The 288358-nt window shown below is 37.8% G+C and overlaps 4 protein-coding genes across 12 annotated transcripts; 2 read left to right on the top strand and 2 right to left on the bottom strand.

Moving 5' to 3' along the window:
• Positions 1 to 113066: 113066 nt before the first annotated feature.
• On the bottom strand, positions 113067 to 120490 carry MZT1 (mitotic spindle organizing protein 1). Its single transcript, XM_030036521.1, has 3 exons — positions 120362 to 120490; positions 116049 to 116194; positions 113067 to 114189 (listed from the first exon to the last, which is right to left on the bottom strand). The coding sequence occupies exons 1-3, from the start codon at positions 120408 to 120410 to the stop codon at positions 114166 to 114168; spliced, it is 219 nt and encodes a 72-aa protein (XP_029892381.1). The 5' UTR covers positions 120411 to 120490; the 3' UTR covers positions 113067 to 114165.
• Positions 120491 to 120494: 4 nt separating this feature from the next.
• Positions 120495 to 144558, top strand: BORA (BORA aurora kinase A activator). Of its 5 annotated transcripts, none has more exons than XM_030036428.2 (13): positions 120495 to 120755; positions 121790 to 121960; positions 123099 to 123205; positions 126871 to 126916; positions 128490 to 128571; positions 129346 to 129411; positions 130142 to 130198; positions 131505 to 131722; positions 133050 to 133203; positions 134266 to 134867; positions 135268 to 135399; positions 136910 to 137087; positions 144156 to 144558. In XM_030036428.2, the coding sequence occupies exons 2-13, from the start codon at positions 121805 to 121807 to the stop codon at positions 144206 to 144208; spliced, it is 1851 nt and encodes a 616-aa protein (XP_029892288.1). In that variant the 5' UTR covers positions 120495 to 120755; positions 121790 to 121804; the 3' UTR covers positions 144209 to 144558. The 5 variants fall into 5 exon arrangements, with proteins under 5 accessions (XP_029892288.1, XP_029892286.1, XP_029892287.1 ...); XM_030036426.2 differs by having other exon boundaries at positions 120495 to 120768; XM_030036427.2 differs by having other exon boundaries at positions 120495 to 120778; positions 121787 to 121960.
• DIS3 (DIS3 homolog, exosome endoribonuclease and 3'-5' exoribonuclease) lies at positions 141106 to 164309 on the bottom strand. The gene is made up of 21 exons (XM_030036424.2): positions 164033 to 164309; positions 161717 to 161874; positions 160188 to 160381; positions 159998 to 160071; positions 158722 to 158889; positions 157630 to 157794; positions 156595 to 156708; positions 156367 to 156504; positions 155123 to 155269; positions 153780 to 153896; positions 152823 to 152924; positions 152098 to 152162; positions 151917 to 152001; positions 151157 to 151284; positions 150601 to 150687; positions 149410 to 149566; positions 147551 to 147765; positions 146276 to 146444; positions 145689 to 145847; positions 145160 to 145282; positions 141106 to 141425 (listed from the first exon to the last, which is right to left on the bottom strand). Exons 1-21 carry the CDS (start codon positions 164264 to 164266, stop codon positions 141336 to 141338), a joined length of 2889 nt encoding a protein of 962 aa, XP_029892284.1. The 5' UTR covers positions 164267 to 164309; the 3' UTR covers positions 141106 to 141335.
• A 197-nt stretch (positions 164310 to 164506) lies between these two features.
• Positions 164507 to 287731, top strand: PIBF1 (progesterone immunomodulatory binding factor 1). Of its 5 annotated transcripts, XM_030036442.2 has the most exons (19): positions 164545 to 165177; positions 165408 to 165722; positions 166591 to 166691; positions 168558 to 168756; positions 175384 to 175503; positions 184878 to 185011; positions 187052 to 187160; positions 191975 to 192156; positions 196782 to 196907; positions 200958 to 201056; positions 239081 to 239246; positions 242665 to 242815; positions 246882 to 246972; positions 249547 to 249649; positions 254881 to 255011; positions 264381 to 264465; positions 283857 to 284033; positions 286323 to 286401; positions 287458 to 287731. In XM_030036442.2, exons 2-18 carry the CDS (start codon positions 165471 to 165473, stop codon positions 286377 to 286379), a joined length of 2283 nt encoding a protein of 760 aa, XP_029892302.1. In that variant the 5' UTR covers positions 164545 to 165177; positions 165408 to 165470; the 3' UTR covers positions 286380 to 286401; positions 287458 to 287731. The 5 variants fall into 5 exon arrangements, with proteins under 5 accessions (XP_040984628.1, XP_029892302.1, XP_029892303.1 ...); XM_041128694.1 differs by lacking the exons at positions 164545 to 165177; positions 287458 to 287731 and adding an exon at positions 164507 to 164538 and having other exon boundaries at positions 286323 to 286971; XM_030036443.2 differs by lacking the exon at positions 287458 to 287731 and having other exon boundaries at positions 164546 to 164965; positions 286323 to 286971.
• The last annotated feature ends 627 nt before the right edge of the window (positions 287732 to 288358 follow it).

Raw genomic sequence — 288358 nt, 5'->3', positions numbered from 1 at the left:
ATATAAATCCAGCTTGCACAAATTTAACATGTGCTTTTAAATTTATATATATAAATGTAAATCATATATTATTATGCACACACAAATTACATTTTTCACACAGTGTGCAGTTTACCTCATTTGATGCTGAAAAATACATAATTTTATTCTAGGTAATGATAAAGTAAAGGAGGGAAAAGACATATATGTTCATTTAAATTGTTAAAGCTGATTTTTTTTTTTAGGTCTGAATTAAAAATCTATTGTAGTGACCCTGTCTTGCACAGTATAATTCCCTAAAACTTCTAAGTCACTCAATGATAAGAGGCTGATCTAAATGCTTCCACTGCATTAATCAAATACCAGGTCTAATTAAAAGAGCCATGCACAAAGCTTTTTCAAAATGTTGCTCAGGTATTGCAATAATTTCTGATCACCCAAGCCTGGAAGACAAATAATTAGAGCTGCCAGAGCATTCTGATGAGTGATGTCAGCATCTCCAAGTGACCTTCCCTCCACTAATTAATTTTCATCTTAAGAAAAGAGACCCTGTTGTTGCACATTATTAATTGAGTTCACTAAAAGATGCGCCTGATTAATTTTTGTTGATAATACTTGTCATTCTATGCAGCGGCTGTAATCATTCTATTGGGTTTTATTTTTTTAAGTTGATCTAGGTCTTTTACAATGTGACTGATACAGTATCTTCCATACAGAATACTGTGCATAAGGGCATAGTCTATAATGTGAGTACACAGCTTTCATTGTTGCTTATAGTTTAGGTCAAGTGGAACTTCGATGTCTAGTTTGCTAACTTATTTTCAGTTGAGTTGATAGAAATTTTTCCCTGCTACCTCCTGGGACTTCCTTCAGTTTCCCAGTTTAAGGGATTCTCACCTTTTTTCCACATACTCCCTATCTCTTACCTGTCTTTGATTGTCCTGCCAGCCAAAGAGTACTGTGTAGCTGGCTCGGAAAAATTACCCAGGAACCCGAAAACGGGTAGGTGGTCCAGAACAAAAGCCATGGTCAGAAGGATGACAGCTAATGGAGCCAGAGCGCACGGCTGGGCCTTGTCCACAATGAATCATCAAAATCACGAGTTTGATCTATCCCAAGCAGAGTTCTCCCAAGCAGTGGTCACGTCTGTTTTGTGAGAGAGCAGGGCTGTGGACTTCAGTATAAACATAGTCACTGCAGGGTTTTTGATATGGGGAAGAGCAGAAATGTGTATTGCCGCGTGGTTAGGAATCATGATGCAACATCAAGGCCAGTTTCATTTGTTAATTTAGATGTGGCTACAGAAGCAGCAATGGATGGACTCTCCCAAAATGACTGAATACAAAGCTACAGATGCATAACCGGGTCTTACATTTCCTCATCTCAATGGCATTGGCTACTCCAAAATTTGGATCTCTCAAACTCTCCTCTGAAACTCATCTAGTTTGTATAGTTAAGTGTTTGTAGGACCAGGGAGAGATGAACACAAGGACATCCTGCAATTAACAAGTTTCTTTCACTTCCTTAGGTCATACTTCATAGGTTCATATAATTTCATACAGGCCAGTCCTATGCAGTTCTGTATGTGAAGAGACCCATGCACTTGAACTTGTTGAGGACCAAGTGCTCATGAATCCCATGCCTATAATGAACACACCTGAGCATAATCATGTGTAATAATATGCAATACATTACCAAGGATTTTTCAGGAGGTGAAACCTATTTCCTGTTAAATGATCTTAAAATGTATAGGCAATGTAAGCCATGAAAATATACATATTTTTCCCTACTTTGAAGAGAATTTTAATCATGTTTTAATCAAGATAGCCATGATTACCAATTTATCAAATATCAATTTAACAACAAGGATTATGGAAATTTTCCCCAAGCCAGCGAACAAAATATGATTAAAAGAGTTCTTCAGAGCACTGTGATAAAAATATGCATAACTCTATTCTTCAGCTATGTTCTAGCACATGAAGGGATCAACATATTGTAAAAGCAGTAGGCTATCTAGATAGAAAGGGGAAAAAAAAGGAGAGAGAGTTATAAATTGCAGTAAAAATAATTATTTTACAACAGATTTGAAGGTCTCTTTTCTTATACATTCAAGCCTGGATTGGATTTTCTGCACCTCAGACTGTGATGAAAGCAACACTGTACCTTTATTTATCTTTGCAAACATTCTTTACTGAGCAGTCTGGTTCCAAAGTTTGATTGATAGGTAGGTAATGCAATTATCTGAATGTGGAGAAATGTTTGTTACCTTAGAAATTTTTAAGCTTCCAAGTGTGCACTGAAAAACTAGCACTGAATTTTAATCTGTGATTGTTTTTCCTAAAATCATCTCCAAAAAGAAATGTTGGTTTCTGCATTTTCCTTTTGTCCCCCAAAAGCACTATTCCTGCAGCTGCAATAGCAGCTTTGATTTTTCATTAAAGAAGATACTGATACATAAGTGAAGACATTAGCAGAGAGCTCTTGGCTTAATCTCATTTCCTTTGGTTTTTCTTTCTTTGGTTAGACACACAAACACAGATCACAACCATTAGATCCCTTTTCCTACATCAAATCGCATTTCATTTATTCAGGTTTCCTTTGATACTTTCTTCAAACAGATTCACAAAACACTTAAAACACAAATAAGCATCTTAACATAACTAAGCTATTTGCCCCGAGACCTGGAAGGAAGATGGGGAAAAAATGTTTTGTTGGTTGTATTCTTAAATACTTTGGATACTGCCAGAATGAGGATGGGATCATACGCAGAAAAGACAGCTTTACAGAAAAGATTAAAAATACCCTTAAACTACTAAAAATAATTCCCTAATATATTAAATATTTCACTGATGTTAAAAATGGTTAATAAAAAAAAGGCATTTATTTTAAAATATTTGTCTTCATAATATACATATCTGATGGTACGAACACCAGGAGGAAGTAGTGGGTTCAAGCATCCCCAGATTCATCTTGAAGTGAATGCACACACATACGCACGTGCACACACACACACACTCCAGCTTACTCAACAACCTGTGAAAAAATAGATGTCTTCCTGAGCATCTCTAAGATGTCTTGCTTCCCCTGTGATAAATACTGAGTGTGTATGAAACAAAGAATGAGTCTGGTAAAATACAACAACTACACATAAGCAATAGATTTAGCCAGGTGTTATAGGTTGTTTACTCTCTGTTCCAATACCTTTAGGCCAATGTTAACATTACAGTTATGCCAAATTAAGTCCAAGCTGTTGCAGGTAAGGCTACTCTTTCCTCTTCGTTCTTTTTCTTCCCCTGGATAACCAAGTGAGTGCAGGATGAGTTGATTCACTGCACCATGATCAGGTGGAAAACTGTCCTGGTTTCAGCCGGGATAGAGTTAATTTTCTTTCTAGTAGCTGGTGTAGTGTTATGTTTTGGGTTCAGTATGAGAAGAATGTTGATAACACACTGATGTTTTCAGTTGTTGCTAAGTAGTATTTATACCAAGTCAAGGATTTTTCAGCTTCTGATGCCCAGCCAGAAAGAAGGCTGGAGGGGCATAAGAAGTTGGGAGGGGACACAGCCAGGGCAGCTGACCCAAACTGGCCAAAGGGGTATTCCATACCATGTGATGTCATGCCCAGTATATAAACTGGGGGGAGCTGGCCTGGGGGGACCACTGCTCAGGAACTAACTGGGCATCAGTCATCGAGTGGTGAGCAATTGCATTGTGCATCACTTGTTTTGTATATTCCAATTCTTTTATTATTGTGATTTTATTATTGTTATTATTATCAGTATTATTTTCTTCCTTTCTGTTCTATTAACCTGTTCTTATCTCAACCCACGAGTTTTATGGTTTTTTTCCTGATTGTCTCCCCCATCCCACTGGGTGGGGGGAAGTGAGAGAGCAGCTGCGTGGTGCTTAGTTGCTGGCTGGGGTTGAACCACGACAAAAACAAACTCTAAAAAATACAAAATTTAAAAACCCCACAGTTTTCTGTCCTCCCAGCCTGCTGAACTAATTCACCCTGCTGATACAGTCATTTGATTCACTTAAATGAAAAAGGAGAAGCCCATGGCACAGTCATGGCCAGGGAACAAGGACTGCCCCTTTCAGAGGCAGCTTGACATTGCGTTAACTTACTCACAAGAGATCACATCCGCAGTTTTACCATCTGCCCGTGTAAATATTGCTGAGCGATGTTTCTTTGACAACCAAATTACACTCCCCTTCCTCCTTGGACTCCCTAGCTCTTAGCTCCAGGAAAACTACTTGCCTGGTTTTCTGTAACAAGATATCTGAGGTGGGAATCTGCTCCCAGCTGTAGCCACCTAAATTAGGTATCTACATGTGAACTACATGTCAAAGCTCCCAATATATTCAGTCAAGGACAAGGATTTATTTATTTCCTTAAACAAAGGTGCTTGGCGACACCATACAAAGCTCAAGACAACTGCTTGGGATTGACAGATATGGCACAGGACCTATGGGAGACCCATACACTTACGGACACACAGCCAAGGACTGGTGAAATATCTTGAGGTGTCTCAAAAGGCATTAGATACGACTGTAGAGGCTGCTGACTGTAGTGATAGTTTGGCTGGCTATAACAGGAGCTCAGACACCTCACTCCTGTTTGACTACATTTAGCTATCAAGTTGTGAGCTGAATTCATCCCCTTTGCCAGCTCCAAACTGGCAACTTTCTCCAAAACGTTTTTTTCCTCCAAACTCACTTTCTATGCTACCTTCTCTAATCAAAATGCTAGGTTAGCATAACATAAGCAAGTCATATAATGCTGCCGCCATCTAGCTCAATTTTTATATTTTACACTTCAGGAACTGCTGGGTACAAGGCTTTACAAGTTACTGCTAGTTCTGCTTTGTTGTTTCTCCCCATCTTTAGCTACAGTACTACCTCTGGCTTCTGTCATCAAACCAGCTATTAATTATTTTTGTCTTTTACAACTCTTAGCCAGTCTAGAGAATTTCAGCAGATAGTATTTAGCTCCGGTCATTTCATTTTAATAATCAGAAAACCTGCCACTGGGGAGTCAAAGTGACCTGTAAGAAACTTACCTGACTCCCTCACAACCAGGGAGCCCAATACACCTATCTTCCCTCCACGTTCCTCTGGCTTCACCTTATTTCCCCAGAATTAAAGCTGGAAGGTAAATACCAGCAATCTGCTTTGAAGGTCTTAAAGAAACTACAACCTCATCAGCTTGCAGGCACCATTTATCAGCTGAGATGTACACTTTCTTACTCCCATGCAAAGTGACATGAGCTAGTTGAAGCCACTGCACCTCCCCTTTACTTCCTGTACTTCCTGCTGAGAGGAACCCAGAGTCCCTCCATGTAATTCCACTTGAATTAAATGACAGAAAAAACATCTTTACAGACCACAGAAAGGCCTGGTAAAATCAAGAGAAGTTCAGTCTCTCCGACTGTGCTTTGCCAGTATACTTCCAGTCTTGTAAAAAGGGCAGTTTTCATTTCCATATCCAAAAGAATGGTCTGTCTAATCTGCGTGTCAGCATGAGTCCTCACTGCCCAGACCCCTAGATGTTTGGAGCCACTGGCAGTTTCAGTCAAATACAAGCTGATAACCTCCTACAGTCTACATTCAGGTGGGAAACAATCAGTATTAATGCCTGCATTCAGGATAAGTTTATGAGGGGAACTTATCTCCATTAAACACTAGAGACCCCACATTGGAGACAGATGCAAGAACTGCTCCAGCCACAAGAAAAGCAGCTCCCAGGTTGCTGGATCCCAGAGTATCCAGCCAGGAGCCATAGGTCTGTAGAAGCCTGGCTTCACAGGGTTTGTCCTGACTCCAACTGCAGAGCTTTTTAATGCCACACCTCACCTGCCTTATTTTTGCCGTCCCTCTGACTGTGGTGGGATTGTTCACATCCTCAGGTGGGTTAGGGCAGCAGGGTTTGGCTTACTGATGATGGGTTTTGTTTTGCGTGACAGAAGAACAACATCAGTTCATCGTACGCTGACTGTCACAGATATGCGTCAAGTGACGACTTTTGCCTGCAGCTGACCTGAGCTGATTGAAACTGTGAGTTATGGATGAGAGACTTTGCTGTCTATTACAGATCCCCTGAGTCTTCCAGTCCTTCAAATACTCTCCAACATTAGTACTAGGCCAATGACACACAATGATAAAGTTTTACTGCTATTGTAGGCTTTTCCAATTTAGAGTATTCTCAGAGTCATCTTTGTGTGTAACTTTATGCCAGCTATGCATGTACACACAGTATATGTGTAATTGTTTTGGATGATATAAGCTCCCATCAGAAAGAAGATAAGCTGAAATTACCAAATGTGTTTTTATCAATGACCTCCTATTAGGCTCAAGAGTCACTGGGTTAAATGTCAATGATCTGCTATCTACCCTGTAGGAAAGCAATCTCTTTATTCACAGAATATCTACTATTATACCAAGTACAAATCAGAGCAACTGTTTTCCCATTTATGAGATTTATACAGCCATTTAAAGAAATTTTTCTCGTGAAACCACTGATAATATCATCTCAATAGTGAAGTGAATGGTTTGAATCAAATTTCCTCCAAGCTAGGCACAAGTTTTGTGTGTCAGCAGGAACTTTCAGAACACGCTGGCTTATAGAAATAAAGATAGATATAGGCATATTAAACCTGTCTCTTTCCAAAGCATGATTCAAATTGCCTATCAAGGTTTTAGGTTACCTTGGAAGAGAGAGAAGGAAAAATAGCACCAACACACCACCTCCCGGCATACACACACACAAAAACCCAAACAAATAAAATCCCCCCCCAAACAAACCCACAAAAACCCAAGCTAAGGCAGTCCCAGCAGAACTGAGGAATGACTTTGTAACCCCTTTGTCCAGTTACCTTTTTTCCAGAACTATTCGTACAAGGTCCTGAAGATAAAAGAAGAGGCCAGACCTCCCAGCAGACTGTAAAATAGTTTGACTGGCCAGCTGATGATTCCCATTCCATCGAGAGCTGGTTCCCTTCCTCCTGCTGATCACTGCCCCACAACTATGAGACTCCTGCTGCTCATCACTTCTACCCTCCTATTTAGAAATAGAAAAATGTGCCCTGCCAGTGGCCTTTTGCACTTCTGCCTTTGCTTGCCTTCTAGCTGTGGTGTATGCAGTGGTGTTTGTGACCCCTACTCTTTTTTTTGTTTTCCTTCACCTCTCTCTCAAAGATGTTATGAGAAACAGAGAGCACAACATGTGTCCAACATCCTGAACTGCCTCTGCTCCTCTACCTTTAAGGATCACATTGTCAAGCCAACAATGGCTCTGCTGGCCTCCCTTTTGCTCCCTGGGATACAGCCCCATTTGAATTTCTTGCATTCATGAACTTCCTATTACTTGCTCTCCAAAGTTCATCATATACAAAACTCTTCCTATTCTCACTCTGGGAGATATTAATCTTGTTTCCCAGAGTAAGAGAGTTCACCCATTACCATATAATGTAGTCCCTCTCCTGGGTACAATAGATAAATATTCCAAACATTTTCTTTTAAAGCTAACAATGAAAATATGTTAGAGCAGAGTCAACTAACACTCAACAGCAGTCTCTTTACTGTCTCAGAGTGGAGATAGAAGAGGAGGGTAGGGAGAAAAAATGTTAAAAAACCCCTGGATATTAATAATTAAAGGTTCCAGACAAGTCCCTTGTGCCATATAATGCTCTGTCACTCATTATGTTGTAATCATAGGCGTGAGGAACAAGCTCGTCTACACAAACTGGGATTACAGCCATGAGAAGACAAGGACTTTAATTAGCTGCAGTTCTAACTTTTAACTATTGCTCTTATAATAATAGAAGGTTTCTATCTATCTGATACAAAAACATATCTCCTCCTCCACTCCTTCTGCTTCTATGCATCACCCTGGGTGCTCACAGTGTTGGGGTGGTTTTTTTCCAGTTTCATTTTCCAATTGATTTCCATTTGTTTCATTTTCTCTTGACATATCAGAAATCATCAATCACATAATTAAAAAGGAGCTGCAAAATCATGATTAATTACTATCTAGAGCAAAGGAATGTGAAATCTCCACAACAATTATGTTCTGTGAAGGGCTGAATACCTCTCCAAGAAACAAGTGTAACTGGTTATACCAGCTTCACCCATTTGGGAGGTAGTGTTTAGAGGGCTATTTTTCTTATAATAAATTTTACTTCAGAGTTGCAAAGAGAAATCATCAAAAGTCAGGAAATGAATCCTAAAGAAAGTCGTTGTTTCTTTGGGGATCTTTGTTTTAATGAGTCCTTTATTATACAATTGCACAGTATATTTCCATAGGAAAGATTGCCACATTTGGTCTACAAGATGGACAATGCTTCACAAATGAGACAGCTGTTCTGTGTTTCCTGCTAGCCTCATATTTCAGAATACAGTCCCATGCCTCATTTAACAAGCAACATCCAAGCCCCACCTCGAAAATAAGTATTTTTTTCCCTGATAGGGTTTGTTTTTATGACACATCTAAAAAGTGTCAGAAAACCTCACAAACATTAATGGATGCATGCGTGCTTACAACACTTTGGGGGACAGGAATGCAATCTGCATTTTCAATTGTTTGCTCCATCAAAACACAGTGTCTGCTTTGCTTCAGATGGTCCTTTTGATGGCAAGTGCAAGGAGGAGCCTTCCTTCACAATGCTGTGGCTGCATTCTTCACGTCTGCACATTTTTCAGCAGTCAAAGATATAACAGAACTTACAGACTTCCCCAGATACAGCACATGTTTACTATTACTAACGTAGCATTTATAGTAAATGAGAGATCTGCTGTTAAAAATTTAGTGCATAAACAAAAATACATTTTGAAGATCTTAAAAAGCCACAAAACATGTCTTATTCCTTTCCAAAAGTCAACTCCTATTAATCATTCACTGGCATAAGACATCAGTCCACAGACAGTGTAAGATTGTGTCTTAGGTAAAGTATTAAGTATTATACTAAAGTATAAATAAAAAATCACTGTCTGGGTTTTTAAAGATATGTGAACCTTTTCTGCTCTGACATTCCAGACAAACTTGCTTCTGCGCAAAGGACAGCCCAGCAAATTCAAGTCTGGTATAATAATCAGCTGAAAATTGTAACTTAGAATTCACAAAGATGAAATGTGGAAACAATAGGACTTGCTAGAGTGAAGCACGGGTTCAATGATGCCCATAAATAACAACTTTGTCCAGGGAAAATTAGAGGCTTCTGTAAGGCATTTGTTCTCCAAAGAAGTGTGTGAAAATGTTCTCTGAACAGACTATTTCACAAAGTTCATCCAGATACATTGGTCCAGTTACATTAAAATACAAAATCTCCAGAACTGAACTAAGTGGCAGAGCCAGGACATAATGAATCTTGCCTCATCCCACAGTCCACGATGCTACATTAATTAACATTTTCAGTCCACTGCCCATGGCTATGCTGTTAATTTTACAGGCTTTTGAGTAACTCCTCTGCATCAGTTGTGGATGGTAATGTATCTTCTGGAGAAACACAGAGTTAAAAAGGTTTTTGTAACCCAGAGTTTGCAGGAGAATCCAGTGCTCCCAGCTCAGAAGACAAGTTATCTTTTTCTTTTACAAATACTGGATACCAAAATCGTAGAGCTAAAAGTACTGCAACTGTGCCAAAGCAAACACTGATGTTTAGATCTGTGTTGAAGACACTTTTGTAGTGAAGACACGGAGAAGGAAAAGGATCACCTATTCCAAACATGAAAGGTAGAAAATGTGCTGAACTTCCAAGAGGCTTAAAGAGATGATGATGAGAATGGGAAACCAGTGAAAGGGTGTTTGACCAGCATCCTAAAAAGCTTTGCTGTGGTTCCAGATATCCAATTCCATAACACAGTGTTGATCTGTGTATTGCCTCACTAACAGACAAGTACAAAATATGTAACTGAATTCACTTCCTCAGTTATCTGCACAGTCACTGGAACCACTCTTTTAAACTCAACTTACATTTAGTATATAAAACATTGCCCTTAAACATTCCCTAAGTAATGCAACTTTAAATCTATTATTACTACCTAAGTAGTGGTGTTCAAATTCACAAAATGTTCTGTATGTTAACTATCATACAATCACCTATAGCTGATTGTCCTCCAGCATAGTTTTATCAGATCTGAAGTCACCAATTTGAAAATGTCATTTTACGTAGTCATCATCTTCTGCTCCAGACAATCTCATTAAGCTTCAAGGGTTTCCCATACTGGATCCATCTTATATTTGGATTTTATCTATAGTACAAAAGCCATTTTGGTAGATTCCTTGTTTGCAAACAGAAAATGACAACATTTCTCATTGTTTGGGTTTTTAATTGTTTGAAAAACTAAAAAAAAAAAAAATAAAAAAATAAAAGACTTCAACACAAATAACTAAAGTTCCTGAAAACATGGTCTATTAGTTTTCTTACAGTTGTACTATAGACATGGACAATAGAAGAGCTCCATATATCATTAAATGATGCTTTTTTTCAAGTTTCATTATGTTTTCAATCTAATTTTTATATTTGCATGGATATTTTTAAAGTAATACTGAAAATCAAATGCCAGGTACCTAATTTGAATTTTTTATAAGCTATCCTTAAAAAACAGTGTGAATTTTAATGTCTTCTGTACATTTCTAATTGTCACCTAAATGAATGATTGTATAATTAAAATTACTTAATTTCATTTATATAATGATCTCTACTATTTGCTACTGTTATGCATTTACAGTAATACTGTAGGATATTGTATTAACCTACTAACATTATATTCTTTTTTTTTTTTTTTGACCTTTGTGGACTGCATTAAAATCTGCCTGTAAAGGGTAGAGTGTGATTACAGCTATAGTGTTGTAAATTTGGGGCAATCATTTGAGTGACAGTGAAGTTTAACTGTTTAACTGAGTACCCAATATGGTTGTATAGAAAAAAGGCCAATTACAAAAATAAGGAATACGATGTAAGTAAAACATGGCAAGAGTTGAAACAAGCCCAGCTGCTTAAAGCTCATTTCTCTTCTCATGCAAGCAGATCATTAGAAAATCAGAGAGTCAGTGCCATAATTTTATCTCACACATCAACTCTCTGATTAAAACATATATATGGGCTTTGGCATCTGACTCAAATAAAGCTATTCTTGCACTCTCATAGAGGGAACACAGGCACCATGGGGGTGAATATACAAGAAAGAATGGGAAATGACCTGATCCATCAATACAGGGGAATAGGGCAAGGATGTATAGCCTAAAATGAAAGGGTCACAGTAACTCCAAAAGTCCTATGTGGATCTATGCAATGAGAGACATCCTATATGCTATTTACTAGGGCGGCATTTGAAAGAATATACTGCACAGGGTTCCTCATTATTCATTAGGGCTGAATCCCCATTCATTCTCCTTTATATGCCATCCTGAATCTGCCCTACAGAGTCTTTTACAGGGAAATAACAATAAACTCTCTTATCAACAGCTTGTTGTAGCAGATACAATACATGGGGTACTGAGATCAAAAAGAGCATGAAAAGCATTTCTGCCAACATCGTACAAAATATTGAACATCTGCTATATCTGGGATCCTGGGAGTTGTAATTATAATTTTTGAAATCTGCACACAAGAGTTATAAATATTAGAACTGTAGCCTGTGAAAGCCATGAAATATTTAAGTTGTTTGGCAGGCTTAAGAAAAACTCGTAAACTTAATTTAAGCAGCCAAACACTGTATTTTTACAGATTTTACATCTTTCATGTCATTAGTCATATAAATTAAAGCAACCACGGAGCAGCACAGAAGTTGCAACGGCAAGTCCTGTGGGTAGAAAAAAAGGTCAGCTTGAGATTTAAGACTTTCACCAACACTTCACCTTTCCACTTACTCTGTATTTCAATTCTTGTATTGAATTTGTCATAGGTATTTTTAATGCATCCATTATCTTATTGTCTGTTACGTCCCAATAGCGTGCTTGGTGCTGTACACATGTATGAAGATAGCGGGCCAAATTCACCAGTTATTTGGCATGAGTCTAGCAATGCAAAGTAGTCCTTAACGCACCCTTTTTATTCTGTCCAGTGAGGTCAATGGCTCCTCTGAGCTATTGGTGAGACACTCAGATTCTTGCCCATCTTTCCTGCTCTAAAGAAGCGGGAGACGAGGGAAATATACTGCATCCAAATGGTGAGCTAACCTTGAGGCAAGGCAGGTAGCTTATACAGATCAGTGATGAAAGGCATTGAGGAAGGAGCCTAGATAGCTTGGCAGGAGACAAGAAAAAGGTACTGCCACACCTAAAAGGGTATCATGAACCAAAACAACATGATAGCAGAAGGGGAGGAGTAGTAAGACGAGTGAGAAACAGAAAGTTGTGCATGGGGGCTTTTCAGTTTGTTACAATCTTTTAAACTTGTTCAGACGCATCAGAAATGTGCTGGATGAAGATGAGTGAGAAAATAACCAAGTTTAGAATAGTAAATGCAACAGCCAAATTCACAGAAGCTAAAGTATGAAAAGACCCAACGGCAAATTCTCATTTGTACAGTGTCTGCTCCACCTGTTAGATAGCCATATGCTACTAGTGAAAATGTAGCTCTGCAAAACGATTCGGGGATCGCCAACTGTGCCATCAAAAATGAAGCAAGAAGTTAACTTGAAAAGAAATAAAGCAAAGAATGTAAGGATGAGGGCCCAAATTTTGCTCTCCATAAATCCAGTATCCAGCAGAGAGCACCACTCTCTGGACAAGAAACTCATCTGACATCAGAGATGTTACAACAGGTTAGCGTAGGGGAAACAAAGGAGAATGTGCCTCAGGGGGCACGAATATATACAACATAGTCACAGAAATTCTCCTTTGAACTACTGAACTGTGAGTAAACAGACAAACACATCCCCACCCTTGACTTATCTAATAAAACAAGTATCTAAGTGCCAGATGCCATGGGACTGTGAGATGTTAGGGTAGCTATTAGTTAATTTAATGAACCTAATTATGATCTCACTTACACATATTTTACTCCAGCATAATACCATTCCATTCAGCAAAGCCATTCATGAACCCCCACCTTTGTGCTGCACTGCCAGCAGATTCTCTTTGCAGAGTTGTTGTATCCAGATTGAGATAGGTATACCATAATTAGAGAGGGATCACTGTGATTTAGAGGCTCTCATCTAAACCCTTTTCCTAGCTGCCATTTTAGGATTAGAGGAAAAAGGTGTGGCTTGAATGTCCCCTATGCTACAAAGATGCCTCTTCTTTCAGAGAGACAAGGTCTGAGGGGGTTTCTCATGTTATATAGGAGCCTAGCTATTTCTTTAGCCAAAGAAGATAGTGATGCAGAAAGGAGAGCCTGAAAGGCTCTCTGGAGCACCTACCTTCTTTCATTGATTAGTAGGGAATCCAGTTGCTGAATAAGGTTTGGCATTTCGTGCAACTTTGCAAGTGACTTTTGCCCCAAAGAGCAACCGCTGTTCGCAGAGCGTGGCTGTGAATCTGAACTCATAATTCTCTTCCCAAGAAATTCTCACACTGTATAGCAACTAATTCATTGAAGATCACAAACTGTGACTAAATATTCTACTCACAAAGTATTTTACAAGAATTTGGTTAAAACCAATTACTTCAAAACACATAGTTTCTACAAATGTCACTACCTGTCCCATTTTTTCATACACACATTAACAATAATATTTCCATTAGAGAATACAGCACAAGGGGCTTTCACTGGCCTCATTTTCACATGCAACACTGAAAAGAGATTTCCTGTCACTCTCAGCATAAGCAATTTTAAGTACAGTCATACGCCTGGTATACAAGTGTTTTAGGGGAGGGAACAAGCATGTCCTGTTTCCCCTGATGGATACACACAAGTGCACATCCATCCATCCAGTGCTTAAAACATCAGTTGGGAGTCATCCACGCTATTGTTATCATCTTCATTCTCTCTTCTTAAGTCCTTCCTCCAATAACTGTTTTTTTCCCTGTCTCATAGGTGTGCTGTTGCAGATGAGCTGACAGGACACTTATGAAGAGTTTGTCTTCTCTTCTTTCCTACTTCTTCCCTCAATTTTGTTGGCATCTACAGGAAAGAAGAATCAAAAGCCAGGGAAGAGGGTGCCTATCAGAAAAGAAAACCTACAGAAGACCCTAAAAAACCTGGAGATAATGACGGGGCTCCTGCAGTTACCTGCGTGTCTGAATTTCTTAAGCTGCATGCTCATGTTAGGCCAAGCTCTCTAGCCAGTCTGTGGCAAAGAGAGGAAGACAGTGTTCTTCAACCAGCGCGTCATGTTATCGCATCTGTGTAATCATAGGCCAGTGCTGAATTCCCACCTCAGCTTTTATGCTGAAAAATTTCTTCAACAATGTTTTGAATAAAAGTTAAGGTCCAGTTAAAATAAAAATCATAGCTTCATAAGATAAGCGGTAACATATTTCTAAGGGAAGGAATAGAAGATGATTAACAAATATAACAAAGAATCCTTCCATTTTCCTGTCTAAAAGCGCACAAGAAGTTGGAATCATCACTATGAGGCTTTTCAGACAGCATTACAGTGTTATATTTCAAATGGTAGATGGCTGTATTTCTAGAAAATTAATTTCTCAGTTTTGCCACAGATATTAGTAAGCTGATAGCTATGATGTCTGTGTCAGTCATCTCTGAATCTTAATAACTTTTACTTTCACCCACATTTCTACAGCATTGCCACAAGCTGTTTGCAAATACTAATGATAAAGATTTTAGGATGACCTAGCTATATCCCCAGGAGTTCAGGCAAGCTTCTGTTCACCTTAACTGGACCACAAGTTCTAGGAAAAAATAAATAAACAAGGGTACCATTTTGACAGCTAATAAATATTTTTTAAAAACTGAACACTAAAAAGAGGTTATTCATAGTGACTTTAATGTGGCATTGTTACTTGGCTCAAAAATTAACCAAAACTGCACTGAATATAGTATGAGGCCCATGTGGACTCTGATTTCATCACTGGCCACACCTGCCACAGTTTAGGTGGTTGATATTTCTTCATGACTATCTATTCTAAAATGAAAAAAATTCCCCAAAGGATTCATTACTCTATATTAATTGCAATACTGTGTGGGCTAGACTGTCAGGTGGGTTGAAAATTGGCTGTGCTGCCATGCCCAAAGGGTAGTGATCAATGGTTCAACATATGGCTGGTATCCAGTAACAAGCAAAGTACCCCAGGGGTCAATACCAGGGCCCGTATTTTTCAACATCTTCATTAACAACGTGGACAATGACACAGATTGCACTCTCAGCAAATCTACAGATAACACTGAATTTAGAGAGGGTGGCTAACATGATGAATGGCTGAGCTTTGATCCAGAGGGACTTTGAGGAACTCGAGGACTGGGCCAACAAAAAGCTCATGAAGCTTATCAAGGAAACCCGCAAGGTTCTGCGCCCGGGTGAATAACCCCACGCATCAGTGCAAGCCGGGATGCGGCTGCCCAACGGAGAGCCCTGCAGATATCTAATGCTGAGTTAGCTTATAGTAGACACCACTAATACGAGCCAACAGCGCAGTTCCCCACAAGTAAGGTGCATGAGGAAGAGCGTGCCCTGCAGTGTGATACTCTGTGCAGCGCGGGTGAGGCTGCACCCAGAACGCAGTGTCCAGTGTGTGCCCCCAGCTCGGGAGGGAGATGCAGAAACTGAAGAAGGGTCCCAAGGTGGAAGCAGAGGGCTATGAAGATGGTCAGAGATGTACAGGTCACAGTTTATGAAGAGAGGCTGAGGGGGTGGGCTTGTTTAGTCTGGTGGAGAGGAGACCACAGTGTGATCAAACAGCAACCCACAACTGCCTGAAGAGTAGTTACGAAGATGAGGAAGCCAAACTCTTCTGTCAGTGGCAGACAATAACAGGCGCCAAGGGCCACAGGTTGTGGCTTGCCAATTTCCAGATGGGCATTAAGGAAAAAAACTTTGTTTAGAGGGAATATGTTGACCAGGGTTGTTGTGGCATCTCCATCCCCAGAGGTCTTCAGCACTCAGTGAGACACGGCCCTGGCTGATGTGCTCCAGCATTGGTGATAGCCACACTTGGAGCAGGAGTTTGCATTAGATGACCACCAGATCTCCTTTCCAGCCAACATGTCTGTGACTCTCACAGTTGTTTCTGTGACTGTTGAAATTGTGCATCAGCTGGGAATACGGCAAACACCTTCATAAGAACTCAGTGACAGCAATGTTTTAATCTGCGTTTAACTATTAAACATAGGAATGTCAGTTAAAATAGAGGGGGACAGGAATAAGAACAGAAAACATTTGCTCGCACTGGCGTGTCCAGGTGGAGCGACTTGTTTATATTCTCTGTATTAAAAATCTGGGGTCTCTGCAGGGACCATGAGAACATAGTATGCATGCACAGCATGTATGCACATCTCAGGAGGTCTCATGTAATATTCTTAGTCACAACGAAGCCGTAGGAGTTCAAAATGAACAACCCAGCTAGGACAGTGAGGACAGAGGCAGCAAGCTGACAAGGAGCAAAGAGGGAAAACCCTTTACACACCCCAAGGCTTACAAAAAGAGCCATTCATAGCACAGAGGAAGCAGGCAAACACAGACACGTGCACACACAGATCCCCGCCTGAGCAGGTCAGATTGAACAAGGATAATCATTTTAAGTGCCCAAATTGCCTGACTCTACATGGTGCCATCAAAAGCATTTTCATTTTTATCCAAATCAATGTCACCATTTTTCTGTAAAAATCGATGTGGAAAATAGAAGCAAGGGTAGAGGAAGATGCAGTTACTGAGCCCTGTGGAAGCCATCACAAGGCAGGATGGCTGTAGGAACTCAAAGACTGTTGGATTTCACAGCTAAGACATGCCCAAAAACTTGCAGATGAGGGGTGCTAAAAACAGCTAGAGAGAAATTCCGGTTTGCACATAGATGAAAAAACCTGCTGTTTCATTACTTTTTGCAATTATAACCTCTCTTTTCCCCAACCTCATACCTAAAAGCGTAATGGTGAGTCTTGCTGAATATATCTTTCCTTCATTTTCCCCTAACTTGTATTAGAGAGCAAAGTGACTCTAAGTGAAAATTCAGTGAGTGTCTGTCTTATAACGCATGTAAGGAATAGGTGAACTAGGGTACACTTGTTGCCAGCGTGCAAAGAGTTAATGTGAGAGCACATGCTGTGAAATTTGGGGGGGAATACCCTTCAGCCTAGCACCCTGCCTGTTGAAAGCAGAAAACTGAGGCATGCTCTGCAGACACATAATGTGACTGATGGAAAATCTGAAAATCCATTGAAAAATTACCTTTCCAAAGACATTTGTTGTAAACCTGGCCTTCTAATATTTATAGCAAAACACCTAGGGTATTTGTCCAGAATCTCCATGTTCTCCATATTGATTTTTCTTAGAAAATAATTTTATTGGTTCCCTTTTCGGAGAAGAAGTGTGTATCAGCACACCTTTACTGAGGACTTCCTTTCTGATTTCCAGAAGGACCTCTGAGTAGGACAAACACAGCTTTATCAGGAGCAATCTGGGATCTCCAGACTTCTCCCAGAAACACCGGCCAATGCAGCTTGCATCCCCAGATCACACCACCCAGTCACAGCTATCCAGCTGCATGATATTCAGCTATAACTGAATGGGAGCCGTTATCAATCCTTTAAGAAACACACTTTGACTTAATCGAAAGCCAGATTGCTCTTCCCTTCAGCAGTATATCCTTGTGGTATTTTTTGACATGTTTCAAAGAAAAACTGATGTTGAATATACGGCAAAATATCCAAATTGTAAGAAATTTTCCTGTCATAACCCAATGATTCTGAATTGGAATACCCATACGATTTTAGGCTAAAATACCTGGGAGCAAGTGCAAACAACACTTCACCATCACTGGCTTGCAGGTAGTTCAGAAAATCCTGCTGCAATTTACCTAATGTCAAGCTTCTCGGATGAACAATCTAAATTCTCCAGATAACTTCCCCATTAGAGGATTGGTGTTGCAAATCTCTGTAACTGAATAAGGTTATTCAAGAAGCACCACGTTTTGATAACAAAATCCTTTGTGATGATTACCTAATAGCCAGCATTTGTTCAAACACTTTTAATAGACCCTTTTTATCACATGCAAAAAGAATTTCAGCGCTAGTTCAGTCTCCTGTTTCATTCTGTCATGAATCACTTTGTAGAGACATTTAGAAGTCAATAATCCACTGTAGCTTTGATGACAGGTGATTAATTTCTACATTTTAGAGACATAATAAGATTTAGCAATAAAAAGGCCTTGAAGTAACCTACCAAACAGCTTTAATCTCAGCCTTGGGACTGTTGCTAAATATGAATGCTTGTACACAAATGTGGATGATTTAAGTTAGTACGTTTTATTGCAGACTTCTTGCCTTTTCGTATTAATCTTGCTTTACAATCAGGCTATCTATACAATCAGTTTATGCTGAATATTGTTTCTAACACAGTACTTGGGGGAGGAGAGTTAAATTATTTACCCACAAGGGCTATATTCTACTGAAAACTAGTTTTACATGCTTTCCATTATGTGGCTTACCAACACTCTCTGTGTGGCAAGGTTAGATGGATAAAAAAAAAATAAACTAGCAGACACACACAACTAGTCAGTACCTGACTGCGCAACCACGCAGAGCCCTCAGGGCTCAATCCATCACACAGTGAAACCGGTGGGAGTATTTTGTTAACATCAGTTGGCAGATCACTCTAACAGACATACTTAAATAAAAGAAGAAATTCCAAGCTCTCCAGCCACGTTCTGGTTGTAGATACAGATATATCTATATATAGAATTCTCCCAAACATTGTGTGGATTCTTTTATTTCAAAAGTGGTTTTATACTGAAAACAGTGTGTGGGAAAACTGAAAAACTATACTTTTAAAACCTCAGCCTCCTGTGTTTTCTTTGTTCATGTTCAGGAATGCTTCATTTTTCTACTCAAAGTACTTCAGTATGAAACCTTTGTGTCTGTAAAACACTAAATCTTCATTGAAACTCCCTTAGCCAGGAATCTCAAGATAAATTCACAAAATGGTTCTATGGGCTGTTTCCCTCAGGGAAAAGAAAAGACACTGCTGCAGCAACTGCCTTAGAAAACCCACTTGCTAATGCTGACTTGTGAAGACTTTCCTAAAGTAAATGGGGGCCTAAGGTGCCTAGCCTAGGTTACTAGTTGCTGGTGATCATATGCTTTCCTGTGTAAAAATACACTAACAAAAAGCACAAACAGCCCTGCTAGCTGGGCAGACAAAGCAAGTCACGGAGCTCCCTTGTCCTCCTTGCAGTGTGCTAGCTTTGAAGAGATCAGTCCCTGGGAGAAAATGTGGTAGAGGAACTGAATTTCTCATCTCTGAAGGCAGCATTAAAACGCTCAAGAACATTACAAGTATTGTGCCGCTCCTGCTCTGTATTTGTGAAGGGCAAAGCACTAGCAAAGAAGGAATGGGTTCTACCTCTCTCAGTCTCACAACACCTTTGGGGGTGGATGAAATAGAAGGGTAGAACTCCCACCCCTGAAGCAGTACCACCTTCAGACATCATCTGCACAAGCCCTAAAGGTGGGAAAATTAAAAAAAAAGCAACAACAAAACACATGTGACAGAAGCAAAGGCAGCAATAACACCTCCTTCCTGTCAGCAGACTTTGGGGAGGAGGAACAGAGGCCTTAGCAATAATGACAAATGGTATTTTATCAAAGACAAATGGTGGCAATATTGCATTTCCCTAGCATCTATTAAGAAGCCATTTGAATTTTAAACTCATTTAAAGTAAAGGAGATTTCAATGTCAGGAGATGTGGGTAAAGATTTTTAGGACAAGAGCTAGGTGTGGGGGTAATCGGAAGGTTGGAAGGGATGGGTAATGGGCTGCAGGTGGTGGTGGTGAGGACGACAGCAAGAAATCTATGTGAGGGTATAGCTGGCAACTTCTGACTAAGTATAAAGCGGGATCTGGGAGCAACTTCATGTCCTAGCCATATTCCAAACCTTTATGAAGGCAAAACATGAGTGCCTATGTTTTATTCCTTTCTTTCCCAGTGGACCTTTGTTTCTGCTGGTAGAACTCCCAAGTGCCTTTCCTGGAAGGAACAGCAGTATGCTCTGAGTAGGTCCCCATTCTAGATTATCAGGAACAAGGACATCTTAGTCTAAATATACCTCTTGACTTTCTTGATAGACTTCAGGTTTATACCTTCTTTAAGTTGCAGTTTTCAATTTTACTCTGCATTCATAAGTGCCGAAAACTCGCTCTTTTATTTCCTTCATTTTTCTTGTTAAGTAACAGGAATGAAAATTAAGATCTGCTCTTAAGAGTTTGAATATAGGAACCTGACAGTTAAGAAAAGCCCTGATTGCCACAAAAGTTGTGCTAAAAACAAAATTAATGTTTGTCAGACCTGTAAAGGAAGTAATATTTGGAACAGCTAAGGTGGGTAATGAGGGAAACAGGAGGAAAACAAGTAGATACAAGTTAAATCTGAAGGCAAGGAAAAGTCAATCCATTACTGAAGGCAGTGTTGAGTCAGTTGTAAAGGTGGAGGGAAAAATGAGAATCAGAGAGCTATCCAAACGGGATGCAAGAAACAGAACCCCTCTATGCATTTATGATATGTAAAATCCTAACAGTTCTCACCAGCAAAGTACAGAATATACTGATTAATTTCACTATTTCAGAATCTAATTTTTACACCTCAGATTTTCCAGTATTTGTATCTCAGCAGGGGAAAGAGCTGTTTCTCTATGTAAAGTAGAAAAAATTTCTGTGAGGAGAAACACATATTAAGAAAATTAATCATAGCAAGAGACTGGACAGTTGAGGCAAATTAGACATATCAGACAGCAAATAGGAGGGTGAGGTACTGCACTGGAGCTGCCTCCGCTACAGAGCACAGGAAGAGTTACGACAGTTATGCATTTTAATTTCTACAGGTGGGGACCTCAAATCATTCCGTGGGTTAGGCTCTTAGTATCTCTAATCTGGTCCTGCTGAGACACAGTTGATATACTTCTGACTTGTCAAAAAAAGGCACAGGACACACTTAAATCTCTTCATGGCTCTAGCATGAGACATTAAGTTTGAGCTACTTGTGAATCCAACAGTTATTTCAGGATGTTTTGTCCCAAGAAACACACTGCATTTTCAGTTTCCAAAATTAATTTCTCTTTATAAACTATGCTCTTTAATTCTTTTGTATATTTCTTACGTAGACCTCCAATATGAAATAGATTATTTGAACTACTGTGCAAGGGCATTTCTTATCGATTACTCTGCTGAATCAGATGATTCATGATACAAATTGTCCAAACATTCACTTTGTTAGATCTAAGGGTTTAAACCCTGCCTCTGCTCAGGTAAAAGAAGAAATAAAATGGGGGTTTTAGCTGCTAAAATACAACATATCCCATACCATTTTAGGATCTCTCCTTTTTCTCAAAGAAAAGTTCTAACCACATAAAATAACCCAACATCCTGGTGGCTAAGGGATTTTCCTAGAAATTGTAGCAGTTTCTGAAATTCTAACCTACACCTTAATCCAGTAATTTTTGTTTCAAAGGAACATCCTACCTACTCTGCCCACTGTCATAAGCTAGGAGCATCTTTCACAAAATTTTTGTGAATCTTCCACAGTCAGTTCTGCAGGTTCAGTTTCAGGGAGCAGAGTAAAACACTTAAAAAACCCCAGCACTGGCTCAAGCCCTTATAGAATGAAAAGTGGTCAGAAAATACATTTCAGCAGGTTCTGTAACTTTGTTAAATATCTATGCCATTTTAAATAGTTATTTCCACTGCACGTGATCACTACTAGCTGTTCCTGCTTGCTGAGCTCAACACGACTGCTCTGGACCACTTCTGCTGCTGGCTGCTAGACCACCTTAAGGACTCAGTACTTTTGGCATGGGGACTATGACATAAAGGTGTCTTTGCCACAAACAAGTACCAATGCACTCTTTCTTTTACAGAAAACAATTGCAAAAAAAAAAAAAAAGTTTACTCAATTCTTCCTCAGCCCAAGAATGTAAGCAATATCATGCTCTGGGCATGACAGGCAAACCTGGTTTGCCCATGTTTTCTCCAACATGACTGTAAATCTCACTGTGTTTCTATGTTTATCATCTAGTTGTTTTTAATAGAATACATACCAAAATATTTTAAGACATATTTGGAAATAAAGCTTATTTTGATGTCCCCATTTCACCCTTCTAGTTGTATCTCTGCCCAGCAAAAGAAGATGACAGAACATTTCTCATCTTACCATCCTACCAGGCCTCCACCCCTGTTAAGTTTTCAGGGAAAACCATCCTCAGGCTTCTCTATTCTCACACTTGACACAATTTGGCTTGCATTTTAAAAAGTCCTGCCTAGCTGAGGAGAAGACAATATTTGTCCACTAGATCTCAAAAAAGGTGTCTTTTCATTCTCTTCTTTTCACCACAGATTTTACTCCTAGGAAATTTTTCCCGATAAAAAATATTTGATCACCGTAAGAACTTCTGCCCATGAGAGACTAAAGCCTTTTCACAAAAAGAAAAAAAAAAAATTCAGGAAATTTTCCAGTCCTCTGCATTCATGGATGCCATTTCTGCTTTAAGAATCCTACAAGTAAGTGCACCTTTGATGTTATGCTTCTTTCATGGCAATATCCGTGGGAGAGCTGGATGTTGTACAGAAGGTACACTGATCACAGAGTAATTCCAACACCAATATGTTTATATATTTGCTAAAAACCAGAGTGGTATGACAAGCAGTCCTGTAACATGCTTGTGAGTCTACCTGGGAAACAAGGCACAGCTGTGAAGAGATGGGCTTCAAGGAACATCCTCCAGTCGACTAAAAGTATAGCAAATGTGACACCCATCTACAGGAAGGGTCAGAAGGAGGATCCAGGGAACTACAGGCCTGTCAGACTGACCTCGGTGCCAGGGAAGGTTATGGCGCAGAACATCTTGAGTGCCATCACTCAGCATGTACAAGACAACCAGGTGATCAGGCCCAGCCAGCATGGGTTTATGAAAGGCAGGTCCTGCTTGACTGACCTGATCTCCTTCTATGACAAGGTGATCTGCTTAGTGGGTGAGGGAAGGGCTATGGATATCGTTTACCTGGACTTCAGTAAAGTCTTTGACACCATTTCCCACAGCATTCTCCTGGAGAAACTGGCTGCTCATGGCTTGGACAAGCGTACTCTTCGCTGGGTAAAAAACTGGCTGGATGACCAGGCCCAAAGAGTGGTGGTGAATGGAGCTAAATCCAGCTGGTGGCCGGTCACAAGTGGTGTTCCTCAGTATTGGGGCCAGTTCTGTTTAATTTCTTTACCAATGATCTGGGCAAGGGGATCAAGTGCACCCTCAGTAAGTTTGCAGATGACACCAGGTTGGGCGGGAGTGTTGATCTGCTTGGGCGTAGGCAGGCTCTACAGAGGGATCTGGACAGGCTGGATCGTTGGGCCGAGGCCAATTGTATGAGGTTCAACAAGGCCAAGTGCTGGGTCCTGCCCATGGGTCACAACAACCCCACGCAACGCTACAGCCTTGGGGAAGAGTGGCTGGAAAGCTGCCTGGCGGAAAAGGACCTGGGGGTGCTGGCTGACAGCCAGCTGAATATGAGCCGGCAGTGTGCCCAGGTGGCCAAGAAGGCCAATAGCATCCTGGCCTGTATCAGAAGTAGTGTGGCCAGCAGGACTAGAGAAGTGATCGTCCCCCTGTACTCGGCACTGGTGAGGCTGCAATACTGTGTTCAGTTTTGGGGCTTCTCACTACAGGAAGGACATTGAGGTGCTGGAGTGTGTCCAGAGAAGGGCAACGAAGCTGGTGAGGGGTCTAGAGCACAAGTCTTAAGAGGAACAGCTGAGGGAACTGGGGTTGTTTAGTCTGGAGAAGAGGAGGCTGAGGGGAGACCTTATCGCTCTCTACAACTACCTGAAAGGAGGTTGTAGCGAGGTGGGTGTCAATCTCTTTTCCCTAGTAACAAGCAATAGGACGAGAGGAAATGGCCTCAAGTTGCATGAGGGGAGGTTTAGATTGGATATTAGGAAAAATTTCTTCACTGCAAGGGTTGTCAAGCATTGGAACAGGCTGCCCAGGGAAGTGGTTGAATCACCATCCCTGGAGGTATTTAAAAGATGTGTAGATGTGGCGCTTAGGCACATGGTTTAGTAGTGGACTTGCCCGTGTTAGGTTAATGGTTAGACTTGATGATCTTAAAGGCCTTTTCCAACCTAAAAAATTCTGTTATTCTATAATTCTATGAAAGGGCTTCAAGGTCATCTTGAAGGCATGGTGCACTGAGCATGACTTACCAACTTTTTGAGCATTCAGGTGCAAACAGAGAGCAGCAGAACAGCACGTGAGGGAAACCATAGCCTTCTGTGAACAGAAACCAGAAGTCCTCCACCAGGACAAGCACACAATGTGAACTATATAGCAGACTGGTATCTGCTTCAAAAGGCACTGCAAATGTTGTGGTAGGAAGCACTGATCACATAAAGGTCTGCGCAGTCCTCTTTACACTGCTGTGCTCAGCATATCCCAACTAACTGCAGTTCACCCTTGACTCTATGAATCCCAAAAAATAGCACACGGATAAGTGCATTGTTCAAAATGAATGACGTGGCTGAAGCAGGAGCTAAAGTGCATTGAGGTACCAATTACAGAATATGTAATTTTGTATTGGATTCTTTAACAGAGACATTTACGCATCCCACATACCAACATGCCTACATAAGCAAACTCTTTCAAACAACTTCATACTTAGTTTATTGCCATCTACCATCCCTTGATCTCCTTGAGTATTACTTGCCAGGGGCTAAGTATTGGCTGAGTTGATTAAATGGCAAAGCTCCCACAGAATTCAGCATTCTCAGGTTTTTATCCAAATTGTCTTCTTATCCATGCATTTTGAACTATTTCTTTTTATCTTTCAAACTAATTTTTACAAGATTAATTTAGTTTTATTTCCTGCTGATACTTGAACCACTGTAAGGTTCTTTGGCTTTGTCTTCTGCACATGCTGATTTTCATATGCTATCTCAATTTAGTGCTGTCTGTGAAATCTATGTAGTTTCATGCCTTCAGAAGCACCAGAAGTCAAAGGTAAAAGACATTATTGCAAGGGCTACAACATATCATATGAGTATATCACTAGTAAATTACAAAAGAACAACTACACTAGTTAAAAGCTGGACTTGTAGAACAAAGTAGTAAAATAATTTTAATTTTCAGTTAGATATAATAGCAGGCTGAGCCTGTCACTGGATCAAGCAGGAGAACAGAACTTTGGTATGCTGAGAAATTGCTATATGAAGAAACTTAATATGTACATCTGCTGCTGAAGCAAATGACAGTAGCTTCTCTGCAGGCCAAGTCTAGAAAAGCTAATGTTAGCAAGATGTGCAAGACTAAATAACAGGCATCAGGGTCACGCATCTTATTAAAATCAGTATTTTAAAAACTGCTTGCTTTAAACATTTACCTTGACATTGTAGATTATCTTTAACACCAAGCCAGCTCTTACTCGGTTGACCTCTATTTGAAGCAGCTGAATCCCAGATATATGATTGATTTTTGGTCTTCTTTATTCAAAGAAAAATATGAAGCAAAAATAAAGCTTCAATATATTTAAAATTTATGCTTGCAGAGACAGGCTATGGTGAAATTCAGCCAGCTTCATTTTGTGCTGAACTAGACGAGAAGATTGGGCAAGATATATTTTGAGGGGACCTTCACCAACAGATTACCTAGGTGGTTATAATTAGCAATTTGCCCCCATTTCAACTGTGTTTAGTACAATTCACAGTCTCAGGGTCCTTCCTGACTGGGTGGCACTATTTAAACCACCGTTGTTCTCTGCAATACCTACCTTTGAGATAATGTTATCTTTTTTGTAATTGTTACCAAAGTTAACATGAAAAGAGAAGCTTAGGCTTCTTGCAAAAATCTGTTGATTTAGTAATAAGAATTAGTGACATAAAGATAATTTAATTTCAAATAATTAATTGTCAAGTACTGTAAAATTTTCCTGCAGCCAGAATTTGGACACACTGGAAACCTAAAAGAAAAAACACAAAAATTATATACCCATTATAAAAGAGTAGTTGTCCAATACCTCTAGGTATCGGGTAACAGTACAACAAAATGCTTACTCAAATAAGCAACGCACAACAACAAAAATTGTCAGCCATGACTGGTAGCTGAAAGGTCAATTATCTTTCCTTTCCAGTCAGTTCAAATGATTCAAGCAAAAAAATTGCCATGAGAACAAAAGAAAAGTGAGCAATCTAAAAATCTCAGCATAATATTTTAACAAAGTTTGCTTTTTTCTCTCTTGGTTACTATTGAGCTCTTGATGCTCACTAATAAAATTTCGGTAATATCAGCACTAAAGTTTCGTTTTACCTGTCAGCAGATAAGTAACAGTTTAGTAATGCCTCGGGGTGATTGATGGCAAAGTAGCAAAAAAATAGCTAGTACTATAAACCCTATTTACAACATCTAAGAAGAACCTTGAAAAGATAATACTATGGATTACCTTTGTGTTATTTTCTATACTCGTTATAAAATTTGTCACGGGATCTTTAATTGTCTCATTTTCCATTTTTTATGGTCTTTGTCATGACAATAAGTTTTCACATAATTCAGCGTCTGCTAGATTGCTTCGAACTATGCAGCAGAAGTCTGAATGCATTAGAGATGCTATAGTATGATCATCCAGTTCTTCAACCCTTGTTCACCTAGTGATAAAATTTGTGAAAGAAGAGCGATAGAAATTTTTATGCCCTCTAAATGAGCAGCCATTCCCTACCTGTTATTTTCACAACTTTCTTCCTTCTCTTTCCCCAGGGTTGTCCACTCAAAGACTAACTAATGAGATCACAGAGGAATCGGACCTGTGCAGGCCCCTTTGCAGTGCCAGTGAACCCCACATTTTTCACTCCAGCCTCCAGAACTCTGGGGTTTCCTCATGAACCCAAAGTATCATAAAATAATCCTATTCTTCTTTTTCTTTTAACAAAAGCCAGGCCCCTTAAAGAAAGCTAAAGGAAGGGGAATCCTGAAACAACCTAGAAGCTCAGTAAGATATATACACCCTATTTTTTTCCCATATATTATAATTTTTAAGTCAGTTCCAAGTTGTTTCGGAGTCTGATTCATGATTTTTTTAAGGCCCATGGTTGGCAGTGTGGATGACAATTGAAAAGGCTTGGTGTAAGATACTAAAAATCTTATCTTCCAGCAAAGACATTTATGGCTCCTGGTGCAGCCTCAGGGAAGCTTCCTTAGAGCCTATCTGGCAAAGCTCATGAAAAATGCTTTCTTCTCTCTCCAGCTGGCTCAGTGACTCCATCTCATCCTAGAAAATTGTGGCTTGGCCTCAATTATTCACATTTGTCACATTTTGCTTACACTACAGCAATGTGATACTTGGACATAAAGACTTCAGCACCTAAGTCCAAAAGATATGTAACAACACGTATTACTTACATTATACTGATCACTGCAAACACATTTTATGTTTCTGCTGCTCTCTACTTTATTGTTCAGACTTAGGTATACTAGAATATCATGTAAAGCAAATGGATTAAGACAGTTTTCCTCTTTGGCACAATCGAACTTCCTTGAACATAAGTAAAACTTCACTTTTCAGAAGTCTTCAGGTAGTTCCAGAATCATAAAAAAGCATCCACAGAAAGAACCACCACATATTTCACCTTCTTCAATCAAATGTGATTTTTATCTCCACTGATGTACTTGTTCTGACATAAACTAATATACATATGAACACATGAATACTGCTAAAAAACATTTTAAAACTTTTTTTTTTCCTGTTTCATTGACTTCTCCTTCTGAAAGATTATGACAAAAACAATGTATGGCAGTTGTTAGTCAGTGCCACTTACTGTGCCTGAATGCACTCATGGTGAATCTGGACTAAGAAACCCCACAGGACAGATTTACTAATCAATGACATAGAAGCTCATTAAAATAGTGGCTGGAATGATATGTAGGATTATTTCCCAGTAAATCCAGCTGCTAGGCAGAGATTTTCACTTGGTCATAGGGTTTAGGATTCTGGCAGGCAGACAGTAGGAACAGCACAGTAAAGAGAATAAACTCAGGAAAGTTCTCTTTCCCTTACCATTCTGTGTGCCCTCTCCTGTATCTTTGGATTCAAAGTAGAGGATGGAAATTGATGCAGCTATTGTGCAAACCCCACCTCTTTTATGATCAGAGTCACAGAAGTACCACAGGCTCTACATCAGCTTCAGAAATCTTACACAGCAGTCAATCTGTGCAGAGATGGCAATGGTGCAATGTAATCATTCTTTTGGGAAAGAGAAGAGACACTGACCAAAAACGTAAGTTGCACAACCAGGACAAAATGCTTCACTGTCTGTTGCCAATGCGCTTATTACCTCTTAAGAGAATTTCAGTTCCAGAATTTCCACTTCTGAGGGAAAAACTGCAAATACAGGATAATAACACAAAGCAACATTTGTATCTCCAGCAAGCAAACTCATTAGTGCTCAATGCACAAATTTCAGCTTCATTAGGTAGAATAATAATAAAAATAATAATATTACTGTACCTGACTCTTGCTGCATGTTTACCCAGGAAGGGAAGGAGCCAAGTGTCATCCCTTCCTGTCCTATGCTGCCTAATATTATGATAAGCAGTTAGGCCAGTGACAAGGAGGGAGGTGAGGTGCAGATGGAGTGGATGGAAATTAGACATTTAATAGCAAGTATTATGTCTCATTCTCATTATCCATTATTTTTATCAATGTAGGGACACCTTTTAAGGCACTTATAAAAGAGCACAATGATATATAAGCAAAAGAGCCTATATTCTAAATTACAATAAAAACTGACCTTTCATAAGATACTGAGAAAGTAGGCCTTCATGGTATACATGTGTCACTGATATCAATGGGAAACAGAAATGTTCAGTTCTTTGAACAATCAAATCCTCATAATTAATACTTTGTACTCTATTTTGATCATTTGTTTTTCACTCCACAATTTCTATTGAATGGTCTTTCTTGATTTCCTCTAATGCATATGGAGAAGCAAGTAAAGTGGCTGTTACATGTAAAATAAAGGGGTGAAGCAGATGAGAAAACATGTTGAGAACTTTGTTGGCATGATGTTGCCTGTTGTACTTCAGGAATACATGCTGCAGTCTGATGTGCTGTGCAGTGATGCTGTACTGAGATGTGCAGTCTGATGCACAAACCTGACTGACAGCCTCTGGGAAAACTTGCCTGGACCTAAGAGCTTGACTAGTCTTTGGAGGAGGTATTACTATGAAGATGCTAAAAAGGAGAAAAATCTGTGAGTGTAGTTTATGAAATTTAAAATAAGCTAAGAATCCTCATGCTTGGCCATCTTCCTTTTTATGCTGGTGCAAAGAAGCAAAAAGACAGATTGGTATTAATCCAATGTCTACGTGAAACCAGAATCTGCAGATGTTGGTCTACTGGGGTGGAACAGAGAGGTACCCATAGCTAACGCCCTGTGGCCAGTGCCCAAGCCCTGGAGCGTGCCTTGTGCTCGGTGGTGTGATCCAGTTGCACAGCTTGTGGCTCTGCCCAGCCCTGGAGTCTGGACCTTTCTGGTGACATGATGCAGAAGAGAGTCAAGTAATAATTTTAAAGCAGTGAAGTGGCCTACCAGGGAATGCCTGCAGCTGGGTTGCTTTGCCTGAATAAAGCAGAAATATCATGATCTTAAATCACCCTCTGCTAAAACATAACTCTGAGAAGGAATTTGCGAGGTGGAATGGCAAATGGAAAGAAAATGAAGAATATTTGGGTGCCAAGAGAAGATCGGGGAATTCCTTCAAAAGGAGGAAGAGAAGGAAGGCTCCTCAGCTTTTATGCTTATCCTGTGACTCCCAATATTTCCGTGTTAAACTCAGGTGTTACAAAGGAGACAGAAATCCTTAGCATGACAAGCAGTAAAGTACATAAATTTGATTTCCCAAGAGCTGACTTTGAAGAAAAGTTGCCACGTCTATTTCTCACCTATTACCATTGCAGAAACAGCACTCGGTGTTTCCAGATAAAAAGTAGCAATCCAGGCCCATAATAAAGAAAAAAAAAAAGAAAAGAAAAAACTGTAGATAGTAAAGTATACATGCATGTGTACCATTCTTAAAAATTCAAAAGCAAATTGAAAAAAAAATTAAATAGCTTTTGTTTTAATTTATATTTAGCATTGTTAGGTTTTCTTTGGCAATGTGTATTCAGCAGTAGTTTATCAAGCCAGTTATTCAACAAGAAAATCCCTTATCTTGAACACTGCCTCAACTTCTTAGTTCATTATTTTGTTCCAGAAAGAAGGTGGGAGTTTTAGTTCATTGTACATTTCACATTAGCAGGCTTTTACCACACAGTAATGGGTCTGTTTAGAGCTGAATGTTTGGGGGGGGGGGTGGGGGGGGGGGGGGCGGGACATAAGGAAAATGTATTTAAAACGATACAATGAAGCATTGTTCCCTTAGTGTCATTGAACATGGGCCAACTATACCATTCAGGGGTAAATGCAGAGCTCTGACATTTAACTCTGATATTACAGAATGATGTTTTCAAAGAGTCACATATTCAGTAACTGCATCACATTTACAATTGTCTTTAAAGTTTTAATCTCTGTTCATGCTACTAAATCACCATGAAGCTTTATATTTAACTTGCTATATAAAATGTTTTTTTAAAAATTCAAGGAAACATCTCCAAGTATGAAATATGTCAAACTGAAAGCTGCTAATTGTATAACTTCAGTATAGTGATTTTTTTAAACTGGCTTTTTGAATTTTTATGCAAGAGAAAAAGTGCTTCTTGTTTTTTAGCAGCTTTCAGATTTTATTTTTAAGTTGTTCTAAGGGAAGTTGGAATTTTAAGTGTATCTGTTGTGAAATATAAATAAGAATACAACAGATGATCCCACTAAGCCTGATTTTCTCAATAAAGCGCTGAAAAAAATTATAGTGAAACTATAATGAGAAAGGATGATGTACTATTATTGAATTGCTAGCACATTCCAGTATTTCACTATTTGGTTTAGAAAACCTGTTTTACTTAACAGCATATACATCTTAGACAAATGAATTTCACTTGGGATTGCTGTGGGATCAGGGTCTGAACAGAGCAAAGCCAGTTACAACCTGCTGCGACAAGAATTACCATGTGTTGCTACCAGAACATGACCACATCTAAAGCTTCCATTGAACTCCTGTAATGTGTAGTCACCAGTGCTGAAACTTCTCACATCTTATGCCTCCCACTCATCTCTGCCTGGCATTGCTCTTCCCTTTCATCTCTAACCTAACCAAACATAGTGTTTACAGTTATCATTGAGAATTTTCTTCCAAATCCATGTTAGACCTCTAAAATTGCCCTCTGTTGAAACTTCTTTCCCCATGGCCTCTGTTTCCTCACTAACAAAGTTCAGACTCAACCTTTGTTTACTCCTCAGTTGTCTTCAAATCGTGTCTTCCCTTGATCACCCAGACACTTTGTTGCCCTAGTCCTTTTACTTCTTTAGTTGTCTTTCCAGTCTGGTTGGTTTTTTAAGAGTCTCTTATTCAGCCTTTAACTTTGGGATGGAGAAGGGTTATAAAGGTACATGGGCCCCCGCTACCCTAGCTTTAAGGAAATCTCACCCGCAAATGCAAATTCAGTGATGAGGTGTATGCACTTAAGTCACAGCCAACATGTCTTGCCAGCAAAACCTATTTTCCTCTTTCCAACACCACTTTCTAAATGCCTTTCTGTCATCTCGGTTCAACAGGGCTAAAACATTCTTTCTCTGCTATTCCTTTTCAGCTTCTCTGGACAGTACTTTAGTCTATATCCCAAATATCATGTTTATCACTCAGGTGAAAGTTATACTTAAATTTTGCAGATTTTCTATGCATATCTTCTTGAAATAGACTTTCTTATGTATTCACACAACTAGGAATTTTTGCCCAGGGTTTCATCCTCTCAGTCTTTGATTATGGCAACATTTCATGACAAATGCAAGCCTTCCATTTTTCTAGGATTTTGTTTTGACCATATCACCTCTTTTCATAAATCCCTCCCCTAACTACATCTTTTACTACCTAGGCCCTTCATGGTCTACCCCCCCCATGTTATTTTTTCCCTCTCTGTTTCAGAGTGTCAGCTCCCAGCACCAGCCAGTGAACGCTGCCCATGCCCATCATTAATATGTTGCATCCTCAAACACTTTCTTTCGTGCTACCCTTCATGCTTGGGAGCTCTCCATAAACATCCACCTTCAAATCCATTTGCTGCAAAGCCTATGAAAGACCTGACAGCAGTTAGGTTGGTAGTGCTGGCAACACTTCTTATCACACTGACTTATTGTTTCCTTCTACTCCCTCATCTGTCTATATCAATCTGTTGTGGTTTTTTTAGTTTTGATTCAGAACTTGTTATATCCTTCACCAACTTTTTGTTCAGATTTTGTCCAGCAACTAACACAACTGGGACATGGTTCATGGCAGTGGTTTACAGTAATTCAAATAATGGGGACAGAACACAGCTTTTTCATGCCTATGAGAACAAGTTTGTGTTTTATTTCATACATTGTCTATGAGATTATAAGCATCCTATTTTCAGATTACAGAACACACATGCTAACATCTCCAGGGGTGGAAAACAGATTAAAACTTCTATCTCTCAATCCAACTTTGTATCTTGGTAAGCCATCCTACTTGTTAAATTTGTAGGACTGTTAATGAAAGTTGTAAGGTACCAAATGGTGCTGATTGAGATGAACAAGTATATTGGTCACTGAGGAATGGGCTCAAAGCTCTCCACCTCAGCAGAATTATTAAGTAGCATTGAGTTATATGATACATACTGTTGAGCAGCAGTTTCCACGGAGTTTGGTGGCAAAACAAACTCTACAGAAGTAGATTTCTCTGACATAAGCTGTGTTCAAAAGCACCACCTAAAGTGGAATTATCAGATTTATCTCACAGTTGATTAGATCACATTCTCTCAGTGGAAATTAGCATCTGCAGGTCATAATGAAAGTACAAGTTTTTAAATCTCAAAGATAATGAGAGGAGCGTTCCTTCTCAGTCAGGATGTGTAACAGAACATACATGGGCCCTTGAGGACCTCAGGAAGAAACTGGCCTCATGCAGCTGGCAATAAAAATGCTGGAAACATGAACCCAGTCATATTAAAAAGTGAGACAGTTCAGGGGAGAGCAATAGGTTTGAGTCCAGAAATTTGCTGAAGGTCTCAAAGGGAAAAAGCAGGGTACAACTGTAGATAAAGTTAGGGCTAGGGTCTATAGGTCCAGAAAAAACAACCCCAAAGGACTTACTTGTCCCTTCCCCATCAGATTTTATGTTTATTTTAACCTAGATTGATCTGTTGTATTTTTACCACTTTGAAACACAAAATCTCATGAAGATATGGGCAGCCTTAGATATAACACGAGAGAGATAAGAGAGAGTACAACACTTATTTGTAACAAGTACGTCAGGCTACTTGCTTGCTACAAAGAGACCCAACAAGACTAAAGTTAACTGCAGTTTCCCAAACACTTTGATCCAAGCTGCAGCATTAGCTTAATATTTTCCTTGTTTTTGTCTAAAAACTAACAGCAATTTGCTATTAAAGGATGTACATTAGCAAAACTAATTGCATTCCTAAGTCTTATTAACATGCAGTTTACTCTGAAATTTGAGGATATGAACCCTTAGTTTTACTTTGTCTAAGAATATGGTGTATATGAAATAAAATGGTACATTTGTGAGGAAAGGCAAATTCTATTTGAATTTTGTATATAAAAAATACAATCATGTCAGGCAAGGAAATGGTTAAAAAAAGTACTCTTACCACAGTATTTTCATTCAGGAGTTTATATCCTTTAGAAAGGTAGACCTAAATAGCTGTAAATCTGACGAAGAAGTTAATTATGAGGGAAAAGGGCCAAAAAGTGAGGAGGAGAAGAAGAAATATCATTGGTTTGACAACGATGGCTGCCAGAAACAGCTTGCAAATCATGGAACTATGCGGGGACGAAAAGTTGACTCTAAATTATGGTGAGACTGGGTCTCTAAATCACTGGGGAGCAAAATGATTTCAGTAGACCTTTAATTTTCAGTTATTGAAAGTCAACATCATGGCAAGTAGCTGCAATGTTTTACAGCAGACCATCATGAAAGTATTTTATTTTTCATTTCCCAAAAATGTATGAAATTTTCAAACACAGGTGAAAATCAATCATCTCACCAATCATACAAAAAGCAGCTCCCTTCCCAAGTGAGGTATGGATTTGCAGGATAATGAAGGAGATGCACAAAGTCATCTGCTCACAATATCTTGCACTTGTATTGTACTGCCTTTATCCAGGCACTCCCAAGTGCTTGACCAGTCATCAAACCTGGTTACTTTAGCAAAGGCAGCAGCAGAATAAGAAAGGAACAGTCATTAAAACAAGCAAGCCCTTTCATGCCCCAGCTCCCCCCCACCTCCAATGTCACTTCCTGAACACAGGATCTCCTTCTTGATCCCGTAACTGGGAACTTTTGCACTAAAACAACCAATACCCAGCCACCTGACAAAGTTTTTTGCAGTGTCGCATAGGACAAAATTCCTTCTGCTTTCCACCTTCTGTCTCTGGACATACAGAATCCTACCTAGAACTAGGTCTCTAGTCTCCTAAACAGTAATAAATACTAAGCATGAGGGTAAGACTAAGTTCTGCTTTTTCAGGGACCTTAGGCAAATATCTCAGGTCTGTGAGCATTTGCTATTTGGAGCCCAGAACCCTTTCCTGAGAATAGGTCCCTACCTTTTGCAAGATTTCCCTGGCGTATCCAACCAGCGAAAAAGCTGAAGGCAGCAATGCTATCCACCTTCAAGATTCAGCTTTGCCCTGGAGACAGTGGATATCTCTCTGCTAGTGAATAAAATGGGGCCAACACAAAAGCCCAAACTTTTTCCCATGATTTTCAATACTGTCTGTTACCATATAACCTGGCTCCTTGCAGACTCCGACAAGGATTGGTCTCAAGGATAACTCACAGGAATAGCATTTACAAGGAAGCATTTCCAGTATGATTTTGGATACAGTGCCCCTTTCTTAGAGGCAGAGAAGAAAGAATATGCCAAATGACTTTAGCCTTTTGGGATGTTTTAAATGCTACTAGCACTAAAAGTTGGAATTAGGTGCTGAATCTTGCATGTCTTACTCATGTTAGCCTGCCAAAATGTCCCTGGCTTCCTCTAGAAAAATCTCTCAAGCCAAGCTGAAAGCTAAGCCTTTGTATTTGCTTAGTCCTTGACCAGATTGGTTGGCCAGATTGGCATGACAATGCCAACAGAGCGTTTTGGAGTGATGTATGCTGTCCAGATTGGAAAAAAAGTGACCTTCAGATGCCTTTGATCAACTTTAATGTAAAAACAATTCCTAGTTACTGTGAGATTGGACTCAGTTTTGACTTGTAACTAGAGCTGTGCAAATTATTTTGGCTTAATTGTTTCAGGCTCTAATTTTTTATTCTCTTAACTCCCTTCCTTCTAACTTCTTTCTTTTTTCTTTATTTTTTTTTAAATAGAAACAAATTCTTATTCCAAATGAAATTTAAGAAGGAGAGATAATAAAAATAGTAAAACTTTTTTTTTTTTTCTCAATTTCATTCACTAAATTCAGAAACAGTTTTTGGCTTTTCTCAGAGAATTTATTATTGCCAAAATGATTTTGTTTGACTTCTGCATATTTCCAAAGATAATGTTCCCTTCTTTCCCTGAATTCTACATTCTTTTCAGAAGAGGATATTTGTTGTATTACTGAAGATGACACAGTGAAAACAAAAGGTCTGCTGGTAATTCTCAGGCACTGTCAATGCCATGAGCTTGATTTCTTTACATTACTGTTCTCAGTTACACCATCTTTACTTTTATATATACCTATATAACCCACAAAGAATCAGACAATACAGATTTTTTAGACAGTAAAATAGAGAAGGAAAAATTAAACATCTGTTTTTCAGAAGAGTAAGCCTGTGTGCAAAAACTCAGACTGGCAGAAATCTGCCTCAGAACTTGGTATCTGAACACAGAAATGACAATTGCTCCTTGAAATGTATATTGGAACCTCAAGTCAGGAGAACTCATTTTCACAATCCGTAGTATCAGTTTTTCCTAGCAATCAAATCAGAATGGTAATGTACATTAAAGGGCACAGGATAATCTTTTGTCCTATTGTAACTCAAAATGTAGAGATCTAAAGCTACATTTTTTTTTTTTTTTTTTTTAATGAAAGCCCAAGGAAATATGAAAAAGGAATTTGGTAAACAAAAAGAAGATGAAAAATGACTACGATATCCAAAAGCAAAATAATATGGCAATGCTGGCAAAACTTATTGCAATCTACTAATTCCCTTCTATTAACTGAAACTTTGCAGTGCTTTAATTCCCTCCCTACTTTATGTAAAAATATGAAGAGGGATGGCCTTAACTAGATCACATTCTTTGAGACTCTAAATCCCTCCACCGGATGTAAGGACTCTTCAAAGAGGATAACCCTAATGCAAAATGAGGTTATTCTGGATTCAGTTCAAGGGAATGAGCCAAGCATGATTAGCACCATAAGGCTGCATCTACAGAACATCTTGTACAAACAGTATTAGAAATATTAAGTCAGGAAGACACAATGTGTACAAGAAAATACAAGCACAGTGATTTTAGCAAGGCTGACACTGATGGGAATTAAGTACTATAGAACACATTGATTCAAATTTCGTAACAGTGTTACAGATATGCATAATAAAATTCCATAGGTTAAATCTACTTCCCCAGTTTGGAAATGCCTACAAAAGCAACAAAAAAAAGGAGAGGTGAATTAGTCACGAATAACACTGAAAAGGCAGAGGTTCTCAACATTTTCTTCACCTCTGTCTTTACCAGCACTGTTGGGCCTCAGACCTTTGGAACAAAAATCCCAGTTGATGCAAACACAGACCCACCATCAGGGAAGGCAGAGTTGGTATGTGAACTACTACAGGAGCTTGACCCCTACAAATCGATGGGCCCTGACAACATCCAGCCAAGGATGTTAAGAGAGCTGGCTAATGTTGTTGCGAGGCCACTCTCCATAAACTCTAAGAAGTCATGGAGATAGGGGAATGTCCCAGAAGACTGGAAGAAGGCTGATGTCACCCCCATCTGCAAGAAGAGCTTAAATGAGAATCCAGGAAATTATAGGCCCATCAGTCTTACTTCAGCCCCTGGAAAATTATGGAATGAATCCTCCTAGAGGCTATCAGAAGTGAAATCAAGCACATGATTGGGAAAAGCCACCATGGATTCACCAAGGGCAAACCCTGCTTGACAAACCTGATCGCCTTCTATGACAAAGTAACCTGCTCAGTTGATGTGGGGTGAGCCATGGACATTGTCTGCCTGGATTTCTCCAAGGCTTTCAATACGGTTTCCCACAGCCTCTTCCTCTAGAAACTGATGTGTTACGGTCTAGACAAGTGGTCCATGCGGTGGGTGGGGAACTGTCTGATGGGCTGCACCCAGAGGGTGGTGGTAAATAGCTCCTTTTCAAACTGGCAACCTGTCACAAGTGAGGTCCCCCAGGGATCGATATCGGGCCCAACGCTGTCTAATGTCTTCATAAGTGATCTGGATGATGGGATCAAGTGTACCCTGATGAAGTTTGCCGGTAATACCAAACTGAGTGGTGTAGCAGACACTTTGGAAGGGAGAGCCACCCTGCAAGAAGACCTGGATGGGCTGGAAGAGTGGGCTAACAAGAACATGAAGTTCAACAAGGACAAGTGTAAGGTCTTGCACCTGGGAAAACATAATCCAGGAGTGCAGGACAGGCTGGGATCTACCCGGCTGGGGAGCAGCTCTGTGGAAAGAAGACCTGGGGGTCCCGGTGGACAACAAGCTCCATATGAGTGAACAGTGTGCTGTTGCAGCAAAGCAAGCCAGCAGGATGTTGGGTTGCATCAACAAGGGCATCACCAGCAGAGACAAAGAAGTCATTATCCCACTCTACTCAGCACTTGTCAGGCCACACCTGGAATACTGTGTTCAGTTTTGGTTCCCGCTATGCAAAAAAGATGTGGATAGGCTGGAGAGGGTTCAGAGAAGGGTCACAAAGATGATCAAAGAACTGGGAAACCTGCCATATGAGGAAGGGCTGAGAGAACTGGGTTTGTTCAGCATTGAGAAAAGAAGGCTTAGGGGAGACCTTATCACCATGTTCCGGTATTTAAAGGGTGGCTACAAAGAAGATGGAGATTCCCTTTTCACAAGGAGTCACATGGAAAAGACAAGGGGTAATGGGTACAAGTTACTCCTGGGGAGATCCCAACTGGACACAAGAGGAAAATTTTTTCATAATGAGAACAATCAGCCACTGGAATAATCTCCCCAGGGAAGTGGTGGATTCCCCAGCATTGGACACTTTTAATATCGGCTGGACAGGGTGCTGGACCATCTTGTCTAGACCATGCTTTTGCCAAGAAAGGTTGGACCAGATGATCTCTGAGGTCCCTTCCAACCTGGTAATCTATGATTCTATGATTCTATTAAAAAAAACCCCAAACAGATAATATAAAAATTTTCCCATAATCCACTACCAGATTTTAATTTATTATTATTATTATAAAATTAATTAATTGGTGCACTTGCTGCTTGGATGCTGAAGTGATGGGTATGCTATGAATGTAAAGTTGTAAAACTTTGCATGGGCTCTTGATAGGATTTAGCATAAATATTGCCATTTGCAAGAAGCCATAGTTGAAGATTTTGCCATTTGTTGTAGTTCACTCTGATGTTCACTGTGTCAAAAATCAAAGAACATTATTTCTAAGTAGGTGTCAAACTTATCTAGTAGGAAACTGATGTTTTAACTAAAATTATTGCTAAAATACTTGAGAATTTTTTTTTTTTTAAAAGCTACATGACTGGCAGTTAAAGTGACAACACAGTTACTGAAGAAGAGAAAAGGCTGCAAGGGAAGTCAAAGTATTAAGTGCCTCATGTAATTTATAGAAAAGGCTTGGTGTGCCATAGATATAAAAGGACGTTTAACAGTGACTAGTCAATAGAGCTGACCTCCCAGGAACGGGTGGCTGAAAACACAGCTCAAAAGCAACTGGGTAGGAATGGACTTCTGCCTCAGCAAGAGGCACTAACTTATCTAACATGTCTTTGGGAAGCATACTTCTCACCTAGCTTTGGCAACTGGAGATGTAGGCTCAACCCATAATCAGTGTATAGACAGAAATAGCTCCAGACAACAATTCATCTTCTGCTCAGACACCTACAGCATGTGGACTGACATTCCCCCAGGAAGTTTTCTCCATGGACTGTGGAAGGAGTCAACATTACTAGCATAGTCTGGGCAAGTTAGCTTGGACAGTCTCAGACTCTGCCAACTCTAATTTATGACATATATGCCCTTTCCTCTATGCCTTCTACTGGCTAGAAATGTTACCCACATACAGCTTGCAGCCATGCTTAACTTTCTTACCATCTACCATTTCTGGCCTTTACCAGTAACTGGTGTAATGTATGCAAATTACAATCTTTATACAGAAGCTACCAGAACCTGCACTTTTATGTATCTTCCTCCACTTTTTACAAAATCATGCTATGTCAACATATATATTTCCATGAAGCAAACCTATTAAAAATTAACATTGTTTTACCTATTGAATGAAAATATTTCTTACATTAAATGTTTAAATAGCCAGTGAAATTAAGTTCAACATTTATACTAAGATGTTTTTAAAGCTTCAAAGACAAACAATCATAATAAAAAATGTTCTTGTTTAATCTACAAAATAAGTACATTTGATTTTAATTATCTGGATAATGACCAAGCAAGTACATCAGGCACATCCCTTCCAAGAGATAATGAAAGGCACAGAGGAGCAAACAATATCCCTGAGAATAGACCAACACATTCTGACTCTAAAGATGACTCCAGTAATGAAAATCTGTCTTTTGCAAATGACTCATCTTCTGAGGACTGCATTGAAGATGTTGAAAATCAGGATGATGCATGTGAAAATAAAATTATCAATATGAAGATGAGGAACAGCAGTCTATCACTGAAGAGCTGTTTGATAATAATGAAATTGAGGAAACAGCTAGCAGTACAGAAACAAATGAAAGCAGAGGAAATGTCAATGATTATAGTGAATCAGTAACTATTTCTTTAAATGCAAGAGGAAGAGATAGCAGACAGTGAGGAAATACACTAGACAATGATGTTCCTGACTCAGTAATGAACTGAAAGGACTAAAAAGGTTAGATTAGGAAGAAGGAAAAAAAAAGAAGAAGAAATGAACTGTGCTGATGAACCAAGACTGTTAACACTGCATTCAGATCTAAGCAGCAATTTAGTGGCATTATTATTATACCCAGATCCTGAGAGGAGCTGAAAAGGATGAATCAATGGGAGGTGTAGGTGCTTAGGCCCTCTTGGGATTTGGCTCTTCATCTTCCCTGAAATTAAGACTCATATTGACTATACAAGGAAATAATCTTCTGTTTATCTTAATCTTCACATTAGCTGATGATACTAGCAGCAGTACTGATGAAAATGTACCTGATGTAACACCACCATGGGAAACTAATGATCATAATGAATCCACTTGCTGCTGAAGTACAAGGATGCAAGCACATACATCTCTTTAAAAACAAAATCAAACAAACAAGCAAAACCTAAAAGCAGATGATTTTTTAACCCAAACAAGTGTTTCCATTATCAGTGAATTCCTGCTTGATACATTTACTTGTGGTCTTTTTTTCCCCTCTTTAAATACATTTTTCATAAATAATCTTTAAAAAATTTAGCTGTTTCTACCCCTCGTTGTCATACCTCCACAGAGATTTCAAAAGACTTTCAGTTTCTACTAGCTCTGTCTAATTGTCATTGTATGATGGCTGATTAATCTTTCTTTCCTTTTCGTCTAAAGATAATCAGTGGTTAACTAGTATATAATATCAGTTCCTGAAGCAGCTAATGCTCTGTCAGACCTATTTTTGGAAGTTTGTAACCTGACCATAAACTATCACCTTCAACTGATTTTTAACTGGAATTATAATTTACAATATTCTGTTAAAGAATTTTAAGAACCAAAATAACACAAAAATGTTACTGAACTTTTGACCAAATGTGCCTTTCATAATTTCACAGCAAGTGTTGCATTTTCTGTCTAGGCTTAATCACAGTGTTGAGGTGTTGGGCCATATTTTAATTTTTAGACAACAGGACAAAAAACAAACCAAAAAGGAAGTATTCTTTCACACAACACACAACTAAACTGTGCAACTCATATTGGATGTTGCAGAAGCCACATCAAAACAAAGCCACATTAAAATGAAATATTTTTAAAAGCAATTACATAAATCATGGAAGAAAAGTGTTTTAGAACTGTTAGACATTAGTGTTGCAGATGCAACCACCAACTCAAGACGTAACACATGCATAGGACACTGTGCCCATGGTTATCTAATGACTTACATGGAAACTGTAGATACCAAAGAGAATTTCTTCTTGTTGTAAAGCAAGAATTTTATCTCTAGGTGGAAAGAGGTAGATCAGCATTATTTTATGAGAGGAAAGAGAAGAGCTTTAGATTTCAACATGTTTTAGATATGAAAGTCAAGGGTGTGTCTCAGCATAAGCATGTAATGAACTGACAGTTAAGAGGGTCAAGAAAGGCCAGAGCACTGAAGTTGCAATTGAGGATGTGTCCAACAGTGACTGAAGCAGCAAAGACATCTAGCGGTATGGAACCAACTTAGAAGCTAAACCTATGGAGATGATAAAAATAAGTGGAAATGATCAAAGGTTACAGTTGTAGGCATAAACAATGTCACTGGGCATAAAAAAGATATAATGTGAGTGGAGGAATGAGGAGTCACACAACAGCTGCAAGTGTGTCATTCAACAGGTTTATATATGGAAAAGGGAGATAGATGTTTGCTGAGAGAGGTGTACAGGTAGTTGATTTCAGAAACTGTTACTTCTCTCCAGTAGGATAAGGATAATTGAAAATAATGGAAACGGCTAGTAGACGCCACATGGAGATCTCAAGAAGATGCTGAGAATCTAAGGATGACGACAAGTCCGTGAGGCCAAAACCAAAGATCCTATAAATTGGGAATGTGAACAGGTCATAAAATAAGGCAGAGAAGAGTTAAGAAACATTGCTAGAAGGAAAAGAGAAAAGCAAAAACGACGGGAGATCCTAGCAGATACCATTTAAATTTTTTTTTTTGTAAGCTACTGTAGAAACAGATAGGTGTGGCACCAAAAGTCCAAGAAGGAAATATTAACTCTATGATGAAAGAAACTGACTGCTTTGGTTCTTTCCTCTTCCCCAAATAATGAAAAGATTTATAAGGTAACTATCAACTTTACTCTGTTGTCTGAAGTTCTGAGGGAGGAAAAAAATACATGATAAAGTACTTTTTGCCTTTGCCTTAAAAATATCAAGGAGCAAAAGTCAGGAAGAAACTCTCAGTTAAAGTTTTCAAAACCCGTATGCATCGCATGAGGATGTGAAAATAACAGATTCACTGCTTCTGGACAAGCAAAAAATTAGAGGCAAAAAAAAAGGATAGAGACTTGTACACTCATGTATAGCAAAAACTATGATGTAAATTGGTGCTACCTGGTTAGTATGTCACGAAGCACATTGTATTTCAGAGTATTATCTGTATTGTAATTCAGGTCAAATAACATATTTAAGGCATCTTCTATGATTCTTGGGCAAACTTAGATGAATAAAGAATGAGCTGAGTAGTTTTTGATACTACAGATGTGTAAAAATCAAAGGGAAAGAGTTTCCATTCACTCCTTTGAGCTTCCAGAATGCCTCTAGGTCTTTCCATTAGAAGACAGAAATCCCTTAGAAGGATCAGAAAACAATATTCCATTGGGAGCAATTTGATATCTGTAATACAGTTGCCCTTTTTAAAAAAAAAAAACCCTTTACTGATGAACAAATTTAATGCAAAAATGCTTAAGATAAAAAGAGCATTTCAGATCTCTTAGCTTTGCAAAGTCAAGCACACAAGAAGTATGTTTTATTTGAAATGATGCAAATTATCTTCCGTTATCTAACCATCTTGGCTATGTAACCAAGCACTCCAAGGGCTTGTCTGACTTTTACAGTGGTAAGAAAGAACACAAGAATTGCCAATGCTACTCCACAATTTTACAGAATACAAGCCAGCAAAAAAATATTGAAGACACTGTTGAACACCGCTATTTAAACTAAGTCCTCTTTCATGTACAGAAGACTCATGCAACAACTGCAAAGCAATCCACACTTAGCATGTGTTTAAACATAACCAATATACGTATCAGGAAAGAGGCGTGAGTTCAGTAGTATTAATGCAGGTACCTGATTGTAGGAGCACAGGACTAGAAGGGACCAGGTAGGTCACTAAGGCTAGGTGCCTACTGCTGTGGGCAGCAGACATTGGGTTCAAGGAGGTCTGCTGAGCATCTGCTCCCAAACCAGTGCACCCAACAGGCCACAGAACAGTTCTCTTCCCCATGTCATAAATTGTAAACCTAAAGTGCAATCAAAACTATAATGTGTCCAAGAAAGAGGATGAGATCTATCAGAGTTCTAGGCCTCTTGAAAGAGCAGACACATAGTCAATTTAACTGCCTACATGCTCCTAGAAAATTGGCCATGAAACCTGCTACAGAGGTACAAAATAACCCATCGCTCCCTGAAACTTTGCTCATGAGAGAAAAAAAAATTGATTGTTGTTCTTAAATCCAGTGGTTGGTTTAGCCCTAAATATTTAAATGAGGCACACAGTCCAAGTACAGAATATATTTTAAAGACCTCATAAGAACAAGTGCACTCTGTTCTATAGCTATGGTAGAATTTTAGAATACATTAAAAATTTTACTTTTAAAGTTTAACATTTCAAAAAATCTCCCTGTAGTAAGACATTGTTATAGCTTAACACCTGCTTCACAGGTACCCAAGAAGATGACTGTCTTCAGGAAAAAGAAGGAAGAACCCTGCTGAGGTTCCTCAGCAGACACATAACACTGCTACTACTGTCTCATTCTCTTCTTTTCTTCCTTTCCTCCACAACAGTAGGATAGTTTTTCTGTTCTGAGATGTAAGAAGCAACCTTCTGAAGGCACTTTGCTGAGAACAGCTAATTCAACATTACAGCTTTGCCTCTCCAGGCTTCGCACTGTTAAAGGGGTTTATCTCAGCTAACTTCAGCTATCTAAAAATTAAATTTCTCGCCTGAGGTGGCTATCCAGCATCTTCTCATTAACTATGAGGAGGAAAAGCACATTCAGAGGGTAAGTCACCCTAAAATGGTTGCATAGGACAGGTAGGGAAGGGGACTCTTTGAAGGCAATCTTTATGAGCACCAAACTTTTGGCCATCTGCTGAGTAGTGCTGGATGCCAGGGTCTTGCAGGTCATTTCCAAATTTGAAGGGGGCAGGGGAAGAGCGGAGTGATCCAGTGTCTCCCTCTGTCGCATTGTTTTATTCACACACATATGTAGATACAAACACAGAAGGTAGCTAATTACACTCAGCACATACCAGACTGCGAACGACTCTGACCATAATTTTTCAGCAAATACATTACTGGGGGGAGATAAGGAGAATTGCTGTAACTGAATTTAATTGGAATTAACACCTGACTTTAGAACACCTATGAAACATGGTGCAGCCCTCTGAATGTCAATGAGAGACCATTTACCATAAGGAGTCGCCTTCCTCTTCCCCTACCTAACACAGCTAAAGCTGCACTGCCTCTCCTCTCATGGCCTAAGAGCAGTGGCTGCTTTCAGCGTTCTTAGGAAAACAAATCTTGACAAATACAGGTAACTTCAGCATTCCCAGCTCCAGCACTGAGTGTTGGATGGGCACAGAGAGTGCAGGTGGGTGCTGTTCTGGGATGGGTGCAGGTAAAGAGCTGTTATAAACATCTTGCTCTTCCCTCCTTTTTTTTTTTTCCCCTTTCTTTTTCTTTGCTTTCCTTTTCTTTTCGTTCCTTCTCTCTCTCCCCACAGTTCCCATTTGAAGCTTGGCATCAAATGGCCAAGAAGCTGAATCTGAAAGCCTTAGTGCAGCTCCCTAATTTAACTGCTGCCGTCAAGCCCGCTGAAGTAGGATAGGAAGGGAAACAGGAATTTCCCCTTCGAAGCCTTGCTTTAGTGATCCTGCCACGACAGCACTTCAAAGCGAAGCTGTTCCTTCCCCTCCCAGGCCAGCTTCCACCCTCAGCAACTCTACAGAGCAGCTGGGCTCATTAAAGCCCTAACAGCACAGGAAACTGCGCAAAGAACTAAATGAAGTTAAGTGCTTCATTTATTTATTTTGATGTATGAATTAAACAACATTGTCATAAATCTGGTAGCAAATCCTGGCCACATCAGAAAAAAAAGCCAGCAAACATTTCCGAGAGAAAATTGAAAGTCCCTTTAGTTCTCTAGATAACAGTTCTTCTTTGTCAAACCTCATCCCAAAATCTGCTTTACAACAGGCTGATTTAGATCAAGGCAAAACTACAAAGAGGAAAATCCCTATGGAGAAGAGCCCAGATCCTTTTTAAAACAATTGGGTTCCAAAGTTGGACAACAGGCTAACAAAAGGATGCTACCCCTTTAAATAGGAGTTTTAACTCATCCCTCTCTAATTATTCATGTAAATTAAATTCTACAAGTGAAGAAAAATTCATAAAAGTCGTACTTATTCATCTCAGAGGGAGATCTGGCATATGAATAGTGCCCATAACCTCAGAAGGTGAAATGTAGAAAATATCACAGGCAACTCCCACCTCAAGTTAACTGAACCAAAAAAGGGAGAATCCTGATGTGAAGGAGACTTGAAGGAGATCCTCCCTAATCGCTTCTTAATAGACTCGCAGCCCTGACACAGGAAACAAATCAGGAATTCTGAGGACATGTAATTGTTAATCACTCGCATTACTATCAAATTCAGTAAGAACTTAGAAGCACAGACAATGAACTTCATCACGCTGAAAAATAGGGCTTATTGCGAAGGGTATTCACAGGCTTCTGTAATGTACTAAAGCAAAAGCTCCAGCCATGACAATTCCATTGTACTTCCATAGTTATTTATTTGCCTCCAGTGAAGAGAGAGGGGAAAAAATCATTATCAGTTGTAATCAATATATTTCATAAGCAATTTTTTTCTGTAGGATTTAGCAATACTAGATTTATAGTTCTAACCTGTTCAAAATACTTATTAGACTTTCAAAAGATGAAACAGACTGAGCTTCTCTGGGAAAAGAAAAAAAGACCATGAGGAAGAAATTGAATTAATAGCTCTTACCACACCACCACACTCTGTATTAATGAACATTGTGTCAGAATGACATTGCAACTTGGAAAACTGAATTTATTTTTTTTTTCATATTTGCTCTCCTAGAAAAAGAACAATGGGGTCTGCAAACAGGGTAGTAGAAAGCAGCTAGAAAGTCTGTGGAATAAACTACATACTTTGACACAAAAATGGTTAAAAGAATGAGGAAAACTATATTAAGGATAATTAGGTAGGTGTTTATTTGGTGCCAAACCAACAGACCCATACACACCTCCTCTTCATTAAACCTTCCTATCCAGAGGCATGAAAGAATACCGCACTAGGGTTTTCTCTGCCCAGAAAAGGTACACTAACAGAAGTGCTGCAACCCCTGGTGAGGTTTCCAGATCGTGTATGGTTTGGTTTTTTATTCCACTAAGCCTTTCCAGTATAAACAGAGCTTATGCTGACAAAAGAGTGCTTTGCTTGGTAAAACTTCTTAAGCCAGGAGCTCTACTAGTGAAAGCAGGGGTTTTTTTCCTTTACTGTTGTCACTCCCTCTACACTTCACCTTCTGTCAAAATGGAAATACTATGACAAGTAAAATCACATTCTGGCCAGCAGAAAATACAAGCCAAAGTTTCTAGTCTAGCCCCCACCTCAGCATGAATGCAATCGGAATATATACCTATGTGTATGTGTATACCAGCACAGCTTCCCTCCTTACAGAATGAAAAGAGATTACCCTGGTACAGAGCTTTATAGATATATATATATATATATATATTCTATATATGCATATAAACACACATATTTACCATATGTGTATATGTAATTGTACTGATAGTTAAATGGCATCAGTTATAAGTATATTAGCACAAAATAAAGATGACCCTTCCACCAGGTAACAGAGCAACACAGATTTCGAGTGGAAGCGGAGGCTCGTGCAATACCAGAATAACAATGTTAGGCTGAGATGAAAGTTCCCAGAAACAGCTTTACCCTGTAATTGGGCCAGTAACCGGTTCCCCTTCAGTGAGTTTCCTGACAGGAGCCCCTATCCTCGGAAGGTTTGCTGCTTACAATTGCCTGCTCCAGCCTCTCCCTGCATCTAATTGCCGGCTTGCTTCTGTTGCAGATGGAAAGGCTGATTGCCAGGTGTGAGGGATGGGAAGGATTTTTCCCATACCAACAAACTGCTCTGTGTAGTTTGGGTTTTTTCTGCCTTCTACTCAGTGTCCAGCAGGTCTGGTTTTGTTGGTATGTAATTGAGCGTTCCTGCAACCTCGGGCAGCTCTGCTGCGTGAGAGTTTGGAAGGGCCCCAGGGGCTCTGGAACCCGGTAGGACACCAGCAGGTGAATTCTGAGCATATAAATATATATAGCAGCAGAGGGAATAGGTTTCTGCACCTTAAATGGTTCACATCTCGCTGTGTCTCCTGTCCCAGCAGAGTCCCTTGTGACGGATCAGAGGAAGTATGGCTGTTACTGTATACCACATTAGAAGTTATTATTCCCAGGTGAGATCCAACTTTGCCAGCAACATTAGCTGGTTTTACTCCAGGGAGATTAGCAGCTGTTAAGTACAGCTACAGCATCCTCATTTAGCCAAGTGGCACGTCTCTTACCAGGTACATACTCGGGGCTGGCTCTGCTCACACAGCTGTGCCTTAGTAACACTTTTCTTTTGGAATTTCAGGGGATGTTGAAGGGTTTTCTGTGACACTGCTATTCGGAACTAATTTCTGGAAGGTTTATTCAGCTTTTCTTTTCCACAGAGCTGTGAGGTATAACTCCATACACAGACAGAGAGGTCGTGCTGGAGAATAACCCACCTTGTGGAGCCTGGGTGCTTGCTTTCCTTTGGAGCCTAGCAGAAACTTGTACAAAATCCTCCGAAGATTACTAGTGAAATGCTGAAATTCCCCTCTCTATGATTGACATATTTAACAGGCTCTCCCAAATTCATTCAGAATCGGGCTAAACATATCCAGTAGTATCAAAATTCATGTGACATACTTTCCCAGCACAGAGATAAGCAATATTTCCGAGAGGTCAACGAGATAGAAAAGAATTTTCTAACAGTAAAATATTAAATTATGTCTGGTGCAACATAAAGTTAACCACAAAACTCCACAAAATTTTCTCCAACTATACCATACATCTTAAGTTTCTACTGCATGGATTTATTCTAGCATAGTTAGAAGAGAGATCAAAACTGGCCTTACAGCTCAAAGCTAGTTACAAACTTAAGTATGAAGAGACTAGTGTCTCTCCATAATTAGCCCATCAAACAGGGAATGTACTTGTCAGCCAGTGAATGCATATACAATTATTCAGCAATGTTTAAAGGAGTAAAGGAATAAACATGATCAAAGAGCATCCAAGAATTAGGGATATATCATTTTAATCTCTGAAAATTGCACTACACATCAAATGCATGACAAATAGAATAAATAACAGACAAATTTGATTTATAAAGTTTGAATACCACCTAGGGGTTATGGTGACATCATGCAGCAAAAAGAACCGGAATTTAAGATTAAATTTCACCTTCAAAATTCACCAATTTTTATTTTCTATACTGCTGAAAATACATTGAAACGGATCTCAAAACCATGTCTTACACAGACCCACAGCTCGTGTCTGTGTTTTTCATTAACTGTTCAAATCCCACAGACCGGGTTTCTCAACTGTTGAAGGAAGCCATAACCTATCCTTGTAATTACAATGACTCGCTTGTCTCCACACTCCTTCATGCATATTTTTGATTGATCTTAGAACTATAGTTACACTTCCTTATCACTGAAACTTAGCTACAGTTAACAGAGTTCCTTCCAGACTTTTCAGGTGCACGTAAAACACGGTAGAGGTGTGAGTGATTTCTGTTCTGTGTTTGATCATACCGGGCAAGCAGTTCTCAAACCTCCCAGTCCTCATCTGCTCCAAGTGCTCATACCTCTGCGCAGGTGAGAGAAGCCGGCGCGGTCTCCGCGGGCCCGTTTCCTTACGGCTGCGCTAGTTCCCGGCTCATGCCACTCCGTATCAGCCTCTAACATCTACACGGATATGAAAGACTCCCACAGCAATTCTCCTTGCTCTCAGGCGTTTGGATCTTGAGCTCTTCGACCGCGCTAGATCAACCACGGTGTATTTACACCAGCCCCGTGCTGAGGCATTTGGGTAATTTTTTGAGTCTCTGAAATCTAGAAAGAACAGATGCAGTCCAGCTGAGAAGCAAAAACACTGGCACACTCTTTATGCTTGTTGTTATTTAAGTTAAAGCAAAACAACCAGCAGGCAGAAAGCAAGTCTGGACTCTGCCTCATTTTTCTATTTCATGCTAAGATTAAGATGTGGCTGTCACCTGTCCCTACTCACGCTTTATGCGGGGTGATCCAGCTCAGAACCTGATCTGTACTGCACCTCTCCAGGTGGCAGTGTGAATACACTGCTGTCTTTGGGAAAGGAGGTCCATGCAGCAAGAAAGGATGATGTAGACGGGACAATAGGATGGGATAGTGACATTAACAGAATTTTACACACAATGCTATTTATGCACCCAAAGTCCTGTCTTGGCGTATTCTGTGTGAAGCTACTGCGCAGCAAGACTGCACATAAACATTCACATAAATACAAGTCTTTCATTAAAACAAAAAAGATGCTGACAAATCTGCCCCTCCTTACTAATGCAGCCCTGCAACAGGACCCCAACTCAGCCAGAGCCTTTTGGGTGAATCTTCGTAAGCTCTTTTCTTCCACCTCAAAAAAAAAGGTTTTTAAATTCTAAACCCAGGCTCTATTGGTTTTTTTTGAAATAAAAACACTGAATATGACAGAGAATAGAAATGAAAGGCTTGATAAACCTCCAACCTCCTTGCCCACTGGCAGGATGCATTATTTTCTTCAGGCTCGTACTTTGTCCAACAGCCTTCCTATTGCAGCAAGCTCCGTGTGTCTTCCCAGGCCCTTGGGAGAAGCTGGCGGGGTGGGGGGAGGTCCCTGCTTCGGTGCTCTGGCTGCATGTCAGCCTCCCGCTCCCCGTGGGCACTCGCCACCCCCAGCACCCCGCGGGCTCCCTCCCCGAGTGCCTCTCGCTCCCTGCCTGCCCGCGGCGGCACCCGGGAAAGTTTTCCCACGACTCGCTCCCAAGGATGAGCCAAGCTTTCCCCGTTCTTTACACAGTTTCCCACAACTCCCATGCATCCACCAAAATAAAGGGAAGAGGTGCCTTCCTTTGGCTGCCTTCCTTGGCTACCTCTTTAAAAGGAAGACGACATACATTGATGAAAAACTAGCAAGCAAACGCATAAACCAGATGCCATCTATCACAGGTCTCCCTATCCTCAAGTAACTGACAACTCAGCTTTATTCCCTCTCCTGCCCTGTAGCTCGCGGTGTGCCTCAAAGCTCACTGAAAACAGGTATTGATCCAAGACGCTGCAAGGATAGAGCCTTTTGAGCAGCTCTGTGCCATCATTTTTCCTGAGGATCCAAAAATATAGAAAGGCTGGGTCAGCTCAGAGGGAGCCTGGACTTAACCCGGGCAGGCGCAGGAGTGGCAGCGTCTGCCCAGAGTGAATACACCCAGGACACACTTTCTCTGCAGACTCACTGGCATGAAACATTTGCTCTCTGCAAAGGTATATTTTTTATTGCTCAGCCACTCTCAACTAGATTAAGGTTTTTTTATTACCTTCATCAACTTAGTATCTGTCACTTTCAATTATACTGACTCATATTTAAGAATAATGCTAATTATTTTAATGTGTTTGCTATAAATCTAGCCTATGCTAACAGCTATAATGCAAATCATTTGTGACCTGAATCTTGAATTGTAATTAAAAAAATGCTTTGTATTGTGTGTATTGCCATAGTGTTCAAAAACCAGTGAGGATTGGGAAGTGACTGTAGGAGAATTACATCAGACACATAAGAAGACTGGCTTCCTGTCTCAAATACTTCCCAAACAAAAAAAAGATTAAAAAATTGATTGAAATGATGACAGGTCCTGAATTGTTGTTTCAGACATCTCTTCTATCAGACATGCAACATTAAACAAGAAAAAGGAAAAACCATCAACAAGAAACAGTTAATATAGATAATTTTCACAGTGGTTTGGGTTTTTTCCAAATAAATATATATAATGGAGAACTAACAAGTCATAGCATCAGCTTGCTTTTGGGATGCAGGGGCACAGGCAGAAGACATTTCATAAACATTTCAGAAAATACAAAGCTCTTGAATTTAGAAAAAAAAAATATTCCATTTTCTTCAGATTTTCCAGAAGTATTTTAATCTAAGCTTTCATTAAGTTTTAAATATAAAATATTACTCCCTGGGTTAAAAGGGGATAAAAGGGCTAAAATCTGCTTTCTAAAGAAAAAGATATGGCAGTCAATTTGTAGGGAGATTAATAGGCTGTGCAGTTACACCAGATTCTCAGAATAAGGCAAACGGAGAACTAAACGTATATCAGTTACTTACAAGCTGGAAGATACCACAAGTAAAAATGAGATGCCAGGGACATCAAGTCACAAAATGGCCATAATAAGACTAAGATCTTTCTATGATGTTTTCAGGGCTGGATTACAGAAAAGAACAGTTGGGAAAAAAAATTATAATCTGTTAAAGCAGCAAGAAAAAATACTCAATAATAAATAGGTGGCTATGGATAGGATTTTGCCATCTGCTGAGGAATTAAATACAAGAAACAGGTAGCACAGGAGCGCTCCTCCACCTACTCGTGGGCTCATCCAGCTGAGGACCTCTCTCCTATGGCTTGGTCCAGAACTCTCGTTCTTGCTCTCATCACTTTGTTCACACATTTTGATTTAAAGACTCATTTTCAGTGATGCACAGGGAATCACAACTAGGCCCTTCCCTTCTAAGTCTGTTTACAGTGTGTCAGTCTGTACCTCTTAGGCTACAGAGACCTGTTGCCTTGCTACGGGCCAGATGAATATTATATTGTTTGCTGCAAACTTCAACTGGAAGGCAGTAGATAATTCCTGCCCTGCCTCACTTATAGCATGAATATTGAGGGTGAGTGGTTATACCCGGCTAAAAGTGAACAGAAGGTGCCAATTTCATCTTTTAAAGCTTACGAAGGCACTAGACCTGAAATTACCTGAGCAAATGTGTCAGCAAGTAGCTGCTGTTAACTAACAGAAAGGCAGCCTGACTTTATTGTCTTGCAATAAGCTTACATGATAAATGAAACCAAAACCAAGACCCTGATCCTCAATCTTTGTGTCAGAAAAATAGAAAATAAGTAGCACTTTGATATGTAAAGCAATAAAACAGTGTTTCTCTATTTGTCACAATTACCAAGGGACATACTTTTGGGTAGGGCATGCTTCTGTACAGCTGTATTATCATTCCCAAGCATGTGTGATCTGTTGTGACGGGATCGATATTACAGGGAATCTCTTTTTTTGCTGTTCTTAGCAAAATCTAAAAAATGTTCCTCTGTACAGAGACAGTCATCTAAGTGGAAGAAGTGGTACACCACATACAGATGTGCATCTCGAGAAGTCCATATCCCCAGACTTTTACTGTCTGTAAAAGACCTCATCCACTAATTATTCACAAATCACATTACTTTCAGCAAAAAGTTTATTGAAAACATTTAAACCTTCTTTTGAAATTAGTGTATGGCTTAACATTCCGTCCTACACTTCCAGCCCTAAATCTAGAAGACAATCCCTAGCTTGCTTTTATGTATCTTGGGTAAAGAAATATGAAGCAAATGCCTGTGAAGACAATCCCTAGCTTGCTTTTATGTATCTTGGGTAAAGAAATATGAAGCAAATGCCTGTGATGGGGTCCCTAAACAGAGAGGTTCTGGCACAAATTCACTTGACCCGCAACTGCAGACACTGGGACCTCAGGGGCAAGCTCTCTGCCTGCAGAGCGATGGGGAAGAATCGGCAGAATATCCTGTAGAAATAATATGGAAAAGTTTGGGTGTTTGGTGCCAGATTTATTATATTGGTGTGGTTCAAGGTGCCTTTTCATGCCAGGCTGGCAGTGATGCCAATATTCACTTTCATGAATATAAGAGGCAGGTGGACAGTCAATAGGGGTTACTGCTGGTAACTCCTTTTTGAACTGAGTGTTGACACCAAATATTTTCTTGTCTTCCTGATCAAGAGGGGGGACACCTGAGATGTGGACCTGAATCTCCCCAAATGCAGGCTACCTAGCACATTAACTTCTCCTATAAATCCCAGAACATGGGAGAAGCCTTTTTGACAAGCTATCCCCAGCAAGTTTGCTATTCCTTGTGGCTAGAACCTATAGTGACCTCGACAAATTTACTGTCTTGTCTAACTGATCTCACCCTACAGAACGGTTGATGTCAGTCACTGTGTCTTGGATTCAGCCTTAGAAGAAATGAAGCAATGACCTCCCTCCTAAGCCTCCTGAGGATACATGTCCATGCACCTGCAAAGCAGCGTGCTCATCTAGGTATCTGCCCTACACACACCATGCAGGAGGCAAAAGCCAGGGAAGGTGCTGAAATGCATTCTGGATAGCTTGCTTTGTACCTCCCTGTGGTCATAGGTCATGTTCCATAGTCAGATGAATGTAAAATAGAAAATTCAGGCTTTAATCACAAAAATATGTGGCATTTCTACCTATTTCCATTCATTTTGCAAACTGGTTTAAAGCCATCATCATGATTTTACACCCCAGGATAATATTTTTAAAATTATTTTAAAGAATTCCTTGAGCCTGCCTTACAGGACTTCTTTCTTCCCTCATTCCTTCCTCCTCTACTCTTTTCTGTTTTCACTAACTCATGAGTACTAGGGTGTACGTGGTTTGTTACATCCACCGTACAGCAGAGCCTCCTTTTGTTTCTTTACCTCACAGTCGACCAGCCTATGAAACTAATTCTGCTCCTAGACCAACACCAAATTACTGGAGTAATTAATCTTGTTTCAAATTCTGGCCATCTGTACAGAATCTCAAAAGACAGGTGCTAAAAATTATCTTTGACAATACCTGTGGAAAAATACGGATCATCCAGTTATTTGCATACCTACCACGTTAAACACAGAGAGGGGGAGCTTTGAAAATTCTGGCATAGATTTCAATGCTTTCTGCAATAATCTTAGATAAAATGCATTGTGCGTGTGCTTCAAAACTCCACTTCAAACACTTGTGCCAGCAAAATGCTGCCATTTTAAATTCTGAGCAAACAGTGGATCACCTGCTGAGTCCAATGTTAGGTCTAAAGTTTTCTGTCATTTAAAAGCAGTCTTCTGACTTAAATATAAAATCAGTGGCTTACACAGTGAATCATTATAAAACTCTTGCAAGCTTTTAAATCAATCAGTCAAGCTTAGAAAGCAGTGATTTGGAGAATCATAGCTCTGAGGCTTTGGGGCCTTTTTTGTGCAAGGGTAATAAAAGTAAACAATTTTGTAGCTTTTAGGAATAGTGGTTAGTTTGCTTTTTACCTCCCAAGGAGTACCCAGGTTTGACTAAGTAGGTTTATCACAGTATTTGAAAAAAATCCATTACTTAATATTATTTTCAAACTCTAAAAGAGAGAATAACACACAAAAAAGCCTATTTAATCTGCACGACCATAAAACTCGGTCTAAAATAATCCTTTACTCAGAAGATAAATTATTTTCTGGCTAATAATGAAGACCGAAAATTGTAAATACTTTTCAGTGCAAGGGTAGCTAGAGAACTGCTGCGCTAGTGGCAAAAGTAGTGCCACCTAGAATTAAAGATGCTTAGCATTTTCCATAAATACAACAGTTTTCAGCTGCTCATAACTTTGGCAGAGCTGAATCATGAAGCTGTAATTTTCTATGCCTCTGCCTGGTTATATAGCTTGTTTGTTGGAGAAGCAGCAATTCAGCAAAGGACTTTGGAAGTTTGTCAGAACAAGATTAGAGAAAAATTTTTATTCATGAAAACTGTACTTGACTCCATACATCTTCCACAAATTTTCCCATTTAGGTAGGGACCGTTGGCCATCAATTGTGCTTTTTAGTTACCTTCATAACACCTCATGTTGGATGAAAAGTGCATCTTTGTGAGAAGTGGTATACTGTTTTATTTGCTCTGTCTCTGCTTACTTTTGTTTGTGTTTATTTGTACATATATGTATGTGCATACATTATTTACATATGTGTGTATATGTGCATACATCTACAAAGAACATATGTGTGTGTGTGTGTGTGTGTGTGTATTTTTTTTTCTTTTTTTCTGTTACAAAAGATGTGCCTGAGCAGCAGAAAGGAAGGCTGCCTGTTCATTTTGTTCTGGCATCTCCACTCTGGCAGAGGTGAAACTTCAAGAAAGAAGGGGCTGCACCTTTCGTGAGAATGAGATTTCTTCCCTGGGGAAGTTTTTGAAGGAGATGAAGATGTGAAGACGTAGGTACACGCAGTGTGGGCTGGGAGGCTCCTGAAGGAGCAAAGGACTGGTTGCAGCAGGGAGGGGGGGAAGACGCAGCCAAGCCTTAGGGGTGACAAAGCAGGAGATTTTTTTTCCTGTGATCAGAGGGGTTGCATGGAGTTTGAGTAGCTTTACCAGGAAATGAATCTTGCCACTCTGGAAAGCCAGGATGGGGAAAATAACGAATCAGCCCAGAAAGACACAATGTGGAGAGAGATGTTTATTTTCAGATCTTTTACTTTAAGCAGGGCCACTGGATATACTCTCTAAGGACAGAATGATTTTTTTCGGGCTATTACTATAATATATTTTAACCAAACCGAGCTTTATCGACTGGAAGCCCAGAGGTGCATCTTGGCATGCTCGCTACACTGCAGCCCCACCGCAAGGATCCGGCTGAACCCAGGTCCTGCTGCCCTCCACGTCCGAGGGCTGGAGTCCTTGCTCTGGTCTGGGATCTGCATCTGTCCCTCAGCTGCTGACAGAGCTATCGGCTCTGCCGCAGTCTCCCCAGGGTAGGTGCCCAGCTGGCTCTCTGTAATACAAAAGAAGGAAGAGAGAGACTTTAGGGATCCGTGAGTCATTTTCCTCCTCAGCAACACAAAGCGCCTTTGGCTACGGACCTGGAGGATTATGCTCAGTGCCGCATTCCTAACTCACTGCTGTGTTTCAAAGGGGAAAGAGGCACCAAAACCAAAAAGTGACAGATAATTGCTTGATATTCACTGTGATTTTTCCTGATGTGGTGTTTGTGACTGTGTGAGGAGACCAGGGAGCAGCCCATCATTACAGCGCAGGAGAAGCCACACGCAATCAGCACAATATTCCATCTGTTGAGTCATCTGCCTTTGATAGCATCTACTGCTGGTTAAATCAAGACATAAACTCACTAACAGACAGTTACAAAATTTCCTCTGGAAAGCAAGTTTTTCTGCCATCTCTGATGACTTATACCTTAAGCTATAAAATGGGTAGGGACAGACACTCTAAAATTATTTTATCAAACACAACAGTGCACACAGAGATTTTGTGCAACTACGCTTTTAAGCTACATTCCTGCAACGAATACCAGGCCCTTGGCCCCCATCATCTCTTATGATAATGAGTTTCACATATTAATTATGCATTGTGTAAAAGAACATTTCCTTTGATCCATTTTAAATGTTGCTCTTTGACTGCACGGAGAGCCCCTTCGTCCTTGCACGGTGCGAGGTGGGGGTAGCAGCCAGCCCCTCACCTGCACTTCTCTTGGCTTCAGTGGGACTGGGACGTGCTCAGCCCCCCTGAAAAAAAAGGTGAATTGTGTGACTTCTTGTGGATTTAGGAGCCCAAACATACATATTCTATGTTCAAACAATTCTGCAGTTAAGCATAACCAATGATTTTCTTTTGCAAAGACTGGGCCCCTCCTGCTTGCACATCAGAGTCAGAAGCTATTCTTACTATTATTACTATATTGCTTAACTTACTTATGCATGAAATTCACCATGTAAGTAATATAAACCCTACTTTTTATACAATGGGCCTAAATTAAACCCTGTGTAGTCAATAGAAAGAATATCTCTACATTTGGTCATCTTCAGATCAGGCCTAAGGTTCATTTTATTCCTAAGATACACCTTGCTCCAGCAAATTTTGCTTGTAATTCCATGAGTTTTGTGCCTTTCTGTCTATGGTACTGCATTAACATACTTTTATTGAATTATATTTCTCATTCATGTTAAACTGAAAAAAATTAAGAGCTTGCAGCAAACTAAATTCAGGTAGATATAACATCATAGGAGCAGTGTTTGAGTAGAAACATGAATCAGGTAATAAATAGCTCTCTTTGATCATTGTTTTTAAAATCTCTTGAACCATACTTTGATTAGTTCTATTTAATATTTAACATCTGGTTAGTCAATTTCAATCTGCAACGAGCGCTGCTGGAAAAATTCTATGCTGACTAAATACATTTATAATACTACAAAGCTGACATGTAATTGATTTTAGTTCCCATAAAAGGATTATGTTAACTTTTCTTAATCCATATATTAGGGTTTCGTGAAGTCCAGTGAATTCACACCAGGGATACTAAGTGTTTATTCCTTATCAATATTTTATGTAAAATTGATAGGCTTATATTTTAGCCTAAGTACTGCTTGCTAGTTTTTCCACTGGAAAACAGCTAAAATGCAGATGATATTACAGTGCTGCTGTAGCATTGGTACAGTGAAGGACTATTTGGTGTTTCCTGTTTTTATATTAGCCAAATAATACCATACTGCACTGAAATTTGGTACGGCTGTAAACTACCAAAGTTTGTTTCTCCTTCTGCTAAAAGGGTATGATAGATGTACATTTTTAAATTTTCATAATTGAACAAAAAGTATCAGACCATAACGTACTTAAAGGCTTGATTTAGCAAACACAGTATTTCAGACCAATATGAGCCTAGGAAGACACTGACAATGAAAATTGCCAGTAGCCATTGATGTTAGCAGTACTCAATTGCCCAAGGTTAACTCAGGCAATTTGGTAATCCAGCCTAACAGAATAAGTACCATATTAATAGTGAATGTAATGCCTTTATGTGTCTTAAACAAATGCAGAATTAATAAAAGACAAAACTGAAGGTCTTTGCCTATCTGGGGAGAGTTTATTTTATGAAAATTTCTCTGCTTAATTGATCAAGACCATGTGTGGCGCTGGACGCAACTATAAATAGGGGGAGTATGAAATCGGGCAGTGCTAGCTGCCAAGGACTACGTCTCCTCTTTTTCCACAGTAAACTCATCCCTCTTCACAAGAAATTATCTTAGAGAGAGGTAGCTGATGTGGTCTAACCTGGAGTGAGGGGCAACAGTATGTATATCACAGTAGTATGCATATAATTTTCAGGACTGAGGCTAATTTCTCATCCTGTTACATGAAATTCATGTTATTCTTGCTTCCATTGTAATACTAAATCACAACAGCTTAAAAACACCTGATCAAAATTATAAACGCTTCTGCCACTTCCAGGAAGAAATGGAACTACCTACAGTCTTTTTTCTCCTTATATTAGCTGCGCTGCAGTGAAGTTGGTGTTCCATTGCTCATAAAGTATCCCATTATATTCTCCTAGTTATTCATTTAGATTAAGACTAGCTCAAAGAAGAGATTTATACTGTGAGGGATTTGATGAAAATAGACTTGGGAATGTTAACTATGAACCCCTCCATTATGAACCAGGCTCTCAGTTCAAGCAACACGGTAGCACCTTTGGCCCTTATGAAGCAAGGACGCCTAGGAGACTATTGGTATGTGCTTGGCTACACATAGACTTTCAAGCACTAGACAGTGGTCTTTTGCTGCCTTTCCTTGGATTTAGATACCTGCTTTCCACTAGAGCCCTTCAAAAGACATTTGGTTTTTTTCTTGCATCTTGCCCTATATGTTCCTCACAGAGAAGAACCAGGCCTCTGCTTGCAATCAAGCAATGCCTCAATGAATTCCTGAGTCAGAAAATTATTAAGAACAATTAAAAAAATTAGTGTCTCCAACAATCATATATCCTATTTTATGTTTCTATAAAACATTTTCCTCCATTCTTTTATTGTCACTAGAATGCAGATTTACAGCATAATAGTAATATTTACATGAAATAGTAGGCAACTGCACTTTAAACCACTTGTTGCTGTAAGCCCTCCCTCCCCCTCAAACTACTCACACTAATAAAAAAAGAAAGTCTTTCACTTTGGTTTGTCCAGAGCATCCATAAGATCCATCTGCTTAACACATAAGCAACAATTTACATGTTTGGGCCACAAAAAAATCCCCCAAGTGTTTTACAGGGAAAAGGCCCAAATGTCAAATCCATTATGCCAACTCTGATACAAAAAATTTACATTATTTGCAGTATTAAAAACACTTGAGAAACATTGAGGCTTTTTTTTTTTAACCAGGAGCCTGCAGCCCTGAAAACAGTGGATAATAATGGAAAGAGTTTATTCCTTAGCAGCAATGCTACATTGCTAGCTCTGAACACTTCTTTTTCAAATTTAGCATGTGGCACATAAATGATATATGACTTCGGGGCATATTTCCATGAAAAACCTATTCCGGCCTCTGTTCTGCCTATGAAAGATCATCCCGTTATATGTTTAGACAATTGAAATACAAATATATGATTACATGTCCCTGAACATCATTCACCTACTAATATTATCCTCCTCACAGTCTGTAGTTTAAGGTATGGACAAATTTCTGCCGATTTTACAGAGTTCCTCCAAATAGCCAGTCTGAACTGACCCGCTGTCATTGCTGTGTAAGGTCAGAAACGGTAGCCAAGCTCACAGCAAAAAGTCCTTCACCCACTAGCGTGGAAAAATGGACCCTGAACTGACAGAAAACCCCTAGGTGGGATATTTAAATCTTAAGTAAGTGGTCAGTTAAATGCCTGCAGAAGCAAAAGGACAGATAGCATATTTGGTATGCTAATAGAAACCTATTTACTGGAGGAAGTGACAAAAACATCAATCAAATCAGAAAGGGCTATTAAGAACTGTTAACTCCCTTTCAGATGAGCAATGATTTCCATTGGGAAGTAAATAAATATTCATGACAGGGAGCAGTGACAGAAATTTCACCAAAATTACACTCTGGCAAGGCTTCTGCACCAGCCAAATCTTTAAGAGAGGCAGTTGGCCGGCGTTTTGGACGGGGATTGAATATTTAGAGAACTCTACACAAGTCCCAGAAAAATCTATTTCTGTATTCTTTTTTCCTTCCTCAGAAATCTGCTGTAGATGTTGTATTTCAATATCATCCAGTAAGTAATCCAAAACTGAGATTTTTAAGGATTTAAAGATCACTTTGATGTCATTAGAAGCCCCTATTTCCTCATACTTCTTTTGGTGTCTTCTCAAAAATATCTTTTTTTTTTTTTCCCCAAGATAAAAAATCTTGAAAAAATTAATAGTGGATCCTGATATTCCACATCATTTGAAAACAAGGTTTGAGCTTTTTTATGCAGATAATTCTGCCTACAGAACTCTAAATTTATCAATAATACAAAGTTAAAAGGGTCATTATGCATTTACAATGTCCCAGAACCAGATGTGAAAACAAATACTTGCTGGCTTTTCCTTTATTTCTGTATGAAAGAAATAAGTCTTTACCTCCTATTTCCTCCTTTAAGCTGACACATGGGAAGGCAAATTCTAGCTTCATCTATCCCCTTTCCACCTGTTCAGAAAAAAAGTATTTTTGTCTTTTTTTTAAGAAAAAAAAAAATCAATGCAGGTTAATAAATATAACAGCTCACAATGCATTACTGTATTAGTAATGTAACCTAAAATTAAATAACCTACTTACAAATATGGCAGCCTTCCATGCCAAGTTTCAGCCTGGAGCAAGTTTTTATGGTTAAGTTATGAACCTCTAAAATACTGACTGTCCTTAATACACTATCTTACATGTCTCCATCTCTACCACTTGCTTCTTTTTGATACCAGTTAAGGGATATTTTTTAGGTAGCTTTGCAGATTGGTAACTCGTGTGGAGTTAGTTGGTAAGAATAAAAGCTTATGCCTTATCTCAGTGCATGGAAGAAGAGATTTTTGCATAGAGAAGCAAAATATTTTGCCTGAGATCTTCAGTGGAAAGAGGAAAAGGATACCCTGGCTCATTGCCTTAAAAGCCTTCTCCTTTATCAAGACTGCTTGTCAAAATCACAGGAGGGAGAGATTTCTCCACTTCTCTCTGCTGAGCGGGTTAGCAATTCGAGGAATAGGGAATTTTTTTAATTTTTTTTTTTTTCCTGTGAGGATTCACTGATCTTGTAATGGGGGATATTTTGTTTTGTATTTTTCCCTTCCTAGATGCATCATAGTGGTCCAGATGTAGATCACTAAGACTAGGACCTAAAAGGTGAAAATATCTGTAGAACTTAACTGTAAAATTTCATTTCAACTTGTTGCTGGTGTGTAGCGAGGGTCAGGGACTTGGAAAGGACAGATGTAAGATTAAGGAAAAAGCTGGTGATTTTTATAGACTGAAGGAAAAAAAGGTTCAACACCAAGGGCTCAGTACCATTCAGTCACTCAAGTTAGGCACCAAGAGTCACCTGTGATGCCCCGAGGTATCTAAGAAAGCTTACAGGGCTGACAGGTATGACACACAAGTCATGGGAAGCCCAGGCTGGATTGGCAGCTGGAGACAAAGAAAACCCAGGTTACCTCAAGTGACAGCAGTCTCACGCTCAGGCAGTTAAATTTTGCTTGTAGGGTGGGATTCAGTTGGAGATCAGATCTATATGTCAGTGTCTATGTGTAGGTACCTCCACCTAAGCTAGGAGCTCGATCCAGCTCAGTCTAAACGTCAATGTCCGGTGCCATTTGAACTGTCTGTGGGTTGGAAGACTGAGCTGCTGTTCCAGAGGTGCGCGGGTCTCCCATGGGTCCTGTGTCACTCCTGCCAGCCCTGTGTGCATGCCAAGGGTGTCTCAAATGGGACCAGACACCTCTTTTCAGACAACTGACTCCTGTCCTAGGTGTCTGAGCTCCCTTTACAGTCAGTACAGTTGTAGTCTATAGAAACTAGAGAGCTATTTGGCTTACTCTAAAATAGATGTGCTAGGTGAAATTCAGTTGCCTAAAGAAAGGCACCTATGGCCATTTCAGAGGTCCTCATGAATCTGAGACATCCTCACAGGGCTGGTAGATATGACACAGAACTTTTGGTAGAGTACCCTCCTGGGGCAGCAACTGGAAATCCCTCACCATATCTAAAATGGTAGAATAAAACTATTTTTAGGCATGACTTTCACCATAAACCTTCTCTGAGTACAGTGGTAGCCTAGACACCACACCCTGTGGACACCATAGGCATGGCTCAGCTGCTTATTTGGAGGCATCCAGTCCCTTTTGAGGTGTCCTAAGTATCTTGAACATGGACATGGGGCTGACAGAAATGACACAAGACCTATGGGAAACCCAAATCCTTCTGGCACAGCTGCTAAAGTCCAAATTCTCAGGTAAATGCTGGGATATTTCAGGTAAATGCACACCTGTGTGTAGGCAGCTGAGCCTGGTCCTAAATAACTGCAGACTGTTAAACACTTCTGTCTTTTTTTCTTTTTTTCTTTTTTTTTTTTTTTTTTTTTTAATGCCTGTAAGAATAAAGACAAGGTAAGAGTAGGGGAACTGAATCTTAGCGACAAGAATCACCCTGAATACTGATTATATGGTAGGGAGGCTATGTAATTGGAGTTCAAGAAAATCTCTGCCTCTCAGATGTGGAGGTGAAGAGGTATTAACTGCGGTGCTTTCAGTGAAGTTGAAAATTACTGTAAGTGCATCTACCCATTTTAAAACTTCAACCTCAGGTGTGTGCTTTATTTTTTGTGTGCATTCTAGCCGGGAACTGGTATGGATATATATTGAAGCTCAGCTGCGGCAACTGCACAAAACACTGCAAATCTAATATGGATGACAGCCTAACCCAAATTTTGCTGTAGTTCAGACAAAGCATCATCACACCTCAGTGAAAACCTGCACCATGCATACAAGTCCTTAAATGTATGAACCAGAGCACATGTATTTGCATACAGCAGTATGATCAGTTCTGGCCCTAAAACTGTCATTCTTTCCATATTGACCCTCAATTTGCTGGTCATTAGCAACATTACAGTCTCAGTATGGTTACCAAAAATATAATGTAATTACATCACTGCAGTTCATCTTGTCATAATGGATGAACAGGCAGATTCAAGTGCCACCATCTGATCTACTTTGCATCCATTTCTGTTTTGTGAAATTATGTTGTATCAAACACTGTGTAACTGCTAAATCATTACTTGGAGGAAGGCACCTAGTCACATGTCTGTTTATTGTCCTTATCAATGTTCACTTTCAGGCAAGGGATAGAGTTACCTGATGTCAGCCAAACATCAATACTATGTCACAAAACAGTGTTTCTAATTGTGGTGCTGCATTAAACTAGTATAAAAAGTTCCGTGCATTTCTTTGAACAATATATCGTGAAAGCTCTCAAAAATAAAGTGGTATTTTATGAGATCGCCATTCATCTACAATTTCTTCATTCTAAAACCAGCAATATGTGGGCTTCGGGGAATGCGAGCCAATGTTGCTGCGTGACTCTGAAGGTTATGTCTAATGATTGTGGTTGCTAAATTTCTCTGTTCTTTCCACACTGACAGTCTACATCAGGACAAGAGCTGACTCACTGGTCAAAGTCAGTCACATTTGCCCTTTGACTACTCTACAGTTCATCAACCTTTTTTGTTATGGAAGTTGTGAGCTGTGATTAGAGTAGTTGCTTCTCATAACATAAACAAAAAATGTACAGCTATCAAAACCCTTCAACTTCATTCAAAGGTCTGAAAAATATTGTAGTTAGTTTCAGGTTTTAATAACATAGATTTCCGGACCTTTTCTTTGCAAATATATACCTTTGAAAATGTAAAGAAATGTAGACCAACCTATCAGGGTTGAAGTTTATCTTAGTTTTTACAGACATGACAATAGACTTATGAATTGTAGGTGCTTTTAAAGATCAGTATTTTCAGGACCTTTGGAAATAAAAGAAAAGGAAGTGCTTGGAATAAAACTGTAACAAGCAGCTGTCAGAGCTAGAGATACAAAATTAAATCTAGGATCTCGTAAAAAGATCAAAAGGGACCAACCCGGTCAGCAAATATAACAACAAAAATTCAGTAATACTTACCTATCTGATTATATTCAAATATAGCTAAAAATTAGTGTGGAGATACTCACTTGCATAGGTAAGTCAATCAATAACTACTTCTTGCATCCCTGAGTGCTGCCTGACAATACTATCCTTATAAAGACCACTCAGGTACCCACCAGGGGTGAATCTGTAACCAGATTACATGGCTGGAATCTATTTATTCTTACAACCAGAGGGATTGTTCCCTACTTGGATGTAGCCCAATCCAGGACAAATCTCATCTTTTTTAATGGTTTGGTTACCAGAAATGATATTCCCTATCTCAATTCAAATGCCACTTCAAAATCTTTCTTGGTGTCAGCTTAGGGGAACATTTTCTATGCAAGTATCTACCCACCAATTTTAATAACTGAAAAATTATTCATGTATTAGTCAAAACACAAGGTGAAGATAATTTCTATAAATTCAGCGTACCTAGCCGTGCAGACTGTAGTGACTATAGCACCTTTATGGGCTCCTTTAGGAACCTAGCAGTACGTTCTGGTGGCTTGGATCAATGGGTGCAGTTGTAGTTACTCTTGTCCCCTCTGAGCTGCAGAGCCAAGCCTCAGCCACATGTTTCGGAGCAGGAATGTGTGGGCACCACTGGAGCTCAGCTTTCCCACCTGTCTCAACATCTCCGCCCCTGTCACAAGATAAATCCATGCTGGAGAAGACCTGAAATATCCTACAGAAGGGACTGGGTGACCTTCAGTGCTGGAATACAAGAAATGGGCTGAAATGGATTACGGTAAAAAATGGAAGGTCACACAACCGAGGACTAGTAACAAGAATTTGGATTGTGAGCTGGGAGCTTATAAATTGGAAATGACAGAGGAGAAAGTACAGGTTGTGTCAGTCAATCACAGAATACCTATTTGTGTTTTAGCTGCAAAAAAGCCAGCTCCTAGAGCATATCAGGGAAGATATATGCAACAGAGATAGGAAAATATTAATGTCATCACGTGCAATTCACATTTCACCTGGAATACTGTGTGCAGTTCTGTTTATTCAGGAAAGATGAATTCATATGAAAAAAACATCTAGAGAAAGGCTAATAAAATAGGGGAATGAGGAGGAGAAAGCAGAAAGGAGACTAAAGCTGTGGTTGCACGTCCACACGTCACTTCTGCCAGCATCAGCCCAGCCACATGCTGTTCCTGACTGTGTATCACTGCCCACCCCTGTCAGGGGACTTGGATCCCCAGACCTGCCAGCTTCACTTCTTGGGAATTCACCCAGGGAAAAGAACAGGGTTAGGAAGACTAATGTGGACGTAAATGGTATATGATTCAGGGGAGGAAGTACTGAGCTCTTGGAGTTGTCTTCCTATAGAAGGACTGAGGGCAAAGCTATTTACTCGTTTCCAAGGGGAGCATGACAGGTTAACAACTAACGTTACATGGCACAGTGCCCTTAAAAGCAAGGAGATGGACAGAGGACTGCCAGTATGCCTTCTGGTCCCATGTTCTTTTACCAGTCCGGTACTTGTTTCTATGTCTATGAAAGACTTCAGAAATTTATGTCATTTTTTATCTTTATTGCATTAAAAAAAAAAAAAAAGTAATAGCACAGATCTGGAAGAGAAATATTCCTCCAAAGGAAAAAGAATGATTCATAAAGCTTGGCAAATTACAGTCATTGACAAATTAACTCTCTCTCTGAGAGATCAATATCCAGATTGTGCTGCAACTTGGGCTCCATTCCATGTGTCCCACAAAAGGGTAAAAACCCTGTTAAACCATTCCTTCCTATTGTCATTTTAAATAAATGAATGACAACTTTATCATTCAGAGGACCTAGGAGTGGCTAACTGTGGTGGGTTGACCCTGGCTGGATGCCAGGTGCCCACCAAAGCCGCTCTATCACTCCCCTCCTCAGCTGGACAGGGAAGAGAAAATATAACAAAAAGCTCGTGGGTCGAGATAAGGACAGGGAGAGATCACTCACTAATTACCATCACAGGCAAAACAGACTACTCAACTTGGGGAAATAAGTTTAATTTATTACCAATCAAATTAGAGTAGAAAAATGAGAAATAAAACCAAATCCTAAAACACCTTCCCCCCACCCCTTCCTTCTTCCTGGGCTTAACTTTACTCTGATTTTCCCTACCTCCTACAACCACAGTGGCGCAGGGGGACGGGGAATAGGGGTTGTGGTCAGTTATCATAGAATCATAGAATGGTTTGGGTTGGAAGGGACCTTAAATATCATCTAGTTCCAATCCCCTGCCATGAGCAGGGACACCTTCCACTAGACCAGGTTGCTCAAAGCCCCGTCCAGCCTGGCCTTGAACACCTCCAGGGACGGGCCATCCACAACTTCTCTGGGCAACCTGTTCCAGTGCCTCACCACCCTCACAGTGAAGAACTTCTTCCTTACATCTAATCTAAATCCACCCTCTTTCAGTTTAAAGCCATTACCCCTTGTCCTATCACTTGTAAAAAGTCCCTTTCCAGCTTTCTTGCAGGCCCCCTTTAGGTACTGGAAGGCTGATGTAAGGTGTCCCCGGAGCCTTCTCTTCTCCAGGCTGAACAACCCCAACTCTCTCAGCCTGTCTTCATAGGAGAGTTGCTCCAGCCCCCTGATCATCTTCGTGGCCCTCCACTGGACTCACTCCAACAGGTCCATGTCCTTCTTATGTTGTGGCACCCAGAGCTGAATGCAGTACTCCAGGTAGGGTCTCATGAGAGTGGAGTAGATGGGGAGAACCACCTCCCTCGACCTGCTGGTCACACTGCTTTTGATGCAGCCCAGGATATGGTTGGCTTTCTGGGCTGCAAGCACACATTGCCAGGTCACGCTGAGCTTCTCGTCAACCAACAGCCCCAAGTCCTTCTCCTCAGGGCTGCTCTCAATCCATTCTCATCACAGGTTGTCTCTGTCGCTCCTTCCTCCTCAGGGGCAGGACTCCTCACACTCTTCCCCTACTCCAGCGTGGGGTTCCTCCCACGGGAGACAGTTCTCCATGAACTTCTCCAACGTGAGTCCTTCCCACAGGCTGCAGTTCTTCACGAACTTCCCTGGCATGGGTCCCTTCCACAGGCTGCAGTCCTTCAGGCACAGACTGCTCCAGCGTGGGTCCCCTGTGGGGCCACAAGTCCTGCCAGAAAACCTGCTCCAGCCTGGGCTCCTCTCTCCACAGATCCGCAGGTCCTGCCAGGACCCTGCTCCAGCGTGGGCTTCCCACGGGCTCACAGCCTCCTTCGGGCATCCACCTGCTCCTGCATGGGGTCCTCCTCAGGCTGCAGGTGGAGATCTGCTCCACCATGGACCTCCCTGGGCTGCAGGGGGACAGCCTGCCTCACCATGGTCTTCCCCACGGGCTGCAGGGGAATCTCTGCTCTGGTGCCTGGAGCACCTCCTCTCCCTCCTTCTTCATGACCTGGGGGTCTGCAGGGCTGTTTCTCCCACATATTCTCACTCGTCTCCTCCGCTGCAGTTTCTGTTGTGCAGCATCTTTTTCCCCTTCTTAAATCTGTTCTCCCAGAGGCACTACCACCGTCGCTGATGGGCTCGGCCTTGGCCAGCGGTGGGTCCGTCTTGGAGCCGGCTGACATTGGCTCTGTCGGACATGGGGGAAGCTTCTAGCAGCTTCTCACAGAAGCCAACCCTGCAGCCCCTCCACTACCAAAACCTTGCCATGCAAACCCAATACACTAATTGAAATTTAGGTCTCTCCTTTTCTATCTCACATTGAACACGTAAATGTGTGCACACATGTGTGTTTGTGTGTGTGAATAAACATGTGTAAAGTTGAATTACTATTTCTTATTTTAATGAGAATAATACCCATGGTGCACAATTGCTATTCTACTGAAATGGCAACTGCTGTGTACTAGTTTATTTAAGAAATTTCAGTGACCGTATTTATGAAGGCAATGTAGAAAAAATCAACATTTCAAGGAAAAAGTAGAAAGAGATTGAGTAATGGTGCATCAAACTTACCAGAATTTGCACCAGTGTGCCTCTGCTGGTTTTTCAGGCCAATCCCAGGTTGCCAGAAGATGTCACATTCTTGTCCATACCAGAGTTTCAGGCTAGTTAACCTTTAGAAGCTACCTAGCATATACACAGGGGAAACATTTTTGCACCAATGTCATTCCTGTGTTTCACTTTGCCAAAATATTCTACCACTATTGGAATAATGTCCATCATTAAACAGGCAAAATTGCCCACAGATCCCACTCCCCCAAAGAAAAAATCAGTAGTCATCATTTTAGCAACTGGATAGAAAAAGAAGAGCCATATTTGATAGTAGGCTTCAGATGCTTTGGATGGCTGGTATTTTAAGCCAGTCAAAAACTCAGCCTCACTGGCCTGTTAAAGAGGGATATGGCTGCTTTGCAACACCAAAGCAGTGCAAAATGGATAGAGCACATCAGTGAAAATGGTCCCAGATGTCTTAAATAATAAAATAATATACTAAATGCTTTGCAGTGCTAATGTGCCTTGTGCACATAGATCTCAAGACACCTCACAGACATTAATGAATTAAGCCCTGTAAAGTGGGTAAGTATTATCCATATTATGCCCAAGGGGAAAGTGAGAAACAAAGATGTAAGATGATGGTCCAGGAAGTCTGTGACAGACGTGGGAATAGAACCCAGGCCTCCTGGTCCCCACTCCAGGGCTGGAGCAACAAAACACTCTCTAAATTCATCTGTCAGTTATTTTTTTAAGTAAATTTAGTCCTTATGAAATTGACAGCCCCAAAGACTGAAGTGCTCTATTAAACCACAGTACAGGTACCTCACCAGCACTGCCTGAGCACATTTTTCCCACGCTGTCTCAATAATAAGCGTCAACTGCACTTGTTTGGAGACTGTGGGCTGCTCTTTTTGCATCCTGCCCATTCAGCTCTCAAATTTCTCGGTAGAGATTATTGAACTACATACGAGGTGGAGCTTGTTCTAATGTGAGAAGGTAATAATAATTGGTGACAAATAGTATTTGTTATTCAAAGTAAGGGCCAAGAGTGATCTGTCTCCAGTTTGATACGCTGTCCAGCCCATGTTTACCAGGGTAGATTCTTGCTCAGAACTACAAAAATCATTTGCCAAATGCCTCAAAACTCACTAATATTCTTAAGAAACTGGACTGTGGGGTTTACTTCTGCCTTTGAAGCTTTGAACTCTATCACAACTGACAACTAAATTAATGCCAGCTTTACTGGCACTATCACAGAATCACTCAGGCATGAAGAGACCTCAGGATGTCTCTGGTCCAAGCTCCTGCTCAGAGCAGAGCCAGCTCTGAGGTCAGACCAGGTTGCTCAGGGCTTTATCCAGTCAAGTCTCAAAAAGCTCCAAGGGCGGAGACTACATGGCTTCTCAGGGCAGGCTGCTCAAATGCTTGGCTCTCCTCAGAGTGCAATTCCTTTCCTCACACCTAGCTGGATCTTCATCTGCTTTAACTTATGCCCTTTTCCCACCACACCCCTCTGTGAAGGGTGCGGCTCTGTCCCCCCCAAAACCACCCCACAGGCACTGGTGTGCTGTTAGGTGCCCCTGCAGCTGCCTCTTCCCCAGGCTGAACAAGCCCGGGTCCATCAGGCTCTCCTTCACAAGGCCCAACAGTCTTGGTGGCCCTCCACTGAACCCACCTCAGCTTATCAATGTCTTTCTCGTACTGGGGGGGGGGGCAAACCTGGCTGCAGCACTCCAGATGCAGGTTAATGATTGCTGAAAACTCAAAGAATAATCATTTCCCTTGATCAGCTGTCTACATTCCTGCTGCTACAGCCCAGGATGCTACTAGCATCCACCACTGCCAGGGCACAACATTGACTCAAGTCTAGCCCCCTTGCTCAGCAGGAACCCCAGCAGCGGGGCAGCTGGTGGTAGAAGCTCTACTTGTTGCTGTTAATGCCCTTTGCCCGTTTCAAATCCATAACGTTTCTGCACAATGTTTCTATGTTCTTATTTGCACACTGTCCTCACTAACCGCCTGTTATACTGCCTTTTGCACTGGAATTCAGTCATGAGTTCCAAGCTCAGCCAAGCCAGTCTGCTGATACATCCACCAGCTTACCTGGTAAGCATCAGGGTGGACCATTCTTGAGCTTGAAAGTGGTTGCCCTTAAAGACCTGCTGGCTTTCCAAAGCTCCTTCGTCCTTTAATGCTGCCTCCCACAAGATCTCACCTATCACTTCCCTGAGTTAGCTGAAGTCTGGTCACCTTAAGGCCACCGTCTGTACTCTGCTACTTGCCTTCCTCATTCCCTTCGGGATGTTGAAGTGCATTGCTTAATGGTCGCTACACCCAAGACTACCACTGATTGTCACATCCCCAACCAGTTCTTCCAGCAGGGCATCACCTTACCTAGCATCCATCTTAAGTTGTCTCCAACACCCTCTGGAAATGTCCTGGATTGCTTGTTTCCTACTTTTAAGTTTCTACAGGTTAAGTGATTAGGGTTCCTGATACAGGGTTTTCCACCAGGCATTTTATAGACACATTGGAGGTGAGGCAACTAGTGTCCCAACCTAACAGCATAGACCAAACACAGTGAGTTTGTGATCTGGGACTTCAACTTATAACCCTCCTTCTCACAACCAATTCTAATTAGAAATACAGTATTTTTAAAAATGAGATTAATTAACTAATGGCACCATTTCTTCAAAGATGTTGCTGACACACTATCACTTGAAAGCTTTACATTTAAATTAGATACTTTCTGAAAAAAATCATTAGCTATCCAAAAGTTGTAGGTTTGACATAGAAGCCACTTGGAAAAATTTAAAGTATCTATTATGCAAGACAAGCATGCTTCAGATTAGAAGTTTATAAGTATGTTTATAAGTATGTCTCACTATGTGGAAAACCCACTCAACTTACACATAAGCCACAAGGCATTCATAAGAAAAATTAGCCTTTGCTGAGCTGGGTTGGATTAAAATCAGTGACCTATAGGTAGAAAGCTTTGTACATCATTAGTGATTCCCTAGGGCAGCCTGGTAAGCACTAATGTTATGCCTTCTAGAATGAAGCTTGTTTTCTGGAAAGATAAGCTTATTAATTCAATTTTTGACCTTTATTGAGCACTCAGGCAAGGTTGTCCACCCCCTGGACACAAAGGTAATATCTCCTGCATACATTGCTCTCAATCCCAGACACGTTCTACAATTAAATATTTCAACCTCTTCCTAAAGGATCTGCTCCCATTAAGAAGTAAACAAGCATGCAAAAAATATTAGCCTAGATTGCTTCCTAAGTGTGTATTGCAAGTTAAAAGTTCAGCCAATTTTGCAAGAACTTTGTATTAACTTTTGTATTTTTTTGTACACAGGCACACCAAAACATTTTTGTAGTCATAGAAGATTTTAGGTTTTCAATCTTGAGAGTCACTGTAACTGCACGGAGAGGTAGGAAGGAGAGCAGCAGTCTGCTGTGCTTTCTCAGGAACCGTCGCTGCCTAGAAATATTCCCAGGCTCTGTATCTTGGTTATTCACATTGCTGAACCATCAGAACAGATTTTGCTGTGGTTTTGGCCCAGGCCAAACAACTTTCTTCCAGACATTCCCAGGCATAATTTAGGAGCTAGCAAGCGCCAAGGACCATGATTAAGTGGTAGCAATTTACGTGTGGCTACCCTGTTTTGGAGGGTAAGGATTTTAACAGCATAGAGGCCTGCCATTCTATGTCAATTAGCCCTGGTGCCAGAGAGCAGTCCTAAAAATATTTAAAATTTACCATTTTAGATCTGGCCTTGGAAAGACACAACACAGATTTCTCTCTTAAGGTTGCAAGAGTATTTAAAAGGCAGCAGAATGAATATGAGACATTTTTGTTTTCTTTTGGAAGCAAGTTGAGAACTAGGATTGCAGACATCATAGGCAAGCTTGACCTTCTGTAAGGATAAAACCTGGACTTTTGGATTTAAAACCATAAGCGCACATGGTGCTTTTTTGCTAGGCACCATGATCCACTCTGTTAACAAAAAACCTATGCAAACAGTATGTGCTATATAAGCACATCATTTGGTTTATGCCTTTTGATATTAGTTGCAGTAGAGTAAATGGCATTTGGGTCTGCTATACTACAAGGCACATCCTGTTTATAGATTTAATTCAGTGACATTGTCAAGCTCTTATTTTTTCTTATTTGTCAAATGGGTGAGCAATAGTTACCTCGAGAGCTATTTAATAATAAAGATTATGGAGGACACAGAATTGAGTAAAAAATCTCTTGGCTTGGAGCTCAGTGTAAGTCTTAACCTTGGGTGCAAGTTAAGGGATGAGAAAGAGGCATTTTCATCCAGAATCAATTACCACAAATGCTCCCACAGTCACGGCCAAAATCACATTACTCGCAATAAATTAACAATACCTGGCAATTCTTTTTAAGTGCCTATACTTTTAGATTTAGAAAAAAAGGAAGAGTTAAAGTACAATACAAGGAAGGAAGGTTCCATCTTGCTACATCCTCTGCCATGCCCTACTCTCTTTTGGTCAGAGTCTCAGTCTCCTGTGTCCACGCTCCATGTCCCATAGCACCTTCCATGCCCATTTTGGTGCCTCCACTCCTTACATGTTTCTTTCCTTCACTCTTCAGCACTCTTGTGTTCCCTTGCCATTTCTCTACATGTGATCTTTTCCATTATCCTTCCTTGTACTTAAGTCCAAGATTCAATAACAGCTCTTCATCCTCTTCCTTCTTTTACCTTGAAACAACATATGTTGATTTATACAATCTAGAGAAACTAACCTCAGAACTTTAAAATAGTTCCTGTGATTTTTTTCTCTGAAATTATGTATAACACACAACGTGTGAAATTCCAGGGAGACTGGCAGGTACTTGTCAAGATGAGGTATAGGCAGTGAAACTGGTCTTGGACAGGAGGGTAATTTCTGACATAGTTACTCATACTGACTGCAGTTTCATAATACATAACTGGCTCCAGAAGCAAATGTCGGAAAAATAATTCTGTGACTATTTGCAAAATTATATATAGCATGGATATAGACACATACTTCTTATATGTTCATGGAAAGTAAACATGAGTTAACAAGACTAATGCACGTTTGCCTGTGTTAATGCTTGAGGAAGAAGAGCTTTAAGCTAATATTAAGGATGCAAACATCTAAAGCACACAGATTATTCTCTACAGTTATTATGTGTCAGGAGCCATAGACTGTTAAGTGCAGAATTAGTAAACTGGTAAATGGAATACATTGATTGCTTTTACATAACATAATACAACTTAAAACAAATGATCAGTGTCCCCACAAATCTTTACTAGTGCTTTTCCACAATGACAATTAAATAATATAACAGCACCCTTCACTGTTACGAGTGTGCATTCACGAGCAATGGCTTTATGATGAAAGAACATCACATTTTAATTCTTCAGACAGACACTAATTTTTAGTGGTCTATTTTCTTGTAAGAATGACACTTTGAGCAAGATAGTAGCAAGACCAAAAATGGAAAGTTTTCTGAAGTTTTTAATCTTGCGTACTTGAATACAGATTCAAAATCCTAGCCTTTTTTTCAAGCCATCCTTTTGTTTCCAGGACACAGCAACCAACAGAGGGAAATAATGCCATGTGAACTATTTGGCCAGTCTGTGCCATAAAACACAATTTGTTTTTTAGGTATAAACTCACCAAAAACCTTTCCTAATTGATTCACTAAGACCTTTCAAATCACCAAGAATATTAAGCAAGTTGAAAAAAGTATCTTTGAAGAAACTGCAATGTAAATATTCCACAAGAAGAAAGGGAGGCAATGTCCACAAATAAAACGAGATGCTGAAAATAATTTGCTTAATTCTAATTAAGACTGTTTCTCATAGATCATATACAACTGGGTAGGTAAGGAATAATATTGATGCAGGCAGAATTCCTGCTTTCAGTAAGAAAGTATTCCTGTACCATCTCGCTTAGCTAAAAACAAGAGAGACCTTCTTTTATTCGGATCTTGTTATTTCTCTATCACAAGTGCACCGGAATAAGGAAAGTTGCTTTTGCCATAGTACTAAGGCAGAAAGAACAGGAAAATGTAAGGCAACTTCTCTGATCTTCACGTACATCAGTTACATGCAATAAATTCACTGCTGTTTGAGCACAGACAGAATCTCAAATGCACATATACTTTGGCTATTAGAAAGTATAAACCAAATAGTGATAAACAGTGACTATTTGTTGTTTAGATTTATTTTCTGAGTAATATAACTGGGTGAAAAAAAAAATCCTAACCTAGTATTGAAGGATGTATCATTTTTAATCTCAGTGCTTTGGCTACTGCCAACATCAGATAGGGTGTCATATTGCAATAATTCAAAGAAAGATCTCTCTATTAGTTTCTCTAAGCCTTTAAAGTAAATGAAGCTGTTACAACAGGAAATGTTAGGCACATTCTCTAATTCTCCTCAGGTCTGGGACCTAAATTTATTTTAAGGAGAAATTCAAGGTAAACTGTATTTTACTTAAATGCATTAATCTTTTTAACCATTATTGTTTGATACACTATCCAGGTGTTATTTTTCTTTTCAATGCCTGCAGTAAAAATTGCCGTTGCTCTCTTTTGCAGTTCAGACGTGGTAGCAGCAGCATATTAAGGCTGCGAGCTGCTACCTAACATTGCTAACTTTAGGAAGTGATATTCTCTAATTGCTCGCACCCAGCACTTAAATGCACGCCATACTCCGAAAGGGTTAACCATCCGAATCTGCTGGAGCAGTGTTTCCTAAAGAACAATAGAAAAATCATTAGTGTGTTAACTGAAACAATACCATACTTTTCTCTCTATTGTTTAACCTTTTGTCCACATTACAAATATCTCAGCGTAGTTCTTATCTTTGACCTTGAGGGACTGTAGCTTTATCAGTGCTTCCGTTTAGATCACAGATGACCTTCAGCTGATATCATTGAGCCCTGACCTGCCTCAGTGATCTGCTCGCGCAGAATACATATGCTGAACAGTGCTGGTGTGTGCAGTAGGGGTAAGTGAATTATTTACAAAAATTTGAGTTGACACCTTTTATCAAATGTGGAAAGATGAAGACAAAACAGCTGCTATTGCTGTCGTAAGCAATCTGCTGGTGATTGAATAAAAGTGTCAAGAAAATGGCTGCTTGATGGCCTTTTGTTCTCTCTCATCCAGCTTGATGTTAGTTTGAGCTGTCAGTTAGGAATCACGGCACAGTGATTTATCAATAGGCTGAGTGACCTTCTCGTTCCGCCGGCGCTAGCGTGAGAAGACAGCACCCTCTGCTGAGGGCGGCCGCCGCTCCCGGCTCCCGCTCACCACCTCCAGCACCAGCAGGAGCCTCAGATGAGACTCGCCCCCTTGGGTTTTTTTCCTTTTCTGCCTTTGGTTTGTTTTTATCAAGTCTCAAACGCTTAGCTGGGAACGCTCAGGAAAAAAAGCAGCAGCTACCAACTGCAGTGCAGATTCGCAGGCTTTCTAACGAAAGGGAAAGTAGTAAGTGAACCAGTCCCTGGTACTCGGGCAAAACGAACTTGCTGTAATTAGACAATGGGACGTGGAAACACAGCGGCGGCGAGGCAAGGCCAATTTGTGACGTGGGTTTGAAACATGGTGCTTATCTCGCACCCGATAATTCCTGCCTTATTTGCATTTATTCTATAGCTCCCATTTTTACACCTGTGTTCTCTCTCAAATATTCTCACGCAATAAAGTACTAAGTCCCACCAAGTCGTACTGCTTTGTTGAACTTCTGGGACTAAACAAGCACTCGGGGTGTTTCACGCAATGCACTTGTCCTCTGCCAGAAGCTGGTCCTCCTTCCACCCAGTGCACCAGCTAGGAGCATCCCTCTCCTCTCCACGCTCACCGACTTCCCAGTGCCAGCTGACCCCGGCAGAGGTTTTGAACTTTCAGGACATCAGTCTCTGCTGGGTCTTCCCCCGCATGTAATCTTTCCGTCCCCCCTCCACACGGCCACCCTGCACCCCGCAAAGCGGAGGGCAGCCTTGGCGGCGGTGCAGATCCGGGCAAGGGCAGCCTGCGAACAGCCAGACCCAGCTCCGTCGTCCCTGTCTCTTCTGCCGTGTGCTCTGCTTCTGCTAACAGACCCCAGGACACCTACAGCCAGAGAATGCTTTACACCTCATTATTAGCAGCTTTCAAAGACATTCTCATCAAAAATTGCTGTCCGGACCAATTCTCTCTCTTCCAGGTTCTTTTCACAGCTTTCTGTTAAATTTAAATTTTACTCAGTTTTTCTTTTCTCTTTAGTAGTCTTCTTTTCTCACAGTTTGTGGGACCGATATTCCTGTACTGTGCAGGACAGTACAAGTCCCTTCTTTCCTTTCTGGAGAAGAGTCTTTACTGCAATTATCAGCTCAAACAGTAACTGTTGATACTTTTAAACTCTTTTTTTTACTAAGGCTAAAGTAATGAGTGATTTTTTCTTTTCTTCAGGACTCCACTTTTCACACGTGCATGTGTGCACGCATAACAGCCAAATTGCCTTTGTTTTTTCCTAGTAGGGGAGAAAAAAAGGAACCAGTGACTCAGAAGGGCTAGTATTATTTCCTCTGTACATGGCAGAATTTAAAAGTAATTCTGTGAAAGAAGTTTTGCTTAAAAACTGCTGTGATAAAACAATGATTAAAAATCCCAGCAGCTGCTGCTGCTGAGAAACAACTTTTTAATTCTTCTCTTTGTTGTTAATTTCGCACAGCAGGGTCCTTTTTGTGCATTTATTTAATCATTTCCTTTTAGGACCCACAAGTTAAACCAGTTCATAGCCAAGGAGTCTGGTTCAGCACTTAGCTGAAGTTTAGTGAAGTTTTGTGAGTTTTGTGCATATTCATCCCGGCCAGATCCTGTGGTTAGATCCATGCAGCAAGAGACTTTCACTGACACAAAGACTCAGATTCCAGGGCCAGCACCAAAGAAATGTCATTCAGTCGAGGAGAGAGAGTCTTTTGGTGGCACAGAGATGAGCAGCAGGTTGATGAGGAGAATCCAGATCAAAGGATATCCTTGTAAATCCATGTAGTAACCCAAGCTGATGGGGTACTAGAATGACAAGAAGTATTTTCATTACTTACAAAGGGACACAAATTTCTAGGTCTCTGTCCTAGGCAGGTGTAGACAGCAGCTGAATAAGGGGTTCACATTCCTGTCATTTCAGCAATGCTTTTCTCAAAAAATATATCTTTTTTTCCCATTTATTTTTATAGCAGTTTCCTTCATTTTCCCTGCCTTGGTTTCACGGGCGTGATTTTTTTTACATTTCTATCCGGTCAGAGCCAATGATCTGAAATAGTACAGTTACACTGGTGCTTATCTGACAGAAGTGAAATCAGAATAACGGCCAACATTTTCTAGGGAGACAAAGCATCTTGGCTGACCCTTCTTTGTGCTCACAACATGGCTACCAGCTCAGTGCCAAGAAACACCTTCCTGGCTTGGATGAAGGTTACCAAATTGCAAGTTGTGCATAGGTCTTAAAAGCAAAGTTCTTTAGATCATAAGAGTCTGTAATAGGACATAAATGGACATTTCATCTATAAAATGCCTACTCATACACTGTCCTCACACCACAGCTAATGCATCAAAACATGAAATGGGTTCTGTGTGACAACTTATTCCCCTGGTTACAGAAAATAATGTCTTGTATTATCAGTAGATATTCTATAGTACTTATATGTTCTACTAAGATATCTTGCAAACGTTTTCTGTGAGCTTTGTTATCAGTTTATATTATTTCAGTAAAAACGGTTATAATATTTTGTATTTTCTTGTGTTTAAATGGTCATTCATTTAATTTACTTGTTGTTTAGGTGCTCACTTCATTTCTCTCAGACTTAAACTATAAGAGCTGAAAAAAACCCCTGTGTTGAATGCTCTAGTTGCAAAGATCAGCAAAAGTAGAGAGGGCACATATCTTTGTGGTTTGGGATCATTTTCATAGGGTTAGTGTTCATATTTTTAAACAAAGATTTTGATCATTTGCATAAAACATACTTAGCATCTTTTATTGAAGGATATGAAATAATTTTAAAAGCACTGAATATAAGCAGAACTTCTTGAGGAGATTAGGCCTTTTTAGGTGGTGTGGTGGTACTATCTGTTAAGAAGGCTACCCAGAACTTCTTCATGCAAGACCCTGTTTTGCTTGTAAGAACAAAATTAATATTTTAGGGTGAAATGTTTTGTGCCAAGCATCTGCTTCTGGCCCTCACTGCACTTTATCCCTCTCCTTTCAGCACACATCCTCCACATGCAGAAGCACAACTCTGCGGGGCTGTGAGGAAACTCATTGTCTTCGGCACGAGCCAAATGTTCTTAAAGAACATCAGAAACCCATGCCTGCACTGGACAGGACATCTGTGTGGGGCTTGGATGGCACCAGGGCCCTTCTCATTGTCTATCAAAGGCTGGGGAAGTTGTTTGGGACTGTAAGACACAGCCTGCTGGGACATGGCATGGCAATTTTGCAGTGGAGTGGAGGGAGGACTGTTTCCAGCCCAATCCCAAGCAGACATTTCTGGGGACATCTACGGAGGCAGGGGCATTTAATTACAATTAAACTCCAGTTTACTGTTGGAGCAGGAACTTTCACCCCCCAGTAAGCCCACCTCAAATTTAGTAAATTACAAATCTCTGAAACTATGCCAAAAATGCTTATAAGGGAATAAGATTCATCAGATTAATTCCTGAGAGATTCTATCCATGCCAGACATGCTCCATCCATCACAGCTGAAAAGCGTTTTCCTTGCCACTGAAATTGGAATTAAGGTTATCTAGAGGTAGGTGTCTACACTGCAGCTATACTTGTGTAAGTCTGTTGGGAGGAAACAAGGAGACAAATGGGATAAGGACTATGTGAAAAGATATTGGGAAGGGGAGTGAGTGGATCTGGAGGTAGGTGTGCAGGCAGCTTGGGAGAAGAGTTTGGACAAGAAGCTGGAAGGTGGAAAAATGGGATTCACTCCACTTGTTGAAAAGCTTGAGGGGAAGAGACTGAGCATGATTTGGTGAGAAAATGGGGAGCTGGATGGGGAGTAGGTATTAAAATTGTGTAGAAAAGTGCAGCTTGGAGGAAGATGCTAATGTCAGTCCAGACTAGGGATGAAGACATGCACAGTTTGTGCCCCTAAGTACATTGCTCCTAGAGAGTGGAAGGAAACCCAATACTCCTAGGTCTGCTGAGAGCCAATGCCTATGAAATCCACCACAATGCCCACACAAGACATGTGCATTGTGAAACAATCTTTATTTGCATGCCCCACCTAACTTTTGATGTACTCAGTGAAGAGGATGAACCTGCTGAGCTACCAGACAAACAATCTAGTATTCCTACCCATTAACTCAAGTGGCTAATGTTTTTGTGATTGATGTCCACCATCCAGAAAGCACTACCAATGGCTGTTCATATGACATAAAATGACATTTCTCGGTAGGATTTCTTTTTTTCAGTTTATTGTCTTAGAAATAAAACAAAACGTGGTAAAAGAACTTTACAAAAGTCTGCCACTCAATGACTGTGAATCATCAAAATTAAGGTTACCTCCAAGAACTCCAATTTGACCCTGTACCTATATTTTAAGGAGTCTTTAAATTGGCATCATCACATTCTATTTTTTTCCCTTGCTTAATTCAATTCATATTAAAGCTGATGCTCTGTTAATGAACATACGCAATATTGTTGCCTCCTCACTGTTCAGTGTATGGCCCAAGGTCTTACTGCATATGATTCAAATCCTGCTCTGAATACAGAATTATTAATTTCCCCAAGGGCTTCTTTGTAAAACTTTCCTAAATATTTCCTAGACAGTAGTGAGTTCACTTTCATAACACCTCTGGGAGATCAGTGTCATTATTCCCATTTTACAGTTGGGAATAATGGCACAAAGAATGTGGGGCCCAAAGTATTCACTAGTTTGGGATGTTCAGTTTAAGAACAACAGGACCAAGTATTTATGGGCATGTAGCATTCTACAATAAAATTACAATTTACTTCAATTTCAGTTGTGAGTGCTTATTGCTTCTGTAAATCAGACTCCAGACACCCATAACACAAGAAACACACAATTATTGACCACCTGTTCAGTGACTTGCCAAGCATCCCACAGGAATTCCCTGACAGATGCACAGATAGAGTAAAATTCCCTGTGGTTGCATTCAGCTCCCTTAACCATGACACCTTCTTTTCTTTTTTTGCAGTCTCTTATCTTGGCCACTATGCATGGGATTATTTCATCAAACTTGAACCACCTAGAAGTTAGCCCTGAGCTGGTCATCATGCCTCTCTGCTGACAATAAGGAGACTGGCTGAATCACTAAACCTCTGTAAGGATAAATGGGATGGGGGAGTAGGTGCCCGTCTTTTCCCACTGACTACAGAGAGATCCCAGACTAGCTTAGTTACACCCAGCATTTAGAAGGCTAATTTAAGGTAAAATGAATCCTTCCCAGTATAACTTTATTTTCTGTAAGAAAATACATAGAAAGCAGCACCCTTCACAAAAATGTGATAAGCACCCAGTGCCCAGGTTCAATCTCTTAACTAAATACAGCAAGAGTTACATATGTGGAGCACATAAATAAAAATAGCTTCAATGCATATGTCCAGTGGGGGTAAATTAAACCATAATCCCAGCCTTATATCAGTCTATATAGCTTCTGAAAGTAGCTTAGTCACATTCTTTCAACACTGGTTTTGCAAGTAAAACCCTGCTTAACTCAGCCAGGGCATGTCCTTGTCTCAGCCGTCCTTGTCATCTCTTATGCACATTACTGCCTGTATTGTCACATTTTGTGATAACAATAAAGGAACCCACGTTCTGTATCGTAACAGAGGGTGGAATTTTCAATCCACAGAGAATCAGCCCAAATTCAAAGCCCAGGTCCAACTCTTTGTTCAAAGCTATATGATCAGTGACCTTTAGATCAGACAGTCCACAACATGGCTAGATCACTAAGCTTGAATCCAAATTTTGGAGGGTCTAGTAAATCAGTCCTATCATAAGTGCCTGTGTTCTCTCTCTAACTAACAGAGAGAAGTAGATGGTTTTAAAGAGCCCTAGAAGGTAACTCTGCCTACGTAAATCTAGGCATCCGGATCTTACTCCGCACCTGGAATCTGACACTTAGAATAACAAAAAGCAAAGGACTTGACCCAGCCTTCTCCAAGTGAAAATCATGTTGAGCGTATGATATTGACACAACACTGAAATCTGTCAATGAATCTTGGTGCTTTGGAAAAGGCTGTCTCAAGACACCATAAATGCCAACAAAGTCACAAAAAACCAGTAGAGAAGCCAGTACAGCCTTGAGAATATATTACACCTGAATGTTTGGAATGAAAGAGCTATCAAACTTCAAACAAAAGTTAATGTGTACTTCTTACTTGTCATTACCACCTCTCTACATGGATTTTGCAGCTTGGACAATTTACAGTTGTGACCGTCTGTCAAATTATAGCCAATGTCTCAAACTTTCATTAAAGAACTTTGGTGGAGAAGACAGCCTCTGTAAAAGTGCTGGAGCTGTGTGAACAGGAAAATGTGGCTGGAGGAGAAGACCCCATGGGGGGTGGGACCGTGCTTCTCCAAAGCCACACTTCCTTATCTTAAGCAACCATGAGAAGAAGTACAACGTCTGCGCCTGAAGGAAAGGTCAGACAGCAGTCATGCCTGCAGGGAGGGAGAAGCAACTCCCTGATGACCCCCCAACACCACCGACCCATTTCCAGAGAATCCTGGGAACGTGAACTGCATATGTCGAGACCACCAATTCATTTTTGGAACATTCCTGAGTTCACACTGCACTTGCTCACTGATGGCAAATCCCCACCTACCAGGGCAGACCCTTTAGGTATAAAGGAAGGGAGGATGAGTTCTCAGCATGCACCCTCCAGAACTGGTCCTCTAGACCGGCTTGACCAACGCTGGACCCAGGACTGGTGAAATCCTCTTCTCTCTTTCTTCCCCTCTCTCTCTCTCTTTCTCTTTCTCTCTTTTTTCCACAGTCCTACACCTCATCCTTTTAAACACAAACAGTTGACCAAGTCTTGGACTAGGCATGGATCCAGCCGCCCCTGGGCTCCTCTTTGAGAAGGAGTCTAGAAAGCAAGGGGGTCTGCTCTGAACCTTGTGACTCAATGGGAGGGCTCGCCTTATTTTCTTCTGTGAATTGATCCCCAAATAAGTAAGGCTTACATATGGTTAGCACATGTTGTACAGTTTACTGACATAGCTTCATGTTCCTTTTTCCATTTCTTTTTCTGTACCTCCCTTCTCCTTTCAAACGGTGGCTTAATGACATGATGCAAAGTTCACATTGATAAGTTCACTTGTACTTGGGCAAGGTTAGCTTGGTTGAATAAATGTTGATTGCTGTTGAACTTCCCTGGTGTCATTTCACCTCAATTCTGACAAAGGAAATCCACAAACCTGAGTCGCTCCAATCTTGGGGCACGACGACAGTTGCTGTATCAAGTGTCTTAGCGAACTCCATATGTTGCCTTTGTACTTTTACAAGTATAAAATGATAGGGTGCTCTCTAACAGCAAGATCTTAGACCATTGGCACAGATGTAGCGTAAAAGCAAGCTCAGTTCTGCTGGTCTGAATACCTGGTGCATCTCCAGATATCCACAACTGACTGCACAACAACGAGGTGCACAACATCAGCTACACACCTGAGGCATATCAGCTCTAGAAAGCGGTACACTGCAGCTGCTGCTATCTCCTGTGGCACAGAATGCATGTTCATACCACCAAAATCAGAATAATAGAGCAGAGCACAAAAGGTAGGAATGTTGGTATAGTGTTCAGAGTGGGTTCCAGCTGAGTATGTGCAAACACAATGCACAGAAAAACTCATCAGTTTCTCACTGATGAAATCCCCCAGGCTGACTCTTCATATATCAGATTAGTGGAAAACTTCATCAAACGCAGGAACAGAGACAGGTAGGTCTTGTCAGGATTTACAAAAGACACAGGAATACAGCTCATATCCAATACAGCATTGCCTCTCTGTGCTCCATTTATTTTTCCTAAGAGTTTGCACAAAAAGGTGCAGCTAGAGTAATCCATTTCATGGGTTAAAAAAGTTAATCTTTTCCAACCTACAATATTTTTTATTTCACATTCTCTTCAATCTCTATGTCTTCAATGTGCAGGGATAGTTGTCTGCCTTAAATCTCATGCACGTATGCATCATGACTTCTTCATAAAAGGACTGTAGAATGTTGAATAATATGTAAATTTTATGTTGTAATGAATTGGGTCCTAAGATCTTTAAAGGTCAGACACCTGATATAATACATCATGTTCTTTAATATCAACTACAAAATAACCGTAATAAATTTTGCCACTACCATATCCTCACACGCTGTTACCCACAAAGAAGCACCAAAGGAAATGTGTCATTTGTCAAAACATGTAGGGAAGCTGACGTGTGTACAAGTAATTTTGAAAGTATTGCTGAGGTTAGGCATAGTTATACAAGTTACAAGGTTGACTTTTGAGGGAAGTAACACATTGCCAGTGAGCCTGTTGCTTAAATTCCCTAGAAGATTCCGAAAGCCACAAGGCTATTTCTTTTAAACTCAACTCACATCTAATGAAATGCCTGTGAATTAAAACTAGCTAGCAGAAGCTAGACACGTGGCAAATTGAAATTATTGCTATTGATGTGGAGTAAACAAAACAAGAAGCTGTAACTAGGAGAACAGTTCATTTAGGCACAAATTCAGTAAAGCCTTTAAGAGCACTCTTTAGGCCCAGAAGTTAAATGTGTTTAAATACCTTGCTGAACAGGAGAGTCATAGACATATGTTTCAACTTAAGCACATGCTTAAATGTTTAATATAAGAGGTACTGAGCAGTTAAGTTCAATAGGTATTTCCTTAGCAGAAATAACTCCTAGCAATATTAATGCAAACAGGAGGAGAGGTAGACAAAAATGTGGAATATACACCAGAATTCGCATGCTGTGATGACTGGATCTGAGACCCCTGGGGCACACCGCAGCATCAAAAAAGATAGGACAAGCACAAAAAAGTATGTGGCTCCCTGGCAAAGTTTGACAAAGATAATATGTGAGCTAATTTACTGCTTCTTCACAGTCTGCACAGGTAGACAGCAGAGCCAAGGACAAGCAGTACATATACTCACTGCTTTCTTTTCTCTACCAATTTGTGCCTAGCATTCCTGTCTCTGAAATGTGAAGGCAGTGAACCAGTTACAAGCTATGCAAGTGGCAAAATCACCAAACTATACTTTATAGAAATAATAAAAAATAGGAAGTGTCCCTGACCTTCTCAAAGATAGCAAAAGGAAACTCAGGAATGGGGCAGATCCTGTCAGCACAAGAAAAGATATGTCTAACCGTAGGGAACACCACTGATAAGGTTTTGACACTTAACAAAAGGGAACTTCTTATTAAGTCAATAAATGGTTTGTTGTTGTACTATGATCACATCATGTAATGCTAACAATATGGCACATGTTCCCAGTCTCCTGGTATGCTCCTCCTTGTATGGCTGATCTTTCTCCCACTGACAGACTAGGACTGAGTAGGATTTTGCTTCAGATTCACTCACTTAAATTTAGCCACATCCAATGTAGGTATCTATTTGAAAGCTAGGTGTCCAAGTTCCAATTACAGTCAACAGAAAGATCCAGGGCTCAATTCAATTGCATATGTGGCAGCTTCTAGTGCCACCTGAGTCACTCTGGAGCATCCCAGAGAACCTCACACTGCTACTTCAGAAGGTCTTACCTGAAATGGAGCTGGGCATGTATGCATGGGACATGAATGGGGCAACTGATTATACTGTGAGCTTAAACACCCAGCTCATGTACCGGTGTCTGCAATGTAGGCATATCGATTTAGGTAAGAGTCTCAAGGTGACCCCCACACTTCCTGTTTCCTTGGTAAGACCTAGTTAGCCAAGACCAAACTGTCCATCACTTATAAAGTATGGCCTCCAAATAGACTGTCTGCTGCTGGGAACATCAGGACTCCACACTCCAGGCAGGAACGGTGAATGAACAGGCTCAATTTCAGCCCTAATGACCAACTGCTTCCTCATTCACCACAAACAAAGCCCCGATGACCAGCTGAAGCTAGAAGGAATGAATGTGATGCTTAATTTTATGCACTTTTTTGTTGTCACTCATAATGTATTGTTATAGTTTACATTACTCATCTAGTTCTATGGAGTTATAGTCATGGTCAATGGCGGAAAAATAGTCCCAGAAGAGAAAGCCCCTCTGAACAGAAAGCGTAGAAGAGAGGTCCCCTTTGGCCCCCTTGCAGCAGGAACAGATAGGCCTGAACAGAAACAGCGTGAGAAACAGGGAAAATCAATGAGATTTCACAGTCTGTATGTTGGGCAGATTATACGTATCTACCTTGCAAAAGTCTTTGGAAAACTACTGTTTAAGTCTGTGCAGCATTTTACCGGGGATGAAATGTGCAAATTGTCACTTTTATACATATTTCCTATGATACTTTCTTCCTTTGATACCAGCATATAACCATTATGCATTAAAGAAAGAAGAGATTCCCTATTAGTGTAAAACAGATGTATAATATAGGGTTAGCACCTGAAGAATATAATTTTAATTTTGCCATTTCATAAAGAAGCCTTAATTCATAAATGTTAATGACACTGTGGAGTAACAGTCTTTTCCCTGGAGAAAGATTAGACCTTATATCATATTGTATATTCTTGGACACAGTTTCAACCTGGTTTTTATTATCATGTACATTTGATGATTTTTTACAGGTGATTCCATTCCACTTATGGCAAACATTCTCATTTATATGAACATTTGTGATTTTAATATATATGACACAAACATAATTTTTTTAACCATTAACATTTCTGTTTATTTTAAATCATTGCAGTTCACTGTCAAATAGTGTGTGTATACAACAAATTTTTTTACTCACTAGTGTTGTTTACCACAATGTGTGATGCACAATCTTCTAAAACAGTTTCCAACATTTTAAATTAATTCTAATATAGGTTTATCAGTTCCTTGTTATGGTGCAGAACTTATATTAAATTCTGTGATCCATAAAACCTTTTTTTGAATGACACATAGTTTAGTTTTTCATTTAGAGGCTATAAAAGTGTTCACAAAAGTTATGTTGGAAAAAAAATGATTGAAAGTGCTAAAACACTGTACAGAATATAAAATCCTTTCATAGACTTTTTATGACACATGAAACATGAGTCTTAAAGGTTTAATGTTACTGACTTTTATACAAGGCTTTTTAATTCTTGATTCCAGTTATGGTTCTGCAAATGAACTGTGACATTAAAAAGAATCAGGCTGGAACTGCCTTAGCTCTCTCTCTAGATGAGTTTCTCCTGGCCATGAAGGGTTCACATAATCTGCCCCACCCTGCCCACGTCTGGTTAGCACTAACTTGCTTTAGCAGCAGCCAAGTGTAAATCCTGCACTGCATTAAATCTGCCTAACACATCGCATCCTACTCAAATTCGTCATTAAGGTTAGGTGGGCTTATAAATTATTAAGAAGGGTGAAGTGTTACTTTATTTTTCTTTCTCTTAATATTTAATAGTGTGCTACAACAATTGGGCACGTGATTTAATTGACTGAATACAGAACCAGCACTGATACATACTCCAAATAGAGACAAAACCAGTTATTCCATTATTTACATAGGGACAAAGAAGTTCATGCTATTGGGACCAGTGGAGAAACAGGTTCTTACACCTTATAACAGCTAAAGGAAGCCAAGTATTCACACATGGACCACTCTCCCAGCTCAGCAGATTTTCCGGACTCTCCAAAGGAGTAGTGTCACGCATTTTCTGGGCATTTCTGTGGGTGGATCTGTCACTAGATGAAAATTGCATGTGATATGGTCCCAGCCAAATGCAGACATGACCAGGTTGGAGGGGGTTCCCCAGCACACCAAGTAACCTGCAGTACATATACTACATTAGGGACTACGAATGGGCAAAGAAGCTGCAGTCTTGGCCTCCTTGAATCCGTCTCTGCACAGGTACTTTGCATAATCACATTTTGCCTGAAGAGCAGTTCAGCTCCATTGGCCCAAGGACTTAGGGAGGCATGAGAGTGACTGAACTTAGGTTTCATTTGACCTGGACACTTGCAGCTGCCTGCTTCAACAGCTGTATCTGAGCAAGTTGTCTATACAATCAACAGAAAGAAGAAGGGCCTGATTAATCCCATCCTGAAATAACCATTTTACACCATTAGAAATGCCTGTTTCTCTCCACTGAGTACAAAAGCAGCTAGGATGACTAGGTCAGGTGTAGATGTATATATTGGTACGTAAGAGGGATCTTGGCCTTTGAGTCATTTCAACCTGACAGCAGCCAGTCGAGAGATCAGTGCAGTGGCAGACAGTGCCCATGCAAGAGCTGTGTCTTGCAATTATTCACCTTCTGCTATCAGCAGTCAAGAGAAACACCCACCCATGACTGCATCCATAAAAGTAAATAAAGTAGGATAGGACCAATTATTTGGCCCTGTAGGCAAGAGGCATGCTGCTGTTTGCATCTATGCAGCTAAAATCCCTTTGCCTCCAAACAAAATAGCCTTGTCTCTACTTCTTACTGAGAAGAGCCCTTGGCTCATGCAGAACTCTGCCCAGCTATCACTAGAGATAGAGAGCTAATTGGTATGGTTCCTCGTTTGCACAAGTGGACAAGATGGGTGAGTCCGGACTATGCTTAAGCCTAGGCCCCAAACCTGTTTAGTTTACTTGTGCAGATACAGTCAAAAGTTGCAGGTGAAGAGAGATAAGAATATTCTAGGTTCTACCTTCATTAATGTATATTTAATTCTCAATACAATTCCACACAACACGGAAGATTGATAAAGATTGAATTTTTAAGGACATGGACACATTTTCACTGGTGCACTTTATTAAGTACTACTGCATACCTGGAAAACAGGCCATTACTAAATTGTTACGGTTTCTATACTACAATACATAGAAATTCTGTTCATAGCCCAGGTTCATAGAGGCTGTGTACTAGGCTATTTACAAAAAAAGAATAAAAAAGGGAGACTTTGATTCAGATAAAGCACTGTTACACAATACCTTTTACAAGATTATATTAAACTTCCTGTTGTTTGATTGCTAAGCCTTAGAAAACACAAAAATAATTACCAAAGTTTTCATTGTTTCATATGTTTGTCAGAAAAGTAAACCTCAACTGCTGTTACTCAGTAGGAAACCTGGATTAAAACACAGGTACTTCTGGCGTTTTAAACTAATACTGCAGCCACTACTCTGTATTGCCTTTCCCACATTTTAAACACCTAGTCAAAAAGCAAGAGTAGGAAAATGTCACAAATATTTCACTGAAATGTTTCTTTTTTCTTGTCCAAGATGCCTTTTTGTGTGTGCACCTATTTCTGCTATCCATGATTGTACAGTAAAACCTCTTTCAATATCTTCTGCAAAAATCAATTGGCAAACAGATTTTTACAATAACATTATTGGTTTCTATTAAATATATGTATATATCACGCTAACTATCTCCCAATAGAACAAAATGTATACACATCCAAGTGCAGAAATTACCAACATCCTGCTGGTCCTTTGCCATGTAGTATGCCTTTAGCTTGCTGGTTGGTGCAATTGTAATATTATCAGTAGATGGCATGATTGGCTGGGACTCAGTACCAATTTACTTTGGGGCATGATGGAATCAAAATATCTGTGTAGATTCTCATGCTTGCTTTATACCTCATTACAAAATTATTATAGCTGTAGCGATGCACACTTAACCAACTCTAGTGTATGCCATACTATAAGTCAGTGGAAGGGAATCTCACTATTCTCTTTACAGGGTTCAAAAACCTCAATAAAGGTTTGCCGGCTTTTTTTTAATCCGATTACCAAGTGGCAAAAACACATTTACAGCAAAAGTTAATAGTGCATGATTGTGAAGCAGCAATCTAGTTCATGAGCACTGTGTCCAGCAAATGCTATGGGCAATGTGATTCAGCTGCTGATGAAGAAAAATCCACTGCTGTTACCACAGTACATTGATCTATTCCGAACTAATTTCGTAATTCCAAGCTTTGCACTGGTTGCTCTTGAAGATTTGGCAAGCCCATTAAGGGCAGATAGAAACAATTTGTACATTGTATATCAACATTAGCAAACAAACTCTATTTTCATTTTGCCTTTTAAGGTTTTTAATTTAGCTTCTGTCTAGAGAACATGCTTGAATTGTGTTTGTAGGAAGAAATATTATTTTTACACTGTGAAGGAGAAGAAAAGAAAAATAAAGCTGTAAACTGCCATGAAAAGCTGTCGGCTACAAGGGCAATATTTCTCTCTTGGCAGAAAAGCTCCATGTTCTTTTTCCAAAACCCCTCACTAAACTCAGAAACATTGATCCAGACATTTCTATTGCTTCTTTGCTCCACAGGTTGATTACATACTTCATGAAAACTCAGAGCTGTTGTAAATTTTCAAACAAGAGAAAGCATACCGCTTATCCACACCGCAGCAGAAATGTCATTTCAGGTTGCCTTATAGCTTTCCCACCCACTTCCATTCACAATCTCAGGACAGATTAAAATATTAAGTAATGTCGAGCTGTAATGTAATGTAAATACAAATTTAAAGTAATGCCTTGCTCTCAAATGTCTGTAAAAGCAACCTATTATTTTAGTAATTAGAAGACTCCTTTTTCACAAACTGCCACAAAAAGTGACAAAAATGTGCTGAACAAACCAAGGTCAAAATCTGGATTTTTTGTTGCTGAATATCAGTTCCCTTTAAAAAGCATCAGGGTAGGTTTAGTCCCTGGTGTAACTCTTGCACCTCATCACTTTCAGCTGCTCAGCCTGTGCCCAGTTTCAAGTGCAGGTATAGTAGGGAGGGGATATCTTCTTACAGCAGGTCATCTCACTACCTCAGGCGTCCCCTTTCTCCTTGCTCTTTCTGCAGGACTTCCCCACTTCAACACAACCTTTTGGAGCTTCTTTCTATAAACCGTTCATTTAGCCAGAACAAACCCCAGCTGAAAGCTGCCTTTTTGTTTTTCTTTTTTTTTTTAATGTTGTTTTGAGAGATGTCTGCTCAGGTGAGAAAATTATTTTTTCTCAAGTATTTTGAGGAAGGGACGGTTAGAAAGGAAAGTAGCATTTAGAAAGCATCATCTTCTGAGCAAATGTGTTTTACAAAAGAGGCAAGGGATTTTTTGGTCCAAAAATCCAAAATACCAGAATCAAAATAGTTGTTAAATACAGTAATAATGTAGAAAGCAATTGTAACCAACAGGACTACACGAAAGAGACTGAAGTGGGACAAAAGAAGAGGATGTTTTCTTAAGCTATTGAATTAAGGTAGTGACAAAAGATAGGAGGAAGAATGAAAAGATGCAGAACTACAAGATAGCAAAGAAATTATTTTGGATTGAAAGAAGAAAGTTAATTCCTTACCAAAATTCAGTAGAGGTGCCTAACCTGGATGAGTGTTGAAAATAAATAACACAGAAAGGGTGCCACAGAGATGTAAAGCAGTACAGGAGAGAAGCAGCGTTAGAGAAAAGTAGGAATAACAGCACTGGTAAGGAAAACAGAATAGGAATGGCATAAGTTGTTAAGTCCAGCTTTCTGCTATACCAGGTGTAGGTACTTGCTACTGGGACTATGGCTCCTATGCTTTCAGAATTCACTTTTGTTCTGTGCTTCTTTCCTTGAAAATTTCTTTTACCTCTCACTTAGGCTTTCTGCTTGTCCCTAAAATTCTTTTTAAGATATCTAATCTTTCCTGTCGGATTGGGATATTTTCCTGCATGTTTCCCCATGTTCTTTGCATACAAACTCCAATTTCTGTGTTTTTAACTAAAGGAAGTTCCAAGTATCCTGTAGATTTGACTGCCTGATGACTTCATTATCTTGCTTGAAGTTATTCGTCTTTTTTTAAGTTAAGATACCCAGCTACAGATATACTTCAGCTTTTCCTTCCATTGAATTCGATTTGAATCAAAGTGAGATTGCTTGATCTAAGACCAGCTCTTCTATGATGTTTTTATTTTCCACCGAAAGAAAGTCTAAACCAGTACTATCTCCTGGTTCAAGAACAGTTGGTGAAAAAATCTGTTAGTATAGCAGTAAGTATCTAAATCCAGTATTACAGATATGAAAACATCATCTCATGCTCAGATAAATATATATTAGATGTTACTAATAGCACTGTCATGGTCATGATCTGGTTCTGTACACACAGGTAGTAAAATTATTAGTCTAACTAGTACAGCTGGAAAAAATGGATAAGCTTCTGGACTCATGAGTTGTAGAATGGAAAGAACAAAACTGAAACATTGCTAAGACACTGATGGATGCATATCCCAAATAGTACATGTAGTTCTGGAACCCAGTGTCAAAAAGGATACAGTAGCACTAAAAAACAGAAGAATGACAAAGAGAAGAAAGTATAGAATGGTTTCCCATGCAAAAAACAGCTAAATAAACTAGGATCCTTCAGCACTGAAAAGATATGCAGCAGGGTCTATAAATTCTGAGTGGCATGGAGAAATAAAGCAGTCCTACATTGTTCTTAATAAAAGATGGAAAGAGCCTTATATGAAAGTAGCAGATCACACTGTCAAACAAAGGACATTTTTTTATCATCATTCATAGTTAAACTGCAGAACGCTTAACCACAAGAATTTTGTGGATGCTTAATGGCTACATGGGTTCAAAAAGCAAATGGACAAACTAATGAAGAAAAAATCAAAGTCCAGCAAGTACAAAAATATGACTGTTATGTCCAAAAGTCCCTGAGCTGCAAATCAGTGAAAGGTGTGCTGGGCACACATGTACTTCTCTAGGCACTTGCTGTTGGCTGTGTTGGAACTGGGCTAATGGGATTTCAGCTTCAGCACGATACAGCCATTCTTATATTGCTATTAGCACCACTCAGTTTTAGTACACCTTGGCTTCGGTGTATATTGGGAAACAAAAGTAACTCATAATGACTGAACTTCTAATACTTTCCTTCTCTCTTACTGCAGTAGAGGACTGCACACAATTCAAAATGGAAGAAATGTGTTTATAGCTGACTCCTAGCCCCATACTAGAACTTCCCTTATCTTTCTTTTCTATGATTCTGGGTCAGATTCTCTCTTTTCCCTGGAAGCCCTCACTCCAGGGATCTGTGAAGACATAAGCTTCATGTGGGAGGCTGAACCAGAAGGGTCACAGCTGTAGGAGCCAGCTAGCAGAGGCAAAGAATTTCCTTCCCTTGACTCTGCACCATTTACTACGCCTCCTCAATATTAATCTTTTTCTAGATGGTATTTTAACCTACATGTATCATTTTAAATGCTGAAAAAAACCCCACAGAAGTATTATTACATATGGGGCCTGTGAAAAGCTGCTATTGACTAGTAGGATTTGAATCTTGTCCATGGTGTTGATCTATTCTGCCTGCAAAGGGAATTAAATTAATGTCAAAATCTCCTGGCCAATACATATCTACATCCACAAAATGGAAAGCATCTTGACTCTTGCAATAGTGGCACTGAGCTGACTAAAATAATATCCTTTTCACTGCCATTATACTAACACAATATAATTGGGGAATTGCTAGAGTCCCTATATTTAATTTTAGTGCCTCGGCAAATGATCCTAATAGCCTAATGGCTAGATGCTGCTGTTGCTAATGCTGTTCAATTGACTAGGTTTCAAAGTGTATCAATGAGTCTTTTAAGTATCCACTAGAGCTGTAAGGTTTCAGATTACAGGTCTTAAACTATATGTGATCTCTAATGAAAAAAGGGGAAAAAAAAGGAATTGATAAAGCAAGCTAAGGCAGCAAAGTCAGCAAAAATTGCACAGACGGTCTAACTTCACTCTATAATCGGGTGAGCACATAAATTACATTTGGTCAGTAAATAATACACCTGGGAAAGTAAGCAACAATGCAAATAATAATCCATTTTTTAATAATTAAATCTTAGCTAGGTCCTCATTTGGTCACAATGATAATTTTTTTATAGAACTATAAGTATAATCATGGGATTTGTAAAAAAAAAAAAATTGCCTTGTAGCTTTTTATGAAAATTAACACATATCCAGTATTGATCCTGATTTGTGCATGTTAAAACAAGTCTCCTTGGGTAAAATATTCTTAAAGTCAATAATATGCTGTAATCTCATGTGACACTAATAAAATAACACAAATGACAATTCATTTTTGTTTACTTGTCTCCTCTTTAATGGATTGATAAATTTTGTTTAAAAAAAGAAAACTAGATCTTGGTGCATAGTAGGCATATTTCTAAAACAGTTCTGATTGATTTTTGGAGTCATTTTTGAAGAAACAATCAATCTCTAGAATTCTTTCCTGAAACATATTTTAATGGCTGTTGATGTATGTTGTGCATATCACAACCACTGAAAAACACAGCGCTGAAGGTCTTAATCCAGCAAACACTTTACACTTGCTTCCCCCAAGCATTTGATTCCTCCAAACATACACGTATGCTGTAGCTCCAGCGAGGCGCAGCTGATTTCACAGATTTTAAGTTAAGCATATGTGTTTGCAGATTCTAGCCTAAAAGAAGCTGAGATATTACAGAAAACAATTCTGTCATAATCAGAGTTTATCTGTGTGCAATGCCAGCTGTATTTATTTCAAATTGCCCCAAATTAAGATTGCAGCTATTACCCTTCCTCAAGTAGCTGTATTTTGCAACCTCTTGGAAAGAGAATAGAAAATGGTGAAAGTGCTGTCACGATAGTGCTAAGAAGTACATGTATTTACTGAGACAAATAGAACAACCCTGAAACTATTCTTCTGCCAAAGACAATATTGCATCTCCTCAGTTATGGGAGAGAGAAAGAGAAAAATAAGTTATTTTACTCCACCTGTACAAACTGCTAAGAGGAAGTAGGGTTTCAAGGCATTGAGATGCTTTTGAATTTTGTTGGTTAGGTCAAGTATTTTCACAAGAGCAATCTTGGTGGTCTCAGTTGATATTTTGGTGTTCACATAACAGAGCTAAGACCTCAGTAAATGGTAGAAAAAAGAAAGTCCGAATGGGGAAATGGTGCCAACCTATTTTTTCAGAGCAGAGGTGGATTTGGAACAGCATTCACTAGCTGTGAAAGAGTTCTGCAAGCAGCAGAACCAAAATTCTGTATTTGGGCTAAAAGGTAGAGCTCCTGTGGCTGCAGTCTGATTTCTAATAGGGAAAAGTCCACACCGAAACTGAAAAGTTCAGCTTCCCACAGTGGGAACACAGTCTTCCTCATCTGGATTTAAATGTTTCTTGAAGAGGGGACAGTCTCCATATGTGACCATAATGATGCAATTCTGATTTTTTTAGAGAAAAAGGACTAAAAAAGCATTTACTGGAGCAGATTGTAAAGCACCATTGAGTTCAGTAGAAATGTTCATGGACCCCATCTATAGACAAACTTGTTACCCTTCTGCACTGACTACTGTCCAGACACCCAGTTTCCTATGACCTTGTATTTGGGCTGTCCTTATCCCACAGTTCCTGAGATTTAGAAGTGACCAAGCAGTACTAAACAGAAAACAAGCAAAAAAAAGCAAAACTATTTCCTCTTCTAAACAGAGCCTCCTCTTTTTTTTTTCTTTAAACATTTAATTTCTGAGAAAAATCCCTGCTTTCATAGGTTTTCTACAGCAGGAAGAATATTATTGATGCCTGGAAATTTTCTAATAAAGAGTAGTAATTGCTGCAAGTAAACAAATTCATAACAAATTCATAACAAATTCATAGTGTTACCATTTTTTTTAGTTTACTGCTTCTAAAATAACCTAGGAAATTCTTTTTAATTAACAAAAGCAAAGAAAAATGTTTTATATGTAAACCATATGAATTTAACAAATGACATACCCTCAAATTTCCAGTTCAAATGAGTTAAACTCTCTGGCTAAACAAGCTTTCGGTGTTGTTCCTCCACTGTGAAAAGATCTATTCCAGAGACAGATTAACCTATATGCTTTCTGATATCTGTAGGTGTGCATTGGCTGAAATACCTTCCTACCTCTTCCTGATTCAATTTAAGGAAACAGATTACTTGAATTAACATTACCTATTAAGTCCTTTGCTTTGTTTTTGCCTTAAACAGCCCCGCTTCTAGTCTTAAGGCCCTAGAAATTCCATCCGGCCCTCCACCGTTCATTAAAACAAACACTGCCTATTTTATTATTTGCAGTCCTGCCATCTCTCCACTGAAACAAAAGGGTAGATTGTCTGCTGCGGGAGACACCTGGAAGGTGCACAAAGTACAAAGGCCAGAATTCAAAGGAGTTCCCAGTGTATTCAACAAGCAATTACTTCTGCTTGTGATGGGAGACTGTCAGCTTCAAACACGAGGCATTCTTTGGAAAGATTAGTCCAAATTACATTTTATTACATTGGCCTGCTTGGATGGCCTAAACTTCATCTCGTTCTTATTCTAATGGAATTCAATCAAGGGTATTAATATATTGTTTATGACATGTTTGGAGTTCTTGTGTTATCAGCATACGTTCATGAGAACAGCTTCAAACAGTATCAGATAACAGTGAGCTGGATGTTGGATGTTGTACAGCACAGGGGATTTTATCATCTTGTTGAACCAGTGGCAGTGATTAAATTAAACTGTCTGAACAAAGCTTTTGCATGTCAGGCTGTTGAATGGCAAAATGAAAGAGTGACACACTTCAAAGATCAAGGAGAGAGAGAGCTGGAAAACCATACTTACGTAACTTCTTATTTAATATATTGAAAAACTGAACCATTGGCTGCCCTGGCTTTTACTAGCAAATAATCAGAACAAAACATTTTATGCATTCTAGCATTAATTCACTACATGTGAATGCCAAGGTACGTACGAAGTTCTCACATCTTTGTTACTTCTCTCATCTCAGTGAGCACCACACTGAATCTTACTAGTTTTTCCCTGCCATAGTTTTGAAAAACTTCCAGAAAATCTGATTTATACCAATTTCCCTTTCAGCTTAGTTTTCATATTTGCAAGGTCCAAAGGCACAATTCTTACATCTTTTCTAAAATGAGCAATACCAACATGCATAATTTCATAGACACCAGCAGGCCTGTTTGTGGGAATAAAAAGTGTTCATAAAAGTAAGGGCTAAAATATCCAGACCCCAAACTCTTGAAATGCAAGGTGGTAAATAACTTATATTACTTTTTAATAGCAAATCTAAAAAATAAAGAAAGAAAAAAAGAAAAAAAGTGCTAATATGGAAAGACTGGTTGAAAGAAAAGAAAATAAAAAACAAATTATTGACCTACATGCTATCCTCCCAGAGTGTCTGGTTTCTGAAAATAACTACTTTAGGCAAATTTCATTTAGATACTTGAGAGCTTTTAATGTGTACAGCATGATTTACAGTATAGCATACAACTTGCTGGTATTTTTGGTATGAACTCAGATATCTTCCTTTTACCAAATCTTATGTAAACAAATACTGCTACCATTTCATCTATTACACTGCAATCTCCATAAAAAATGGCTTTGTTCTAAAATCCCAAATAAGAGACTCCTAGATTTAAAATAAATAGGCTGAACCAAAAAGCAATTTCTGTTACAAGGTTTAGCTGAATCTTCACTGAGGATGGATTATTGGCTGGGTATTCATTTTTTTATATTCATTACTAGCATAAGTCAAATCTTAAGAAACACCAGAATGATTTTCTTTCATTCTATGCAGAACCCAGAATAGGTCTTGACCTTGTTCAGGGTGTTAACGTAATATGAATTATCATTTCTTATCAATAATAATTTCATCCCATTACTTTACTTTGCACATTTAAACAAGCTTTAGTATGCTTTCTGCATAAATAAATAAATTCCCTTTATTTATACAGCAAGATTAATTTGTTTTCATGTGCAAAAATGAAAGCATCCTTATTTTTATCAGAGCTGTGACTTAAAAACTATCTTCTTCAAAACTTGTAGTGTTTTTATTTGATAGTAATATTCTTCCTTCTTGTAGAGCCATAGTGCAATGACATCCATTAACATTCAAAACTAGAGAACGCTTTCAAATTCAAATCCACTTGAGATGGTACAGTAGCAGAAATGGAGCCTGAGGGAAAGAATTTTGAGAATAAACAGAGGACCAACCCATTAGAATATTCTACTGTGTATATCAGTTTTTATAATTGGTGGTACATATGTGTGTATACATGTTTGTATTTCACTGAAGCTCTATGAATAAATCAATATTTAATATTTATGGCAAACAGGCTAAATATTAGATGTTTCAGTGCACTACAGTCTTTACGCAATAGTACAAAGACATCTAATTATCTGGTGTATATTTAAGCATATGTATGTGTCTGTGCTTATTTAAGAAAAAATACACATTAGCTTTCCAGAGATACTTGTTTATGTTAGACATTTTGGGAATTTCAACCTATGATTTACTATATGTATAATTCTTACTTTTTTGATCTTCCTGTTTTCATCATTAAATAGCACTGTATGTGAGAAGACTTAATAGCCAAGTAACATTAAATGTTGTACTTGCTTAGAAAATGTACTTGCCTAATTTTCTTTGCAAAAAGTAAATACTAAATATTCACTACTTATGAGGCATGGGCAAACTAAGCAAAATAAGGTAACTATTTTACTAAATAACAAGACTATTTTACTATTTTTCCAAGCCATATTTCAATTTAATTTTTCAAATAATTATACCTAAAATGAGTATAAAAATGCTGGCTTTAGTATCATGCAAGTTTCTAAAGTTTGCTGAGATGAACAGCATTATAGTGGAAGGAATTGAAGAAGCTCTCTTTAATTTTAGTTCTGCTACCAGAGAAGTCCAAAAAATGGGTCTCATTATTCATGTGCATATTCATGTAAGACAAGGAGAATGTGACCCAGGTTGTATACCAAGTTATAACATCCCTCTGTGTTGCAGTTTTTTTCACTCTATAGACTAGAACAAAAAATGCATAGTACTATAGTACACAGTATACAGTACACAGTATAGTACACACATGGTACACAGATAACATGTATTTTTAATTGTGTATAAGTAAATGTATATATGCACTGTGCTTTGGGGCTTTATTGTTTTGCTTGCCTAATATAGGTGTAATTCACTAGTAAGTAGGGTGAAAGCATTGAATAGCCATCAGATTGTAATAACAGTTGAGAATTTCCTCCAGTGTCTTTCAGTTACTACGTGATTTACTGACACTTTCCAAATCAGGTAACTTTCAGATATTTGTAGTATAAGGTCCTCAGCCTGTGAACATTTATACATACAACCAGTTCCACTGCACTCAGCAAAAATACTACATGAATAATGGTAGTTGTGTCTCTCAGAACGGAATTCATCTGATCAATAATAAAAGGCTGCATCTAATTTAATCTAGATAATTAGCAGATTAATATAATTTGATTTATCCATAACAGTAGTCTAAAACAAGTCAGACTGTGCCCCAAAATTGTGTCTCTCCACCAACAAACAAACATGCCTAAGGCAACTAGCTCAGTAGTAGACCTTGTTATGGCAAATGTGAAGTTAGATAAGGTGAATCTCCAAGCTAAGTATCTGCAGTCAGGTTCTAGCATGAGAGAAACAGGTCTCCATCCCAAACTATTCAAGTGCATGGGAATTCCTCTGTAACTCGTAAGGGAAAAACAAATATATTCAAGACAGGATTGTAATCCAAAGCAGGAACAAGATGAACACTTTCATGGGCTATATAGGTATGAAAGAATCCACCAACACTCTTTGAGCCATTTGTTCCTGATCATCAGCCTTCCTTAAACAGGTTCACTTCAAACAATAGTAGTTTATTAATTATATTCTCATCAGTGAAATTCATATTGTTTTCCTGTAGATATAAAATAGAAAGAGTGTTGTGCTTCAGTGGTATTATTCACCATGGAAATGTTTCAGTTTCAGGGAAAATGACATTTGGGCTTCATTCCCTATATTGCTAGAGACTTCCAAACCCTGGATAGGGTCTGGGGAAAGCTGCTTGTGAATTCTTTTTGTTACCATGCTATTCCATATGAAGTCATGCAGACACAGGCTTAAATAGTTCCATATTCCATATTGAAAGTGGAAACAACAAACAGCAGAGTCCTGTTTGTCTAGTAAAAGCCTCATTTAGAAGAGCACTTTACAACATGACTTTCTGCAGCTAGAGGACACATTACTTCAACTAGAATGCCTGAGGAGTCCATTCCCATTCCTAATATCTAGGAATGTATTAATTATTCTTAAACATGGCTATTAGAAGTGTTAGCACATCAATATAAAGCAAAGAAAAAGGCAATTTAAAGTGTGCAAAAGGAGCAAGGCAATATTTTACTGTCTAAACTATATGCTTGTGTTAATACTTGTGGTCGGAATCCATCATCATGCATCAATGCATGCCAGGTCGTATAGGAAGGGAGCACTACTCTAACTGGCAGCCATAGCATGGATCAAAAGACCAGAGTGATATGCTAATTTGGTTTAAGATGAATAAGCATGTCAGCTGCAGCATTTTATGTAAAACAGAACTTGTGAAGTTTTACAGCCAGGTAGACACCAGAAAGGAATTACAATAATCCACCTTGGAGGTGACAGAAGTACTGTATGGATTAGCGTTTCAGCTGTGGCCTGAGAAAATATTATCCTCAACCCAGCAACAGCAAGCACATAAATGAGTAAAAAGTGTAGTGAGGATGGCATGTAAACGACCGCTAAAGAACACAAAGAGTAAGATGACTATGACTATCTCTGGCAAGGGATACGGGGAAAAACGCGGCTACAGACAAACGACACGAGGAATCCACTGAAGTACTTATATATGGCTTTTATCTCCGTAGTATCTGAAACACCTTTGTACCTTCATCAGAGGGCCCTTATTCATCAATGCATTTAAACTGGCAATTTGAGATAGATCCAGGAGAGCTAGAAAACTCCAACCAGTGCCTAGTAAGGAGGGTGACCCCTACTACTCGCAGCACAGGGCTGCAAGAGCTGTTAGCTCCTGAAATGCTCCTGAATGCCTAGGTAGTTGCTGTGGTCCCAAAAAAGAGTTATTCCCCCTACCTTTGCTCTTGACATGAATAATGAGGGATTTTTCTTTTTCATATATAGTTCGACACTGTGTTCTAATAACAGTTCTCACTTCTTTGCATAAAGATTACCATCTACAAAAGGAGATGTAGCAAAATCACTGGTGTATAACATGGCTGCCTACTTAAAAATGGAAAGTCACACTGAGAGCATAGTAAGCCAGTGAACCTGGATTTGAAGTGGCTATGAATAAACTTACAGAAGCAATTAAAATATTTGTTTAACATTCCATCTTAAACATTTGCACTCTAGGAAACACTTGTACAAGTCTGGCAGCATTGGTTAGGCCTCCATTATCCAGTGAGAGAAAAGGTGCTCTATGCTGCCTACAGGGCAATTATTCTGGACATGACTTTAAAACCTGAAGCTTGTTACATGTATATACTAATGTTCCTGTGCTTCGTTTTGTATGAACAAGGATTTGCCGAGTGCCAATGTACCAAATAATATTTCCTCAGGGAATTAAGCTGGACATGGTGTGAGCCTAGTTTAAACCATTATAGGAATATAATATATAAAATACAAAGATTATGCATTTTGATAAATATGGATATAATTTCTTTTTGCTTCACTGGGATAGGTTCCACCTGGACAGGTGTTTTATGGGGACATTCCCCATGAAACTGATTATCCTTATTCTATTGAATGCCAACAGGCATTTTAATTGAGAAAATATTACCACACATTCAGTGTCAAGTAGTTTAATGGTGTTTAACCAGGTGCTAAATAAGTGTCAAATACTAAGCTCCACACTTCTAATATGTGTGTTGCAAAATAAAGATTAAGCAGGTATATTTCACATATACATAACCAGGCATAATTCTTGTACTGAGTAGCAAATAGATAAATAAATAAGGCTTAAGTGTACAGGATCTAATCAAGTGGAGCTAGATTCACAGCTTTACTAACACATGAAAATAATTTTATAGGAAATATGCAACGCAAACCCCACCAAAGTAGCACACGTAGTTGCAGTGGTATTCCATATATTCCTGCAAATTTATGCCTTACATTAATTTACAACAATGAGCAGTTTGATAAGTAAATCAGTCTAAGGGCTGTCCGAGCTTCATTACACAGCCACATACTTCTACTGTCACTGTCTTTGTCAGTCCTGTCTTGCTACTCTTCTCTGGGTGTCAGATTTGAAATTGGCTCATGAACTTTTTCAGAACTTTATCAGCAGCTGCATTACATTAAAATAACTTTATCGCTCCCCCTTTTTCTTCTCAATTTAGATAACGAAACATTATAAATATCTCTACTTTTCTGTCTGACTCAGAGCAGCAAATAATAGAATGTTTTCCCTCATATTTTTGTAGTTCAGGATGCTTTAAATGTTGCTACGCTGTGTAGTTGCTGCTTAAACTTCTCAGCCTCCAAAAAATGACTCTTACTTTCCAAAAACATTTTGGACAATTGAAGAATATCATAGTCCTGGCCACCACTTAGGCTGCCTGGTTCTTGTGAGGATTGTAGTCTGAGAGTATATTTAGCTTATTCATAGGCAAAACGTTTGGACTACAATGCCTGTGAGAAAATATTTAGCTTGCCATAGATTTGGGCTATGCTACTGTAAGGGAAAAATAAACAAATAACAACTAAGTATATCTTTCAAGGCCTAGCTTTAGTCTCCTCTAGACAAAAGAATCAACAAGACACTTGCAACAGTGCCATCTGGTGACTCCCATACAGTCAGCCCTAATAACAGGATTCATTTGCAATAGTTGTAAGTTTGTAGCACAAAAGATACTCTCAATAATTAGGAATGTCTTAATTCTCATTTTAACCAGTAAAACCAAATGAATTTCCATAGTTGGATACTGTCTGGGGTCAGGGAAGTGCTCTGGCTACTTTCTGTATTTATAAACAGCAGTCAAAAGAGTAAGACATGCGAAATTATAGAAAATAAAAATATTAAAATTTTACATCATACGTTAATTTACACATACTTGGAACTACAAAGAAGCTAGTTATGTACAGTTGAGGAAAATAGTGGGGTGAAGGAAAACTTAAGCAAAAGATCTTTAGTGTTATATATTTAAAGATCTGGAGAAATATGATAAATCTTGAATTAGCACTAATATTGTACCATTCTTTTGAAAGGGCAACTGTGATGACCCAGGTAACCTAAGGCCAGTAAGCATCACAAGAAACCCAGGGAAAATTAATGGAAAAGCTAATAAGCTGATGTGGGATTCAATTAATACAAAATCAAAGGAATGAATGTAATTAATGACGGTCAACATGGTTTTGTAGAAAATAGGTCTTGTTAAATAAAACTTACTTCATTCTTTTATGGGATTATTAATTTGGTTTATAATCAAGTCACCACTCTATCTGTAACTGCATACTTCTGGACTTTTGTAGGGAGTTTTGACTTTAGAAAGCCTGACAGCCTTTGTTTTTTTTAATGGCCTAAACAATCTCAGTAAAAACTCCCTTCACAGGATTCAGAGATGGCTAAATCTTCCAAAATACAGTTTCCAAAAGCAAAGACATTGTTAAGACTTGATTTAAATAAGGATAGGACATATACATAAGCACATGCTATGGTCATATTATATAATGCAAGAGCACACACAAGCAGGAGCACCCATTCTGATTTTAGCAGGGTACTACAAGGTTCAGTAGCTACTTTGTCATTGATAACCTGGAACTAAATAAAATTGTTGCTGATACAGTTTGTAGATTACACAAAACCTGGCAGAGTGGTAAATGTAAAGACAAGACAGACAGAAAGAGGGATTTTCAACTGTTCAGTAGGGGGGACCAATTCTAATTAAATCCATTTTAATGCAGCCACATGAAAAGCTAAACAACTGGGAACAAGCTGGGCCATGCTTGAAAAGTGGAGGACCATGTTCTGCAAAACAGTAACTCCAGAAAGGACTTAAGGGATGGCCGAGAAAGCATAATTCAAAGGGAATCCTGAGTGTGATACTGGAGCAAAACAGTGAATTGGGTAGACTGATCTTATCTCCACACACAGCACAGGTGAGATGATTGCTATCAGGCAGAAGGGAAGGCAAAAAACCCCACAGGCTGCAGAGAAGACCAGAACGAGCACTGGAGAGAAGAAAAATGCTTTACAGAAAGGAAAATCCTTTCAGCTTATCAAAAAGAAGATGGAGTGGTGACTTGATTATAATAGCTCCCCTCAGGAGAAAATCCCACAGACTAAAGGGTTCTTTAGTTAAGAAGGAAAAAGCATAACAAGCAGCTGTGTACTGAGCTCAAGCCAGGTAAATTAAAACAAGAAACAAGGCACACAAAGTTTAATAGTGGAGATGATTAACTATGGAACAAACCAAAAAAGGAAGCAGTGGATACACTATCTCTATTAATGTCTTCAACACAAGAATAAATGTCTTTTTGGATATGCTTTATCTAAACACAAGTTATTGAACTCAATAGAGAGGCTGTTGGGTGAAATTCAAAGGCTTGTGAAATACAGGAAGTCAGAGTAGATGATCTAATAGGGATATTTGCAAAGACTAATCTTAGCCTCAGGATACTAGTCTCCTCGGGTTACCTCTTCAGTCAATAGCGAGTTTCCTTTAGAGAGCAATTCAGAGACGAAGAGTAACTTTAGTGCTCCGATTTGCCCCTCTCCACTGAGAGTTTGCCTCTCTCCACTGGCTGCAGAGAAAACCAGAGGTTTGAGGATGGTTGAAATCATCTGTGTTTTTCACTAAAATACTACCACTCTGTATAAAATTACAATATTATTAAATATTTGGGGAAGGGCTTAGTGGGGGAACTGTGGGGAGGATGGGGACAGGGAGGGGGACAGCTCTTTTTTCACTAATTAACCCTTGATAACCTAATCTGATTATGCTGGGAGCTACAACTTGTCTCTGAGAGATTACCATCTATGGTGAGAGGTTGAAGATTAACATGGCACTTCTTTCTCACCCCCTTAAATATCCTACTTTAGGAAATCTCCATCCTTCCTCCATTCCCCTTTCATTTTGGAGACCACAGACAAGCAACAGATCCAGAAACATATTTGGTGGACAGAAATGAGCTCCTGGACAGAGGGCAGGTGGGAGAATTCATCCTGCCTCTACTTTCTCTTTTCACTACTGGAAATGGTAGGAGTTGTCTTAATTCTTACCTAATCTAATAAATGTGGCTATTTATTTGGTATTTATTCTAACATATTTATTTTAAACTGTGATGCTACTATGGTATTGGTACATCCAGTGGTATACCCTCACCAAGGATGCATATCCTCCTACACTACAGTTAGTCTATGTGCCACCCTTATCTCGACTGTGCCTTGTCTTAAACGTAGATTGCTGACTAACTTCCAGAAAGTATATAAACACCAAAAGGGAAAAGTTAAAGTGGCTATGAACTACAGAGGGTTGCAGAACTTCCTTCAGTGCAGTTTCTAAGACAGTTAGTGTACATTTTATTACTCTGAATGAAATGAAAAAGATGCCACTACAAATTTGCTATGCTGAAAACTCTGTTGCGGCTATTTTACTACTGGTATATCCCATTTGAGTAAAAGTTAAATGCATTAAAAAAAATGTTAAGTGCTTAAACCTCAGTTCTCTCTTTTGTGAGCCAAAGTCATGCAATCAATAGCACGCTTTTTTATTCTTCCTTCTAGTTTTAAATTATTTCAAAAAATAAATCAAAAGGTTAAATTGCACCAATCCTTCATTAAACTGGAAATTGATTCCAAAATACTATTTATTAGAATCCATGCAAAACTAACAGAGAGGTATTTTACAAAGCTGCAGCAGCGGTTGCAAATGTTTGTCTGCCATCTAGTGGAATATGCAACAGTTTTCAGTAAAATTTATATTTATCTTCCTGCTTTCTGTTTTACAAATATTGGAAGTTCTTAAAAAAAAAAAATGCAGAAGTAAGCATGAAAAGCATGAAGGATAATGGTACCCTTCTCATAAAATTCTTAAACAACAAATCTTAATTGCTGCAAAGATAAAATTGTCCCCTTTGTGGATACAAAGGTCTGTAACACAAATCGGGTTGTGTCAGCTGATTATCTGAGAAGCTGGGATGATAGAAAAAGACAAATATGTTGAAAACAGGGCAAAGCTCTGTTTCTTCTTCTGCCTGAGATTTTTTCCTAGAGGTTTTTTTGCCAAACCTAAGCCTATAAACAGACACCAAATGTGACTCGGATACCTACTATTTGACACAGCACAGGACAGTAATAATAAAAAGCATACACATGCCAATACATTGGATACCTATACTGCACACTATAATGCTCTGAAGGTATTTTAGGGATACATAAATACAGAAGTTTGTGCACCAGGACACGGAGCAGGTTTGGCCATGTAGAATATTTTGCGACTCCAGTCTTTCTGATCGTTGTGCACATGTTAGGACCAATGGAAATAATTCTATCAAAACTGTTTCCAGGAGAAAAAGGAGTGACCAAGAAAACTCTTTATTGAATAGTGCCTGATTATCTTGGGGAAATATTGTAGAAATGACTGCTGAAAAATTGGAAAACATTGAAGTCTGACCCCCTCTAATGAGAGAATTAAAATTGAGGGGAGAGGAGAGAGGAAAATGGTGAATTGTGGCAGATGTAGTTGGCAGAAAACCCAGCTCACCGAAGAAAAATGGGAGCACAAGATGAAGAATGACAAATTATAGTAACACTATACTGAATGAAAATCTTTGGAGCCTTAGAAAAATTATTTTCATTTTTTATTTTAATTATTGTTAGTTTTTAATATTTTGATGAAGGAAAACAACCTATTTTACCTAGAGCGCCCTCCCATGGGAAAGTTAAAAGGATCTGTCCAAACAAAATCATGTCTTTATGTGCTCCATTAGGTCACAGTTAAGATGAACAATGTCCTATCCACTGTTGGTTCATGATCTGTATTGCTGTTTCATTAACATCAGTAAAACTTCACAGGGTGCAAGTCAATGATGACTTTGGCCCAACACATCTAAAAATGGAACAGCTACTGCAAAGTCATCAAACCAGATCAGACAGACAGCCACTGACTGACAAAGACTGGCAGCTTTATTACTGATGTCGTTCTTAACAGTGAAATGCAAGATACCACGCTAAAAATATAGGCCAGATTATCAGTCTGTGTATATGCCATAGATATTTTTCTGCTTTCAATGTGAGTGCAGTCATCACAGCATGTAGGAATAAATAGTTGTGCATGAACCTGAGTTGTTCCTATGCCTGAGATTGGTTTCACCCGAACAGTGAAGCTAAACAAAACATTCATTTTTGAATTAGAAAAGCACTTATCTGAAAAGAGCCTGAGTTTTACTTCAGCCTGTATCCCTGTATATACAACGTCCTATACAATTCAGGCTGTATCCTGAATTCTCCCTAAGAGAATAGCGAGGCTTTTTATATGTCCTAGAAAATGTTTGTCCAGATATTTTTGTTTATATCTTTACTTCAAAATGTGTGAGACCGGTATATGATTCTCCTTTAAATCACACATTAAATCTTATGTATGCCAGAGTACTGTATTTGCAAGCGATTAATATTTTTTCCTTAACATTGTTCTTGCAGCATTTCTATTTCATAAAGTCTTGACCTTTACGTGTAAAGTGCGTATTATTGTAACATCTTGGGTTTTTCACAGCTGTAAATCATAAATGGTCAATAACCACCTGCTGCTCACAATACACTTTGAGTTCAATGCAAGTTCGCTGGTCACAGGAATGAGACTATTTCTTCATCCTTGATTAGCTGTCCCCTCCCAAAATTATAATTCTTCCTGTTCACCATCACCTGCCCCTATAAACTGGCTTGGGAACAAAACCAGAGGGCACACCAAGCAGCTTTCTAAGGCGGCAAGAAGAAATGTCACGAGGACCTAGGGATGGACCTCCTTCCAGGAGCCTAGGGAAGCGGGACGGAGGACAGCTGACTACTCGGCTCCTCAAGGAGCATCCTCACAAGCTGCGCCAACAAGCAGCGATGGCAGAGGGGGTCGGCGGCCTCATTGTCTTACCACTGCCAGCTTCGAGGCCAAAAAACCACTGGAACAGTCTAAAACGTTTTAGCATGGCCACCCCAGGCTTGCCTCTGGCACCGGTTCCCCTGGCGGGGCCTGGCCACGTCTGCCTGGCCGGGGCGGCGGGACGGGCCCGGGCTGCCAGGCCCTGCCCTGAGGGACCTCGGGGGGCCCTGCCACCCTCAGGCAGCCCCAGCCCGGGCAGCTCCCCGGCACAGCTTCAGCACTGCTGAGAGTGGTGAATAAACCATCCCACCCGGTTCAAAGAAGTCCGTTGTTAAAGGGACTGAACCTGTGGGGAGGGAGTCGGGCAATATAAACCACCTCTTAACCCTAGTCTCTCTTCCCTGTATCTCCTGTCCATTAAATAGGAAGACAACTCTCACCTGTTGGTATCTTCAAACGTACCAATTTTGGATCTGGTGTACAAATAAGATAATCGAGTAAAATCAAGCTGGGATGTCCCTCGGCCTCCTCACCCTCCCGTGGCCTCCCTCCCCGCTCGGGGTCCTCCCGGCTGCTCCCCTGGGAAGCACAGCATGGCGAACCGCCGCCTCCTCCGCTCCCACATTTTCCTCCTCCTTCACTGAACGATACATGCGAGCGCTGAACTCCCACTCGCCCACGTAATGACACCATTGGGCTCCTTCAGAGGTTCATTTTCATGAACTGGCCTCTTCCTACACGTAAGAATCGGAGGTGAGACGATAGGAATATTTATAAAGTGATAATAAAAGTGCCTAGACTCAGTATATTCCAGATTGCCTGTTCAGATAATTAATAGTTGTGTTGTTTGGGGTTTTTTTATCAGGTAACATTTAAATGTCCCGGAAACCAGGCTTCCATTTATCTTAATGACAGAAACATCACTGATATTCATCTTAAATATTCCTAATTTTCTTCACGTTACTTTTACTTAGAGCTGTTTTATACTGCCCTTCATGGATGCTGCAGTCAGAAGGAACTCCTACAGCCAGCGTGCCCGACACCCTGCAGAGAGGTATTGTAGACTTTTCCCCAAAGACTGGGTTAAAACCTGTCTTTTAGAAGTATTCTTGATTTCATTTTAACAACATCAAGCAGTAGCCCATCTGCCACTTCCCTAGTATGCTATGCCAAAGTTTGCTTACCTTCACACCTGGGAAGTTGCACCTTAGTTTTAAGGTATGATTTGTCTAGTATCAGCTACTGGATCTGGTATGTTTTCTCTGTCAGGTTAAAAAGATACAGCCACAAGACTTCCTCCTATGTTCAAGGACATACCCATGGTCATTATGTCTCTCCTCAACTTCTCTTTGAGAACCTGCACACTCCTGAGTTCTTTCAGACCTCATCAGGCTTGTTCTCCAGTCCCGAAACAGTTTTATGGCTTTCATTTAAATTATCCTTGTGTCTCTACAACTTTCTCAAAGTATAAACAGTGAGCCTGGAAGCAGTAACCAGAAAGTACTATGGTTTTACTTCACCATTTCTACTTGATAAACCTATTTTCTGTATCTAACAGGAACTCTTCCTACAATTTCACAAAATCATCACAGTAAAGTAGCTGTATATGATGCTTCAAAAATCCTTCTCAATGTACCATTTTTCAAGAACTGAGATTTTGGTTTTTACATATTTAAAGGTTGGGTTTTTTTCAAATCTCACTCCCAAGGTAACAAGACAGCAAAAGAGGTAACAACACAGCACATGTGTTTTAACTGAAAATTGTCCTGCATAAATTGAAGTGTACTATGTCATCATCTCGCATGTAAACCCATAAATAACAAAAAAATTAGCCCACTGACATTTTTACCAAACCATGTTCAAATGGAACTCAGTATACTATTTTTTGTCTTTCATTCTTTGCTGATAGAAATCCCAAGTTCACTGGTTCACTGTTTGCTAGTGTTGATGTTAGGTGACTGGTCTTCAAGTGTCTGTTACCACCCTTGCTCTTTTAAAGGTTGAAATTACTTTGGCACACCTTTCATTCTTTGGAATTCTGTTTTCCAAACTTTAATTAAATGTAATGGTTCAATGTAAATGTATGGTTCAGAGTTGTATCTCCACTACTAAAGGCATACCTAAGTCCTTAGCTCAGATAATGCATAGTAATGTAAAGCCCCACTGTTCAGCATTACTTCTCTTTAAAGCAGGTTGTCTACAGCCATACTACATAGCATTTTGTCATGGGTCACTGCTGATTCTTTGGTTATTGTATTTTTTTTGTGCTTTTTCTTTTAATTTAAAGTATATTCAAATAACGAGGGCTGCAGGGTTTCTATAGCATGAAACTATAAGCATGCAAAAGTAGACAGGAGCGCTTGAAGGTGAAAAGTGTTGAGGAAGAATGGAAGGACCCAACCTGGTACAGCCTGCTGGAAGCAGTCCCTGAAGTAAAGTGTGCCCGCAACAGCATTCAAGTTTATCTCAGAGGGAACTAGTTGATTGAATCAAGAAGTGAGTCTAAGATTGAACCAGTATTTGCACAGCTGGTGACTAGCACATGGGAAAGAACATTAGCTGACAAATATACATGTGCTTTTCATGGATACAGATCTATTAGGTCAAGTGTCTTGGCCTGATCATCATCCAGCTTTTTTTTTTTTTTTTAAAACAGATTTTTTTGGTTAACAATTTCATAAGAAACAAAAACTCCCTAATGTTAAGATGGAGACTTCAGGATCATGTGTTTGTCATATTTTCTAATACTCTACAATCTCCTGTAAAGTTATTTTCTGACTCAAGTTTATATTTCTAAAATGTATACAGTTACAAATGTCAGGGATCCCAATAGTTATCTAGAATGCCATGCTCTCTGCAGGACTGGATTCATGATTGTGCTTAAGTTCTCACAGCTGTGCTATATGTGACACCAAACATACAGTTTCTTTCTTACACTAAGTGGTAGGCAGGACTGCATTTTATTCACAGTCACTGAAAAGGAATGGGAATGAACAGTCAGTTCCTGCCACAGGTCACCCGTGGCACTCTGCAGAGTCTTTGCTAGGTCATGTGCTGCTTGACCTATTCATAATTAACCTCAAAGAGGGGACAAAGCAACAAAATTTGCTAATGATAAAGTTAGTGAGGGTAGTAAGACTACTGGCAAAGTGTGAAAAACTACAGAAAGACATGTAAGACTGATTAGGAAACAGAATGGCAGATGCAATTCAGCATAGATAAATAAAAAATGATACACATGGAGATAAACAACTGTAGTTTCACAAATGAAACAAGAGGCTCTGAGCTTATCACTACCACTCAAGAATGAGATGCTGCAGTCAAGATAAATAATGCCATGAAAACAGCTCAGTGCTCAGTTCAAATTAAAAAAGCAAGTCAAGTATTAGGAATTACTAGGAAAGGAATAAAGAACAAAAAAGTAAACAAACAAGCCAGTACTTAACTACATGTCTAATGCTGCATGCAGTTTTGGCTCCCCTCTCAGAAAATAATATATGAGACCCAGAAAAGTTTCAAAGAACAATAAATACAGAAGCTATTCCATGCCTTTGGTCAGCCAAGGAATATTTTAACTAATGCATTTCAGTTTAGAAGAAGAAATTTAAAGGTGAATGTTATATATCTGAAGAACCATGACTGGCACAAGCATGGCAGGTAAAAGTTTACTGTGCAGGGAACATTAAATTACGCTAGTAAAAATCAGGTTCAAAATAAACAAGAAGTGGCAGTTCTTTATGCAACAGACATCAACTGATAAAGGCTGCTGTTATTCAGGAAGCATATATAGTCCAAGGGAAACTGAACAAGTACTGGAAAAAGCAGCATTGGGGATTACTAAATAGACAAACCATATGATGTTCAGGAAAGCCTGGAATAGAAGACACATGGAAGCTAGGAGAACACAGAAGGAAAAGAACCAAATGTGCTTGCATTGTTCTTATCCTTCCTCAAGCAGCTGCTTTTGACTACAAAAGAGGCTATTGTGTTAGAAAAACCTTTGGTCAGGACCTGTACAGCTATTCCTATGTTTATCTTTTCAAGAGTTCCAAGAGCATGTAAGTAAGGAGCACGGAGGAAAAGCACATGCTGTTTGCTTGGCTTCTTACAGTTAAATCTAGTAGAAGGTGGTGTGGGTTACAAACGCAGCCAAGGCTTCTCAGCCATTAACGCCAAGTCTGAGTGCTCACATTCACATAGTAGGGATGCTAATAAAGTGACAGACTTATTTTACAGCACAGAAACATTTCCAGTATGAAACTTCCTACTAGAGGGATTTTCTTTTTTTCTTACCAGGAGGAAGAAAAAATATTTTTTGTATTTGTTCTGGATGGTACCCCAAATCAAAAGCAATCAAGAGTTCTGTTAGACCAATTCCTAAGCACATTTGTTCCACACAGTATTTTGAAAGAAACTTTGCCAAGTACACTGAGGAAAAGTATACAGACTTTCTAGGTAACCACAGATCTGCCAGTTTTAAGAAACATGTCCTCCTTGCTTTCAGCCCAGATATGTTAAACACTCAACCTTAAGGTTTGCATTTCATTTAAGTATAACCAATGTTACCATTTAGATCCATGTAATAATGAAAATGATGCATTTTTAGTGTTACATACATTAAATTGGGGTTTTGAATGTCAAAAAACATGCCCTGCTTCTATAATTCTGCATGACAAATGGTCTACCAGCAAATGTCTAAGTGCATAAAAACAGTAAGCTTATTGATGGTAAAATGGTAGGTGGAACTTCCTGGACAGATCAAGAATTACATATAAATTGTTCTCTTATTGCATTTGCAAGCTCGTTTTAAGCATTTCAAGGACATAGAATCAAAACTGAAATCAAGCTAATAAGTTAGAAAAAACCCTGGAAATATATAAATGCAAAGTAATCAATAGAGTGACATTCAAGGGAAGTCATCAGAATTCCTGTATTGCCCAAAGATCTGGCAATGGATGAAAAGGAAAAGCACCAGCAGAAACAAGCACTCTAATAAGGTTTCACAATTATTTTAGGCATATTTGCTAGCTTACCAAAAACTTTCAGAGTTTAAGTTTCACAGCTGAGACCTCACAGACTTAGATGTGACTCCTGAAAACAGCAAGAATGCTCCCCAGTCTTTTCTCATTTCTGACATGTAGCACTCAGTCTAGATAAAATTAAGTAAAAGAGCTAACTGTCAATTTGTATTGTTCTGACCTGGTGTTTTCACCATGTTTTACTGACTTTTCAGATTTCCTAGGATGAATTCCAATGCTGATATCTTTTCATACTAGGGATACCTTAATGTTTTCAAAAAACATTATACACAGTATTCAAAAGTTGTAAATCTGAAGTTACAACACCAATTTACAAAGGATTTTAAGTGTTTGTGAGTGCACAAAATGATACCACTTAAAAGTCCCCCAGCTTGGTTATCCAGAAGTTTTCACAGCATCCTCCTGGAATGATTTTCTGGCCAGGCTAATTGGAAATAATGGTAAGTGATTCAGTGTAATGTAACTATTTTTCCTATTCTCTCTGCCAGCAATATGAAGTATTTAGCCTCCTTTATTGCGTTTTGTAGAGCTATGACCTAGAGTGCATATGATGTAAACTCTTCAAGTAGAAAGAACTTTTTTTTATCTGCACAAATACAATGTTTGGCTTAACTAAGATTCCAGGTTTATTTCCAAATGTGCTCCACCCTATTAACCTTGGAGGTTACTTTAGGTCCCATTAACAGTACACCTTGAAACAATGCTAACAAAAAATTGAAAAAGCTTAAAGAGCAGCAGATTAAGAGTACACAAGAAACCATTTTCTTATGAAGTAGAATTCCTGGGTGCAAGGATATTTACTGGAAAGTAACATGATAAACAGTTTACTGTATATACTATAAACACTTGTTTTGGCATCGGTGAAGACTCCTAGTGCTGAATGAGAAGACATTCCTATACCAAATGACTTTTTAAGACTCACTGATTCCCATTAACCAAACCCGATGCTTCTCATAAGCTTTGACTATGAAGCAACAATATAGCCTTAATATTTTTAGGTCTAGTAGTCAGAACAAATGTAACAAACATAGCATCTGAACTCTGTAAAATATTCCATGCAATCTACAATTTAAATTTACATACATTTCTGCATGGATAACTGAAGTTCCTTTGTAACCCAAGTTAAAAACACTTTTTCCAGCAATTTGAATCAAAAGGACCATTCATTACCTTCATTATCAAAAGTGCTTTATTTCTTACTTTCAGACTGAGACTTAAGTCACTACCCTTACTCAAAATAAAATCAGGATGGGCTTCATGCCTATCTAGTCCATAAAGCAAAACTAAAATTGTACATGTATTTTTTCATCAAAGCAAGAGCTAAAACCCAAGATATATTCACACTTCTAAAAGATGCATTAACAAGCTGTACTCATTATAACAATACTCATTGCTACACACTAGTAGGTTCAGCAAGTGTGCAGTATCTCACATGGTTTAAAAAATACTGGATGCCAAAGAAAAGCAACTGTACTATATTCACAAATAGTTCACAAAAATACCAAGTAATGAGCTTATGGGTGAACTTATCTTATTAAAATTTTTTTCAAAGCTATTCTATACATCATCCTTTTCAAGAAGATTACAGAAATATTCTGAAACCTTTGCACACACACTTATTTCACTTTTTTTCTGAATAGTGGCAATATTCAAAGCCTCTGTTAACTTGGCATTCTTCTCACACAGAAATCTTCTCCCATGTCAGCCTGTCATATTTTCAGCAGCCTAGAAACAGAAAAAAATTTATTGCAAGTCAAAGGTAGACACCATGTAGATTAAATTTAATCTTTTCCTGTAACTATTTTATTTTACCTAGAGAACTTAAAAGTCTAAAAATAAGCTACTAAGGAAAATTTTAAGATGTGTAGTGCTATTCTTCAATCAATACTTTTTATTTTTTTAAATAATGCTGTCAACTGCCATTAGCCTTTAACATGGCCATTTCTGTTTGCTTGTGTTAAACTGTGTATCCTGTATCTGAGCAGCTTGTACCCTGTGCATTTTACCCTAACGCTTTCAAGAAGTGCTCAAACGCAGGAATTTTTTTTCCTTTGGAGTTTACTTCTTTATACAATTTATAGTAATTATTACTAGTGTAATTGGTTTTGCTGGCAAGGTTTTGGTAGTGGGGGGGGTTACAGGGGTGGCTTCTGTAAGAAGTTGCTGGAAGTTTCCCCTGTGTTCAAGAGGGAGCCAATACCAGCCAGCTCTAAGATGGACCCGCCGCCGGCCAAGGCCGAGCCAATCAGCGATAGCGGTAACGCCTCTGTGATAACATTTTTAAGAAGGAAAAAAGTTGGGATAGGCAGATTCGGCAGCTGGAGAGAGGAGTGAGAACATGTAAGAGAAACAACTCTGCGGACACCAAGGTCAGTGAAGAAGGAGGGGGAGGAGATGCTCCAGGCGCCGGAGCACACTCCTACAGATAAATTATTGACACAAAACTTAGAAAAATGACACTATCATAACTGCATAAATGACACTGCCAATTATTCGATCAAGGTAATCGGGAAGTATATTTATTACTGAATAACTCAACCCAGCCAACAAGGTACAATTGTTAAGAGACTGACCCTGACAGATTTTAATCCAGTTACGGGACAAACAGTCAAAGGATAGCAATGGGAATGATAAACCAGTAAAAGCAAAGGAAGAAGTAAAACAGCCCTCAATTACTTATATACACATAGTTAAACACATATGTATGCACACATTTAAGCATGTACACACATATAAAATATGCGTGAACATAAGTATAGAAAAAATTTAAGTTAAAAATGAAGTAAAAATTTTGAAAACTGGTGAAAAATAGCCCCGAGTAGCATCCATCTAGAAAAAAATCTGTAAGTTAAATTTTCTAAGAATCAGAATGCAGTCTTCCAGAACAGAGGTAGGCAGGCCAGATATAGGTTTCCCCTCCACCTCCCCAGAAATAAACAAATATAAGATACAGATCATGTTTAGGTAGACAGTGAAAAATGAAAATCCTTTAAAAGGCAAGTGAAGATTTTTTTCTGAACCATAGTTACCCTCTCTACTAGCTAAACCGGTAAATGCTAAATTATCAAAAGCCCTATATATACACACATCATGAAATCCCCTCTTGTTTGTCTTTGGAGAGATTCAAAGCACAAGTTAATGTGGTAAAAACAATACATGAAGATTACATTAGCAAACCACATGTACCCGTTTACAAGTACTGCTGCATAGTATTAGGCCTGAGGTTGTAGAAATGAGGTGATTGGGTTAAAGGAGAAAGTAGCAATCTCTTTGTGATATGATGCGGGTAAGGGGGCAAATGGTGGCAACAAATGCCCAGAATAAAAAAATCTGTGGGTTTTGGTGGTTGTTTCTTTTCTTTCAGAAGAGTTAATCTAATTATTTCTGAAAAGATTTTATTCGTACCATTTCTCACTTCATGTTCCATCCAGTTGTATTCATTGCCTTTTCTATGGAACAGTTTAATTTCCTTGATTTAAAAATGAGTCACACCTTAAAGTACAATTTACAAATTGAAGTATAGCAAGTTGAACATGCCTGACACTTAAAAACAAATTTATAAGCTTTTTAAGCAAAAGCATTACCTTTAGAGCTTCTGTAGCCTTACGCAGTTCTTTAATAACAGATGATAAAGCTTCTGGGTTTATCCCCTGTTCACAAAGCCTCACACAAATAGACAACGTCTCCATATCCAAGCCAGTGTTTAATATTCTTGAAATCTCAAACAGAACTGCAACAGAAAAGATGAAAGCACTTTAGTCCCTATAGACTATGAAATTTCAATGATCGAAAAAGTTGTTCATCAACATTTAATTTCTACAGTAGAGTCTGTGAACATGGCAGTTGTGGAAAGCTCTTGCAGTATGAACCTCAACAACAGCATTCATGTTCAGCTTTCCAGCATAAGCTAGAAGCCACAGCTTCTAACATAAATACCATGCTTTTCTGGTTCAACAGGCTTAATACTGGATAATGGATTTTGAAAAATAAAAAAATAAGTGAAGAATTCAATAATTAACATGCTTGCTAATTACGTAAAAGGTAGGCTATAAGAATAATCCATGCTTTTGAACTCCAGATACTGACAAAGTCATAGAATCATAGAATCGTTTAGGTTGGAAAAGACCATTAAGATCATTGAGTCCAACCATTAACCTAGCACTGCCAAGTCCACCACTAAACCATGTCCCTAAGCACCACATCTACACATCTTTTAAATACCACCAGGGATGGTGATTCAACCACTTCCTGGGCAGCCTGCTCCAATGCTTGACAACCCTTTTGGTGAAGAAATTTTTCCTAATATTCAATCTAAACCTCCCCTGGCGCAACTTGAGGCTGTTTCTCCCAAGTAACAAGCAACAGGACGAGAGGAAGAGACCAGCACCCACCTCACTGCAACCTCCTTTCAGGTAGTTGTAGAGAGCGATAAGGTCTCCCCTCAGCCTCCTTTTCTCCAGACTAAACTACCCCAGTTCCCTCAGCCGCTCCTCATAAGAATTGTGCTCTAGACCCCTCACCAGCTTCGTTGCCCTTCTCTGGACACACTCCAGCACCTCAGTGTCTTTTCTGTAGTGAGGAGCCCAAAACTGAACACAGTATTCAACCTCACCAGTGCTGAGTACAGGGGGACGATCACTTCTCTAGTCCTGCTGGCCACACTACTTCTGATACAAGCCAGGATGCTATTGGCCTTCTTGGCCACCTGGGCACACTGCTGGCTCATATTCAACCAGCTGTCAACCAGCACCCCCAGGTCTTTTTCTGCTGGGCAGCTTTCCAGCCACTCTTGCTCACATCAGTAGCGCTCCATGGGGTGGTTGTTGTTACCCAAGTGCAGGAGCCAGCACTTGGCCTTGTTGAACCTCATACAATTGGCCTCGGCCCATTGATCCAGCCTGTCCAGATCCCTCTGTAGAACCTGCCTACCTTGAAGCAGATCAACACTCCCACCCAACTTGGTGTCATCTACAGACTTACTGAGGGTGCACTTGATTCCCTTGCCCAGATGTATTGGGTCTGGCTGAGATGGAGTTAATAGTCCCCATAGCAGCCCTCATAGAACTGTGCTCTGCATTAGTAGCTAGAAAGGTGTTGGTAACACACCAGTGTTTTGGCTACTGCTGAGCAGCGCTGGCACAGCATCAAGGCTGTCTCCCCAACATTTTTGCCCCCTCAATGGCAGGCTGGGGCAGGGCAAGATCTTGGGAGGGGACATAACCAGGACAGCTGACCTAAACTAACCAAACAGATATTCCATACCATATGATGTCAGCTCAGATATAAAAGCTAAGTAAAGGGAGACGGAAGGGGAGGCATTTTTGTCTTCCAGAGCAACCACCATGCGTACTGAAGCCCTGCTTCCCAGGAAGTGGCCAGACATCACCTGCTGATGGGAAGTAGAGAATAATATCATTTGTTTTTCTTTGCTTTCACGCGCGACCTTTGCTTTCACTTTATTAAACTGTCCTTATCTTGACCCACGAGCCTTTTGTTATATTTTCTCCCCCCTGTCCAGCTAAGAAGGGGGAGTGATAGAGCGGCTTTGGTGGGCACCTGGCACCCAGCCAGGGTCAACCCACCACACCAGATCATCGGTAAAGTTATTAAACAGAACTGGCCCCAAAACTGAGCCTTGAAGAACACCACTTGTGACCAGCTGCCAACTAGATTTAACCCCATTCACCACAACTCTTTGGGCTCAGCCATCCAGCCAGTTTTTCATCCAGTGAAGAGTACACCTGTCCAAGCCATGGGCAGCCAGTTTTTCCAGGCGAATGCTGGAGAGTGTCCTGCTAAAATGAACAGGAAGCACATTCTTAAAGCTTTCACAGGGAACGTCAGGAGTTTTCTAGCCACCTCCTTCCATAACTAAACCTAGCTTTAGGTCTAACACTAACACTGGTGTAAGGATAAGCAATGCTATTCAATTTTTACATGACCCGAATCAAGAGCAGTGCCACGTCAGTATGAAACCTTTTGCAGAAGAAGATTCCAGTTAGCTTTGTGTAGAAATAAAGATCTCTCTCTCTCTCTCTTTCCCCTTCCAAACCTTCACCGGAAGGCCCCTTTTCTTTGATTCTCATAAACAGTTTGTTATATATGTAACAGAACAACTCACTGAGATTTTATTTCTGGTGGCTACAGTAGTCTCCACCCTGAGGTTAAACCTCTAGCAACACAGGTTGATTATGAACAGATGTTATTCACACTGTTTCTGTAATCAAACCTGCCCCAAACTAGAAGAAAGTGAAGTAGAAGGTCCTTCTCACCATGTAAAACCAGCATGGCAAGTGACTACTGTCCACTTGAGAGCTATGAGAATATTCTACTTTGGTATACCAAAGACATACTGCAGCCAGATCAAGTGTATGTTTAAGTTAATGGAAATTTGTTTTCTTCTAAAAACACCTGACCTCAGAAGAGATTAAACTATGAATGTCTATCCTAAATAAAATATACACATTTTTACACAGGAAGCCTGGGCTCCTAAATCTGAAGGCTAATAAACTTTCCATAGCAGTTCCCAAAAGCCTTAGTTTGTCTTTAAATCCACATATCGTCCCTCCCGTCTAAAACATTCATGCAGAAGTGGAGAGAAGGCAGATGTCCAATACAGTTATGAGAACTTAGAATCGCTGTCCTTCCCAAACAAATCTGTCCATCTGTACAGAATGGTCTTATCCTCTTGAAGCATCAGAGCAGCCATAATAATCCTGCTAGTCCTGCCCTGCCTCCAGCAGCAGGTCAGAGTGGGTAGATCAGTGGCTGAAACACTAATTTTTACAACAGTCCAACTCATGAAGGTCTTTGCTAAGGAATCCTTACATAACAGTAGCTGTAAATATAATACAAGGGAAGATCATGAGAAAATAACAAACACAAAGCGATACCGCCCTGAACACTCTCCCTAGCCTCTAGTCCCTCATTAGGGCATTTCCAGAGAAAGTCTTCATATTTAACAACCCTCAGTGGATTTCTGGGCAGCTTTCCACTCTGCCTGAAATCCATATAATCTTATGGCATAGCCATTCCATGGAATTCCACAGTGTCACACTACACATTGCTAAGAAACACCTCCTGAACCTACCAGCTTTGAATCCTTAGTTAGGCTGGAAGAGAAAGGGAAGACCCGATCTTTACGCACCCTGCTCGCATTTCTCATGGCTTCTAAATCTCAGAAATATTTCCCACTACTCCTAGTGCCACTTCACTCGCATTCCCCGTCCCATAACAGCACCAGGTTTTTTGTATCAGAAACTACTCTAATTCTGTAACACTAACTGCCCTTCTCAAAACCTTTTCACTGCGTTTTTTTGGTTTTTTTTTTTTTTTTTAGTAATTTACTTCGGTTTTCTGACACGAGCTGTCTACAGGAACAAGATACTGGGGTTCAGATCGGTTCAGGCGCTGCCACTCACAGTGCCACAGGCTTGGTCCTTCCTCTCCCTTCCATGCACTTTCTTCCCCCCAGTTTAAATCCAAGATGCGCACAGCCAGGTGACGTTACCGCGCAGTAGCCATCTCAAATAACGAGAAAGAATAGCAAACGTATACATTTATAAACATTAACCCCCAACGTTATTCTAAATTACCTAACAGCTAACTAAAAAGCCCCAGAAGAGTCACGCGAGGTCCAGAGACACTCGCACTACGCGGACACCCGAGGCGTTTGGGACACCACGCGTGACGTGAAGCAAACCAGAAATCGCCCCGCGCCGAATCCCTCGGCAGCTGCATAACCGCAACCCTCCTCGCACCAGAGCCGCCCGCGGCGACGCAGAGCCGGCTCACGGGCCGCGCAGCTCTGCGGAGAGGGCCGACGGCAGGAGCGCCTGCGGCGAGAGCCGCTCGGAGCGGCCGACCCGGGGCCGCCGCCCCCAGACCGACCACCCACCGTCCATCGTCTCCCGCACCGCGTTGAGGCTGGCGGCGTTGCTCGCCATGGCGACCCCGCGCCGCCCCTCACCTCCCACCCGGAAGAGGAACGAGCCCCCCCCCCCCAACGCCGTTCAAATACTCCCGCCCCCGCGTGACGCCCCAAACGGAACCCGCTCGCGTAAGCAGCAGGAAGGCAGAGGGCGGGCTTTCTTTCGAATTTGTGTAGCGGCTCCCCTGGCGGTTGGCCCGTTCGAGAGCGGGGGAGCTCTGCCACTGGTCTAGCGGCGGAGGCTGCGCGCCGCGATTGGGCAGAGCCCGCGAGGGGGCGGGGCCGGTTAAAGAGCCGCCCGGCGCGGCGGAGGCGGGAGCTGCGATTTGGGGCGAGCATGAGCGGGCGCGGCGGCGTCCCGGTAACGGCGGCAGGTAGCTGCTGCGCGGGCCCCGGGCCCGCCCAGGGCCGCAGCTGCTGGGGCTGAGGAGAGCGGCTCGGGGCGAGGCTCGGTGACGCCGTCCCCGCGGGAAGAGGGAGAAGGGGCTGCTCTTGGCGGGGAGGCGGGGGCATCTTCCCGGGGCTCCCGTCCCCTTCGCCGCCCTGAGGCGAGGGAGCTGGCGGGGCGGGGGGCGGCGGCAGACCCGCCGGCCCTTCTCCCCCCGCCTCCCGTTGCGGGAGGGAGCGGTGGCGCCTGCCCGAGCCCCTCGGGGCCGGGGCTGGCCTCGGCCCGCCGGGGGGCGGTTTTAGCGCCTGAGCGAAGCGGGCCCTTTCCGAAGGGGGCCTTATTGCCTCCCGGCCCTGCGGGCGGCACCGGGCGTCTGCCCCGCGGCCGGCAGGGCTGCCTCCCGGGCTCTGGGAGGCTTCTGGGGCCGCCCGGTGCGGAGGAGGGCAGGGCCGCCGGCAGCCCCGGCTGGCCATGGTGGCTGGGGCTCCGCGTCTCCTCCCGTGCTTGCTGCTTGGCTTGTGGGTGACGCGGGGCTGGCGGGCGCTGAGGGGCACCCGGGGAGACCGGCCCTGGGCTCCCCCGCCTTCCAGTAATTCCTCTTTGTTTCTGAAGCCCTTGAGTGCCAGCGTTCGGGATGTGAGCTGTCCTCCAGGAATAGATTTGGCTTCATCGCCGGTTTGTTTCTTCCGGTGGTTTTGGTGGTGGCGGCTGGTTTTTTGTTTGGTTTTTTGGGTTTTTTTTAATCGCCTTTAATCGTCCTTTCTTGTTTCGTTTTTATAGGTTCTGTTTATTTTTAGTTGTTTATCATACCAGCCTTATTGATCAGCTTCACATGTCAGTAGGTCCAAGCCAAAGCGAACTGCGTTTTTGTTAGTCTTTTAAATGTTTCTGGCTCCCTAAAAACGATTGATCATCTCTTCCCAAAACCTTCAGGATGACCCTAAAAAGTCAAAATTATAATTTCCTTCCCCCCCCCTTCATTTTTCTTCTCCCTCTCTCTTTTCCAGGTATAGCTTAGTGTTATGGGTGATACAAAAGAAGCTAAAATGCAGATAACACCAGAAACTCCAGGACGAGTCACAGTCCTCAATCCTTTTGAAAGTCCCAGTGATTATTATACTCTTCAGGAGCAGATTGTCTCCAGTCCTTCAGTCTTTAAATCAACAAAATCCTCATCTGTAAGATCTAGTCTTTAGTTGTGTAACTATGGAGATCTAGTGCTAATATTTTGAAATGCATCTAAAAGTGTGTTTTATGTAGTGTGCTTTAATGTATATACTAAGCTAAAGAATTTTGGTGACATTTGGTGTTTCTTCTGATTACAGGAGTATGTTGCTTTTAATACTAGTCACTTAGTCTTCGTACCTTCCTGATTATTTTTTTCTCTTTAGATATTAGGTGTATCAGTAGATTAGCATATACCCACTAAGTGCCAAAACCAGTTGAAAGTAGATAAAGGACAGTTGTTGGATGTGGTGCTCTTGTCCCACTTAAAGTGGAAAAAAACCAGTTCCTACTTACACGCTAAGCAGGCTGGATGCAAGAAAAACGTAATTGCACTTCCATTATGAGCTGTTTGCATATTCACAGAATCAAGTTAATGACTGTGTATATGTAACGTTTTTTAGTTGCAAATTATGTTCTGGTTTGCAGTTGGAATTGTTTTCTGATAAGCAGTAGAGATGATGCTGTGCTAATGAGACTAAAAAGACTTGCTTGGTAGATCATTTTTCAAACAGATATTTGAAGAGTATTTTGTAACGAAGTGTTAAATAAAGGGGTGAAGCTGCTTTATTTCTGAATTGGGTTTTGTTGTGCACTACGCGTGGCATTATGTGGGAGACTTGGCAGGCTGCATATGGGGTTGCAAGTCTTGGAAATGTGAGGTGAAAGGAAGGCTGCTCTATCATTTGGATAACTTGGGTTAGGTACAGACACTGGCTTTTAGTGGAACTGCAATTTTGATTCTGGCAATCTAGAAGCAACTAAATATTATCCGAAGTTCTGTATCTTTAGTAGATCTGTCCTCAGAAATTGAGAAGAAATTGACATCTCAGTTTGTAAATATTAGCTGTAACCTTCCACTTTTTATTATCTTGTAAATCATTGTAATACTGCTACAAGGATAAAGAAGCCTGATTGACTTACTCATTTTTTTTTTTTTAAAGTAGATCATTTAAATAGAAACTCTTTTGATTGTCTTTGACAGAAACTATATGGAAGTTATGATTGCGTTGTTCCATTGAGATTTGTCCTGTGGTTTTATTTTTATCTTTTTAGACTAGCAAGCATTAAGATGTCCATTTCTTTTTTTAGACACCAGGAAAATTTAGATGGTCTATTGATCAGCTTGCTCTAATAAATCCTGTGGAAATTGACTCGGAAGATGTTCGACGCCAAGCAATGTATTTGAGTCATGCTAGGTAACTTACCATCTGTTTTTATGCAGTTAACTTGGCTTGAATACTGGAACACTGTTCTTTTGCTTTATTGACATTTCAACACAGCATTAAAGACTTTTTATTCAAATCTTCTACCATAGATTTTTATGTGTCCCTGATGTGGATGTAATATTTAGATGAGGCTGCCTCTGTGTCGCTCTTTTTTAATGTTAAGAACCACTGATCCACTCTGATTGCAGTTTAAAAGACAGCCAGATAAAAGCAATCAATGGAGGCAAGAAAATGTCTTGCCAATGATTGTTACCAAGCTACCTCTTCTGCTCCTTGTCGCAAAAGAATTTATCTTCTCAGAGTGTTCCATACTGAGACCGATGAAGTGTAGGCTTCTTTGGTCTTTGGGACTCCTGCAGAAGGGTGGAGCTGGGAAAGCTAGTTAGGTAAGCCAGTACCCTTTTTGAAATGTATATATTGGACTTAATGTGAAGGAGGGAAGACCAATAAGCTTGCTGTCCTTGAGGAGAAGGAGATTGCTCGTTACTTGAAATAATTTGGGGATCTTGATCTCAACTTTTTCCTTTCTCTGAAAATAACTTCCATGGGGAAAACAAATGAGTAAGTAAAACAGGCTTGGTATTCACGGCTTATCTTGAGGGATAGTCTTACACACTAATAGTACAGAACAACATGCCAAGTGAAGGTAGTCAAAGGAAGGCCACAATTGTGAATCCTGTAGACACTGCCATACATTTCTCGGATACGAACTTGCACAAAGAATTGCACCTCACGGCATGAAGCACCACGGTAATAGAATAATAAAACAATCCTCTGTCCTGTTTATGCCTGTTGGACTTTCGAGTCCTGTTACTGCAATGAAACACAGATAGAAGGCTGTTTAGGGCAAGAGTCCTCTGAATATTCATAGAATCATAGAATGGTTTGGGTTGCAAGGGACCTTTAAAGGCCGTCTAGTCCAACCCCCCTGCAGTGAGCAGGGACATCTTCTACTGGATCAGGTTGCCCCGTCCAACCTGGCCTTGAATGTTTCCAGGGATGGGGCATTTACCACCTCTCTGGGCAACCTGTGCCAGTGGTTCATCACCTTCATCATAAAAAATATTGTGAACTAGACCTAGTGTTCTTAGTGTCTGAGCAAACCTACATCTCTTTTTGAACAGAGAGAGGTATAAGAAGGAATATGAATTTCTTGCCACAGGAGAGATGTAGAAAGAGTGTTAACTCTCCTCAGCTGTATCTGTGAATCACCATGTCTTAATGTCGATATTATTTTTCTTAATGTCTGTTTGTTTCCTGGCCTTCCTCTAGCAGCCAGCAGGTTTCAGACTCTAATACTTTTTATATGTTATAAAGCCTTAAGCCTTCTGTTTTTAGGGAGTTGATTACATTGTTTCTGGAAGCCTATTAGGTTACACACAAACTAGTTTTAATTTAGATGGCTTGGGTGACAATTCCAGTGATGATTAGTGGCATGGCCTATAGATATAAACATGCATTGTCCTTTAAGTCTGTCCAACTGTTTCATACCCACTGTGATTTTTTTAAAATTTTTTTTAAATCATCTGATATGACTAGAAAGAGGCTAGTATGTGTAGGTTTGCTGTGTCCATGCTTGCATGTTTCAGTGTAGTACAGACTGAGGTGGTTATTTCTGGTGGCTGCAAACTGTACATGGTTAAATGCATATATATATATATATGTGCGTGTAAGATTTTATATGGCAACTGATTTTAATTTATATTTCGTAAATACTGCTTTATGGAAACTAAAGTGTCATAAATACAGGTCTTGACATTAAAAGTTCCTGATAAAAGAATTTGAGTTTTTGAAGTCCATGCATAATGTTACACAAACTATATACTCCTTTTTAATAATGCTTGTTAACAAGCCTTTTTCTCGATTAGTTGCAACAAACCACAAGCATAAGAAATTTGGTGTATAAATACTTCAAACTGTTAATTCTCCGTTAGTGAAAACAGTTTGGGTAGCAGCACAGTGTAAAAGCTCGTGAGCACTTTGCGAAGTCTGAGCGTGTATCACATGTAGACTTGATTTTGTGCAGTATTACTGTTTCTATAAACTGGGCCTCATCTGTGTGCTGTGTGTTTATTGCACTGCTTATGAAACGATTAGGAGAACTTTTTTCTGGCAGACTGTGTTAGTGAAAAATAGTCTGTCAGTAATTGAGCAGACACAGTGACATAGTCTTGTCCACAAACTTTCCTCATGCTTTTTTATTTCTACTGGTAGAAATTGAATGTTTCTAAATTGGATGCTATGCTATTGTATGTTAAGTACTAAAAAAATCTGTACTGCGTCTTGTGTACTGTGTGTCACAGTTGCAAGTGCTATGTTGCTTGCAGTTGCATACAAGACTGGCTTGTTTTTATTCTTGTTAAATACATATGACATTTTTACTTTGTTATTTTCCTGGAGTTATGCACTAAAGAAAAAACTTCCGCACTAACCAGCACTTTTAGTGGGAGCTGTTTTCCCGGTTCCCCTGTTTCTCCTTTGGAATCTGGCTTGTAAAGATGCTTATTACTCGTGATTCACTATGCATAAATACACAATGATTGTATGCTTATTTTTTTTTGCACAATAACTGAATTTTGTGCAAGTGTCTTCATAGAACTGTCACTTTAGCATCATCAAGGCAGACATGGTTGAAGATGGCTTGTCCAACTATTGCAGGTCTATTCAAAGTCTGATTAGCATCAAAGAAAGAGGGCTTTGAGGGAAAGTTCATGTATTAGGTACATCTGCATGTGTTTGTGTAGCTAATAATGTCTGTTATCTGACTGATTTCTGAAATTATTCAAGGGTAGTTCAGGTATACTAACTGTATGAAAAGTATTATGTGATTCAGCTAAGACAATGATGAATATTCATTGTAAAATTTTTTGAAGCTTATAAATGACATAGTAGTAACTGAAAGCGAAACTTGAAGGTGACCGTTAAAGGAAGTAAAAATGTAGAATCTCACAAATCATTTGAAGATGGCTGAAGTAACTACAATATTTTTTTTTAAAAAAGAGGTTAAAAGCTGCATAAGGGAATGTGTTATTTGATCCAAACTGAAATACAATATTGTATCCTGAACTCAAGAAAATACGGCAGACTAGCTATTTGAAAGGGGGAACTCTACTGGGAAGGTGGACTATGTCAGGAATTTGAGTATACAAACATTCCATAAGTATCTTCTGTTGCCCTTTTGTTCCTTACAGCTCAGTTTTTTATTCTGCTTGATTTTGTAGTGAGATTCTTTATAAGCATAATCTCATGGCAACTTTAATAGCAAAATCTATTCCTATGACAAGTTCAACATAATTAAATGGATTATTTTGGAAGATCAATTATGATGGAGTCTTTGTCCAGATAAAAGTACTTGCTGATACACGGAGTAAATAGATATTTGCAAATATGTACTTCTAAATGGTACAGATCTTTTTCAAATGAACTGAAGTAACTGAGAAGTGCATTTATATTTCTAAATTTATGGTATGAGATTATTGCACATAACAGTAAAAACATAAGATTTAGGGTTTAGTGCAATTTCATTTATAATGTTTCTCTTAAGCATCTGTAAAAGATCACATGGTTGGACTTTTTTTTTTTTTCCGGTTATGTGATGGTTTTGATAATTTAGTTGTTTTTCATTTGTTACTTAGAATTGATAAGGAGACGGAAGACAGAAGGCAAAAAGCTATTGAGGAGGTAATAAAATTTTCTGTGCTATCAAGTATTGATTTGTTTTAACTACATACCTACAAAAAAAGATCCATGTCTATTATAGGATTTTAAAACCCAGAAGCCTATTATATTTTACTGGTCAGTAAGAAAGTAATTTTGTGTCCTCATCCCTTGTGGTTGTAGTTGGAATCCACATGGTCTTTTTCCTCCCACCTTTTTTCACACACCTGTAAGTCAAAACAGCAGATTTTGTTTCTTTCATGTTGCTTGGCTAGTGGGAATGTAGCTGTAAGATAACTCTTGTAAATAGTTAATTTAAGGTTAAAAATGATTGAGTATTTTGGGTTTTACAGTAACTGTTAGTGTTAGGTAGCTTAGTTTCTTTTATTGCATTTTTTAAAATATAGTAGAACCTTGGTGATTTTGTTTTTTCCACAGTCTGCTTAGTTGAAGGCAAGACTTTGTTCTGGTAGCTTGTAATACTTTCTATCTATTTTTCATTTTATTTTTTACTATCCATTTGTCTAGCGGAGAAGGAAAAGTACAGTGTTTCAAATCTTCACTATAGAAATCTTCAATGTTATTTCAAAAAATAAGGCTCTGACAGGCAAGTCTTCCTTAGTGTTATTGACCTTTTTATATTGTATCATGCTGTTATCAGTTTCTGTCTCCATAAACAAAAAATGTGTTTTATGATTCCATAAAAGTGCTATGTAGTTGACCTGCAGCAAAGATACTTTGTTGTTCTAAATCTGCATAAAAAAGTGTATTTCTTCTTTGTGAGGCATAAACTAATGGATTATGCAGCTGAACAGCTTGAAACCAGGTCTCTGATAAAAATTATGCCTTTAATAGTGGGGTGTTTCAAGCTGAGTTTTTTTCATTTGCTTTCAGTCTTGCATTTATTGTGAGAACATGATTTGCCCTGTATTTCTTGAAGCTATGTAATAGTGTTCATCTCCTCAGCATCAGGGTGTTCTAGAGTGCAACTGTGACAGCAGATACAGTTTCTGATTCAAAGAAAAAGAGTGAAGTGCCAGTACTCATAAATGTTTCACTGCTAACCAGTTTAGCCAAATACACCAACAATATTGCCAAAAAGCCTTGGTTTTACTGGTGTTACTGTTAGTGCAGTGTCTCTTTAGCACTTCTGCGAAATAGCTCGATTGTCAAAATACAACAATTTAACAAACTGGAAAGTTGAAAAGATTATGTTAAACTACTGTGCAGTAAGTATGATAGAGACAATTCAAATTTTTTAATGAATAATTAGTGTTAAATGAAACTTTTGTACAATTTTCACTCTGCAGACTTGAAAGATCTGAGGTGGTATGTGTCATACAGAACATGGGGGTCTTCAAATCAAATTGTTTTTTCTTTAACTTCTCTGGGCCTGAAATAATGAAATGTGTTTTGGGTATAAGGGATAATCTCTACAGGTTTTGGAGAAGGAAGAGTTAAAATTCTTAAAATATAGATCTGTGAGTAGCAAAATGTATGACTTAATTTTTTCTTGTTCAGGGTGCTAATCTAAATTTCAGTTGAAAGTCTTCAATTTTTAAAAATGCTAAGATGGTTTATTTCTATTTGACTCTAGTTTTTCACAAAAAGTCTCATAGTTCCTTCTCCTTGGACTGAACATGAAGGCAAGCAAGTTTCTCAGTTTAATTCAACTAAATGTAAGTTGCTTTTGTGTGTCCACCCAAAATTATCTAGCTTTTGGAGAAATTATCAAGCATAATTTTTTTTACCCTCAATTTAAACTTTAAGAACCAATGATAAAAGATGGCACAACTGATAGATTTTTAGCTGTTCTCTCCAAGTGCTTTCTTTGTTTAAAAATCGTTAATTAACCCAGAATCTTACATAATTTTTCCTTTTTGTTATTTTTGGTTCCTGCCCTTAAATCTTTTTCCTTTCATAACCTGTCTTTAACCAGTTTAATTTTCACACACAACTTTGCTGCATCAATACTGGTAATAGACAAGTCTTCTACTTTGCTCTTTTCTTTTGATACCTGCATGTCTGACTTATTCTGACTGCTTCCCTGCCAATATAAGTATATGGGAAACTCAGTTCCATATTTTTCTATTCTTACTTGCTATGTAAATTCCTGTTGTCCTCTTAATGTCCTGCTAGCTCACTGTCACTGTACATAGGGTTGTGGGGTTTCTAAGTTTATTTCATTTATGCTGTTATTAGATTTTATTTTGTTATTAAAGTTTATATATAACCAACAGAATACATAGTAAATGCATTACAAGCTGGAGAAGGTGCTGAAATTCTCTTAATCAGCTATAATGGTAACCTTTTTTCAGTGCTCCTTTCTAATCTTTTCCAAACTTTGATGGAAAAATTTTGTTTAGTTGTATTAAATATTCTAACTTACTGCTGCTAGGTTTCAAAACTATATGCAATGCATGCTTAAATTTAAGTTCTTATCTGTTTTACAGCCATAGATCTAAATTACATTTCTCCAATTAGAAGACAGCTAACTTTGCATCCTGGGAAGAGCAATGGTGGGTAAAAGGAAATGTCTGAAATTACAGGCTTTCTCTAAAGCAAAATTTTTTTAATGGCTATTTAATTTCAAAAGGGAATTATTTTTTTGTTAATATACCTCTAGAAATAATTTTTCTTGAACTGTATGGTACTATTAATTTTAATATCAGTTTCTCAGTAATTTCATTCTATTTTTTCCAAAGTAAAAACTGAAGTCCTCTGTGGACTGTAGAGTGCATTTTTTCCAACCCAATGTATGCACTTTTTCTGAATTAAGAAGTGAATATAAGCCTCAAGTTTATGGGTAAATTACAGTTTCAAGAAACCTTTAAGGTGTTGGGTTAGAGAATCTTGATTATTTTCTCTGACAAATAAATAGCAGAAAACTTAAGACATCTTTTAAACTATTTCATTTTAGATAAATAGGTAGTGTTTTTTCCCAGGGTATTTTGATGATCTTTCTCCCATTTCCTTTTGAATCCTTCCTTTCTTCAGAGACCTCTCTCTTCAGTTAAGAATGCCTCTCTACAGGCTTTTATGTTACAACCCATGATTTTTTATGTCTAGGCCTAAGTGTGCTGCATATAGCATTGTCAAATCAGAATCCTAGCTTTAATTAACACTTTCCCTTATTGCAACTGTAACTTAAATAGCTCAATCGCAGTGTGATTTGAAAGTGAATTTTTGTTTCTACAGTTTTAGTAAAAGGTCACTGCAAGCTAATTTTATTGGTTTTATTCATTGCAGCTGCTTGTCAAACAGTACTGTCTTTGCCAGTGGATTTTAATTTAGAGAAAATACTAGGTATGTCATGTAATATCTACATTTAATTATGAATGTCTAAATAAAAAACTTGTTTTTGTATTGTTTGCTGTTTTGGGGTCTTAAGAAATAGTGAAAACCTAATGTGAATGGAAGTTTTAAGTATGTGTTCTAAATAGTTATTGTGTTTTGCATGGGACATCTGACTTTAAATGATATGATGTGAGTGTAAGAGATAAAAGAGGAGGGATATGGAGGACAATTGGAAAGTGATTAAAAATTCTGAATGCATAGAAGGTAGTAAGAAGATGATGCCCCCTGCCTCCCCCAAATAGAGCAGTTATTTAACTTGGCAGAGCTGTTTGACTTACAAATTGCTGGCCATGAGGCTCATAGCCCAACCTTGCCTTGAGCAAAGCTATGCTGTAATTCTGTGCCCTTAATTTAATTGAAGCCGTGGTGGTGACTGGAAGTTGTGTGGTGGCAAAAAAGCCATGACCGCCGAGTGGGGAGACGAGTCCAAATTAACTGTCTGATTATAACTGCTATATCGAGCAGTTGCTGCCAGCTTCTCAGGCAAAGGGACTGGCCTGTTCTTACAGCTCATACGTGGGAATAGTGGGTATAGCCAGCTCAGAGGTTTTTGGCTGCATGCTCCTATACCAGTATTGAAGTTCACAACCCTGATTGTGGGCCATCAAAATCAAAACAGAAAAACAGAACTATATCTATTGCTTTTATGTTTCGTCTTAACAAATGCTTCCATCAATGCATAGTTTGTGAATTCATGAAAAATTTCTTCTACAAGGAATATCTAATTAGAATAGAGCAAAAAACTGAAATGACCTGGTGAGTCTCAGCATATTTTAATGGGTCTTTGTTAACATCTGTATGCTTTTCTACTGTAAACTGCTAACTGCTTTGACTGTCTTCGAGTTGAATCTGGTTTGCCTTCGCATGCATCATGATGACCATCAGAGCGTATGGGAGACCTGAAAAAGGGTGTAGTTTTGCTTGGGTAATTAACGACTCCTTTTTCATAACTCGGATATGAAGAATAATACAATTTTGGGAAGAGGCCAATAAGTAGATGCTAGCCAATTTATATTTTTTAAAAATGCGGACTTTAGTATTAAAGGATGATAGGCAGAAGTGGAACCTTAGTAGACAGAGTAGACTTTTTGTAATGATAACAAGTGATCCTTTGGGATAGGTGCCTAAACTAGATTAATTTCTTGCTGTATTGGTAAATTGGATTAAAAGTTTTAATTTAGATATATATGTCTGTAGTCAAGATATTTTTTTTCTTGCATTCTTACTGGAAATGACTTCTCCCGCACGTTTCTAGGTGAATATTTTAGAACTGATGAATTTGCAGATCAGTCTCAGGAAAATCTGAGCTCTTCATCACTCAGAAGAAAGCTGTTTTTAGAAGAAAATGGAAGTGTATCTGAGTGTTTGTCCCCTTCTCTGCATAGTCCATGCAGTAGTCAGCCACTTGAAGTGCTTTGTTCAATAGATATATCTCCAGTACGGTGCAGAAGCCCTCTGGAAACATCTAGTTCAGTAAGTAGCCTGTTTTGTGGGCTGGATGGGATGTGACTTACCTGGCACAGGAGTAGTTCTCAGAGCAGGCTGTACCAATTCTGTGTTCTGACAGACTTCACAAGATGAACAACCATGTTTTTAATAAGCTATAACTGCTTTATGAGAGAGTAGGTGTTAGACCAAAGGGTGGGAGGGTGGGGTTTTTTTTTTCAAATTCCAAATTCAGAAAAAAATATGTGAACAAAAAAAGTCTTGAAAGAATATATTACTGACTTTTATTATATCAAATTATTATGTTGGGCTGCTGTTCTTTTGTATAGAAGGAATTATGCTTTATGTTATGAAACGGAAGTAGGAATTGATACATATACAAGACTTGCTGAAAGCATGTTGAAACCTTTTTTTTTTTTTTTCATAAAATGCATATATAAAAAAAGGCCTGTTTAAATCCATGAACTGCTGTCTAAAATACTAATTGATATGAACAGGTGATATAATTATTTCCCTTATGGCTCATAAACTCGTACATGGTGGAAGAAAGGACTTGTGGATCTTTGAATGCTGTGCTAAATATGCTTTTTTCTTTTCCATTGACTAGAGATTTCAGATGAGTAGACATTTATTAGAACAGAGAACATAATGCCTGTTTTTTAAATTAAGCAAGATGAATCTTATTCCCAGGTGGACATAGCACAGATAAACTGATTTAGGGGGTATGGTTTCGTCCGTCTGGTGACTGAAGTGCATGTTAAAAAAACTACCCCAGCAAGAGTGTGGCTTAAAAAAAAAAGTCTTCACTATGGTAACCTAGTAAAGAATTCCTATAACATAATTATACTGCTAGAAGTTACTTTTCTTTTTGCACCATACTCTTAAGCAAGATCACAAGCACTATTCTCTTAAGGAAAAGTATTTTGTTTGCTGCTGAGTTAATTCAGGTAATATGGATTCCAATAAAATATAAATAGTGTCTGGCTTTTATCTGCATTGGTATGAGTAAGAAATTGAGATTAAATACTTGGCTATATACACAGATAGCATTAATTCTCGGTTTAGGCTTCTCATAGATCTTAAATATAATGGATATTATAGTCTTAGTTGGTATTATGTGACAGTTTGAGTCCATTGCTCTTTTTCTATGTAGAGGCATAAAGTCCAAGTGAAGAGCTGCAACTGGAATATTTAAGCTAAACTAATGATAGAGAATGTCGTTGTACAGGATTAGTTTTCCTCAGTGCTGCCATATTAAGGTTTCTAGTTAGAACACTTTATATATATACATATTAGTCAAAGTTTTATGCTGCCTTTTTTTTTTTTTTTTTTTTTTTTTCCCCTTTAACTGAAGGGTCAGTTTTCATCAAGTCCTATTCAAGGAGGAACAAGGGCTTATAGTCTGGGAAGTATTACCAGTCCCACATTTCCAGAGGGGTCTCCGGCACATAATGGTTCTCCTACTTTTTCACCAATTGCTTTTCACATCAGAAAGACACCACTGTCAGGTATGGTTTAACTGTATATCTGTTATTCTTTCTTGATTTTTATATTTTTATTATAAAACCTGCTGCATTCTTACTGGAACTTTTTCTCTTCAGTGACAAGTTACTGTGCTTGGCAGACTAGCAGTCCCCTCCTATATGACACATATACTGTTTAGCAGTGAAATATCTTAATGATGTGAATCCGTGAAGTGTATCTGCTTGCAAAAAATCAACTCGGGAAAATATTTTAGAAGAAGGAATTGTGAGCTAATTAGATTGAAAAAAAAAATTAAAGGATTAATCTAGTGTGAGGAGGGGTTTTAAAGCCATATGCCTGAACTAAGTCAGGTCACAATTCTGATTTGGCCCAACTTGAAGAATTTTAATTGGACAAAGAATGTTAAGCTGAGTTTTCAAATCACGTGATCATGAAGATTATTTGAAATTAAACTGGCTAGTGAAGAAATCATGAACATTTTGTGTCCTTATTGCTCTAGGAAATGTATTTCCTGTTTTGTCCATTACCTGCTAAGACATGTTGTCATGTTTATACATGATTTTGCTCTGATGAGCCTTGTGGTATTTCAACACCATTATATGTGGAGATCGAATAGGTGTTTTCTCACTTATTTGATTTTCTTGAAAACTACTGCTGCCCCAAATTTTTTAAATGCCTATAGAATATGTGTATTGGTATTTGTTTGGAAAAAAAGTCACAGAACCAGCCTTCACACATTTTCATTTGAACACTGTGTAGTGTTGACATTTGAAAATGCAAGGCCTCTAATAGACCAAACCATGTCATAGGAAACAAATTTGGTGGTAAAAATGGGATGAAAACTTGTCTTTACCATGATAGTTTAAATGTGTTGGTGGTTTGGTTTTTGGGTTTTTGGTTTTGTTTTTTTTGTTGTTGTTGTTTTGGTTTTGGTTTTTTTTTTAAGGCGGCCTTGGAGGTGAGAGAGAGAGGTCAGTGAAACACTATGTAGTTGGCTATAATTATTCGAAAGACTCTAGGGCTTTGAGGATGATGACTTTAATTCCATCTGATATCTGATAGAATAACTTTGTTGTTTTTTACAGACCAAAGAAAATTTACATTTCGTTCTCCAGATATTCCTTCTTCCTCAAGTAGAATGACACCCCCAAGTACAAGAAGTCCTTATATAGATGGTTGTTCTCCAATTAAAAATTGTTCTCCTATGAGGCTTGGAGCTTGTAGAGGAACTGCCCAGTATCAAACTTCTGTCATTAGAATACCAATTGCAGTTGAGAACCACGGTGTGGATGAAGAAGACAAGGAAAATGCTTCTCCAGCAGAAGCTCGGTTCCCAGAACTGGATAATGGAATAAACTTATGTCAGCAAGACGGTGATACTTTTGCACATGGTACACATCTTGTGGTAGCAACTGTGTCTATTGCACCAGATCACTCAGAAGCTTGTCGTCAAAGGTTGTCATCATTTCAGGATATAGAAGGCTCAAAGGAAAATAATACCGTAGATATGGCTGATGCAGCTGAAGTGTCAGAGGAAAACGCTTGGATAAAAGAAACAATTGGCAATAGCAATGCACCAATGACCAGCTTTATGACGGGGATTACTTTCAGTATTGAAAACTCTCGCATGTGCATGTCACCTCTTGCAGAAAGCAGCGCAATTCCTTGTGACAACAGTAGTATTCAGGTAAAAATAAAAGTCTTTTTTTGCTTCTCTGTAAAACTGAGCTTGACGTGGTAACTTTCAATATGTATACCATTCTGGAAGTAATTGTCTATTTTCTCTTATTGGATGTGGCATGCAGGTGGTATTGTTACTTTTATTCTTTCCCACCCATCTCCTTTTTCCTCTCAGTGGAGTTAGCGTAGCAATTATGATTTTTTTTTTTGTGTTACTATGCATAGTAATATACTTAATCCAAAACTAATTCTGACAGACCCGTTTACAATTTGCTTTTGTTATTAACGGAAACTTTGTTGGATTAAGTTCTGTTACTCAAATGCAAGTCGTATCAGGTATGAGAATCTGAGGGGTTTATTGGTGTTAAATTGCAGTAGATTTTTAAAGCCCTGTTTCTCGATTTCAGGTGGACAGTGGTTATAATACACAGACTTGTGGAAGCAGCATTATGGATACTGCGGGGGCTGAAAACAGTTGCAGAGAAAATGATGTGAATACTAACGTGTTTCAGAATAAATCTCATCTCCTTAGAACAAAGGTAGGAGTTAAATTGTGATACAAAAGTGATAGGCTTCCCATCTAAAGCATCTGTTCCCTGTTTTATTCAGTTTCAGGGAGCCTGAGGGGAGAGACTGTCAGGTGATAATAGAGAGTGTGTTAATGTAGCATCACTTCAAGTATTATGTTGAACACAAGGAATAAATGCGGGACAAACATTATAAGCTGCCAATAAAATTAATGTGTTCTATGACAAAGGCAGAGGTAGTTTCAGGGGAAACTGAGGTATATGCGTGAAGGGTAGTTGTGAGGCTTCTCATGGCTTCTGATGCATTGCAGTCTGTCTCTTATTTTTGTTTCTGTTGTTCTTGCTGCTCTTTTTATTGCTAAGTTTTTAAATATGTGCCTGTGGACAAGCACATCTTTGGGGAAAAATTGTCTGCTACTTCTTTTCATCGTCTGGCCTCAAGTTTCCTAGACCATAGCTGGCATGCTGACTTGGTGGGGAACTTTCTGCTTGGGTACAGTCTCTTGATTACAAGCCCTTTGATGACCTATCTTAAAAACAAAACAAATTATAAAAGACAATACATATCTAGCAAGACTCCCAAGCTCTTAATCTTGTCACTGATGGGAAGGAGTTCTACTTCTTCCACAGAATGGGAAGCAAAGCTAGTTTCTTTGGAGGAGAGACCAAAGATCGTCTCCTCTCACTTAGTAATTATGGTCTTATAAACTTAGTAGCTTATGGTCTACTACATAGCGTTGTTTACAGTCCTTGAAAGAGAGACAGTACTGACCAGTAGTACCAGATTATAAAAAACGTCAAGTAAGCCCGTTCAGCCCTGACTTCACTTCTGTATCTGACATGCTAATAGCCACTTCTCTGCCCAGGTAAAGAGCAGATTGATGGTGTTTTATAGACCATTGACATCAAATTTTGAACTGCTCATTTAAGATTAGGATAACTGTGCCCTTACACGAAGAATAGATGGATATTTTATCTTAACTTTAAAAAAAAAATAGCCATCTACTCTGAGGTCTTGCCCCACTCACCCTGTTGGACATGGATTATACATGTGAACGTACTCATCGGAATAAATGGTCTAACACCAAACCTGTCCTAGAGACTCACCAATGTCATGCAGCTGCCTTCTCCCACTGCTAGTCTTTCAACTGCTAGATCCTGACTAAGCCCAACTTTGCATTTTGGATTAGGACTTAAGTGTGGAGGCATCAAGTACTTCATTCAACTCTCACAACAGAGAGCCCACAAAGAATGAAAAGAAAAAAGCATGCACGTTGCTGGCTAAAAGAATCCAGTCTGGGTCATTCAGAGCATGTGTGCTCTGAAAGGACGTTCTGGCTGACAGCACACATCTCAAAGATTTGTGCAGAGAAGACATCACCTTTCGTTTCAGAAGGGGAGAGGTGGGAGGCTCAGGTACTAATTGTAACTTGAAATTTTCAGGTACTAAGTTTGGATCTTGTTTCTTTGGGGGAATTTTTGTGAAAACGGTTTTAAAATTAACTTTTCCTTATTAACCTAGGAGTGTACTGTTTTAAACCATAAGGACAATCAGTTGCTGAGAGCAAAATCTCCAGAGAAGCAATCCTGTTTCCAAAAAGCAAAACCACACAGTACAGTATTTGGTCAAAATACAACTTGTAACATTTCTGCCTGGAAACATAAAAATGAAAATCAAGTTCAGGGTTTTCACAAAAATGGTATGTAGTTTTCTGATGGAGAACTTAAATTGTGTTGTCTAATAAATTTTTATATATATATGACCTCAATTACCTGGAATTATACATACTATTTTGCTTTTTTAATGCAAATGTAATAAATTGTCTGGTATATATTAAGGGAGTTTTTAAATAATGTGGGGGTTTTCAGGTCTTACTAACAAATTTATTGGTATCATTAAGCGATCCTTTTGAAAATTAAGGCGGCTAAACTTGGTACAAAGAAACCATAGTGTTTTTTCAGAATTGTGTTCCTTCTGTGATTACGGTAGATTCCACGAGGAGCCTTGTTTCGAAAGTTTGGACATAACTTTAGCTTCAAGAGGAGTATTTCAGATGGAGTGGGCAAACCTAGGGTAACTTGCATAGCGGCCAATGTCACTGCAAAAACACCTACATTTTAAGACACAACTTCTGAAGGCATGAGGGAATTTTTTCCATGGAGGAGAGAAAAAGGAAAGGAGTATTAGTTTTGATTTGGATTGCTTTTCCCCTGATCAGATTTATCGTGTGGCTTCAGGAATACTAGCACTGGTACCAAGACAGTGTCACTGGACAGAAATGAACTGCTGGGGGTGTGATAAGAGCAGGGCTGGGGTCACAGGAGAGGGGTGAGTGTCTGTGGGTATCGGTCTGAAGTAACAGGGATGAAACTCAGCTGTGACTTTCATGAGGGAAGAATAAAACTAGTGTTCCAGAAATGGGTCCCTGGAATATGTATATGATTTAGAGTAGACTGCAAACTGTTAAAAATGGGTGCTTTGATTTTAATACCAGGCTAGTCCTTTTAATTAAGTTTTCCTCATGAACAGGTGCATGGAAACTCCATTCTAGTTACGGAAATAACGCACTTTTCCACAACTTAAAGTTTAATTTGCTTAGTAATAAAATAAGCTTTACGTCAAAAGAAGTCTTTTAGCAATTCTTTGAACAGTTTTTTCCTTGGTTTGACAGAGAACTGTGTATCTGTCAGTTAGCTTTACCATGTACTTAAGTAAAATGTACTATTGGTTACTTTAAAATCAAATGATAGTGTTGTTACTTTAGTAATTGTATTAGTACTAATCTTGAAGTTGATCACCTGACTCCACCAGTGTCCCCTAAGAACACTTGTGTCCAAATTGATGCTCCAGTACCCTTCTGAAGGAACATAAGAAGGTGCAATAAGGTTAATTGGTCTCAGTACATCATTAAGACAATGGTGCAGCTTTCCTTCTATTAAAGTAAACCATTACACTTTTACTTCCCTCTTATGCTTAATTCCCAATATTATTATGTTGCTTACAGAAATTGCCAAAATATTTAGATAAACGTTTAGAAAAATAATTAACTTTTTGCATGCCTCTTACTGCAAAAAGTATTAATATAAACAAACTCTTGATACTTTCAAGAAAAACATCAATGAGCAAAAGTAATGGAATGAGGAGGGTCTGGAAGCCCAGAACTCCCTTTGCCTAATCAAATCTGATTTGGTTGAATTCAATTGGATTTTAAAAGAACCTTCTGGAATTTATAAATGTGAATGGGGAAAAAAATCCATATGGTGATCTTCTAGTGACTAAGAGGGGAAGAAGAGATAAGGGAAATACTGAGATTTCTGGGCTCTGTTTGTCGAGCTCTGAAGTAAACTGTGTTGGATTAATCAAAAAGGAAAGTCCATTCTGGTACGTGCCCCAGGTGAAGTAGTCTTTCTCTGTTCATAGCAAGGATATCCAGTCCCAGGATACTGGATGGATGTTCTGCTTCCCACTCTGTTCCACAACCCACAGGAAAGATTGTACCAAAGCGACAGACTGTGGGTGATGAGTAGCTCTTGGCACACTAAGCCTCCAACAGTTGGTCACACCTAAATTCAAAGGCAACTGACAACACTTTTTAAAAATCTGAAAAGGGGAGGTGTGAACAGAATTGCACAGCATGAAAAAGCAATGCATTAAACCTGAGACTTGTGTGCAAGATTTTTGTAAGGTTCTAAAAGTTATTTATGGCCTTGCATCTTTTCTGTTTCTCATGATACTTCTTTTTAACAATAATCAATTGAAAGGGTGAATTTCAGATTCCTGGACTGTACAAAGGATTTATTTTTGCAAGTGTGATTACTAAAAATACTAGTAATGTTAATGTAAAGGGGAAGATGAAAAGCAGGGCGGTCCAAATTATGATCTGTTTCTGAACTGTTTGGCATGATATGTATAATTAAGATTTGGTTTTATTAATTAAAACTTTTGATTCTTTATAATGATATGTTCAATGATCAGACCCTGTGTGAGTATTTTCTTAAAGGTAAGGGAAAAGTAACATCAGAAATGGGTGAATGTGAGAAGTAATTAAGGATCCCCACTCAAATAAATTGCCTGTATTTTCTGTCCCATTTTTATAGTCTTCAGTTAGATGGGAATTATTTATTTTATGAAAAGGTGCCTATTTCTTATTATGTTTGTATAATTGTTTTGTAGAAGAAACCTACTGTGCAAATTACCATGGAAATCATTTGACCATTCTGTTTCTCTAGTTGTACTTAATGCATTGGTTGGTACATGTTGCAAGAAATGGTCATTGTTTACATTAATTTTGGTAGTTTTAACGAGGGTCATTTAACATGCATAATTGTAAATTGAGTAGTGAAATAGAATAAAGACATCTCTTTCATACCTAGATTGTATTAATTTTTTTGCTACAATTTGCAGCATCTTACATGGAGTGCTGCCTGTAACACACACGTGTGTGTGGTGTTTGGGTGGGGGGCCTTGGGGAACAGAGGAAGAGGTCAGGCAAGGAGCTTGGCAAGCTTTTGCTCTCCTGCATACAGGTAAAAAATGTGTTCAGTTACTGTAATATATGGTGCTGAATTAAAAGTGCAGTACTAGTTATACAGCTAGTGCTCTGCACATCTTTCTTTAAAATTTAGTTTCAAGTTTCCAAAGCCTTTTACAACAGTGGTGACAGGATTCAAATGTCTTGTTCATAGGGTGGGGTTTTTTTCTCTTGCAATCAGTTAAACACATTGTCTCCTTTTGATGCCTTTTATAAATACGTACTTTACAAATCTGGTTCAATCCTTTAAAATGACAGCATAGAAGGAGCTGAGTAAATATGGCCAAGTGACAACCATGTATTGATCAGCTGTGACCCACTGATTACCCAAGCAAGCCACTGAGGAGTAAGTGACTAGTAGAGAAGTTTGTGAGCTCTAACTCTTCAATGATCTCTGAGGAACAGCTGTAGTACATGGGATTGCTGTTTTTTGGCTTTGAGAGCTAGGAATTGGCATCAGGAGAACTGGTCTATGGGTGCTGAAGCTAGAATGAAAATGACTGTAACCAGAGGCATGTTGGAGCAGGTTTACTGAAATGAACCTGTGGAATTCAACAGCAACCACCTCGAAGTCCCTGTGGTGGGAGCTCAGCACTGAGTCTAGAAGGAATGTACTCTATGACTACACAGCCAGGTGATGTAGCTTGACTGTAACAATGCAGTTCAAGGCACAAAATGTTTGGGGTTTTTTTTGACAATTCTAACTAAGAATTCTAACTTGTCAGCACCTTGACAAGACAAACTAGAATGATCACTGCAAAACTTGTCATGACTTGTGGATTTTTGTGTAACACAAATATAACTGATGGTTTCCATCCTTTTTTTTCAGGCAGTTCATCAGAAGCTAAGCAATGATTTTAAATAAGCCTTAAGGTCTGGGATAAGGACGAATGTACTTTTACAGTTTTTCTCTCCATCTGCATATCATGTGCATATATATACACAGCTCATTGGGTGTGAGAGAGAACTTTCCCAGAAGGAAGTACAAGTCTGTAGAATTTCTCTTTCAAGAGTAAATTCTGTTAGTTAGCACTTAAGACCAGTAACAAGCACAATTAGTTCTTTCAGTTCTGAGGTGCTAAAGAGAATGCACTGCAGACTGAAGAGACTGACTATTCTCAGGCTTTTCAATGGCCTTAAGGCTGTTTAAAAAAAAAAACCCAAACCAAAAAACTACACCTATTCCTTCACTTTGCAAAGCATTTATTTTCACCCACTAGATAAAGTACGTCTACAGTTTTATTTTAAAACTACTATTCTCCTGCATACATATATTCATAAAAAGCTTTTTTTTTAAAAAACAGTTTACAAATTATTAAAATGTGTATTTAAAAGTAAACAAAATCTGTTTCTAGCATTTTGCCCATAGGGAAAAAAAAATACATAAATACAAATACATGTGACTTCTATATCCAACTATTTTTGTAGCTTCTTTTTCTTTTTCTCTGGTTCATTCTTGCTGCTTATCTCTGTAGACAGATTTGCAGGCACATCATTTTCTACTATCTACAGTAAGAAAAGAATTAGAAGTCAGAACATGTTTAACTCAATTTTAGCTTATATTGTCCTGATAAAACTTGAGTTTACTTGTACGGCCTTTTACAAATGCTGTATCAACATCAGAAAATTCTGGTACTAGTCATCTAAAAGAAGGTCTACCATCATATAACAATCACAGGTAGAACACTCAACTGAGTGAAAAGCTGGAAAATGCGCAGGGAAATACAAGCAGCAGCACCTCCCTGACTAAACTGCCAGCAGTTCCTTTGCACCAGATGATATGTGCCGCCTTCTCAGTTGTTTGCCATGCCTTAGCAAATGCTTGGAATGCAAGGCAGGGGTTATGAATGAGAGAGGTGAAAAGGGGTCTTAACAACTTTTGTTTTGCTTTTAAAACAATCACCGCTTCAGTGCTGCTCCGGTCAAGCAGAGGCCCTGTCAGGCTCAGGACACTGCACAGCAAAAAGGCACTTAGCTTTGGTAGAAACTAGAAAAACTTTTGAAATAAATGGAAAAGGGACTTTTTCTAAAGCAATGAACAAGAATTGAGAAAAGCCTGTATGCTTACAGCAAATGACCTGTCCTCACGGAAAGAGGTCATCGAGAAGCATGCTATGCTTTGAGAATATGGAAATGAGTGGTATTCAAGCAGAGAAGAGTGAAGCAGGCTATGATGAAATACAGTTCATTTAAGTAGGGTTCATAAAACAACTGGACCAAGACCAGACACATGTATGTTTGTCCACACCTGAGTCTATGGGCAAACTGTAATGTCCAATTAAGGAAAGTAACAGGCACTTCAGAAGCTTGATGCAAGGAAGCTGATCACTAGGACTTTAATACCAGGTTATACATTATGTGAAAGCAACAACAGCACATGTCAGTAGAAGAGCCATTTAATTGTATTAGAGTACCTGTGCTGGAATTAAACCCACCACTGTAAGCTGAAGGCTATGTTTTAGGTCAGCTAGTTAGGATGGCAATGATTATGACATGCTAAGGAGTATGGGAGAGGCTGTGCGAACAGGTAACATGGTAACAATAAATTACCTTCAATGAGTAAATATCACAGGAAGGTTTCTAGCTGCCATAAAGGCCTGTTTCTTGAAGCAACTAGTCAGAGAACCCATAAAAAGAGAGAAGCAACTCTTGCCTGAGGACCTGCTTAAGAGGTCACCCACAGAATCATCCTTCTCATACCGATTTCAGTGTACTTATTCAAAATGCATCACCACGGTAGAAGGATAAAAACCCCAAACCTTAAAATGCATTACTTGAGCAATAATAAGGAATTTAATGAAGACTTTATTAAAGGGGGTTGCAAAAAGGTAAAATGCTTTCAGGGGTGAGATGGAATTTTAAAAAAGACTTAGACTAAGAATATGCCATTTATCAATGGACTTTCAAGAGAACAGTTAAAGTCAGTAGAGTGATAAGTATTACAAGTCAACAGACATCCTTTAAGAAGTAAAAATCTTGTCCAAATGAAGAAAAAATAAGTGCAAAATGAAGTTAAAATAAACAGGCAAGCCCAAAAGACAAAGGAACAGCAATAAAAATTCTAAGTAAGTTAGACGTAGGGAATTCTTCCTTGCTCCTCCATCAATGGATAGCTTGATTATGGTAGAAGTCTAAAACAGGCATGAAGAACAGGTCAAAGTGTATTTGAAGCACTCAGGAAAATTAAGACCAACATCAAGAAAACTGTCACAAATGACCATAATCAAAAAAACCCACAAGGTTTAGAACAAACTGGGTAAGAGGAATACTAATAGTGCCAGGACTTGACACTGTCCATTGAAGAGTTCTAAAAGCAAGTGTAAAACTGTCAGCTAGCAACCATTGGTGTGTATAAACTCATTGCTTAAAACTGGTCTTGGTACTAGAAGGAATGGAAGATGATGCAAAGTGTTCCCACATAACACCATACAACACACAAAATCCTGTATGGATCTCTGTATGTATGTGATCCTGTATGGATCTATGGTGTCCTCACATTCAGAATCACGCATGTGCTTCTAGTTCCTCCCAGCTCAAAAAAAAAAAAAAATGTAACGGAACTACAAAAACATAAAGGTGATGAGGAAGATCAAAGATAAGAAATAGTTTCCAGAAAAGTAGGAGCTAACATATTGGAAAATAGACGTATATAGAATTGAGTGGCATGGGAATGGTAAATAGGAATAAAAGACTATTCTTCATAGTGTAGGAAATACAGTATGTCATCAAGTAACAGTATTGGGCACCATGCTTTGACACAAATGAAAGGTTAAGTACTTTTTCTTACGTGGTGAGCTGTGGAACTCACTGTTACAAGATACTGTGGGAGTCAGAAGCGTAAGCTGGGAAAAGAAGTGATGAAACAAATTCACAGAACAAAACTCTATATACCGAACACAAAGATGTGTATCTCTAGGCGAGACAGTATTCAAGTTGTAAATTGCTGGAAGCTTTGAATGGACGCAAGCGGAATGATCACTGTATGTGCATCTTACCCCTATACTCGTTCCTTACCAGGAAGGAGGATTAGTAACTGATGTTTAGGATGACAAAGTATTTTGGATTAACCAGTACGGCCATTCCTGTATCAAGGGATAAGCTAGAATTACAGTGTTGGCTTTGTCGTAGACCAAGGACCTTCACAGAAATTAGTACAAATAGTAGCAGGGAAGGGGAGGGAAAAAAAAAAACCCAAACAACAGCTTGCATTAGCCTTACTTTTTGTCTATTTTCAAGGAACGAAGCGTGTCCCTTGGGGACTGGAGTCATTGCAACAGGAGTGTTCCTGAGTTATGCCCACAACAGCACCTCTGACAAACACTGGTTGGTGAGCACAAGCATGTGAATGCACAGCAAGATGTAAGCTCTCTTTCTACTACAAATTCTATTTACTCCCACTTTTTGAAATCATGAAGACTGCCTTCAACTCAAGCTAATACAGCAGCCTAAAGATCAGAATATTTACATGTGTTTGGAAACAAATGATTTCTCAGAAAAAATAAATAATAATGTTTGACTGCATAAACAACAAGGTTACTCTGGGTTTTCTTTTTCCTCCATGTTTACAGATACTCAATTACTGCAACCATCTGTTTACCAAAAAAGTCACATGTAACTTCATGAAAGTACACAATCTTGTAATGGCATGCAAAATACTCAGCAGGCCTGAGGTGTGAGACCAGGTGAAAACCCCAGTGTCCCAGATGCACTCAGAAGCTAGACTTGAAAAGTCTTAAGACCAGAGACACAGTTATTAGGGCATTACAGTTCTTACAACATTATCATGAGATAACTTTTATATTGTGGAAGTTGTAAGAAAGGACTGCCATTTACAGTCAGCAATTATACATTTTCCTTCTGAGCCACCAATCACAGTTACACCGTAATTTACTGGAGCAAAAAGAAGATCCTACTGAGTTTTGGCAGATTTTCAAAAGCGAGATTTGATTACAGAACCATGAAATTCAAAAGATATTACTTCAGCAAATCATCATCTTTCCCATCAGTGGAAATATCCCTGATGGGCCCAGAAGGGAAATTAAATTTAGAGCCCTTTATTCTTTTCAACAGCCAGTGAAAGCAGACCTGTGTTTTATTGAGAGTAAATATGAAGCAATCACTACAATCTGCTGCTAAATGATTTTTTAGTTCTGGGCTAAATATCAATTTCACCATATGCTGATTTTTTAAGATTTCTGAAGGGTAATACAACTCTATGAAACACAAATCTTGTGCCTTACCTTTGGTTCTACCAACACCATCCGAATTTTCTGATGTTGGATGTTGGAAGCATCTAACATAATGTTCACTTTAACTTTATCAAATACATGTAATGTTGTGTCTTCCACAGTAAGTGACGGTACCTGAAAGTTCAAATTTTGTATAAATACTCACTGCTTACAATGTCTTATGTTTTTATAGAAATAAATATTTTTGTATGAAGTTATTAAAGTTACGTGTCAATAAAAATGAACACAAATTACTGTCCTGAATGTTCAGAGTGTCATAATATGTGCCACATACATTTTTGTGGTATTTAGTCAGATAATTAGGTATTAGTAGAATCTATTACAGAAACCAGTTCCTGTCAGAACCTGTTTATTTAGACTTATAAAGACAATTGTGGCACTACTACTACAGATTAATAAATTTGCATTTAGAAAAGGCTCTCTTACCCTTCTAAATCCAACTAGAATATATTTTAGTCAATCTGCTCACTTACCAAATCAAAAATCAAAGGTATTTAAGAACAAACCTTATAAAACGTACCTCATTGTTGTAATCCAGTCTTGGTGTTGGTTTTCCTTTTTCTTCAAAGAAGACTGTTCCTTCTAACCCATACTTGGGAATCAGAACCACAACTGCATTTTTTCTTACAAATAATATATATGCATCTTCATTCACTATTCCTTTGCTTTTGAAGAACAGCTGTAACAAAAGTAAAATACATGAATAAGGAGAAAAAAGCACTAGAACAGTCTCTTTTGGATTATAAATATACTGGCTTAAAAAAATAAAAATAGTTATATACAAATCTATACTCCATGCTAATTACACACCATATACTGAAAGCAGATTAAAAAAAATCCCATTAAATGTTTACAACATTACTGTAGAATTAAGCATTCATCATATTTATAAAACACACAAAGTAAAAAGAATCCTCAAGATATCATTATTCTAAATTTTTCAGGATCGGCAATGCAATGTTGAAGCTTTTCCTCAAAGCAGCTGCCCCCATTCTTAATCATTCCTGCAGACTTGCTTGATTTTGCTCTACAAAGTACAACTCAACGTTCCCTCCTTTCCTTTAACATCAACATGAATTGTCCATAGTTGATCTCAGAACTTCTTACCTGTGTATGGAATGCGACAGATGCTCTTTGTGCGTACTGAGCCATTTTATGTCGGTAATTGAGATTTTTACACATATCTGCTAGTTTATGTTTATCTGTAAGTTCTGGGTAAGTGCTGTCTGCTCCTATGGCCACTGCCAAAAGTCGATGTACTATAATGTCAGCATACCTGCAAAGATGCAATGAAATGGTCAATGACATATCAAAACATACTTTAAAAAAAAAAAAAGTTCCTGAATATAATTTTGTTTTTATAAATCTTGTAGATCAAAAAGTCTTTGTAATAATGACGGTCTGCTGATAAATCCATATATTAATTCAAGATCACTCTCTTTGCTGACCAAAGATACACTCTGCAGAGCCAGAATGAACTGTACTGTTTTCTAAGAGAAATTCTTTACTATATTCTACCAACAGAGCCTGTATTGCTGAATGTTTACAAAGAAGAAACAAAGTTTTATTTTTGGACTAAAGAATGATGTTTCACCATGGCAGCTTAAGCTGCTCCCTCTTCCATTTCCCATGAACTAGACAAACTTAGTGTACAGTGGTATTTCAATGCCATTGATCTGCAAACCATAATCACACTTGAACTTCTCGGTATATAACTTTTATTAGAACTTCAGCCAGGAGCTTTTTAACACATCCATCAGCAACTAGAATTTACTATTAGGACTCCTAGAAGCTCCACAAATTATCCACACAAATGCATAGGAATTTTAATCCACCTGTAAGAGGTTTCACTTGAAATGTTTCTAAGGAGCAAAATATACCGACAATTATTCTCCTCAAAACTTAGATACTTCTTGGTTAAAAGAAGAAAACACCCTCATTTGCAATTTCATTACAGTGCAACAGCTACAGTAGCAAGTTTCAAATTAGCAATGTTTTTATATGTAAAATACAGTCTCCTCAAAATTTAAACACATTTCCCACCTGAAAAATGACTGACCAAACTCTGCCCCACTCTCTGGTTGAGTTATACAATGCTAAGTGATCCTGAAGTGCATTTCTATGCCAGAGAGATGCATTAGGGATGCATTTCTCTTATGAGTCTTTAAAAAATTTTATTAGACCTTAGGAGTCGCAGACAGCGGACCTCGCAGCTTACATGAAGATGGATCACCATGTAAAGCCACTGCTGTCTCAATTGAAATCTAAAGCTGAAAAGAAACAGTATTTTGTTTTAAATGGACAACACCACAGTTTAAAATAGAATTTCTTCACAAACACACCACTCTTTTGTTCTCTGAAACTTTTATAAAATAAAAGTACCTTCTAATGGGTGAGGTAAAGTGGGTATAAATAGGTGAGGCTAAACCATAGTGATGAAAATCGTTATCCATTCCAGAGCAGAAATACACTGCTTGCATCATGCAGCGAGTGGTCAAAATCCGCAACAGTGTATTTAGATAGGGGAACTCAGGAGATTCAGCTTTGTCTAATGATTCAGCTAAAGCCTTTGCTGAATCTGTCTTGATTTCTAAATTCTGGAAGGAGGAAAAAAAAAAAAAAAGTCAGGTATTACTAGCAAATATTAACAGAGTATAAGCAGAAATGTAACAGCTACATCCATATTGATCTTGGCAACTGGCAGAGGTATCACACCTAATAACCTAATGGAATGCCACTATCACCCCCCCCCCCCCAAAAAAAAAAAAAAAAAATCCACCCATGCACAGATCCATCCCTCATTATTACTAGTGCTCTATGCAAATGATGAGCAACTAAGTCAGTAGCCTAGGAATTTAGGAAAGACATCCATTCAGAACTAAGAAACACTTTATGCTAATATTAAAAAGTTTTTTGTATTTCCTTTGGTTTCATTTTTCTATCCTTTTATTGAATAAATCAGAAGGGAAATGGGGAAAAAAACAAAGTATTTATGCTACACAAAGATTCTCATCCAAGCACAATGTAAGCAGTAATCAACCCTCTTCTATTTCCTCCACAAAACTATTAAAGCTTATACTTGGAAAAGTGATTTGTAAAACTAGTACTGTATTACATTAAGTTTGTTCCGTGTTTGCTAGTGTTCCCTGATAAAAATTCAGGTAGCATGAAAATAAAGAATGCATTTTTAATTTACAGTCACACAACTAAGTTTCTTCACAAGAATCAGCATGTCCTTTCCTTCATGTACATGTACACCACTGACAAGAAACTATGACCTAGAGATCAAAGTATGTCTGTATTATGGTAAAATAATTGCATATTTATTACAAAAGTTTAACAAAAACATAGCATATTAATGCCTAATTGTGATGGTTCTGTCAGGGTAGTAAAAAGTCACTTTGGTTTACCAAAGGAACTTTTGTCTATGCACAGGAATTTAGCTTTCCAAATAAAATGGTACTTTAAAAATAATTTTCAGAGTACAAATGAAATCATTATAATTATTCCAGTTTTATAGCAGAGGAAAATGAAATGGGTTGGGTTTGGGCTTGTCTGTTAATCTTACACTGACAGAATTTGGGAGTTTCTGTCTTGCCCATAGAAAAAAAAAAGGGGGGGAGGGGAAGAGTTGAAGGGAAAGGAAATATGAGTGCACATCACAATGTCTAAAAGTTAACTTTAAAAATTTAGCTCCAAGGGGGCCCACAACCTTTAAATAAAAGGTCCTGAAACTGGAAAAATCATTTTTCAGTTCAGACTTGTTAATTCAATCAGACTTGTTTCAGGCTAAATTAACCTCTAACTGATCTGAGGAGAGGATGGAAACTATGAACACACATGAACACACTTTCTTACTTCCTGACTTTGAGACATGTTATTTGATGTGATTGGCCAATTTTTAAATACATGAATGATGTATGTGATCCGAAGCCAAAAACTGGCTCAAAAATCACACGTGGCTTGGAGAGGAGAAACATTTACAGCACACAAGAGTTACAATACAAAAGACTTAGAGTGATTTGCTTTCTTTGCCTATGAAAGAGTTTTTAAAAAGCACAAGATTCTTCCTTTCATCTAGAGGTAGAGATATCTTGCTGCAGGTACCAGCAATTTCAAAGTGTAGCTGACACACTGTCAAAATACTGCTTTCCAACCCTTATTCTTGGGTAAGTGGCCAACCAGAGAGAAAACACAACTTTTTATAATTAATTGACTTAATTAGCATGGTAAAAACTTGCCTTGGACTTTGCTGCCTTCACAAGGATGTCATAATTTGATGGGGGAGGAGCAGGATGCTTCCTGAGTAAAGCAAACTCTGGGAACTCTTCGTAAATTTTTTGTGCTACAGAGACATTGGCAAGCAACATGAACTCTTCAACCATGGAATTTGTTTCTCTATCAACATAAAATAAAATTGTTAGAAAAGCATTAAATTATATATTTGGTTTGAGTGCCTAATGAAGAAACACTCCACTATCCTAATAATATTATATAACAATAACTAGTGGCTTTGAACATTTATACAATTAGGCAAACATTTCAAAGACTAAAAACATAACAATTATTTACTAAGTTTCAAATAATGAGTCAGATATTAAAAAAAAAGCCTAAAATATTCTAAAATAACGAATTAAAGAAAAATGCTCTTTGAAATGTCCAAAAAGACCAACAGATAAGCCTCTTGATTTCTTCCTAAGAGTACTGTTCAAATATCATGCATATGAACTTTGAAAGCACCATGTTTGCACACCGTAATGCCGTGACAGTATACATAACTAAGTGTAGATTTTAGCACAGAAATTCAGTAGTAGTGTGAGAGAAAGCAAGTACCTAGCTTTAGAAATTAAATCAGTAGCTCCATTCCTAGAACTCAGTAAGATTGTCTCTATCGCTCTGCACATGTGCAATAACTGCTCTGTTGTTCTTAATCTGTGTTTCAGTAATCCATAACTCCAAGTTCTACTTTCTCTCCTTTGTTAATACCAAAAGGAGAGCATCACAGAGAAGCCAGTGGGATAGAGAAAGTTTGAACCTTAGTGCTCCATTAAATCAGCAATAAAGACTTAAGTTCATATATGAAGCATACAGTTCAAAACTTGCTTCATAAATAGCACAGTAAAATACAGAGGAATTCTCTTTTCTAGGATCAGCTTGCCCAGAGAAGTTGCAGACACCCCATCATTGGAAGTGTTCAAGGTTGGACAGGGCTTTGAGCAACCTGGTCTAGTGAAAGATGTCCCTGTCCATGGCAGGCGGCTTTGGACTAGATGACCTTTAAAGCTCCCTTCCAACACAAATCATTCTATGATTCTATGACTGTCCTGCACTATTATAGGAACTTCGTATACTATTAAGTAAATGTTGCTACTTAAAACATGCCTTTAATTCCATCCCTGCCCCGAATTAACTGAGGAAAAGAAAAGGCATACTTGAGCTCCTTAGCCTGCAGATCGATAGGATCATGAGTTTCACTGTCCATGTGGAAACGAACTTCTGGTGAGGAAAGTGTCAAGGCTCTAGAAGACAGTAAGTGGTATTAACGAACTATAGTAAAGAAGACATAGCACCTGAGTTGCAACTCTGTACACAGCATCTGGGTTTATCATGAAACTGTAACTTAAAATTAGCAGAAATTAAAACTAAAATTGTGAAATCAATGTTCAAATTTGCAGAAATTATGATACTGACACACATAAAGAGTGCTCCTAAAATTTCAAATGCTACTCCTCTGGTTGTGTTTTTATAATGACTGTAAGAAATCCATATTGATTGATCTTGTGAAGAAAAAGTTAACATCCCAAGTTTGTACTTTTGGGGAAATGAAGACAGGCATTTTTATGCAAATTGAAATGGCAAAACACTCTCTTTCAAAAGATCTTCACTGGAAAAATGGACACAGAGGACCATTATACAGTTTGACAGCAAAAAATAGCCAGGAAAAAAAAAAAAGGGAAAAAAATGGAACAGGGACACTGCACAGTTTACCCATTATCAATTCTTTTCTTCTTCAGAATTTTTGCTAATTTGTTTAGTCCACGTAGGCTGGTAGTAATATCATCATTCATAGTTGTTGAATCAATTCTCATCTGTGCTTCGGCGTATGTAAGAGAAGCCTTGAAGATGTTTAAAAAAAAAAAAAAAAAAAAAAGACATATCATGACACATAATTGACTACTGAAAAGAAAAACATAATTCTGCCTTGCAGAAACTGAAGTTTGCTGCCAAAGTTGGTTCACAATAATACAAAACTTTACATTCAACACCTAAATGCATGTCATTCTCAAAGAACAATGGACAAAACAGGACAGATCTATGCAAGATATTAAGAAATACCAGGCATTTACAGTGGTTTTTTATGCTGAGCACAGATGTATTTTATACATTAGAAGTCTAATTTTCAGAAATATATTAAACATCTACAGAGTCCACTGAATTTAACTGAAAATGACAACTAGCTGGTACATACTAACCATGTCCAACATACGTATCAATACATTTATACCTTTAAAATGAAATATCCTAACAAAGTAACTGCACAAAAAACATTGCAGCCTTAAAGATTTAAAAGAACAGGGCAGAATCAAACATCATCTTTATTTTTAGGATTTAAGCATGATTTTCTAATTCTAAGAAAACATAAATCAGTAAACAGAAGAAAACTTTATGATAATAAAGTCTGTTGATCATTGTTTTTATAAAAAGGTGTCCAGCTTTTTTTCAGAAGTATAATATATATGTGACTAACCTTGGAATTAATAATACTCTTTGTAAATCTGGTTTTTAGAATTTCAGCCTTATGGTTCATCTCCCATATACATGAAAATGCAAGCCTATGACAGGGAGAAGGGGAGAAAATCTGTTAAAATCCACATATAAACACCCGGAGTGTCTTGTCATTGATCAAAGTATGGACCATATACATATACCTGTCCACATTAGATCTCAGGGAGCATAAATTGGAACTAAGTAACTCTGGAACCATATCAATCCTCTGCAAAGTAAAGAATAAAAATAATGATTAGTTAAAAGTATGTACTTTAACTTCCTGATTTTTAATATACTAAAAGCTTAGAAATAACAATTATTTTTTTGCTAAGAAAGCTCGGATTTCTGAAAGAAAAGTAAGCTACTTCAGAGGAAAGTCACTCCAAGATCCATTTTAATTATCAGCTTTTCAGTAACAGTTATTTCTGAAAAGAAACTGTGGTCTGTGTGAAATAAGTTAAAATAAACAGGACTAAGTGTACAGTTGTAATGAATACAAATCATAGGAAACAATAGAGATTTAGCTATCTCCAGAAAAAACAATGGAAAAGGCAAAACCAGGCCACTGGCAACTTCAGTTTGGTATTAAAACAGTAGTCCAGTTTCAGAACTACATGTTATTAATGCTTCAAACAGGAGTTAAAAGGGATATTCTAGAGATAATGGATTTAAAATGAAAAAATTCTCCCTCTTGCTGTCCAGACTGAATGACAGAAAGCACCTTCATTTTGATAGTCTGAGGCAAACTAAATGCAGCCCAAAGGAGTCTACTTTTTTTTTTATCTTAGTTTAGAGATGTCTCTACTCCTGAGAATTGAAAGAGGAAAGCAACGAAAAATCCAACCACTTAATTGTATAAAAAGCTTTTTATATAGAAAACAATTACTTTTTCACACAGATAGACTGTTGTTCCTCTTTTTGCCGACTCCTCATCCAAAGCATTTCCTGGGCGAATAAAATGACTGACATCTGCGATATGTACACCAACCTAAAAAACAAGCATCACATTACGCATCTTACAAAAGAGAAATAGTTCTCAACATGAAAGAAACTTTCTCAAGTTTTTATTTACAACCCAATTTACCCATTCCCAGTTCCCTTCAGCAGCTCCTATATTTAGTAATAGAAATAGTTAAAACCTATCTTACTGATATTAAAAAAAAAAATGAAGAGTTGCAGCAATTATGCAAAATAAGGGCATGCAGACATTTAGTGGAAAGTTAGATTCATTACCAATGCAACTCTTCTTGCCTGGGGCCTCAAATAACCTCTTTCATTTTCTTCAAGGTTCACTGCAAATTTGTTATTGTTTTTCTGTTTGCTAGACCTTCCATTTTGGCACACTCTGCTATTACAATTACAAATTAATTTATAACAAAGAAAACCTGACTAAATCAGATAAAGGGGGTAGAGAACTGGTGTTAAGCCTGTAGCTTTTTTATGCTTTTTCTTTTTTTAAATAAAATAATCATTCCTTAGGCATTACAGAAGTAGCTTTGCTTTTTCTACTGGAAGTTCCTTATCTAGCTGTAGATAGCCATGTTTATACTTAGCTAAAGCAGTAAATAAATTATATGTTAATTTCCCATGCCAAATGAGCAGAAAGCAGGGTGAATTTAGAAAACATTAAATTCCCACTTCTGACACTGATGTAATGCAAATCAACTCTGTTTCTTTATTACCATCTCGCAGTTGTGTGAACACCACTAATTTCTTTTACAACAGATCTAGAGCTTTGCTCATGTCATTTACTATTACCACTACTGCACTGTTTGTAAAATAAAGGAAGTAGTAAATAAATAAATAACTGGCTTCATTAAAAAAAAAAAAAAGGAAACAATACCTCTATATTTCCATTTTCTACTTCTCTACAATGTAATGCATCATCAATATCTGTACAGCCAGGAGGATCAACACTACAAACATACAGATGCCTTAAGTCCTCCCTGTATTTCATATCCTGGGGCGGGGGGAAAAAAAAAAAAAAAAAAAAAAAAAGTTTTCAAGAACATCTTCCATATCAAAATAAAAATGATCATTTGAGAAAAGGCACTTCGCATAACATTTTCCAAAGCAACCAAATATTTTCAGAGCGCTTTTTTGTTTTGTTTTAGGACAAGATTTACAGTAATATTTATTTATAAGATCAAAACAGATATGCGGAAACTACAGTAACAGAAAAACTAAGATGATGATGAAGTATTGAGAATTTTTCTGTTTTACAGCAAACAGGAAGAGAAACAGAGCAAAACCACAATCTTTTCATGATCTCAGAATTAGCAGGACCAGGAATCAAGTCTTTTTTAAGTGAAATTATGACTGATGTCCAGCTGGACAAATTGTTTAGGATATGACTGTTCTCAACCAACTTCAGCTTTCTAAGGCTTAGATGTCTAGACAGTTGAAAGAACTGCACACTTTGGAAGTATCTACCTTTGCATGATTGCTGCAAAAAGATCTCAGATAGGTATCTTCGACCAGACAACTGACTTTGACAGCTAATTTACACAAAGATCCCTCCTTCAGTTTCCACATTCAAAAGAAATGGGAGCAGGTAATAAATTATTATAAAAGTAGCCCACCTCAAAGAAATTAAAATACAGAAAACACACAAAAAACCCCGTATCATGTTCAAATTGTTCCCTGATGACATTTTTCCATACATTCTAAACCGACTATTTCCCATCTTTATGCTACTGGGGGGGAACCTGGAATTCACTAACAGCGTTTAAAATGAGCAATTCTGCAAACATCAATTTCTCTTTCTCTAATTACTTTACTGGATTATAGCAGGATATATTAAAGTCTCCTCTCCTCAGATGATTTTAGGGATGACACTGGCTGCCACATTTGGTTACAAAGCTATTAGGAAGATAAAAAACTCTTAGGGATGATCTTACAATTATTTGAACTGTAGTCTCTCTCCTTTGCAAAAAAACCTTCTTTTATATTTTTATTTTTTAATGAAATCCGTAATATGTTTTTTATCTTAAAATATCTATCACTAACAAACACAGTTTTAGCCAAAATCCAAAAACTTGCAGAGGCCTTGTTTCCATAGGAAATCTGGCTGGTTTTGGACAACATTTCTCCTCTATTTTTGGTGCACTGGGATATCCAAGAATGTCACAGTTTGATCTGAAGGAGAAGGCACAGTAATTATTACAATAATTTAAAAGTTATTACCTGTTCTGTAATGCTCCACGGCATTTTTGGTAGGAAACTAAGGACACCCTGGGAAAAGGGCTGATGAGGGACATCATGTTCAAGCAGAAGAACTTCTGTCTCGGTCTCTTTATCTCCAGCACTTCCCAAGTTTTTTACAAAATGACCCTGAGAAACAATATACATACATACAAATATATACATACACATACACACATGCACATCAGGCAATATTGTTTGCTCAAAAATAGGTATGAGACCACTATCTCAGAAGTTATTAGTATATTAAACTACACAGAAGGAGTAATCTTTCCTTCATCAGTTAACTTTCTCATCTTTAAGAGAGAAATTTAATTTCAACCATTTAATTGATTCAGTAAGTCTGAACTTTGTACTTCCCCCTCTTTTCCTAGAATGGCACTAAATTCTCCACATTTAAGACCACAAAAATTGTAAACGTGGCAATTCAGTTTTGCAAAAAAGAAAAAACATTTCTGTATAAGCAGTAAAACTAATAAGGTCTAATTTCTCTATGAGTTTGTGTTGTGCCACACATCCCACTCCCTAATACATTAAATCTACTTCCTTCCCCATGCATGTCACCCTCTGCAGTTATGGTGTCTTTAACACTCCTTCCATGTATTTTCCAAGTTTCCTTCATTTCTCTAAACATGCATGAGACAGCTGTGCTCTCGTTCATTACAAGCTATGCATTCCTACACAAGTCAACGGAAGCCTCCTCAAAACGTGATGTTCAACACAAATTTAAACAAGTGTCCTCAATTTCTCTTACATCCTCCTCTATATTTACAAAGAACTTTTAAGAACTTAATTACCTGTAACTCTGCCCGACTGGCAGTTTGACTGAATCTGGCCAATGTGTTTAAAAATACTTGCCAGGATAGTGATCAGTGTGGGGATGCAAAGGCACAGCGAAAGGTTCACATTTCTAGGAACCCAGACTAAAAAAGGCGGTCCCTAGTCTAAATAAAGCACCTTAATTAGCACATGTATGTTCACTGCAGAACCTAAGGACCAAGTTTTTAAGTATGATAACCCATACCTGGTTTTTTGGTGATAAGAGTAAACTAAATCATTTAGAGACTTCCTTAATTTGCACCATCAAAGAACGGCACTCAAGGAACTTAAAATTCACATCAACACTTTTGAAGTTAGTCAGCATTACAGATAATAATAAACATCTTAGCTAATAAACACATAAAAATCAGATAGATAAAAGTTCAGAAGAAAACACTTAAACTTACATTAGGATACCTGGAATTCCTGGGCCAACCGTCAATGGCAACAATTATTCTTTGTCCTTCCAATGTATCTGCTTGTCTTGTTTCTATTCGAATGCGAGGAATTCTGCGATCAGCTGGTGTAAACAAATGGCGCCGTGCCTATTAACATCCAAAAAAAGGAACAAATAATTTCTAACTAAAGAAAAAAAAAAAAAATCTGCACTTACAATAACTTGATTATTTCCCTACCTCTTTGATCTGTGATTTGGAAAGCATGCCACAGAACGGTCGCCAGTTTCGTTTTATAATGCCCACTACTTTTCCTGTAGGTCTCAGCATGTCCTTGTTAACAGAAGTCTTCAGCTGGTAGAAAACATGGGGGTTAAAAACAAAACTGTCTGACCTCACGGTAACATGCCTGACTGCAGCACATATCTCAAACCTTGGTGGTTTATCAACTTAAGTGTCACTATAATGCCATAAATTCTATTATGACTTCATAAGCAGAACTATGCCTCCCTGTGCTTTGCATGACACTTAATATTTTTAGTATGTGACATGACTACTTTGTTGGCTTTTTTTTTTTTAAATGGACATTGTTCCCGAAAAACAAAAACAGCAGAAGATGGCTCTGAAGAAATGCTATCTTTTTTCCACTGTCTCTGCTTACTACACAACTATGTCCCTTTTCTTTTCCAACCTATTATTGTAATTTTCCAGAGTCTTTTACATTGCTTGAAAATTCTGCAGTAATTCTGAACACAATAATTAAAAAAGATTCCCATGGAATTTAGTGGGAAGATCATGTTTCTAAAGCAATTAAAATATTTGTTGGACAGGGTGGACATGCGTGAGCACTGCACGCACATTAAGCGGACTTACGGCAAGCTAAAGAATATTTTACAACTCGTTCCAAATGTATGCATTGCCTATAAAAGCTGACTGTCATCATGATACAACACCTGCTCCTATTCTAGCAAATCCTAATCTGCACATCAGTAGATAGCTTTGCATTATTACCCGAATACTCAGTAACTTTTGGATTTATTAAGTTTAACGAACTAACGTGGGAATTTCCGATTGGGTTTAAGTATCCATTTTATACATAATCATGTATTTAATGCAACTGTAGGACTACAATTAAGTTTTATAATTTCTGAATTCACAATAGCTTTTAGGAGTCAGTATAAAAAAGATGTATAAACCTCAAGCCTAACTGTCAGAGTACTGCAGATTTCATCACTCTCAACATAAGAGTTAAGTAAAAAATTATTTATATCATACAATGTTTTCTTTCTCCTCTTCATTTTCAATGTCATCTTCATTCTGGCCATCATCTTGCAAGATCACTGAGGACGGTGCCACCCATTCATCTTTTGCCAACAGCTCCACAGCTACAATATCTTCATGAACTGCTCGGTTTAAATGTTTCAGTCCCTGTATAATTATCTGGATTTTTTAGAAAACAAAATGAAAATACAAATATTCATGATGATAGCACCAGAAGACCCAGATCAAAGCAGTATAACAGAAGAGTATATATGCATAACAGGCTCTGCACTCTAAAACATTTTAAGGCACGTCTGCGATACATTTTTTCCTCTGCCTAGGTTTTTTTCAGTACTGATGATATTTCAGGATTCCAATTGCCTCTATAAAAAAAAAAATTTTGTTTTCCCCCGACTTTTTTTTTTTTTAAAAATCAGACAATCTGTCTATTTTTGCAGGCTAGGGGACTCCTCATACTACCAGGAAATAGGAATAAAAGAAACAGAGAGCCAGAGAAGCACCTCCAGCCACCACAAATAGGGAGGGAGGAGGCAACTGCTGCTGCTTGGAAACAGTGTCTGTACAACTGTGCCAACAGAGAATACAGTAGGCAGACAGGTGGGTTAACTGCTCGGAGGGGAACAGCCCATCAACTCAGCACCGGCTTGAAAATACCACGGGAAATAGAGTAAGAGAGCCCCAGAAGGGCTCACCACAGTTTTTCTGAAAATCCTCCTACAAACTTGTTTCTCTGTCTTTCACCTTATACTTCAAACTAATTAAAAAAAAAAAGGGGGCTATATTTTAGTCAACTGAAAAACTATTAACAACTAGGATTCAGCCTCATTTTATCAAATACTTTATCAAAACACAAAGTATAATTTTAAACACATTCTTTTTTCAAAAAGAGCATAGTCAACATTTCAGTAGTCTGTATCTATATAAACAAACAAATGAAAACAAAGAAAAAAGTCAAGAGAAACACAGGAGAGGAAAAATTACTATAATGCTCCATTTTAACATATGTCACCATGAAAGAATTACACTTTAAGTCATTACTGAGGTTAGTTAAAGTTCACAGCATGAAGACAAAAATGAAAAACTTACCTCTTTGTTTTCTTCAGCATCTCCATGAACCCAAACAGTAGCTTCAAGATAATTATCTCTGCTTGCCCTGTAAGTTCCTTGAAGGTAAACACCAGATTTTATTCCTTGCTGCAATTTGCTAAGAGGAATATGTTCTGGGAAAATTATTTTTCCACTTTCTATTTCTTTCTATTACAAAAAAAAAAAAAGAAAAAGAAAAAGAAAAAAAAGGGATCAAATGTTCAGACTTCTGTATTCATTATTCCAAAACTGAGCTCAGGAACATGACATTCAAGCTAACAAACTCCACAATCCTAACTATGTGTAGGTATGAGTATGCATAATAATGAAAAACTATTAAGCAGCAATTTTTCTAATGAAGCACAAAAAGCATAAAGAACATAGAAACATGGCAATTCTAGGAACTCCTCCTTTTCTGTTTGCCTGCAGTTACTTAAAAAGACACTGCACAAGTGACATACACTTTTATGTTGATTTGGACATACTGACTGAACATACACTTAGTGAAGAAAATATTAGCATAGTACTGCATAGTAAAGAGTATGGCACACAGTGAAAGCATATACTGTAAGCTACACGAAACATGAAAACACATTACTGTGACTAAACTTTGGAGCAGTCAGACAATTAATTACAGCTGAATGAACGAACTACAGCTAACTGCTGAAAAGATCAGCTGAGCCCTCCACTTTCTTCCCACTCTTGCATGTCCCATTCCATTCTGTTAGAACTAACTCTGATGAAATTAACCTTCCCATTTTTTGGTGGTGTTAGTTTTCAGCTATATCAGTCTTATCTGAAAATCTAAGCCTTGATTCTGATAAACACTGACCACAAAAATCAGAGCTTTTGATATAAAACACTTGTAATCAGTAATAAGTTTAAACATAAACTTTTAAACAGTAGACACAAAACAAAGATCTAAATGGTTTGCAATACACACTTTTGTAGTTTTCATTTTGTTTCCATTATTTCTAATATTTATACACTATCTTTAAGCAACTTATTATTCTCATCTTCACATCAGTTATCTAAAGCAACTGGCTTTTTACGAATAACTAGATACCTACTAATATGCATATAAGCAGCAGTAAAACCAGCTGCAATATTTCCTTTTTTCTTCTCAGTTGTCAAAAAGTTGTATCGGCAAAATGGTAACGAAGTCCAGAGTCCTCATATTCTAAACTGACTCTTATAGCCTGACATATGGTGTCCAAAAATATACTGCAAACCATTTGTGATTAGATTATTTTATAAAAAGAAAATAAAAACATACCCCTTCATCAGATACACAAGCAAGACGATCTACAAGATCAGGATTAGCTATCAAGCTTTTTATATACTCCTCACCTACAAAAGCACACACATAAATATTTATGCAAGAGATGCACTGGATTTAGGTATGAAAAGACTGCTGAGATTGTTTATCTGAGCAATAAATTAAACGTACGTGCCACTTCACTTACACGTATAAGCAGTTATCCCTTCCTCTAGAGCTTTCTCTTTATTAGTTCTGTCATTTGTTAAAAAGATAACTTGAATCTTCTCCTCATCCTCTATTTTCTTCAAGTGTTCACTGTACCATTTTACTGCTACCCGAATGGCTCTGTCATTGCGGTCATTAGAAGATTCTCCTTGCTCTTGCTGTATGTATGTTTCTCTAAATAAATTAAAAACAAAAAAAAAGGGGGAGGGTGGAACAAAACAAATCCCAACATCTATCCATACTTACAAAAATTTTTCAGACAAACAAGATCAAGACTGTGAGGCCAAAAGAATTACTGCTGTACCATTTTTATAGTATGTGTGACACTCTACAGGCCACTGAAGGCTGAGGAGACAGAAGGGTAAAGAAAAAGAGGAAGGAAGTGTTAATTTCTAATACAACCTTCTCACTGCCGATTGAAGAGGACTGCATTCAAGATGCTAGAACTATGGATTCAAAACACCTAGAACTACAATACTGCAGTATTGGAAACTACTTGTGAGCACAAATAAAGGCAAATTAATTGCATCTTCATTTCTTAAAGCTTTCTGTCACTAACTGACTAACAGGTTTCTGAATTTTGCTACAGACTGTCCTGGCAATATTAATAAAGCACTGGGAGTATGTTTAAAAGGGACACTAAAATGGCATTTTTCCATTGCTCAAGTTAACAGTCTTGTCTGTAAACTTTACTCAATATTCTAATCACCTTTTCATAATATATCTATGCTTATACTAATTATAAACCAGAAAAGCTCCTGGAACATGCAATAGGAATCCAATAGGATTCCTTAGAAGTATACAGTTCTATGCACTCCAATGTTTTTTTTTTTTTTTTTTACCTAGTTCACATGTTCCAGTTCTGTTTCCCCACTACTTTTACTGGACATCAGTACAACTTTGTGTCCTGGTTTCAGCTGGCATAGAGTTAATTGTCTTCCTAGTAGCTGGTACAGTGCTATGCTTCTGAGTTTGGTATGAGAAGAATATTGATAACACTGATGTTCTCAGTTGTTGCTAAGTAATGTTTAGCCTAAAGTCAAGGATTTTTCAGCTTCTCATGCCCTGCCAACAAGAAGGCTGGAGGGACACAAGAAGTTGGGAGGGGACACAGCCAGGGCAGCTGACCCAAAGTGGCCACAGGGGTATTCCATACCATGTGATGTCATGTCCAGTCTATAAACTGGGGGGAGTTGTGGGGGATCGCTGCTCAGGGACTAAGTAGGCGTCAGTCAGTGGGTGGGGAACAATTGCATTGTGCATCACTTGTATATTCCAATCCTTTCATTATTACTATTGTCATTTTATTAGTGTTATCATTATCACTATTAGTTTCTTCTTTTCTGCTCTATTAAACTGTTCTTATCTCAACCCATGAGTTTTACTTCTTTTCCCGATTCTGTCCCCTATCCCACTGGGTGGGGGGGAGTAAGTGAGCGGCTGTGTAGTGCTTAGTTGCTGGCTGGGGTTAAACAACACCACTTTGTTATACCATGTTCCACACCTTACCTATGATGTTCATTGGTGAAAGAATAGAAATGTTTTTCAGGGTTTTGAATCACATCCCTAATTCGCTTGTATACTGGTGCACTCCGATTCCTGACTTCTTGTAAGACCGTCTGTAGCACAATGACATTCTTAATAACAGGATCTTCAAGTATATCAATCTGAAGAACAAAATGGAAGTGAATCAAAACTGTTGTTTAATTCTATCCAACAACAGGACTTGAAATATTTGTTTGATTAATACGTAAAAAGCTAACATGAATAATGAGCTGCACTACTTCTGCCTTTTTCTCTCACCATTGGGAAACTGACCAGTATATTAAGCTGCTTCCTCCTGCTTGTGGGCAAAAAGTTCAAATAGGATTTTCCAGCCTCTCTGTGACCTGAATTTTGCTGGAGTGAAGATAAGGACTTATTCTGACTGCCACCAAATCCAGCCCCAAAGTATGCAGGACTCCAACCAAATTTAAGGCCAGGAGTACACTAGAAAATTTATTTACATAAGATGGGTTCTTGTAAATTATAATCTTTGTAAACAAAATACTTCTATGCCCAATCTGACAGTAATCCAACATAATTTAAAGGCTGTCTGCCACATGTCTTTGTGAGCAATGCAAACCATGAAGTAATACCTGACCACTGTTACACAGCTAACACGGACATGCCTGTGCACATGTAGGTTTAAGTTCTCTAAAACCAATCCCACTGTTGCACTGCAATTTTAATTTCAGCCGATTCAAATCAACTGGAATTCTGTTAGCTGCTCTTCACCTTTTCAAAGATCCTTTTTTTTGAGGAAATTTGTTAAAAAATTTTCAGCACTTTTCTTTGCCAACTCCTGACAGCTGTGGTGTGCAGGAGAGACAAATGTACACCAAAACCCCATGCACCTGTCAGGTAAAAAAGGTGAGCTTAGTTTCCTAAGCTTGTGGCAAGGAACTGTGCAAACCCACCTCCAAAAAGAGACATCAGTAAGGCTTTAGAGAGCATGGCTAAAAGAATTAAAAGCAATGCCAGACCAAGCTTCTCTGCATCTGATGTTTGGATGACCTAAAAGATTCAGAGCCATGTTCATAGGGCAAGAAATCCACTATTAATTCTAGGCACAAGCTGAATTACCAGGCCAAGCCTTACTGTTGCAATCCTGTTCCAGTTGCTAGGTAAAACCTTTTCCTACTGCTACCAAGATTTCCTAATCCCTGCTGCTCCAGTTCATGGCAGCATACCCTGGCACATCCTCAGAGTGCTCTATAGTATGTATATACAAACTTTGCCAACAGACACCAAGAAGTCCATGGGTAACAGGCTGAAAACATCCCTTGACTTGCTGTTGTGGGAAGAAAATCCTTACTTACACCTTTCGGGATGGGTAACTGCTGAAACACATGAGTGTTGTGCCCCCTCCTGAGTAATTCATGTTAGGATTCATTAATTACTTCCAGTCTCCCATGTCTGCACGGGGCTATTCTACTTTCTACAGATGTATTCAAAAGCAATCAAAAAAAACAAAAAAAAAAAAAGAGTCAAACATCGAGCTTGGGAATTCACTGCCTCTCAGCCCGGAATTCTACTGTCTGCACTCCCCAGAGTCAAGCCTTTGCACAATCAGCAAAGGGCTGCAACGTTCACCCCATGCTTCCGGAGTTCTACGGGGACGATTTTGCAGCCTCTATTCGTTACCTGAACTCAACATCACGGTATAGAGAACCTAGGCCTACGACAGCCTCTGACAAAGAGGATCGGTATTTAGGAAAATTCAGGTTGACAGGAAAATTCAGCGACCACCTGAAGATGCCGGCTGCTGCTTCAGAGTCTATTCGCTCTCCTTGCCTGCCTTTCCATACCCGTATCAGACCGCAACGGCTCAACGAAGAAATGCCGTCCTTTATTCCCACCGTTCGGGCAGCGAAACGTAAAACGGGAGCGTAGTCTGAAACCGGGCCGGCCTCGGCGATGCGGAAGGCCTACCTCGGCAGCTGGCAGGGAACGAACGGGCTCCGCAGGCCGGCATCACGCAGGCACGGGTAACGCCGGGGAGGCGCGGGCCCGAGAGAGCGCTGCCGAACGCGCCCGGCCAGCAGCGACGCCCGCGCCCCGCTCGGAAGGGCGCGGGCACAGCCACCCCCGCGCGGGTTTAGTCGCGGCCGGCGCAGGGCTGCAGGCCCCGCGGGGGACCCGGCCGGGCCCAGAGGGAGGCGGCGGGCCCTCCCTCCTCCTCCTCCTCCTCCGCGGCGCCCGGGCCCGCCCTCCTCCGCGGCTCGGCCGAGGCGGCCGCCGGCGCCCGCCCCCTCCCGCAGCACGCCTGCGGGGGCCGCTCACCTGGTGCAGGAGGAGGTTGGTGTCGGGCAGGAGGTAGTGCGGCCCGGGGCAGAGGCTGCTGGCGGCGCCGCTGGGCTGCGCCTCGAGGCCGCGGCCGGTGCCGGCGGGGCGCGGGGGGCAGAGGCGGCAGGCGGCGGCGCCGCAGGGGATGTCCTCGCGCAGGTAGTGCTCGCGCACCACCTTCACCACCGCGCCCGCCCGCGTGCGCTTCAGGAAGGTCCGCGAGGTCAGCATGGCGCGCGCGGCGCGGCCGCCCCGCCGCCTTCCCGGCACGCACCGCGGGGGGGGGGGGGGGGGAGAGGAGGGGAAGGGAGGGGAGGGGAAGGGAGGAGAGGAGGGGGAGCTCCGCCTCCCATCGTGCCGCGCGGCAGAGCGCGGGAAGCGGCGCGCGGCGGCTGTCCGGTCGCCCTGGTGACGGCCTGGCGCGGCCCCGCCTCCGCCGCCCTGAGGGAAGGCGGAAGGTCGCGCATGCGCCACCGGGCCCGCCGCCGCCGCCGCCGCCGCCGGTAAGCTGCTTGGCGGGGCGCGGGGGCTGCGGCACTCGGCGCTGCGCGGGCCCCGCCTCTCCCGGCGTGCGTGAGGGTCGGCGAGCCAGGCTCGGCTCCCCCGCAGCCCGCCGTGGGCCGTTACCGGTGGGGCGGTTGCCCGTTGCTCCTCCGCAGAGTTTGGCAGCCGGCGGGTCGAGCGGCATCTCCTCCACCGAGCAGCTCCCGCCCCGGGGAAGGGCGGGGGAGGCGGCAGCGGCCCGGGAGAGCTAGCCCCCCGGCGGGCTCCGCCGCCCCTCGCCGCAGGGCAGCCCGGCTGGCGCTGACCGGGGCTCGGAGCGCAGCATCCCCTGTCTCTGTCGGGCCTTGAACAGCACGCGTCACTCTGCGCGTCTCTTAAGCCAAAGCTGCGGTCTGTACCAAGCGGTCGTAAAAGTACGCGTGACTGGTAAGAACAACGGAGCTGCGCTTTCAGAGAAGACAAAGCTGGCCATCAAAGTCTTCCTTTACCGTTGTCTCCAGCAAGTCTTGTTACGCCCTTTATTGGACGTTCTCTGACACTATATGTATGCTTCGTGGGTCTCGGGAGTTTCCCATGCGTGCTCTTCTGACAGTGTGAATGGCAGATGCACATCTTGGTTTAGCTATAACGTCTTACTAGTAAGCTTGGTTCACGCAGGCATTTAGCTTATTGCAGTCAAAACCCTTGTTAACAATTATTTAGGAAGAGAGTCCTCGGGCAACTGCCCTCTTCAGAGCTTCTTAAAATGTTTTTCTTGAGTGAACAAGAAAATATAGACGTGATGCTGAGAAGTATTGCTTAGTGGTCTTGTTTAATTGGTTACTTTTTCATAATGACGTAATGCCTTTCACTGTTTTGATTCTTGCAGCTGATTCTTCAGGCAGCTCACCTCAAAGTATAACTTGAAGAAGCTTGCGAATAGCAGAAGAAAATGTCCCATAAAAGCTCTAAGGAAATCAGGAAAGTAAACGTTTCTAGCTCCTTGGAGTCCGAAGATATTAGCTTAGAAACCACAATACCAACCGATGATGTTTCTTCCTCTGAGGAGAGAGAAGGTACTGTTAAAATCACGAAGCAGTTGATTGAACGGAAAGAGTTGCTCCATAATCTTCAGCTGCTTAAAATAGAATTATCTCAAAAAAACTTGATGATTGACAACTTGAAAGTAGAATATTTGACCAAGGTAAGAAGTGTTGTTCCTTTTGTTGTATAATCTTTTTTTGTTTCTGGTGCTTTTAGAGTATGGTAGAAACTTCTGTTCTGAAGTGAATTTCTGTGAATTGCATGCTGAAAGCCTGCTTAGTTGTTTGAGGGGGCTTTCTTGGTCTTTTTTGGTTGCTTGGTTTTGTTTGGATTTTTAATGAGAAAAGAAACAAAGATATGGAAAACTTAGCTGACTTGTCCAAGTCATTATACCTATAAATGAATGAGGTGGGATCGAATTAGTTTTTCCTTTTCTAAAAACAAAGGAAAAAGACCTGTTTTCTTTCAGAAATGAAGAATAATTTTGTCATTGATGTAAGCAGCTTAATAGGGCTTTTAACCTGAACTTGTGGAATACTAGAAAAAGTAATCTGAATACTATTCAATGATCTATTAATGAAGATGTGGCTAGAATACACCAATGTGCTAATAGTAGGAGATTCTGTTGTGTACAGTTTCCACTAAGATGCATGAAACTAAGAAAGGTGTGAAAGGTTTGCCACGTTTGTGTGCAGTCCACATTTACAACCTACTATGTACTAACTGTGGCTTTCACTGGCTTGCTGCTCTGAGTTTAAGCCTAGTTTGAAATTAACTGAACACGTAGCTATTTGTCTGAAAAAGATCAATCTTAGAACTAAGTCTTTCTTATTTTTAGTTCATTAGGGCAAAATTCATATAGTATTTTATGAAGCCTTAGCATATTTAGAGGTCTTGTTAGACAGTCGTTGTATTTCACAGGGCATTGAGCTCTCCACTGTTTTCTTTCAAGTTGTTCTTTTTGTAAAATATTTTTTTGAAGTCACCTTGGTAACTTCTTTTCTTCATTTTATACTTATATTCTTTAGATTGAAGAGCTAGAAGAGAAGCTTAATGATGCAATCCATCAAAAGCAGCTGTTGTCTTTACGACTGGATACTCAGCTGGCATTACAGCAAGAAGATGCTAGGTATGATGGAAGTAAAACTAAGAACTTCATCTTTAATAACTTATTAATATGAATTCAAATTAATTCATGGACAGTTAATGGAAACGTTATGAGTTGCAGCAATAGTATTTATTTTTCACATTATATTAGTATTCCCATTCTAAAAATGGAATTTACATATTTAATTTACATATAAGTAAATTTGAATTCAAGTCTCACTGGCTGAAGCTTGTGGTTTTGGTTTTATTGTTACCTGGATTCAAAATTTAATAGGAACTGGGAGTAAGAACGTTCTTAGAACTAGTAAAGAGCAAAAGGAGTAGGTGGAGGGGACAGACTTCCTATCAATTTAAACTGAATTTTTAGTAACTGCAGCCTAGATGACTTGGGAAAGGTAAGGGGATAACGTTTAGCACTTCCGGTTAAGATCGCTTATTGGTCAGAAATGCTTTCACTTGATGATGTAGACGCTTTTCATCTTGCTTTTCTGAAACATTTTGGGTTAACCTATAGCTGAAAATAGACTACCTAGCAGGCTTCTCCAAATTACTTTGTCAATTAAAGGTTTTAACACCTGTGAAGGAAGAGCATTACTTAATAGTCTCATGTTACAGTAGAGGATGCACCAGCTTACAGGATGTGACTAGTTCAAAGTTGTATTCTGTAGTAAGTCTCGAACAGGTTTAGGGATGTGAAGCCAGACCTGAGATGAGTTACAGCAAAGTCTTTCAACTAAGAGCAGCTGACTGTCAGAAAAATGTCTGTCATACTGTATGCCTATTTGCACCAGAGTGGAATATTTTTATGTTGGCCATACTTGAGTTATCTGAGGAGTGCTAACTAAAAAAGTACTGATGTGCAAATTGTTATTAATAGGCACAAAAGAGTTAAACTACTTTCCTTTCCCCAGTCTTTTCATTAGTTTCCCTGTCTGTCTTTTACCTCACTTTCATCCCCATTTAACAGAATCGTACACTATATGTGGAGTATGTCCTTGTCCAACTGCTTTGCTGACCTGGGACTTTCTTTTGTCTGTTTGAAACCAGGGGGGCAGACATTGCCTTGTAGTACTAGATAGTATTTTTAATATTACTTTTTAAATAATGTAGGAATTACTGCATTTTGAAAAGTGATTTAATTCTAATATATTTTCAAGAGTTACAGCTAAAACCTCAAAAAAAGTAGGTTAGTCGCCTTTGATTTATATAAAATAAAGAAAACTCTTTGAAATATCTTTAAGTGATGTGCAGTTTCTCTTGCTGTATAATACCTTGTCACTGGTGATAATAGTAATGATAGTGTTTTAAGGCTGGAAGTAAGCTTGCTTGCTTAAGTGTAGTGTTATCTGTGGGTTGGTTTTGTTTTTGTGGGTTTTTTGTTTGTTTGTTTGTTTGTTTTTTAAAAAGTACCCCAACTTTGTATGTTACACTGGGGAGAAAATGAAGGGTTGTGTGTGGAATAGGCCATAAGCACATGTGCTGAAACTTGGTAAGACGCAAATTGAAGTTGCTATTGCTTTATTTTGGGATTTCCTAGTTCCCTGGGTTTTGTGTGGAAATATATTCTGCTTTTTCATGTTTTTAACCTTTTAATTGGTAAATTAAGACTAATTTATAAATTCAAGTCAACGTGGAGAATAATTGTCACCTCTCAGATTCAGCTCTGTATTGTTAGTGACTATGACATTTCTGGCTTTTTACATATACTGAGTCTGATATGATTGTGTAACCATGGTGGTACACACTCTTGTGCTAATTACCTAATCTCTAAGTAAATTTCCCCCTCTACAAAATGAGCGTAACTCACTCCCTTGCCAGGGTATTGTGAAGGTTTGTCACGTGTGTTACTTGCTGCTTAATGTCTTCTGTTTTCAAATCAATCTTGAAGAAAACACCAGGCTCTAATGAAACAAGAAATGGAAACTATTTTATTGAGACAGAAGCAACTGGAGGAAACAAATCATCAGTTAAGGGAGAGGGCTGGAGATATCCGTCGTAGCTTGCGAGACTTGGAATTAACAGACGATTGCTATGAGAAGCTAAAGTCTCTCCCTGAAGATCAGCTTTCTATCCCTGAATATGTTTCTGTGAGTATCGTGTTTTGTATTGGTTTAAAATATAGCAGTATCCTGGGTCTGGCTGGGATGGAGTTAACTTTCTTCATACAGCCTGAATCTTGCCACCACAAATTGGCTAAAACAGTGTTGGTAACACACCAGTGTTTTGGCTATTGCTGGACAGTGCTTGCACAGCATCAAGGCTTATTCTTTTACCCATTCTGCCTCCCCTGTCCTGAGTGAGCTAGGGGTGTTTATGAGATTGAGGGGGGACACAGCTGGACAACTGACCCAAATTGGTGAAAGGAATATTCCATACCATCTAACGTAATGCTCAGCAACATAAACCGGAGGTAGAGGAAGAAAGAGGAGGTGGGGGGGCTTCCAAGGTGGCTTCCAAGGTGGTTATTGCTCAGAGACTGGTTGGGCATTGGTCTGCTTGTGGGAGGTGATGTGTGATTGTCTTTGCGTGGCTCTTTTTTTTGTTTGTTTTTAATATTACCTCTCTTTCATTCACTAATTGAGAAAATCACTGTTGAGAAAACTTGGCACCTGAGTTTTCTTGCTTTTGTTCTTCCCACTCTGTCCTGCTCCCACTGGATGGAGCAAGTGAGTGAGCAGCCATATGGGTGCTTGGCTGCTGACTGGGGTCAACACACCACAAGCTGTAAATTGCTTTTGTTTAGAATTAAAGGGATGTGCATATAGTAGAAGCCAGTCTATACTCTTAGAATTCTTACTCTTCCCCAACTAGAAATGAAGGACCTTCAGAGGCAGATGTGCTTCTGGATCAGTCCATTATGACTAGATTCCAGTGGAACCTTTTAATCCCAGACTCTGATGTCTTAGAGTAGAATTGCTGATGTATTTTAAGAAGGTTAAGCAGATGGGGTGTTACAATTACACACTGGGCACACATTGATGATATGAAATACAGCATGCTGAAAATAGGAATCTGAAACTCGGATTGCCAGAACCACAGGTTGAGATGGCTCTTGCAAACATCTCTTACCTTTCCCTCATGCTTTCCATCTGGCCCTTTCCTATCTGACTAAATGACGGAGATAAAGTGTACCTTAAAGTATACTTTAAGAATCATTTTCTTGGTTTAAGAAGTTTGTTAATTATGGCTTATGCATAGATGGAGGGGCGGGGGAGTACTCTGCTTGCAATAAAAAGACAATGCCTTCACAGACTGTGGGACATGTCCAGAGCATCCTGGCTCACTTCTGAGAATGAAGAGGATTTAGACATGTAGACCGTAATTCACCAAAGTATTAGCATTGTACTTATCTATAGAGCTAGTTATTAAGGAAGCTGTAAATAATATAATGTTAAAAAGCTTAGTGCATTTGCTGAGGTATAAATGCTGTGTGAATGAGTTCTCTTGCTGGATGAAAGTCATGCTATACTGTGCTCTAGATATATACAGAGACATAAAACTTGTCATTCTTGTTTAAAGGATGTTTTTGGGAACATCTTTTGAAGAGTTCCAAAACTTGGAGTTTTGAAAGTACTAGGAAAATGTTAAGGCTCTGATTGATAAACAACAACACTTAGCTTGGGGCCTATTAGGTTATTACCCCCTAGCTGTCTACTGTATCCACTGCCCTCTGCAGAAGTACAGACTGAGAGGTTTTTCTTGATTCCTGCACCACCACGGTCGATAAAGCATGTTTTTAACACAAACTGAAATCCATGTCAGCTTGCTTGAAATCGGTGTGCAGGAAGCTCCAGGGCTTCAGGAGTTGACAGTCAGTCAGTACAAAAGACTGTAGCCTGGCAGGACAGATACCAAGAGTTAGTAACCTTGCCAGCTGCTTTAAGTGAAGCTGTCACAGCCCAGTTAGAGTGCTTAGATTGTATTTGTGAGTAGAAAGGGGCTCTAAAAAAGATGTGAAGCTTCTGAAGGGAGAGGTAACAGCCACCTTCTACCCCTAATCTACCTTTCTTTTTCTCTTGCGTTCAGCCAGTAAATGCTACTTTTGCCTGTGACTCAAACGCCACTACTTGAGTGTTCAGTGAAGCCCCTTTCTTCTTTACACGTCACTTTTTTATTTTGAAGACGTCCTTTATTGACCAAATTTTTTTTTTTTTTTTTTTTCTGGAGAAGACATTCTAAAGATATACTGGATTAAGATGCTGTTTTCTGCTTTTTGTCTCAACTTCTTTTGGCAACAGGATCAGTGTAAACCTGAGAGTATCATTTAAGCTCAGTGATTCTTTATCATTACTTTGAGTTATTTAGCTGATACAGATGCTGGGAGGCTACAGAACTGCTTTGCATATCCTGTCTAGGCATCCGTTTGGCTTCTGAAGGCTAGGAAAAGGATGTTGAAGGGAAAAAATAATTGTTCTGATTCTGTTTTCTGCTTTGCTTAAATAAGGAGGAATTGTGCATTTCTCAGGCAGATAAAATCTCTGGCTCCAGATCTATGTGCAGACTAATAGTATAGTCTACTGATAGTAAGGTAAAATTCTCCTTGGCAAGAAAGAGTTCTGCTTAGAGAAAAATGGAGCAAGAAACTTCCAGACTCTTAATTCTATTTATCAGTTATAAAATACTGCCTTACAATTCTCCAGGATAGAAGTAAATGTATATGTAATGCTTACGCTTTATTTGAAACCTGGTATACTGGAAAAAAGCAAGAAGTGGTTAAATACAGATTTTGTGTATAGAGGTATTCCAAGTTTAAAATAACTAGAATTAAGACAAATGTGAGATGTTTTTCACTGTTCTTCCACAAAGGGGTGCAATAGTGACATGTTTGAGCAAAGACTAGATAATGTTTAATGTTCATGATGATGACAAATGCAAAATGATCTTTCTTTTAGAGTCAGGCTTTTTGTTTTGAACTTATATGTAAAAAATTTAGGGGTTTTTAACTGTTTATAAGAATGATTTTTTTTTTTTTTTAGAAACCATGTATGTAAAATTTTAAAGCACTTCAGGCCACTGAACTGGTGCTTAGCAGCTGAATCACTTAATTTATTCGGTATAATGAGCCTCTTGTGTGCTCTCCTCTAAAAATTTTTCACCAAGTTGTTTAAGAGTGGTATCTGCAAATTCTGTTTGATCCGATTTTAATCACCATGTCTGTCAGTTGCATCATTTTGCTTACTACAGCTCAGTTGCTCTTTGCAGTTAACTGATTGTTGTTGTTTAACCCCAGCCAGCAACTAAGCACCATGCAGCCACTCCCCCCCGCCCAGTGGGATGGGGGACAGAAATGGGAAAAAAAACGTAAAACTCGTGGGTTGAGATAAGAACAATTTAATAGGACAGAAAGGAAGAAGCTAATAATGATATTAACAATAATAAAATGACAATAATAATAGGATTGGAATATACAGAACAAGTGATGCACAATGCAGTTGCTCACCACTTGCTGACCAATGCCCAGTTAGTTCCTGAGCAGTGATCCCCCCAGGCCAACTCCCCCCAGTTTATATACTGGGCATGATGTCACATGGTATGGAATACCCCTTTGGCCACTTTGGGTCAGCTGCCCTGGCTGTGTCCCCTCCCAACTTCTTGTGCCCCTCCAGCCTTCTCGCTGGCTGGGCATCAGAAGCTGAAAAATCCTTGACTTTTAGTCTAAACCCTACTTAGCAACAACTGAAAACACCAGTGTGTTATCAATATTCTTCTCATACTGAACCCAAATCGTAGCACTATACCAGCTACTAGAAAGAAAATTAACTCTATCCCAGCTGAAACCAGGACACTGATGCAACCACTTTCACACTTCATTTAACAGAAGCCAAGTTTCTCATCCTCTGCACCTACCCATTTTTAGCTTAACTCTAATTTTCTGTAAAAAGTGGTGGGCGCATGCTAAAAGTTTTTTTTTAAATTGCTTAGAAAGTGGTAACTTTTCCCTTACAGCACATCTATATAAATTTGTAATTTTTAAGATAAGCAGTTGTTTCTGAAATCCCATTACAGTAATTTTCGTTTCTGGTATATTGACTTGGCAAGAGGCAATGTGTGGTTTGACTGCTAAGTCACATGAATGTTTATTGGCCATTAAGCAAGCTAAATAACAGTAACATTTGAACTTCTGCTACAACCTTCCCCTCATCTGCTGCATTCATTTGCACTTTATTTTTACCATGGAGAGATCTATTCTTGGGAAGGCTGTGCAGATATGCTTATCCTTGATACCTGTATCCCATGTCATCTTGGTTTGATACTGGGTAATCTGTTTCAAGGTGGTTGTTGTTTGGGAAGTAAATGTGGCATGATGGCATAAGTTCGGTTTCCTAGGGAAATCACAGTAAAAATACAAGAACTTAAGGGAAAAGCTAGGTGTGGTTTAAAAAAATGCACAGTGCTTTAAATGGTTACCAATTGTGACAACCAATGTTATTTTTTAAGAAAAAAAAAAAACTTAAAAATTTTGTAATCACTTTTGTTTGGGGAAAAAAAGAGGATTTGATTGAAATTCAGTTGCTTAGTTTCAGATATAATCAGACAAGTTCTTAAAGAATCCAGATAGATGAAAACTGTGGTCAGCGGAAGCTGTAGTTAAGAGACTAAAATTGTATTTGCTGCTTTGCATGCACAATGCTAAAGTGTTTGGTTTTTTTTCCTAAGGAAGTAGTTGAAGCCCGTTATAGTTCAGAAGTTAGAAAGAACCCACAAAACTAACTTCACTGTTTGATTTCATGCAAACCCTTTAGAAGCAATGTGATTTCACAGATGGACATGAAAAAACTCCTTAAATATTGAAGGAATAGAATACTGCAAGAAAAAAAAAATAGAAGTGAAGCAGTAAAAGGAGGCAATAATATGCAGTTAGTTTACTTCCCAGAATAGAAAGACATTTTATAGTTTTAACTGTAGCACCTGATGGTTCAATTTGTCATTTGGAACTTTCACAACTTGAACAAAAAAATTATCATACCTTATTTGGGGTTTAAATGAATTGTACTTTTAAAAAAAATCCTTAATTTTGTTCATTTTATGTGCAAACCTAGACATAACGAATTGAGAAGCCCTTGTTACCATCTTAAAAAAATTAAAATAGCAACTATATTTTGGGAAAGCTTTCATTTTTTTCAATAAAAAGTAACTTTAAATTTATAGCGTATGTCCTGTTTTAGCTTATATTTGTTTTCCATCTAAAGGTAAGGGTGAAAGGTGGAGTCTTTTGTTGGGTACAACAAATTCAGACAACTGCAACTTTCAACAAGCACAGTATTTGGAAAAGCTTAGAAACAAAATCCCCCAAAACATACCACTTGTTAGAAAATTTCACTTTTCTGCCTTACTGCTAATCATCCAGTCATGTTGCACACTTGCTTTATTGTATAAAGAAAACTACACCTACGTTTACATCGCAAATTTCTATGGCTTCTGTATTTTTTAGAATTGTATGCTGTAAATTATATAGTATATACCTGGAACTTCTCTTTGTCTTCTGCTATTTACAGGTAGCAAAAGAGACCTGTCCTCTTTCTGTGTGGAAGTATAGTACATCTCGCTCTTGAATGCTTACTTTATCTGTGCTTTCTTGCTTGTATTTCTTCTTCAATTGTATATCAAACAAAGAGTTAATGATGGGGAGTATGGAGTAGCTTTTGCATGAAAATAGTGTTTAATTATCTATTCCCCCCCCCCGCCCCCAACAAACAAACATTTTAAGGTATCAAGTTAATCTAGGAGTAATAACCTCTGTGTACGTGTGTGGGGGTGTATATCAAAAAAGCTCTTTCTTCTTTGTTTTGTCTCTTTTTGTTTTTTTAATACTGACTTTGTGCTTTTACTACTGTGTTTTCTGGTATTTTTTTCTTGTTCAGTAGAAAAGTTCTGGAAGAGTTTTATGGATCTGAGTCTTATTTGTCTGAAACTATGCCTGTGACTGGAGTGGGGGACGAGAGAGGAGTATGTGTAATAGGTGTTTTGGGTGGTTTTTTCTAAATCCTTTTACAAGGCTTTTTTTCAGTGTTAATTTAGCAGAGTCGAGTCTTTGACAGGCTTAGCTACATGATGCAACTGAACCCATATAGCAACATGCTACTGCTGAAACTGTGTGCGTGGGGTGTGTCACGGTGCTTCCTGGTTATGTGCTGTTCCTGCTTCCTGTGCTTGCTCTTGCATTTTTCTTGGTGCAGATTCAGCACACTGAACTGGCAGAAAACAAAACTAATCTCTCTGCATTTCTACATACCCCATAAAAATTTATATTGGCTTGGGGGAAGTTCGCAAGTTAAGTTGGTTTATTGCTAAATAGGCTTTTTTTTTTTCTTTTTACACTGTTAATCAAATAGTCTCTAGAGTTGGCACAAGTAAGAGGGTGGGACCAGGTGGTCCATTAGCAGCTGTATTTTTTAATTGAGCAGCCTGACGGGGAGCTGCCTTAGTTGAACAGAAATGTGTATCTTTACCTTTATTCCTCTTTTGGTTTTTTTTTTCAGTGCCAAACACAAACTGATTATTTCTTAGCTGCTGCTGTCAAAGGCTAAGGAATGACACTGTCTTTGCTTTAACATTCCCCCACCGCCCCAGCCCCAGCCAGGTTCTTGGTAGGCACTAGAAATCATTTCGTGAATTATTGCCATAAAATGTTGAGCTGATTTGTTTTGGGGATTATCGTTTTGCAATTGCAATTTTGCCAGTCTCAATTTTGAATATATATCTTGTTCTTCTAGATCCGATTCTATGAAGTAGTCCATTCCTTAAGAAAAGAGCTAAGTGATCTACAGATGAAAAAGGAAAGCCTAACAGAAGAACTAAGTGGGTACAAATCCCAGCTGAAGTGTCTGACAGAGGTCTGTGCACCTTAATTATTTCAGTTAATAAAGTGTGTAAATATATTTTGCAAAAAACTCATTCTCCAAATCATTATTCGTGTATAAGATATAAAAGCTTTTTTGATTATAAAAATTACTTGGAGGAGGAGGGGGCGGGGAAGGAGGGAATGGGGAAACATGCTGTATACATCCTTGCATAATAGCTAATTTTAAGTTATGGTTACCCTGTGAGATTTTCTCATGAGACTGTTCAGGATAGACTCTTACCAGCTATGTTGTGCTTTCTGAGGGTAAGATTCAAGGTGGGGAAGCTGAGACAGGAGATCCATCCAGCAGTAGTTGATGACACAACTATAGTTCAGTTTATAGTTTTCAAGACAGTGATGTCTTGGTAGTAATTTGCTTCACCTTTTCTTTTAATGATATAAAAATGCATTTTTTAAGAATTCTTTGGAGTTGCATCTTCTCTGTTATGCTTTTCAACTGTTTATGTTTTAATTTTCCTATTTATTTCTATACTAAAGGAAAAAGATAATTTGATTTCAGGTAAGGTATAAATGCCAGAAGTAGAGAAACAAATCATCTAAATACATTTAATTTTTCTTTTCAAAGAGTAAAGGAGTTGAAACGGTATAAGGAGAATGTTGTTTTTAAGGTATTTATGAATTTTTGTAGTATTCTTAGTATGTATGCAGCTAGGATGATTTGTATTTTAGCTCAGTTCTGCATAAATCTGGAGTTGTGATAATACAGTTTCAGGTACCCAGAGTATATTTATCCAAGTCATGGCTAGCAGGGACTTAAATGCCACTGTCATTTTACTACTTCTGAAATTATTCTTTAGTTACCACCTTTTTTTTCCTTTAAATTTACTTAGAGAATAATCAGGTGTAAAGAGATATTAATTATACAGGATTATCTTGTGAAATTCATATTATTTTCATTTCTCTTTTAAATTGAATTATAAAAAGTAGTCAATAAAATCTGTGCATTTATGTGCCTCAGCATTATTTTCTGTCATCATCTCTGGTCATAATTGAGATTAAATTAATCCTGTTAACTTTGATTTACATGAGCATTTTCCTTCATTGTACATTTAATGTGCTCTGATTTAATAAAATTCTACAGGAGGATTTCAGCCTTCTGAGATTCAACCGACATCTGTGTTAATTTTTGCTGCAGCAATTTAACAGGATAGTAGATAACAATAATTAAAGTTGTGCTAGAAACAATTTTCTTGGTACATTGACCTTTCTTTAATATAGAAACTTCTAATTTTGTTCTTTTTATACCACATGGTGGCAGCATCCACCTTTCCCACTGATTTATTTTTTCAAAGTTTGAAGTTTACTGTGCTTTTCTTTTGATGCTGCTGAGAAAGCAGTAGAATGTTGCCTGTGTTGAACTGAGGTGGTTCTTTGAATGCTTATACCTTGTTTGCATAATCATGCTTAAAATGAGAGACAATTAGTGAGAATGAATACCTTGTTTAAAAAAAAAAAAAAAAAAAAAAAATCAGGCAAGAGATCCAGATGTGGAAATGTCACAAGAAAAAAAGGCTTACAGTTGTTAATAAAAATTACTCCTTAGGCTTCTCAGGTTTCAGATAAGACAACTTACTATGGTTCTTCCATGTGTACAAAACCAATCCCAAACCCAAGTCTTCACTGTATCTGTTATGCATGGAGATGACGTGTTTTGGATATTTAATGAAATGTGACCTGGTACGAGGTATTTTTTGTATGGAGAGACTTAAGAGTCTGTATTTTGCTTCTGGCGAGTTAAGATTTGACCTAGTGACTTGATGAGCATCACTGTAACAAGGTACCTCAGGCTGTTTCAGATAATAAGGTAAGAGGAGCATCATCAATACATGAGGGTACTTTAGAATGTCTGATGTACTTGGTACACTAAAGCTAACATACCTATGCATCTCTTGCAGTTTACGAAGAAGTGGTTTCAGGGTGTACTGTTGGTGTAACTTATTTATTTAAGCTCCTTCAATAAGGTCAAGCTTTATTGCAAGGAAATCTATCAGTAGGAAATAAAGCACAGTTTCATTCAGAGTCCTACTTAAGCTCTTACACTCTTCTTCTACTGTTTTTGTGGTATTCCAATAATTCTTTATTTCTGGCCATGTGAACATAGTCGCTGAAGTTTCTTGCGTGTTATTAAATAACTTACACTCTTCAAATCCTTCCTCTGGTTTCCCATCCAATATTCCTTCAATTTTAAGTTTTCTCTAACAGTTGCAATATTTCTGTTCTCTACATAGCTTATCAACAAAGTCTCTGTTCTGGTTTTAAAATTTCTTTAGGAAACTACCAATACAGATGTTTGAAATACAGTCATCACAGAAGTTAAGACAATTTTTTTTTTCCCCCCTCTGTGAGACTAAACCACTTCCTACAGTAAGCATTCCTTTTTTTCTACTACTGCAGATAATTAAGGCTTTTCCTAATGAGTTTCAACATCTTTTTTTTTCCTCATTGTAGAACATGGAAAAGAATGAAAATATATGTTTAGCGCCAATCTTTCTATTCGCTACTAATGGCTTGGGGGAGGAGGATTTTTGCTGGCTTTTCTGGTTTTTCATGGCTGACAGACTAGGTTTGAGTATGTTTTATACATGTAGATATTCACCCAGAAATAAAGTCATGAGAAATATGAGAGAATTAAGTATAGAGTCATAGGAAAGTCTGTCTAGCCAACAAAGAATTGAAAAAGTTTGAAGGAAAATCCAAACTTGTCTAATAGGTTAAGCCAACTCTAGGAAAATTTAAATGTGCAATGAATTCATCAAATAAGACAACCATTGCCTAACATCAGCTATGTTATTTTGTGTCAGGATGGCTCTAGTCCTTTAATTTGGTCAAAGGAAATGAGTGCTAATTTTAATGTCTTGTTTTGGAGTGTGAGCTTAAGACGCTTAGATTATTTTGTTTTCTCTGCTCACAAGCCTTTATATACTGTTTTGTGAGAAAGCGAAGCAGCACAGTTCTATTCTCTGAACGCTATTACGATGAGCCAATATGGTTGAGTATCGGTTATATAAAATCAGGTCTTCAAAGCCACTAAATCTTTTTTTGCTACATGCTGCCATTTTTTTTTTTTTTTTTTTTTTCTGCTGGGTGGGGGAACCCACCAAACAAAACTCATTGTTGGCACAACAGACCTAGCCTAGCACAAAAGTGAGTGCAGTGGCCTGGTATTGTGGCCTCTCGGGCAACAGCCAACTGAGTTTATAAACATCTAACCATACCAGCTAGGAAGCTTGGTTCTGTAAAAACTGAATTGTCGTTGTGGCCTTGTAGAAACTAATTTTCTAAGACTTGACAAACCCACATGTTCTTTTTTTTATCTCTGGGCAATTAATTAATTAATTTGTATTAGAAAAACTTCTATTTCTGACCTCAGGGCATAAAAGACATCTTTCAAATGTTTGTCACCTGTATTTGTGCTCTAAGTATATGAAATTATATTTTGTTTGTTCAGAAGAGGCAGAAGGTCCTAAGTGTGTATCAGCCTCTGTTAGCACTCATTTAATTCTTAGTGTGCTGAGGAGTAAGACCACTAAAACTCTAGAACTTGGTAACGAAGTTCTCTTGTGGATTGTGTGTTGCTGCTTTGAGTTAGCGCTTAATCAAAGCCTGCTGAATCTGTAAGGCAGACCCGGTAGGGTGGGGAGCTGCTTCTGACAACTGGTAGCAAAGAACAGTGTGTGAAGACTTACTTCTAGCACTGGAACATAATCTGATAAACACAGCTAGTGTCAAAAGATCTTTGTCACTAATTTCTGTTTTTAAAGTGGTCAGTATAAGTGGTTCTGCAGTTAATGGCTCTCTGTACACAATTGTTGCATCTGTGGTTTAGACCAGTGCAGCTCCTCTGATTCTAGGTGCAGCAGCAACAGACTGGGGGGAGGCGGTGGAACAGGTAAAAGCGGTGTTCCTGTGTTGCACTGGTGACTAATCTGTTACCAAATGTATAGTACAGACTTGTTTCAGTCCTTTTACAGTGCTCAGTACTTCAAGTACAGATAACGTTGGCACCCACCATCTTTGGAGGTGCAGATAAAGAAAGTCCAACTATAATGTTGTATTACCAGGAGCTTCCCAGAAACAAAACCAGTTTCTGATGTGTGTGTTCCCATGCTGAACATCAGTGTACTATTTTCAGAGTTGTTTGCTTCCAAAGTGGTTAGAACCTTCCCTCAAACAGATGTAATTTACTACTTGCGTGTTTCTTTTAAGGCTAGGAGAGAGTCTGAGAATGAAATTCTGCTTTTCTTCATAGCTTTAGAAGATTTAAGTATTGCTTTCTTCTTCTGGCTATGACTTTCTTGGCAATGTTTTCCTGGAATTTGGTCTTGATAGAGTTTTATCAGGGCTTCCTTTCTCTAGTTATTTTTTTTTTCTGTAAAGTTGCCTTCAGGACGTGCAATCAAATTTATAGTATGACAGTTACTTAAAAGCTATGGTTAGCTTAAAGACAAAGCTGGGTGTATGCAGGACAAAGATCTCTTCTAAGACCTCGTCTCTGAATCAGGATTAGTAGCTGTCAGGTTTTGCTAGACATACCTAACAATTTTCTCTGTGATAATGTTTCCCAGCTGGAGGAAGAACGTTTCTATTGTCTTCAAAGAATGAACTAAGTTACTGCACTCAAAGGATCAGTTGGCACTAGATGTATCTGAATGTTGTAAAATTGAGGCTACTGTTGCTACTCCAGAAGGACTGCGTTCCGTAAGATTTCTTCTGAAGTTTGCACATCCGTAATTAAAGACTGCACTCGAGAACCCTTTCCCAGCCCCCTGACACAAATTCTTTCAAGCAGTGCTTTGATTACTTGGTCTTCACGTCTCTCTCTAGAAGGGACTGATGAGGCCTCAGTCTTAGGTGAGATGTGCCTTCTTTCCTTCGTTATTGTTAATATTTATCTTGTTCAGGAAAAAAGCTGTAAAGAAAAATATTCTACCAATAACTATTAGCTTGGGGCAGCAGTTTAACATTTCCAAGACTCAAGAAAACTTACATATCTATGGAAGTTCCCTTTTCTATCCAATGCCTTTCTACCTCTTTTGATATAGCTATGGCTCGTACAGACTGCTAGTTGTTGTTCAGAAGTACCAAATGGCTTAATTCTAGTCTCTAAGGCAATGATCTCAAGGATCCTTTTCACCTGAGAACATTTCACTGAAGTCAGCTTTTATTCCCCCCATTTTCTTTTGCAACAGAGGCACTTATGCCAAAGCTTTTCTTTCTTACCTTTCTTGTAGAACTTCCCTATTTTGGAAGTAGCTCAACATTTTTGTTTATAATTTTTAGTGGCAGATAGTGCCCCAGCTACAGTCCTTGGCAGATTACCAATTTCATAACAACATACTAGAAGAGATGTCTTATCCAGTTATGCATAACTTCTTCCTGACATATGGGCCGTTGTATTCAAATAAATAATGTATCGACCAATAATTTTTGAATGCATGCTGTCTAAACAGATTGAAGCAAAATGTCAACTTTACTAAGTAGCAGCACCTCATCCAAATAACATGAGGGAACTGGTTTTCACATAGCAATAGTATAGTAGCTTTACATTTGCCTAGGGCCTTAAGGTACCTTAGGATATGAACAGAAAGTGTTTGCTTGTGTAAGTGATCCTTCAGAGATGAAGTTCTTTTAAATAAGCTTTTTAAAAGCAGGATCACTTTCTTCCACAGGCTTATCTGTGGACGGTGTGAAGAAGTCATGCTGCTTCTGCTTGATTGGCTGATTAATCTTTTCCCTGCATTTCTTTTGTTTATCTTCTTATCCCCAAAGGCTTTTTGAAGGATCAACTAATCCCTACCATGTATTACTTCTCACTAACTTTGTTCAAAAAGTATGTCACCTGGTTTTTGTACTTGGAATTTAGAGGTATCCATTTCAGTGACTGCTATAAGCTGCTATTCATTCCAGATGGAGGATAACAGTGAAGCTTAATATCATAAAACTGAGGTCTGTCATTAGACCTTTAGTTTCTCTACCAGTTTGGGTTTTAAATAGTGCAGATCAGGCAAGTTCCGAATCTTCTTGCTTGAAATATCTATCTGTTGACAGTGTTTGTAAACCAAATGGAAGTGCTTCTTGGTAGAGCCTGCATCACATGCCCTGTAGAAACCACCTGTACTGGTTAATACTGGGTCTCTTGGACAGCTCTGTTAACAATTTTTTTAGGCAATGTTTGCCCACCCATCTTGCACAGGACAGGTTGGTTTGTTTTAACCACCTCATCTGTGCGAGGTGCTACTCTCTGCAGTAGCAAAAATTAGTGAGAAGCTATGCTATGCATTGTTGGCAGGATCATCACAGTCACGTTCCATGTGAGGAAGTACTGTTTGTCCTTTAATTTTTTTTTTTTAAGGTTTGTGGGCTTACTTAAGTTATTTCTATTTATTGGTGTTGTTTCCAGGACCTCATTCATGTCCTTGGAAGTGCTCTATATCTTGTTCCTTTTAAAAGCCCCTTTTTTGCTTCAGCAGGACAAAGCTGTTCATCAAGACTTCCAAGCTATCTGTTGAAGATAAATTGAAAGATAAAGCTGTTCTTCTGCAGAGATCTTAAAATCTGTTCAGGGTATATGGACATTGCTACAAACGAAATTAACTTCATCACATGCGAAGCAAGGCTGCTTCTTTCTAAGCACAGGCAGCTTGATTATATGTCTTTAAGATGTATTGCTGTATAAGTCCAGAAGCTTGTGTATCTGCTACCTGGAGATATGCATACCATATAGGGGTTTTGTGTGTTAGCCTATAGACTGTTTATTAACTTGCCTTGTTGCATTTCCTCCTGTGATTAAAATACAACTTTAACATCTAAAAGATTAGATATTTGGAAAATAGTGACCTATGCAGTAGAATTAGTATTTCTTCAAGAATTAGGTAATTCTTTAAAAACAAAACAAAACAAAACCCCTTTCCTTAATTATCTGTTTAACAATTTGATACTTTAGGTATGTCTTAGTATCACTTTTCAAAAGTAGAATTTAATTTCCTTCCCCTTCACTGGAGTTATTGTTAAATGACATTAACAACTAATCTGTTAAATAAAATTCAAAACCTAGTTTAGGTCTTGGGTATTACAACGAACTAATTTTGTAGATACTTAACTGTTCTGTAAATGGCTGCTTTAGAGCTGTTTGTGACAAATTTGTCCGGAGGTTAACCAGTTTAGTTTTATACTTTTGGTAGTTGTCTTCTAGCTGCTGAATATGTAATAATGTAGGAGCTTCAATAGCCCACTCTGTAAAGGGCATATGAGTTCCAGCATGGTATTAGCAGCAGAATGGCAGAGGATCTCCACAGACGAATTGTATCCGAACTTAATCTTTCAATTTGCACTTAAAAGTGCCCCTACCACCATTTCCTATTGCAAGATGAGTCATGTTTGCACTGTATAACAGGGTACTTGCACCTGTATGTTACATATTTGAAACTCTAGCTAACTTGTAGACAACACCTTTAAAAACATCTGAAAGAGGCTTTACCATTATAATTCCATCTTTATAAATGATGGCATGTTAATTGGTTTAAGAAGAAAGTGTTCTGTAGTGTTAACTTGCTTAATGTATTTCCATTAATTAGGGTAAACATAAAAATAAGCCATATATACCAGTATGTTAGGACGAATAACAATTGTGTCTTTAGATGACATGTTCTTAATGATATAACATCCAAAATCCTCATGAAAACTTTCTCAGTGTTGTGATTTTGTGATTGTGATCTAATGTCATTTTAATGCAAGTGAAAATTACTAGATTTGTGAAATATAAAACAAAAAATTCTTATTTATCAGCAGAATAGTTACAATGAGTTTAGTAGCTCAGGGACCTTTTCTGTAGTGTCTTACAAGTATTTAGGTGTGTTTTTTCAAGAAGGCATTCTGTCAGTCTTTCAGTTTATGGTGCCTGTGAATTTGGTCAGAGTGTTCTTTGTGTCTTTCCATCCCTATCCTAGAGTATTATCTTTGTGTTCATTCTTCCTAGGAAGCTGTATTTAGGAGTCATCCACTCCATATATGCTGTTGTCCTAAACTTTTCTTATCTGTTAAAAACTTGCTAGACAAGGTTACTATCCTCTCTTATAACTGTATAAAGCATAGCTTTCAGTTTATTTTTAAAATTATACACTCATACAATGTCCCTCACTGCAAAATAAATTTTAATTCGCAGTAGCTAAATGGTTAGTTGAGTAATCGCATCTCAAGGCGGTCATTTGGTGTTTTCACCTTCAGTGAATAATATTGTGATGTCCATTTGGTATAACCAGATGGAGTTATTGTTTATCAAGCATCCATTATCAAGCTTGCCATGTATCAACCATAGCAGAAAACAGAAGTCAGCTGTATTCTCAGAAACAGAATTTGGAAAAAAATCTAGATGCCCAGGGGGTATTCTCAAATTTTTAACAAGCAACTCTTTTTCCTGTCCATCAGTTTTCCCTAGTATAGGTGGATGAGCATTATTTTTTGGTTGTTTTTGTGAAGAAATTACTAAGTAGTACAGCATTTAGGACAAGCAAGTAAGGTAAGTTTGTGAAAATAAATAGCTACTTTATAGAAAAATCTGAGAAATGGAGTCTAGATTGGAGATGAAAGTACAAAAGTCTGCTGTTCCCATGGGGGGTGGGAGGGAAGAGTATGATGATTAGGAAATCCTGTTTATTTTCAAAAGGAATAACCAGTGTTTTAAAAGACATGCCTTCTGTGTGTTTTCTTGCTTTAGTCCCTTTTTTCTAGTTCCCATAGTAGGCTTTCAAAGTATACGAAGAAGAAAAAGAAGGGAAAATGAAAGTTAACACTGATAGACCATAAAATAAGCACCTTTTTTCTTCTTTTCTTTTTCTTACTTCCTCCACCAAAGCTTTGGATGATATGCTTAAGCAAAGTTACCAGATACAATTTGGGAGTACCTGGCTGGCATTTTTCATATAATGACAGAAGTTGCAAAACTTTCTAAATGACTAATCCTCTTTTTTTTCAAATGGACCAGCAAGCATCATCACAAGGAAACTTGTTTGAAAATGTTGTAAAGGTGGTGTGACTTTTGTGCTCCTATTATAGGTTTATAGACCACCAGCTGTACATATGAGGGTTACTGGTCTTGGAGTTTGTGCTAATGGACAAATGTGTTAGAAAAAATAGGTACATTAATCAACTACTTAGAATAAGATAAAAATAAGTTGAGTATCAATATAGCTGGTTAATTTGTGATGTGTGCTAATTTTCTCAATGCTGAGACAAATGAATATACTACCAACTGAATATTCATGAGAGGTCTTTACAAAACTTAGTCAATGATTGCTTTAAGTAAATATCAGTGTAGCTGTGATCATTTCAAAATGTCTTACCTTCTAGAGCTATGAAGACGAGAGCAGGAATCGGTCAGAGCTTGAGGTTAGATGCCAGCGTTTAGCACTGGAACTGGCTGATACCAAGCAGATGATTCAGCGAGGTGATTACAGACAAGAGAACTATGATAAAGTAAAATGGTATGTATCTCTATAGTTCAAGTGTTCTACTAACATACAAATGTTAATAGATAAGCTTCAGCCTTGATTGACTAAGGTTTTTCATTTGATTTTTGGCTCACGCACACAACAGATATTTATCCTTACCTCAATCCACTAATGGTTCAATTATCTCCTGCAGTATATTGCAGTCATAAGATGAACAACATTTTGAAATCTGTTGCATCAAATTATCTTCCTAAAAGTTTATATTTAGGGATTTACTGTGTTTTCAGAAGAGCCTGTTAGTCTCATTGCTGCTAAAGAAGTGGGAGCTGTTGATGCCAAGCATCTTAGAACAGCTACTCTTTTTTTTTTTTTTTTCCTAGTTTAAAAGCAATGACCTAACAAAAGGCCCTGTGCTCTACTGTGTGGTGCCTACACAGTGAATTAAGAGGGTAGGACCTTGGGAGTTAATATTTACAACTTAAGATATCCTTGTAACCATAAATTTGAAAGGGCTGTTACGAGAACTCTTTGTCAAAGAATTTTAGGATTACCATAGTGTATTGGTTTAACTGCAGGAAGTTCTAGTGTCTCTCTTCATTTTTAAAATACAGATTTTACAGTTCTAGCCTATGCTTTGAATGCCCATCTTGTAAATAACAATTGCAAAATAGTGAAAATGGACTTCTTGTAAATACACTCATAGACGTATACTTCACAGCCCAGCTCCCAAATGGCTTTTTCAGTGTGTTTGCAAGTACAAGAAATCTGGCCTTTTGGCACATCTGTTGGGGAATGGATTGAAATATGGGGATTATGAATAGAAAACACCATGTCAGCTCCTTAGTTGTTCATGCTGAATGAACTCGGGCACAGTTACTGACACAAATGACTTTGCCACTAAGACATTTGAAGGAGAGTCTGTCTTCTGGATAACTGTTCACAGTTATGTGTACTAAAACAACCTTGGAATCTACCTGGAAGCTTGTTGCAAATAGGATGGATTGATGCTATGGTTTGCTTCCCGTGTGCAACTGCATCTTAATAAGTGGATCGTAATAACGTTCATGTGAATGGCCCCAGTGTTTAACAGTGTACATTTAAAATAGTCTTGAGTTTAAAAAGGCATGAATGAACGTGCCAAAACTATATTTGAGAGAGTAGGTTGTATTCATCCGGGTAGGCACAGATGAAGGGGAAGGGAGAACACTGTTGGCATGACCGCATGAGGATATTTGGGAGCATTGCAGGAGTTAATCACTTCCAGGCTCGTTTCTGCCTTTAAAAATGCTATGTCAAATCTTCTAGTTACAAGTTGTCTCACTTTTAAAGCTATGCTATGCTTAATATAAAACTGGTTAGCTTTTTTCCAAGCTGCAAGATCATACTGGCTCATTCATTTCACTATTCTGACAGGGTCAGATAGAGTGGAGACATAGAGCTGCTGCTTTGTGTGTATGGAAAGCACTATTATTCAGGACACCAACATAATTTTTGCAGCTGTGTCATGTATATTTTACACATGAGAAAAGTAGTACAACCCCCTCTGGTATCAAGGGACAGTATACAAGGGAGAGTAGCAACTGAGAACAAGTATAGATTGCTTTGTGTTTGATTAGGAAGATGGGAATGAAGTGGCTTTACTTTTTCATCAGAGTTCAACGTCTGCAAAAGGTTCAAAAGAATGTCATGGGAAATAGCATCAAAAGCTTGATAAAGCTAAAAGGATAGACAAGGGTCCTTGCAGCTCATTGCTAAGAGGAGAAATGGATAGCCCAAAGTTACACTGAAGAAGAATAATCAGAGGAGAATGAAATAATTTAGGATAGCAATTCAGGATTATTGTATTATAATTTAAGATTATTTTTTAAATACTTAGAAGTGAAAATTCTTTCGTATAATAAGATACTGTTGTAGGTGTTAATAACTTAAAAAGGTAAGATTATCACTAATTGCCCTATGAGTGACTGGAAGAAGTCAGTGTCATGAACTGGAAGAAGGATGAGAAATTACAAATGCACATGAATCTTGTTCATTACACTTTATGCATCTAATAGTTTCACTTTATTTTAACAGTGAACGTGATGTATTTGAACATGAATTGTCAGAACTCAGAAGAAAATATGAAATATTAGAGGTGTCAAACAAAGCACAAGCTAAAGAAAGAAATGACTTATCAAAAGAGGTAAACGTAAAGTTCTTATTTCAGTAATTGGTAATCTTGGTAATTCATCTTGGTAATTTGATTCTTTGTCTAATCAAGTCTGTCAGGATCACCTGTAGGATCATGGAATAATTTAGATTAGAATGGTCCTCAGGAGACCAGCTGGTCCAACCCTCCCATGCAGTGCAGAGCCAGCTTAGGTCAGGTTGCTTAGGGCTTTGTCAAGTTTTGAGTATCTCCAAGGATGGAGATTTCCACAGCCTTTCTGGACAATCTGTTCCAGTGTTTGTCCACCCTCTTTGTGAAAAAGTTTTTGTAAAATCTAATTAGAGTTGTTGCAGCTTTTTTCTGTTGCCTCTTGTCCTGTCATTATGCACTTCCAAGAGTTTGGCTCTTGCTATGCATTCCAATTGGATAGGTGAAGATAACAAGATTTTTCCCTACCCAGACTTCTCTTCTGAAGGCTGAAAAAAAAACTCCATTTCTTTCAACCCCTTGTACATGCGGTGCAGTCCATGACCGTCTTGGTGGAGCTCTTTTGGTCTTGCTCCAGTATGTTAACGTATGTCTTTATGAGGAACTTGGAATGGTAAATACAGTCTCACAAGTACTGAACACAGGATTATAATAATTTTCTTCAACTTATTGTCTGCATTGTTGCTAATACAGCCTAGTAGGCACTTGGCCTTCTTCGCTGTCAGGGCACACTTCTGGCTCATGTTTAGTTTGTTCAGCTGGTGTTTGCCTATCCAATCCATATTTTGCCAGTTTTCCCATAGAGGTGTTATGGGAGATGGCTGAAAGCCATGCAAAAATTCAAATAAATGACATGGACAGCTGTCTTCTTATCCATAAAGCCAACTTTCTTGTCAGGTTTGCTAGGCACAGTTTGGCCTTGGTAAATCCATGCTAGTTGTTTCCAGTCACCTTTTCCTCCATATGCATGGATATGGCTTCCAGGAAGATTTGCCTCATAATCTTTGCAGGGACTGAGATTAGATTTACCAACCCAGAGTTCCCTGGCCCTTCCTCCTTGAAGGTGAATTCTGCTCATCAGAAGCCTTGCTTGCTTGCTATGATCTTTCAAACAGCTGGCCAACCTCACAGCAACATTGGCTATCTCCCTCAACATTAGTCAAGTGCTTTCCATTTTTCCCTGGGCATTATGTACATGCCATTTTCCTAGGTCTCTATCTTAGTCTTCCTTTGCTTCAGCCTTCCAAATTCTGCCAATAAGCTCAGGAACCTGAGAGGCCCAAGGGCAAAATTTACCCATGAAAGCTGAATGCTGTGAGTATGCTCTCTTTCTCAAAAGGTGCAGAACTAGTTATAACTTGCTTTAGATCTTTTTGATCAATAGTGACAGTAGGGCAGAGCTACTATACGGCTTATGTTTTGTTGTATATGTTTTTTCTATACATCAATAGAATACAAAGGTTTTCTTCTTTGTGACTGTCTAGTAAAATAATGGTACAGTTGCCTGAAGTTTCCTTTAGTTTGCCTTTACAGAAGTTAGTTCTGTGTCAGGAATAGAGAGACTGCTGTTCCAGACCTCCTCTTTCTATGATACTGCATGTTGACAAGAGGAATTCCAGTGCTGTTTCTCTTCTGGGCAGGACTATCTACTAGGATGATGGACTGTTTTTCTCTAACATGTCTCCATTAGTCTTTGAAAGTCTTTCTGCTGGGAAAATGAATAAATGCCTCTTCAGGCACAGAGGGCTTCTCATCTTTGTTAGGGTCCCAGTGAGTTCTGATCCAGTTAGTTCAGTCACTTCACTCAGATCTCAGTCATTGCTGTTCTGGTAGCACTAGTATTGCACAGGGGAATGTGGTTCTGCTGCTCTAAAGACATTTTAAGAGCCAGAAGCCTGTCAGGTCAAGAGAAATTTCCCTTGCTGCTTCTCTTTATGGTAATTTATTCATCCAAGAGTCATGAATTCTGTTCAGTGATGGCTCCCTTACTGGGCATGTATGATAACTTTTGGGTCAAGGGACTCAGAGAAACATATGTAGAGAATGTTTCCAAGTCCACTGCCTTGGTCTATAGGACTTTTGATGGTTTATACCAGTACAAGCTTCCATTACTCAGTATCCATTTTCACTATTTCTGCATCTAAATTGTTCATAGCAAGAATTGCTTCACTGAACCGGCATGATTAATTATTCACCTTAAGTAAGCTAGTTAGGATAGAAGCACCCAAAACTATTGGAATCACATATTTCCCTTCATTGGATGTAGGTGTAACTTTGCAACAGCTTTTGGGGAGGGAGAAGAGGCTTTTACTGAACCTCAAGAAAGAAACTTTTTCAGTTGATATCATCATTGACTATTATCAGATGGTTTGTAGCTCAGTGCAACTTTGATGCAAAAATAAGACTATTTTTTAAGCTGTGTTCCTGTATAGAGATCTTTACAGGAAACACCAAAAGGAATAGAGAAATAATTGATTGGCTGTTCTGAATTAATTTGCAAATTTACTTTTTAATGCAATATGAAAGGGGCACTGCATGAGAAGGTTGTTCTTGACTTCTGTACAGGTCCAGGCAAGAATCAAATGGAGGATCTTTGCGTGCTAACACTTTGGCAGCTGAGTAAATGAGACCAATTATGCCTGAGAGAATTCAGGGGAGATTGTGTTCCTTAGTGTCTCTGTACAAGTGTTACAGATAAAACAGTGGCTATAACTACCACTTTAAAGATAGTATTCCTCTGCCTAATTTTATAAGGAGCGATAGAGATTCTCCGAAACTCTAGGGAAGAAACTGAGTTTCTGTTAGAAAGTAACTCTTATATTCTCTTTTACATCAGTCTGAAGGCTTTGTTAGGCTGTTTATTCATCAGTGTTCTAGCATTGTAAGAGGACATCAAAATGCAGGTTTGTTCTCAGCATATAACAATGGCCAAAAAAGTATTGTCACATACATCAAGTTTGTATGTATGCATCAAGTACTGCAGTGTAGCAGCAACAATGGCTTTTTTTTTTTTTTTGTTAACTCTATACTAAATTCATAGACTCATAGGATCATTTAGGTTGGAAAAGACCTTCAAGATCAAGTCCAACCATCATCCATGCCCACTAAACCATGTTGTGGAGTACCCCGTCTACTCGCTTTTTTAATACCTCAGGGATGGTGACTCAACTACTTCCCTGGGCAGCCTATTCCAATGTCTGACAACCCTCTCAGTAAAGAAATTTTTCCTAATATGCAACCTAAATCTGCCTTGTTGCAACTTGAGGCCATTTCCTCTCGTCCTATCTCCAGCCACCTGACAGAAGAGACCAGCACCCACCTCACTACAACCCCCCTTCAGGTAGTTGTAGAGAGCGATAAGGTCTCCCCTCAGCCTCCTCTTCTCTAGACTAAACAGCCCGAGCTCCCTCAGCTGCTCCTCATAAGACTTATTAATCTGAGAGGCAATAAAAGTAGCAGTATAAACTAAAATACCACTTCAGACTATGTCATTACTTGAATCTCCTGGAAGGTCCATAGTGGGTTTTGTGTATGCTGATATAGTATCACAAGTTCTGGACTGGAAGAGCATACAGTTGTAAGCGTTCACACAGCATTTATTCCAGGGGAGGAGGAGTTGGAGGGGGGTAGTATATCCTAGATTTCTTTCTTCACGTAGTAATCCATGATGTCTGTGTTCACTGTGGATATACGTATAACCTGTTACTTGGAGAAAGAGAGGACAGTTGTGGTTTTTTTCTTAAATAAGTATAGGACAGGCATTAATACCTCACCCTCTGTGGCGCTCAGCAAGTGGGCAGATGGAGAGAAGCATGCCTCTAAGAGCATTTTTTCTTTTTTGTATGAATTTTCAGCTGTTTAACTAGTTGTTCTTTGTCTTTGATTCAAGTATCTCCCTTAAGTAACCTTTAGTTCTTTTATGACTCAGGAAGGGTGAATTCTATCTAAAACATGTACATGATGTCTTTATAGCTTTGGGGGACATATTTCTGATAAGCTATTAATTTATCATTCTTTGAACTTGGCATGTGACATCCTCAGGAACTTTAAACAGTAAAATTATTTAAGGTGATAAAAATATGTTTTGGTATCATGAGTAAGGAGTTGGGCCACTCTGCACCAGCGCCATTATGCTCTGTGGCTGTTCTCTGACAATGTTCACCTCAAGTAGATGGAGACTACTCTCTCCTGCACCACTTTCTTCTTGGAGGAGTAAAGATTTGGTGATTGGAAAGGCCATTACAGAGACTCACAAGATATTCATGTTTCTGTTTTGGCATCAGTTCAGCCTTCTGTAGCAACACCATGCTAAATGAAAGTCAAAACAAGGCGTGCATAACCCTCTTTGCCCTTGGTGCTGGCCTGAAACATTACCTTGTCCACAACAATCATGATATACTTCAGCCCCAGAACTACCAGTTTCACCATTTCTTTAAGGAGCAATAACAACTCTGGTGCCCTTAAACTTTTCACTTCTGTTTCTGAGAATGTTGTAGCCAGTATGATGACAGATTGGCACCAGGACTTGACGTCAGCATTTCTGACTTAGTACTATTCAGTACTATCACTATTCAATACTTCAGTACTATTTAGATACTGAGGTAGATTAAGGGACACTTTACCTCTGTTTCAGGTGCCAACTACCAGAAATAAGTAATTGAAACTCATAAAATTATAATTTTATTGAAGTCTTTTTTCAGTATAAAGCTTCGCCAACTTATGTTAAACGTAAGCGTAGAGTTTTTTCGTTCAGGTAACTTCACAGAAGAGAGTTAAAATGAAATCGTAAATATGTGTACATAGGTTAAATACTTACCTTGAAGTTCATGTTAAAGTGTTCTTTTTAATGCCTTTTATAGCTGGCAACCATACAACAATCTCTCAGTTTGTTGCAAAAAGATAAAGATTATCTTAATCGCCAGAACATGGAGCTTAGTGTTCGCTGTGCACATGAAGAAGATCGTCTTGAAAGACTTCAGATTCAGCTAGAGGATGCCAAAAAAGCTAGGGAAGAAATGTATGAAAAATATGTTACGTCCAGGTAAGTTACTGTGTGTTCACTTCTATCAATAGACAAGTTATTGAACTATATTCCTTTGTTTCTTGCACAAATCCTGTTTAATTAAAAATAATTTTAACTTTCAGAAAGCTAGTCCATATTTGTGTAACTAGAAACAGAACACTTTTGTTGAGTCTCAATGTGTATCAGCAAATTATTATTTTTTTTTTTTAAACCTTTGATATAAGACCATAGTAGTGAAGACATCAGCATTGAAAGTTTATGGCAACTGTTCTCTTAGGTGTATACAGAAATTTATGGAGGTAACTATAATTAATTACAAAAGAGAGAAAAACTCTTTGAAGTGCATATGTTACATATCTTACTCCCTACCCACCCACCCCAAATGACCTTTATTAAAAACAGGAGCATCTGAAAGACAATCTGAACGATTATTGCAGAATAAAATAAATATATTTAATTTTCACAAATGTTTAAAATAGGACATCGCATGTTTCTTATCAACTATTAGAGCTATCAGTCTTTCATATCTCAAGTTTGAATACAGATTCTCTAAATGTTGCCTTGAGAATTAGATTGATCACTGTATGCTAGCCAGAGTGGTAAATAGTGTCAAATCCTGATGTTACTTGAATTGGTATACATATATATATGACATGTTGAATAGGAAACACTACGCTATTCAGATACATATCTTGCTACATATGTAATGCTCTACAACAAAATTTCATAGAATCATAGAATATCTCAAGCTGGAAGGGACCCATAAGGAGCATCGAGTCCACCTCTCTGCTCCTTGCAGGACTACCTAAAAGTAAATCATATGACTAAAAGCGTTGTCCAATTTCAAACCACATTTAGATTTTTCTAATTCAGAATTCAAGGTTATCCGGTTCATGTTATTTCCCTACATTTAGATGCCAAAAAATATAATTTCAATATATATTCCCAAAATAACATCAAGTATTTGCCTGTATGTACTTCACTAATGAACATAAACCTATTTTTTTGGTTAGTACTGTCCTTAAAAAAAAAAAAAAACCAGCTGTGGATTGAATGAATAAGCTTAGAGTATGAAGTAGGTTCAGCTTCTCTTCAGCTGCTTCCTTTGGTTTGAATCAAGAAGATGGAGCTGCAAACAGCATCTATGAATTTTGTGTCCTTGTATAACTACCATGAAGTGTGCTAATATGACTCTCCTGTAATACAACTAAAAGACAAATTGTTATCTAAATGGAAATAATAATATAGAGTTCTAGCCCATATCAGCAGTGTTTTTAATGCTGTTTTTCCTTTCAATGCAGTCACTTAAACTTCTTTTTAATTTGTTCTATGTGTGTATATCTCAGAACTATGTTCACCTGAAACTTTGCATTTTAAATAACTTTTTAAGACTTGTTTTTACATGGGGTTTTAAAGACGTAGGTCTGAGCAGTCTTTCTCTACAAATGTGCTTTTAAACAGTGACTCCTGTAGCTAGATTCCTATTTCTAGAAAACCACTGTGAAATCCATATCCTGTAATAATGATATAGAGGCACTTTTACAGAGCTGTCTCCATTTGGGGAACCCAGAAAGAGACATACGTAGCTTGCTTCTACCACAGTTTGGGATATGGTGCAAGCCTGCTTCACTGTCTGCTGGAATATCAGAGGTCTCTCTCTTCTGCATTTTGATACCAGCTAAAGAGAAATTCTGTGACTCTTACTTTGCTGTTAGAGGTCTTGATACTGTCATTGGGATTCTGTACTGTTACCAAATCTCTCTCTTGACATCATTGGTATTGGTGACTCTCTTCATTATGATAATTTTCATAGGACAGATATTAACTGTAATGAATAATGCAGGTATGTCTGCTCTCCTCTAGTGACCATTATTGTCTTTTGCAGCGATAATATAGCATAGCAGAGAAGACAGTGTAGTATATTGAGCAGCATGTGTAGGACTGCACTGCAGCTTGGGCAGCCTAGGTTTTATTCAAGGTTCCACTGCTGACCTGCTGATGAACTTTGAATAAGTCATTTCATAATGTAAAAATGTAATGTAAAATGTACAAATGTTCATGTAAGGTTTCTTTTGTAAAATGGAGGTAATGGTATCCTTTTGTAAAGTGCTTTAAAACCTGCACATGATCTGCAATATTGCAGAAGCTGTTCCTTCTTTATATTTTCTCACATACATGTACAGGAATCCTGTCTATTCAGCAATTTAAACCATCCATCTCTCAGGTCAAGTATGTACGGTATTAGGTTTCTTATAGAGACCTCTACAGAATCCAGTTTTTTTGTTAGGTAAATTAGAGGGATATAAAAGTAGAGCAGGAGAAAACTATACCAACTAATGGACACTCTACAGTCCTCAGTGCTACCTGGAGGTGACATCAGTTTGGGTAATAAGCTTCTATTTGCTACCTTTTGAAGAATTTGAGGCTTTTTAATGCTTGCTTCACATCTGGATCTCTTTTGGTTGCTGTAGTTCAGGAATGAAGATGATGAAAACAAACCCAAGTATCTAATTTTAGGAATAAAGAATAATTCACTTTCTGGTCGCCATCAGCACTGCTGGCACTGGGGTACTGCAGTTAGGAAATTACACACTTTAGCAAACTGAGGCCTTAACTTTCCAATTAAAAAGGCACACTTCAAAATAGGTTGAGATTGTGGCAAGATGAATGGCGGCAGCTCCTAGCTACAGTTCTTGGGAATCTACGTGTAAGCACAGACCAACACAAAAGATTTCCCTTTATATGTTTTAATCTTAAAACACAATCCATAGTTGCATTGAGATGCTTAGAACATTTAGTTTATTTGCAGTATAAAGCCTTATGAATAATAGGCCTGGAAAGAAGTTCATTAAAGCCTGCAGCCTGAAGAAGACAAAACAACTTGATAAGGCAAAAACATTTTTAATTACTGCTCAAGCAAAAGACTGTAACAGTAGGTCAGGAATAAAAATCACAAATGATGGTTCTTTGCTTCAGCAACAATTCATTTGCTGTTTATTAAAAGGCATTGGCAGGGCAGTCAAGCTGTATACTCGGAATATGCCTTTTACTATACCATTTGTTTATTTTAGTCATCATAAAGATAAGTGTCACTTTGAACTGTCTTCTGGTGCCATCACTGTGGGTGTTCAAGACTTTTCCAAATTGCTCTAATTTTTTCAGTGAACCTTCCTGACTTTTAGCAGTCTTGCCATGGGAAAGAACATGTAATTTCTGCAGTGACAGCAGTTTCTTTTTGGCACGTAGTAATGGTAATAGCAAATTATCCAAGTACCAAGAAAAGGGTAATGCTTATTGATTATGAACATCAGAATTGTATCCTGAGGTCCTGATTGTCAGCATTTTTTTTTTTTTTCCTACATATGAAGCCACATAACGTGTAAAGAACACAAGAAGTTTATAATGGGGACCTTACATTCCAGTACTGTGTTTTGTTTGTTCTTGGTTTTTTTTATTATTATAAACTTCTTCATTGTATCAAAGATCTTCATAAAGTATTTTGCTGTAGTGTGGTGCAGTTGAGGAAGGAGAGGAGATAAATTTACTTTTACCTTGTAGGGTCAACTGAAATTCAGTGTCTCAATAAAAAGAAAACAGGAAAACCTGGACAGCAAGCATTCTGACATTTAAATATTTTGGGCCTTTTAGTTAATGTGAAGGAGGTTTTGGCCAGCTGAGGTGCTAATTTCTAAAGGTTACAAGCTATCACACAATTGGAAGTTGGAAGAAATCTAAAACCTTTTACAGTTGTAAATGCACATTTCTTCATAAACATGTACCTTCTAGCAGTTCCTCATTGCTGATGGATTATTCTTGAACATTAACTAGGTGCTATAAAATTTTAACATTCCTTAGCTGTTAAGTACTTACAACATAAGCCTTTTTTTGTAGTTTTGTAGGAGAAATTCTTTATGGGATTCCCTACAATCTGTCATGGGCTTCCAAAGTTACAAAAAGATGTCAATATTACTCTGAAATGAAACTCTCATCCTGGAATCTTCTGATATCTGCTTCTTAAAAACTTAAGTGTGTATTTTAATTAATTTATGTCACACTGACAGAATAAATTCCTGAATCTTGGATTTTTTCGACTTCACAAATGTCTACAGCATGTAATCTTCAATGTTTCTTGTGATGTTTTTTTCCCCATATGAGGTGCAAATAGTACACAACAAAGTCTTGGAGTAGCGTGGCAGTATTGCAAGTTAGCAAGTTGATCAACTCTTACTCAGTGATGAAGAAGCTAGAAAACTTTGGAAAGTGAGGAATTTTTTTTTTTAAGTGGTTAATTAATGGAAACAAACACTCATATAGAGGCTGACAAAGAATTTCTGGAAGAATGTTAAGCATAATGTTGTATGATTAATCAATGTTGAATTACTTTAAAAAACTTCTAAACGTATGCAGAAAGCTTTTATTTATTCCCAACTAAATAATATTTATTCCTGATTGATTTTCACTCAGTTTGCATAACAACATAGGCTAATATTTATTTCAAGCAATTTGGGAGGAAAATGAGTAAGAATTAAAATGTAAAGTCAAGAAGTGCTGTGCTCTACCTGTATAGCTGTACCTGAAGTTTTGATATTTTGGCCAGTGCAATTAATTTTAAATTCCCATGTTGTGTGTTTGTTTACTTACAGAGACCACTATAAAACAGAATATGAAAAGAGACTGCATGAAGAGTTGGAACAAATAAGGTTGAAAACAAATCAAGAAATTGAGCAACTACGAAGCACTTCAAAAGAGATGTATGAACGTGAAAACAGGTAGATAAGTTGCAGGCAATAACCTAATTAGGGCAAAACTGACAAAATATTTTGTGCTTAGGTATAATCCCAGTTGACTGGCTCTTTGAGAAATAATCAAAATGTGAGAATTTAAGTTCAATTATAAAAGTGAGGAGAATCCTGTAAAAACTAAAATGAAATTATACAGTAAATATATGGTGTTTTAATTGTTATTAAATGATGGACATTGGACATCCAATGTTGTCAATGAAAAGTATTATTAAAATTCATGTTCTAGATAAACATCAGTGGTTTGAAGTTTGTTCAGATGTACAGTGTTAGTTAATACAAAATGTGTTGGTTTACCTGTTATGCTATACGGGTAATCTTGAAACTGTGCCAGGAAACCAGGAGAAAAAGTGTTGATGCAGAAAGTAAAGCAGAAAAAATGAGGGAAACCAATAAGACTTATGCCTTCTAAAATAAATCAATTTGAGATTGTTTACAGCATTATGATTCAAAAAAGCATTTATTTCCTGTAAATTATTATAAAATCCTCTTTTGAAGAAGATCCTAGTCCTGCAAAGACCTGCATATCGAATTTTGTATGTGTGTCATCTTGTTGAATTCCGTGGGATTAGATGCAGAATTAGGCACATACATAAGCCTTTAGGGATCTAAGGATTTGGACTTTTGGATTTCTTTTTGAGCTTGTTTTTTGCCCTTTTTATCCCTTTAAAATGGGAAGAGTGCTTAATAATTCATTATAACTTCATTGTAGATGTCCTGAAAGTGTCTTGTGTGGAGAAGGAAATGACTGTAGTTAAAAGATATTTGTGGCATCAGCATCTGTTCCTCTAATAGGTAGTTTTGTTACTGCTCAGAAGAGTGAAAAAAGAACATGACTCCTGCTGTCTGTCTTCCAGTCAACTGGAAGGTTCTAATTAAAAAAAATTACATCATTGTATAGTTTTGCAAGTGTGAGTAAAATATATACACACAGACATATACATCCACACCACTTCCTGTATGCAAATCTATTTTGAATTACAAAGTATGAATTTAAACCTCCACTGTTCATGGAGCTTTGACAAGGGGCTGTATATCATTGAGAAAGCTACTGAAAGATATTTCATTTGTATCTGGAACCGATTTACAGAAGTTTTGTTCCTCATTTTGAAATAATTAGTTCTGAAGTGTAAATCCCTTAGATTTGACTTCATGTTTTGCAAAAAAAGGATTTATAGCGTATGCTATTTCTGTAAAATACTAAAAAATTCCACCATAAGACAGTGCTTCCCAGTCTGAGGTGCCCCTCATTGGCGAGACAAATGGAACCCCAAATTGTGAGCAAAGCAGTTTGCAATGGATTTGTGTGATGTGGTGAGATGCTGATTGTGACTGAAAATAAAGCTAAGGTGCTGGTTTCATCTTCAGGCTCAAAGCATAGAATGGTACTACAGCTAAGCTAATCTAATACTCAGTTGCTCTTACTCCTTACCACTTTGCCAAGCCTGATGTTTCCCTTGAATTTATTGGCACTTATTTTACACTTGGCTGAGTCAGTTCAAGAAGCTAAAATGGGGGGTGAGGGGAGGATGGGACAGGCAGGGACAACCAATAAAAAAGTGATGCTTTCATTCTTAATTTATTTGAGATCAGTTTCACTTGTTTGGTTGTAGTAAGCATTGGCTCTATTTGCATTAGCAAGAATGAGTGAATTTGCAGGGCATGTGAATGTCTGCATGAGGTTTGACTTTGGATTAGCTGTAGTATGTTCCCATAGATCAAACACAACTTAGTATTTTTGAGCATGTTAGATGCTCTCCCTGAGCAGATCTTCTGACTTGGTTAAATCTGACTGGAATCCAGTTTGTGCACTCTAGAATAGTTTAGGGCTGTGAACTGAAGTGCAACAAATGGCAGTTGCTGAGAGGTTTATTTCAAAAGCTAATATATGTGCCTCTGTGCTTCTCCTTCCCCTCCCCTGCCCTCATCCCACCTTTTTTCCCCATACCTGTTCATGAATCTGTAGGTAGTATCTCTGTCCTATTTTAGAAGGGTACTTTCACTTGTATGATAGGCTTGCTAGATACCTGATGGTCCGTATGGCCTGTGCATGCAGCTGTCAGATAGGTTCTTTACCTCATTTAAAATCTCAATCACACCATCTGAAAACTGGCAGCATCGCTAGTGTGTTTCCTAGCTCTGTTCAAAATATTTCAACAGAAGGTACATTGCATCTGTGATTGTCATCTTGTTGGTTGAGTAGTACCTCACTTGTGTCCTTTTTCCTTCTATTGCATTTTCAGTTGATTAGCTGTTCAGTTAAGCAAAATAGTTTATTCTCTAAATGAGTCGCTGTGTATTTCCTACCATTTAATTTTTATCCCACTTCTGTTACTCTAGTCTTAAGAATACAACATTGTACTCCTACTCTGAGACATAGTATGCTTGATCTTAATGCTGTTAACAAAATTAATTACCATGTTCTTATATTTTGGTATCAGTCAATTTTAAAGAATCTACTCTCAAGATCAGTCCCTGAATTTCATTGGTAAATTCTGTAGCCCAGTAACTCAATTTTTAAAGAAAATTTTGTTGTCTTTCTCTCATAGCCAGTTAACTGTTACATAATTCTGATGTTCATTCTTCATGAGTAACTATTTCCTATTCATATGAACTACTTTGAGTTCAGAAAAGTGCCATTGATAACATTTTCTTAGCCTAGAAAATAGTCTTTCATCCAAAAATGATACACCATTAGTGTGGCTAAAATGACCTAGGATAACATTTACATGGGCTTAATAATTTTCCATTTACTTCTATATCTTGACTTTTCTTCAAAATTTGCCTGAGACCATAATTTCACTTTGCTTTAAGTCAGAAAGTTCCTGTGGGAGAGGGGGGAAGAAACAACTTCAGTGGGAAGAGCTTGGTTGCATCTACATTAACAGTTTAGTTCAGATGAAGAATGTGGTTTTGAAGTGAAATCCCCTAGTCATTGCTGCTTGCCACATTTTTGCTTGCCTAACAGTTTGTGCTTGAATTTGTGGTATTGTGTTCACATTTGTAGCACATGAACAGGATTCCTTTTAGATGAAACGAAGTTGAAAGGAGTCTCTAATATATTCCAAATGCTAGTGAGCATTCAAGTTGCAGGAGCAAACCAGGAGTAGAGTAAAATCCTCGAAAACAGTCATAACATAGGTGTCTGGTCCTCAGCAACCACTGTTTGCTTTGCAAATTGGCTGTTACTGTGTTGCACTAAATAATGGAGATACAGCTTATAAGCACTATCTAAGCAGTACTTCCACTTGGTACAGTTTATTGCAATGTTATGCTACAGGCAGAGTACAGATTAACAGACTATTAATACCTGTATAATTTTTTAACACAAATACTATATGTATTATTCTTCATATCATACTATTCTCATTTGTGTCAGTGAAATAATAATGAGGTAGCTTGCAAGTGTTGACTGATTCTTGGTTAAAAAATTGAAAAAGTATAGATTGTTTACAATAAAATGTTTGTATTATTTTATGGTTCTGTGCAGATCAAAAATGATGCCAGCAATAGAAGCCAGAAGGAGACACCAATGATATGCAGTAACCTATATATCAGAGTAACTATCCAATTAGTTGTATGTGGAAGGAGGATTTTTATGCCTAGCTAATCTATTCCTGCTCTATCATAAAAGTTGTGAATCATCTCAACTAGGACGACAGCATTTCCCTAGTTATTAGTGAAGTACCAAGCAAAATTATTAGAATTTATTTAATTCCTACAAAAAATAAGTAATCTATAGTTGAAGTATTCTAGAATTATTCATATATTTCTACATATAAATAGGTGGCTTGATCATTGTTTTTAGAATTTCAGAACTGGAACTTTGCTGGTATATATGAAAATAATCTGAAGTAAAGCCTCTGTAATGAATAGGCATATAGACAGACAGACCCCTCTATCATTCTGTGAGAATTGAAGAAGGTAGTATTGAAGTTAAGATCAGTCAGTAGTAATCCATCAAGCAAACCAGTCTTTTTCCTAACAGATTCTTGACAGAATAACTTTTGTTTCCTTCAGAAATTTGAGAGAAGCGAGAGATAATGCTGTCGCTGAAAAAGAAAGAGCAGTTACTGCTGAAAAGGATGCTTTAAGAAAATATGATCAACTCTTAGAACAGTAAGTATCTTTTAAAAAGCATATAAAAAAATTATAGTTATACCTTTAGATATCTAAGGAGCTTTAGGTAGGAGAAATGACTGCTTTGGCTTTCTGCTTATAAAGAATAAATTGAATTAGAAACATTTTATTTAAATGAAGTTACAGATTTAATTCTAGTAGTAATTTTTTTTCCATTACCAGTGCAGTAACAATATGAAAGTTTGATTATTCTTCTACAATCCTGTAAAGAAGAGCAAACATAATTATGCTTCTCATGGCAAGAATGTGGATTTCATACTGTACAGTGGCAGTGGTCAAACTCTGAACCTGTTCTGTTGGGGTTTTTTTTCTTTAGTTGAAAGTAGAAAATTATCTTGTATGATGACTTCAATTAATAGTTTTTGTAAAGTGTGGCTAGAGAGCAGTAGTCATGAACAGTTACGCTTGCTACATGCTTCTTTTTGTACTGCTATCTCTTCCCAGTCTTTCATATTCTATGTTTAAAATATAGTGTCTGTACAAACGTACAATTCTGTTCATATGGAGAAGGAAACTGGTTGATTTTTCTGCCTGGTTACAAGCAGTCTTACTATCCTGTTCTACAGCACCTTGTCTTCACTTTTTGTGAATTTACAATATTAGCTATAGTAAATTATGAGGTCATTTAAAACTATGGACAGTAATCAAAGCTGTTCAGGGTAAGTTTGTTATGTGTCCTTAATTTTGGACCTGATTAATTGTTTAATCCAAATCTTTTTTTCTAAAATGAAAAGTCAGTTCATTAACCAACTGTGCTACCTAGTCATCTACTCAAAGTACTGCATGTGAACTTTTTTTGCTTGGAATTGTTTTTAATTACAAGTAGTAATCTATTAAAATGTTAACTTAAGCATAGGCACAAATTAATTAAAGCTTTTAATTTTTATGTATAACTCCTAAATTGCAGTGGTGATATTACTGAAGAAATAGCGTTGCCTAAGGACTGAAAAAATGTCATTGCTAACTAGTGGTGTGAAACAATAGGGGTAGTTATAGAGTAAATAAACGAGATGGGTCAGAGGACTTGATATCCATGCTGAGTTTCAGGGGTTTGACTTCAGATTAATTCTAGTTCAGGCTGAATGAGCCCAAGGGTGCTGAATGCCTTTTAGTGGTTAGAGTGCATTGTAGATGTTCTTGGATTTTCAAAAGAATTCAGTTAGCAAACTCTGAGATGGTGGCTCCACAATGCAAATCAAAATGTGGAAATCAAAGCTGGTTAAGTGGGGGCAATCAGGAAACTTGCTTCAAAACTGATCTCCTGAGTCAAAATATAATGCTAATGTGAGTCAACCATGTGTTTCTTTCCAATGGGACTCCTATCTTTCACTGTGATAAGACTTACTATGACGTGGGGAGGTCATATCTAACTGGAAGCTCTTCTCGAAAATAGGTCTGGTGTATGATAATTTTGAGTATACGCTTTCTTGTTTTTAATGAAAATATCAACTTTATAGTTCTTAACACATGTATTCTTAAACTTAAGAACCATGGAGAAAATATTTTTCTGTTCTGCTGTATTCCCACTCATATAATGTGTCATTTTTTTCGTATTGTTGGTTTTTTTTGAGGAGGGAAGTTCCCCTGCAATCAGAAATATAGGAAGATTTTTAAAATGTAAGCTTTAGATGGGGAAAAAAAGAAAGTTAGTAATATGCCATTTGTTGTCATCTTGTTTAACACACTCGTGCGTCTGTCCTCTGGTAGGTTTCTCTAGTGATAAGCTCTCCAATTAAGTAAAACTCTCCTTTCCTCGATGTAAATAAGTTAATAAGTTGATTAATACTAGTTTTTGGAGTTCATAGTAGTAGATTATTCCTCAGAAGATTATGCTTTTTCAGAGAAAAAACATCTGCTTGGGAAAATGGAAAATCCATACTTCCCTTCATTAAAATGTAGGGATGTCTCTTTAAAACTGCCCCACTTGTAACCACAGTACAGGTGTCAAGACTGGTTTGGTTTTTTTTTTTCCACATTCCAAATCATTTACCTAAATGAACTGCAAAGTAACAAACTGGCATGATGAATAAATGCCTTAACTTATAAGACCCCAAATTCTGAATTTACTGTTCACTGACATGTGGCAGTTCTGTGGAACAAAGAAATTTTCTAATATCACTAGAAGCCCCCAAGATAAAGGAATACCTGTGTTGTCCAATTCTATATTTAAGTGATTATAACAGCTAGTTCTACTTTAGTGAAAACAAGGTGACTCATCGTAGTTACCACTGGTATCATAATCTGTATAAACAAACATGTTTGAAAGCTTCAGAAGTATGTGGAATGTTGACTGGCCTGAATGGTGGTTAAATAAAGCCCCTGGCAAATCTTGTGATCAGAAGTGTAACTAATACCCAATTTTCTAGTCAAGTGCAGTTATTTTCATTTTTCTTACTGATGTTTGTGATAGCTTTTTTGTAAACAGCTGTTTACAGATGTCAAGAAAATACCGAAGTGATAATATTCAGGAAAGAGTTATATTGAGAAAGAATCTGCTGTTTCAACCTCAAAGTAGATCACCGTGATGTCAGGATGTGAGTTTTGTTGCTCTCTTTGCTATTACATAGCTGTAAATTCTGTGTGAGAATCCATGTTTTCATTTACCTGTGACAATGAAAAAACTTAACTGATTCGATATTTTGGATTAAGCTATGGTCAACGTCACACACGTTCTAAAAAAACTATGACCAGATGGAAACATTTTCACTTTGTTTTAAACTGCTGGTAATGTGACTAAGACTTTTTTCTAATTTTAAAACTATTTTACCTCAATTGAAAGTGTCTAGGGGTTGAATGAGGAGAGCAATTCTGTAAGAGCTCTATCATCTACTACATACTAAAGTGTAGATACTAACTATGTTCCAACTTTTCCTTCTCTTGAATAGTCCTGGAGTCTTATTTTCAAACTATTGACTGTTAATCTGTTACCCACTTCTCCTTGCCGAAAAAATCCAACCCAACAAAACAGCAACAAAAAAAACCAGCACCAAAAAGTAGAACAAATGCATCCTGGTTTCCTATCGCTTTTTTCCAACTGGTTAAATTTTCTAGTTTCATAAAAGGTGCAACATCAAACTGAAATGGTTCCTTTGTTCAGAGTGGACTCTAAGGTCTAATATGGGGTGAACTTATACAAGAGCACTTCACCTCAGGGGTTTCCTACAAGAGCCATCTCTTGCCTTTGATTGTTCACTTCCTTTAAACCTTAAGGAGTATAATGTAATTTTCCAGGACCATACAGCACAGCTCTATCAACGGAAACTGGTTTAAAAATTCCAGAATTACTGGGAACACAAGGGAAATCCATAGATAGTTTGATTTTACAAAATCTTGTTTTTCATAGTGACAAAAAAATCTGTACTCTGTTACAGTTGATTGCTGCTCAAATGATGTACTCAAGGTGATTTTTCTTTTCCTGTCTTTGTAATGATAAAATGAGAAGTGTAGAAAAAATGAAGAGAAACAAAATAGGTATGGAGTAAACAGAAAAAGAATATCCAAGAAAATTGTGTTATGGCAATACTATTCCTCCAACTTTGCACTGGGCACTATTTATAAAAAAAAATAAATCAGTTTTATAAAAGCTGATGGGAGGTTTAAATTCCTGCCTCTGTCTATGAGGTAATAGGATATTTTTAAGTGTGTACCTTTTTTTTTTTTTTTTCTTATTTGAATATGCACAGATGATGAAAGGGCATTTTTAAACAATGTTATTTTATAGTTGGGTTGAGTAAAGTCAGGATGATGGCTATAAAAAATAGTTTAGAGCCTTAGGTTTGTTCTATAAACATTTCAAAGGATTTTGGATTATCATTTAAACATTTCTGGATTGATATATATAGCTCAGCTAAAACTATGAGATTTTTAATGGACAATCTGCTACAGGTAAAAATACCTTTAGGAGTATTTTTAGTGTTTCTATTTAGAAATGCCTTTCTCAAATAAAAAGCAAAATAGAATAAGTCATTGACATTTCTTGATAGCAGTTGTCTATGCTTTGTAGGTTAAAAAAAGTGTGCAAAAAGTTCTCTGTGTGTTTGTGTTTACCTATTTAATGCTTTTCTTTCCAGTCAGCTGCAAGCTGTGTATACATTTTGGAGACTTCTTTTAGTCTATCCATTTATCTTTATAATTTGAGTCTTTTTTTTACCCCTGTTTTCTTTGTAATTATGGTACTTTTTAGAATTCATTTGGAGGTGAGATAAATGCTATCTGATTTTAGTCATCTCTCTTAAACTTTGTAGGTGATGGAAAGAGGTGATCAATCCTGTTCATAAAATGGGTGTTTAAATTAGATGAAATTAAGATCCCTGTATCTTCTAATTAATTGCAGACAAGCCTAGAGGACTATCTTAGATGAGAAGATAATTGGATAAATTTACTGAATAAATAAATGTTCTACTTTGCATTTAGAATCTCTGCTGAGTATGCGGGAATCTTATTAATAGATTAGCATTTATTACATTATACATTCATTGTTAATAGAAACATTAAAATTAATTATGTGTCCCTTCTATTAACATGTTTTTATAATCCAGATGTTGCTGACTGCAGTGACAGAATTATACTCTTAAAATGATTAAGTCAGTGTATTTGTGTGCTGGACTTACTGCTAATATTTAAATAAGGGCCTATTATCTCTTCAAGAATATTTGTATAAAATGAGGATTTAAATAATGAATAATAAAAAAAAAACATGCTGAAAACTTCTGGCCAAAATATTTCTTTGCCAAAGCTGCCATAACCCTATATTAAAAACTACTGTCATAGCCCTTTACTCCTTGCTACTTTTGTATATGAAGCACTTTGTAATCCCTTGAAGAGCTATGTAGGTCTTGAAAATTACTGCCACTTTAAATCTTCAGTTTATATTAACTTCATTAGTGTTTTCTAAAATACTTTTTTTGGTAATAATAATATGCTGATTCTATATTCATTTATGACTTTTATAGTATGATGTGTATATGTAATTTTGATAACACTTAGGATTTCTGTCAAAATAAAGCCGAGCCCTTTACTGTCACTTAGACCTTGTCTAGATTTCACCCCTAGTCAAACTAACTACTACACATTTCCCATAAAAACTACCTTCATCTTGTTCTCCTGACTAGAAAGTTAAGTACGAGGTGCAGCTAAAAGGGTAAAATTCCGTGAATGTCTTGGAAGTTGCTGAAAGACACCCTCTTGGAAGTTCAGAATCTTTCTGACACACAGGCAGTGGGGTTGAGTGCACTCTCAGCAAGTTTGCCAACGATGCCAAGCTGTGTGGTGTGGTTGACACTCTGGAGGGAAGGGATGCCATCCAGAGGGACCTTGAGGGGTGGACCCATGTGAACTTAATGAAGTTCAGCAAGGCCAAGGGCAAGGTCCTGCACATGGGTGGGGGCAATCCCAAGCACAAATACAGGCTGGGTGGAGAATGGATTGAGAGCAGCCTTGAGGAGGAGGACTTGGGGGGTGTTTGTTGACAAGAAACTCAACATGACCTGGCAATGTGTACTTGCAGCCCAGAAAGTCAGCTGTATCCTGGGCTGTTATCAAAAGCAGCGTGGCCAGCGGTTCGAGGGAGGTGGTTCTCCCCCTCTACTCCGCTCTCATGAGACCCCACCTGAGTACTGCATTCAGCTCTGGGGGCCCCCAACATAAGAAGGACATGGACCTGTTGGAGTGAGTCCACAGGAGGGCCACGAAAGTGATCAGGAGGCTGGAGCACCTCCTCTACGAGGACAGGCTGAGAGAGTTGGGGTTGTTCAGCCTGGAGAAGAGAAGGCTCCAGGGAGACCTTATAGTGGCCTTCTAGTACTTAAAGGGGGCCTAAGGAAAGATGGAGAGGGACTCTTTATCAGGGAGTGTAGTGATACGATGAGGGGTAACGGTTTTAAACTGAAAGAGGGTGGATTTAGATTAGATGTAAGGACGAAGTTCTCCACTGTGGGGGTGATGAGGCACTGGAACAGGTTGCCCAGAAAAGTTGTGGATGCCCCATCCCTGGCAGTGTTCAAGGCCAGGCTGGATGGGGCTTTGAGCAGCCTGGTCTAGTGGAAGATGTCCCTGCCCATGGCAGGGAAGTTGGATCTTTAAGGTCCCTTCCAACCCAAACCATTCTATGATTCTCGAAGAAGCACTGAAATCCATAACAAAAACAATTCTATGCATCCTGTATTTCTACTGAAATGATTAAGGAGGCTCCTACTCTTTTTCCCTTTTCTTCTGAGGAAGGGTTTATTTGGAGTTTACATCTTAATGGATGATTCCAAGCTGCGTTTTAATAGACAGAAGGAGAAAACCTAATTAACTGATTTGATCAAATAGGTGAGTAGTAGTGTTAGGAAGACTTCACACTTGCTAGGGCATGCCTAGTTGTCTTTGGTTCTTTCCTAATAAGGTTCTCAAAATTTTACATTCTTAGCTAAGATAGTGTTCTTCCAGAATGAATGTTTTAAGCCCTGTAACCAGTCACCTTGTAACTGTAACTGTCTTGATGTTGTAGAATTATCCATGTAGAGACTCACGGGAATGATAAGTTAGTCTGATGGCTGACCTTTCTAAGCTTCATTACATCTGGAACGCAGGCTTTGAAGTTTGTTCTCTTACTGTGCAAGGAATGTACAATGATTATATTTATAGCTCTAGAAATCTTTTTATTTCAGTTCCTCTTGCCCCAGCTCCTAAGAAGTAATTCTCACAAAATATTATTAACCTCTGAAGGATGCTTTGGGAAGGTTGTGATATGAACATATCCTCATATCATAAAGATTTTCCTTAAGTCTTGACGTTCTTGTTTTACCTGTTCATTTCCTGCTAGCCAAAATGCCTTAATCTTAAAACATTAAGATTATTAAAGGCAAAATGTTAAAATTCTGTGATGGCTATTATGCTGAGTACCTAAGAAACTATTTACTCTTTTTAAGTCCTTAGGTTTTTTGCTAGCCTGGAAATGTATCAGTGTCCTTTGAGAACAACTTTGAAAGCAGTTATAAATTCCTTCAAAGAGGTATTGTATTATATGATATAAGGCAGCTGCTGCTTAGTCTTCATGTATTTCTTGAATTATTCCACTGCAGTCCATGATTTTACTATGATTGTTAGTAACCCTCATGTATACAAATGTTTTTGTGATTTGCTGTGCACAGCTTCTCATTAATGATGAGCAAAGAGGGGTCCTTTGGAACTCATTACCGAACAATGTTTCAGATGCTAAAACTTTACATGGGTTCAAAAGGAGACTGAAAAAGCTCAGAGATAAATTTGAGAATTACTTAAAAAGTAGAAACCACATCCAGTTTAGGAAATCCTTGAGGTAGAAATAGTTGAACACTAGTGGCAGAGGATTAGGGAGAAATACAGTCTATGCAGAAGGTTTTCTTGCTTTTCTCAAAACATACACTTTTGGCTACGGTTGGAGACAGGATTATCAGGCTACATGGGCCTTTCGTCTGATACACAACAGCTATTCTATGTATAGCTATTCGATGTAGAACAGAACAGAAGCTATGAAACACTGGGAAACTTCTTAACCGGTTTACTGTGTGTGCTTTGTGTCCCTTTGAAAAGTGTAGGCTGGATGTAATGACAAGATATAAATTAAAGCATTTATATGAAGAGGAAGTTAACGTGATTTTTTTTTTTTTTTTTTTAAAGATTGTTACATATATCAGGTTATCTATGCAAATAATACTTAGTTCTGGAATGTTTCTAACCATCTGAGCTTGAGGGATTAAATTTGTGTGTGAAGCCCCTAGCAGCATTAGGTAGCCCAAAACATTAACACTTTCATGGCAGATGAGAAAAAAACCTGTTTATAGGAAACTCCAAGTACATGGGTTTTAGAATACGGAAGAAAAACAAGTCACAAATAACAACATGACCGTAAATACATGCAGTGATTGTTAGTTGCATATGTCTACCAAAACTGTGTATTACAATGCCTATTCAAAAGCTAAATTCTTCAAAGCTGGGACATTGTGTTTTCTGTATGGCTGTACAAAAATTTTTATATTCAAATGATGGCTATTTATGTAATATTAAATTTCAGCCTAATAAAACCATAAAAGTTTTCTTTTAATAGTAATTATCTTCTGGAATTACATTCTGAGTCTGTGGTTACATTCTGATTAGCCTCTGGAAAATGGAGTGATGCTATACTCATATCTGGGTAACTAACTGTTGAAGAACAGTCTGTCCAATTAGGTGTTTATGTGGTTTGAGAAGGAAGTTACAGCTTTGTAATCTTACGGACCTCACAGTAAACTCATGGGAAACTCTGCAATGTTAGTCATGAAGACTGATATTTATGAGTGCGTGCTTTGGGCTGAGTTTTGGCCAGAGCTTGTCTTCTGCAGAATCACATTCAAAGTGTTGAGAAAATGTTAGGTATAACTGGAAGCCTAACTCCACTGCTCTCATCCGGGTCTTCACTTGCATGGTGGCAATACCTGTTTCATCTAACTAATTCTCAAGAATAAGGAAAATGGTAGTATGTTGTTCTGGAATCGAGGATAGCTAGTCCATTTGTAAATGAATAAATGAAAGACTATGAGTAAATGAAGGACCATCACACTGTTTTCATGAACATGCTACCAAAACAGTGTACCTCAGTGGGCCAAGGTACACTGAGGCCGTAAGCCACAGGGAGCTGTTTGCCTTGGGCATTAGCCCATCCAGCATTGAATATGCCTAATTAATCTTAATCATTTTGCGGACTTCCCAAAAGAGAGGGATGTATGATATTTACATGTAGTGCTCACAGCTGATGAAACCACTGTTCACAACTGATGGAACAACCATGCGAGTCCTTGGCAGCCTGTTTGCTGTTTTCTCTCTTCATGAGATTGGCTTGTCTGGTGACCGGTGGCTCTATGAGGAGAGGCTGGGAAGACCAGGGTTGGAGGGCTAACTTCCCTACTTCCCTTTTGTATAGTCGTGTTTCTAGATAAGATTTCCTCAAGAATGTATCCCAGACTTTGTCAAGGTTGGCTCAGAGTTGTTTACATTTAGGGAGACCAGTACATTTTTTTTTTTTTTTTTTTTGAAACTACATGCCTTCGGCACTGAGGTATTGCATCATATATGGGATAGTGGGAAGGCCATGTCCCTTAGTTTACTCAGTGCAAAGCTATTTAGATAATTTTTACAGCTGTTTGTGTTTCTAGCTAAATGATCTAAAGGCACAATTGTGTCTACTTATATGACTATCTGGGTAACTTTGTAAGAATATTCTGTGAAGCCAGCAAAATGAACATGCAATTAATGAACTCTGGTTAACTATGCATTGAACAAGAGCTTGCTAAGGAATACCTTGATCCTGGATAGCTGTAGGATGGTAATGTGACATTTTAGCAGCATTTTTACCAAACATCATATAGCCATAGTGGCACTTAGATGCGACATGACATTTGAATCGTGGGGACACCAAAAGGTGGTACTACTTTGAGTTATTTATGGTATCAGTGACTATAAAGGTGTGAACTGGTTTTATATTTAAAAAAAAAAAAATTACTTGCAAACAGAAGTTTAGCAAGACCCAAGTGAGATGGGAACATTTGTTCTGGATGAGCCTCTGAGGGGAGCACTGCATGACAGTATATATGCTGGACTGCTGCTGATGGTAGCTGGTGATGATTAGTGAGCGGATTTGTAGTTCTCTGGTAGGAGTGTGGTGAGAGACAGTAAGGACAGAGAACCTAGGAATTAAATAAACCCAACAGAGATGGAATGGAAGGGTGCATATGAAAGAGTAAATCGGGGGCTTTGCTACAAGCAATAAAGGGCTTCTGTAGTTCTTACTACTAGGTAGAATTCATAAAGATGTTGCTCATATGAACATATACTACCCAACCCTTTCTTATAAGCCCTGTTTATTAGCAGGTTTTTGTACTTGAAAGGAAACTGACGTTGATGACTGAAGACGGTATTGCACAGACCACCCTACAAACTCCTTTCATGAAACATGGAGAGGGTAGGGATTGTGTGTGTGTGTGCCTGCCCCTTATAGGTACTCCGGAAGCAAAAAAATTGCCATAGCTTATGCCTGCTTCTCACTCACAGAATAAATATTCATATAGGCAGCATAACTTGAGGAACTTTCTCTTGAAGGGAAGTAAACTTTTCCAATCAAGAGGTAGTTTTGTTTTAGAAATAAGCATGCTAGAAATATAATTTATGTTCCTTTGAGATGAAGCTTGGGTGTTATGTAAAATGCTTATACCTGTCAGTCATTTAGTCTTTTCATAAAATGTTAGATTTCATAATATATATGTAAAATGTAAATGTACATGCTTGCACTTACAAGTCTATTTGTAGATCTCTTCTAAAATTTAAATACTGGATATATTGTCAAAATGCTGCAACTCTTGGCTAATATTTTAACATAAATACTACTGCATGTGTATGTATATAATCTAGTTTAAGCTTTGATGTGGAACTTGTCATCTGGAATTGTTTTCATGGATATTCTAATTGTTTCATGGAAAGTGTTTGTTGCCATGGGTAAACAGATACAGAAGGGCACTGATTCATCTGATTCATCCCTTCTGAAATTTTGCTTAATGTTTGCTCTGATTTCTCTGAGATCTTAACCTTTTCCTTTCCAGAAATATAATCTAGATCGTAAGTTATGAGACGCTTTAAAGTTGCATATTCCTATTTTGCCTTGGATACGTTGCTGGGGTTACTAGAATTGGTTGTGGGTTGTAAGAGGAGAAGAATTTGTTCCACTCAAAACCCTATGGGAAGGAGGAAAAGTTTTGTTTGTGAAAAATGGTACCAGAAGTAGATGAAAGTATTTAGAAACCCTAGTCCTTCTCTTGTCTTCATACGTCCCTCGCTTCAGGCAATTAACTGTCTGTCAAATCTCTGAGTATACTCAAGATAGACTGTTTCTCTAAACAGTAGAGGACAAACACAGTTTGATGTAAATCCCATGCTCCTGCGAAATGCCCAGAATTAGGTGAAGTCTCCATTAATATCTTAATTCTAAGAATTTTAGACCTAAACCCATGTGAGAAAATATTATATCTTTTTAGTCTGTTGCATGTTCATCTAGGACACTTTTGTTTTTACAGGCAGTGTACTTTTTAGAAGCTAGTGAGGCTGGGTTTTTTGGTTTTAGATTTGTCCCTTATGACACTCTGTTCCCAGTCACAAGTTATGAAATCTGGGTCTAATTTCTGTGTTATGTCAAAATTCTGGGCTTTTTTCAAAGTATTCTATACGCATAGATAAATGGGATACATTTCAGGTTTATTTTCTTAGTGCCAGATGAATGTCTTTTTTCAAAGAAAGAAAAAACTTTTTTAAGTAGTGCATTTGCTGCAAGGTACTTGCATTATTAAAGTGTGCAGGTGAACAGAAAGTAGTTGACATGCTACAAGTTAGAAAAGAGGTACTTCATGGTAATTTGTTTGCCTGCCAGAGCTCTCCCCACCCCCCCTGCATTTTCTTACTTTGTAAAATAATCAAATCTTCCTTTTATCCTTTGTCTCAAATGGTTATCTGTTTATACAGAGCAACTGTATTAAACAGTTTTAGTTTAACCATTAGAGTAAGCAAAAATAATTGCAACCTTTTTTATTGCTAAATTGATATCCTTTGGCAGAATTACTTCTGAATTATTTTTAAAGATAGTCTTTACATTTATCTTTGTAAGTCTCTTTTGTTATGCCAGCTGTCTAAATCTTTTCATAAACCTCAGTTAAAAGAAACATATTTTCCATGATTATTTTAAAATATAATGTTTACTGGAAGGGAAGTCTAGTGAATTCCCACAGATGAAGTGTGAGTGTATTTCTCCCACTTGTAAATGAGTTCTTATTTCCTACAGTACATATTCTGGTACCACAATGAGTCATTTTCAACATGTTTTAGTTTAGCTTCTAAAACATTTAAAAACTTGGCAGATACATGTAAATGAATGTTACATCCAGTTTTAGAAACTCCTTCCAAATAATATTTTACTAACATGATGACTGTGAATAGACCTTTCAGAATGCAGAAGTGTCCTTTGTGATAAGCCTAAAAGCATTTGCAGAGGTCTTACTTTTATTTTGTTTTTCTTACCTTTAACATGTTTTGGTTTAACCATCCTGTAAAATAGGGAGAATACTTTTGTGAAAAAGCCTTAAGGTTTACAGGCAAAATGTTGTGAATGGAGTATTTTAGCAAGGCAAGTGATAGCTTTCTTTGGGTATATGAACTGAATTTTGCAAAATTTCTTGCTATTTTATTTTACAATTTTTCAATTTTACAACTTTTTCAAAATAAATATAGTGCCATCTCTGTTTTAATATGATATTGTTTAAGGTTATATATGCTATTCTACACTTTAATCTGTTTCCTAATATGTTACTTTGACAGTTCAAATATTAGAAAAGAACTCAAGACTAAATAGTTTGTATGATTAAAAGGGACTTATGAGTAATGGGGGGTGGAGTGGGAGGAAGATGGGGGAGGCAAACCAGGCATACTTAGATTAAAAACCAAACAAACATGAAAAACAAACAAAAAGCCACAACTCAAAATCACCAGTGTTCCATTTGTGAGAAAGTTTATTTTCATTTATCTATTACTTAATATTTCTTATTTTAACTTCCTTGTCCTGGCTTCCTGGTAACTGGAACATTTATTATAATGGGACCTTGGATACGTTGCTCACGTGTTGATACCTATGCTTAGACACACTCGCATTTCTGTAGTCTGGATTTGAATACCACCCGAAATTTTTTCCAGTTGTTGGCAGCATTTGTCTTGTCAGTTTAATATGCATGGTAGGGATAACTTTGCAAGTCTGTGATTATTCTCTGTTCCAACTTTAACCATCTGTATGTTGTCCGTGATGCAACACCATGTTATCAGTAAGTTCTTACTGTAATTACCACCCTTAAAAATTTCTTTAGCTTTTTATTAGACTCAAGAAGATGGGGAAAACATTTAAAACTTGGATTACTATGTCTTTCGTTTAAAGATTTCCTGGAATCCCTTTGCCCTTAGTTGTGTGGTGTAACATGTAAAGGAAACCTATTTCAAAACCCTTCTTCTCTCCCCCCTCCCCAGTTGGTCTTAAATATATTAACCTTTCATCAAGGAGAAATCGAAAAAAGGAGGGGTAGAAGTTAGTTTAGGGGATTGAGAGTCAGACAGATACATTCTTCCTCTTCCATTATGTGTAAGTTGTTGTGAAACTTGCAGAAGAATGATGATAGGCAAAAGGGGAAAGGTAATAAAGATGAGGGGTGGGGAAAGGCATAATGTGAATTAAAAAAAGAGAAAACAAAAGAGATAGCAGTCATGAAAACTATACTGAGTGGGATTCATCTGAGTGTGGAATATATAGTGCAGTTTGCCAGTCTTTCTCTTTGGAAGAGTGGTCTAAGCCAGGCAAAGACAAAACAGTCGCATGAAGGGATTGGGTGAGTGGAAGGCAATGTGTTGGGGATGGTGGCAGAGTCCATTTCTTCCACTCTGCCCATCCAGTTACATCTGTATAGCTATTTGCAGAGGTGGAAACTGTAAATCTTATTGATGGTAACTTATTTGACACGCATTTAGTTCAGTACAAGGTGAACATCTCCTTCCAGTAGTAACACTGAGAACCCTTGAACATCCATTTTCAAAGAACTGTTTCATTCATACCACTGTTTCAGAATCCTGTGATCTTTTTGAAACTTTTTTTTTTTTTTTAATGTAATATACTCTTAGATTTTGGATGAGTTCAAACATTAGTTTCTGAGGAAAGTAAGTAAACGGAACATGGATTTCAGTACAGCTTTTACTGTGGCTGGCATCAGTCTTGTCTAACTTTAAATGCCTGTGCCAGGATGAAATCATGTCTATAAGGTACTTGTTTCTTTCCATTGACTTATAAGGGAGTCTACATGACAGGCTCAGATGTAGATACCCATGTTGTAAATGTCTGAAGCTAGGTGAGGCGAGTCCCACCTGTCTTTTCTGAGTTTAAATGAGTTCAGCATAGAGTCTTTTCACAAATTCATGGTTTTGGGAGCTTTTAGGCTTTACCATCATTCTTACTGAGTCCTCTTTCAATACAGAATCTTTAAGCCTTTAACAATTTGTCAAATGCTGGTCATAAAATTGAATGTTTTCATTATGAAGTATGATATACTTTATATAGTGCTTTTTATTTGGCGCCCCCCCCCTTTTTTTTTTTTTTTTTTTTAAAAATGGACTCTGCTGTCTTCCATGATTGGAAAGATTTTGATTGACAGAAGTTCATTGAGCTTACATAGGTCTAGAGTTGTGATTATACGAAGGATAAGATCTGGTTAATGAAACTACAGAAGATAGGAAGATACTATGCTCCTTCAAAGTTTTCAATCTTAGCGGTCTTACAGTAACTCTTAGAAGAGTTACCACACCCAAACAAAGAGGAAGTTTGCATTTGTCCTTTTAGAGAAAATGGGAGAAAGGACAGACAAAAATTGGATAATGTGCCATACTGTTTCCATAATATAAAATACATGTAAGCCTCTTGGGGTCTAAATGTGACAGCACCATTAAACAAAATATGCGTGGCAAGGTTTTCGTAGCAGGAGGGCTAGAGGGATGCCTTCTGTGAGAAGCTGCTAGAAGCTTCCCCTATGTGCGACAGAGCCAATGCCACCCGGCTCCAAGACGGACCCACCACTGGCCAAGGCCGAGCCCATCAGCGACGGTGGTAGTGCCTCTGGGAGAACAGATTTAAAAAGGGGAAAAAGATGCTGCGCAACAGGAACTGCAACCGGAGAGAGGAGTGAGAATATGTGAAACAACCCTGCAAGACCCCCAGGTCAGTGCAGAAGGAGGGAAAGGAGGTGCTCCAGGCACCAGAGCAGAGATTCCCCTGCAGCCCGTGGTGAAGACCATGGTGAGGCAGGCTGTCCCCCTGCAGCCCAGGGAGGTCCACGGTGGAGCAGATCTCCACCTGCAGCCTGGGGAGGACCCCACGCCAGAGCAGGTGGATGCCCGAAGGAGGCTGTGACCCCGTGGGAAGCCCACGCTGGAGCAGGCTTCTGGCAGGACCTGTGGCCCCGTGGAGAGAGGAGCCCGCGCTGGAGCAGGTTTGTTGGCAGAACTTGTGACCCCATGGGGGACCCACGCTGGAGCAGTCTGTGCCTGAAGGACTGCAGCCCGTGGGAGGGACCGATGCAGGAGCAGTTCATGAAGGACTGCAGCCTGTGGGAAGGACCCACATTGGAGAAGTTCATGATGGGCTGTTTCCCACGGGAGAGACCCCACAGTGGAGCAGGGGACAAGTGAGGAGTCCTCCCCCTGAGGAGGAAGGAGCGGCAGAGACAACGTGTGGAGAACTGACCCCAACCTCCATTCCCCGTCCTCCTGTGCCACTGGTGGGGAGGAGGTAGAGAAATCAGGAGTAAAGTTGAGCCTGAGAAGAAGGGAGGGGAGGGGGGGAAGTGTTTTAAGATTTAGGTTTTATTTCTTATTATTCTACTCTGATTTGATTGGTGATAAGTTAAACTAATTTCCCCAAGTCAATTCTGTTTTGCGTGTGATGGTAATTGGTGAGTGTTCTCTCCCTGTCCTTGTCTCGATCCACGAGCTTTTTGTTACATTTTCTCTCCCTTGTCCAGCTGAGGAGGGGAGTGGTAGAGCGGCTTTGGTGGGCACCTGGCATCCAGCCAGGGTCAACCCACCACATTGTACTTAAAATGTAATATATGGTTGATAAGTACAGGTTTTGCACACACTAATGGCTTTCCTGCAGGTTGTCATAGTGATATCTGGGGGCAGATTTTCCTTGACTAGATTCCACTGAAATCTTACCAATACCTCCTCAAGCACCACCTAACCTCAGAGGCACTTAAAATCAGTCTGCATTCCAAGTTGGAGCACATCTAGGTAGAGGTCCCTGTGCATGCTCGGAAGTCTCCTGGTTTGGAAAGCTAAGTGCTTTTTTTGATATGGGTAGGGAGGTGCTTGAATTCTGTTCAAGTCCCTAAAGGGCCTGTTTTTATTAGATCATGGCTAACTCATTCAAAAGCATTGACTTCACTCCAGAACACTGTTAGAAGAGGAGGTAATGGCTGAGCTTGCCTCTTCTGTAACGTGCTTTTAGCACTCGCCCAGGAAGTTCAAGACCTTGGTCCTTTCCCTCTCAGGCTCCCTAATTATTTAAAGAGGTTTTGGTGTTACCTGGAAGTTATGTCAATTTGCCCAGAATTGTTGGCAAGTGTTGATATACATAATGCATGAGTTAAGCAAAATACCACAAAAGAGGAAAAAAAAAAACAATTTGGTGGATTTTTTTTTTGTGAAAGCTGATCATACAAGTCCTAAAAAAAAAAATTATAAAAATACAATTAAAATATAACTTTTAGACCTTTTTAGCTATGTTAATTGCCTTTTTGCATTTCTTTTTCCATTATTAAAAAAAAACCAAACATACAAATGTGGATATTGGCAATAAAGTAGTTACGTATACGGTTTATAAACATAATATTAAGAGTGAGCCTTTTGTAACATTGATTCTTTTGTCATTGTATGTAACCATCTTTTCATAAAATAAACGCTGATCTTTACTATTCCTAGTGGCAGCTTTTCTAGTTGTCATGTTCAGATGGAGTTTTAATTTCTGTTCTAAGATTATTTTCTCCTGGTTTATAACAAGGAGTTCTGATGCTAGCATTAGTCCTTAAACATCTGTTGTTTTGCCCTCTTAAAATCTTAGTCAGACTTTATTTTCCTAGGCTGTAGCTTATTTGACTTCTCATGGGATAGATTCCTTGTTCTCTTGAACATCTGAGTACCATTTCTTTTAATCTTGACCTTCCTTCAACACAGATAACTGGAATTCTGAAAAATGTTTCAGATCATTTCCTGCTTTATCTTGTATGATACCATCATTTCCACTAGATGTACCTTAGTGATTCCTGGAACTGTTATGTCTTTTGCATAGCTGGATCATGTTAGCAGTTTAGTTATCCTGGTATCATGTAATGAATCTAGATCCTTTTCCTCAGTCTGTTCTGTCTTCTGTCTGGATGAAGAGAGACACCACCTTAAGTTTTCTAGCCCTTTAAGTCCTGAATTTATATGTGCATTCTTACTTGTTTTCGTGATTATTCTATTAATGTAAGAACCATGCTCTCTGGCATATCAGAGTGGCACATCACTCTGGAAGATGTGCAATGTTTTTGCTCCAAGTAGTCAACATGAGATACAATTCACCTAAATGTAAGTGTACTCAGCATGTGTACTACAGAGGAGTTGCAAACGTCCAAGATATCATTACAATAAGTGAAAACTTAGTAAGCACAGTTGGTGGTGTTTGGAAAGTCATTCAGCTGACCAAATAAAGATTGCTGCAAAGGGTTCTCATTATAACTCTTTGACTGCAGTGACTAAATTTCGACCAGTCATACTGGAAACCTAATTTACACGTAGGTGCGTAAGCCTTTCTAAACTTAGATTTAAAAAATCACAGAATGGTTGCAGTTGGAAGGGACCTCTGGAGGTCGTCTGCTCCAACTCTCCTGCTGAAGCAGGGCCACCTAGAGCTGGTTGCCCAGGACCGTGTCCAGATGGCTTTTGAATATCTCCAAGGAGGGAGACTCCACAACCTCTCTAGGCAACCTGTGCCAGTGCTCCATCACCCTCACAGTAAAAAAAAAAAAAAAAAAAAAAAAAAAAAAAGTTTCCTGATGTTCAAATGGAACCTCCTGTGTTTCAGTTTGTGCCTGTTGCCTCTGGTCCTTTCACTGGGCACCACTGAAAAAAGCCTGGCTCCATCCTCTTTGCAGCTTAGTGGTCTTAAATGTGCACAGCTGAGGTAGTAATGAACTATATCATCTGAGCAAACAATGGAGTCTTTAATGTAGAAGCTATAAGTAGTAGCAGTATGATGATACAATAAAAGATAATGTCATAGGAATGTCAAGGAATCTCCGCAAACTTAACCCCTACAGCACTTTCATAAAGGAAGCATTTGAAGCATTTCAGAATTGGATTTAGCAAAACTCAGTTTATGTGAAATACAAACCAATCTTATGTTAGTAAGATAAGAGTAGATTGACTGTGAGTAGGTTTTATTTATATTTTCCTATCCCATCTTCCTTTTCTACAGCATTCTCTAGACTGAGATGTGATATGATTGCCTAAGCAACAGTTCCTGAAACATGTTTTTAATCTATATTTTTAGTATTCTTTTTCAAATCTTCAGCTATTCAGTGATGTGTCAATAGCATACAAAAATTGAATTGCTAAAAGAAGAAATGAAGTAGGTTGCAAAACTTACAATTTTAGCTCTGGTGTATGATGCTAAGCAATGTGAACTTTCATTAATGAATTGTGGGGAGAAAAATAACGTTTGTGAAAAGTGCGAATACTAGTAAGTTGTTTCCTTGTTTTTATCATTTAACAGTTCATACAAACCTGTCAAGGCATTTTTTTCTGTATTAGCTAGTTATGAAAAATCAGAAAACAAATTACACCAGTTTCTCTGTAATTTTTGTAGTTGCGTAAGTATTAACTCTTCTGTATATTTTGTTTAGCAGCTACCAGATTTAATTATGAAAATGTTGACTAATGTTACTTTTTCTTAGAAATATGTAGGTTTTAATCACATTTGTTTTGCTAATTACTAGGCATATGTACTATCCTTCTGTGTCCTATTAAACAGAAACTGTTTGATCTGTAAGAATGACTTTTTAAGACACTCTGGGTTTTAGGAAGAGAGTAGTATAGATTATGTTACAGGTCAAACAATAGGCTTGCCTTTCACTTGCCTGCTACACTTTAATATTTCACCTATGTATTATAGCTTGTCAGTGAAATGATTAAATATGTTAAAGCATCATTTCTTAAATTCTGTCTTAGGATATTAGTACTTATTATTTTTCCATAATGTTTGCAATTCCAGGAGTTTTTGTACTTACTTGCCTTGGCATTCCTACTCCGCTTACCACCCTACAAAATAAATCTTTGTATATTCAAATTGATGCCAAGATGCCAGCAGTACAAATTATAATGTATGAGTCATATTACAAACTCTTAGAGCATTTATTGGTACGCTAGTACATTCCTGTGAAATGACAGTCAGATAAATTTATATATGTATAATCACTGAAAAAGATTCTTTGTTGATCTTGCATTTCTGCACATTTTAAATCAATTCAATGATCTTTAAATGTGGTTAGAAAGTAGTCATTTTCTCTTACTGCCACGTTAATGCTAAAATAGTGAATGAACCATTTAAAAACAATCTTCTGAAATGCTAAACTAAATTTATTTGAAAATTAGAACCATGATATATTTTCTGAATTAAAAATTGAGTTTGTGTATCTGTGGAGGGAATATAATGAAGGAGAATCTACTAAAACAAGAAAAAAAAAAATTCAAAGGTAACTGAAATGTGATTGTGCCAAATAAAGGAATAGTTTTGCCAATATGACACTGATGCATATAAATGGTTTTCTAGATCTTTACAAAAATCTGAGTTCTAGTCCTACCAACTGAATTGTGCTCAAGACCTCTTCCTTTTGCTATTTTTGTCATTTTTTTCAATTACAATTTCAGAAATTTCATCTTTATTGCATGCTAATAATGATAATACTTAGAGAACTAATAATAATGCTTTCAGAAGGCCTTGAGAAAAAGATATTTTTTAATACAATCCAAAAAACACACATACAATTTTACTATTGAAACTCAGTGGCAAAAAATGGCAGCATGGTTTCTCTATCACAGAAAGTGAAAGAAACATTTTTAAACAGTACTGTAGAAAGTTTTCTTTTTTTCTTCTCAAGTCACTTCAATGTCAAATGCTCTCTTTTTTTTTTTTTTGAGCTCTGTTTTGCTCTTTGATATTCTTTTGAACAGTCCCAACCTCTACATTTCTTTTTTTTTTTTTTTGAAGCTGCATAAACTAATTTGAAGTCAGTGAGAAATGTAGAATGGGAACTGTACATGCCATTAGAGCTGTGGAAACAAGTTCATAGGAGAACAGTACCAGAGCACTCAGTATTGTTACTTTTGTTGTTGTAATTTAAAGTATAAAATCTGACAAAAATATTTGCAATAGCAACAGAATTTTCTTTATTAAATCCATAAAAGTAAATGAATATGCAAGTTTATAATTCTCCTTCTAGTGTATATTTTAATTACTTTCTTCTCTGCAAAGTTTATGGTCCTATTTTCTGTCTTAATTAAGAGTACCAAATACTGCAGTATGCTTTTATTTTATTAATCATATTGCATGCCATATTTGATCATGATCTGAGAGATGCACTGAATTACTTTAAACACATGCTTTAGATTCCTATAGATCCATAGTACAGTTGTTGAACATACCCTGCATTTCTAAAGAAGCAAAAAAAGATTGCTCACATTCATACAAGAGCTTGCTTCCAAGCCAAGAATGACAGATGCTGGTACAGCTGAGAAATGTAGTGTTTTAGGAAAACACTCAAACAGTAGTTAACTTAGGTCAAAGTAGAAAAAAAATTAATTTAAGATGCCTTAGTGTAGACTGGAGTTAAAGGTACTTGAGGTGTAGATGTTGGTTGTACAAACTGTCAAGGATTATGTTCCAATTTGGTAAATCTGCAATATCTGAAAGAAAGAAATAGTTCTGGTCTCTGCTTTTATTCATTTCAAATGTGCCTAATGTCTTGTATTCCTCATTTTAAGTATATTTGCAAGAATTTTTTTATTGTTTGTATTTTCATGTTGTAGAGTATGTGTAAATGATAGCATACCAAGAAATGGTGAAGAGGGGAGTTGTCTGTACATAATCCAAGCTTTTGTGGCCTGGATTTGACTTTACTGTGCCAAAGCAACATATTTGTCCTATTTTAATGTTGACATGATCAGCCAAAGTCTTTAAATTCATTCCATGTGCTATAGAGAATAATTCACGAGAGATTGATTGTCACTTTTAGCAAGAATATAAGATAATGGAGTAAATGGAAATTTAAAAAGTAAAGGAGAAGTGTTAATAAGACAGAAGTACTGAATTATATAGCATCATGTATAATAGTGCTATACCTAGCATTAATACGCACTGTTGTAGAAACACAAGAGAGGTAATAGCACAGACTCAACAGCGTAGCACTTAACATACCAAAAATCCTGCCACACTATTGCACTTAAGAAATTACAATTTTTGTTCCTACAATACTGAAAACATGTATGGTTTTACATAAATAAGAAAAAATAGTTGTTCTGAAATTATTTTTTTTTTTTTAAAGGCCCTTAAAGATGGCATAGAAGTAGTAACTTCTCAAATCTAAGTCATTGACTTTACAAACCTACAAGTAATTCCTTACAGTCCAGCAATGAAGCTTGGGAAAGGTATTTCTTGTCACTGACAAAAAAAATAAAACCATCTATAATGGGTGAAAAAGGTGTGATTCTGCAGTTGTAACAAGTTTTATTCTTCGATTAATTTATAATGTTGTGTGTGGTGGTAAGTGGCAAATAACCAATAATTCATTTGGCTTTAAAAAGAGATTATATTTTATACAAACAAGCAAGTTCTGTTGAATGGTGTTATATTCTCTGGCTAGGAAACAGAGATTCTTAAAGAATAATTTCTTCTATTTTGAGGAAGCAATTTTAAGATGGGATAAAATGCTAAATATTCTCTTTCTTCCCAGTGTTGGTGTTACAGGCAGAGTTGAATTAGCTTGATATTTTTTATTACTCTGAAGGGGAGAAGTTCCCTTGAAAGTTCAAAGAAAATTGTTCAAACAGTTTAAGCCACAGGCCACTTCAAAATAATCCCTGTTTAGAATTTGACACGTATCTAAAATACTGTTTCTCTCAAAGTAGATATTCTTTACTCTTACTGACATATTTTAATCCAAACAAGAATTAATTCAGGGAAGTACTGTGTTTTATGTGGGTCAAACAAGCTGATCTTTGTGGTTACTTTTGAGTATATCTAAGACTATGTATACATAGTTCATTGTGTTTTTGAATGTATCTGATCTAGCTTTATACTAGTCTGTTCATATACTGTTATTAGTTTCAGCACGAAGCTAAGTGAAGACTAATTTACTGTTCTGCTTAGCTTATGTATTGACTGGAGTCTTGGAAAATACTCTTCATTATTGAAAGCCCAGGCCTGCTTTTGAAAACCTGCTGTGGCCAAAAGAACTGCAAATCTTAGCAGCATTCATCCAGAAGTAACAACTTTTTAATGAAATACTGATTCCCGTAGGTACTTCTCTCCACATACGTGCATTCAGACATTCAAGTCTAAGGACAGTTTCCTTTGTTTATCAGTATTCATGCATGTCACCTATAACCAACAGTACCGCATTCTCACACTTAGTCCCTTTCAACATGAAGCTGAGGATACAGAGCATGAGGTCCAGAACTAATACTGTGGTTTCTGCTTTTTCTTCACTTCTCCAGGGGTGTCACCTCCACCAGTAGCTTTCTTATTGAAGGTAACTTTCTCAAATTTGACACTCATGTTTTTTGCTTACTCTGGTTTAAAGAGGGAAAATGGACATTTCATGCAAGGTCCAAAACATTGACCAAAAAAAGCTGTTACTAAAAAATCCAGGAAGAGTCTCTTCTGAAAGAGACCCCTTGACAAAAACAGGAAACCTGGATAGATGTCCTGTTCTGAGTGAAAGTGTGTTTGCTCTTCACTTTCTAAGATCTTCACACCCATGACAGAGACCTTTCACTTCATCTAAGGACTTTATTCCAGTAATCTGCTGATGTAAGGCTTAAGCTTCACTCTGGAGGACAATTTACACTCCCATATCTCTGGAACTTAAGAATAGGAAAAAAATATTCACAAAGTCCTCTGACTGTAAGTTCAGTATCATTATATGAATAATGCTGGGTTGACACTATTTTCATATAATTTACTAACAAAAGTCAAAATGAGATCTCCTCACTTAGGAATAATGGATCAAATGGAATTGGTTCATCAACTGACAGGAGTGTTGAACACATTAGTAAATAGGATTGCTTGTTTCCAGTTAAAAGACAATTAAAGTGGGGAGTGATGTTTTAAGAGCTATTTTCAAAGACCTTGGAGATAACACATGATTGGTCATCTTACCTCAGACACCAACAGGGAGCAAGTGTAAATCTTTCTCTTCAAATTTGGATGAATCAGGAATGAATTTGAGAAGTTTGTTTTTATTTCCTAGCTGGGAAAGCTGCTGAGTGTTTTTCCTATGTTGCTTTCGCTGACCAGAATCATCTGTACAGTAAAACCCCAACACCCTGTAACAGTGGGGATTCTGCTAATGGAAATATACCAAGTAAAGTTCTTATAATAAGACTTCGTACATAGAAGTTGAGGAGACTGCTAGTATTCTTGAAAATTTTTCTTTGAAATTGAGTCAGATTTGTCATGTAAGCCTCAGATCCCTCCTCTATCAGGAGTACTGCTAGGTTGTCGGAAGTAGTTTTCCTACTCATCACAGGCATTGCGTAGCCTGATACAAGGAAGTATTTGTTAACATGTGTGTGGCTGAGTCAATCAGATTCTTGACTTATGTTATGGCTAGGTCGCTGACCTTTTTTGAGGTAATGTGTCTAGTGCTTCATTACATACTGTAGTTTGAAATGTTTGGCCCTTTAACTCTGTCAGGCAACAAGAAGAAGAATTCCTTTCCCTCTTACTCTTCTGCAGTGAAGTATAGCTGACATGCTTTCATTTGATGTTAACAGACTCAAAACTTTTAAATACTTTGTTGTGTGTGGCAGAGTGATCCTAGGGAACCTCGATGTCTTAGAGCTTTCTCACGGGATGAAAAAGCTCTAATATTTGTAATCGTAATCCAGTAGAGCCTGTGTCACAGTGATGGTTCCCGACATGAGTTCACCCCTGAGATTTGCACTGCTGTGTTTTAACTCCTGAAACCCTTAGGCTTTATGTTGCTTTCAGTATGGGTAGGGAATCTTCAATAAGAACTGCAGAAATCAAATCTACCTATAACTGTTCTTTAAGGTGTGTTTTCTATATGTACATTCATAGCACACCATTTATTGCTTGCCTTTGAATGTGCATTTATGGTTACCAGGAATTCTGAGATTGGGAAGAAGTGAGAATACGGGCCAAACTCCACGCCATTTATGTAACAGCAGTCAAAGTATTACACTGTACGCCCCATTAGCATTGCAAAGACGAGCGTGCTTCAGTGTCGTGTACCTATAAACACTGCATCTTCAAGAACAGCTGACAGTAAGCAGATTTTCTTGTTTTCTGAAAGACTGACTCCATTTTGAATTAGGGCAAGTTGAACTATTTGCTTAAGTGGTTTTAGATTAAGCTTAGAGTCTGGTTCCAACCTGGTTCAGACTTTAACAGTGGCAGAATGGAATGCGGAGAATGGAGCTCAGCATGGAATAGAGTTTAAAATACTGTGGAAAAGTATTAAACACCTCCATCTACTTAAACCTTCTTGTAATAAAGAAGGCAAAAGAATTGCACATTACACAAAATAAGGTTAACTGAAGTACAGTAGTAACTAGACTGTTTTTCATTCATGACCTAAGTATTCACACAAAACTGGTAACCTGTATGGTCAGGCCGAAGTGCAACAGTTCATTCTTCAAATTTTAAGGGGAAATTAACTTTTCCTGTCTATATCTTAAGTCCTTATTCAGTGGAAGTCTTGTAAACCATAAGAATACAAAGGATTAGAGCCATGTTTTAACATACTGTTCAGTGAATGGATTCCTTTACTTTGATAAAAGGAGTTAATGTTAACAATATGGCTATGTTAGAGGGAACTTCCCAGCTGCTGTTCAGTGAGTGCAAGAATTGCATCTTCAGTTGCTTTGTTAGTTGCATGGTAGATGTAGCCATATTCTAGGGCTCCTAGCAGAAAGAATGGATGATGACAGGGATGAAATGATACGAGCACTGAATGCACAGAGTCGTAGGAGCTTTCTCTTTCTATTCCACAATAAAAAGATGTCTACTTTGATATGCTATGATCTAACAGTGAAAAAGTTAGAGTCTCCAGGTACTCAGTTGTGACAGGGAATATTTGGAGATTGGGAGTATCTTTTCTACAAGTCCCATTAGGGGAAAAGACCTGAAAGAACAAACATTTGTTTTCAAGTCCACTACAAGAAGAAGGAGGAACATTCTATTTCTCAGATGTGGTTATTGCAGGGATTGTGATAGTTCAGCTGAAGAAAGAACTGATTAAATGGTGAGAGAGAATGGAGAAAATGGGAGGAAAATACAAAAATTAAGACAAAGATATGTAGGAGGGGAGAAGAGAGCTGGACATAACTAGAGGAAGCAGAGAAACAGAAATCTTTGTTAGTCTAAGAACTATATGCACTAAAATAAATAAATTTCAGTGCTTTTTGCTGTGGTCTCTCAGGAGCCAGGTGATAGTTATATCGCATCTAAGACTCTTCTTAGAAGGTATGCTTGAAACTTTTATTGCAAAGCCTGTTAGTATCCCTGTAATTCATTAATTCTGACTTCCTTTTTTTCTTTTCAAACCTGGATGTTGTTTTCTCTTTTTTAACTGCTTCGCACAATGCTACCCTTCTCAAATTAATAACTTTAGTAGTAGAAAAAGTAGAAGAGCTATATAAAGGCAAAGTTTTGTCTGTCTATAAAAATTTTGTTAAACTTGTCAGGCAACTGATAACATATAGAAAAGTATGTTGTGAGAGCAAATACGCTCAAGAGCAGAGATAGCTTGGAGTTAACTGATTATTTTTCAAAATAGTTACTGCATTTTTTAAGTATTTTCATCTTTCACATGCCTCAGCAGGTAATATAGGATAATTTGCTAACTGAAGAATTTATTGGGATAGGCTGCTTTATAGAAAACTTTGACTCATTGAACTTTTTCCTGCTTAGAAATGAAGAGAAATAAGTTTGTTTCTTTAGCGTCATAAACAGCTTGGTGATGTATTTGTTCAGGATTCATTTTTTACTCTGCTGGAAGCTTTTAAGAGCGTGCAGACCATGACTGTAGCTCCTTCATTTTGTTTTGGGCTGTGAAAGTATCTTCTGTGTTCTCCTATGTTGTTGATGCTGTTGTCTAAGTGTGTTTATTGTTCTTATAATATCTTCAAAAAGATTATCTGATTGATTTGAAGGACTTGTGCAGTTCAGGAAAAATAATTTTTAGAAGTAATACATGTTTCACTTCTGGATAATGACACACACAGATATCTACGTCTTAAGACTTGTAACAAACCAGCTAGTATACAACATTTTATTATTTGATAGTTGTCTCTAAAGCTGAAATGCAGTTGATGAGCTTGTTTTTTAAGTCATATGAATGAAGAGAGGTCTTCACGCTGTCTCCTTTGTTTTCCCTTTAATGGTAAAGTTAATGTGGTTCCAGTTACTATCATTGCATAGGAAAGGATATTTCACATATCTTAGACTTGAAAGAAGACAGATCCAGTAATGCTCTGCTACCCGTTGCTTGTCTGTCAGTCATTTCAGTATCCTTTCATTATGTAAGACCCATCTCTGCTAGCTGTTACTGTTAGCGTGTCTTTCCATCCTTTGCTCTTCTAACAAAAACTTCCCTGAGCTGCCCAGTTGCACTGAAGCATGCCTGATGGCCTGCAGGCAGCTTAAGGGAAGTTCCTTTAAGTTCTGAAAGACAGATGGAAATCCATTTATTTTTCCAGTATCAAACTTAGTTTAAAACAACTGCTGGAAGTACAGTTATAGAAATCTTTGTTACATGATTTTTAATATTTTAATAGCTTTTATGTAGCATTCAAATGCTAATAAGGAAATGCAAACTCTCTTGTGTGTGACTACACATCATCCTTCTTGTCTCTGAAGGGAACGAATGTTTTTTTGTAAACGGCAAGCTCAGTATTAGCCAGCAGCGTACCCTGACAGCATCCTGGGCTGTATTAGCAGGAGAATAGTCAAGACATGAAGGGATGTCCAGTTTTGGGACATCCAGTACAAGTAACATAGCGATAAACTGGAGTGAATCTAGTGGAGAGCCACCAGAATGGTCAGGGCTGGAGCACTTGCCCTGTGAGGAGAGGCTGAGGAGGGGGTTTGTTCAGTCTGGCTGCTGCAGTACCTAACAGCAGTGCCCTCAGTGCCTACCAGGAGGTCACCGGGAAGATGGAGCCAGGCCCTTCACAGCGGGGCATGGTAGGAGGACGAGGGAACATCAGCTGAAACAGGAGATTCCGCCTCGGTATAAGGAAAAACTTTTTCACTACAGCCAAGCATTACTGTGGGCAGTCTCCATCCTTGGGAGTTTTCAAGACCCAAGTGGCTAAAGCTTTGAGCAACCTGGTCTGATTTCATAGCTGACCTTGCTCTGAGCAGGATGTTGGACTAGATACCCCCTGAAATCCCTGTCAACCTGAATTATTCAGTAATTGATTTGCATTTGCGTTGTTGAGATCTCGTTTTTAAGGGGTAATTTTACTGGGGAATAAATGGAAAATTATGCCGCAATATGCTGGCCTCTCATATTTAGATTTTGATTATTTCTTAAGTCACTGCAAACACCAAGACCCTTCATTACATTAATTCTTAGGGGAAAAGTTGCTTTGCTGTCCAACATTGCTAACTGTAGCACTTTTAGGAACACATCCTTGACGATAGCAAGGTATGCCTGTACTTTGAACTCTGCTTATCAGGAAATCAAACCTGTTACGTGTGATATAAAGGACATACCAATCATTTGTTAAATTATGGCAGTTTGAACTCTAACCTTCTGACCTACTCTGCCAGACTTTCAGTGGGGAAAATGGAGGGGGGGGAGCAGTCTCTCTACTGATACAATAGTTACATATATCTTTTCTTTTTCAGATGTCAGAGGAGCTTTGTCTGATGGTCTCCCAGTTAGCTCTTATCTGAAAAGACTTTTCCCTACTTTCTCATTTTTCTCCCTGTCCTTTTCTGGGAAGCTTCAGTGACGACATTTCCTTTACTTATTTTTTTCCTTGCTGATCATCTAAAAAGCTCCTTTTTTTCATCACTGTATAGAATGGAATTTTAGTTTTGATATTACTAATTACGTACAAGTTACATTTGTGGAATTCAGAACTTAAATATTTGTATATTCATTTCTGACTGTTTTAAGGACATATATGGCATTCCAAACATTTTTCTTCTGTTTGTAGCTGTCTGTGGGTTTAGTGCTTTTTAGATTTTATTTGTTAAAAGGAGAGAGACGTTTCAGTATTGTTGTTCTCACTTATATAACTGCTGTTCTGTCAATCATTTCACATTAACTTTTTCCCTTTTTGCATTAATGGAATTAAAAAACATATAGTAATTACCTTGTATTAGGTATATCTTTACATCTAAAAGTATCTTAACTTTCTATTAAATCAGAGGAACAGCAGCATATACAACAACAGATGATAAATGCTATTGTGGAAGGTAGAGGATAAGATTGCTGATTCATATTTAAGTTTATTTTCTTCTTAAACTGTGGAATTTTTTATGTTTCTAATGTGTAAAATGTGACTTGAATTTCATGATTTGCACTGTTATCTTTGTTAATCTTTTAGTCTCTGGGTTTACTGCAAAAGTTTTATCAAAGTTGTATGAGATGGTTAATTGCATTTTGCTTAGTAGTAGTTTGTGTATACGACTACAACATATCTGTATACCTATTGCACAACCCATAATATTCTTTCAAAAAATCATTGCAATCCAGTTTTAATAATTAAATTTTATTTTAATTTGGGTTTTAATTTTAATAAACTGCTTATGCAACCTAGTTTGTAGAAAGAGTAGCAAAGGGAAAGGGTTGGAGAAAAAATTAAAGTATAGGCAATTTACAGATCGATGTGTTCACCATGTAAATCATGTAAATGAATAGAAAAGGTAACAAACTTTGTCAACATGAACATCCAGAGAGTTTATTTCCTTGAATCACCTTCCTCTTGTTCCATTATGGTTTAGATTTGACCAATATGTGTACATCAGAAGTTTTCAGTAGCTTCTTTTCAGTGTCTGCAGAGGTTTAAAGTTTGTGACTTAAGATATTTTAAAAAATACATTAGTCAAAACATCTACTAGCTTTAACAAGGAAGGTTTTATGATTTTTTTCACTTTGGGGGGGGGGTGTGTGTGTGTGTATACTTATGCATATGCATATGTGGATGCAGTATTCTTTTTTCACAGTGACAGCACTATTGTGGATTGATTAATTAAGGAAAAAGAAAAAAGTCTATTCCCTGGAGAGGATTTATAGCATATTGGTAATATTGACTGATTGTTTACCTCAAGAATAGCATGTAAATTTGGTAGTTTACTTATAGTTACGTCAAGCTTCTTTAATTATCAGTCTTACATTTGTTTCAGCTACTATCTTGAAAAATTGTTGCTCTAGAACATTTGGTGAAGGGAATGTATGCAAATATGCTAAGGTCCAGTTCTGAGCTGAGAGGGTCAGTAATGTTGCATCAAAATGCATTTGAGCCATGTAAAGTAAAACTACATGCACATATTGGCACTCTGGAAACTCCCTGAATACTGAATTACCCCAGCAAGTAATAATCACTCTATCCAGAATCACAAGAAAGACCTGAAAATATTTATATTGATTTAGCTGAATATCTGACAGAAAATAACCTCTGTGGCTAGTGGGAGTGGACAGTTTTAGAAGATACATTTTTGTATGTTTTATTCAAGAGGAAAAAACAATTCAAGCAACAATTTCAGAGTCTTTGTGTAAATGTTGACTCTGATTTCTTAGTTTACTTGAGCAATGAAGAACAGTGTTTGCAGTGCAATAATAAAAATGTAACGAACAATTTCTGTGGCTTCTGATATCGCCCAAATCTGTTCAGGTATGTTTCATCTGCTACAATAGCAATTTATTTCAATTGTATTCCAGAAACACAAATACTACTACTATTAAAGAATATTTTCATGAAGTAACAATATTTCTTGAAAAGCTAATACTTGATTTAAGGAGGTAAGTTGTTGAATCATTATTGAAATTGTATGGTAGCTTAAAAAAAAATAGTTATGAACAGCAGGAAAAAATGATCAAGCTAGACAATTCTAAGTGTATGTTACAAATTTGAAATTTAGTATAGAGTAATATTAAAAGTTGATGCTTTTTTTAGTGTTTTATAGCAAGGAAGTTGCTGGCATTTTCTTCATTGAGGTCTGTTATATATTTCTCATGTCAAAGCCTCTCACAGTTACAATTCAAATTAATTATTATCTATACTAATCAATATACATTATTGGGGGATATGTCTCTCTACTGTTCCTTGCCTTTTTGTTGATTTAGTACAAAATTCAGCTTTGTGAACATGGCAATTTTTGCAAGGACTGAAGTAAACCATGAAATAAAAATACTGGTTTAATAAAGTTAATGGTTTGGGATGTCATAGGAAATCAAATAGAGAATAACATTCGCAGAAAATGTGACTAAAGACATAATGAGGTTTTAAAAAATATGCTTCAGGGTTTTTGCTCTTGGGTTAAAATACGTACAATAGGCAAAACCATATTGTAGAGCAGGGACCCTTTTCAATCTGTCACTTCAAAGTGAACTTTCTAAAAAATTGATTTATCTGTTTGAGCAAAGATGTTTAGGCAATGAGAAATCTAATTGTGCTTATTCTGCTGCTTGTCCAGATGTGCGTTCCACCTCAGTTCAGCATATTTCTCATACTTTCAAGGTGGAAGACTTTTGCCGTTTTATGTGCTAGTGCACACAGATGCAAAAGATATAGCTTCGTGCAGTGTATCGAGGCTGTGCCAGAAGCAATAGAACTGTTCAGCTGCTTCTGACTGCTTTTGGCTTGAGGTAGAGCTGCTGGTGTCTGCATCCTTTAGCTTGGCTATGTTTCCCTTTAGATTGTTGTCCGGTACTTAGGAGAATTCTATGAAGCTATTTCCTTTGGTATCTTCTCACTAGGCTTCAGAAAAGTCATTTAATAGCCTTCCTGTTTGAAAAAGAGGAATCTTTTATCTGTCTTTTGGGTTATTTTGAAGTTTTATTCAAGGGATCTTGTGAGGTGATAATTTTCATTTTTTGATTCAGAAACTAGATATCTCTGTGCCTATGTCTCCTGAAATAACTGATCTGGTAGGTATTCTCTGACTAACCCTGTATACTGATGATTTCTGTTTCATGTTTGTACAGTTTTTCATAGATTTAGAATTCATCATCCCCAGAAACATAAATGAGAACACAAGGATATACATCTTGACTAAGATATATAGGCAAAGAGAAAAGCAACTACCATTAGACGCCTAAAAATTACCAGGGTGACTCTGTTCTCCTATTTATGTATCTAAAAAAGCTTTTTTGAGGACAAAACGGTGAAATTATATCCCATTCCTTATTATATGCTTATTGGTTTCTTCAGATCCTTTCTTTTTGTTAAGAATGCTGTTATTAATATCTCTCTACTGATAAAGTTGTTATTTGAATAGATTTTGTGTTTATTTCATTGAATCAAATAACAAAAGAGTTAACTCAATCAAGCTGCTGATTACTTAAACCAAGTAATAACAGTCTAGGCGAGTGACTCTGAGCAAGCTAAGCATGCATCAGCAGCATTGAATTAACACAGAGTAGCAACCACATCCTGTTTCATTTTTAATAAAAGCATGACAGGAGTTGCTCATCTTTTTTACAGTAGCCCAAAAGTAAGCACGCACTTTCAGGGAGTGGAGGACTGGATTCAACGTCCATCAGAGCTCCAGGACTGGGAGAAAACTCCCTAGTGAAGGTTTATTATGAAGTTCTCATGACTGAAATACAACTCCCAGGCACAGGCTGGGCTAGGCTAGGCTGAAGCAGTCTCTGCCATTACTATTGAAGCTGTATCTCAGTGCAGGAGCAAATCTTAAGTTTCACAGTGTCAGAGTCAAAAGGAAGCACAATTGCATAGTCCAGAGACAAGGAAACAAAGATGGATTTCAGTCCCTGCCAGTCAGCATGATTTAGCATATATATCTAAAGCAGGCTCATCTTTTGTGATGTTCATTCTTCCAAATCTTAAAAGGGATGGAACACTCATCGTGGTAATTAGGTCACTGTAGCTGTCCTAGTGGAATAAACACAAAGATAAGCAGCTACCTTTATGGTAATTCATCAAGATGTGCCTTTTATATGTATATTCTACAACCCCACCTTTAACTTTGCTCTTTACCAGTTGTGTTACAGGTTAGTGAGAAGATCTGTGCAGCAGCTAACCTGTTTCTTCCTCTGGCGTAAGGTACAATATACGTGAAGTATGCACGTTCTCATCGGACACTGCAGGGAAGAGTGTCCAATCTAGTGTACACTGGGCATTAGTCTAGTTAGGGTAAAAAGAATACGTGCATTCTGCATACTGAAGAACTCCACTTAATGCATAGGTAATTTGAGGTTTAGGTGTCCTGAAACTACAGGTAGTGTAAAACAGCTGTTTATCTTGCTGAATCTGGTTGTTTGGAACTAGCACTTCCTACAAACTGCAAAATAGTATGTGGAAGTGTTGCCTCCAAGGAAGTTGTCTCAACAGAATGAGGATCAGAGGCCAATACGTAACAAATGCTTAGAATGCTGCAAAACACAAAAATCTGCTTTGAAGCGAGCAGCTTTAAACAAAGCTTCTAAGCTTTCTCTCTCAAACAGATTTTGCTAAACCACATGCAAAAGTACTGTATGTTTAATTACTTGATACGAAGCAAATGTAACATCTGGCAAGAACTTGCATGTTAAATCATGTTTACCCTTTAGCATTTAAGCTATATGTTTCTGGATTTTTTTTAATAACAATCTAAAACAGGAATACTGTGCTGAAAAAATTCTCAGCATGTTATTTGGGGAAAACAAATTTTAAGTGAAAAATATTTCAGCATACACATTTTTCATTGTTTAAACAATTTGTAGATGGCATGCTTCATCTTCTGTTTAATCATTATACTCAGAGCTTTTTTGCTTTTGTTGGAGGTGTTTAAATTGTTGTTACTAAGTGCATTGTTATTTTAGTCCAGATTAGAAATAATTTAACATATTTGATAGACATTAATGAAGCAATAAATGGTACAAAAGACTGAAAATGCCTATAAAGTTAGTGTAACAATCTCCATAAAATACATGTGTTTAAATGAAGAATGACAGTTTTCTTACCCATTCTGTAGTAAATATTAGAACAGACTTTCAATTTATGAAACCAGCCAGATACACGATGCATCAGACTTATATTCAGTGCTTCAGAAGCTGAGCAATGAAAGCATTTGAAACTAAGGATCAGAGTTCCTACATTTTCAGTTACTTAGTGGGTAGCGTGTGTACTCAATTCATGGGAAATTTTTGATTCCTCAGAAACAAGCCAACCAGTTTTTAGTACCAAGGATCAAAAAGAGAACCAGTGAAAACAAGATCCTTTGAGTGCCCGTGTTTGAACTGGAGTCTCACAGTTTGCTACATGTATGGACAGCGTATGTGTAGTCTGTAACATGACTGAATTTAATTTAGGCCTGTCTAAACTGCTGTTACTCCTTCGGTGTCTCCAAGTGGCACAATGAAGAGTAAGGAAAATTCTGTTCTGTACTTTTTATACTTAGCTTTGAGCTCTTTGGAAGTGAGGAAGCCTTAGCAGCCAGACTCAGTTGCAAAAGGTGAGGAAGTTAAACTGGGATTTGAACCTCATATTGAAAGAAGTATGGGTAGGATTTGATGAAGGAAGCCAAACTATGAGGGTGATGTAGGAATAGAGAGAAAGAAAACCAGCAGATGGAGAGTAGGGCTATAAGATAGCAATGGAAGCTGAATAGGCTAGGAACACAGGTGAGAAGAAGAACAGATACATGCCCCGAGTAGAAAAAATGAAAATAGAATTGGAAATCAGGAGAAATGTGGACAGAGAGGGAGGATGGCAGGAACATTAGAGGACATGTTGAGGCTGCAAGTGGAAGGTTTGCAATAGGACAGGTTAAGGAGGAAATGTCTGTAGCATTTAGGTTTCTCTGCAAATTTGGCACTGAACCAAAGCACAGACATTGTACAAATAGGAGAGTATATTGTGATTACTCTAAAGATCTTAGATCTGGAACTGACCCATCTGTGGAATCAGGATGATTTCACAACTTACAGGGGTTTTTTCCATTTTTAAACTTGAAAATAATGTCTAAAATATATCCTAAAGAGCTTTAGGTTGGTATAATCAAGTTTGCAGAATTAGAAAGGGTTGGTATTTTGTATGATTTTGGCAGGACTGCCTTTGGAGGATGTATTATTTGTATTTACTTGCTTGGCATTCTTTCCTATTAACAAGCTTAATACTAGTATTTGCTGCTTCTTGAATGCTTAATTTTACAAATTTATTGTCTTCTAATGTACTTCATTGTTCAATTACACTTTTGAGGAGTACTGCTGTACATCTCAGGTTTTGTTAATGGGATAGACAATGGTAAAAAAGAGTCTGTTTCTGTTAGGTAAAAACACATTAGAGTTGCTATCTCAGTACTTATGGAATGCTTGTAAGAAGTTGGAAATGTTAAGTGAATCTCACTTTACACACATATACGATAGAAATCTCTGAATATTAGATTAGGCTGTGCTGGATGTGTTTTGTTGTTCCTCCATTCAAAAAACAGTTGGCTGCCATACTTTCTTCAGTGTACAGACTACGTGATTTTACCATGAAATCTTTCAGTTTACTCTCATTGTATGTGTATTTTAAGAAGTTATTATATCATTATCCACCATTTGCAAAAACAGACTCCTCTGATTGAAAAATCTTAAAACCATCCTTATAAACCAGAGTTTAAGTCCCTCTCTGAATATTCTCTCTTTTAATTTACTCTAGAAATAACCTTTTTGATAACCATTGTGTCACTCTGCTTTAGCTAACTTCAGGCATTATTGACTGGTCATCCTGACGGCACAGGGACCTAATGAATTTGAGACCTCATTCCAGATGATTCTTACATGTGGAGGTTTTTCAGTTTTTTTTCATTAGCTCAATCTGTAATTTCCCTTTCATTCCCAACCCTCATTCTTCTGTGAGACAAAAACCTCTATTCTTTCACTATATCAAGTTTGCTAAAATTTCTTGATGGAGAAAAATCCTGCACACCTGCATTCCACTATTTTTCTCCATAATAGTATTAAAGCATAGGCTGGTTTTGTTTTCTTTTGTTTTCCCTTAGAGACCATCTAGGCAGATTAAGGAATGTATTTTGACATTGTGTTACATGACTCTATACACACATGCACACACACTTGTGCTGAAATAGTAGCCAAGAAACCAGAGGTACTATTTGGCCAAGTAAAAGCAAATATGACAAAGAAACTTTGGTGCTACAGTGGAGGAGTTACTAGTGAGCTCAACAGTGTAGTAAGGTCAAAAGAAAACTGACCCTTCATAACCTTACCAGTACAAAACAGATCATGCACATGTAAGCTACTTCAAATCTCCAAAACAAAGTAAAAAAATTTTTTCTGAAGTTACTGTTCATGACTGGGTTGATAAGCATGCTCTGGAAGCACCCAGCTGATTGAGTAGACTTACAAAATCATCAGGGAACTACAAGCTTCTCTGTAAAGTATATAAAGTAGGTACAGAGAAGTATGCATAGCCTATGTTTATGTTTCCAGTGTATAAGCTCTGTACAGAACAGATCATTGAAACTCAGACTAATTTAAGGTCTGAAGCTGTGTACAGGAAGGCATTGCTATTTAATTTGTATACAGGCAGAAGATATGAATTTGTTGTTGAAAGTCAATAAATATGACTTGTAGATGAATTTCATTTGTGTGTTGCATTGCATATCAGTTGGCTGGGTGACATGTATCTTTGTGAAGATTTACTCATTTTGGAACAAAACAGTCTACCCAGGATTGTAAACCATATATATAGCAGAACAGATTTAGTGTCAAGTCTGCAGCTGATCATGTACAAAGTGTGGAGAATGTAAGAGTACTGAAACTTTTTGCGTGGTAAAATGAAAATGGGAGCATACGGTCAGGGAGAAGTGATGAAATACTTAAAGCATCAGCACTTGAAAAGCATCCTCAAGCAAAATTGACAGCAGTAGTCGATAACCAGCTAGATAATTGGCATTTAGCAGTTTGAGTGCAGTAACTCTGAGAACAAGCATAAGAAAATTGTTTTCAAAAGAGTAACCTTTTCATGAGCTTGGTAGGCCGAACTTCCAGACTGTGCTCATGCAGCTTCTGTAGGAACAATCTCATTCATGCATTGGACTGTTTACTCATACACGGATGTCTACAGAGTGATTATAAAGGGCTTCATAATGACACCTGTTTGTTCTGTTCCAAGTTAATTACAGTGAAAATTGCTTCCTCTTTGTGCCTTAGAAACATTCCCACATCTGAAATCCTCAGGGAAAATATTTGAAGTAATCCCCTTCCTTTTGTTAAACCCTCTCAATCCCACCTAAAGATCAGGTGCTAAATAGGATGGAATTGTGTTGCAACTGCTATTTGACAAATGACAGCTAACATTACAGCCCTGCTGGGTTAGAGTAAAGGTTTAGCTGGCATTCTAACAATTTGTTAAGTGACTTCTGTGTGAGAGGTACCATCTTTCATTTAATAGTTTTCAAAGGATTTCTCTGCTGCAAGTTTGTTCAGTATCCTCTTGAGTAAGTGTTAATTTTTAGCATCCACAGCATCTTATGGTAAGGAATTTCACAGGTTTTGTGTGTGAAGAATGACTTCTATTTGTTTCCATTCTGCATCTGCTAGCTTTATAGATGCCTTCTCATTCATCTGTTGGAAAATACAGTTGATTCCTATTCTCCTTCTCCATGCCACTTATGGCTCCATGCCACTTATGATGTTACAGGCCTCTCTTATTTCTTTCTTTTCCTTACACCATCTCTTTTCCAAGTTGTAGAGTCCTAGCTTAAGTAATTTCTTCCACACAGTGCAACTGTGTAAGTGCATGATGTTGCTGGTTGTCGAAGGTAATCCTTATTACCTTTCTCTGATGCTTTACCAGTTCTGTTACATACCTTGTGAGGTGAGGTACTAGAATGGTAGTCAGCATTCAGTATGCAGGCAACAGCATGGAATTGTAAAGTGGCGTGGTGATTTCTGTATTTTCTCTATTGCTTTCACAGTAATTCCCAAAATGTTGGTTTTGACCATCATTTAAAACTGAGCCAAAGTTTTCGTGGATTTATCTAGTATAACCCCAAGATCTCACTCATGAATGAAAACAGTCAGCTAGGAGTTCATTTTGTGTATATGGTTAGCATCACTTTTACAACCTCCTTTGAATTTCATATGTTATTTAATGCTAAGTTTCATAAGGTTTTCTACTGTTCTTCACATCACCCTCACTTTCTACAGTCCAGTAATTCAGTATTCTATCAACAAACTTTTTTACCCTTCTTTTTTGAGATTGCCTGTCAAGTACAATGAGTAGAATGAATTAAGTGCACTTTTAAGTGGAATATTATTTATCTGCCACCTATAATTACTGTATAGTGATATTCTCAAAAGTATACTTCATTTCTGCTTTTTGAGAAGGACTTGTGGTTCTGAATGACTGGAAATTAATACACCATTGCGGTCTGACGTTTCTTCATATCTTTGGATATGGGAAAAAGCAGTGTAGCCCATATCCACGATATCTCAAAGGGTTATCCCAAGGGATGTGCCACTGATGTCTAGTACCACTTCTCCCTATCGCCTATAACATGGTGGTGAAGACAGGAGACAATATCTCCTTAGTATCTCTCCCATGAAAAGACTTCAGTGCATACGTTTGTGTACCGAGAAAGAGATTCACATTGATCTAACGTTTTTAAAAAGTAGAGTATACTGTAAGGTCATTGTCATTTGATTGTGCATTAACTACATGTTCAGGAAAGCCATGGGCTGAGTTTTCTATGTACTGTGTTTTGTTGTTATTATAGTATTGAATTTTCCTTATGATGTTTCAAATACAGGTTGCAATAGTTACATACATAACCATACTAATACTTAGTAAACTCTTAGAAATACTGTATTAATTCCTGAAATTTATACCTGTAATGAATAGAACTAGCATGTATTCTAAGTTTGCTTATTTTTGAATCATCAAAACTTTTTTTCTTTTTTTTTTTCTCTTAGGTATAGACAAATGCAGCTTGGCACAGAAAGCAAAGTAGCTGAACTTCTTCACCAAACTAAGTTAAAGTCCTTTGAAAGTGAACATGTTCAACTCATGCAACAAGAAACAGCCAAAAATCTTTCACAATGCCAAATGGAATGTGAGAAATATCAGAGAAAGCTGGAGGTATGTTATACGAAGAGACACTTTACAGGGTATTACATAGTTGTTTTCAATTAGAATGTAAAATGGAAAAGCTTGGGGAAAAAGTAGCAGAGAACATACATGGCTGAATTAGTATCTCCACCAAATTTTGCTGAAGCAGAATCTAATGACAAAGCTTATTAAGTTTGACCAGTTCAATGGAAAAAAGACTTAGGAGAGAGCAAGAAGGCAAAACAATCTCTCATAGAGAGATGTTGAAGACAGTACCTCATTCACGTGAGGTATATATATGCTTGCATCACAAAGCTGCTTATGTCAGTCTATGTGATTATTGGAGAGAAAGAAGACAGTTATACCAGAACAGTTATGGTGAATTCAGTATCAATATTAAAAAGTAGTATTTGTAATAGCATTGTTACATAATAAAAATGCATTTTATTGATACACAATTCCGGGACAAATTTTTACAGCTAAAGAAGTCAAGGAGAGCATGGTGTATACAGCATTGAAAAGACCTAACATTGCTAATCCTGTTGTGGTGGGTTGACCTTGGCCGGCTGCCAGACACCCACCCAGCCATGCTCTCATTCCCCCTCCTCAAGAGGACAGGGGGCTAAATAAGCTGAAAAAGCTTATTTATGCATTGATATAAAGATAGGGAGATCACTTACCAATTACCATCAAGGGCAAAACAGCCTTGACCTGGGGAGAATTAATTTCATTTATTACCGATTGAAATAGATTTGGATGGTGAAAAACAAAGACAAAAACTAAAACATCTTTTCCCAGCCCCTTCTCTTCTGGGTTTAACTTCCCTCCTTCATTTCTGACTCCTCTACGTCTCCCTGCCAGAGCAGCGCTGGGAGGGATGGGGAATGGTGGTTGGGGTCAGTCCATAACAGCTCCTCTCTGCCGCTCCTTCTTCCTCACACTTTTACCCTGCTCCAGTGCAGATCCTCCATGGGCAGCAGCTTCCTTCAGGAGAAAATCTGTTCCTGCTTGGGCTCTCCACGGGTTGCAGTTCCTTCAGGGCATGTCTACCTGCTCCAGCATAGGGGCCTCTATGGGCTGCAGTGTGGATACCTGCTCTGGAGTGGTCTTTCATGGTCTGCAGGAGGACAACCTGCTTCACCATGGTCTTCTCCATGGGCTGCAAGGGAATCTCTGCTCGGGTGCTTGGAGCACCTCCTCCCCTCCTTCTGCACTGACCTGCCTGTCTACACCAAGGCTGTTTCTCACGCTTTTTTCCCTCACTCCTCACTGCCATGCGCCATTTTTGTCCTTTCTTAAATACATTTTCTTTGAGGTGCTACCACCTTGTCTGTGGGGCTGAGGGGTGCCCTGGGGTGGGCGGGTTGGAGCCGGCTGGAACCGGCTGGAACCGGCTGTGTCCGGCACGGGGCAGCCCCAGCCGCTCCTCGCAGGGGCCACCCGTGCCTGGGCACCTGCACCCAATGCAGCTATTTACATAGAGTTGAATAGCTTGGACCTGTTTATCTCTACAAGCTTAGAATTGATTACCTTTCAAACATGTACTTTCAAAAATGTGTCATATGCTGTTCACCTATTTTAGTATTGGAAAGGTGTCCAGTATTTAGCAGAGCAAACTTAACTTTAAAGTAAAATTTCTTCATCTATGCAAAGTTAGTCCCAAATTCATATCAGTGAGTCCAATTTGTGAGATTTAAATGAGATTCGTAGTGTATGTAAAACAAACGTCAGTATGCAAACTGGACAGGACAGAATAAAAACCTTTTTTCCAAGTGCCAGCTATAGCAGCCTTTGTTTTTTGCAGAAGGATGCTGTTCTTCAAGTCCCCGCATTTCTAGTGCTGAACCTGCCTAGGGTGTTTACGAAAAGGAACTATAGAGTGGAAACAGAATTAGAGAGTTTTAGATAAAATGTAATTTCTTGTTTTGTCTGTATTGGGACATTCAGATCCTGGCTGATGAGGTTGGTTGTGGTCATGAGTACTGGGAGTACCAGTTTTGCTAGACTTTGAGGTTGCTAAACAGATTTTTAGTTGCACAGACATGTCTAAACTTTGAGAAGATAGTTAAATTTGAGTTATATTTCCATTTTCTTTGTGGATATTTATTTGATCTGATAACATCTTGAATATTTGGCATTCAATTCTACTAACACTTTTGGCACTTCCTTTTCTCTTTAGAGAGATGCTTTGAAACCAGTGCTCTTAAGAAATGTTCTTGCAGAATTTAAATATTTGATGTCTGAAGCTTTTACTTTTGCTCCTTTTGATTGAATTCTTGATTTTTTAATTTCCTTTCTTATATATAGTATTAACGTATTAAGGGTTTTTTCTTACCCTTCATATAGGACATTGATCTTATTTAATAATGTAGTCACTAATATTTTGTGGCTCAGCTGCACCTGCTTTGTGAATGAACTCTTGTTTTTATTTGGATTTCAGCATAGAGTAGTTTCTCTTCTTATGCATGCTAAAACCAGGAAACAGATGGTTTATATGTTGCCAAATTTTAAACTATACATTTATTCTTCTGTGACACTAAACCAATCTTTGAGTGGCTTGTTTCTCTAAGCCTTGTGCATTCTTTAGTGTTTTTGACAGTGAATCTGGTATTACTGCTGTATACTCTATGCATACATTTCTGTATCTCAAGATCTATATTCAGTTGTCAACTTGAATGTTTGGGATTTTTATTTGGGAAGTTAGTATTAAACTTAGCTACAGTACTACTTGGATATTGCTTTACCTATTTTAGTTACTACTATACCTACCAAGAATTTTCTTATTCCAGTTGGTTTTATAATGTTTATGTTGTCAATGTTGTTTTCTATTTGCAAGCACTATATCAAGGTTTATTTCTTATATGGACCCTCATAACTTCTACTTTTGAATATGTGCTTTTTTTTTTTAAAGGTCAGTGGATTAAGTATTTACATTAGTCCTGAACTTTAATGGCATATTACCTTTCAGTAATAAGGAAATAATAAGAATCTGGTGTATCTTAAATACTAAATTTTGATATTTGTGCATTTACCATTCTGTAAAGGAACCTTATTTTTTTAAATTGATGACTGAAATCTGAATCCAGTTAAAGCAATGAAAATAAATGCATTTACACTGTTTTGACTGCTGTGTATTAATTTTTTTAAGCTGTTACCTTGCTTTTCCTAATTCTCCTTTAAAATTCTTGTAGCTTTTTCAGAGAGATTCTTAGAATTACTAAAGCCTTAGGAGTTAGGCATAAGTGGTACGACCTGTGAGTGTAATCTATGCAAGATAATATAGTTGAAAAAATAACTGATTCTTAAAGTGTTTTAATCTTTCCTGTGCAAAAGTTACATCAAATATTTAGTGTCATACTGCTAAGTATGATACATGTATTATATTTTGCCTCTTTCATAAATAGCTGTAATGCTGAATCCCTGATCTTTCCTTTATTCATTCTCACAGGTGCTTACTAAGGAATTTTATAGTCTTCAGTCTTCTAGTGAAACACGCATTATTGAACTTCAAACACAGAACTCTGAGTTTCAAGCAAGGCTAGATACTTACGAAAAACTTGAAAAAGAGCTTGATGAGATAATATTACAGACAGCAGAAGGTAAGTTCTGTCACAAATTATATTGTATCTGTAGGTGTTTCTGGTATTATGACAAGATGTCTTGTTTCTTGTGGCTCTTCAAAAGCATTACAGTGCCTGTCGTTCTCCCTCCTTATGCCTGACAATTAAGATGCAATAATTAGTTTTATAGAAAATATTAGTGACGGGTTTCTAGATGCGTTTGTAAATATGTATCAAAAAACCATGAACTTAGACATATGGATATTAAAAATCATCTCAGTGTTTCTTTTCCCCTCATTTATTTTTTCCTTATTCTAATCATCAATTATACTTAGATATGGGTTTTAGGATTCTCCTATTAAAGTATATTTTGGATACCAGGAAACCCTCTTTGTTGACAGACAATTACAGGTTTCATAATACAGTACAGTGACTAATGTGAATTTTTGAATGATTTGGGGGGAAAAGCTCTTCCTTGTATTGAATTAATAATAATTAGACATGAAGTAGTTGCTTGTGGCAGATCAGTCTATTCCAAGTACTAAACCCTGCACTGAGTTCAGGCCTGATTACTCTTGAAAGTTTTTGTCTCTGTTTGGCAAAAGTAACAATATCTGTTCTCAAGCACAGCAAAATTTCTGTGAGATCTCTATTGATTTGATTCTCAGCCTAAATGAATCCACAAAGGAATTAATTTCTAATTTGAAACTAAGACTCTAATCTTGAAGTCGTTTACCCTGTGTGTAAACAGAGTAGGACATTTTAACATTTCAAACTAATTCGTATATCTTCTTGTCCTTTTCTCTTTCTTTGCACCTCCAAAAAATAATTACAATTTATAAATAACATTTTCCAGGTAAAAGATCATTGTATAAGCTTTATGTATAAACAATAGTGTAGAGCAAAGTATATATTACTGGGATGCAGTGATGTCTGGGTATCTTCAGTAATTAGACTGTACATGCTTTTTTATTTTATACACTGTAGCTTGTACTTGTTAGAATGGCATGACTACCCAAAGGTTCCAGTCTGACCATAAGCATGTTTGCTATATATATGCTTATGTTTTAGTTGGTAACATGTTTTTTGAAGTGTATATATATAAACTTGCCTAAGGAGTATTTATGTATTAATACAGGATTTTTGGACCTTACCTTCATTTTTTCTGAGGAGAAGATAGAGTTCAGAATGCTGGTTTTTGTTTACGCTGATTTACATTTTCTTACGCATCTTGGGATGGCAGTAAAGTGTTTTACAGAACTAAATCATTCTTAACTTCTTCTTATGTATTTTAATTACTATTTATATTCTATGCTACAGAATATGACTTAAAGAAATGAAAGTTTCCAAATGGACTGTTCTGTTAAAATATAATTACTTTATTTTGATGTTGTTGGAGAAAAAAGGGAGTTGTAGTTCAATATTATTTCAACATACTTTCTATTTAATAACTAACATTTTTTTTTCTTACTATTATTATAGTGTATTTGATATTGAAAGTTAGGATTAATACTAATTAAGACTGAATTCCAGCACCGAAGTGAACTTCTGAGGAAAATCGGAAGAAATAGGAGTATTTCTTTTTTAAAAACACTTTGAAGGAGAACACAGACATACTTCCTCCTGTGTCTCAAATTATGTCCTGGTATTTACATGTCATAAATAGCTGAAGATAGGAAAATAGTTAAAAGAAGGAAATATAATTATTTCTCAAATTTAATGTGTTCTGGAAATACTCCAGTCTATCTTTCAGAGAATATAATTTAGGCTGAAGCACTGTGTGGAAGACAATCAGAATTTTCCATGGACTTTAGTGAGAATAAGATTTTACTCTTCAGTCCTGTGGTCACTTCTTTATATTTCAATACCATGTAATATTTTTTTGTTCTCCTTGAGTTACGAAGCCTCTGCTGTTTTACAATATTTGGGGGTGCTGGTGGGGATTGGGTTCTCTGGACTTTTTAATAAACTGTATTTGCATATGTGAGGTGGCTTTTGTCATATAATCATATAAGCTTTTTATTTTTTTCTTTGGAGAACGCGCATGTGGAAGAGATCACTGAATTGTGACTGTTACTCCCTCATCATTATGCCTCACTTTATTAATATTGAAATAACATGAAACAGCCTATTGAGGAAACTATCAAGAATTTATGTAGCCACTCCTTACAGCTTCTGCATGGTTTCCACATGAATAACAATAGTAAACTTTCTTGGCATTTGTCTATTCTTCCTTTTCAGGGTAAAATCTTCACTTCGGGGTATTTTTTTGCAGACATGTTGTTTGATTTTTCTTGCTCCCATTGCTTAGTATCCTTTAAGAAAAAGGTTGAGCCTATCTGTATCCTCACAGTGGCACTTTTTTGCCAAGTTGTATAAAAAACTGTTGTTGATAAGTGTCCCCCTAACTTGTAAAATGTGTATTTTACACCACAAAGTCAGGTGAAGAGCCTGGAAAGACATAAAAGCAGACAAGGGAAGCACACACTGGTACAGAACAGTACTTTGGCTTGGTATCTACAGCATTTCCAAATTTTTTGTGTGTGTGTCTTCACTATCTGACATTTACATGGACGCTACTGACAGATATGAATTTATAGGGCAGGATCTTACTGACATTTTTGAGACACACAACACTAAATTTGTAACCAAAAAGAATGATTATCACAAAGGCAGGTTAAATTATTTTTTATGTTTTTCTGAACCAGATGTATTTAAGGGACTGGAGAATTCCCTGCCATAACTAAGACAGCCTTGAAAATCTGAAGTTCTGCTGCCTTTGTACTGACACATCAGTAAACTTTTTCTGTCGTACTGGAATTTCTGTATTGTTTTTCATGTAACTAGATATGTGACTTATCACAAGTACTCTACTAGAGGCTTTTCTCTTTCCAAATATGTATTAAGAATCCTTGTTTAAAATAGCATTAAAAGGGTATTAGACAACTGAGGAAAGAACCCATAGCATTGTGCAAGTTGTTGAGAGGAGAAGGTATTTCTGATTTTGAGGTACTTGAGCATTAGGAAAGATGAGTCAGATAGGACTGTCATGTCATTTCCTAAATTTGTTTCTCCACTTCCCAACTACTTGATTCATCAAAGCTCTTGTGTGGTGCCTGGGCTGGTGTTCCCTTGTCCTCCCTCCGTCTCTCACACCCCTGCCACTCCCCCTTTCTCTTTGTCCCCCTTTCCCCCTCCTCTCTGTCCCCCTCTCTCTGCCCCTGCCTACCTCCCACACACACACTTCTTTTTTTCTTTTTTTTTTTTTTTTTTTTTCCCTGGCCCACTTTATCTTACAGGAGAGAGGAAACCTGAATTACACAAGCTGAAATATTAAAATCTGTGCATGTTTTAATCTTGCTGCTATTGGGATTTCTTTTCAAAGCAATTCCAATGTGTTTTAAGTCCTTAGAAATATGTTTTCAGAAATCAATCATCTATGGAGGCAGAGATTATTTTTAATATTTTTACTTTGCATAGACATAAGAATCTCCTTCTTGCCCTTCTCTGAAGATGAGTATGGCATTTCTTTTCCTCAGGTTATCAGAAATTTCTGATCATCACAGTCTTTCAAAAATGATAGTGAGCAGCCTCACAGTGGCATCAGCCCTCTCCGCAACCTCAGATGTGTCCCTTCTGGTTCCATGGACTTGTTTATGTCCAGTCGGCTTAAGCACTCCCTAATTTTGTCTTCCCCTACTTCCTCATGTACACATAGAATATGAATTCTTTAGAAAAAAAACCTAAACAACCTAACCCTGTACTGCTGAATTAAACTTATACTATTAGTGTGTATTTTGTGACTACACCAATAATATGAATATTCAAGGACACTGAACTCTTTTCCTTTACTTTCATATTGCATAAGTCTTATGTTGATTTGAAAAATAAAAAGTGAAAAGCCTGCTAGTGTTGGAAGAAATCAATGTATGGCACTGTTTTAATGCTAATTGTGAACCAAATTGTTCGTTACACCAACTGAAAATCTAGCTTCTAGAAAAATGTTTGTGCATGTGTATAATTATAAATAGAATTGCTTAAAAGTTTGTAAGTTCTTGCACTGTAATTTTGTTCTTCAACAGTACCTTTCTGCAATTTTTTGCAGTGGAAAATGAAGTTGAAGCTGAAAGGGTTCTCTTCTCTTATGGTTATGGTGCTAATGTTCCTACAACAGCCAAAAGACGACTGAAGCAAAGGTAAAAAGTGCCTCCTGAATTTACTTGTTCAAGATAAAGTAAAGGAAGATGCGTTCATTACATTTTGTCTTAGAATCCAGCCAGTTTGATTAATATAAAGAGGTTTTTTAATGACTTAAGTGTACAGGAATAAAATGAAGACTAGGACCTGTTCATGTGGTTGATGCACATAAATGAGCGTATACGTATTATTCTCAGTCATTTTAAGATCTTTTTTCATTGTCTTTCAGAAAGATGAATTTTAATTGTATAAAACTAAACAGCTGTAAAAACAGTTACATTTTTTACATTTATATAATAGGAAATAAGTTTTTAATACCCTAAAAATGATTGTATGTGATTGGAACAAAAACACATCTGTCAGCAAATTAAGAATGCCGAAGTTTCAGAGCATCACTATTTCATCTTTAAAAATACAGGATCTGATTCCAGTTATATTTCTTCAGTTTCCTCTGATACCATTTGATCAATAGATAAAAATGATGTGTAAGCTGAATAACATGCTTGATCATAGTCATTTTTAAATAATAAATTTATATTATTGTCGTGGTTTAACCCCAGCCGGCAACTAAGCACCATGCAGCCGCTCACTCACTCCCCCCTCCACAGTGGGATGGGGGGGTGAATCAGGGAAAAAAAAAAGTAAAACTTGTAGATTGAGATAAAGACAGTTTAATAGGACCAAAAAGGAATGGAAAATACTACTACTACTACTAGAATGTACAAATCAAGTAATGCAAGAATACAACTGCTTACCACCTGCTGACCAATGCCCAGCCAATGCCTGAGCAGCAATCCCCCCACCCCCAGTCCACCCAGTTTATATACTGGGCATGACGTCACATGGTATGGAATACCCCTTTGGCCAGTTTGGGTCAGCTGCCCTGGCTGTGTCCCCTCCCAACTTCTTGTGCCCCTCCAGCCTTCTCGTTGGCAGGGCATGAGAAGCTGAAAAGTCCTTGACTTAGTCTAAACACTGCTTAGCAACTAAAACATCAGTGCGTTATCAACATTCTTCTCATCTGAAATCCAAAACACACCGCTATACCAGCTCTAAGAAGAAAATTAACTTTATTCCAGGCAAAACCAGGACAATTACGCATTGTCTTTAAGAAATAATAGTGACATTTGAATGGCTCTATTCCAGCTGAAACCAGGACATCATGTATAGCTGGTTTTTACTACAAGTATTAGTTTGTTTAGTTGGTTTTGTCCTCTTAACCCCCACCTTCTCCATGACAAACAATATTTAAGTTCAAAAGTTCTTCATGAGAATTAAGGGCAAATGATGATCTGTTCATGTTTACAACAAAGATTTATGGGCCACGTACTATTTCTTCTGTCCTTTATATTTGTTTTTCAAGTAAGTGTTGTCGATGTGATTGTCAATCAGATTAGACCTGTTGTGCACGGAGTTACATATTGCTGAAAAAAATCATAAAAATTGTATGTAGTACTTCACTTTGGCATGGCTTCATTTGCTCTTTCATGTTTTTAAGCCTCTTCCCTAAGAATGGATTGGTGACTAGAGTACCTAAACATGGAGGGGTACAGTGATAAATTCTCTATATACGATTTTGATAATAAGCCACCAAGTTGCTGAATCCTACAAAGATGGCAGGATTCATTACAGGATACATAAATTTTTACATCTAATCCTAGGTTTAACATGGAGACTTGGCATCTAACCTGCCATTATAACTAATTTAGTTCTAATCAATACAGTCAATGGAATTTGGAGTACATTTCAGTTCACCATCCAGGAGTCCATTTTAGTGGAATATAGTCAGACTGTGCAGACTGTATGGAATAGGACTAAATGATTAATAACAGCTTGAACAACTAGGTTAGATGTCTGGAAGTAGGCTCTGCAATTGCATACTGAATCTTCCCATTGCTGCCTATGGAAATAAGCTATTGAATTGATGATAAACTCTTTTGACTTCTGACATGAAACATGCAAGTGGTTGAGGATCTAATTTTTTTAACTAGGGTGTTTAAGTAACTCAATAATCCTTTCTCTTCACTTCTAAGTTAATTTGTGGATCTGCGTAAGAGTTTATATTAAAAAAATGGCAATAATATTTAATTATTTAGCATATTAAATGTCAGACAAAACAATTTTGCCTCTGTTTTGAAAATGATAAAATACTACATTTTTCAGTGTTCCACTACAAAATATATATTAATGTGCTTTTTTTTTAATTATTTAAGGAGAAGCCAATTACAGTGATTCCCTAAAGTTGCTAAAAAGTAAATACTCATAATTAGTTGAAACATTTTGACATGATTACTGCAATTGTGTAGTGTTGTACAAATTATATAGGTAATTACTTTGTAAGAAATATTACAATGGCATAACTGTGGGAATGCTATTTCAGTGCTGTTAAATGTAATATTTTAATTGTTTTTCTAACTTTGACCATTCTGCATGTTTCACTATGTAGTTTATATATATTAGTATTTAAGCATTGGTGAAAAATTAAGGCAATCAAGTTCTGAAGTATAAATGTGAGAATTTCTTATGCATATTTTGGAAAAAATTCAACTTGAGCTTGCTTTTCATTGGCACAGTGTTCACTTGGCAAGGAGGTTACTGCAGCTAGAAAAGCAAAACTCATTGCTTGTAAAAGATCTGGAACATCAGAAGGAACAAGTAACACAGATTTCACAAGAGGTAAATTACTGCTACAAAAAAAATCAAATCTGTAGAGACTATAAACATTGCAGAACAGCTGTTCATAAAATGAAATATTTTCTAAACAGTGTTTATTATCTATTTGATGTCAAAAAATTGCCTCATAATTAACCAGAACTCTATGTTAGATGTTTTCAAATAAGTTTATATTGTATTTTGAAACAAAGATGGAAAGTGGGATTACTTTACAGGCTAAACAAGAATGTAAGCCAGACAGACAACGTTCTGATTTCTGAACAGAAGACCAGCTAGCTGAACTAGTTTGTTCTGTTTGATAGTTAATTGTTCAATGAATACCTCATTACTTTTTACACAGCTCTTCTCTTAAATCACTTTTGAAGATACTTCTGTAAATTCTTTTCTACATTGTTCAGTTCTTGAGTCTTTTGAATATACAAATCTAGGGAATGTTTACCATAAGCTGCTTTTTAAAAAAGCTAAAATTAATCTTTTTTTTTTACTTTGCTACAATGAGTTTAATTTCATGATCTTTTAATATTCTGTATATAATACGTGAAATCACATATTACATTGACATGGAGAAAAAACACTAAACAAAACTCAGGTTGAAATCTCCCAGAATTAGGGCAAACTAATTTTTTGAAATATTTTAAGATTGTCTTCTAAGTTTTTCTCATAGGAACCAAAGAACTTCTAGATTTGCTATTAGATATTGCCACCATATGGAATTTCTAGGCTGTTTCAGGAATGTGGTTAACAGTTTGATTTTTTTAAAGCTATGGTAATTATAAATTAGGATAACTACACGCAAGTACTTCACAGTGCAACTATTTGCATTTTCTACATATTTTAAAATTACATGAATTTTATATATTTTGTACGTGTAGATTTATGATTATATATACTATTTCAGCGAAAGATACATGAACGGTGAAGTTTTTGTATGTTTTTTTTTTTTTAACCAATAATGCAATTTATTTGGATTCTTCTTAGGTAGTAATTTGTATTTGACTAAAACATATCTTTCAAATCTTCTTGAATTGAAGACATCAAGAGATTTGTGAATCTAATGTTAACCTTTGTATTTTTCTCTATCAGTATTCTTTCACTATTGTTAATAAAATCTATGCTTTATTTCCCACTTCAGTCTGTCTGGTTTCCACTTCAATACATTTCTTCTTACCCGCACTGGTTTTATATTTGCTTCTAGATCACTGATGAAAGGTTCAGTATCAGTGACCTTAGTTCAAATTCCTGCAAAATTCCACTAGAAGACCTTCACGTCAGTTTTGTTCTCCCATGAGATGTCATGTAGCCCTTTCTCGATCTTTTATCATATAATTGTATATTTTAAATCAGAATGTCATCCACTACTAAGTTAAATGTCTTGCAGATAGCTAACGCATAGCTACTAAGCCTGTTAACATCAAACTCATAAGGTTAAATAAAATCTTTGAAGACCTGCTTTCTATTAAACTCATGTCTGGCATTCAGGTCTGAATGCTTCATCAGATTTCTTTCTTCCTTTTTTTTTTTTTTTAAATTTTTTTTAAATTTTGCATATGATTATAGGCCATTTTGTTTGATAACAATTACTTAAGCCGTTCTGCTTGCCATCCTTCAATAAGTGCAAAAAGAGTTTACGCTTGTAATTAATGGACTGGAAAATAGTTCATCATTCTCATGTTATACGAACTGATCATCTGACTTCTTTTCAAACAGAGGGCAAAAAATTTTATTGAAAACTTCTGTGTTTTCTTCAGCATTATATACATTTTTACCGTATCTCTGCCATAATGGGTTCTACTGTTTCTAGGATTTATTGGCTCCCATCTTTTTCATTCTAAGAGTTCTATGCCTGCTAGTACCAATTTTCACTTTGAAGTTGTAGCTCCTGTTGTAAATTTTCTGTATTTCATGTTTTATACTGATTCCTATCTATTATCTTTCTTTATATAGTTAAAGTTCTTAAACTTCTGTTTGCTGTCTTTACTGCATCCCCTGAGCTAAGATAGTTACTCCAAACTGTTGTCTCTCTTGAATTTTTTTTTTTTTGTAAAAGCAAAACAGAGATCCTGTAGACTACAGCATGCTCAGGTAGCCCATTATTATTCTTTTGATTGACAGTTTGTTCAGTCATCTAGATGAAATCTAGACATGGATTGAAAGTTGAAGCCAAAGTGAGTGGACTAACTTTTCTTTTGAACTTGGATTAAATACTGGTATTTCACTGCGGTATTTATGATACAATTTTTTTTAAAGCTCTTTCAAAGAGGGAGGAAAAGAAAAAGATTGCAATAACTACAATGGATGCTCTTTCTAAGATTCTTTTTTTGGACTATCCTCAACCAATTGCTGTTGAGCTTTATAGAAAGGAATCATATTGATCTTCTGGGAAAGTCCAGCATTACCAAGAAGAAAATACTGACTTCTCCATAATTTCATTCATTTGATGGAATTCTGATATAATGTGTCTCCTTGAAAGTTTGAACCCTATGGAAAAGCTCAGCTGCTGAAAAAATCTTGTCAGTCTTCAGTTAGTCCTATTATAGTTTGTCAGGCTTTATTTAACTGCAGGATCCTATCTATTTTCAGGTCGTGATACAGCATTAGAAAAGAATTTTCTCTTAAAGTCCTCTTTCTGTTGCTTTGTATAGCAGTGACCTGCAGTGTTAAAGTAGGTATTGAGACTTACTTCGTACTACAGGCTTGTTGACCATGTCTAGGACAAACAGAATAAAGGAATTCTCATGACCTGATCCAAGAAAGATCCTCAGCTAGTGATAATCAGTTTATTGCCTATGCAACTCACTTCATGTTACTCTCACTTTAAGTGAGTGGAAGGGTATATATCAGCTCCTGCAAAGTAGTGCAATTACTACATTTAGTGTCCAATCTAAATTTTGGAATGAATTCACTTTGCAGAGGTTTTGAACAATAGTGACAGAAATGATGGATAGACAGTGTCTTGTGTCTAGAAGGCCAATATGGTCTTTGGGTGACTTAAAAAGCAAATACTGCATCAGTATACAGTAAAAGTGATATCCTAAATAAAGAAATTTACGAAGCTGATATGTTTGGCTTGCTGCTGAATGACTTTTTTGAGCCTTCATTATGACATTGTATTTGTGCTTTTTGTATGCCTCAATTGAAACATTTTTACCAAAAGCAGGTTTACATCTCACTCTGAAAGACAGAGTATAGATCAAGCTGAACAACGATGAAATCCTTCAGCTTGGTAGAGAAGTCAATTCGGGGATAAATAATAAAAGTCCAATTGCAAGGTATTAGTTCTATCGCTTAAAAGAATGACACAGAAATACTTAAGTAAATCTTGTACATTAAGGCAGAAAGAAATCAAAGTTGCTTCCAAAAAATAAAGCTTTTGCTCAATGATAATGCTTAATTTATAATGTGTGTATATTAGTAAAATAGATCCATTAAATGCATTTAATGCTTAATTGATTATAGTTTAATGACAACCTCTTTTAAGTTTATAGAATCAAACAGGCAGCAAAGCACCACCATAGAGAGGGAAGGAATAGCCTTTTTTTGTAGCAGTAGCATGCTTTTTAGCTGGTAAAGTTAGCAAGTTAACAGATGACTTAGCAGCATCTAACCAAGCTTACAATGCTTCACTTGTCCTTTCCCACTGAAGTACTTTAATTCTTATCAGTGAGAACAATGAGGAACTTCACACGGTGGTGGATGACAGCATCCTTTGAAAGTTCTTAGGCTATCAAGAACAGGATTCCAAACAAGATCAGTTGGTAATTTTCTCCTGTAATGGCAGCCTCAAAGCTTTATACTGCAATTTTTAGACCATCCTAGAGATTAGTACTCCATGTCTTGGAATTGCCTGTGTGTCATGACGCTCTATTGTCTACCTGAAAGAGATCTTTTTTTGATAGCTTGTACTTTTAGAAAAATAATAGCTTTTTTAATTGCTTATCAATTTATTGAAGATAATTAGTTTCTTCAAGAAGATGATTGCCTGGGGTATTTTACTTCGCTACAATAAACTTTGAATTTCACTGTGGACTAAAACAGGTATTTCCTGAAGGAACTAAAGTGTTTAAATAATACTTAAAGATTTGCATTAATTTGAAGAAGTGCAATGTTATTGTCTCTCATTTCACTTTTTAAAACATGAGGTGGAGTTAACTCCCCTTTCAGTAAGGCGAGCAAAGCTTTGTCTGTATTCTGTTTTCTAATAAATGTGAACCATTACATTATAAGTTCTTAGCACATTTGACAGACTGTAGAGGGCAGAAGTAAAACTACAAGAAAAATATAATGGAATCAGAGAAAGAAGGAAACACAGTCTCATGTTTTGAAAATTGTGAATAGGAGAAAAATCTGATTTTAGGAAAGTCCTGAAATAATATTTAAGTGGGCTAGTTCTATAGGAAGGGGTTTTTTTTTTCCCCTGCTTGTTTGGAACAACACAAAATAGGACAGCTGGCTCCTGAGTCTGATTTGGCAAATGCAGGTTGTTTAATCTATTGAGAAATTTTATAAACTAATTGGAAAGCTTAACCATTTTCCATTGAATTCATTCCATTAGACCTGTTTGTGTCTAAACTTTAAAATATTTTAATTCATTTTTTAAAGAATCTAGTTGGTATTCTTGACTTATATGTACACCAGCTGCTGAAACTGCTAAATCTTGATGTGTGATCTTAATTCTGTACGTATTTTAGTGAATGATCTTGTTATATTGCTGAAGATGCAAGCCACATCATGCAAGCTTTTTAAACATAGTGATCCTAATTTTTTCAGGGAATATGGCTAGAAAGGTTTATTTCCTATTTAGGGTATGACATTTTGTACTACTCTTTATTTACATTCAATTTCTGAGCTGAAAATTCCATTGTAGTAGGATACTGTTTTAAAAAAAGTCACTTGTGGTCAGTAAGGTGAACAAACAGAGGCCTTGTCTATACTAATCTTTTTCATCAATAGAAGCTGTTACATTAAAACTCTCGAAAATGCAGATTAGGAAAGTGCAGAGAGTGGTAGCATGATTGCAGTGAAAATACCGTATAATTAGAACAAAAAAGTGAGAGAATAATGTACTAGATAGTAATTTGAGGGTAGTTTGTTTCTTTTTTTTTTTGTGAAGTAACAGGTTTGGGGTTTATATTATTATGCAATTGGTAATAATAATATAATAATTCAATAATAATCAGGTAATTATGCTTTATAAATTATAAAATTTATAGTAGTAATACTTCTTTTTGTGGCAGCTTGACAGAGCAAATTCTTTGTTGAATCAAGTACAACAGCCATACAAATATCTCATTGAAACTGTGCAACAGAGAGATTCTCAAATAAGTCTACAGAAAGAACATATCGCACAACTTGAAAAAGATGTCAGGTAAGTAAAATGACTGTTTCTTTGTTTTAAACTGAAAGTAAAATCACTTATGTGTTTATCATTAGAAAACAATTGTTATTGGCCATGAAGTAGGAGATGTTGACACTCCATCATTGACTAAGTCCAGTCTTTATGCTGGAACTCTAGCATCTGTGATTTCTCTCATACTATTAAAAGAGAGGCTTTAGGTTTGGAAAAGCAGCAATGACAGTCAGGTTTAAAGTGAGTTTGGAGTTGAGAAGAGCTCTCATGAAGTAGAGGAAAGTTCAGAAGAGTAAAAGGAAAGATTGGCACACCAGAGGTACAAAAGTAAAAATAAAGAAATAAAGTCAGAGAAAAATTATAGACTAGTCCACCAGCAAAGAGTATTTTGGGCATAACTCGAGCAGACTTCCTCTAGCAGAGACTCTCTGATTTGGTGTTATATCCAGCTGTCAGAACTCTGGCCACTGAGCAACTTCCCACTATCATACAGCTTTATAAACTACGTTTAACATCTGGTTCACAAGTAAGCTGTTATAAAATAATCTGCCCCTTGATTTTCAAGGAAGTCGATAGCTGTGTCCCACTGCACTACAGAGGAATTAGCGTTTTAACTATTAGGTGTTTATGTGGTATCTTGGTTTAGGAAACATGTACAGTAACAATTATGAAGCATTGATGTGATTGTATTATGAAGCAATTACATGAAAAATACAGGTTTTTTCCAAAAAATCTGCTGAAGCAATGAAAATAGAAGAAGTAGGACTCACCATAGCTAAATACTTTATCCTACATACTGGCTTACATATGTATCTATTCAGAGTGTTTTGATGGTTTGTGATAGTATTTGTTATGTCTTGAGGAATACCTAAAACTTCTTATTATCCAAGTAAATCTATACATAAATCAATACTTTTATAAATAAACTGAAGTTTTCATTCGTACTTCCTGACAAGATGTCTTCCACTGGGCTTAACTTTGATTCAGTAAGAATAGGTATTTTTTTTATACCAGAATCAAGTGTTTTTAATATTTTCCTAGACTTGATATATTATAAGAAAAACTTCAAAGGTAAATTATATTTTTCCAGGAGATGAAAAATCACAACATTCGCTATATGCAGGATCTTACTTTCCAATTACGAAAAAAATCATCAAAGTATTGGTCACTAGCAAATTAAATTTTTAGATTACAATAACATGAAAACGCCTTTCATTATTCACATACTAGTCCAAAAGTTTCTCAAAAGCTAGGAAAAAAGGGAGTAAATAGGTGAGGTCATTTCTGAAAGTGTTTGCTTCATGCCTTTAAAATATATAACAACTTAAATGCATTATTAACATTGATTCTCTTGAGGTTTTATGGCTCATTACAAATAATCTGTATGCCCAGATATTCTTCCTAAATTTAGCCTACAACTTAATGCACCTAATTTAGGAACTTAGGCAGGTCAGCTTTCCTTAGTAGTTCATGGAGGAAGTGGCATCTTCAAAAAGCAATTCAGATTTTGGATGGAGTGAGTCATTTGCTAGAGATGCCTGTTACTTTCCTTTAACTATAAAGGGAATTTTTGGCATCTTAAAGTGCCTGAGGTTAAGGAAGAAAATGGATCTGCACCACAGTGCGAGCATTCATGGTAAACATACCAGCAGTACTCTACTGTGGTGAGCTGGGGTGTGCTCACCACTACTCCATGTTTCTGTAATGAAAGTGTGGTCTGACAAAAAAATATTTTTATCCTTAATGGTTTTATAGCAAAAAAGTAACATTTACTTTGCACATCAAATGTTTTTGTAAGAAGATTTTTCCTGTAGTTTCCAATATTCCTTGTAAACTAAAAATAACTATTATTCCCTTATCACAGGTTTGCCTCAACTTTGCCGTAGTTTCATAGGCCAGTGAAATTCTTGGAAACAGCCTAATGTCTTAGGGCTTTTGGTACCTATCAGTAGTCTCCAATTTTGCTATTCCTAACTCTACATTTAAAAAAAAGTCCTAAATTGTTAGTTGATATTCCCTGGAGCGCAGGAGAAATCATAATCTGGTATCAAATTGATAATGTTGGTCCTTTGCTTTCCCATAAGTGAGAGGAAGGTTAGAGGAAGGGATTTCTTACCAGAGGACCATTACATTCCAGCAATCTTTTGTTATGAGGATAGCCTTTTGGAATCTGCTGATGGCCGTTTTAAATTAAAATATCCCTTAGGTGATTTCAGATTACTTTGGGGACCAGTCTAGCTCCCAGCTATTCCAGAACTGAATCAGAATGGGATTTAAGTAAATTAATGATAATCCCTACCCAATATATGCCAAGTGAAGCTCTGCTGGATCAAAAGATTTAGACCACTATTCCTATCCGTCTTAGTTTATTAAACAGCATTTTGTTGGTTGGTTTGTGGAATATTTTTGAGAGGATCAGTTCAGAGAATTAATGTTCCTCAAGGAGGGCCCTAAATTCTGCAGATAATGTTGGTGCTCTTAGAAAAGTAATAGTGAATTCATGGTTTATGAAGCCTGGTTTCTCTGTATCTCAGAGCTAAGGGAAAAAGTTAATATTTGTGAAGCCATTTCAAAATGAATTTTTTTTTTTTTTTCAAACGTTACTTATACTTAATACTGCAGTTCTGCAGTAGCCTCTTCGAGGTTTAATTTATGCTAAAGTACATTATTCTTTTTTTAAAATTTTACATACAATACATGCATTAGTTTTATTTCTAAAAAGCAATATCACAAGTACCAGCTAGCGGAAAAATAATGTTCAAATTCTTGTTTTCAGGCAGACCTTTAAAAATACTAGTGGTTTTTTTAATATAATTTTTTTTAAATCTCATAGTTGAGTACCAGATTGTAGAAAAATTAACATAACGTTGATATCCCTGCAGCCTGACAATCAAGACTGAGTACTTAGTTTTATCCTCACAGCTGCCCTGTGCTTGATCATGCTTTTCTTTCCTTTGTATTTAGTGTGCAGAATCTATGGTGGAGGAGTGTTCTTTTCGTGTTGCATTTTTATCTCACCTGCTCAAGAGAGATGGTTCTGTGTTATGTAAATCATGGATTCCCTAAGTAGAGCAGTCACATCTGTGTATCAGTGCCAGTGTTCTCTATCACCTCTCACTTAACTTGAGTGTGGATGGATCAGTGAGGACTAATTTGCAAGTGAATTTACTTTTTCGGACTTAATCCATAATTGGCTTCTGTGCACGGTGATGACGGCCAATAATCTTTTTAGAATGTACTCCTAGTGCGGTTAGGTTCCAGCAGACTTCCCAGGATGATGAATCAGTACTTTCTTGCAACCTTATAAATGTTTTGCAGCAACCTCCATTGCTTTGTATTTCCTTGTCTATTGAGAAGGCTATTGGTTGTTACTGGATGTGGGTTTGATTCTCTGATGAAATAGACAGTCTTGATGAAATCAGCACAAGAGGAAGGCAACTATGAGGAAGGCTATCTATGACAGCAGTCTCCTTAGTTTGGGCTGTGGGTATTCTTGTGACACATTTTTATGGATTTTTCACAAAATGGCCTAAAGTGACTCATAATGTGGTCCCTTGACAGGCAACAGGATTCTCCATACTGCATCATTCTATGAAAGTGTCATTTCTGACAGCAGTTATTTCCACAAGAGGAGTGGGACAGATTCAGGTAGATCATTTTGATACAGTACTCTTGAGAAGTCCTGCAGATCCATCTAAGTTTCCTTCCAATGTGGTCTTCAAAGTTCACTTTAACCAGAGCAGCTTACATGCCTTCATCTTTAAGTGTCATACCTCTGGAGCTAAGCCTGTCTTTCAGACCCTCCATATCAAAATGTCTTCCTCACTTGAAAGCACTATTCAAATAGTACTTAAGGTTGCTTGTGTCAGTAGCTGTCAAACTGAATCATAGAATGGTTTGGGTTGGAGGGGACCTTTAAAGATCCCCTAGTTCCAACCCCCCTGCCATGGGTAAGGACATCTTCCACTAGATTAGGTTGCTCAAAGCCTCATCCAACCTCTTCTTAAAAGGAGAGGAAAAGTCAAAATCGGTGCCAGACTAAATCAAGGCCTTTAAAGTAGTATATTCCACCAGAGCTGGAGATACTGCGGTGGCTTGCTGAGAAGTGTGTCTGTTCTGGACATCTTTCACACAGCTCTGTGGATCTTTAGCCATACTAAGAACTGCAAGAGCTTTTGTAGTTGGGGTAAATGCTTAGCTGACCAGCTATCATTGCTGTTAGTTATTTGCATGAACAACTTGGGGACCCATCTCCAGGTTATTACAGGTGTGTGACATTACTGCTTAGATTCAAGTGTGAAGGCACAAGTGTATTACCACTCAAAGATAAAAGGAGAGGTTGTTCAGGGGTAATCAAAGCTCTGTCAGATGTGGCCCACACGTATGTTCACTACCACTCTCCTTCCCATCCCCTTAGAATTCTCCCAGGCAGGCTGGGGCTGTGCCGGCACTTGGCCGTGGAGAGAACTGAGGTGGCCCTGGGAGCAGAACACTTCGTGTGCTTGTGCACTGAGTGATGCACCTGCAGATACGCTTCGGATACAAAACCTCTGGTCTTGAGTGACAGGGCATCTGCAGGGTGAATTTATAGGTGGTCCGCATATCTCAAAATATTCTGTTAAGTAACCTCTCATTTATGTTAGCCCACATAGCACTCTCGTTAATAAAAGTAAATAGTGATGGTTAATAAGAGCAGTGGTAGGTATGAGGATGACTCCTTCCTACTATAGAAATCTCTCTAGCATACAGCTCTTTAACCAGAAATTAAAACATCACATTTAGCACTCCTTTTGAAAAGAAATGCCTTGTAACTGTGTCATGCTGTGGGAAAATAAATCTCTGAATTTCATTCTTATGTGTGTAGTGAAGTAATTGTAGTTTTAGTACATAATTTTCTGCTAAAAACATCTAGGTTTATAAATAACTGGAGACATTAAACAGGACTTCATTCATAAAGAGAGGGTATTTGTTTTAAATGCAGTTACTCAAATTTCTCAGCACCAGTGACTGGTTTTAAAAGTGGTTCACTTACCCAAAAGCACTCCTCAAAAGCCTAACTGTGTGGCAAATCTAGAAGGAGTACAAGGATTTTGCTCACTAAGAAGTTATGTACTGAAATGTTCCTTACCTAAACATTTTGGGTTCTCTAATTGCCATCCAGACATTATAAAGCTCAGCATGCAGTGTTAGCTGAGTTTTTCCCATCACAGAATGGGCAATGAGCTTTTTATGAGAACGTTACCATTCTGTGAAATATGCATCATCTATTCCAAAACTACTACAGTTTACCTGAGAAATGTTCCAAACAAGATTTGTAGAAATACATATTTCATTTTTTTTCTACAAATGAATGTTTTCTGACCTGTATTACAACTTCTAAAAAGTTGTTTGGGTTTTCTTTTTTTTTTTTTTTTTTTTTTTTTTTTTCCTTTACAATTTGAAAAAGTAATTTCTTTTCAATTTGGACACTGCACAGATGAGTTTTTAAGACACCCGAAGCACTCCAATTAAAATCATTAAGCAAAACTCTCCTAAATGCCTTTAAAAATCTGATCTGTGGTTATTTAGCTGCACAATGAGAGATCACAATTTCTTCATGTATTCTCTCTTCTAAAGAACTTTTATTTGCAGAATTTTTTATACCTCTCTCTCTAACTACATGACTTAGAAAATTTGACTTAGACTTTAAAAATTAGCTGTCTGCTCTGAGCTATTCATCTGTAATTTGCAGAGAAGGGATAGATGCAGTATATGCTGATACTATATATTCAGTTTTATGTACAAAACCTTCACATATACTATTTCTGTGTTTGATTTTTTTGATGGTAATTTTTATGGTATATGAACATAACAGTTTTCAACTTCATCATGCTGTAATGTGAGATTAACAGAAAGGCAGAATCCTTATTTCTTACAGCATTTGGGGTACACAGTTCACTGAAAAAGAAACCTACTTTTTTTCAAACTGAATAGAAGTAATAATGAAAACTAGTAACATATAAAACCATGTTTATTTAGTGAGTCCAGCATGAGCATATTATCCAGAACATCTAATAATAGAAGCTTCTGAACAGGATAGTAGCTAGTATAGTTAGACCAGAGTTTTAAAAGGTGGCTTAATTGCCCAAATTCAAAAGGCTTTAGAAGTCTGAGACTGGGAAATGTTAGTCTCCATTCTCCAGAAAAATCAAGTCACCTAAAAATATCTTACTTGTGATATCCAAGCTACCTTTGCTTTAGATCCTGAGTAAAGTGAAACAAAACAAGCCAGTGGTTGCTGTGAGCAATGTGTATGTATACGACAAGTGTATTCCATGGTAAGTCCTGCATTCCTGGTACCTGGATTCATACCTGGTTAGGTTTTGAAAGCATGATGGAATGAAACTGAATCTCCGCCCAGACATTTTGGTTTCTTCTGGAAACCCAGGCACACAGAAAAAGCAGGAGCTGCACTACTTTTCAGTTAATTCTCCAACCTGGACTTTTGGGGCCACAGTTATATGATGTATCGCAAAGGGCACCTTCTCCACACTCAGGATGGAGCAATCAGTGACCAGGACTGTGGAGCACAGCATGATCTACACTTGCCCTGCAGTGTGAAAACAGTCATTTGTGCGTTAAGTAACTCCGGGGATATTAGGTCATTTCAACACAGTCCATTTCTCCCAAGCGTTCACATGTTTTCACCCCAGGACAAGTCACTGGAAGACTTCTTTTAATGTTTAGTACTGTAGTACTTTAATACATCTCTATATCATGAAAACTTAAAAGTATGCTTAGTTAAAGATGGTCAGGAAGATCCTGTCTCTTCAGATGAAAGTTATAAACCTTGAGCTCAGGTGTGAGAAGCTGGTTTGTCTAGACTCATAGATTGTGGTTTCAGAATCATAGTAAGACAGTTAAGGCACTCCGTCACCAAGTGGAGCAGTCTCATCCTTACCTTCAGCTGTGGGTTTCCACTGTACATGGAAGATTAAGTTGTTTTGGTGATCCACAAGAAAAATAGCCTTTAAAAAGACTCCAGCTTCCATCCAGTTCAGTGGAGTGACCTACTTATGTGGTCACAAATTTTCTAGTACCAGCACAAAGAGCAGGTTACCAGTAGCTGGTTAGGGAAGGATGATCTTTCAGCAACAGTTTTCACTTAGGTCAGCTGAAACAAACTGTAAAGCTGCTCTCTGTTTTGTTACACTGCTAATTAAAACTGGATTAGGTTAAACTACTGTTTGATGGAAGTGTAGGGTAGTTTAAAGCTAGAACCTCCTTGACTGCTGATATCCAACATGCCTGTTCAGAATGTTTTCATAACAGGGACTGAAATGGTCAGTCATCTTCCCAAAATTGAACTTGTGAAGGTATTTCTGCTTTACTTGGTCATTATAGGTGTGAAATTATTATCGTTGTGTCTAGTAACTGCTTTCTCGCTCTGTTAAATGTATATATGCCTCTTTTGCAGAATTCTTTCAGAAATATATTAATTATTTCCTTGTATTTGCAATGATGAAAAAGCATAACTATTGCAAAACTACTAAATCTGAAGTCTGCATGTGCTTTGGTAATTCTGTATTCATATGTATGACAGAAAACACATCAAGTGCTACTGAATGATGTGGTAGTCTAATTCCTGTATTTGACCATAAACAAAGAAAATTAGAACTGCTCCACATGGATCAGTCGTGTCATATTGTTTCAGAAGGTATAACTAGAATAGGTTCTGTTCTGTAGATGAAATTGAACCTTGAACATGAATTTCTGGTTTAGTCATGAATGCTGATGTTTATGCTTATTCAGTACACTATTTAAGGCATAAAGGAACTTTTATTATTGCCTCTTTAATAAGTTTGTGAGTCATTCTCTAAAAGGATTGGTTTATGCTGTTAGAAAGTACAGAAATCCAAGAAAAAATGACATAAGTAAGTTACAACACATGAACCCGGGAAAAAAAATAGTACAGCAATTTCATCGTGATTAAAAATGTCACAGAAAGCAAAATTCTTGAAAATATTAAAATATCTTTGTAGTTTTTCATAAATGTTACTACTTTCCTTTTAAATAACTCAGACAACTAAGCAATTTGGCCAAAGCATACAATTTTTCTGAGAATTAATGAATGCCTAGAAGGAACTGACAGTCATAATTTACAGTACAGAGCTTGCAAGGAACTGCCAGAAAATCTCTGGGGCAAAGGATGATGTTGCTTATTTGAAACAAGCGGATGATACACAGCCAATTAAAGAAAAGGTTGATTTATTTGGTTGATCATTTCTGGATTAAATACTGGGAATATTAAATAATTTGTGTTTGCAACATATGTAATTACTCCATTCCATTTATAAAATTTTAATACATTTGCTTTTGAACTCCTGACCTGTATTCAGTATTACATATTTATACTCTATATGCAGAATTGCATTTTGCATAGTTGTTGATTTATGTTATAGTTTATATTGTTAAACCTATTTGGTTAAGTCATGATAATGACATATATAACATTGGTCTTCCAAGAAAATCTCTGTAGCTGTTTTAACAAACTAGTTTATATACTGGCATTATGCATTCATTAGTCTGAAGTTTATTGTTGGAAACTGATGTTGGGGCTAAATATGAAATTCCTTTAATTCTATTAGAATTACTGCCTGGAATCAGAATGCGTATGCTAAACATTTCAAATGTTCATATTCTATAACTAAAAAAACAAAGAACAATTAAAGTTAAACTTGACATTGTCCTATACAAGAATGCCTTCATGCTAAAACAGCTTTACTTGGTTCACAGGACAAACTTGATCCCATGCATTATCCTGGAATATAAAATAAAAAATGGCAAAAATACATTTACAATTTCTATAGAAACTACACAGTGAAAAGGGAGAGCTGGATGTTGTTTTTCCTTGTATTTGTTACTTTAAAAATTCCAAATACAGTAATATAAAAAGAGGTGATACTGAGAGAACAGTGTGTGCTGCTACTAGTGATGCATACAACAAAGAAATCCAAATTTTGATATGGAAGTTGAGATATAAGGAGCCTTACTTTGCTTATAAAATGAGCTCATTTTGCCTAGAAGAAATCAAGAGATATTAACAGAAGATTCTGATAATTTAAATTACCCTTCAGAGAATCAAAAAAAGCCTCCCCATATTTTATGAAGATTTTGAATAGCATTTCTGTTTGGCTAAAATAAGATTTTATATGTATCGGTACATTCAGGCCCACTTATAAAAATTCCAATTCTTGAACATAGAGAAGGATCTTTTGATACAATTACTTGAGCAGATTTTCATTGTTGCCAGTATTTAGCTTTAGAAAATGCATGTTTCAGCCAGAATACAAGATTAAAAGAGATTATCTGTTGCTATTACTGCATTTCCTATCCTCTTTCTACCAGTCTTTTAAATAAAGAAAAGACAGCTTTGCTGCGTGTCAAGAATCAAATGGCAGCAGATTTGGAGAGACTTCTAAATCACCGTGAGGTAATCTTCCTGCTTTAGCATTCCTACCATAAGTGCGTTTTTTCTCTCCTCAGCCTTACCTCATGGGAAAAAATTGGTTTACTTTAGTTTGATTTGTTGGGGTTTTTGTCTGTGTCGTTTTCAGAAACACAGGTGATGGTGTCTGTCAGGCGCTCAGGAGGCTCTCAGTTGCTAAATTCTCTCTCATGACTTAGTCTCACTGTTCTTTCTTATGCATACAACAGACATGCCTTGCAAAGTGTTTAGCGTTTGCAAGCTTTTAACAAGTATTTAGATAAAGGTGATGAAATTGATACACATGTACACAAGGCCTGCATGTGCCACGGTATCTCTCCCTGCTCTCCAGTCATTGAGACTAAAAACCTGGACAAAGCATTGCACAATTCATTTCCATCTGAGTTTCTTTTTAAATCCAAAACAGGACAGTAGTCACACAGGTTTCCTCCAGACAAGAGTCAGGGTACTTCTTTATGTACTTACCCGAGTTTCATCCAAGCAAGGAGTCAGGGTGCTGCTGGAATACACTCTCAGATCTGAAAGTATGCAAAATCTTGCCATTTAGACATAAATGCTCTATATGGGGATTCCTAAAAGGCTTTTGTCAAGATTTCTCTCTAAACAATCTTAAGAGACTAACGTGTCACGGAGTATGAGAGAAAATCTTTCTGCAGATTAAATGTCTGAAACAAAGGATAGAAATAAATGAAGTTTACCGAAGGAGTCCTGTACACAAATGATCTGAAAAAGAGTGAATATTAATACAGAAAGTTTGCTGAAGCTACAGAATACTGAAGATATAAAACCAAAAGCTGACCTTGAGCAGCTGTTAAATGATCTCCCAGAGCTGCTGAATGATACAGCAAGGATTTGCAGAGAAAATACGTCATTAATGAATCAAAAATTATGAATGTGAGGAAAAACAACACAAGTTATATATATGCAGTGATGGGACCTAAATAGCCAGTTACCTGTTCAGAAAGATCATCACAGAGTCATTATATCAATAGTCCTCTGAAAATATCCTTTCAATTCTCTGACTGGGAGGAGAGAAGATGGGGAGATTCCTTTCAAGGAATCTACAATTCCCCTAAATTATCCTGTCTGAGATTGGATTATCACTCATTCTAATACCATTATTTCCACAGAAAACTGACTATCCATGTACCTCTTGAAGTCCTCTCATTCCACCTCCAAAATTGTTCTCCTCCATCTCCTTTCCTTGCTATTCCGCCAAATTCCCTTCTTAGATCAGTAAATCAAAACCCATGTCAGGAATTGGTCCAAACCAGTTTGTCTCTGCTGACGAGTTACAAACCCATTTTTTGTTAGAACCAAACCAAAACAATTTCACAGACAGCTGCGTCTAAGTGAGCCTCAACTTTAGTGAAAACTGTACTAATCCTGTTCCCTGAGTGTGCATCTCAAATGTGAAACACTCACCTTAAAAGTAAAAAGAAAACAAGTTCTTAAGCTGTTTACTTTCTATGCTGAATTGCACTGTATGTTTGTCTGATGCAATTTCCTCCTAGGATAGTTTTTGCATTTAACTCTCTGAACTGATTGTAGTGCTTGTGAAGTTCCATGCATAGAGATTAAAATAGTCTAATTACAGAAGAGAGTAATTGAACATGCTTCCCCAAACTGCAGGTGTCATTGATCTGGCAGGATCATCTGTAGGTGCATTAGAAGTAATCATTTGATAGCTCTTATTTCTGATGTCTGTACCCACAGCGTATATTTAAATTTCAAATTCAAGACTGAGATGAAGGCAAATATTCAGTTTGGGTTGTATTTGAGTTTGCTTTTTTTCTTTTGGGTTTTGGTGATTTTTTGTTTATAAGAGACCCACTGGTCTCTATTAATGTAATGGAAAACATTTAAAGCATTTCTAGATAATTTATAAGCCTTACCATTATATTAATGCATTATCATATCATTATGTTAATGATTTGAAAAATACTCTGAGGGAACGTGACTTAATTGTATAAACATGTAGTGAATTTTCTGAATTTCCAATATGATGTGCCCTTGGCAGGCTAATTTCAAATTAATTTCTTTCAAAATTTCCTGTTCCTACTCCTTCTCTCCCAAGTAGTGCTGCTGCCAAGTAGTTATGCTCTCAAAGTAGTTATGCCTTGGGTGCCTAGTTTTAGTAGTGTCATATCAACCAAGGTGCATTGCAGCTGATTAAAATCGGTAGGAAGTGATAAATGAAGGTAAAATTTAACAATGTTTTATAAGAAAACTACAAATTTTCTGCCTCAGAGCTAGGTGACATTGTTTATATCCAAACAACACTAGCCCCTGTGAGTAGCCTCATAAACTAATCCTGATATGCAGCAGTTTGCTGCTTTGTGTCATTTCACCACTTAAAATTTTCAAACTGTGGCAAACAATGCAAGCAAGGCTGAGTGAGGCAGGCTTTATAAAGAAGAAAGCAAATACTCGAGTCTGAAACAGACTTCGTCTTGAATGTTCCTCTTACCCTGGATGTTAGAAGTAGAGCAAATATTTCCAAAATTGTTACTGTTTTGTTAAATTTCTTTTTATATCTGTTAAAAAATAGGCCATATTAGTCATATTGTTTTACCTAACAGTGATAATGCTTTTTTCAAGTTGCCTATGCAGAAAAGGATATAAATACTGAAAAAGAAACATTAGAAGTTGCGTGTTTGGGGGAAGAAAATTATGAAATGCCAGTACAACGCACAAAAAAACCCTAAGAAACACTAAAATAAGCTAAGTTGTTTTAGGAAAATGTGTGAAAATAACAAGTTGCTTTTGTGTGTGTGTGTGTATGTTTAACTTTTGTCATTTGTGTTTATTCCTAATGCAGCCTTTTATTTTTTTTACTTTTAATGCAGACTTCTTCCAGTAGTTTTACAGTTTATTGATTCCTCTAAAAGGCAATTTTCTCATGTATTGAAATCTTCGTACAGGATAGGACAACTTAGTTTACAGTGAGTTAGTCTTCAACTAAATTTTTTTGCCATCTTAATAAAAAAAGTTAAATATGCAGTAACATCACAATTTCACAGTAACTATCCCTGCTAATAGAAAAAAAACAATCCAAATTTTCTAATCTTGGGTTAGTAAAGACTTAACTTCATTTAGACAAGGTATGTGTTTTTAAATAAAAGTAACATGCAATGTGTAAATACAGATTTATGCAATTTGAAAAAATATGAATTACGGGTTTATGTGTTCTGTACGTGCTGTCATGTAGTATGATTACTATCAGTCTTGTTGAGTCATTGCACATACTAAACTGTCATGTCTTGTTAGGAATTACCTTGTTGCCCTCATGTTTGCAAGTAAAAACATTAGAATTCTTGAATAGATAAACCCAAGATATTCATAGTTAACATAAAATGGAGTTTAGGTATGTTAAAAGTACAAGCAAAATGCCAAAACAATGTTACTGCTGTCTTAAAGTGATGTGTTGCAATAAGTATACAGTTTTAACTTAAGGTATTCCAGCCTGTGTGGTCTCAGACTGTATTAACTCTTTTAAATGAAATGTTAGAGTTTTGAGGCGTTGGTTTTTTTTATTTTTATCTCCTTGTGATATCAGCTGGATTCATAATGCTTGCTTTGGAGGTAATTATAGCATTTTCTACACTTTTAAAAGAAAGAACTTACATTCATGCTTGATCTTACTTCCCTTTTCACATATTTTAATTCTGGAAGAAAAAAGTTAAATATTTAAGTCTGAATCTTGGAAGAATTTATATAGGGCTCTTACATGAGCTCTTTTATTACAGGAAAAAAATGCACTAGATATTCATGTAATGAAATAGTTCATTATTTCAAATTATGTAGACAGCTAATTTGGTGATGATTATTATATTTTGCTGTGGGAAATTAAAGTGAAAATTGATCATTTGACTATACACATTCTTAAAAGTTTGGGTCTACCCATGAAGGAGAAAAATTGAAGCTCTTTTTTGTTAGGCTATATTCTTGGCCCAGATTCTTAATTGTTTCTTGGCCCACTGTTTCCTTTTTTTTCTGAATTAATTAGCAAATGAATGTGGAAAACTTTTTAATCTAGCTTCTCATTTAGATCATTGAGAATTGGCTGCTGCAATAAAATTTCTTATCATCTTCATATGGATAAATGCAAACTTCACTATTTGAGAGGGAGTTCAATGGCATTATCGTGAATGATCAGTATCCAGGATCATGCTGAGCTTAGGTTCTTAGAGGTTCATAATAAAGCCTTCACAGTGCTGCTCCCCTCTTTGAGCTATCAGAAGGAACCGGGGTATCCAGTATTGTGATGCCATTTGTAAACCCCTCAGCACATGATAGCAAGTACAGTTAGTACAGCCAAATTTTTCAGCTGATTCAAGACTAAGAAATTTTATATGTTTTGTCAAGATAACCAATAGGGTTTTAATTGGTTTTCCAGATCCATCAGAAGAGCCTAAAACATTGTTTGGAGGAACAATGGGGTCTCTCATTAATAACCTTCTAGTAAACAGTGTTCTTTTTTTTTAAAAAAGGATATTTCAAATCCAGATTTTTTTTGCATTATTATTTGTAGTCTGTGTTCTGTTTTTAATCAGCTGAACTTTACACTTTTGACCCTCTATCTTTAACTGTGGATAACCAAACCACACACACAAAAAAAAAGACTTGTAGTCTTGATTCTTCCCACTCTAACTTCAGCACTTACCCCCAGATTGGGACCCTTCTTGCCCTAGTGTCTTCGTATAGTCAGGGGAGCACAAGTAAGAAGGATATTCCTTCAAAGCATAAATCAGGATGAAATTATACATTACACCTGAGTTGACCCAATAGCCATTAACACTGCCTTACCTCTTTGCTCCTAGTTCTCCTTCTCTCCTCCTCTTGCACCAGCTCTGGCACATCTCTAATGCTGCAGTGGGACCATGCAGATCACTAAACAGAAACCTAACCTGACCAAAAAAAGGAAACCACAAAAGTGAATTGCTGTCTGTTAGGTTAGCAGTTTGAATCACCTTTGGAAAGGGTCCAGCAAGGAAAAGAGCAAGTAAAAATATTTATATGTCAATATTACTTACCTGTGAAAAAGAGGGCATTTTGTGTCCGAAACTGTAGAGTATAGCACATGAAGCTTCTGTGCCATCCTTTATCTGCATCCAAACTTTATCCTTTTGTGCAGATAACGGGAATCTATAACTTAAAGGCACCAAAGAGCAGTTCTCTGTTAAGTGCTGAGGTTAAGTGGGATGAATCCACTAAATCTTTTTAGCTGAAGCTCTTGATCCGTGATTCCTTTTATCTGGTTTTTTTTTTCCTTCTCTTCCAACAGTCAGCCTTTGACTAAAAGAAATACTTACCGTGAGCTCTGTGATCTTGGCACTTCCATTGCCTTTCATGCTTGATGCAGTTGTTAGTATTTTGGAACATCAGAAGTGCAATTTTAGACTTTATCCATTGGCTTGCAAACTTCAGATGAAAACTTGGAAGGGCAGTCTGTCAGCACTCAGATGTTTGGCAAGAAGTTTTAGTAATCATTTTCTGAGGTTACATTTAAGAGGTTATAAATTTGCTATGCTTTGATGTATGGCATTGTACTATTTCTTCAGATATTTAAGATGCAGGCTTATCATAGTAAAGAAAACCAATAATGTGCACAATTAAATCTATTTATTTTAGCTTTTCCAATTCAAAGTGCAGAGTGTAGAAACTGACTTCTAAAATCTTGAAAATTAACAACCTTGTTAATATTTTTAATGTGGAGTTCATAATTCATTGTTTTGGGAGATAAAAAAAACAGAGCAAGTATAACAAGTGGAGGGGATCTTTTTATGTTTTAAATAGAAATATCCTAGGAGGCACGAATAGAAACAAAAATAAGACAGTGGTGTAAGAGACACCAATAGAAGGCTTTAAATAGGTATTCCTCTAAGTGCTAAGATCTGTTTCAGTTTATATGAGTATAAGGGAGTTAACTTAATTTACACTATCTTTTTTTTTTTTTTAACTGCTTGAAATCACCTGTGTGCAATGCAGTCTGGCAATACAGTAATTTTGAATCTATGAAAGTAAAACTAATATTGTGAAACTATTGTAGTAAGAAATAAAAAATTATGACATAAATGGTGCAGATGAAGGCTGTTTATAATACTCATTAATTTCCTATAATGCAATTGTTTATGCAGACATGATTAGTTATCAGCACGTGAGTATTATATACATGTTAAAAAGATATGAAAACCTGATATTTTATCTCCTTTACACATCTGTGCACTTGTGGTACGTTAGCAGCTGTGCATACAAGTGATAGAATGTAAACTTGCTGAACTAGTCACCTGCCTTATTGACACATTCATGTGTTACTGTGCCAAAGCTCTTCAAGTGAAGTTAGCAACCAGAAACCAGGCTACGGCTATCTGTTATGGGACAAAGTAGAAAATGTGTCGTAGTAGTTTAAATAAACCTATTTGTTATCAATCAGTTAAATGGATACAGACACATGGGGTTTGACTGCTATTTGTTTACTTAAATCCAGTTAGCTTATGTCAGTAAATTGTTGTGTCACTCGAATTGAGTGCTAAATCTGTCTAAATATGTGTACGTGAATTGGTACGAATCTTCAACTAGACCGGGTTAAAAATTATTTAGGTTAGCCATTGCAAGCTCCTATTCTTTTTAAAATTTATAGTATAAGAAACTGTTATTGAGCTGTTCTTGCTGAGAATAGTCTACCAGGTTAATATTAAAATGCGAATTGCCTAAGTGACTGTTATGTTGAACTCATTTTTCAATTGGCAGGTCAGAAGCTTTCCAAATCTGATGTATAACTCACCATTTATGAGTAAACCTAATGTTTTTCTTTTACTACCATGTATCTCTTCCCCCTTTCCAGGTTTTCACGGTTTCTTAACAATATGTCAAAATAATCCTGCTTAGTAATTGAATATTTCTCTGGCCTTCACCACAGTAACTGAACACCTCACAAATATTATCCTCACAACTTAAAGCAGAAGGGTATCACTAGCCCTGTTTGGCTGAAGCAACAACCACAATGAAAGAAATGGTGGTTTGCCCAAAACTCCCCAGAGTTTGTGGTAGAGGTTAAGAGTTCATGTGTCCTAATGCAGTATCTTAATCACAGCCATTCTTCTTTCCTTACATGTTTCAGTTCAAAAGCCTGAAGAGAAAATCTCTTTAGTGTTTATTTTTCCTAACTAGACACAAATTAACTCTTTTCTCTAAGTCATCTTCTTATAGATGAACTGATTGTAATTTGGAAGTAGTTTCCCAAGCAAATTACGTTTTCACTTTGTGTCGTTCAGAGAATTTACATTTACATTCTTTTTTCAATCCAAGTCTCCTGAAAAAGGCCACTTTCCAAAGTCCTGCGGGTCTCTTAAAAATGAAATCTAATGATTTTTTTATTTGAACCATAGAATGGAATTTTTTTTTTTTTTTTTTTTAACATTATATTTTCTGGAAAAAAGAGAAAAAAAATCACAGCAGGCTGGAGCTCTTTGAATGAGATTCAAAGTGTAGCTTATTTTGTCCAAGCAAACAGAGGATCTGATGGGGTGCAAGAAAAGGAGATAAACATGAGGCAGCATTGTGTAGGTAATAAGTAAAAATAGAGAAAAATACAGAACAAATGAGAGAGGAAGGTGAAGTTAAGAATAGAAAATAGTTATTTTATTATCTTTAAAATGTAGAAAATCTGACTTTTTTTTTTTTTTTTTTTTAATAAATGGTTGCCAAATGCATTTTCTGAGCGTGCGTAAGATTGGAGGGAGTCCACGTGATCAAGCAAAAGGAACAGCTACTAATTAGTCCTGTTAGGTTATGCATAGTTTGTTAATGGCTCTAAGAGTTTTTCAGAGAGCTTCTATAAATGATCAGGCTAAGGTTCCCGAGGATTTATATAAATCTTGATGAATGTTAGACTTTAAACATGGCCACGTGAATTATCAGAAGCATTTGCAATTCCAAGACATTGTTTCAAAATTTTAATGTTTCCAGTGTCTGAGAATCTAGTAGTCTCTGTGCTTGCACATATTCATCTCATGTCAGTATCCTGCACAAAACCCTGTTACTTATCAATAGTTATCCTGTTATCTGGCCTACAAAAGTGAAAGAAAAGTAAGGTGCTTTTATTCTTCTTTTCCTCTTTTGAGGAGAAGCAAGGTCTCCTGAAGTATCTGTGCTTTACCTTACTTTGACCAGTTACTCCTATATTCTCATGTTTATCTTTCTTACTTTTGTATTCCCCTGGGGAATGCCCCTCACTGCTAAATTCTCTATGTCCACAGTTTCATTCCATCTCAGCAATGACCTTGAGGATTCCAGATGAGTTTTCAGCATTTCATTATTAGTCATACTGTAAAGTATGGCTAATACTATCCTTAGCTGTAATTAAGTTATGCTGAAGAAGATTGACTAGAAGTAACCTAGGACAGAAAGCCAATGTGTTGGATTTAGGAACCTGGAGAGTAGCAACAGCTGCCATCTGCAAAAAACAGAGGTAGAGAGAAGTTCAGAGGCTCATAAAAAGCTTTGGAGTCATAAGGGGAAGGGCAGTACGTGTTTAATCAGGGATGGAAGCTTAGTGGATAAAAGGAGAAAACTGCTTTGTTGGGGGAGAGGGGAAGGAAGGGGTATCTGCAGGGGTTGGGAAGACACGACTGAAAAGAAGTGATTGGTAACAGGTGCCTTCAAACAATCTCTAGCTCTGCCTCTTTCCCCTCTTTTCTGTGTAAAAGATTGTACATGATAATGTCAAAATTATTTGTGTTTCTAAAGTGAATGACTTCCTGCTCATCTATGTGCTGCAACTTGTTTTATATAAAAAAATGCTGATGTACAATGCTTAGCTCTCTTTTTAAATGTTAAGCCACAGAGTAATTATCATTTTTCTTATGCTACGTTTATGTTCCAGGATTCTAGTTTCTATTAATGTTCTGCATGTTTTCTAAGTAGATTACAGGGACATTTCTGCATCACAAGTAAGCCCTGGAGCTATTCTCAGCTTAAAGCTTGGAGAAACAAAAGTGACATTTACATTGCTAAACGAGTGTAGAGAAGTTTCTGGCTCATTTTTTACAAGGAAAAATATGCTCCTAAGCAGTATTTCTCATTTTTGTTATCTATTTTGTTGCTGTCAAGCTTTTATAAAACTTGAATTCCAAATAGTACTGAATTTAGGAGGAGGAAGGGTTTAACAGCTGGGTACATTCATTCTTTTTCTTGGAGCTGTATTATTCAGAATGTCTTACTAGTTTTCCTATATATTCTTTAAAGAATTATCTTTCCATTCGCAGTGGTATACACTAAACAATTGTGTACTAAATGGTGATTTCTACTCAGCAATTTTTTTAAATTTTTTTAAGAATCTTGGAAACCATGATAACAACACAGGGTTTAGTAATGTCAGTTAATATAAGTCAAATATAAATACACTTTATGCGCTCAAAAATGGGAAGTTTCATAGGCAAAATGCAACTTATTTATGGATTATGGGATGGAATTGGTACGTGTATTTTAAATTATATGGTTTTGAGAGAGCTAGAATCAGTTAAAGTGATAAACTTTTAAACAAGAAATTGTTGAGATTTTCTGAACATTTAACTGATGTTCTGTTATATTCATTTTTCCTATATTGGCTCTGAATATTTTCACCACATTCTGCTGCTTATCCAGCTGTGTAAAAATTTTACTTTTGTTCACTTTATGGTAGCATTTGAATATTACCAAGTGGAAAGTGAATTTAAATACTCTTTAAGAAATACCAGAGACAGGGAGAATCAAACTAAAATGTTCCCCTCTTAGAAAATACAAGAACTTCTACATAATAATTCATGCGAATGAGGCTGTTTTGACATTAGCATTTTTAGCATCTGTTTCCTGTGAGTAGAACTTTTTTGAGAAAGCATACTTTTTATTAAACTTGAATTTGAGTAAATGAATGTCACAATGGCTCAGATTAAAAAAATATTTGGGGATTTAGTCCTAGTTATAATTGCAAATATATTTCTGATCTTCAATACAAAAAGTGAAAAAAACTTACAGAATTTGACATGCAAGTTCTGAATTATGAGACAAATTATTTCCTATTTTTCTTAAGAAGTTAGAAAGATTTAACTGTTAAGAACAAATTTAAGATACAGCTGAAATAGGCAGAGATTTTTATGTATCTAAAAAGACGGAATGTGTTCACAGCAATGACTGGGCCATTTTATTGTTGCCACAGTTCTAATGCATTCACCTAATAAAACTGGAAGTAGTTTGTAGATCCATATAGTCACAGATCTGTGAGTTCATTTTAAGTTTTTATGTGCACTGAGATATAGAGAACTCCTGAATTAAGTGTAATGCAGAGAAGCTATCATCATCCTGCATATGGTCTGGCATCTTTCCACCACCCAGTTATCAGGTTCATTTGTTTGATCAGGACATTTCATACTGTCTTCCAGTTTCCAGCTTTACAATGTGTATCCGTGTGCCTAAGATGACCATATGTGCAAATCTCACACCAGAATTCTTGCTGACTTCTCATATTTCCAGTACAGCTGCAATTGAGGATGCAACTGTGTCAAATACACTCTGCCTTACATGAGGGATTAAACCATGACTTCTTATGTTTTCTTAATTGCATAGGTAGTTGTTAAAATCTTCTTTGAGCTCTGTTACTCATGTAGGTTCTACTCCTGATAGGCACAAGGCCAGAGCATTCAACTGTTGAAGCTGAATTTGCACCATTTGTGCCACTGCTTCCTATCCATCTGCAGTCATAAATAGTGGAATAGACTGACTTACCATTTGCTTCATTTTGCTGTCACGTCAACATGAAGCTTCTGTAGTGTCTTTCTATTATTTCACACTTTGTCATCATTAATATTAATGTCCAGTGTTGTTAAATCTGTGCTAATAGTGTTGGTCTTTTTTCCATTTTCAGCTAAAAAAGGGAGACAAATAATTCATTCCAGGTTATAGGCTATAGCCCTTCTGCAGTGTGTCTCTAGCTGTTTGGCAGAAATAAAAGCTGTGAAGAACAGTTCTAAAATAATTCTTTGTGTGAATTGTCAGTACTTCTAAGGAGGAGACATTCTAGGTACTACTTTTGCTCAAGAGTCTCATTCCTTGATAATGACACATGTATGTCTCCTTTCTCTAAGTGCACTCCAAAGTTAGAGTACCATACTCAAACTTTTTCTTCAAAGGGCTGAATGCAAGTCGTTGCATACGTTGAAAGGTGGAACCAGGTTCTGTTTCAGTCCTCTGGTCTGTTTTCTCCAGAAATGTCAGTGATTTGATGTTCTATGCCAACAATCTGTACAGAAGGCTCCGTTTCTTTACCTCCATCTTAAGTGGTAAACTCCAATGATACTAAAGAGTACTACCAGTGTAAAGATGATCTGATAAGTCGTTTGTCAAGTCAAGTGGCAAAGTAGCAGAGATGGATCTTGCCTAAGTTTGAAAATCTGTAGCGTAGATGTCTACATCTGAAAATCATCTACAGATTTGTAGTCAGAAAAGAAAAACAGGCACTATTATGGTGTTCTTTACCATATCCTCATCTAAAATCAGCAAAATTAATCGTAACCTATGAATTTCTCACCAACAGCTATATAGAGGAATCAAACAAGCTTGTTTGCCTAGGTTTAAATATTATTACTGAAGAGATCTAAAGGTCAATGTGAGGAAGTCCAACCAAGTATCCAGTCACAAGTTCCAAAACTGAACTGCAACCAGAGTTGTCACAAAGATCCCTCTCCATCTTAGTATCAGCTGTTAAATGATACAACTTTATTTTTAGCACACCTTTACTTTCACAGAAAATCACAGTAGGAGTCTAAGAGGGAGCCAAGCAAGAAAACGCACAGACTTCATAGAGGACAATATCCTTAGTATTTTCTCTACCATCACCTTATATGCCCATCAAACTTGACCCTACTGACCACCCCGAGACAGACAACTGTGAAGATAGTTCCTTCTGAACAACCCCGCGCTTTCCTTTTCCAGTTGAGATCACTTTCAAGAAGGAGTTACAGGAAGTATAATTTTTTTTTTCTCTGAATCCACACAAGAACATTCGTATAGTGAACATGAACTTCTAATTCTTGAGAGACTGAGAAATCATTTCTGAAATGTGCTCTTTACAAAACACTACCAAATGGATATAGCATTCTTAAATGCTGGTTTAGATTTCTCAAATCAGTATCCTTTAACATACCCATAACCTCATTTTCTGAGCTCTGCTTTTCCCTGTGCTGACTTGTTGTTTGAAGACTACAGTAGCTGCCTAAATGGGAGGTTATGTGCATGTGAAGACAGATTGCATTGACTTAGCACGAACATGTTTTTCATCCCAGCACGGCTGTCTTCCCTTGCTTGCATGTTCTATTATAGCCATTGTTTTTATTGTTGTTGTTATTTTATAAGTTAATATAGCCAGAATAGTCACCAGACTGCTAAACACAAACCTACTATTTGGCTCCCACATTGAGAAGAGTCCAGTCTCTGGACTCAAGGTGTAGTGCACTAAGTCTCTTGTGAAGGAATTTTTTGTCCGGTCCCCTCTATGCAAGGGGGGGCTGTACAGTCAACTGTTCTTGGACCTAAAGACAGTGCTGTAATCTCTCAAGTTTCTCCAGACTGGATACATATTTTTATTTTAAGTTATAATTTAACCACATGGAGACCATATGGCAGTTAAAGCAAGGAATACAAGCTTTCCAAAGGAGGTCCTGAACATACATGCTTTACTCTAACAGTACAGAAGACTTACAGATTGGGGATGGGGACACACATCTAAAATCATCATCTTAGTGCTTGACTCACAGATTCTGAGAGACCTGAAGTTTTGATCTGCATCTTTGAGAGCGGCAAACCTCTGTTTTTATCCCTCCTCCAGCTGACTTTTCTGGTTTTGTCAGTGAAATTGGTTTTCTTGTTTAAAGATCGTAGTATTTAGTGCCTTTTCTGTGTTTCCATTCTTTTACTGGGAATTTATGCTGTTTTCTTCCCTGGGAACACTTGTCAGTCATCAAAATTCAGTGGTTCTGCCAGAACCTGATACATTTTCTAGGACAGAAATTTCTTATTCAGCTTCCACAATACAAGTTCTCTGCTTCAAAATGGAGTTCCAATCCAAGGTGAAGTTTGCAATCATAAATTCTATATGTAAAGCTAAAAGTAGAATATAATTTGTCATGGTGTCATGGTTTAACCATGGTTAAAGGTTCGGTTAACTGTACATGCTATTGTTAGGGTCACTTTTGCTTTAGAGGATATTTATCTGAGTGCAGTAACCATGGGCTTTACTGCATGAGGAAGGAGCCAGATGGACCTGACACCCATTGGCTTCTTCTGTGATGATTTTAGCAATATGAAAAAACATTACATTTACCATCAGAATGAATTATCTTCAGGCCAGAAAGGTAAATGTCTCTTCCTACTGAGCATTTCCAACTGTTCGGTTCGATCTATGTAAAGTTTCTTTTTAAGATCATTGTATGGAGATTATTTGAAGGTGCAAGACATCCCTGCCATAAGAACATAAGAACTGACATTTATGTAATTGATTTCTGTAAGCCAGTTCCTTTTTCTCGAGACTGTTATTTTGCTTCTGCTTCCAGAGCATGATATATAAATATATCATTTTAACTGCTTATATAAATTTACATATTTATTATAATTATAGACACACATATATAATGTTAAGTGCCTTTGCAAGCTTTTGAGTGCACAGAGAGGATTCTTTCTTGCTTTGATTATAGTTACATGACAGAGGCAGTAAGAAGAAAAATCTTTATACTTGTTGACAATCTACTGAAAAGAAATGGAATTACTATCTTGATAAATATCTGTTGTGCTTAATGTAGGCAATTTTTTCATATAATTTGTCAGTTATTTACTTGATAAAACAGCATTCCTTTTTATGCTTCTATTATTTTCCATATCAGGCAATTCTTTTTCGTTTTGTTTTGATTATGTAAGTTACGATTCTGTTATAATATTTAATATTGTACTAATTTTGAATTTTTGTAGTACTGAATTAGGAAAATGTAAGATGCTTTTCTGGTATATGTAGTTTGAGTATGTATCAAGGACAACAAAAACAATGTTAATAGAGATCCCTTTATAGTATCTATAACTCAAAATACATTTCTATTTTATATTGCTGCATGCCTTATTTTTGCATTTGCTTGTCTCTATCTTCTAGTCGCATTGCTAGTTGAAGGAATCAAATTTTAACCTTCATATTTCCAAACTGATCTTCTGTCTCCATTTTTCTAGGTACTATTTCAATTATCCATAATAAACAGGTAAAAACAATTTTAAATAAAATATAACTTATTTTTACTTGCTTCAAGATGAAACATCATCATAAGAATCTCAGATTTTTCTGAAATAGGAGTAATATCAGCAGACAGCATCCAACTATTTTGCCTTTTTTACTTTACATTTTAAAAATGATTGACACTTCTTTGGTTTGGTTCCTTTAACATTGTTTTAAAGCTTGATGATTTTAATATGATGCACAGTTTTTGCAGACTGTAAGAGTTCCACAACAACAGAACTGATAGCATTCAGCCTAATAAGTTAACAAGGAAAAATCCCCAAACAGAAAACATTTTAATGAACATCATGGAAAAGATTGGTGCCTATCCTTTGTCTGTACCTAAATATCTCCTCCTTTGTTTGTGTATTGGCACACAAAATTGCTTTTTCTATTTTGAATTAAGGTTGTTGGACATCACAGTACCAAAAATAAATGGAAATAAGCAAGTTCTTCTGATACTATTTACAATGCGATACATGTTATGTTAACTTACCTCCTGCTACATCGCTCCCATTGTTCTCAGTTCGTTCATTCTAATCACTTATTTGAAATTCCAGCTACTTTCTGGTTATGTATGCAAAAGTTTCAGTGATTCTTTCATAGTTCAAGTAATCTTCATTAAATGTGAATTAATGTGCATAAGTAAGTGGAATACAGGATGTTAGATTGTTCTGAAGTATGAACCTGTGTATGTTTAGGAAAACTTACATGAGTAGATGATCTGTGATGTGAATGCCTACTCCAAAAATTAAGTTATTTTTAACACAGCAATTCAGTACTTCAGATATGTGTGCAAGGGGAATTATGAGTGCACATTGGCTATTCAGGATGAAAGTTGTTTTAGGTGAAGTAGAAGGCTGAGAAAAGCAAATGATAAGGAGAGTGAGGGGAGAAATGGATTCAGCTTATGATGACTAAATTTAGGTATCGAAATGGAGGTGTCTGTGATGAGGTAAGCATCTTTGCTTTATAGTCAATAGCAGCCTAGTCAATATGGCTAGTGTCACAACACAATTCAGCCAACACACCAATAGGTGTTCACTTCTGGATGAGTTGAATCACTTTCCAAGCTACACTGTAATGGAAGATTGGATTCGTAGCTCATGTGTAGATACTTAAGTTCAGACACATAAATTTAGGTGTTATAAGCTTGAGTTAAATCCCACTTAATGTGTCACACAGCTCATTACCTTTTTTTTTTTTTTTTTTTTTTGCATTTGTGCTGGTAGGCAGAGCAGGTTAGCATCCTTAACAAAAATTCATCAGGTTCCTGTAGATGGACTTTCAAAATATTTAATAATAGAGTATAGCCCTGATACTTTTTTGTATGGGTGACACTCACTGTACATAAACAGTGGTTTTGTGCCAGCTGCATACTTTAATTTTTTCCTTGTTTCATCTTAACCCACCTTTTCTTGCCAGCTGCATTGTTTTCCATGTATCTGCACTGCCACATCCCCACGGAATATTGTGTAAGTGGGGAGTGGGTGCTTGCATTTGCAAAGTTTGGGACAGTGAGACCAAAGCTGTAAAGCCAGCGCAGAGAGGAGGCTGGGTGAATCCACTCTGAGGTGTTAGTACTTATAGTCCTCCCAAGAAGGGTTGCTGTCTGGCTCTCCAAAGCCCTCAAACCTGGAAGCCTCAACACAGTGACACACTGCTTGCATGGCATGGCTTGCTTATAGGTCCAGGAGCCGGCGTGGCAAGCACCAAATACCACCACAAAGAAATTGGGACATGCAGAGCTTTAGCAACACTGTTTATACGTGTACTGAGCAACTGAAGTGAATACTGTAAGTAAACAATTTGCACAGCTCTGCCTGGACATAGGACGGTGGACTTGACACAGCAGAAATGTAAAGAAATTTTAACCATCCATTTCTCTTCAAATCTTCCTCTACTTAGCTTACCCTGAAACTAATACGTGTCTTTCTACACTGTGGTGGGTTGGCCCTGGCTGGATGCCAGGTGCCCACCAAAGCCGCTCTATCACTGCCCTCCTCAGCTGGACAGGGGAGAGAAAAATATGATGAAGGGCTTGTGGGTCCAGATAAGGACAATTTAATAAAGCAAAAGCAAAGGTCGCACGTGAAAGCAAAGGAAAACAAAAGATGTTATTCTCCACTTCCCATCAGCAGGCGATGTCTGGCCGCTTCCTGGGAAGCAGGGCTTCAGTACGCGTGGTGGCTGCTCCGGAGGACGAAAATGCCCCCCTTCCGTCTCCCTTTACTTAGCTTTTATAGCTGAGCTGACATCATATGGTATGGAATATCCCTTTGGTCAGTTTGGGTCAGCCGTCCTGGCTACGTCCCCTCCCAAGATCTTGCCCAGCCCCAGCCTACTGGTGAGACGGGGAAATGTTGGAGAGACAGCGTTGATGCTGTGCGAGCACTGCTCAGCAGTAGGCAAACACTGGTGTGTTACCAACACCTTTCTAGCTGCCGATACAGAGCACAGCACTACGAGGGCTGCCATGGGGAGAATTAACTCCATCTCAGCCTGACCCAATACATACACAGAAGATTCTTCCCATCCATTTTGAACCCTATACCTACTTTCCCCTTTTTTCTCAAGGTCCTGTTCACACTAGAACAAGTTCATGCATTTCTGCTAAGCACCATTGCCAGAGCTGCTTTTTCCTTGCTAGCTTTCTAGACCAACTTGCCAGTTTTTAGGGTTGGAAAATATTATTGAATCATGGTAGCATGCTAACAGTAGCAGGTAGTGCTAATGACTCTTTGTTTAGAACTTTAAAGTGAAGCTAAGAATTAAGATTGTGTTCAGGAGCAGAGAAATCTAAAGAGATAGGTAAAATTATTGCAGTTCAAGACAGAACTTTGTTTTCAGTATTCCCTTGGTTCAAAACAGCAACTTTCTTGCAAATGTGTTGGGCCAATTTTCTTTTCTTGTTTAGCAGTACACATACCAATGATTCTGTTGGATTCAGTGTTTCCTGTGCTATTTTGCCAAGTTTAAGGTCTTTCTCACTAAACGTGGAAAGACTTTAGAACAAATATTAAGGCAACTTTAGCTAAATTCTCATGATAAATTTGGCTGTGATGCCAAAATAATTTATTCGTTGTGGGCTAATTTGTCATCCCCACTCCCTGTCATTCCTTCCCCTAGCTTCACGTTAGAGAATTCTCCTGTCACAGGAGAAGCTTGTGTGAGAGCTGACTCTCCAGAGCCTATTCCAAGTCTGAAAACAGACAGGGCTGTCAAGTACAGGACAAATTCTGTGAAGTAGAGAAGACCTTAGACTGCTGAGTGTATCTTGACACAAGAGAATTTGACCCTACGCATACAGGTTTCAACTCTGTTTCTGAAATAAATCTGCGTGACAGTTTTTGGGTTTTGCCTTGTTCAAACGTGCAACTATTTGGTCCACGGAATAACGCAGTTTAAGTATAGGAACAGCACTTGTTAATGTCAAAACATTGTTTATGTACAATTTAATCTCCTGTGATGGTGTATTTATTTGCTGTATACTTGCTTGAGTTATTTTCATCAAGAAATTCTGTCTATGTGTTGCTTTGGCAACATCTTTGCAGAGTTTACAACTTTGAAAAACATGTTGGCATCAACTATGCAGTCCTTTTAAACAGCTGCTCTGCAGTCATGCTGTTTCAACATGCCACCACACATGGCTGAATTATGCAAATAGTTAATATTAAATGACTGAGATACAAGAACAATTTGTACACTCGGTAAAGGCGGTCTGTGGAGTGTAACATCCATTCACATAACTGAGTTAGTGTGGGACAATTTAAAGGCAACAACATGATTCTTTTGACTTTGTATCTTGTATTAAAGGCAGCAGTGGACAGAGAGAAGGTATATGGCAGGAATGTTTTAAAAGGCTGAGGGGTTTTTTTAATTCATTGCTAATGCAATGAAAAAAGAATGTGCATCAATGTAATTTGCTGGCAAGTATTAAGAAATAGGTAAGATATAACAAATGTTTGTCATTCAGCTATAAATATGAGTTACCCAGTTCTGGTCGAGAGATAAGATAGAATGTTAGTTATATGGAGTGCTAATACATTAACAGTATTGCTTATTGAAGACAACAGCATTTGTAAAAAGCAAGCAAAAACATTAATAGTTAAAAAAATGTAAAATTGTCTTAAAATTTACTTTGAAAGGCATTTCTACTGACCTTGCTATTCTAGTTCTGCAATAATGAATGCTCTAAATAATAATAGTACAATAAATAATACTAATAAATAATGCTTTAAATTCTGTCATTTATTTTATAGTAATTACACCCATTACGTGGGGGGAGAGCATTTTAGGCACTAGGTGATGCAAGGTGACAAAAGAAGATGTCCAGTTAAAGTCACAAAATATTACGGTTTTTTCCTTTCTCACTCTACTGTACATTTTGAATAATCTGTTTTGTTCAGCTAAGTAGTAAGAAAAGGTTACTTTTTTAATTAATCCAAATTGTTTACAAAGCAAATTATTAGAACATCAAAAAAGTCTGTATTTCTATATGCTCTTGTTTTAATTTTCCCATGTTGAAACTTTCATTTTTCACCAAACTTCTTTTCCACTCTGATCCCATTTTTGCTGTAGGTCCTCTTAAGGTTTTTAATTGATTTTTTATTTTCTGATCTGGATATAAAGACATGTATATATTTCTAGTAATGTATTTGTAAGACTTCTGTGCAAGACCTAGCACTCAAAAGTACAATGTCACAGTCATTCAAATTAGATTTGTAAAATCCCTTGGCCTGACAAAACAAATTCAAAAGAATTCTTTTAAATTAAATGGAAGCTTAAGTTAAAAGAGATAGTGGGTTCATTATTACACAATAAATGTTCTCTTTTACAGCCTATAAGCAATACAAAATTTGAGTTGTATAAATCCTATGTGCCTTTTTTATTTCCTTACTTTTACTAGTGTCCAATTAGTAATCTCATTAATTATGGCAAGTATATATTCATGCTTGTTAGATTTACTGATCCACTTACACGTTTAGTTTGGTGAATATAAATTTATTCTTAACAAATAAATATTTAATAGATTCAAATGTAATTTTACTGAGTAACTTAGCATTGTTCTTTTGTGGTTTTATAGGAACTAGCCGCAATGAAACAGATTCTAATTAATCTGCATGGTAAACGCTATGAACAAAATTTACCTCAGTCTCATATTGATGTAAAAAGTGCAACTGCCGACAAATCAAACCCTTCAGTAAAACTACTGCCAGAACATGAAGAAGAAAATGTGTTTACACCTAAGCCAACGTTATTTGTAAGTACTATGATTAACAGTAAGTGCCATAAGCTTTTTTGGTAATTCTCCTCACGTTTTTAAAAAGAAAAATGTGGGTTCATACTTCAAGGAGATCTATAATTAATTCAGCTGAATACTTGCAGCTCTTTATGGGAATGGTCAATGTTGGGGAGATAAATTACAGTTTATGATGTTATTTAGCTATTTGATAGTTTCTACACCTTAAGTTCACAGCAAACTAGATTTTTTTTTTTTAAAATGCCATTATAATATTACAATATTAAGAGTGGTTAGCAAAATTTTAAAAGCTGAAGGGATCCACAGACTGTGTATCTACCCTGAACACGTATGAGTTGAGTGTGTGTATATGTATATTGAGCAGCAGGAGTGAGGAAGTAGGTGTATTTATGTATACTTACATTCATGTATGTATGTATATTAATGTGTGTGTGTGTGTGTGTATATATATATAAATACATATAAAAAAAATGCATGCCCGATATTGCTATCGCTTCTGTTACTAAGGATACCTGATATTATAAAACCCCATTTTATTCCTTTAGAAACTAAATGCTTGAATTTAAATACTTCAAGTGGTCTGCTTCAGATTTAGTGCCTCTAGTATTTGAAAGCTTCATGAAAATGGTTTAGAAGATTCTGACTATGACAGTGTCTGAACTGAAAGCCAAGTTGCAATGCTGAATCACAAAACAAATCATGACTCTTATTTACTTCTTGAGGCTACGTTTCTCTAGGGTACACTGGTTGCATCCATTCTGCATAGCATGTGTGCTATTTTGGTCCAAATATATATATATATATAATTTTTTTTTCCATTTCTTTTTTTTCCTGGTGGAGAGTTTAAAATTCAGTCTCTCAAACAATATGAGGTTTGTATTGCAGCACATCAGATACTGTTTTTATAATACAAAATGTAGGAAATGGTTGCATCTCTTGGACATGATGTGAGGGCATTTGGGGATTTTAAGGGTTCAGATTTGCTTGGATAGTGTTATGAGACTAAACACAGGCATAGCCAGTGTTGTCTCATCTACAGTCCTTTCAGTAGTGCTAAATCATATTGCCCAAACTTTGTCTTCGACGGAGCTATTCAGTGATCTAAAATAGAACAAAAATGTTCTAACAATTGGGTTGTGTAGATGATCCAGGGTTTCAGTGTTTAATCAGTCCTGTCTTAGGGATATAGAAATGGTGTAAGAATCTAGAAAAAATGCTTCTACATTTAGAAATTGTGACCAATTTCTCTTTGAAAAATTATTTATTTTTTCAGACTTTGGAGTAGGAAACAAAAAATGGGCAGATGGCAGACTTTCTTCTTAGGTGGGGAAAGAAATTGGTAGTCCTGTAAAAATGCTGCCAATTTAGATCAATTTCTAGAATTTTAAAAGCTTGCACAAATAGAGTAGATTTATTTCTGTAACTGAAATTTTCAAAATAAGAGAAAGATGGAGATTAAAATGTGATGAGAACCCCCACCACAAAGCCAGCTGAATAAAGTCGATTTTTAAAATTAATGGTTATTAAGTCTTGGAGGGAAGAACAAATAGAGAGCAGACAGCAAACAGAACTAGAAAGTGACAAGTTTAGGGACAACAGAGAAAAGAGACAGTAGTCACTAACGCAAGAGATTATACCCAACCCTGAAAGCAGAATAATCCTTACCTTGTTCTACCTCCACTTCTTTAGTTTTATTTCTGTATACAAACAACCACTGAATTTGCCACAAGAATGTTAAGCGATCCTGACTGAGTAGCAGTAGCCCATAGGATTCTGAAGGCAAGGAAAAGTTGCTCACAGATAATTCTCTGCGATTAAAATACTTTCTACACTGTCAGAAAACTGCTGGTTTCTTTTATTTTTAATTATAATTTTCAAAGAAGTGTATTCCTGCATAAAGTGCTCGTCAAGTATGGCACACCTAATATCTCTTTTCTAAGTTCCATCCCATTCTCAACTGGCAAAGTCAGATGATGCTATTTCAAATGAAACTTATTTATGGCACAGTTGATGCATGTTTTCATTGTGATTGATATTTTAAAGCAAATCATTTACTTATTACTGTATAATCTGTTTTTTATAACCTAGAGATAGGGAGGTTTTAGTACAGATATGTAGTAGTAATAATAACCTTAAATGCATAGTCTTGCTTTTTAATTTATTTGCATTTAAGCAAAGAACTCAATTATCACTGTGAACTACATAGGAAGGAAAGAGACTTTAGTGTAGATTGCATGTTTTTCTTCTGACTTGCACTGTCTCACAATTAAAACATTCTGTATTTTACAGACAAATAAAGAGGCACCTGTATGGTACAAGAAGCTGCAGAAGAAAACATCATCATAGCATTTTTCCAAAACTATTTAAAGTAATCCTTTGGGGAGCTTTTCTTTGAAGAGAGTTATTTTCACCATAATGATGCCCTTTTTACCATAAAAGCAAACAACTGTTTTGGTTTTAACTGTTCTTTTATACCTGTCAAATGATCTTATGGTTCATAAAATTATTTTTAGATCTGTCATGTGAATAAAATGTGTGGAAATAATGCATGCAATGATTTTACTAACATATATTTGAATTTTAAAAGATAAATAAACACTAGCATATTGTACACATTCATAATCTGGGCAGTTAAAGGATGTGTTATTCAGAGTGTTCAAATTAATGCATGTTTCAGCTTTTTAATATTGTTTTTCTTGGACCCTGTGTTTCATGCCACATTCCTTGCAACTATTCCAGCTCATAGAAATTTAAAAAATATACATGAGTTAGCATCAGACTATATCCTACTTTCTATGAAGGAAATTCATGTCGGGTGGAAAAAAAATTAATTTCTTGTCGGCCTTGATTTGTATAGTTTGTCATTTGATGTCATTTGTTCTACCAAACAGGCATTAAAAATATTCTAAAGAAGCAATAAAATATATATTAATTATCAGCACTGATACTTAATGGGCTAGATACACTTGCTCTAGTGTAGTTACATCAGTGTAATAATAAAAATAGAACCATGATGTGCGAGTACTGTAGCATGTAATGGTGAAATGTTTAACTTGCCATATTTAATTCTGTGAAAATAAGCCCCATCATCCAAGAACACAGTCTACTTATTTATTCCACTCCACCATCTACTTAGACTGTAGATAAGGTCTCTAATATTTTAAAGCACTTTTGACTTCATATGGTACATTTCTATATAAAATATAAATACAGATTATACTGTTTAAGTGACTGCATACTGAAAATAATGCTCAGATTTCATTTAAGAGGAAACTCCTTTTTCTTGCCTCCTTTTTCCTTGACAATATCTCTTCAACTGATTCATTGTTCCTACCTGTACATGAACAATAATTATTTACTATATAATACTGAGCTATATCAAGCTTATGATTCCTAGATACACTTCTCTTCATTTTCCAAACAGCAGTTTGAAGCACAGCAGTACTTCCTCTGCTCCAGGTAAGATTCAGTTTCTCTATTTTCTTTTTCTAATTCTGAGAGAGTGAGGTAAAAATGCTAGCAATTGCACACTGTAGGAATAAAATTATCATTCTATGAGTGAGGGAAGCCAAGTGTGTAGACAGAGGTAATATCTTTTATTAGACTAACTGGTGTTCACTGGGGAAAAAAATACACAAACCTTTGGGCTCACAAACCTGTCTGTACAGACATTCCTGAATAAACTTTGGTTTCCTGAACTCTAGGGTTTTATCTAACTTGTATTTTTATGTGAATAGAATCATTAACTTCTCTTTCATGTGAAACAGCTCCCATATGCAAATACTAATTTTGTAGTTTGTAATAGGTATTTTATATGATTCACAGCCCTTAGTTTAACTTCGCAGACTAATTAATAAATTGTATTATCTAGAAGGACTGTGAGTTATTTTAGGCAAGATGCTAGTTGGAATCTTAAGTATTCACTATTTGTTCTATAGTATCCTTATTGACAAATTGGTGAGATACAGACTATAAGGTGGGTGGAAAATTGGCTGACACACCAAGCTCAAGGAAATGCGATCAGCAGTTCAAAGTCCAACTGGCAACTGGCAATAGTAGCATCCCTTGGCAAGTTCATAGGCAATACCAAATTTGGGGGAATAGTCTATACACTGGAGGGCAGGCTGGGAGTTGGATCCACAAGAACCTTACGAAGTTCAACAAAAGCAAGTGCAGTCCCCACATCTAGGATGGAATAACCCCATGTGCCAGTACTGGCTGGAAAGCAGCTTAGCAGAAACAGACCTCAAGGTCCTAGTGGGTAACAAATTGAACAGGAGTCAGCAATGTGCCAGCCAGCCACATCCCAGGTGGTATTAACAACA

Source organism: Aquila chrysaetos, chromosome 14, assembly GCF_900496995.4.
Source record: "Aquila chrysaetos chrysaetos chromosome 14, bAquChr1.4, whole genome shotgun sequence".
NCBI classification, from domain to species: Eukaryota; Metazoa; Chordata; class Aves; order Accipitriformes; family Accipitridae; genus Aquila; species Aquila chrysaetos.
The sequence above is the reverse complement of the archived record's forward strand: the minus strand, read 5'-3'. Positions and strand labels throughout refer to the sequence as shown.

Excerpts from the sequence above, each read along its gene's own strand:
- DIS3 (XM_030036424.2), bottom strand. The coding sequence starts at position 164,266 with ATGCTGACCTCGCGGACCTTCCTGAAGCGCACGCGGGCGGGCGCGGTG. Across the intron at positions 156,709-157,629 it reads AAGAGGAGAAAGAAAACATT|CTGAAGACTTCTGTTAACAA; the intron begins GTATGATATAAA and ends GTTTTCTACCAG. Across the intron at positions 141,426-145,159 it reads TGGTGTTGGTAGAACCAAAG|ATAGTAGAAAATGATGTGCC; the intron begins GTAAGGCACAAG and ends TTCTTACTGTAG.
- MZT1 (XM_030036521.1), bottom strand. The coding sequence starts at position 120,410 with ATGGCGAGCAACGCCGCCAGCCTCAACGCGGTGCGGGAGACGATGGAC. Across the intron at positions 116,195-120,361 it reads GGTGCGGGAGACGATGGACG|TTCTGTTTGAGATTTCAAGA; the intron begins GTGGGTGGTCGG and ends TTTCTGTTGCAG. Across the intron at positions 114,190-116,048 it reads AGGCTACAGAAGCTCTAAAG|GCTGCTGAAAATATGACAGG; the intron begins GTAATGCTTTTG and ends TTCTGTTTCTAG.
- PIBF1 (XM_030036442.2), top strand. The coding sequence starts at position 165,471 with ATGTCCCATAAAAGCTCTAAGGAAATCAGGAAAGTAAACGTTTCTAGC. Across the intron at positions 175,504-184,877 it reads AGCTGAAGTGTCTGACAGAG|AGCTATGAAGACGAGAGCAG; the intron begins GTCTGTGCACCT and ends CTTACCTTCTAG. Across the intron at positions 264,466-283,856 it reads GACTTCTAAATCACCGTGAG|GAACTAGCCGCAATGAAACA; the intron begins GTAATCTTCCTG and ends GTGGTTTTATAG.
- BORA (XM_030036428.2), top strand. The coding sequence starts at position 121,805 with ATGGGTGATACAAAAGAAGCTAAAATGCAGATAACACCAGAAACTCCA. Across the intron at positions 126,917-128,489 it reads GGCAAAAAGCTATTGAGGAG|TTTTTCACAAAAAGTCTCAT; the intron begins GTAATAAAATTT and ends ATTTGACTCTAG. Across the intron at positions 128,572-129,345 it reads TCAGTTTAATTCAACTAAAT|CCATAGATCTAAATTACATT; the intron begins GTAAGTTGCTTT and ends TCTGTTTTACAG.